Genomic DNA, 288358 nt, shown 5'->3' on the forward strand with positions numbered 1-288358 from the left:
TTCTACTTTTCAGAATGTTGGTTTTCCCGTACATAAAGGAAAAGGTACGAACATATTCTCTCTCTAAATATTTTTAATTTTAACAAAGAAATTTTTATTATTTTTAGTTTCGAAAAGACAGCTACAATCAAAGAAACTCTAAACTGGTCCTGTCCAATAGAAATATAACAAGCCACATATGTGATTTTCACCTTTTCGTAGCCAAATTTTAAACCGTAGAAATGAAACAGATGAAATTAGTTTCAATAATATATTTTTATTTAACCCAATGTATCCAAAATATTATCATTTACACATTTAATCAATATAAAAATTATTAATGCTATACCTGTCATATTCACTACAACACAATAATGTTGATGCAGTGGTTAAGGTGAAATGTAGTCCCACTAAAGCAATAAAGATTTATGAAAGAAAAAATGTTTTAGGTGCTTCAGTTTTTAAGTTAAAATTAAATAAAATTTAGAATTCACTTCCTCCATAGCTCTACCCATATTTAAGTGCTCAACAGCTTCGTGTGCTTAGTGGCTGCCATCCTAGACAGCACAGTTCTAACCTCACTTGTTGATGGAAATTAGTGATTTTAAACGGAGGCTGCAGATCGCTGCCAGAGATGTGTTGGTCAAAGAAATATCTCCCTCAAAAGAGAGGCAGTGTTGAGAACAACAAGATGAATTAGTCAGTTATAGCTCTGACTTTAATTTTCAAAAGAATAAATAAGCTAATTAAAATAATTATGAACAATGCTGTTGATCTTAAAATCAATTCTCTTGTCATCCTGCCAAATAACAGTATTTCAAAATCTTTCCATCTAAAATCCTATTTTCTTACTGAAAAACATTTACCCTTTAGCATTTTTACTTTCATATTCTCACTGTACAAATTATTGCATTTCATCAAGACCCCAGAGCATGAGCCATTTCGTATACTGTGTCATCAGCCTCCTAGTGACTGCACTTTTGTCCCTTGTTGAACCTGTGGTCCATCACTTTCAAATACTCTCCACCCGCAACCCACAACTGCTTTGTTTTCTTGTCCTCCCACTACACTGGATCTGTACATCACTATCAGGAAATCACTCCAAACATTTGCTCTCCTGCTTTTATATGCAGACCATTAAGCACTGCTGGGAAAAATCATACCTCTGTACCAAATAAGTTTTCTCTGTTCAAGTTCACTCAACAATCCTTCTATTTGTTCTCGTCTGTCAACTCCATCAGCCCTTCTACGTGGCAGAGTCTCCAACTCTTAGACATTTTTCTCTATTTCTCCATTTTGTCCCCATGCTCATGCGCACCTCCATGCCCGTCTTTGATAGAGAAAATGTATCTTTTTAAGTTACAGCAAAGACAAAAGCCAAGTAGCAGAAATTCACTCAACCTCTACCTCCACCCACAAATGAACTGATCTTCATATACCACTTTCCCTCCTTCTTTTATATCTCACTGAAAGAAGGGCCAAGTTATCTGTTCAGTTTACTTTGAACTTAATAGAACTTTGAACCTCCTCAGAGACCTTTTTCCTCAGTATCTTTCTTTCTTTTATTTTTTTACCTTCAGTGTATAATTATCTCTTCTGTGTTAAAAAGAAAACCTCCCAGCATTTTTTTTATTTTCCTATGTATATTATCCTATCTTTCTCCTTTCTTCACATTTGTCCCCGAGAAAAACATTGTCTTCTCACATTGTGTGACTTTCTTTATCTCCCGTTGATTCCTAATTACATTTACTCCTGGCTTCTTTCCCCACAGTCCACAGAATCTGGTCTCAATGAGGTCAAGGTTATTGTCTCTAGTGCCAGATTCAGTAGACGTGTCTAAGTACTTTCTTCACCTGATCTCCCTCTGTGCCATCTGATTAATTCCCCTTTCTTCTCTTGGCCTTCTTAATGCTGCTCTTTGCTAGATTTTTCCCAAATATTCTGGTCACTTCTTTTCAGTCTTTGTTATCACAGCTTTTTCTGATTGCATATTAAGAAGTTACGAATTTTAGTAATATAAATTTCTAAATAACATTCTCAATATTATAATATGAAAAGTGAAAGTGGTGGTTTTCTTCTGAAAATCATTCAGCCTATTGACTTGATGAAAAGACAATTCACCAAGCCAGGTGAACTGATTTGCTTTACGCGGGAGCTTATACTCTTGAAAATAAAGCCTCTATTCTTCAAATGTGTCCTGAGAGAAAGTTATGTAAAAACCTTAATAGCAATATAATCAGACTGTTACCACACAATTGCACCATAAAGAATACCAGTCATGGATATAATCATGGAAAATATCCAGACAATTGCAACATTAAAATGTATCAATCATAGACACAATCACACAAATGACTACAATCAGTAGTAAAATTTAAAGCAATTACAACTTTTAACGGAATTATTATGTGGGAAAATTATTTAAATAACAATACTGTGTTTCTAACTTTTACATAAATTCAAGAGAATGTCTCTGATACATGAATGCCTCCCCAGTAGAAGGGCACTTCTGCGCTAACCTCCAATTTCTTTCAAATGTCCTGGCCACTTAATTGTTAACGTATCTGAATGTCAAGTCTCAATTCCAAAGAAAGAGAGCTCCTAAAATGTAAGAAATAAGGTACACTCATATTAGAAAATTGTAATTGTGTCCTACAGGAGAAAAAACTGATTTCTAAATATTATAAGGAGATGACATCAAAATGGTAAGCTGTTTAAATAATTTTTCAAATGTGACTTTCTAGCTGTTGCCAAGACATGAGAAATTAGTAACACTGTGTATATAAAGCAAAAATGTAACTTAAGAGAAAAGCAAATGCCCAGAAGCTCATAAAACAAAAGCATGCAGTCACCCTATCTACTCATGTTTAAGATGATGTCTTAAATCATTTTCTTTTTAAATTTTTTTTGTTTTTTGCTTTTTATCTTCTTTATTCCTATTCACAGAGGTCATAACAAACTTAGATATATTTAATTCAAGCCTCCCTATTTTTGACTAAAATGAAAATTCTGTTCAGTTGAAATTAACCAGTGCAAAATTGCCACAGGCATGTTCCAGACAGAGAGTGCCTGGGTGTCAGAGCCCTCTGCCTGTCTAAAAGTCCCACATCACACTCCAGTGTTTTCTCCAGGCAGGCAGCCCATCCTTTGATGAGTTGATTCATGCTTCCGATCTTCCTGCCTCTGGCCTTGACCTGAGTACTGTGGCTAAATACACTAACAATACTTAAATCTTCAAAACTAGAGAAAGTTAGGAAGGCATGAAGGGCGGTATCAACTTAGAGACAATAGAGCCCACAGAACACTATTGCAGAACACAAGTTGGCCCAAACTTGTCAAAAACTCTCTCTCAAACACAAAGCCTAGAAAATAGCCAATTATTTATTTAATTATCACATATATTATTTAAAATGTAAATATCTATGAACGTTTTAAATAAATTTTTTTTCATCAAGACATCTAGCAAAGAATCCAAAATGCCTTACTGATGCAGTAACTTTCCCTAAAAATATCTGAGTTCTTCACCCAAGAAGAAAGGAAAGGTGTATGTGAATATGGCAGGGCAGGAAAAGCTATAACAAAACTGTTATGTTGTTATAAGCTTAAGACCCCTGGGACGGAGGATCGCCAGAAAGTAGAATAAATGACCAGAAGGAATGGTTCCAAAGACAAGACACAGCTTAGGTCAAGATAATTCACATCAATCTTGCATCAAGCAATAAGCTAAAAATGTGTATTTTTGCCTCTTTCGCATGCATCCTTCTCCAATTGAACCCATATTCCCACAGCCCAAATCAAAGCTATTACTCTTATTGTCAATTCAGCTACATGATTGCTAAATGGACTTTCTTGATCTACCTTGAGAAAGTACTGTTATGTAAGAAATAAGCAGGTAGGTAATATATAGCATATAAACAAATTAGTTGCAAATGACCAAATTACTAGGAAACTCTTGTTTTAAATTCTACACTGTCAGAAAGAAATTCCTTTAGCTATGATTTTTATTTCAAAAAAAATTAAAATAAACTGAGACATTTTGCTTTGAAAAATTAAATATAAAGCCTTGTACACTGAAAACTGACACATTAAAAAAACCTAATGTCTGAAACTTGGAAACATGAATGCTTCAGAGGCCTTCAAATGAAAAAGGCAATTTAACTCACTTTCCTCTTTGCCTGAATATTGGTGCAATATTATTTAATGCCACTAAACCAGCTTGTCAGTTTTTTCATGTTACTTTCCATTGGCAAATGTATAATGTGTCCAATCTTTTATGGAGCTCTGCTTATATGCCAGGCACTTTACCAAATGCTTCGCATATGTTATCTCATTTAATCCCTCCAACAACCCCTTTAAAATGCAACTTTTTCCCTATTTTACAGATTAGGAAATTGAAGCTCGGAAAGATGAGTACAACTAATTGCAGGAAAGGTAGAATAAAATCTAAATCTGTCTGACTCCAAAGCCAGAATGCTCAACCTGTGCAATAAATGTCCTCCCTAAATGACTAAGGTAGATCAACTTGCATCTAGAGAAAAAATAATTCAGCTTCCAAAAGTACATTGCAATGTAATTCAATACAGGAATTTCTAGTAATTTGAAAGAGTTAATAAGCTAAGGTAACCCAAATTGAGCAATATTTTACGAAGTTACTAGCCAATTCTCTTCAAAAACCCCAAGGTTGTAAAGTACAAAGAAATTCTGAGGAACAATTACACATTAAATAAAACTAAAGAAATATGACAACTAAATATAAGGAGTTATCCTGGAGTGGACTCTGGACTGGGGAGGGGGGCGGTGTAAAAAGTAGCTACAAATAACATTATTAGGACAGAAATTTAAGTGTGGAGTATGGATTAGACAGTAGTATTATATCAATGTTAAGATTTCTGATTTTTATAACTGCACTGTAGTATATAGGAGGTTTTTGTGCTAATGTTGCAGCTCTAAGTTTGAAATTATCTCAAATCGTAGCAAAATAAAAAGTGGCTGATAGATAAAAGCAAACAATTAAAATAAGTCAAATAGGAAGAAAACAATCAGATTGATAACACTTCATAGTTTTTATATTCTGACAAATATATATACTAGGATGAATAAGGAAGAAAATGAGTAAATACATTGCTTTAAATTTTTCATTATTTGAGGGAATAATACTACGTATTCCCTGTAGAATTCCTCCAGGGGCATTATAGTTGATTAGTATTACTTTTTTTTTAATTGGAAAGAATCTTTCAGAGTCTTGCGTAAGAAGATTTGGCTACTACTTTAAGAGTTTATTATGCTTATGCTCAAGTAATCTTGAATTACAATATAAATCCCTTGAAAGAATATTGATAGTCACATAAGTACTATATAAACTCATTGCCACAGTATTTTAAATATTCTCCCTTGATATTCTTAATCTCCATATAATATAGAACAATGCTGATATTTTAACAAGAATGGAAAGAATACTGATTGCTACTACCTTTGAATGATACGTCACTTCCAGCAAAGGCTCAAGATGAGAAAAGGAAAGAAAGCTGAAACTAAAGACTATTTTCCAAAACTATACAAACATAAAAATGTAAAGATATACCTCAATTTGTTGCTAGTAAAGTACAGCTAAGTGCATTCACTATCATTTTTTTTAAGGTTTGAGGTAAATATAAATTTTTTTTCAGTAAAAAAAATTCATATGAATTTGGTAATATATTTTAAACATCTCTATTTAGGAAACTCAGAAAACAATTAGACTGTATAAGCATATCTGAGTTTAGTAAAGGGTCTGAGTGTAGTAGAGGGTACTCTATAAAAGTACACATACTAGACTATGTGCTCTAAAATTATCTTTTAAAACAAAGTTTTGACTGGATTTTGACTATTTTATATCTTTCAAAAAGAGATATAGGAAGCAAATATGTCAAAATGTCTGATAGATCTGGGTACAGGGAATAGATATCTCACTATTTTCGGTAAGTTGGTTTTCCTTCAAAATTAATTTTTTTTAAACTTAATAGTTTGTTAGAAGAGTTTTATTGGAAAATGAGGTGGTATTAGGAGAAAATGACTATTTATTCCCAAATCTTTGTTTTAATTTTCTACAAAACACTGGTGTTTGTAAAATCAGGAATCCTAGGTTTAGTCAGGATCTTCAGTCATCTGTGTAATATTTTTAACCTCTCTAGGCTTCCTCATCTATAAAATTATGATATCTTAGAATCCTTTAAACTCTGAAATTGATTCTCAGACATACTATAGAAACAATAGCAAGAGAATATTGTTAAAGCCAGGATTGTTGGGTTTAGAAATCTTCCAAAACTAACTTAAGTAAAAATAAAATGGAGACAGGAGAGGCAAGAAGTTTCGGCAACTCTAAGTGAACTGTAACCAGGACCTGAAAAGCAAAGACGGCTAAGCCCTTGCCTCTCTCAGGAGCTCTCTCGCTCTCATTTAGGCTACATACTTTCCTCTCTTCTTCTCTGTGCATGTCTCCTTCATTTTTGTCTTTCTCTGAAGACTGGCTTGCTCTTCTTTTCCATGCACGTGACCACATATGATGAGGTCACCAAAACCTCACTGTTATATGACTTCATTGACTGAATAGCCAACTAGGGATTTTGGATCTCAAATTCAAATTCCCAGGAGAGAGACATTTTGTCTGACTATCTGTTGCCATGCAACTGTGATCTCTTGGGTCACGGCCCAGTCCTCAGGGCTGTGGAGGCACATTTGTTCTAGCACAGATCCAACAATCAGTGAGATTTTGGGAATCAGAAAGTTTCTGCAAGGTAGGAACAAAAAGAGTGTGATAAGGTATGACAGTTAATAATGAGGATTATGAAGAAAAATAAAAGGCCAACCTGAGAGTGAAAATCACCCTAATAACAAAAGCCATTGTAAGAAGAACTTTAAGAAAGGTGGTTTGATATGTCGACTATGTAAGAGGTTCGATCCATAAGGCAATAACCAATATAACAGCAGTGAGTTCTTCTGATTTCATAGGGTTTTACCATCACCTAAGAATTCCACTGTGTGCATTAGAGAAGAAAGCATTGAAATACCTATCAGGACAAATAATAGCCCAAATATTTCAATCCAACAATCCTTCATTTTCAGCCTTCCAAAGATCTGTGGGATGCTTTCTAGGTTAAGATGCCAAGCATTAACCCATTCTTGAAATTCTTCACTTCATGTAAAGAGATCCACAAGAAGAAGTATAAAGATACGAGTTACAAATGGAGGTCATATGCTTTCATGATGTAGAAGAATAGATAAAAGAGTTCTCCCAATAGGATGATGAAGAGAAAAGTATGGGGGTAAAGGGGCAGATATGTATGGTGACGGATGGCAAGCAGACTTTTGGTGGTGAACACGATGCAGTCTATACAGAAGTAAAAATATAATAATGTATATCTGAAATTTATATAATGCTATAAACCAATATGACCTTAATTTTTTAAAAAAGAGAAAAGTATGAAGGGAATAACAAATTGTTCAGTGAGAAAGGGTATAAAAAATGTACAGGACTGGTCCAGAATCTTGGGAAAGCTGTCTACTCAGCTGTCGTCTCCTTCAATTCCTGGAAATCTTACTTTCAGGTCACCAGTTGGTGTGCAGGTCCAGTCAGGGTTTAGTGGTGTCTTTAGATGTAACTTATGAATCCAAGGGTCTATACCTTGGAGTCTAGTGACACAAGGGCTGGTTAACAGTAGCTGATAAGTTTCCTTCCAGTGAGGTTGGAGGGAGTCTTTCTAAAGGTGTCTTTTCCAGTGTCTACAGGAAAGTTCTGGGCTGCAGATTGTGATGTCTGGTGTTTTAGTCTCCCGGGAGTGCACTGTGGAAAGACTGTTCTACCAAAGTGTGATTATTCTCTATAGATTTGATTAGGCCTTTGCCAAATTGACGTATATCCCCTTTTATCAGCTGTGGATCAAAAGAAGTAGGGGCTAGGTGCATTGAGCATCCCATTATAAGGAGAACAGATTCTCATTGAACTTATGCAAATATGTATATTGTCATGAAACTAAGAATATTTAATAAGAATTTCAGAATTCTAGAGGGATCAGGTATGGAGAAAAAGATAAACGCTTCAACCTTCGCTGCAAAGATACACTTTACCAAATTGCTGTAAGTTATAGATTGCTTAAAAGAGAGGAGAAAAGAGGGTCCTTTAAATCTGGAAAACAAAATATCAAAGCAATCAGTTTCCCATTAGAATTTTAGAAATTCCCACCCAGTTCAGTGTTATGATTTGATAACCCAAAGTTATCAAAGACCTGTACTCTAAAGTACTTGTCAAAGTCTTTTCTATGAATCTCTTTGAAGATGAAGCACTTTTGCAGCCACAGTTCTTTGCCAAACCCCATCAGAGTAAAGCAAAAACTGTCTATAAATGACAAAAGACTCTAAAATGCCCATTATTAAAGATCTGATGAGCAGTCATTATAATGCAATTGACAAAGGAATTTGGTTATTTTGGGGACATGCAACATTTTAAGATAATAGTTGGAGTTTGATGATGTTATATTAGGACACGTCCGATTTCCAGGAATTTTGTGTCATTTCTGGAGCACTAACAATATGTACCTACATAGATATGATGTAAAGAAGGCTTAGTATTACTTCTTATTTGATACTTCCCACGTAATTTAACATATCAAATAAACCTAATTAGGTTAATATCTCTCAGGTCAAAAAGACTGTATTTAGAATTTGATTCAGGGATGTTGGTTAAAAATATCAAAAGGTTTTAAAACATTTAATCCAAAAGATTCACAGATTTTTATGAAACAATATTTAATTATCCATTTAACCAAAGCAACAAAAAGATTTTAAGGGAAAATGCAGAAGGTTACATAGTTTTAAGCAAAACCCAGTTCTTTTTTTTTTTTTTTTTTTTTTTTGTGAGGAGATCAGCTCTATGCTAACATCTGCCAATCCTCCTCTTTTTTGCTGAGGAAGACTGGCCCTGGGCTAACATCCATGCCCATCTTCCTCCACTTTATATGGGCCGCCGCCGCAGCATCGTTTGCCAAGCAGTGTGTCGGTGCGCGCCCGGGATCCGAACCGGTGAACCCCGGGGCCCCACAGCGGAGCGTGTGCACTTAACCTCTTGCGCCACCAGGCCGGACCCAAAACCCAGTTCTTTTAATATTGAGAAAATTCAGCTTTTCTAAGTAATCGAAGACCTAATAAAGACAAAACAGAGAATCTTTGTTTTCTAGGCAAATTACTTTAAAGATAAAGAAACTTTCTTTAGAATTTCTTTTTTTTTTTTTTTTGTGAGGAGGAGCAGCCCTGAGCTAACATCTGATGCCAATCCTCCCCTTTTTTCTCAAGGAAGATTGGCCCTGGGCTAACATCCATGGCCATCTTCCTCTACGTTATATGGGACGCCGCCACAGCATGGCTTGACAAGCGGTGCGTCAGTGCGCACCCGGGATCCGAACCTGCGAACCCCGGGCCGCCACAGCGGAGCGCCCGCACTTAATCGCTTGTGCCACCGGGCCGGCCCGCTCTTTATAATTTCTTATTAAGAGCAGATCAATAATCTGAGAAGACTTTGTCCTTTTAATAAAGGACTTTGTTCTTTGTACTTTTAATTAATGTCCGAATTTTAATTTTACACCAGTGTACTTTTGATATTAAAATTTATTTTTCAATAAATTCACTTTAATCTTAGCCAGCTTGACCACACATTAAAATTTCTTTTTAAAGATTCCTTTTTCACAGTCTTCTACAATTTTTTATGTCTTGTTTTGTCCTTTTTTTTTTTTTTTATTTTGGAACAATCATTTTATTTTAGAACAAAATTACTTGCTTTTTCCTTCAACAAAATTCCATCTTCATTCTTCATATCTTCTTTCACTGAAAATACATAGCCTACTTTTCTTGCTTAGTTTTCATTTACAGTCATTCAATTTCAAAAACTTATAAAGTTTATCTAGAAAAGAAATGAAGCAAACCAGTTGTTACAGAATAATTACAGATTTTACCTTGGAGGGTGGCATAATTGCCTATGCATTACATTAAATGAATATAAACTCCTTCCACATAGTACAAAGTAAGCCATATGCTTTTTGGATATTATAGAACGAGATTCACTTGGGTCTGTAGGTTCATCCTGACATTGCTCTGCTACACTGTTCATGATAGAATAGGCGGATAGAACAAGATCCCCACATTGTTGCTGAAGACGGCTGCTGTAAGTTGAGTAGGCAGAATAAAGATTTGAAAGATGGAACAACAGCGTCTAAACTGATGGCAGGGCTATAAATATCTGGGAAGCCATCACCAGAATGCCCAGCATTGTAAGTAGTTATAAGAACTGGGGGAAGTTCTTTAAACAAAGATTGTTGCCTGGCTGTAAATCTGAAAAAACAGGCAACAGAGTATGAGCCTGTCAGAGAATGATTACAGCCTGGCCTTGAGGAGTTATCCTTGTGTGCCTACAGGACAGGAAGGGTGGTGGTTCTTGCATTGGCCTCTCCATCTGGCTGCACAGACCTTTCTGTTGCTCAATTTACTGTAGTATAAGAGCAATGGTTTTCAAACATGTTGAATCATTCCACAGCAAGAAATCTAGTGTGTATCATGGTCCAGCATTTGCCTATATATATAAAACCATATAAGTATCTGAAATAAAAGTTTAACAAACTGATATGTATTTCCTATGCTTAATATATGCCATATGTGCCTTCTATTTTGCATTTTATGAAATTATTTTCTTTTATTTATATATAATAAATAAATTTATAATAAATTTATCTATGAATTATAAATAAAGTTGAAGATATGTATTATCCATTTATCTATATTGATAAATGTAGATACCATGTACATGTTCTGTTTAAATAAACATTAATCATAATTTCTCAATGGTCTGTGACAATAGTTTGAAAAATAAAAAGTTACAGTGAATCCTTCCATAGTAGGAAAAAGCTCTCAAGAGAATCCCATTGCTTCTCATCTTTCAGAGGCTCCTGCTGCTTTGCCTGCACTCTCTCAGTGTCAATGCACACAGTTTGCACAGAGTTAATTTATGTTTATCACTCTAAGTGTTCTGACATTTTCTCTTTGGTTCACCTTATATTCTCAGCTCTTCTTCCAACTTTTTTAACTCTTTGCTTTACAGTGAAAACTAGGAAGCATGAAATTGTGAGCTATCAGATATTATAAGCTCATCTATTAGCATCCTGTAGTAGATTAGCAAACCCATAAACAAATTTCATAATTTCTAGAAGCATATTTCTCTTTACAGCAAACTTTTCAATGTGGCACAAAACATGTCTATTGGTGGACCCAAATATTGTTTGTTTCCCTGTATGTTTAGCAGTCAATGTCTCAGTGACTATCCTATCTGGAAATGATTTAGATATTTAATGGATATCCATTATTTAGTTTAGCTTAGTGTAAGCTTTTATCTTATTTACATTTATTCAAACACTTGTTTTTAACAATTATGTTTGGATTAGACATTAAAGAGTTAACCATCATCTTAAGTTATTTTTCTTGTTGACAAATTCTGTAACAGAATTATTTGACTAGTAAACAATTATTTGATTAGTAAACCCAGATAGAAAAACTTGTATGCTTGTATTTCATTCAGTATTGATTACTCTGAAGACATGCCTGATCTCAGACAATGTGAACTTGAAAGACATTTGGGTTAGTTTCTATATTTCTGAGAATTTTAGGAATACTTAATATATATAAATGTTTAATTTTGGCAATACCATCCAGAGGTAGAAAAATACCATACATATATGTGTGTATATATATATGTATGTATATATGTATATATGCATATGTATATATGTATATATGCATATGTATATATGTATATATGCATATGTATATATGTATATGTATATATGTATATATACACACACATATGTATATACATACAGAGAGACACAAAGATCTTTAAAATTTTTAGCCATATCTCAGGTACAAAACCCAAAAGAATAGTTGAATCTAAATTGTGTTTCTGGCAGATGGACTAAGTAAAGTTTACCTGCTCAGAAGGCCAAAGACTTTTACTAAAGATTTTTTTTATTTGCATGCTGTGAGGACCCTTTTATAGCTGTTTTTGAAGTCATTTTTTCTTTTAGAAGCTTCTGCATAGGAATCAAAGAATGCATTCCATTGTCTCTGAGAGGTTTGGAATCCTCTCTTTTAAGGGTGCCCCTTAAGGTGGACTTATCCAAAAGAAAGTTTCTCCAGAATGGCTGTTACAATCCCAAATTATCCAAAAGTTCACCCATTTCCAGAAAGGCACAAGATCCTGGTCCATAGACCAGGTAGAACCTATCTTGCCTTTGGATTCCCTAAAACTTCTTTACTACGATAGGCCTTCTTGTTCAACAGTGCCTAAAACAGTGGAATCACGTTTCCCCGCCTTTTGAACAGGATGGGGGACTTCCCAGGACACTTCAACATACCAATCAAAATAAGCTTCCCGTTCCACTTGCTTAGTTTTAGATCTCTTATTTTCTAACTGTGCATGCAAATAAACTAATTTATATATTTCAAAAGAGCCCCATTGGGGCCAAGCAAGTTTTAAATCATCCTTGGTATACCAATGCCATTTCTCTAAAAATTGATATGCAGAGGGCCCATAATTTTTTAACATAAATCCAGCAGGGATCCCCAAAGAGAGCTGAATCCCTGTAGCAATAGACAGCATACTTACTGCTACAAGTATGGACTCACCAAAAGAGGAAGTAAATTCTCTTAAACTAGTTCCAAAAGACACCCAGATAAAAGCCAGAACCTCAACCAAGGTGGAGGTTCAGAACTGAGAGGACTCACCTGGCCTGAGGCTGTCAGGGAGATGACAGAGCACAGGAGGCTCACACAGGGGTCTTGCTCCAAACCAACAGCAGCCCCAGAAATCGGTGGAAAGTCGCTTCACATCCCATATCTCTGACACCAAATATGCCAATTTATTAAAAAAAAGACAACTGTAAAATAGAAGAGTAGCATTTATTTGGGGTCTTAGAATTGCAATTCAAGGAACACAGTTCCAGCAGCAGCTGGAAAGTCCAGACTTTTTATTAGCAAGAAAGGGAGCCCAGAACAGTTCCCTCCATTGTTTGTTAAGGAGGGTAAATTTCTGCTACAGTTTATTGGCTTACTCAAGGGCATATGGTTGCTACCAGAAAAAGTATGTTTTTGGACAGTCCTTCAGAAAGTTCTGTCTCAGCAAATAACTCCCTTTTGGCAAGTCAGCATGGTCAGCACAGTTTCATATTTTTAACAAGGTGAAGTCCAGGGTACAAAGTGGAGTCACCACTGACAATTCATTTCATAGGTGCAAGGCTAAAGAAACTTCTCTTGAGTCTGATCTTAGAAGGCCATATAGACAATTCATTATAATCAGTTTGTTATCTCCTTAGGCGAGTCCTAAATATGGCATGAAGTTTGGACGTGGTATACCCCTTTCTGTTCTGTTCTCTACCTAAAGAATACTGTGGTAACAAGTTCTATAGATAGTTACATTTAAATTAATAAGGTTACTTGCTCTGACTAAGACAATTTGTTAAGCATACAAGACCATTACATGGGTTCAGAACCTATCTATACCATTCACTAACTGTGTTATAGTGGTGAAGTTATTTAAACTCCATAAGCCACAGTTTCCTCACCTGTACAAAGTATTAATACTAGCAGTTATTTAATAGGGAGCTATGCAGTGCAATTTAGCACAGTGCCTGACACATAGTATGTATTCAAAAGTTGATTTCTTGAAAAATAATTTGTATAATGGCCAAAATAGTGTTTACGTAAATAAGGTTCAGTATAATAGATCACCAATACTTCTAAAATAATTTAGATTAGAATGTGTAAATCTTTGTATAATTTGATATTTCCCACAATAAATTTATCATGGAAATAGTGGTCATATTTAGCTTTCTGGATTTTTTTACATAAACGAGGAAATAAGTTCATTTTCCTTTCTTCTTAATGGAATGTTGTACCTTACATTTTCTTATGTTGTTTTGTGTTATTGTGTTCTTTTTTTTTATTGAGGTATAATTGACATATAACATTATATTAGTTTCAGGTGTACAACACAGTGGTTTGATATTTGTATATATTGCAAAATGATCACCACAATAAGTCTAGTTAACAACCATTACTATACATAGTTACAAATTTTTTTTCTTGTAGTGAGGACTTGTAAGTTCTTTATTAGCAACTTTCAAATATGCAATACAGTATTATTAACTACAGTCAACATGCTGCATATTACCCTGTCTGGCCCAGTCATCAAGGCTAAGGAGGCACAATTTCTAATGGACAAGTTCTCCCAAAAGAGGAAGAGAAGTGGAGAGAAAATAATGCTCAATTCCTTTGCCTCTTCATATGATCCCTAATAAGAATACAATTAAATAATTTTTAATACTTTCTTGGGCACTATGTTTCGTAAGGGGAGAATTTGGTACTAGCTTTGTAAGTCTGTAGAACCAGAAGGATCAGCATTAACTGGTAATTGATATTGCCTGTCCACAAATGTAAGATCTCAAATTTTAGGAGTTGAATCTTTAGAAATAATTAAAGAGCTAAGTTCTCTGTGCTGTGACTTTCTTCCCAAAGACGTCCTACAGTTACTCTAATCTAGAGAGAAAAATCATTAAGAACTCTACTGAATGTTCTAAGATTATTATCTTTCAGATACTTGTTCTAAGATGATCCTATAATTTTTATCTTACTCTAAGATATTTTCAAGATTATTATCCTTCATATTCTTAGGATATTCTTATTATTTTATCTCCCATTAAATCACTTATGTTTTAGTGGAATTTGTTATGTTTATTATCTGTGTCAGACACAATTGGTGATTTAATCAACAATCGTCTCATACCCCTTTTGTGTTTTTTAAAAGAACACAGAGTTTAAATACCTGGTGGTCCAGGACAAGAAAATATTTATTTATCTAAAAATAAATCTTGGTAAACTTATATATAATTTTATGAAATCTGGACAAGGAGACGTGAAGGAAAAATACCAGGTTTGTGGCAGTGGGGGAAGTTAAGGTTCTGAGAAAGTTTACCTTACTCCCTCAAGAAAACGACATTCTTCTGGCCTTTGCTATTTCTTACAGAAGAACATTCTTCTCCAAGTGATTTAGACCATAAGACGGCAAATGTGAAAACAAAATTCAATATGACAACGTGAAGGGTAAAGTAACCTGTGCCTTTGAGAACAATAAGTCACGGAATTAACCCAACTTCGCCTTTTTGTAATGAGAGATAATAAATCCAACCTATATTTAAGCCAGTGTTAAGTTGTGTCCTCTGTTATTTGAAACTCATCATTCTATCAATTTTATCCAAGTAGCATATTCTCTTAAGTATTTTAAACAGTTTTTGCTTATCTTTTTCTTTCCTTGTATAATTTTTATTTTACTCCTTTCATTTTGTATCACTACTTCTGAGGGAGAAGAGCACATAGGGAAGCAGGAGGCACACATTTGAGACTTCATGGTGAAGGGCAAGATGTAAAAGAAAAAGAAAATTTATTTTTCCAAAGGAAGAAAAAAAGACATGATAAAAAGAGAAGACAAATCAAAGCCTCTTTCCCTGAAAAGAGTAGTATCCATTAAATAAACTGCACTTCAAAATATTAACAGAAGAGAGAACTCTTGAACAGAGAAACCTAATTAGCCATCTGAAAGTCTTGTATGTAGACATTTGTTATTGCCAATCCAGAATAATTTTTTTCAAATACTGAATCAACTAAAAATTGCAGAGTACTTCCATATGGACCTAATATAAAAAGAAAACAAGAAAAGGAGAATCAAAACATCTCAACTGATAAAAATTCTCTCTAATAAAAGAGCTAACAAGGAAATTAATTAATTAACTAAATAATTAAAGTAAAACCTTTAACACAACACTCCAAACTGAATTAAACAAGCTTAAGTACAAACTTGCATTAAAAAACTTTGAATTATAAATTCCAAAATTTAGAACAGAAATGGACATCTAAGTTCATTCACTCTGAAAATAAGTTTTCAATATTAAGATAAATATTAACATGTGTTAATATTAGCTACATTACAGAGTGTCCAAGAGAGAAAAGCTTAAACTTCAAAGTTAATAAGGAAGATTTAGGAAAGGCATTCTAACAACTAAGACAAACCAAAATTGAAATAATGAAAGAAACAAAGTGTTCAGAGAGAAATTGATCAATATAGGCAAAGAAGATAAAAGACAGGCATAGTTGGAGATGTTAAAGACTAAAATAAAATAATTGAAAATATTTTAAACCATAATTCAAAAAAATTCAGAAACAAAGAAGTCCCGAAGCTATGTAATTGAAGAGATCACCATATACTGAAAAAAATATGCCCTTTAATGTTTAGCTTCAATATCTTTCTTTAAGCATAAAGAAAATTATCCTTGGAATATTCGCGCAAAAAGACAAAGTCACATATCAATGAAAGAAAATCTGATGACATCAAAATTCTAGACAAGGACGTTGAAACCAAGACAAAGGTGGGACCTTTGTTCCAATAACTCAAGGAAAGAAAGTGTGAGCTACGGGTGTTAAATCAGCAAAACTGTTTTTCAAGTGTCAAGTCTATAGAAACTGTTTACTCCTGTAAGAACTCCAGGAATACTGTATGAGCCCTTCCTGCAAAATCAATTACAGGACAAGCTTACCCCACTCAAGACGTGATTGAAGAAACTTGAGCAAAAGGACTGATTTTCAGCACTGAATATATTTAACTGTAGGTCTAAGATGAAAACAGAGGTGGTAACAATGGTTGAAGAACAAGGGTGAGAACAAGGATAAAACAGCAATTGAAACAGAAGGATTTAAAATATTATGAGAAGACTGTGCAAAACTTTATGCAAATAAATGCCAAAACTTAGATGAAATAGATAATATCTCAGAAAAATATAATTTATCAAATTTGATTATAATAGAGACAAAAAGTTTAAACAGATGATTTGCATATGACAAAGAGAGAAAGAGAGAGAATGGAAAGGCAGAAAGACAGAAAGAGACACAGAAAGAGTGAAAGAGTTATTAAAGAACTACCCAATAAAAAAGCATCACATCCAGATGATTCCATAGAGAATTCTTTCAAAACTTCAAAGATTAGGTAATTCCAATGCTGTATAAATTGTTACAGAACGTAGAAAATTAAGGAACACTTTAAAATATTTTTAGAAAGCAAGAATAGCATTGATTCCTAAACTGAAAAAATTTAGCACATACCAATTTTGTTTCTTAACATCAATCTAAAAATCTTAAATAAAACATTAGCAAACAAAATCTAATACTACATTAAGAAAAGATATAGCATCATTAATTGAAGTTTAATAAATCTAAAGATAGAAATTCATTTGTAAAACTCACTATATTGATAGATATAAAAGAAAAATACATAATTATCTCCATAGATGCTAAAAAGCCCGTGATAAAATCCAACACCCGTTTCTGATTAAAATTTATTCAATAATATAGAAATATACACACATACATATAACATTATATACTCAGCCCTAAAGCCAGCATCTTAATGTGGAAGAAAAAGAGATATACCCATCAAGTTCAAGAATAAAGCATGAATACTTTCTATCTCCACTATTATTTAACAATAAATTAGAGGTATTGCCCATGAAATTAGATTAGAAGAAACAATTAGAGGCACGAGAATTGGAAAAGAAAAAGAAACCCCAAATGAATCAGTGATCTAAATACACAAATTAAATCTATGCAATTACCAGGGAAAAATACATGGTATTCCTTTATAAACTGGGTGAAAAAAAGTCTACCTATAACTCAAAATCCTGATGCAATGAAAGGAAATATTGAAAAAAAATTCTGTATGACATCCCCCCAAAAAAACATGGAAATAAAATTGATACATAGAAAGGAAATTATTTGTATATATCACAGGTAAAAAGTGATCATTCTAAGTATTTAAAGAACATTTTAAATTACAGGGGAAAATACCAAAACCAAATAAAAATAAAGGCAAAAGATATAAATGGCTTACAAAAAGAGACACAAGAGACATACAAATGACCTTTAAACATATGAAAAGACATTTAACTTCACTCATGATAAGCGAATTTCATACTTATCTCACCTATACTAAGATTCCATATATTCTTTATCAGATTTATAAAACACAAAAGTTTGAGAACACTTTGTTTGAAGGCTTTGGAAACAAGTACTTTCATATATTGCTGATATAAATACAACATAGATTCAGCTCTCTGGGAAGAATTTGGCAGTATCTAACAAAACTTCAAATTTAGGAATTTACTGTTAAGATACACTTACAAAAATACAATTAAAAAATGTAGCCCATATACAGGAGATTGACTGAATAAATGACTGTTCACCACAAAATGAAGTTCTATGCAGTTTTAAACCAAAATATGAAGAAAATTTCTATGAACTCATATGCAGTGATTTTCAGGACAAGCTCTTTAGTGAAAAAAAAAATTAAGTTCAATAAAGTACCTCTAATGCACTCCTTTTTTGGCTAAGAAAGAATGAGAAGGAATATTTAGTATATATTGCTTTAATTTTGAAAAAATAAGTACAGGAAGTGAAAACCTGAAGCCAATGAAATGACTACCTGCAGGGGGGTGAGTGGCAATGGCTTGGAAATGGATAGAAAAAAACGCGGGTCCCTTGGAGAAATATTGATTCCGGGGCTAAGGCAAGGAAAGTACAAGGTAAGACTAGAAAGTCTTCTTGTTACAGAAAGTAAGGAATTTCTTTTAAAAATTATAGGTACATATCAAAAGGATCCTGGAGCATGCATGAATAGGCTCCCACTGGCCAAATGGGGAATGGTTTGGCTATCAATCTGAATAAGAACATAACACACTGCAATAAGAAAGGAACCTGATATGTATATTGCTATTAAATAATAGTAATTACAAAGTGAGGAAAAGGAAAAGCTCTACTTTATGGACAAATATCAACTAACATGTTGAAAAAATTATAGAAATTAAAATTTATTCTTTTTCACCTATCATAGTAATGACAGAAAGAATCAATGGAAGCTAATAATTAGTGGATTTATGAACACAATATTATGTCCTCATAAACTTTCCCCCACAGATTACTTACTAAAAAGAACTTGTGCAGTGAGTAAATCTGAGAGATGACACCTTGGAGAAATGATCAAGCCATATTTCACCAATAATGGAAGAAACTGACATCATGTTCTGTACAGAGGACGCAAAAATCACCTGTGTAGTATGCCTGGCAAAAATGTTTAACTCCAGTCAAATCATGAGAAAAACCTTAAATGAATCCAATTGAGGTGCATTCTTCCAATTTGGAACCATATGAACTTTTTCTATTTTGAGAATCTTACTCTGTCAAGATGATTCTCCCTTGCTTCAATTAGTTGTAATAAATTTAGCTTTGATTTACTAACAATTAACAAAGCTTTGCTTTATTAGCCAACTAAAGAGAATAACAACTGAATGCAATGCGTTATTCTTCATGTCCTCTGGATCAAAAAACATCTGTTAAGAATTCTGTTTGGACGATTGGAGGAATTTAAATATGGACTATATATTAAATAATTGTATTTTTAAATGTTATATTTTCTGATTGTGATAATTTTATTACAGTAATGTAGAAGAGTATCCTTGTTTTTAGAAGGTACATGCTGAAGTATTTGAGAAAGAAAAAGCAAATGTGGTAAAATGATGTCCTTTGATGAATTCTTACAACTCATATAGATTTTAATTTTTCAAAATAAAAAAATTGGAAAAAATAATGCAGAAAACTAGATAGTGATACTAATAGAATTGTACTTTAAAATTTTAGTTTTTAAAGTTCTTCAAAAATTAGAAGATTTCTAACATCTGAGTTTCTTTTGTTCTTTGGTTTTTACACTTTATTTCTATATTAATTGATAAATTTATATAGATTTCTTATTTTCCAAAACTGATTTTAAAAGTTTGGCATCTCAACTGAAAAGTGATTTTTAAGTAGTCTTGGAAAAAGCTCCATGGTTATTTTTGAGTTCTTTAAAAAAAAAATTATGTTAAAAATATTGAGATTTTGCTATCTCACTAACAATTCAACCAAAATACTTTCAGTTTAGCATATGTTAAAACATTTATGAGAAATGGTCATTGACCAAAATGTAAAAATATCACTTTTAACCATCAGCAAGTCTCCTTCTTTTGCTTACTTCATATGACTCACTTAATGGATAAATTGCTCATGCCCTTTGTTTCCTGCTGATTAGAAGTTGCTACTAGCACGACGTATATGAGAAAAATAGCAAATGTTTCTCAGAAACCCACAGAGCAATGTTTTTCCAACTTTGCAGAACATGGCCAAAAATATCTATCTGAACCACAGGCACCTGGAATGGATATAAGAACATATCACAAAGTTTTAAATCAACATAATCTCATTTTTCACTTCATTATAGAAACTGCACACTTGCAAGGTGGTCAGTTGAGGAGCATAGCTACCAAGACCATCTAAGCAAAAAGAATATCCAGTCAGATTTGTGAATTTTTGTGCTAAGAAAGTTTATGTAAAAATATAGAGATTTGCTTCTATTCTGCAGAGGCAATGATCGAGGCAGTGTGAAGACAAAAAAGTTTTGGAGCTTTCTTTATGATCAAAAAAAGAATTCACAGTTACTGCTTGGCATACAGGAAACTTGACCTGGGATACTGTAAAAAGCCAGCTGAAAAGAGAAGCAACCAACGGAAATACCAGAGTCATTATTGAAAAGTAGATTGTAAGAGGCGTAAGGACAGAAGAGTTAACAAACCAAATTGAAAAATTGTGCCTATTTCCTTTGAGTATTTCAAAATTAATACTTTATGAACTTTATGACCTGTTTAGATAAACCCAAAGAAGGATTCAGTAGATGATGGCATGTAGTTTGCCAAAATATTCTGCAAATTTAGTTTTGTCTCATGTCTGTGTGCTTCACAATTACTCTTGTCTCTGCCATGAAAACATGCTTCCTCTAACATCTACTCCTCCTTTAACACTCAGGTTATGAACCTGGTATAGAAATCTTCTCTGAGTAGTCTTGACTGCCCATCTAAATAATCCTATATCACATAGCGCATTCCTCTTTCACAGTGTCCTGGAAGTATTGATCTACTTGTTTGTTTTGTCCAACACTGCCTTCAATAAAGGGGTTTGTGTTACTCAGTTAAATCCTCAGCATGTTGTCTAAGGCCCCAGTAAATCTCGGTTGAAGGAACGTGTAAATGAATGAGTGGACAAATGCCTCTCTATGCTGCCATACACCTGTGCCAAAAGGGCCTCTAGTGCCGATGTCACCAGTAAACACTCTAGGATCTAAGACATGTAAAAGGTGGCTTCACTCTGCTCAAGGTCCTCTGCACAAGTAAGGAACGTCATTCTCTCTTTCTTTCTTCACATTTCTCTTGTGTGGATCCCAGAATATTGGTGAGTTATGGTACCAACGCCTAACAGACTTCTTAAGGAAGTAGCTATTTGAAATATATGTTTTAGTTTCCACTCCTCTGTACTCTGGCACAAGAACCTGGGATAAAGAGAAGGGGGAAGGAAAACCATTAGGGCTAAAGGTTAATATGATCAACACAGGCCCCAGATGGCCAATCTTCTTTAACCTCAGCCTATCCTCAGATTTATTTTTCTGACTCTTTTTTTCTTAAAATGAACTTTTCTTTAGAAGACTCCTTGTATCTCATGCAAATAGGCTCCTCCAATCATGACCGCACATAAATGACCTTGTGTGACTATTGTTTAGGTTCATATTCATATTCTGCTACCAGAAGTGGTATTATTAAATACTGTGTTTACGTTCACAATTGACAAAGCACTATCATTATAAGATTTACGTTTATATTTCTCCTTTCATAATGAAAGAATCTCTAAAAAATGGGTTAGAAAGGTTTTACCAATAGAGAACATGATATTTACAAAGCTTTAAATGACATTCATACATTCTCTTATTCATTCAACTATTCATTCAACAAATGAGTATTGACCATCAACTTTTGACCCTGTTAGGTTTTTAGAAGAGACTCACACTTTGACCAATGAAGTGGCTTAGAATAGCGGAGCCATGTATTGACCAGCAAATAGTACCCTAGGGAAAGTCACACTGTATAGCAAAAGCTTACTAACTGTGAAGTAGCTAAAGGTCCCCTGCCAAGGGCCCACCTTGGTCCCACTTCGTTCTTGGAAATCAACAATTCTTTTGTGACTGTGGTCCCTACTCCATTAGTATAGATGTCACCTCCAATCCAGCCAGAAAAGGATTGAGTTAAACCATTTTTTTGTGTGTGATTCTTACAGTAGATTCAACTTCAGTAAAAATTCTTATGATGTATGGAAAATGGCATAGCTTCTTCTGTGTTCAAAACAGGATGTAACTGTATGAATCATTTACTACAGGAATAATTTTCAAACTTAGCATAAAATCCTTTCTCCAAATGAAACATTATTCATGAAGCCCAGATTCCAGACTTGGTTCAACACTTCCAACCCCTAAAATTCTACAACCCATGGAAGTCAGACTCTCCTCACGGATTTATACAAACTCCTGTGGTGACATTTTCATGGATTCCTCTACCTCAGTGCCCCTTTCCAAGAGAACTGCTTCTGAATACATTGTCAAACATCTCTCAGCCATCTTAGCAATTTAAATTATAAGGAAAATTCATCAATAAGCTCTACTTACTGTATGGGAGAGAGCCAGATGACGGTCTTACATCAGAGAAACACCATAATTTCCAATGGAAGAGTAGGCATCGCCATTTGGTCACTCCACCACAAGGAAGATTTATTGACCCTCCTTCACTCAATCTCAGCTTCTCTTCTGCCTCTCTCTCTCTCTCTCTCCTTCCTTATCTTCTCATCCACTCTTACCAGATTTCTTTATAGCCCCAAAGTATTTTGTTCTTTATTTTATAGAACAATTAAGCACACCCCTTCTCTTACTGCTGAATGTGCCTAAACAAATTTACTAAAATGTTCTTTTAATTACTAATTTGATTCTAATTAAAAGTAGCTGTGATTAAAAATAGCAATTTGCCCCTGTCTCCTATCGTGTACGAAAGCTCAGTGTATAAGCAGAAAAATAAAGGAGTTATTCTAGTTGAACTGGGAGTGAGCCCTGAGAACTCCACCTTCTCATCTCCAACCTCTCCCCACCCAGTGTCAAAATGATTTTCACAGAACTTCTGGGAACACGTATTTGAAAATAACTTCCTAAGAGGCTATTCCATCAGGAATAAACAAACAAAAAATAATCAAAAGTTAGAAAAGAGAGTACCAAATTAAAGATGCCTTTTTCTATGCATTATATTAAATGTTTATAAATTCTAATTACATATATTTCAAGTTGAGCATATTGTATTTTTTTAATGATTCCTAGGAATCCATTCTCAGTACCACAAGGTATTTCTATTTTTTGTTTGTTTGCTTATTCATTGACTCGGGCACTTATTTTTCTTTGTAAAGTGAACTTGGACGTTTAAACCATTTTATGATATTCATCTCTACCTCTACTAAACAGTAAAAAACTAATATTTGTTGAATGCTTATAATGTGCTAACCATATTATCTCCATTTTAGCAAGGAAAAAAAAGTTATTGTACTAATTTATTTTCCTATCAACAGCGTAAGAGTTCTAGTTGCTTCACATTATTTTCAACTCTTGGTATATGTATTTTTTTCTTTATCCTAAAAGATAGCTGAGCTGCCTAGATTTACAGTGATATTCTCCCAGCATTTTGAACATACTATCATATTCTGGCTTCTTTTAATGCTGCCAGTTTAATTGCTGTCCTTTTGTAAACACTGCATTTTTCGTCTGGCCACCTTTCAGATCTTCTGTCTCTATTTTATATTCTGCTGTTTCACTTCTACTTGAATTCGTAGGTGTGATTTTTCTGCCTCCAATGTTTCCTAAATCAGAGGATTCATGTCTTTCATTGACTCTGTGAAATTCTCAGATGTTATCTTTTGAGCAGCCACTTTCGTTTTCTATATTCAGCTAAGGAACCCCTATCGACTAAATGTTGAATTTCTCAGTCTATCTGACCGATGTCTTAGGTTTTCAACATCTTTATCTTTGAATTTCTCTTTCTGTGTAATATCTTCAATATATAATACCAGTTAATCTTCTTCTTCTAAAATTACTATGTGTAATTTTAAAGAAAATATGTTCATTAATTGCTCAAGATCTGTTCTTTTTTAAGACTATCTTTTAGTCATAATATCCTGCTCACTTCCTATTTTTTGTAAATTATTTTCTTATGATTTTTTTAATCTTAAAAATATTTATTTAATAGCTTTTCTCCAACATTTCTATTATGCAACAAGTTCAGGAGACTTGTACTACTCTTTTGGTATCCACTGATTCTTGCTCATATTGGATTGTTTCTTTATGTTGTTTCTTGTAATTTTGGACTGAACTAATCTTCAGTGGGGCTTTATCTTCCGGACTTAGCAACAGCTTGGGTTGGAAACAAATCTTCAGTAACGTTTTGTTTATTTTAAAAGCCTCCCCAGGAGTATTATGGGACTTGGAATACTTTTATGTTAATTCCTTGTATATGAACGCTCTCAGATTATGTAAGTAGAGTAAATTCAGATCCCAAACATATGTTTGTGAATTATCACTGGAAAAAATCCTACCTATAGAACAAGTCAAAAAGTCAATCTTTCAAGTCATCTCTCTTTCGAAGGGATGGATTTTATTCTAGTCCACCACTTCACTACAGGTGGCTAGTTGAGAGTTCTTGGATTATTAGGTAAACTAAACTGGGTCTCAGTTACAACTCTCTTTTCTGTTCCTTTATGGGCATTAATACTCAATCTCCTAGTTACCCAGACTAGCAAGCACTCTCAGAATGGCAAGTACTGACAAGCCTCAGCATTAGCTCGCATATTTTCTTCTCAAGTTTCGTTTTTTGTTTTTGTTTTTTCTTTTTTTGATCCTTAGAGCTGTCCTTTCCATCCTAGTAAACTCAGCCATGTGTTTTATTTAAATGTTTGTGTTTTGTGCTTTATTTTATTTTATATGTATTACTTATTGTATTTTATCTGTCATCTTTTTTTCCCATTAAAATTTTCAGGAAATCTAATTTGCCATATTGCTGGAAATAGAAATCTCTTCTATATCCCAACTTTACATATTATCAATATTAATATTGCATATTTACTTTTTATATTAAAAAATTTTGTCATTTTAAACAAAACTAGGACACTGGAGCTAACATTTATGGCTTATTGTTTGTTATAAACTTTAAAGAGTAACTCTCATGCTAACGTTCAGAAAAAAATTTTAACCTTCTATTTTTACAATATATTTACAACTCTATCTGTATCTGTATAGGTATTCTAAAGTGAGCAGGTAGGCAGAAAACTGCCTAGCTCACGTCACTATCTCACCAAGAAAATATCAACCAAAAGAAGGTAGTCTAGGTATGAGCTCTATTTTACCGACCATCAAGGTACTGCATTGTGCTTTCAAACAGGTTTATGCAGCCAAGTGAAAAATATGTGTGAAATAACAAATGCAGCTGAGTAGGTATAAATGTGAGTAAGCGAAAGAAATAAGCTGTATACGTGAGGACACAGAATCTCCTATAGATTTTCATTCTGAAGATTTCCTTTGACTACTTACTCTAACCAAATCCCACCTTCTAAAAATAGCTTCATATGAATCCCAATGATTTATTCAGTATTTACTGAATATATATTTTTTTCTGGTCACTGACAATACAAAGATGAATAAGGCCACATTGCCTGGCCTTGGTGTTCATATTCTCAGAAGAAGAACAGACATGGAACCAGAAAAATATATTACACTATGAAACATACAATATTGGGGGCATTAATCAAAGTGCGGTATGGAAGATGGGTTGATTGTTGGGAGGGAGGTGAGCAAGAGAAAGTTTTGTGAAGGAGACGGCACTGTGCTCAGTCTTCAAGGACAATTATACATTTGAGTGGTTGGGAAGGGCACTTCGGATAGAAGCAACAGCACGTGAAGAACTCTTCAAAACTAGGGACTATGCCCCTAGAATGTTCTTCGTACTTTGTTCTTGATGATACTGAATGAATTTAAACTTCCCAGAATGCATACTTAGTTGACAGTAATTAATGTTCCTAGGCATTCTGGGAAGAGATTAGAGAATTTCTGTTAATTTTTGTGAATGTGTAAAATAAATAGATGATATTCATGCCTTCACAATGTGTCTATTCAAATCAGAGATAAAAACATATACCATAAGTATGAAGAATCACAAATTATTTATCAACAACCTCAATGTCAAATAGAATCCCATCCCATTATGATAAAAGTGTAGGAATATTAGAGATGAATGTGGATGAGACATAATAGGCTAAATACTTACTAAAGTACAAAAACCTTAGCAAGGTTTATGAACACGAGATGAGTAAGGGACCAAACAATGCAAAAAAAGAAGAAAATGAGAAGCTGAATAAAGACAATAGAAACAACAGAAAGAGCACTGCACAGCACAATCATAAAAGAGATATTCAAACAGGAAACACATTCATTTGTTTTATTATAAATTACTTTTATGATCACAAAAAGAAGTTCTTAAAACAGAGTTGCTGAGAACAAATGAGATGGAACAAATGGTGATGAGTACAGAAGGAAGGTAAAGGAAATTGTACAAAGGTCAAACCAGAGCAAGTGGCAAGATGGATGTTTTTTAATGGGAACTGTATTTTGTAGGAATGCAACCACTATGCAAATAATATTTCTCTGTGTAAACTGTGAAAATCAGTCTTAATGTGACTGATTAAAAAATATTTCATCAAAATTATTAAAATTGAATCTTACCTTCCATAATAAATAATGATTCAAATAGGTGATACAGACCAATAGTGTAAAAGTAAGATCACAATCTGGTGATCTAGTGGTTACGATCCCATACTCTCACTGCCACAGCCCGGGTTCGTTTCCCAGTCAGGGAACCACACCACGCATCTCTCGGTTGTCCTACTGTGGCAGCTGCGTGTTACTGTGATGCTGAAAGCTGTGCCACCAGGATTTCAAATACCAGCAGTGTCAATTACGGTGGACAGGTTTCAGCGGAGCTTTTTGACTAAGACAGATTGGAAAGAAGGACCTGGCCACCCACTTCTGAAAAAATTGGCCATGAAAACTCTGTGAATAGCGGTAGAGCAGTGTCTCATATAGCACCAGAAGGTGAGAGGATAGCACAAAAAGACCGGGCAGGGTCCACTCTGCTGTATACAGGGTCGCTCAGAGTCAGAATGGACTCCACAGCACTAACAACAACAAAACATCACAAAGGACTAGTATTAATCAGTGAATTCTTCCTGGAGAAAGTGAGATTAAAAATAGATTTTGTATAGTTACATAACATGGATTGATGACTAGAAGCAGGGAGAACTTTGCAAGTATGTGAAAAACAAAATCCCGAACCAGAGCATGGTACAGAGAGCAGGACACTGTAAGTAATAAATGTCAACACATTCACTTGAATAAATTAAAAATAGAATGCCAGAAAGGAGGGTGAGTAAAGGGGGAGGAAATTTCACTGGGTTCTTTAATGCTAACCTAGGTGAGAGATAGTATGAAAAGCAGAGAAACTAACGTAGACTTCAAAACTTCAAGCAAAAGGGGAAAACTAAAAGGGGAAAATTAGGAGAGGAAGAGGTGCCCCCAAAGAAGATAGAACAACTAATTTGAATTGCATAATAAATAATATGGTCTTCAGAGACATGAGTTGCACAGGAAAATGAGTCCATACACATTTACCATTATAGCTTGAGTCAACTATGCATTTTATCACATTTTCAAAATAGAATACCTCACAACTCAACCGCGTTCAAAAAAACCTCAAAGATTGTATGATATCAAGAGTTAATTAGAAAAGCATTAATGTGCTTTCTCTTTTACTTCTCTGTGTACTTGACTTTCACTTTGTCAGCATGAGGCATCTTCTGTCCAGAAGGAGAACAGAATTTCTTACAGGAGGAATGAAAAGAGAAAAAATATATTAATATTCATTTCTGGGAGGCAGATGGAATTACTCTGAAACTATAATAGTTGTACAATGAGCCTATTGTATTAAGGTTTTTTTCCTCCAGTGTCCTGGTGGCCACCTTGCCTTCTGTCACGTAGGGAAGCCCAAGACTGGTGTTTCCAGCTCTTAGTGTTGAGAGATCTCCTTTAGAAGGGCTGTTAGCTCTTCCACCTAGGACCTAGAAGGCAGAGGCCTTGCTGCTTGATAGTAGAAGGCGGAGAATGTAAAGAAAGTAAAAGGAGAGACTGTGCTGTCTCTAGCCTGCGGGTTGGTAAGAAGAATGGGGGACAGCAAGAAAGTGATATGTGTGTCCCTAATTTCCCCTCCCCAGACTTTGGCCCCAACAGGTCCCTAGCAGCCAGCAGACAAGGGAGATGACCGCTTACCAAAGGACACTACAAGGACACCACATGGCTCCTTGGATTGGCAGTTCCCTCTGATGTCACAATCATACAAGCCGCTTCTATTGCTTCATGTACCTGTGTGCTATTGGAGGAAGAGAGGAGGAGGCAAGCGGATGGCTTGTTCACTGCATGACGAGGCTGATTATCGTATTGCATTGGAAAAGGTTAAAACTGGTTGGGGGTTTATTTATCCTTCCTCCCATGAAGAAATCCAAATTAGCTTAAAAACAAAATAAATAAATTAAATTTTTCTCAGCACATTTGAGTACAGTGTGAGCTAAATTTTATGACCCAGCTTCAATTGTATTGAAAACTACAAGAGAAGATCGCCATGTCTAAGATGTTTGATTTAAAAAAATTACCAGCGAGTATCATTAGTCAAGTCAATAACTAAGGATCAGTTTACAGCAAGACACTTAGTGATATTAAAATATTAATGATTATTCTTATCATGATTATATTGACATTGCACTTCTGAGAACTCCGAGAAGTTTGCACACTTTAACTCACTATTGCCTTGATGTTAAATGGAAAAAAATTGAAGCCCATTTAGTCAGAAACATAATTTAGTTGTACTGCCAATTAGTAGTTTAATTATATGAAGAAATACTTCAGATCCGCTAGGCAGTGTTTGATACTTTTATCAGTTCCTGTTTTTCTTTGTATTCTTGAACATAATTCTTTGTAAAAAATTTGCAAATGGGAGGGTTCATTTAAATAAAATATAAAATATTTAGTTTGAGTTTTGCTGCACATTAATGGAAACTCACAACTGATTTTTTTTTAATTTTCATATTAATGGGATCTACTTTATTCTTTCTAAGTCTTATAGGAATGTCAAATTGAAAGTAGGTGCTAAATTTATTCATACACCTGAGTGTACATAGGAGTCTTTGTCATGTGTGGTCCAGTGCTCATTTCATCTGCAAGATCCTCCTGGCCATTCTAAAGTTGATACTTTATTATAGATACTGTTTGTATAAATGGTAATGACTCTACTTCAGTTTTACCTTAATTTACATTTAATGGTAAAGAAAAATAAAACATCACCTATTCAGTTTCTCAGCTAATGGGCCCACTTTTTCCACTCATTGCTTTGAAAGGTCTCTGTGTTCACACAGTGTGATGAAGGGGCACGAGTGGGAGGGTGTTCACTGGAGAGTCTTCTGTCCTCCAGATGTGGCTTATGGACTGCCATAAAGAAGGACAGTTATCCACGCCAGTTCTTAATTTCTTTATTTCGACATTCGATTTGAGTGGTGGGAGAAGCTATTAACTGTATTTTACCCAATCTTTTCTCTTATATAGTTCTTTTGAAGGTAATTACTGAAAGAGCTAATATATACATCTGTACAGGGGAAATTTTCTAATTGCATTCATGGGCTTCTTTAGAATTTTTTGTACATACATTTGAACTTTTTCATGACTTTTAGTACACACACCAATTTAAAACACACACACACACACACACACACACACACACACACACAAATCTGTTCTAGTCCCAGCCATGCCGTGAGGAAAAGTCCAGTCAGCGCCAGCCAACTCAGGCACGTGGGTCATTGCGAGCCTTGCCGGAACTTGAGCAGCTGGCCCGTGCTCTGAGGCGCATGCGACCTTCCTAGTGCTCAATCAACTAAATCTTGTTTTACTTTTTCCCTGAATTTCTGGCTACCCGGCATCAGCAGGGCTTTTAGTCCTTTCCCGGCATGAAGGATAGTTTAGGAAGGAGAGATGTCCTCCTAAAACAATTTAAGCCAAGAGTGAAATGGAGTTGGGCGCAGGAATTCAGAATAGTTTCGTCCTTCAGAAAGGGCAGAGGGCTTCACCATTTGTGAGCTAATAGAAAAAAAACGTCACACATGCAGCTGTACCACGTGCTGCGCAGCCTGAGAGATGGGGCAAGATTTCCCGTCTCTGCTTTTCCCCTAATTCACTTTTGACCGTCCACTTGAAGTCCTACAAACTCTCCACCACACTGTAAGCTATAGAAGGGCAAAGACTTCCTCATTCGTCTTTAAATCCTCAGCTCCAGGCTTAAGGCTGGCACCTGTCACTCAGTGAATATTTTATGAATTGATTATTCCATATGTTTTATAATCACCTCTTCATTTTTGGGAGCCCACAGTAAAGCGAAGAACTGTCCCACCAGGGAGCACTCCTAAGCACTTCTGGTTTGACACTACCTGATTTGAATCGATTTTTACTCAAGTGAACTCTTAATGTTTTAATATGCCTCAGATTATCTTTGAACAGTTTTGGTGTCAGAAGAGGAAAGCAAAGGAGACTCCCGGTGGCCCCTAGGCACGCTGAGCAACAAGGTGTGGGACCCTGTTAAGTCCCTTGAGGTCACTGCTTTCTTGCTGCCCCTGGAGGGCACGGGCAAGTCCCGCTCGGATCCTGGATCCTACCTCCACTGCTTTTTTGTTATAAGCTTTCAGACTTTATTTGAGCTTTTTTTTTTTTTTTCTGGACTGGGTCTAGAAACTGGCTGGAGTCAGACTGGATCCGAGTTAAAAACTGGACTGGGTCCGGAGTCAGATTGGGTCCTATTTAGAAACCAGACTGGATTTGGGGTGGGACTGGGTCCAACTTGAACTAGACTGGGGCCAGTGTGAGGCCTCAGGTGAATAAAATTTTGTTTTAATACTGAATGAGTAAGTTATCCTCACCAAAGATCTTCTTGAATTACAGTGGCCACAGTGGAGAACTTTTAACCATCTTAGGTAAGCTTATCCATTTACAAGTGCGCTGGAGGGGGTACAGGGAAAATTATTTTCCCTCTTCTACAGTTTCTGGTGACCTGGATGAGACCCACTGGGACACCCTACTCGCTCCTAAGCCTGCAGGTGGCATCCTGGGAAAACTGGCAGAAACTGGCAAAGGGTAAGAATTCATACCAGTCAGCTCTCCTGATCTCTGTCTGTGGTGACTGGTCGAGAGAGGAAGGTAAAATTTTATGCTGTCCCTTCCTTTCCAAATTCAGATTGGCAGGAAAAACATTGGTTATCAGTCCTTTCTTTCCCAGGGACAGCTATTTCCTTCTTGTTTGTCTCATTTTGTGTCCTGAGAACTTGGCTTGGCAACCATCAGGTTGGGGGCCCCCAAAATATGAACAGACAGAGATGTAAGTGGCACCCCATTTGTGGCTAGATATGGCTGTACATAAGTGTAAGTTGCACTCCATTTGCAGCGATGGTCCTGCTGACTGTTGCCAGCTCTCAGGGGAATCATCTAAGTCTTTCTTTTGGTTGTCTTTGGGAGTGGCTCTGGGTCTTGGGAGGACAGTATCTTTTACACTCTCTTTAGAGATGCCTCTTGTCCCCATGGTATTGTTCAATACTGTCAAGAACATTTACTGTTTCTCCTGGCTGAAACTTGATAAGATATTTAAAAGGATTTTTTTTTTTTAAGCAGCTCTATGGTCAGAAGTTGGCCATATTGGAAGCTGATATTCAAAACCTGATAGGCAGAATAAAAGTATTTAATGCTGTTAACTCTACAGACATGCCTGTTTTAATTAAACCAACACACTTAAACTAGCTCTTATTTAGTGAAGATTATCCTAGATCACATGAACTTGAAAAACTTTTGGGTTAGTTTCTATATTTCTGAGACTATACTTGATTTATATACATGATTGTCTTTGAGCCAATTAAATAGAGCTCTTTACAAATTAATTTTGGTAATATATCATCCAGAGATAGAAAAATATCACACATCTATAACTTACATATATAGACATACGTAAACATACAGACAGGTGCAGAGATCTTATAGCTTTTGTTTTTAAAATTTTAGCCATGATACAGGTATGATAATGCAAAACTCACTACTTTATCAAAGAATAGTTGGATCCAAATTGTATTTCCAGCTGTTATAATAAGTTAAGGTTACCTGCTCAGATGGCTAAAGCTTTTACTAATATTTTTAGAAAAGGCTCCTGTAAGTTACCAAAGACAGAAAATCCTTGATTTGTCAACATTGCCAAGATCATCATGATATCTATTTAAATTTTAAAAATAAATAGCTGCCCACAATGACAAAGACATACAGTAACAATTGTACTTATAAAGATAAAAGTTAATGTAGAGAAAGATGTTAATTAGGCTCATAACATTCTAATAATCAATCATAATGTAAGTTGAAAATAAATATGATATGAGAGTATTTTTATGTTTTTCTTTCAGGCACATAATTTTTTAATTATGTGACTCTTTCTTTCAAAACAGAAAATCTGGTGGTTTTCTTAAAATTAGGGTGAAGGTAGGGAGAAATTACTTAATGGGAAGTAAAAGAAAGAGTCACATTATAAGTAGGTTACATTCATAACATAATAAATGTACCACAGGTCAGACTTTTAAATAATTGCCTGCCTTATTACTCTAGAAATGCTGCCGCATAAACTGGGCTAAAAAAATTGAGCAATTTTGTCACAGAAATTTGAAAATGATAGCACAGAGATTTCCGGTCCTACTGATGATTTGCCTGTCTATATAACTTTACTACATATGGAGGAGGAAATAAACCATTATTCCTATTATTCTGTTTAATAATTTACTGGTAAATATCCAGTAGCTTCACTTAAACAGATGATTTAAAATTATACATATCTTCAAAATTATGCCATGTATTTAAGTTTTTTGAACATATACAGCAATATTTATAAGGAAATTATAGGTAAGATTAGAACGTAAATAATAGAAATAAAGTGACTCACTTTTACCAAATAACTAAAATTTATCATATTTTATAAATATTTTGCTTTATTTATTTTATGGCACATGCAGAAAATACATAATAGAACATGTAATAAGAAAATGTTGAAGAAATAAACCAAAAATGGGTTTGATTGGTTATGATATTTAGAAAAATGTAGTGAATCTCCCTTTTAGTTGTGAATATTGATTTTGGTATGAATTTGATGGTATTGGAATTTTTCCACCCAATGCTTCTGCATTGATTATATCTAATATTTATATGTTATCAATCATGTTGCAATGATTGAAATTTATTTAATTTCGTATATTTCAATACTTCAAGTGATTGAATTTTTATGTTTTCAGTCATAATGCCATGTTCCTACTAGCATATTAATCACTTGAGGACAGAGGCATTGTGTATCTTGTTTAGTGCTTTTTTCCCAACTCTTAGAGCAGGACCTGTGTATAGTAGAAGCTCAATAAATATTTGTTGAACGAAAGACTATTTGAGACCTTTATCTCTTGTGGAATGATCTGTGAAATGATTCCTTTTCTGGAGACATCAATGCCAATAGAGTTAAGACCAAATGTTAGATCATTTGATCATTAGAGTCATTTGACCTAATAGATTTTTAAACCAAGACCAAATGAGATTTCTGAAATTAGAGTGTTAACAATATCAACATTGTCATCATCATCATGAACAATTACTATGAGAAGCATTTATAGAGTTTAATATACATTCCACTCATTTTGTTAGCCATTTGCAAAGACCATCGCATTCTAGCCTTGCAAAAAAATATTATATTTATTTTATATAAGGGAAAATTGTAACTCTGACCTTACCCAAAGTCACTTGGTAGGCAAAGATAAAAGGAAGCAATCACATCCAGGTCTGTTTCCATCTAAAGTTTTGCTCTTTCTTTTCTACCATACTCTTTCAATTTTGATAGATTTGTCATCAACAACATTTACCTTATTGCCGTACATATATTGATGGATGATTATGCAACCTAACATTGCTGAAGAGCTTTATTTTAACTTTATTTTTTTAATTTCAATGTAAAATTTTTCAAACATAGAAAAAATATAACAAAGTCAACATTAAGCTTCAACACCAATCAACAGTTTTTATGACGGTTTCGTTTATTCTCCCGTTTTTCTTTTATATTTGTCTGTTGGTGTGTTTTAAAACAAATCCCAGACATTATGTCATTTCCTCTCTAAATGTTTCAGATAACATCTAAAAATGTTAAAGTTCTTGACAACTCCAACTGACTTTGCTTTGTGGATCGTAATATTATTTTATTATTTTTTATTGAGATACAATTGACATATAACATTATATTAGTTTCAAGTGTACAACATAATGATTAGATATTTGTATGTATTGCGAAATGAGCACCACAGTAACTCTAGTTAACGCTCATTAGGACACACAGTTACAAAATTTTTTCTTCTTCTGTTGAGGACTTTTAAGATCTACTCTCTTAGCAGCTTTTAAATATACAATACAGTATTATTAACTATAGTCACCATGCTGTACATTACACCCCAGGACTTATTTATTTTATATATAGCTGGAAGTTTGTACCTTTTGACTCCCTTCACCCATTTCACCCACCCCCACCCCCCAAATTGATTATTATTATTATTCAGTGACAAAGGTCCAAACATTAATTTGTTTTCACTTACTTTTCTCACATAAGAAACTATCATGATTCTCTTATTTTATTTATATTTGTTCTTAATCACATTCGTGTTGGGAATGTGGGGGATCAGAATTTGCCACCCCAAAGTGTGTCTCTTTGGCTTGATTATTTTTAAGAACAAAAGACTCGGAAAGAAATTTGACCTTCCCCCTAACTGCTAAAAGAATTTAAGATTGAAGGTCTGTTCTGGGAAGGAACTAGTACCATAAGGAACTATAGTATAGTATGAACTAGGTGTGATGGACAGGGAGGAACCTAGCAAGGTGTGTTGAATCAAAGTCCTCTCCATGTTCCGTTGTCTCTGCAAGGTATGGCAAACATTTGTTTACCAAACTTTTGCTTTTTCACCTCATATGGATTGCCTTCCTCCCCTTTGATGTCCCAAACCACTACCCCCAACATCCTCCATTGTCTTTAACTAAAGATGGTATTTAAGGTGGTGGCTTCAGCCATTTTGGTGAGTTACTCAGTTTTCCTGGGTTTCTCCCATGTATACATGTTACTAAACTTTGTTTGATTTTCCACTGTTATTCTGTCTTTTGTCGATTTAATTCTTTAACTCTTAGATCAGCCAGAAGAAGTTAGAGGGTAGAGGAATAGTTCTTCCTTCTCTACAGGATAATTATTAAAATATTTAAATTATCGGAATTTACTGATATGTTATTAATAGTGGATAAATCATCTAAAATTAGAGAGAAAAATACAAGTATCAAAAGTCAATACAGAGCCAGCCCTGACAGCCTAGTGGTTAAAGTTCTGTGCTCTCTGCCTCAACGGCCCAGATTCGTGTCCCAGCTGCAGAACCACACCACCCATCTGTCAGTTGCCATGGTGTGGGAGTGGCTCACACAGAAGAATGAAAAGAACCTACAAATAGAATATACAACTATGTACTGGGGCTTTCAGGAGTTAAAAAAAAAGGAAGACTGGCAACAGATGTTAGCTCAGGGCGAATCTTTCCCTGAAAAAAAAAAAAGTCAACACAAAATACAGAGAAAGAATTGTAACAATGCATGCGAGTTTTATTTTCATTTATTTTTCTCTGATGAACTTCATGCTAACAGAATAATTATAAATTATTCAGCTAAGTGGTCTTCCTGCACTAGAAATATGCATTTACAGAGAGAGGAACATAGAGGAAATCTCCCTTCCCATTTGCCATTCTCTCCTTCTTTGTCACTTCCCAGATTCTCTACTATGAAGAATTCATTCTATAACCCTAGTCCTTGTAATTCATTGCTTTGAAAGTTAAATAACACACAGAGGAACTCTATATTTTCAGAAAATGCAGGTCCTATATGCTCAGCAAAAATGCATAACATTTTGCAGAACCTGTGTCTTTAGCATTTTTTGTGATTACATGTCTGATGTATTCATTGAATATGCTTGTTATACATTAGGCTTTCTATCTTATCCCAAATCCTATTTACAGGAATAGATTGATGGCATTTAAAGTAGAAACTAGAGGGGCCGGCCCAGTGGCGCAAGCAGTTAAGTGCACGCGACCCACTTCAGTGGCCCGGGGTTTGCGGGTTTGGATCCCGGGCTCACACCAACGCACCGCTTGTCAAGCCATGCTGTGCCGGCGTCCCATATAAAGTAGAGGAAGATGGGCATGAATGTTAGCCCAGGGTCAATCTTCCTCAAGAAAAAAGGGGAGAATTGGCACCAGATGTTAGCTCAGGGCTAGTCTTCCTCACGAAAAAAAAAGTAGAAACTAGAAATTTAGCCCAACATATTTTACCACGTTATTTACTCTGATACATTGTCATATCATATTAATCAGAATAAATATCCCAAGATAGATTCTGTTTAAGAAATTCATTTTGATTATTGGTACACATACACACATTCACGCACGCAAACACACACACACAGAGGGAAAGAGAGATTTCAAATGCTATGTCTATTTGAAATCATTTACATAAATAGTTAAAACTGCATACTCTTCTATTCTCATTTGCATGTATGCTTATATTTAACCAAATTTTAGAGCCATTTGGGATCATTTGAAACCATTAGCTCTGACCAGAATTAAGCAGAATAAGCAAAACTTAGGCAAAATTAAAATACATTCACTTTTCCATCTTCTAAAATCAAGAAAATAAAGTTCTCCAAGCTTGGACACTTTATCCTTATCTTCTAATACTTTTGTGACTGCTTATTCTTCTAAGCTCAAGTCTGTGGTAACTTTACACTCATTTCTCTCTCGCATCCAGGTCATTTGAGGAGGGAATGTGAAGAAGGTGAAGGAAAGAATTTCATTTTCTTGAAGAACTGTGTTGGGTCGTCACTCTACATACGATGCCTCATTTCACCATTAGCAAGTCTGTCGACACTGAACTTGTCTTTGAAAGATACAATTAATGTTGCATTTGGACCAGGTGGTATATTGGGGAAGGAAAGAGACTACAAAGGAGACAAAGAGGGAATATGCCATCAAGAACTTGAAAGAATCTCTAACCTTTTCTGATATAATTTTGTCCTTATTCCCCTTGCCCATTTTTTTCATACTCTAATGAAATTACTCTCTGCCTTGAAACCTTCCCCCTTCCATTCCATTTTCCATGCATGTAATGAAGACACCTTTCAAATCTCTAGATCTATATCATTGCTTTCTTAAAAAAATGTAACCATTCCTTTCCACCACATGGACAAGATAAAATGTGTTAACATGACCCTCCATTATATGTGGCACTTGTCAATCTGTCACTTTTTCTTCACTTATTCATTTACTCAATAAATAAATCTTTTAAATGTCTGCACTGAGAGAAAATTTAGCATGGTGATTTAGGACATAGGCTCGGGAAACAGACCACCTAAATTTTAAAGTTAATCAGACCTAATAGGTGTATGAACTTGGGCAAATGACCTAAACCTTCCAAACCCCAGTTTTTACATTTATAAAATGAAATGGGAATAGATGCTACTATATGTAACTACGTGGGGACTAAATAAGACTATCAATGCAATGTATGAAGAACAATGCCTAGTACTTTGTGAGCACCAAATAAATGCAAGTCATTTTGCTGGTAATGGGCCTGGTTTCTAATGTATCACTGTGTATAACAGACTGAACAGAGGAAAAAATGGATGGCAAGAGTAGAGATGAGTTAGGTCCCTATTGTGATAGATCTAGCAATGGATGATGTTAGTTTGGAGCTGAGTGGTAGAGTGGAAATAGAGAAAAATGAACATATTCAAGAAAAATTTGAATTTAACATATGTAAGATTTAGTGATAGATTAGTTTTGTGGAATTAGGGAAGGGAGATGTCAAGGATCATTTCCAATGTTTTAAAATTTATTTTTATTGAGGTATAATTGACATAACATTATTAGTTTCAGGTATACAACGTAATGATTCAATATTGCAAAATGATCACCACAATAAGCCCAGTTAACGTCCATCACCATACATAGTTACAAAATTTCTTTTCTCGTGATAACTTTCAAGATCCACTCTCCTAGCTACTTTCAAATACGCAATACAGTATTATTAACTATAGTCACCACGCTGTACATTACATCCCCATGGCTTATTCATTTTATAACTGGAAATTGTACATTTGGACCCCCTTCACTCATTTAGCCCACCTCCTACCCCCTACCTCAGGCAACCATCAGTCTATCCCAATTTTTTATTTCTGTGACAGGATGAGGGAGGAGAAGGTTTGAAGGGGCCAGGGCAAAGACCAGGAAGTGGAGTAGAAGATCCTGGAGTTGGTTTAGTACAGGTTGAATTTGATAAGCCTTTGAGTCATCAGAGGATAAATGTCAAGTAGGCAACTGGATATACATTGAAAGTGTAACAGGAAAAAACATCAGCAGTGGAGCTTCATCTCTCATTAATCAGGACCTGCAATTTATACTCCAACAACACTGGTCTTTAAAATGTCCCTTAAGTTTTTTACATCTATGTCTTTTATCATGTTTTTCCCTCTTTCTGGAATGTTCTTACCCAATCTTCTTCATCTGAATGCCAGATTCACATCTTTAAAGTTCAGTTGAGATGAAATCTTCTCCAATAAGCTGTCATAAGCAATTAGTCAACAAACTTGTTTTTATTCCTCCTAATTCACAGCTTCCCTTGAGGTTAGATGCGGCCATGTGACTAAGTTGTGGTCAACAGACTATGTCCCACTTCCAGGCCTAGCCTATAAAAAAAAAAAAAAAAAGACCTACAGGCCTTCTTGTCCCCTGTTTCCTGCCTGATGCACAGGATCCAGCAGTGGACTCTGAGGCCCTAGGAGATGCCAGAGCCATAGGATGGGAGCATTTAAAACACCAAGTGAGAGGGGCCCCACCAAGTATATCAAATATATAGAAATACATGAGCTAGAGAAAGTCCTACTGTGTTAAACCACAATAGTTTAGAATTATTATGGTAATTAGCCCACCCTTATGTCTTCCTAATTTTCCATGACCATATTGTGGCCCCCTATGTTCACAAAGCCCCATGGCACATTTGTATTATTATACATTCCATATAGGGTTCCACATTGACTTATATGCCTGTGTCTCAGAAACTAGAAGTTTTATGAGGGGAAAGTCCATGTCTTTCTCTTCTTTTTATCCCTAGAGCCTAACATCTTTCCTGAAATAGTTGGCTTGTGGTGAACATTTTTAGAATGAGAAAATGAATGAATTATTCATTTCATTTCGTTCATCCAAAATTTTCATGATGTTTCCCCCAAGACCAAGTTGGTGCCATAACACAAATTAACACCTATGCATTACTAGGGTTTCAATTCCTTAATCATATATTAATTTCTTATTTGTATTTGTCTTCCTTGATTCTGTCTCCTAATATCCAACTCCTCTTGAGTTGTTGGAAAAAAAATTTGAATTCTCTCCCAGTATATATTATTAAATGGATTTTGATATGTTAAAATTTTCTTTTAAGACCATAACTCTTCCTTATGAAATATCTGCATTTCGTTGTTGTCTTTTTTTCTTTCCACATTAACATTCTTGCTTTGTTTCTATTTCAGCCAAAATAATGAGCTTTTGATTCTATCCTTTGGATAAAATTTATCCTCTGCTTTTAGATTTCTAAAAACATTCCAATCAATTTTAAAAAATGAACAACAAATACTTCCGTCACAAGTACCGGAAACAAAAATTACGCTCTATTTTTCCTTAGCCGTAATGCCTTGCTGTTTTCTAAATTCAGCTTGGCATCTTAAAGTGCCATGAAATAATTAGAGAGATCACAGAAGGCTACTCCTCTCCTTGGCTAGGGAACAAAACATGTCAGATCACCATATGCTACCCCTACACGTCAATGCAACCTTCTGAAAACTCATAAATTTCCCACTTCAGCGTTTCTAAGCAACCGCTTTAATATTTTCAGCCACAAATTGGATGAAAGCCTCAGTGACAGCACACAAAGGAGAATTCACGGAAAGAACCCTAGGAAATGCCATGTGCACGCTCAGACAAAGGGGAAGGGAAAGTGCCTCCTCAAAGGATGTCTACGTGTTGCAGGTGGGTTCTAGTCATCACAATTAACGAGCGTTTTACTGTAACAGCAAATGCTGTAAACATCAATAATTTTAAAAGGAAGCTTAACGCTTAATGCTGAGCTTTTCTCATGTCCTCTTGGTATATTTATGGTTTTAGTACATTTAAGAGTATGAGTGACTTAAACATTTGTGTATAAAAGAATAACGTGGCCCCTAGAAGTAATATTTTTCAGAGATTCAATTTTTATAAGCATTTAAGTTTTGTTTATTTGTTTACTCATGGTGTCAGTATGGTGTAAAAATGTTTGAATTTCATGAAGCAGAAATTTACAATATAATAAGAAAGAACAGACATAGAATATCCAATTTTCAATTTTGTCACAAAGATTTATCAAACATAGAGTCATGAATTTCTCTGAAAGATGTTCAGTAAACCAAGGAAAATTTTGACATGAAGAAACACTGATCAAGGATTGGTGTTTGGGAATCAGAGATGTAGGCAAAGAACATGACATCTAGAATTAGAATCATCTAGATCTGAATTCTAATCCACCACCTACACGCTGTGCAACCCTAGTCTAGGTATTTAAACTCTCTCAGCTCTAAAATGAAGATTATGATACCTATATGGATTGTTGTAATGATTAAATAAAAATAAACATGAAGTCCTGAGCTACTATTAATTAATGGCTATCATTAGTATTTATATATGATTGACCTGTATCATCCCTCCTAATTATCTAACTGTTCTGTGGAGGAAACTGTGTGAAAATATTTTATTCCTCCAGGAAATGAACTCTCTGCCTTTCTGAAAAGGCCAGTGTGAAATTCATCAAGCAGCCGCAGAACTTGTCAGGGCGTGTGCTAACCACTTCTTATCCCAGCCCCCTCAGATGGCTGTTTACTTTCTGCTGTCATTTATTGTACTCTAATATATCAAAGGTCTTTGGCCCATCTATTTCTTTTTTCTTTCCCAGACTATCTGGCCACAGCAGTAATCAAACCTACCCAGTGAGTGAGTAATGAACAGAAATGTCACATATGCAGCAGGACTCTATACACAAGCAATCTCCTTATTCTCTGTCAAAATCCTGTGGACTTCCAGAGAGGGGAGAGGGGCTGGAGATTGAGTTCAATCACTAATGGCCAGTGATTTAATCAACCATGCCTATGTAATAAAGCCTCCATAAAAGCCAAAAGGAGGGTGTTCCGAGAGCTTCCAGGTTGGTGACCACGTGACTGTTTGGCAAGAGTGAAGAGTGTGGAAGCTCCACGTCCTTTCCCCATACCGTGGTCTATGCACCTCTGCCATCTGGTTGTTATAAACTAATAATCTAATAAGTAAATGTTTCTCTGAGTTCTGTGAGCATTCTAGTGAATTAATCAAACCCAAGGAGCGGTCACTGGAACCTCCGATCTATAGCCAGTCCGTCAGAAGCACAGGTGACAACCTGGACTTACAGTTGGCATCTGAAAGGGGCGGGGTGCAGTCTTGTATCACTGAACCCTTAACCTGTGGGATCTGACACCATCTCCGGGTAGATAGTGTCAGAATCGAGTTGAAGTATATGACACCCAGCTGGTGTCCAAGAATTGCTTAGTGTTGTGGAAACCCTCCACACACATTGTAATTGGAGTCAGAATTTTGCATCTACACATTTTAATAGCTGTAAAAAAAAAACAAAAAAAAATCTTTCACAATCATTATTGTTTCATTTGGAAAATCATCATAACATTATGAGGAAGGGAAAGCAAGTATTGTTCCCATGATGTGAGTTCAGTAAATCTATGTTGAATGAATGATTGTGAATGAGTGAACTCTTACTCCATGTTTGATGAGGGGGCTGATTGTTATGTAATGGACCTATTTCATCTTGAGACCAATTTTTTTGACTTGGTGTGAAAGATTCTTTTTACTACCCCATGCTTAAACACAGTCAAAATCTAACTCAGGCATTTAACACTGATTTTATTTTAATGACACTGTGCAAGGCTTTGCACAGAGAGAAAGATGTAGGTCTGGTTTTTGTCACCTAAGAACTTATATTCTAACTAGAGTGCATTGAGGCAGGCATATGAGTGCAAAAAACACAGAGGCATAAAAAATATTTAAAACAATGAATTTTTGAGATATATGGATGCCCAGTGGTTCTCTTTAGGGCTAGAAGTAAATATTTTCATATGGAATTCTGAAAAGTTAGAAGACTGATTGTCTATGAATATCCATCAATAGTTAACACAGAAAAGTAGTTGTGGGAAAACTATGGTCTGACCTGGTAGAGGGCAGCTGGCAGATCTCTATGTAATTTGGGAAGAGTTTGAAAGAGGTAAAAACTTGGAGCTACTCAAATAAAACTAGAGAAGTTAGAAGGGAAAAAGTGGAAGAAGCCAGAGTAGGAATAAACTGCTGTGATACTTCTAAAAGAATGGGGTAAGGAGCTTGGTTGACCTTCTCCCCAGAAAAATATCAATTCCACTGGTGAAAATTATAAAAAACAATCACTTAAAGTCTCTGGAAATTGTCACAAGAGTATATAGAAAATGCATAAAAATTCACTCAACAAAAGCTACTCAATATTGGTAAGAACACTGAGAGTCTGTGGAATTTGAGCCAACCTCATTTCATTACCTACCTCCACTCCCCAGCTCCACATTATAAAAGCTCTACCCTAGGGATAGGCAGCCAAGAAGACAGGGATCCCTCTCCCCCAGATCCTAGGGTCTATGATATCATCCCAGGAGCAGCAACTGCTGGCATTTCTCATCCCTCCCTGAACTCCTCCCTCCCCCAGCCCCCACAGAACCTCTATTCCAAGCAGGTGTGGTAAAGGTGACCCTGGTCCCTCTTCCCCCATCTCATCCCCACTCTGCCCCAGGCGGAGGAGGTGGTGGACACTGGGGCCCATCACCTCTGCCCCAGCACCTGTTAGGGTGGAGATTCAATGCCCAGAAAGGCAAGCCAAGAAGACCAAGAGCTGCCACACACACACACACTCCGGTGCCTATAGTGGATTACAGATGTCACTTTGGGAAAAGCAGATTTCTGCCCCCAGCTCCGGTATGGTAGCACAGGGATTCTGTCCAGGGAGAAAGGCAGGTCATAAGGGTGAAGAGGTTCTCAGCCCTGCCTGAGGAGAATAACGTTATTTGTAACAGGAAATAGAGAACTCTAAGTGTCAGAAAGACTTTCTGCGTGCACCAGGCTGCACCCACTCAGGGGCAAACACAGCAGGATGTGGGGCAAGCTTGACAGCATTCCCAAATGATACACAGACCCATCAACACAGGGCGAAAGTCTGAATGGCAACAGAGGCTGACAAGTTTGAATTTTACTGGAACCCTCTCATCCTGGAAAACCGTCATGGTTAAAGAAATCCCCCACTCCTTGTGTTCTGGAAATAAGTTACTGCAAAGGAACACCCTTTCCCATATGACTTAGATAAGACTCACATATGTCCCCCTCATTGACCTATGACAAGACCAGACACAGACATTCCAAATTCCCATTCTTTGCCTCTTAAATATTTGCTGAACTGCTTGTCCCCACTGATAAATCTGAACAAAGTACTTGTTAACCAAACTTTGGTTAAGTTTCTCTCTTTCCTGCAGACCCCTGAACTTTGACCTACCCTCATTCTGAGCCAGCATACAACTTCTCCTAAACAGCCCCTCCTGAAAATAGGCTGACATCAAGATAAAATATTCGTTGATCCGCTATCCCATCACTCCACCCTTTCATTCCCCTTACCCACATCAAGTTCTTTCTAGCCTTGTTTACTCCTCCCTGTAAAAGAAAAACTCCTTTTGCCTAATGCTTGTTGCTAAAGTTGTTGCATCCTCCCTGTTACAATAGTCCCTTTCCTCCACTTTGCAATAATCTCTTCAAGTCTCTCCTTACCTAAATCTGGATACCTTTATGGCGGTGCTTAAACACAACTTCTGACTAAACACGGAGTGAACAATACTCTCATCCAGGGTTGACACCTAAGAAGCCAGGATTTAAAATAATATCACAGTCATCCTGGAAGTCTGGAAGATTGTGTAACGCCCAGGCTGTGCTTTCCTGTGAGAAATCAGAGACTAAAGCTCAGAGAAATCAGAGAATAGTACCAGGCTGAAGAGGGGACAGAAAAGACATAGAAACTCCCTGAACTGATATAGCAGCCTTCAAGCACACATGTATACCAACAGTAAAGGATAAAAATCTAACTAAATAAGGAAGCTTAAGCAAAACTTTAATCAATTAATTGTTATGCCAAACCAGAGGGTTCTCCTAGGTAGCTCGGATAAGAGAAAAACAAAAAGCAAAAGAATAGTCTTAGCAGGGGTGTCAGAGGTTGCACATGGCAAGGGAAAAAGACATTACAGAATTTAGGTCAAGTCACTCAGCATATAAACAAATGACCAAGCAACAGCAATAACTCCTTGGGAAGGTCAGTATCCAGAATTACTGCAATATACTATCTGAAATGTCTAGTTTTCAATGAAATCTAACAAGATATGCAAGGAAACAGGAAAGTGTGACCCATACTCAGGGGGAAAAAAGCAGGCAATAGAAATTGCCTTTGAAGAAGTCCAGATGGTAGACTTAGCAGACAAAGATTTTAAATGACCTATTATAAATATATAGAGAGAGTTTAGGGAAACCATGCTTAAAGAATGAAAAAGATATATAATGATAATGTATCATCATATAGAGAATATCAATGAAGAGACAAAAATTATTTTAAAAAACAAAAGAAAATTCTGGAGTTGAAAAGTACAGTAACTGAAATGAAAACTTTATTAGAGGGGCTCAAAAGCAGATTTGAACTAGTGGAAGAAACAACAAACTTGAAGAGAGATCAATAGAGATTATACAATCTGAAGAACAGAGAGTAAAAACAATGAAGAAAAATTAACACAGCTTCAGAGACATGTGGGATACAATTAAATACACTAACATATATCTAATGGGAATACCAAAAAAAAAAAGAGGAGAGAAAGAAAGGGACAGAAATAATATTTGAAGAAATAATGGCTGAAAACTTCCCTAATTTGATGGAAAACGTTGCTTTACACATTCAAAAAAACGAAATTAATTCCAACTGGATAAATTCAAAGAGATCCATGGTTGAAGTGTTGAAAGATAAAGAGAAAATCTGGAAAGCAACAAGAGGAAAATGACTCATCTCGTACAAGGGAATCCCAATAAGGTTAATATCTGGCTTCTCATCAGAAACAGTGGAGAACCGAAGGCAATGGGATCACATTTTCAAAGTGCAGGAAGTGTCAACCAAGAATCTTATATCCAGTAAAATTATCATTAAAAAATGAGGGCGAAATAAAGGTATTCCCAAGTAAACAAAAACTGAGAGAATTTGTTTCTAGGACATCTTCTTTACAAGAAATACTAAATGAAGTTCTTCAAGCTGAAAGAAATTGGCACAAGACAGTAATTTGAATCAACACACATTAAAAAAAATGTGTCAGTAAAGGTAATTATGTAGGTAATTACAAAAGACAATGTAATTGTATATTTCTTCACCTTTGTCCTTTAGACTAATTTAAGAAGTCTCATAAATCAATGCATATAAAATTGAATAGACTTTTAAACATGTCGTTAGAAGAATAACGTCCCCTTTCCCAAGATGTCCACATCATGATCCCTAAAACCTGTGAATATGTTACCTGACCTGGAGAAAGGGATTTTGCAAGTGTGATTAAGATGAAGGATTTGGAGACAGGAAGATTATCCTGGATTATCCAATGGGCCCAACCTAATTATATGAGCCCTTAAAAGTAGAGACCCTTTCCCAGTTGAGGTCCATTAGAGGGAATGTGGAAAGAAAGTCTAAGGAATGCGATGTGTAAAAAAAAAAAAAATGCGAACGTCTAAGAAGAAAATATTTACTTCTACCCCTAAAGAGAACCACTGGGCATCCATATATCTCAAAAATTCATTGTTTTAAATATTTTTTATGCCTCTGTATGCTAAGGCTGCTTTCAAAGATGGAGGAAGGGAACCATGAGAAAATGTGGGCATTCTCTAGGATCTGGAAAAGGCAAGGCAACTTATTCTGACCTAAAGCCTACAGAAAGGAACACTGCCCTGCCTATGGCTTGATTTTAGATCAATGAGACGTGTCTCAAACATCTTACGTAAAGAACTGTGAGATAAAAATTTATTTTGTTTTAAGCCACTAAGTTCATGGTAATAAGTTATGACAGCAACAGATAACCATTACAAGTGGTGAAATCTAGCTAGTAATTTTTAAACTACCCGAAAAGAAAAGACTCAGGTAGAACTCAGTTAGACTGAGTGAAACTAGACTCAGCTTCATTCATGTATTCTTTCAAACATCCAAAGAAAATTCATATCAGTCCTTCTCAAACTCTTCCAAAAAATCAAGTAAAGGCAACACTTCTCAATTCATTCTATGAGCCAGTATTACCCTGATACCAAAATCAGACAAAAATATCACAAGAAAATGTAACTACAGACCAATATCTCTTATGAATACAGATGGAAAAGTCCTCAAGAAAATACTAGCAAACCAAATTCTGCAACATATAAAAATTATATTATACACTATGACCAAGTGCGACTTGTCAGGAATGCAAGGGTGGTTCAACATAAAATCATTCACATTAATAGGAAAAAGGGAAAAGCCACATGATCATCTCAATTGAAGTAGAAAGAACATTTGACAAAATCCAACACCTTTTCATGATAAACACACTCAACAAACTAAGAATAGAAGAGAACTTCTTCAATCTAAAAAAGGGCATCTATATGAAACTCACAGTTAACATCATACTTAATGGTGAAAGACTCAATACTTTTTCCCTAAGATCAGGAACAAAACCAAGTTGTCTGCTCTTGCTACTTCTATTAAAAATTGTCCTGTAAGTTTTAGAAAGAGAAATTAAGCAAGAAAAATAAATAAAGCACATCCATATTGGACTGGAAGAATTACAGCTACCTCTATTTTCAAATTATATATATATTCTAAAGAGTCCATTAAAAAACTACTAGAGAGGACGTCAGGAACATGGTGGAGTGAGCTGTTCCCTGTGTCTCTCCCCTTTGAACTACAACTAAAAGGACATTCATCAACCAGTGGAGGATACCCACACAGCACACCAGGATGCCTGAGAGACCCAAGCAGCTGTACATCTGAAGGTGGATGGACTATCCCCCCAAGAGGTGATGAAGATAGGTGAGCACCCTCTGGACTCCAGGCAGCCTAGTGCACGTGTGTGACTACTTTCCTGGCTGGAGCAATCATAGCACTGCTGTGGCCCCAAGGGTGGGAGCATGCCTCAGCATGACTGTGGAAACAGGTGATGGCAGCCCTGGGCCCCCCATGTGATCACTTCCTCATCTAGTGGGGGAGCCCTCAGGGCCATGCAGTCCACAGAGAGCAGCACAGGCTTGCACTCGGTGGGGAAGCCCCACCCACCAAGCACAAAGGCCAGTGCTACCAGGAGCAGAGGGCGACTGAGCTGCTACTGAGGAGAACAAGCTCCCAGTTGCCATGAACACCCCTAGTATTGCTGCAGTTCCAAAGGGGGGAAAAGTGTCTCAGCAGGATTGTGAGAACAAGCGGCAATGGCCCTGAGCCCAGTGTGATCACTCATTCATCTAGTGAGAAAAACCACAACCCCACCATGGTCCCAGGGAGGGGCTTCGGCTCGGTCCCAGAGGGGAGGTCCCACCCACGAAGCACAATGGTTGGTGCAACCTAGGTGTAGAGGGTGGCTGAGATCCCAGTCCGGGTGAACAAACTCCCAGCTGCCGTGAACACCCATGGTACTGCTGCAGCCCCAAAGGGGGAAGCGTGTCTCGATGTCACTGTTGGAGCTGGCGGCAGTAGCCCTGAGCCCCCGTGTGATCACTCTCTCATCTGGTGGAAGAATCTACAATCCCACCTGGTCCCAGGGAGTGGCCTTGGCTCAGTCGTGGAGGGGAAGTCTCGCCCACCAAGCACAATGGCTGGTGTGACCTAGGAGCAGAGGGCGAGGGAGACTGAGATTCCAATCTGGGCAAACAAGCTCCCAGCTGCTGTGAACACCCATAGTACCGCTGTGGCCCTGAAGCAGGGAGCACAGCTCTGTGAGTCTATGGGAGCAAGCGGCAGAAGCCCTGAGCCCCCCATGTGACTACTTCTCCATTTGGTGGGAGATCCCACAGGGCCACTGTGATCCCAAGGAGTGACCCAGGCTCAGACAGCCACACCTGACAGGGATCGCAGCAGTGGGCTCAGACTACACAGCTCCTGCACCCCCTCAAGTGGCAGCAGGTGGAACCTGCATCCAGAAACTATCACTATGCATCAGCACAAATCCACTCCATCAAATGGTTTAAAGAAATATATCAATACTCCTGACCAGAAGGAAAAAGACAAACACCCAGAAATCCACCCTGAAGGCATGGAAATCTATGATCTAAATGACAAAGAATTCAAGACAGCCATCCTAAGATAACTCAACAAGCTACAAGACAATTCTGAAAGACAGTTCAATGAAATCAGGAACCAAATTACTGAACAGAGGGAATTCTTCACAAACGAGATCAAAACTATAAAGAAAAACCAAACAGAACTGTTAGAGATGAAAAACAAAATGGATGAGATAAAGAAAAGTTTGGAGTCCTTAAACAATGGGGCTGATAATATGGAGGACAGAATTAGCAATCTGGAGGCTAGGAAGACAGAAATGCTTCAGATGGAGGAGGAGAGAACATAGATTAAAAAGAAATGAAGACATTCTCCAAGAAATATTTGACTCAATTAGGAAATGCAACATAAGGATTATAGGTATTCGACAGGGAGAAGAGAGGGAAAAAGGAGCAGAGAGCTTGTTCAAAGAAATAACAACTGAGAACTTCCCAAACCTGGAGACGGAGCTGGAATTAACACGTAAAAGAAGCCAACAGGACTCCTAAGTACACCAATGTAAAAAGACCTTCTCCAAGACATATGTTAGTAAAGCTGGCAAAAGTCAACGATAAAGAAAAAATATTACGGACAGCAAGGCAGAAGAGAACAACCTATAAAGGAAGCCCTATGAGGCTTTCAGCAGATTTTTCAACAGAAAGCTTGCAGGCGAGGAGAGAGTGGAATGATATATTCAAAATTTTGAAAGACAAAAACTTTCAGCCAAGAATACTCTATCCAGTGAAAATATCCTTCAGATATGATGGAGAAATAAAAACTTTGCCAGATAAACAAAAGCTGAGGGAGTTCATTGCCACAAGACCCGCACCCCCCCACACAAGTTTGATCAAGAAAGCCCTCGTACCTGAAAAGAAAAGAAGAAAGGGTTTACAAAGCCTTGAGCAAGCAGATAAATAGGCAGACAAAATCCAAAATTGCAGCTCTCTATCAGAACAGATCAGCAAACACTTAATTATAACTCTAAAGATAAAGGAAAACAAAACATCAAAAATAAATATTATCACTTCATTTTAACCACAAATTCACAACACATAATGGGATAAGTTGTGACAACAACAACTTAGAAAGGGAAGAGGAAAGGGACGAAACCTACTTAGACTAAGGAAACAAGAGGCTATCAGGGAATGGACTATCTCATCTACGAGATCTTTTACACAAACTGCACAGTAACCACTAAACAAAACATCAGAACAAAGACACAAGTGATAAATAAAGAGAAAACCATCATAGACAGCCACCAAACTGAATTAGCAGTCCAAAATTCATGGGATGGGAAACAAGGAAAATACATAACAACTGAAAAACAAGAGATAAAATGGCAGCATTAAGCCCTCATATATCAATAATCACTCTAAATGTAAATGGATTGAATTCCCCTATCAAAAGACACAGTGGCTGGATGGATTGAAAAACCAGACCCAACAATTTGCTGCCTCCAGGAAACACATCTCAGCTCTAAAGACAAATACAGGCTCAGAGTAAAGGAATGGAAGATGATACTCCAAGCTAATGGCAAACAAAAGAAAGCAGGTGTGGCCATACTTATAACAGACAAAGTAGACTTCAAGATAAAAAAGGTAATGAGAGACAAAGAGGGGAAGTATATAATGATAAAAGGGACACTCCACCAAGAAGACATAACACTTATAAATATATATGCACCCACCACAGGAGCACCAAAGTACATAAAGCAGCTATTAACAAACCTAAAAGTAAATATCAACAACAACACAATAATAGTAGCGGACCTTAACACCCACATACATCAATGTATAGATCATCCAGACGGAAAGTCAATAAGGAAATAGTGGACTTAAATGAAAAACTAAACCAGATGGACTTAACAGATATATATAGAGCACTCCATCCAAAAAGAACAGATTACATATTCTTCTCAAGCGCATGGAACATTGTCAAGGATAGACCATATCTTGGGAAACAAGTCAAACCTCTATAAATTTAAGAAGATTGAAATCATAACAGGCATCTTTCCTGACCATAATGCTATGAAACTATAAATCAACTATAAGAAAAAAGCTGGGAAAGTGACAGAGATGTGGAGACTAAACAACATGCTACTGAACAACCAATGGATCATTGAAGAAATTAAAGGAGAAATCAAAGAATATCTGGTGACAGATGAAAATGAAAATACACCATACCAATTCATATGGAATGCAGCAAAAGTGGTCCTGAGAGGAAAATTCATAGCAATACAGGCCCACCTTAGCAAACAAGAAAAATCCCAAAAAAGCAATCCCCAACTACACCTAACAGAATTAGGAAAAGAAGAACAAACAAAGCCCATAGTCAGCAGAAGGAGGGAAATAATAAAAATTAGAGCAGAAATAAACAAAATTGAAACCAAAAAAAACAGGAGAAAGGATCAATGAAACTAAGAGCTGGTTCTTTGAGAAGATAAACAAAATTGACAAACTCTTAGCTAGACTCACCAAGAAAAAAAGAGAGAAGGCTCAAATAAATAAAATTAGAAATGAAAGAGAAGAAATCACAATCACCACAGAAATACAAAGGATTATAAGAGAATACTATGAAAAACTATAGAAAAACTATATTCCAACAAAGTGGACAATCTAGAAGAAATGGATAAATTCTTAGACTCATATAGCCTCCCAAAACTGAATCAAGAAGAGATAGAGAACCTGAATAGACCAATCACAAGTAAAGAGATTGAAACAGTAATCAAAAATCTCCCAAAAAATAAAAGTCCAGGACCAGATGGCTTCTTTGGAGAATTTTACCAAGTATTCAAAGAAGATTTAATACCTATCCTTCTCAAACTATTCCAAAAAATAGAGGAAGATGGAACATTTCCTAACACATTCTACAAGGCCAACATCACCCTAATACCAAAGCCAGACAAGGACAATACACAGAAGGCAAATTACAGGCCAATACCACTGATGAACATAGATGCAAAAATACTCCACAAAATATTGGCAAACCGAATACAGCAATACATTAGAAAGATCATACACCACGATCAAGAGGGATTTGTACCAGGGACACAGGGATGGTTCAACATCTGCAAATCAATCAATGTGATATACCACATTAACAAAATGAGGAATAAAAACCACATGATCATCTCAATAGATGCAAAGAAAGCATTTGAAAAGATCCAACATCCATTTACGATACAAACTCTCAACAAAATGGGTATAGAAAGAAAGTACCTCAACATGATAAAGGCCATATGTGACAAACCCACAGCCAACATCATACACAATGGGGAAAAACTGAAAGCCATCCCTCTGAGAACAGGAAAAAGATAAGAGTGCCCACTCTCGCCACTGTTATTCAACATAGTGTTGGAAGTTCTGGCCAGAGCAATTAGGCAAGAAAAAGGAATAAAAGGAATCCAAATAGGCAATGAAGAAGTGAAACTGTCACTGTTTGCAGATGACATGATTTTATATAGAGAAAACCCTAAAGAATCCATTAGAAAACTATTAGAAATAATCAACAACTACAGCAAAGTCGCAGGGTACAAAATCAACTTACAAAAATCAGTTGCATTTCTATACTCTAATGACGAACTAACAGAAAGAGAACTCAAGAATACAATCCCATTTACAATCGCAACAAAAAGGATAAAATATCTAGGAATAAATTTAACCAGGGAGGTGAAAGACCTATACAATGAAAACTTTATAGTTTTATAAATAATTTTATAAAACTATTATATAAAATTATAAAATAGTTTTATAAATAATGTCTATAAAACTTTATAGTCATTATTGAAAGAAATCAATGGTGACATAAAGAAATGGAAAGATATCCCATGCACATGGATTGGAAGAATAAACATAGTTAAAATGTCCATACTACCTAAAGCAATCTACAGATTCAATGCAATCCTAATCAGAATCCCAATGACATTCTTCACAGAAATAGTACAAAGAATCCTAAAATTCGTATGGGGCAAGAAAAGACCCCGAATAGCTAAAGCAAATCTGAGAAAAAAGAACAAAGCTGGAGGCATCACAATCCCTGACTTCAAAACATACTACAAAGCGATAGTAATCAAAACAGCATGGTACTGGTACAAAAACAGACACACATATCAATGGAACAGAATTGAAACCCCAGAAATAAAATTCACATCTATGGCAGCTAATCTTTGACAAAATAGCAAAGAACGTACAATGGAGAAAAGAAATTCTCTTCAATAAATGATGCTGGGAAAACTGGACAGCCACTTGTAAAAGAATGAAAGTAGACCGTCTGCTTTCGCCATACACAAAAATTAACTCAAAATGGATCAAAGACCTGAAAGTGAGACCTGAAACTATAAAACTCTTGGAGGAAAATGTAGGCAGTACACTATTCATCATTGGTCATAAAGGAATCTTCTTGAATTCCGCGTCTACTCGGACAAGGGAAACAAAAGAAAAAATAAAACAAGTGGGACTTCATCAGACTAAAGAGCATCTGCAAGGCAAACAAAACCAGAATCAAAATGAAAAGACAACATACCAACTGGGAGAAAATATATCTCCGACAAGGGGTTAATCCCCATAATATGTAAAGAACTCACACATCTGAACAACAAAAAAACAAATAACCTGATCAAAAAATAGGCAGAGGATATGAACAGACATTTTTCCTAGGAAGATATACAGATGGCCAATAGGCATATGAAAAGATGCTCAACATCACTAATCATCAGGAAAATGCAAACTACACTAAGACATCACCTTACACCCATGAGAATGGCTATAATCACCAAGACAAAAAATAACAAATGTTGGAGAGCATGTGGAAAAAAGGGAACCCTCATTCACTGCTGGTGGGAATGCAAAGTGGTGCGGCCTCTATGGAAAAGAGTATGGAGATTCATCAAAAAATTAAAAAGAGAAATACCTTATGATCCAGCTATCCCACGTCTGGGTATTTATCCAAAAAACTTGAAATCAACAATCCAAAAAGACTTATGCACCCCTATGTTCATTGCAGCATTATTCACTACAGCCAAGACGTGGAAGCAACCCAAGTGTCCCTTGAGTAATGACTGAATAAAGAAGATGTGGTATATATATACCATGGAATACTACTCAGCCATAAAAAAAGACAAAATCATCCCATTTGCAACAACATGGATGGACCTAGAGGGTATTATGTTAAGTGAAATAAGCCAGACAGAGAAAGACAAACACTGTATGACCTGTCACATATGTGGAATATGATAACACACAGACAGAGAGAACAGTTTGGTGGTTACCAGGGGGAAAGGAGTTGGCGGGTGGGCACAAAGGGCGAAGGGGTGCATTTATATGGTGACTGACAAATAATAATGTGCAACTGGAATCTCACAATGTTATAAACTATTATGAAATCAACAAAAAAATTTAAAAAAAAATAAAGTAGGCTTTAAAAAAAAAGTCACAACAACAAAAAAACTACTAGAACTATTGAACAAATTCATCAAGATTGCAGGATACAAGATCAATATACAAAATTTAATTGTATTTCTCTACACTAACAAAGAGCATTCCTAAAATAACATTTAAGAAAACAATTCATTTAAAATAGCAACAAAAAAGAATAAAATATTTAGGTATAAATCTAACAAAATAAGTACAAAACCCATATACTGAAAACTACAAAACATTGTTGAGAAAAATTAAGAATATCTAAATAAATGGAAAGACATCCCATGTTTATGGATGAGAAAACTTGTTATTGTTATGATGGCCATACTCCCCAAATTAATCTACTGATTCAAAGCAATCCCTATTAAAATCCCAGCTGATGTCTTTGCAAATTTATTTGGAAAAGAAAAGGACCCAGTACAGACACAACAATACAGAAAAATAATCATAAAGTTGAAAGACTTAGACTTTCCAATATCAGAACTTATGGCAAAGCTACATTAATCAATACAGTGTGGTCTGGGCATAAAGACAGATGTATAGATCTGGAATAGAATTGAGTCCAGAAATAAACCCTTGAATTTATCATCAATTAATTTTTGAAACGGGTATGAAGACAATTCAATGGGGAAAGAATAGTCTTTTCAACAAATGGTACTGGAACAACATGATAGTCACATGCAAAAGAGTGAAATTGAACCTATTAAAATTAATAAAGGGAAACTTCATTTAAAATGGAATCAGGAAGCCCTGTAGGGGGAGTTCTCACACACACACCTTCCATTGCAGCTTACTTTACAATTTGGGGCAGGAAGTGCAACCACTTTACTACTCCAGAAGGAAGAGGGAAGATTTTCTCCCTGCCCAGGAACAGCCCAGCCAATGAGAAGCCATCACCACCCTGAACTCTTACCTTCCTTCAATGAACTTTTATTTAGAACAGCCCCTCCCACCTCCCACCTTTAATCTATAAAGGCAAGCTCTCCTGCTTTGTTCTCTGGACTTGCTTATGGTTCACCATAGTTTGCATTTCCTGAACTGCAATTCCTCTGCTATTCCTGAATAAACTCTTTTTGCTGGTAAAATAACTTGCTAACTTATTTTAAAGTTGACAGACCTCTACCTCACACCATATACAAAGTTACTCCAACTGGATCATAGACCTCAATGCAAAAGAAAGCAAAATCTAAAAACTCTCAGAAGAAGACACTAGAGTAAATCTTCATGAGCTTGGGTCAAGCAAGCTTTCTTAGATATAACACCTGAAGCACAGATGGCAAAAATAGATAAATAAAACCACATCAAAATTAAAATCTAAACTTCTTTGCTGCAAATGATACCATCAAGAAATAAAAAGATATCCCACAGAATGGGAGAAAATATTTGCAAATCATATATCTGATAAGAGACTTACATACAGAATATATAAAGTTTATACAATTCAATAATAAAAAGACAAATAATACAATTAAAAATGGGTAAAGAATTTGAATAGACATCTAAAAAAAGTATACAAATGGCTAACACACATATGAAAAGATCATAAATGTTATTAATGGTCAGAGAAATACAAATCAAAACCACAATGAGATATTACTTCATGCTGACTAGGATGGATGTAATATAAAAGACTGACACTAACAAATGTTGATGAGGAAGTGGAGAAATTGAAACCCTCATGCATTGTTGGGTGAGAATGTAAAATGGTACCCCTACTGCGGAAAACAGTTGGTGGTTTCTTAAAAAGTTAACCATAGAGTTACCAAATGACCCAGCTATTCCACTCCTAGATGTATACCCAAGAGAAATGAAGACATATGTCCACCCAAAAACCTGTTCATGAATTTTCACAATAGCGTTATTCATAACAGCCAAAGTTTGAAAACAACCCAAATGTCCATCATGATGAATAGATTAAAAAAAGATGTTATATACACGTAATGGAATATTATTCAATGATAAGAAGCAATGAAAGACTGACACATGTTACAACATGGATGAACCTTGAAAACATTAGGCTAAGTGAAAGAAGTCAATCACAAAAGACCAAACATTGTATGACTCCACATATATGAAATGTTCAGAATATGCAAATCTGAGGAGACAAAAGAGTAGTGGTTGCTTAGGGTTTGAGGTATGGGCAGCATAAAAAATTAATTACTAAGGGAGTTTCTTTTAGGGGAGACAAAAATATTTTAAAATTAGTTGTGGTTTAGTCAGAATCCTGTGATTAAAAAACAGTGAGGGGGCCGGCCTGGTGGTGTCGTGGTTAAGTTCGCGCACTCCGCTGTGACGGCCTGGGGTGTGCGGGTTCAGATCCCGGGCATGCACTTACACACTGCTCAGCAAGCCATGCTGCAGCGGCGTCCCACGTACAAAATAGAGGAAGATGGGCACAGATGCTAGCTCAGGACAAATCTTCCTCAATAAAAAGAGGAAGATTGGCAACAGATGTTAGCTCAGGGCTAATCTTCCTCACCAAAAAGAAAAGAAAAAAAAAACACATTTAATTACACACTTTACACGGGTGAATTGGATAGTATACAAATTACATCTCAAAGCTATTTTTAAACGGAATAAGCTGCTGCTTCCAGAACTGGTTAAGGATCTTTGAGTAAAAGAGAGAGAGATCAACTCTGTCTAAACTAAGCAAAAAAAAATGTTGGAAAAAATTGGGGCATTTTACTGAAACGAAGAATAGAATGCATAACCAAGGCTTCACTGAGCAACCACAGCATCCCTGAACTCGTTTATGGACTCCACCTACGTTCATGCACAGCATAACGACGTTTCAGTCAATGAGGGACATATACGATGGCGGTCCCATAAGATGAGTACCACATAGCCTAGGTGTGTAGTAGGCTACACCATCTAGGGTTGTGTAAGTACACTCTACGATGTTTGCACAACAACGAAATCGCCTAATGACGCACTTCTCAGAACATATCCCAGTTGTTAATTAGCACATGACTGTATTTAAAAGAGAAAATAACTTGTCTAGGACAGCGTTGTCTTGAGTTTGCTGTCATATGTAGCTGAACCTAGCTCTAAGTAAACATGCATTTTATTAAATGAAGAAAACTCACTTCTCTTTTTAGCTTGCTAAGGGTTTTATCAGGAATAATTGTTAAATTTTACAAAATGCTTCTTACATATGGTTTTCTTTATTACCTTAACTTAGTGAATTTCTTAACGACTGTATTCTTGTCAAATCTGAATCCGTTGTTTATTTCTTCTTACTCTTCCTCATTGCGAAGCTTCCTCCTATTATTTCTATGATACCCTTGTTATGAGTTTATTTTCCTGGAACTTTATCTACCGGAATTTTTTGAGTCCTGCAATAAGGTCCAATCTTCCAGAGAGGATTTTCATTCGCCTCTGTCAACTAAAAAGCCAGGGCTACTTTACAATAAATTCTGAAGTTTGGGGTATTCAGCCATCCACTTTTTTTGAAATCCAGATCTATAGGCACATTAGGGACAGCTTACATTTAGATCTGCTTAGGGAAAAATATTCCCCCCTCCACCTACAACCAATGGTTGTAAATGGCATGTTTCACTGACGGTGTTAAAAAACAAAATTTAACCGAGTAAATTTGAAGCTCTAATTGGCTTTACTAAATGATTCATGGAACAAGCACTGTCCCATCTAGCAAGTAAAAGTGTGCTGCAAGGAGTTGTACAAAATGGAAGGTTTTTATAGGCAAAGGGAGGGTGAGGTAAGGAAGTTATTAGCAAAAGAAAAGAAAGGATTGTTTCAGGCCAGGACATCTTTTGAGAGGAAGGGAACAGTGGGAGTTTTATCACACAGATTACCTCACTAGTGCTGATCAGAAAATTTCAGATTGACTACTTAAAATCACATTCTTGGGAGATGTTTAAAACTGAAATTATATCTTGGTTTGCTGTCCTGGAGGCAAATTACTCCATTTTGGGCCTGTTATTTCTTTTCTAACAACAGCGTGAAATTTTTTATTTGTTTATTTATATATGAATATTTGTTTAGCTTTTCTATTTCATTAAGTTGACTTTATGCAGAAGTTTCCAATCTAATGGCTTATTGTGTTTGAGCCCTAGGCTTTGTCTTCTGTTCCTCGCAGAATAAAGACCCATTTGAAATGAAGCTCTGGGCGAACAGATATCGAGAGGCTTCTGTGTTCACTTACCCATCAGGATTTGTTCTGATCTCTTTTTGGTCTTCAGAATTTTCCACATTTTTTTGCCTTCTCCTCTGCTATGTTTGTAAAACGTGCTTTTAATGTTTATCCAACACCTTAAGAGATTTGTTCTTGCCCACTTTCTATTCATTTCCTAGACAATATAAATATTTTTCACTGGTTTTTGAACTTTATATAAAGCTCAACATTGTGATTGTAAGAATTCTGTTGCTGGTGGAGGTGTAGTTCATCCAGTTTCGTGGCTGTATAATAGTCCAATGTACAATTATATAAAAACATTTATTTTTTATATTGCACATGAATATTTTGATGTGGAGAGTTGTAGAGTATTTCAAAAAAAAGGTTGCTATGAAAAATTTTTTACACATATATCCTCCAGCATATGTGCATGCATTTCCTAAGTGGATATTCATAGGAGTTGAATTTTTAGATGTGTGTACATCTTCTGTGTTGGCAGATTGCTTACTGACGTGGATGTACCAATTTCTATTCCCACCAGCAGTGAATGAGAGTTTCTGTTGCTCCACATTTTCACCAGCATTTGATTGTGTCACAGATTTTTTAACGTTGCTAATTTGGGGGGTGTGTAATAATATCTCGTTATCGCTCTAACTGGCGTTCCCTGATTGGTAATGTGGTTGAGTATCTTTTCTTCCATTGTCTCCTCTGCTTTTTTTTCTTCTGTTAATTGCATGTTTCAGTATCTTGCCCATTTTTCTATTGGATTATCTGAGGTTTTTTTTTTCAACACAGGTTTTCTTTATCTCTTAAAACTCACTAGGAAGGACACAAACTAGGCTGGGTTGGAAAGTTTTCTTTTCCTCTAGATATGTATTAGCTGACACTTCTAGGAAATATGCACAAAGGGAAAAATAAGGAGCTATCTGAGGAGCACAAACAGGAAAATTCTCAAGGAAAAAGAAAATATTAAAATTACGATGTAAAGAAGATAGATGAAGAAGTGTTATCACATATCTGGCAGCTCACATGGAAAGAAAAAAATAAAAGAAGAGGAGAGGAAATCATGATTAAGACTCCCCTAGAATTAAAAAAGGAAAAAGATGATGTAAGCCTACGGAATGAAAGTTTTCCTCACAAAACAAATAGGATAGATAAGGGAAAAAAAAATACAGTTTTTTAAGATCAGAAGCAAAGAGACAGCAAAAGAAATCAAAAGAAACAAATTATCTATAAAGGAACACAAATTGACTCTGGATACAAGATGACAATGGGGCGATATTCTCAAAGTGCTGAAGGAAAAAATATTTGAACCTAAAATTCTAACGTCCATTTAAACTTTCTTTAGATGCGAAAACAAGATAAAGTGGGTCTTCAGACACACTAGACCCAATTTAAAAATGGTTTTCACGAAAAAAGTCAAAAGAATCCAGGAGGAAATACTATGGAATCTCTTATCATGGTGATATAGTTATTCATATTAAGTAAATTTAAGAGGCATTCATCAATAAGGAGAACAAAAATATAGATCTTTAAAGCATAGATGCATATCTGTGACTATATGTTAAATACATTAGACTGGCTGCCCATGGTGGAGGGAGGGGTCGGTGTAAGAATGGGAATGCAGAATGAAGAGGAAAAAAATACACAAAAATAAATAAAACAAGAACCAAGTTGCGTACACTGTTGAGGCTGATGTGCCATGATTTGTGTACCTGCAGTCCCCCCCCCCACCAAAAAACTGAAGCAAAAATGTTACAATAGAACCACAAACAGCAAACAAGGAGACTTTGAATTACACAGTTATAGTTAGAGAATTTGTCACATTATTTTCAGAAACAGATGAAGCTGAACCCAAAATAGGGAAAGACAGAAAAGACTTAACTAAATCAAGAATTATGAGTTAATAGATATAAACATGCATATAAACAATGCATGTTTTCCAAGCATTCAAAACCACCACAAAAATTTTGACTATATTGAAATTAACATTTCAGTTCAATAAAGAACGCCATATACAAAGTTAACCGTTCCAGACAGGAAATGGCATTTCGAATGTCTATGCCCAACAATTAATTAATATCAGGAACATAAAAGGTTCTGCTGGTAATATACAACAAACCGAAAATCTAACAGAAAAATGAGCAAAGGCCATAAATAGCCAACAAACAATAAAAGGAAATTCAAATGACTTAAAAATAGGAAAAGATGTACTCGGCCTCACAGATAATTAGAGAATAATTGAAACAATGGCATAGCACTTTCACCCTTAAGTTTGGCGAGAATATTATTGTTAAGTAATTCCAAAGATTATCAGATGTGGGAAAGCAGAATCCTTCATGCTCTGTTGAGAGGAGGCCAAACTGGTGAGCCATCTGAAGAGCACTGTGAAGCACTTCAGGGAAAGTATGCAGGCATGCGCACAATGAGTCAATAAGCCCCCCCTGAGTATATGAGTCAGAGAAACTATAAACAGATTCATTAGGGTACAGGGATGAGGCTGTTCCTCTCTGCACTGTTTAAGGTAAATGGGAGCTGAAGCAACTAAGGTGAACTTCACTTGGGAAACGGGAAAGTCAAAGATGATAGATATATAAAGTAGAAAATCATACAGGAGTCAAAAGCAATGTAATACGCGCACACACGCAGACAGACACCATTAGGGATATAATTCAAAATGCAGAACCGTAGCCTGCTTTCACCTGCTTCTGGTCTATCTCTCTCAATCCCCTCCTCTCAAAACTACTAGATCGGTTGGTCTAGAATTTCAGTTCTTGATTATTATGGGTTTTTTTTTTTTCTTTTTTTTAGAGTGGGGTTAATCACGAAAAAATTGTTCATCTTTTTTACTTACCTTTATTTTCCATATTTCCTTTGGATCTTGTGGCAAAAAGAGGTTGTGTAGATCAAAGTTACAAATGATGAGATTCTGGACTAAGAAAGTGGTATTGTAAGGACTAAAACCCCTCTCTGGCTGGTCATGGAATTTCAGGGTCGCTGGAGTATCAGAAATGAAACATTTCAAAGGATTATCAGTTCAGCATTATTTGACGCCTGTTCTGCCCAAACTAGCACATCATGAGGAGCAGCACAGATTGCTACCCTACACAGAAAATGAACAGAGCCATTCTCATGACCACCCCCATTCTTAGGTAAAACTAATCTTGCCCCACCCAGTATTGCCATAAAATACCAGGACCAGCTGCTTCTCATAACCAATGCTTCTTAGCATAGAACTTTTTTTTTTTTATTAATGTTTTAATGGTTTCTAACATTGTGAAATTTTGGGTTGTACATTTTTGTTTGTCCATCACCACATATATGACTCCCTTCACCCCTTGTGCCCACCCCCCACCCCCACTGCCCTCGTAACCACAGTCCAGTTTTCTCTGTCCATGTGTTGGTTTATATTCCACATATGAGTGAGATCATGCAGTGTTTGTCTTTCTCTTTCTGCCTTATTTCACTTAACATAATACGCTCCAGGCCCATCCATGTTGTTGCAAATGGGACGATTTTGTCTTTTTTTATGGCTGAGTAGTATTCCATTGTATATATATATACCACATTTTCTTAATCCAATAGTCAGTCGAGGGACACTTAGGTTGCTTCCACTTCTTGGCTATGGTGAATAATGCTGCAATGAACATAGGGGTGCATAAGCCTCTTTGGATTGTTGATTTCAGGTGCGTTGGATAGATTCCCAGTAGTGGGATGGCTGGATCATAGGGCATCTCTATTTTTAATTCTTTGAGGAATCTCCATACCGTTTTCCATAGAGGCTGCACCAATTTGCATTCCCACCAGCTGTGTATGAGGGTTCCTGTTTCTCCACATCCTCTCCAACATTTGTTGTTTTTTGTCTTGGTGATGATAGCCATTCTAACGGGCGTGAGGTGGTATCTTAGTGTTGTTTTGATTTGCATTTCCCTGATGATTAGTGATGTTGAGCATCTTTTCATGTTCCTGTTGGCCATCTGTATATCTTCCTTGGAGAAGTGTCTGTTCATTTCCTCTGCCCATTTTTTGATCGGGTTGTTTGTTTTTTTGTTGTTCAATTGTGTGAGTTCTTTATATATAGCATAGAACTTTTTAATGTGTGTCATTATGTAGTAGTAATCCTTTCAGAGCAGAAGATGAAGACTGTGAATGCAAGAGTCTGAGCATCTGCGTTAGTTTTGCCACGGTGAATCCAGCACCGAAGTCAGTAGTGCAGCTTTAACTAAACCAAAAATATTAACCAATTCAGTTGTTGCTGCTTTTAAAATTAGTTATTTGGTCACTTGTTCAGTCTGTATACTCTTCACGTGGGAATAGATGTTTTTGCCACACCCACCTGATTTAGCCACCTTTATCTCTTTTATTCTAGTACACATTATTAATCCCATCAACCAATCATCAACTGGAGGAGATAGAAATGGATAAGGCAAGTAAATATTGTTTTGATAGAGAAAGAAACATTTAATCTTGGTATTTACCAATTTAGGCATGGTAAATTTTAGCACGGTAAAAATAATTAAAAAATAAATTAGTGTACTATATGAGCATGCTAAGTGACAATTGTATGTGAACAGTTTTGCAGGCTGAGCTCTTTTATGGATCGCTATGTGGTTAAACCAGAAGCATCTTTGTACTTCAAGAGGGCTCCCCATCTTATCCCTGTTAATTCAAGAGTTCTGTCTTTGAGACTAGCATTCACACATTTTTTTAAAGGAAATTTACATATTCTGAAGCTGTAACACCTCCCAGCTTTTGTCCCACAACCACACACAGGCAATACTCTCAAAAACACCAAAATTCTGTTCCTTTGTGGAACATGTTGGACTGTATCCCTTGTCCAGTGTCACATTTCCCTTGTAATAGATTTAAAGCACAAACCCAGCTCATTCCAGGCAGTTCCCGGTATCATCACTGTCTAGGCATACAAGATTTGTGTCTGATCTCCCAGTTTTCTGGACGTGCAGTAACTTCCCTCCTTTCCCAAAACTGTTCTGGAAGAAACTTCCCTAAGTGAAGTAAATCACTTTCTTCTCAGTCTAAACTTCACACTCATCAAGTCTTAGAAGCCATCAGAAAACGTCACTGGAAATGTCCCAGTTGAAAACAATCACATTTTCTGACCCTGACTTCTCAGTATCTGGGTTGCCTTATCATCACTTCTCACATTCTAGGAATCCACAAATCACAATGAATCTGCTGCCTGCCTGGCTGACTCTTTACCAGCACATAGGTCACCAGCTTGGTCTCAGCAATGGTTACCACGTGTCAGTGGTGGTATAATGGCTCCCCTCAGCATCCACCAATTTGCCTATATCTCTCAAACAGTTGGAGTTTCCTTTTTTAATTAAAATGCCATAAATTCTCTCTATTCAACATTTTATGTCCAACCCTTTCTATCACACACGCACAGACACATAATCTAGAGAAATACGTGTGTACATACAAGTAAGTACGTAATCATGAGTGCATTTACATATTTATAGTCAAAAAAATCCTAAATCATTTAATTCAACTCTACTTATATTGTGTGTATATAACTTCCTCTATCACATTTCAGGCAAGAGATCATTAAATCTCTTCTTAAATATCCTCAAAGATATAGAATTGGTTATCATTCAAAATTCTGACAACTGCAACCCTATAGAGTTAATTCCCATAATAAATTACTCTTTCTCTATATAACATGTACCCATTGGTTCTAGTTTTCCCTTCCGGAACCACACAATGTATTTAATCCACCATATGATTAATGACATGCAGTTTTTCATGGCTACTTTTTATGCGCATTTTTGTTTCCAAGACAAACTAAGGACAAATTAAAAGAAAACATATTTAAACAAAAACTGGCCGGCCACCAAGCCAAGGTTCCTTGCTTTATGATTATTTGACTAATAATGATATGGGAATAAATTTGTGAAAAACTTATGATGGCACCAGTGGAACTATTTCTAGTACCAAAACAGCAGGAAGCCATTGAAAAGAGGATAAACATTCTAGCAGCTTCCTGAAAAATGTCTGAAAAAATGAAATCTAATAAGACAAATCCTTAAAAAGAAGAAAAACTTGAAAATAAAAGTTACTAACAGTAGGAAGCAACATGTAAAGACAGATGTGACTTCAGTTTTGCTTCAAAAGAGCATGTAAAAGTTACATAACTCCTTAGCTAACAAGAGGTCTAAGAAAGCTGGATTGAAAGCCGTGACAGAGGTTCTCACAAAATAAATTGCTAGATTATTCTTTTTCCCAAGAGAATGAGTAGTAGAAAGAAGAATATCATGTTTCCTTATATCACCTGGGGATACATATCTTAGTGACATTTTTAAAAAAGGTTTTGGTATAACATTTAAAAGAGGAACATTGTATCAAGGGTAGCAGCAGGGAATAGGGAGGTGAATTATAACTGCGACTCCATGACTTTTTCCAACTGGGGCTACTTTTACCTCAACTCTTAGTTATTCAAATAGACCTAATTGTGCTCTCAACTTTGAATTTTAGTGTACTAAAAAATGAACGAATAAAAGATGATTGGCGATGTCTTATGAAAAGAACAAAACTTAAAGGCTCAGAATAAAAATATATTTGGTCTGGCAACAACACAGTTGATAGAAAAAACCCCAAAGTATTATATAAATATTATTCCAACATCTCAGTGCTAGTTCTGTGGATGGATTGTTTTATTTTCTCTTTTCCTTCAATTCTTTACGGTTCCCTCCACCATCATCCTGGGCCAGGAAAGCTGATTTTGTCCCATAGAATAACCAAATCTACTCTGTCTATCAAGAGTCCCAGACATATATCTAACAATTCCAAGAACAATACTGTTTACCAATATTCAGATCTTTTAACTCATTTTAACTAACATTATTTGAGCAGCTATGTGCCAGACAATTTAATTGTTGCTGGAGATATGAAAATCAATAAATATGACCACTACCCAACAACAGGCAAATATTTATTCAAATAATTATCAAGACATTTAAAATTCATCAGACAATTTTACAATATTCTGCCTCATTTTAGTTCTGCAAACATACTGTGTGTGTATGTATGCGTGTGGGTACATGATCTCAAGACATATATGATCCTCAGCTCCACCATTTATGACTTGAGACTTGTTGTTATGTCTCCTTGAAACGCATTTCATTCTCTCTAAAACAGAATAGTCATGATTCGCCGTGAGTTGTTGGGGAAGCACGTGAGATAATCAATATACACATTGCCTAGGCCATAAGAAATACTCAATAAACATTAGTTATTATATTTTGACTATTATTAAATAGAGTTATTTAAATGAATAAAATGTTCTGGAATCATATAATTTTAGAGTTCACATATTTCAACAGTTTCTTCATAGTGTTCAGATAAACTGGTTACTCTAGGCAACGAATCATTGACAACTCCAAAAACATAACCCAGGATTCTTTATCTCAAGATCTTTTTATTTATATTTTTATTTAGTCCTTTTACTTAAACCTTACATCCTTACCTCTTCCTTCTCTAGGGTACTTGTATATTTTAAAGTAGATTATCTACAACTTAGGCTACATAGATAAATTGTTCAACTTTTTATAAACATTTTTAGCAGAAGCAGGACAAGAATTCAGATCGTGACTCCTCATTAACTGCTTTTTTGTAGATACTACAGGCTCTAAGTAACCACCTACCTACCGAAGTAAGTACATATATATATACACACTACCATAGCAATGAGAACTGTGTTGCGGTGTGAATAGAATTTATGTTAAGATTTCTAAAAACATACACACTTTTGTTTTCCAGTTATTGTGGCAAAGACAAGGACATAAAACGTCATTGCCTATTAGTGACTTTTACTTAATACATGAAGGAAATGTCTCTTCTCCAGGGTGAGTATTTCACTATCATTACCAATATGGGTAAAATTATCACACTTTCCCTTAGGTGTGACCATTCCGAGGTAATATTCTAACGGCGCCATATATTCTTGTAAGATATACGCTTTCAGGAAAAAAGTACTGTGGCAACCTGGAGAAAGATTGCCTGGGAACGTTAGGTCAAGAGAAGATCGTGACGCTCGAGCAGCAAGAAGCCAGCACTGGCGGGGCCTTCCTGAAACCCTCAGTCGCCTTCACCACACACGTGAAATGGGTTTTTGCTCTTAAGCAAGCCCCCTACTTCCCCCTCCTCTCGATCACATCGCCAGAGCTTTGCTTCAGACGCTCGTCACATCCTGGTTAGCGTATTACAGGCATCAACCTACTTCGGTCTCTCCACCCGGCAGGCCAGCCTTCATCATTTTGTCTCCGCAACACGATGTTTAAAACCCCCAAATCAAGTCACTCTGCTCCCCACTGGCCTCTCCTTTATTCTCCAGCCGCTCAGCTCTGCTTTCTCAAACAAATATCTATTCTTTTACTTTGTGTGTGTTTTAAAGATCACTGTCTATGATCTTCTCAAGAAGAAAAAAATATCATCCTCTTTCCCTACTCCTTTAATCCAGTTGCATTGTACCTGTCTTCTCCACCAAAGTTCCTCGAGGACTGTAGGTCAACCTTGTATCCTCCTCTACATCCCAAACTGTGGCATAGTACCTGACACGCAATGTGCACTCAGGGAATGCTTGTTGAATGAATGATCGAATTGAATAATATGCTATATTTTGTATACTACAGAATAAAACTGTTATAACGTGCGCTAAGTATATGAGTATTAAATATGAGGTTTTTTCTGGATGAGTTGGTGTATTATCTTCTCTCTTCAAACTGTGATATGACTGTGGAACTATGTGCATAATGACTCAGAAATAATGGAAAGTAGCAAGAGAGGACAATTGCTCCTGCCTTGGGTTAGACTGAAGCATAGATGACTGTCTAGATTCTTTTATCTAAGGATCATTTGAAAGGAAAGTAATATGTAATTTTTAAATTAATTCTATATTTTTTTAATATTCAGAGGAGAAACTAGCCTCTTAAAAAATAAAAAGCATTACCTATCAGAAACCAAACAATAACAACAAAAAATGGGAAATATAAAACTTCAGTAAAGCATGGCTTTCACCCCTGAATGCTACTTAATAAATGCTGCCTAAGATCTTAGTTATCAATTATCTTTGCTTCAGTCTCCATTGGTTCATTCCTTTATTCAATAAACATCTATTAAAAGATAAGAGTGGAAATTTGGTAAGAGCTTAAGTTCAAGCTTGTAGTTTGCATCTCACTTCCCACCCTCTCACTTAAGGCGAGACTCAAGGTGTCATAATTCCAACACATGAAGTATTTCTCAAAAAGAGTGGGTCAGGGGCAGGAGGGAGAGAGGAGCTAGTCACTTGACCTAAGATCTTAGAGTAAGGATGTCAGTAACAGAAAAAAACAGACCAGGAAGGGAAGATGGCAGAATGCTAGAAATAACTAACCCACTTCATAAATACTTGCAAAATGTATGAATTAACTCTGAACTTGAAGCTTCCACACACATAACCTCAGGGGGGGAAAAAGTCATGAGAATGGTACCAAGGAAAATACGACATTTTTCACTATCATAGGCAAGAACTGACTTCTCAGCCACTAGAACTGTCCAAAGAATAGAGAAGATCCTGGATGAAAAATGTGAGAGAGGACTCCACTTAGAAAACCCAAGTCAGCCCACCAAAGACCCTATCCTCTTCAAAGATAAATCTGCACATTTCAACTTTTCATTCATGCAACATTTTTAAAAATAATTTTATTATGTACCAATCACTATATTCACCAGAAGGGATACAAATATTCACAACAGACATAACTTTTGCCCTCATGATGCTTACAGTAGAGTAATGGAAAAATATAAATTCATCAGTTAGCCAAAAACAAATATAAGATTACATTCTATTGTTGTTAATTGAACACATATTTAGTGAAGATACAATCAGCAGTTTGATGGATCAAACATAGAAAGTGGACTGAGTTAAATAGAGAAAACTTTTCATTTATTTAAAAGGATTAGTTAAATGTCTACTATATGTCAGGCACATCAATGGATCTGGTGGAAAGAGAAAAAGAGTATGTGTAAAACATAGTCCCTAGTCCTTCAAGAAGCATATGGCTTAACGGGGGAAACAAGTATGTAATCAAATAGATACCAACACACACATATACAATATGATGTAGCAGTAGAAATACATAATAATCATTTGTACATATATCTATTATATGCACATATAATCAGAACACAGAGAAGGAAATGATTATTACTTTAAGATACTATTATTTTGACATGTTTAAATTCACTATGAGAGAAAGCTGATACTAGCTCCGACCCTGCCAAACCTTCTGGGCTGCGTGCATTTCTTATTCTTACCTTCGTCCCTCACTGTAACCTCAGTCCTTCCCACTAATCCAGTTTTGACAAAAGTATATAATCTCACCTCAAACCAGATAATTCTCCATCTGAGACCAAACCCTAATCCTTAGCCCTGCCAAAAAATTAATCCGATTTAACCTCCACTAATTTGGCCATCCCTTTTACATCAGTCCCACCAGTACCCAGTGCTACCACTTCTGTATACTAAACCAAAGTCCTATAAACCTGTCCTCTCCTGCTGTAGTTAGCTTTTGGAAATGTACGTTGAGTCCATTCATTACACAAATACTCATGGAGTACCTACAATCAATTGAGCTTGGAAAGTAGTACAAAGGTGAGCAAAATAAAACTCCTATCCTCAATAATTTTCCATTCTAGTGAAACAGACTCTCAAAAAGGGTTAATTTCAGTAGCGCGTTAAAAGCATATAACATTGATAATATACAAGGATAGAAAGGAGTACCTAACTCAAATTAGGAGAGATGAGGAGACAGGAAGACCTTCATCAATGGGGTGACCATGAGTCCCATATTGTCCTGAGCAGTGCTGGTTTACACTTGTCTTGACATAGCTTTTTAATAGTGTCTCATTTCACTTTAAAACGTTTCCTGCCTCAGATGAAAATCAATATTCATAAAGTGGTTATACCTTAGTTAATGTTATAAAGAAAAATGGGGTGAAACCAAGTGAAGTCAGAGAAGGATTCCAAAGATGTGTAAATGTGTACCATGTGTAAATCATGGAGGTAGGGAAGTGTGAAACGAGTAGTTGCAAGAAAATCAATGTGACTAGAATGTGGCATTCAAAGATTGGCAGCGTGTGAAGCCAGCAGGTAAAAAGGAACTACCTAAAAGGGAACTGAGCCTGATCCTTCAAGTAATGGGGAGGCTTGAAGGGTTTCAAACAGACAAATGATGAGGTGAGATGCGACACCATTTGCACTTCGAAAACTCAGTCTGTTGCACAAACAGAGGAGGATTGAAGTGGTGATTTTGAAGCAACGTGATGCAGAATAACCATTAACATATAGGTTTTGGAATCAGATCAATCCAGGTTTAAATTACCCTCTGATTTAAATCCTGATATTGCCACTTAGTAGCTTTGTTAACAAGCACAGACTCCAGCATCAGACAGTCTGGTCTGAAATTTAGTTCAGATACTTAGCAACTCTATGACCTTTAGGAAGCTACTTAACCTTACTGTGCCTCAGTTTCATTACCTACATAATAAGGAAAATAATGCTTCTTACCTCACAGTATTTTAATTAAGGTTAAATATGTTAATACAGATACTTTCCTTAGAACAGCGCCTGAAACAGGGTAACCAACTTCTGTTCACATATATTTTGCTCAAGACTTATTCACAATGAAATATGTATTTGTTGAAAAATTTTATGACTATTGTAAGTTAAAAGTTTGATGACATAATATTTATAGAGGATCTAAGACATAGCTTAGTAGCAAAAAGAAAAGAAAAATTAGTTACTGTTCCAATGCCCAAGAGGAGCTCTGCTCTACCTACAACAAAAGGATGGATGGCAAAGATACTCTTTTAGATGTCAGAAGCATTTTTCCATTTTGTTAGCATGATCCCCTCAAAGAAAAACGTCTTGAAGAATTACAAGAAGAGATCTTCACTGAAATGATGTCTTCAGAATTACATAGAGCAAATTATCTCCAGCCTGTTAGTTAATAGCAACAACAAGATGTTAGAATGTACTTACCACATATGTGTCATGAGTGGCACATTATGACTTTTCCAAATTTGTTTCAAATTTTGCAAATTTTTAAGTACTGGGTTATTTTTGATCTCAGAGCAATTAAATTACATAAATATACATCCTTATATTTAAAGTAGCTGCTTGAGAAATTATAAATTTAAGTGCAAATGCACATATACATTGGATACTGTTGGTGCCCCACACCACACACTGTAGGACCAGCTCTACCTTCAGCTATAGCTGTGATGGACAGTTCTTGCACATACTGTAGGCTCCCCTCCTCAAGCTCCCAAAGTGTCCTACTCTAAAGGCACAGTCCATAAGTGCGGTAAATATACATCTCCAGGAGCAACCTTCAGTCAGTGAAAGATGGGTGTCAGTAGGGGGATGTCCCAGCCTCATATTCATTGGAGGGACTGTTCTGAGATTCATTCTACATAGTTCCCCAAAGGGTCCCCAGTAAGACTGAGCCCAGTTGCCTAGAGTTATAACCAGTTCAAGAACCCACTTTTGATTGGGTTTCCCTCCATCCCTGTCTCACTCCCCCCACTGTTTCACTCCAGCATTCTGAGATCACCACCCAAATAAATACTCTGTGCCTAAATCAAAATCTAAGAATCTTCTTTTGGGAGAACTCAATCTATGACAAGGATCCTATTACTTTAAATGTTCAATCTGATCATCTTTGTAATTCTTGATAAGTTGAGGGGATAATCACATCAGTTGGTCTCCATGTTAATAATTCTAAACTGTTTTCAATGTTATGGCTTCCTTCTGTTATCCCCAGAATCATACTGCTAATATGAAGATAATTGCCTGTATCTTACTATTTCTATCACCATACCTGACTCATCATTATTAGAAAGAGAAGAATCTTTTGTAACATCTATTTAAATGTTCTATTGTAGAAAAGGGGTTACTATTAATGACACTGGAATAATTTTCAAATTTCAAAGGAAATGTATCTCAACAACAAAAAAATACTTCATGTTGGAAATATGAACTCTTCACTTTGCACGGCCCTTACTCCATATCCATACAGTTCACACAATATTTTGCTCAAGATTTATTCAGCAAAATAGATATTTCTTGAAAAATATTGTTCACTTTCTTTCCCTGCCAGATTGTCTGTTGACATGCCAGTGAATTGTTTATAAAATGAATGCTGTATCTTCCTTTCAGCTGACAGGTCTCTGTGGTTTGCTGTTTATTAGTTTTGTTTGTTGTGATTTAAAATGCACGAGCTATTTTTCCCCAGTGTTGTGGTCATTTTTTTTCCTTAGTGAACTAGAAGAAGATAAACAGAATGTTCTTATTTACAAGTAACTACTATGTCCTTCAAACCCACTTTGAATTTCCATTAATCCCTCCCTCCATGCCTCAAATCTTAAAAATATAAAAGAATCTAATGCACAACTTGAGAAGTTTTTATAAGCTCTTTGTGTTGGAGTTGTAAAATATAGAAATTTATTTCTAGGGTCAGAAAAGTCATGTCATTGAAATCTCTTGAAACTGTTGGCATTGAAATCCCGAGAGCAAGACTAATGATATATTCAAAGCAATTATTTTTGGAAAAAAACAAATTTTTGTCATTTATCTCTCCATCCGTCCATCTAACCATTCATCAAACTTGTAATAAATATCGAATAGGCCGGGCTTTGTGCTCAATGCCAGAAATAGCAGAAATGAATAGCTCAGTCCCTGACTTGAATAAGCTCAATCTAGTTGAATAAACAAACATGTAAAAGATGATTGAATTTTAATGTGAGAGGTGCTATAATAGAGGTATTTTCTAGAAGCTGAGGGCATGTGGGAGCATAGAGAAGAATCTAATTCTCTCAGGGAAGCCTCATTGAAGATGTTATGCTTGAGATGAGTCTTGAAGGATGAGGTAGGCATACAAGAGTAGGTGGGCATTTCAGGCACGTGCAAAGAACAATGTATAACATACAGTTTTTATTTTTATGTTGTGTTGTTTTGTTCACATTTTGTTGGAGAATACAAATCTTTGTCCTAGTACAAAAAAAAGAGTAGGAAAGAATCCATGCTGGCACAGAAGGCAGAGGTCTGCCTTAAAGGAATTTGGATTTCACATCATAAGTAATTGGAGTCCTTAAATAAATTTGAGCATTTTAGCAATATTTGTGTTTAAAGACCTGTGTTAGAAAAAAATAATCTGAAGTCACTGTGGAGAATGAATGATAGGAAGTAGCGTTGGAAGGGAGAGGAGATGTGGGAATAGTTTGGCTTCTGATCATCTTCCCATTATCATTGGCATAAATGTCACCATGTGAGAGGGCTTCCTTGACTACTATCTGAAGTAAGTCCCTGGCACAGTGACTAGCTCATAATAGGTTCTCTGTAATGATTTTAAGAATATATAAATAGGTAAAAAGAAACACAATAAAGGATGCAAAAAGTAATAAAGACTTGAAAAGTGGAGGTCAGAATGGAATGGAATAAGAAGACATTTAAAAAATATCTTCAATACAAAATAATATGGTTTGGTCATAAATCTGAAGAAAGTAAGTTGTGATCATTTTTGAATTTTTTTTAAAAAAGTAAAAGTTGAAGTCAAAAAAAAAAAGAAAATTGAGACATTGACAAGACCCTGAATTTACTAGTTGAGAAACTGGTTTGATGATATTGCTAATAACATGTCAGAAGTAGCAGATTCAGAGATTGTTGTTGGATGCAGTGGACATGTTGTACGGAGTAAACGGGGAACGTTTTTGAATAGAGAATGCTATAAATAAGCCTTCTCTTGGTTTGTAACCTGGTGAGTTTTAGATACCTCCCAGGACATTCAGGCAGACATCTCCAGTAAAATAGCTGTAAAAAAGCTGGTAATAGACAGGTAGGTAGGTAGGTAGATAGAAAGATAGACGATAGATGATAGGAGACAGAGAATTACAGTTTAGAAAATAGACTGGGCAGGATTCACAGGCGTGATAAATGTTAGTGTTTTGTGATGATAGCTGAATGATTGTTGTGGATAAGTTTTCCTCAAAAAAGGATATACAGTAAGAAGATAATCAAAGGTATAAGAAGATCTAGCAATACAGACAATAAAAAAGTGGGAAAAGAACCAAAATTGAGAGTTCAAAAAGAAGTTCTAAACAAAATGTTGTCAAGTGTGACAAATGCTAAAGAGATCGTGTAAGGTATGAATAATGGAAGATTTCCAGTTTGTAAATTCATATATTTTCTGTAGCAATAGATAAATTATGTAACAATATTCATGCTTTCCAGATGAAATTTAAAAATTCTAAAATTCAGTAGCATGAAAGACAAAATGTTTTCAGTGCTACCATAGACATGGTAATATGTTGTAGTAAGTCACAGCTCCCATAAGCTAAGATAATAACCTAGCATGTTTTGAATAGCAAAAATGAAATTCCAAGGGTGAACTGGCCACTGTTTGTATACTTACACATCCTTTTTTTCCTAATGTATTTCTAAACAGAATACATCTAGTTTGTATTGCTGATCTTTTTATTTAGTGTACGAAGTCTCAGAATTATTCCCAAGCACATAGTGATAAATGACTTAGAACTTCAAAGTGAAGCAATATTCTTCTACTCTCAAAGCTAATAATCATCCAGCATCCCATTAACTAGAATTAATTTTTGTCTGACCAAGGGAGCAGAGATATAGTGAATAACATGGCCCTTTGCCTAGGATATATGTATTTATTATTATATATAAAATATAATACTTATTAGACTATATTTATATATATTAGAATTATTTTATTATATATACTAAAATAATTATGTAAGTTGTAAGCTACTTTCGTATTTCAGATATATATTATATTCAAGTGTTTCCTTTAAAAAATTATATAAATAAGAAATATATTTGTTTACCCATCGAAAAGAAACACAGAACCTAATTGAAATAATTTCTGTTAATGAAATATTTTAATATACATAAGCATTATAAAATTGGAACTATTTCCTCAAAGGAAGATCTTATACCATTATAAAAATAATACATAAGTATTACACACAATAACTATTTTTAATTATCTTTAGAGAAAAACAATTTTTTACCATTATATCTTTGTGTTCTCATTGCTTATGACATCATAGGTTTCAATCAATATTTGATAATGATAATGATCGTACCAATGGTATAAACCAAATAACCCATATTACTTTGATCACACAGTTATTTCTCTGTCATTATCTTGCTATTATAGTAATTACTATTCATTGAGCACTTAACACGGGATATACTCTGTTCTAAATGTCAATCCTGTGTTATCTCAACTAATAGTTTCAACCATTGTCCTCTTGAGGTAACTGTGGTTAAATATTCAGTTAAAGGGGGTGCAGCTAGCAAGTGGTACAGCTGGTTTTAAACTGAAGTCTTTTTAAACTTGTGGTCTTAATCACTATGCTAAAATGAGCTAATTCAGAATATACTTAACCAATCCATCTATTTGTTAAAAAAAAGTCATACTTTCACATCCAATCTAAGATGGAAGGCTGGAAACATGTATTTGCCTTTTATCCACCCCTACAACTACTCTTGGAAGATTTTGAAATACAAAATAAATAATTTCCTACCAAAGAAAAGAATGAGAGGTGCATCAGAGAATACAAGAGATTAGAACAAACTTTTCAAAGATGAAGGTATATGTGAGCAGATTGACAGATGACACAGAGGTGAAAAAACTACAGGCCATAATATACCATAAAAATACTGCTGAGTAGTTGTGAAAATATTCACTTGAAAGCAACCTGGGGAGGATTTGGGCTCAAAGTCAACTGATGCAACAAAGAACCAAAGTGAGAAATAACACTGAAAACAGGAAAATTCATTAAAAATATTATATAAAATAAATTTACCAGTCAGCAACCTAATTTCTCTTCCAGAGCCTCTGCATAGACAGCCAGGCTTTCCCCCAGGCATGACACTTGATAACATACTCTAAAAAAAATTGAAATCATCTGTTTAGAGAAAGTCGAAGTATGACTCTGAAGTGAGTACCCTCCAAAAATTCTTATTCTTACATTTTGGCCCACAGTTGATCAGATAGCTCTCTACCTGTGCTCCTCAAGGTCTATCAGTAAAATGCCCCATCTAGTCCCATACCTTGCCCCAAGTTGAAATTCTCAACCACCTAAAGAAACAGACCTATTTAAAAAGAGTCAAAGGAAACCCACTACATTCTCTCAATAACACTGTCCTCAATATGAACATATAACGAAGAATCACTATATATAATTCCAGAAACATAAAAGCTAAAATTCAAAATAAACATAGTAAAAGTGACCACCAGAGAAAACAGGTAATTCAGAACACAGAAACCAACTTTTAAAAATCTTTAATTATGTAATAGTGAGTTCAAGAATATATTACACCATAAAACAATATCAGAATACCATTGCTTAAAAATTAAACAAGAAAAACCTCTTAGAAAAAAAAATTAAATTTCTCCAAAAGAGAATGAAATTGAAAAGAAAACAAAATCTCCTAAAATATAGAAGAAAAAGACAAAAAGATGGGAAATATGAAAGAAAACATAAACAGTACGGAAGAGCATTCTACAAAATCCAACATGCGACAGTGGAAGGGAACAGAGAAAAATTAAGGGAGAGTGGACATGGTAGCCCCAGAATTCCAAATTTGACCCCGAAAATGGTAAATACGACAAGATATAATGAGATGTCACACCTGTGACTATGTTACGTTCCATGGCAAAAGGGATTTTACAGACGTAAGTAAGGTTGTCAATCAGGAGAGTTTAAGTTAATCTGGGTGGGCTTAATCTAACCATATGAGCCTTCTAAAAGCATAGGATTTTCTCTGGCTGGTAGCAGAAGAAAAAGTCGAGATTTGAAGCATAAAGGGAATTCAACATGTCATTGCTGGCTTTTAAGATGGAGTGGGGCCATGTGCCGAGGAATACGGGCTACTTTTAGGAGCTGAGAGTGGTCCCCGGATGAGAGTCAGCAAGGTAACAGGAGACTCAGTTCTACAGTCACACGACAATGAATTCTGCCGTCAACCAGAATGAGCAAGGAAACAGATTCTCCCCTCCAGCCTAAAAGGAACATAGCCCTACTAACGCCTTGATTTCAGCTGTGTGAGACCCTAATCCAAGAACCCAGCTGAACCCACCTGAACTTCTGACGTAAAGAACTGAGAAATTGTAAATAGGCATTAGTCTGTCGTAATTTGTTACATAGCAACAGAAAACTAATGAGGAGGGAATGATGATAATGATGAGTGCTGATGAGGACTATGAAAGGGAATCCCACAGATTTGAACCGGCCATGGTTTTTAGATTGAAATTGCCTTTCTGGTGTTCAACAAAAAAGAACTACAACTGGATAAAATAGTGCAAAACTTCAGAATGCCAATTACAAAGAGAAGATACTAAAGTCTTCCAGTGGGAGAAGTAAACGCTACTTAACAGAAATATTAAAAATGAACTGGTATCAGAGGCAGTCGACCAATGTCTCTGGTTTTTAATCTAGACATTCTACTTTGAATCCATGGCCACTTACTAGCTTGTGATCTTGAGAATGTCACTTGTCAGTCCCCAAGTTTGCTACCTGTAGAATGGGTATAATAATATTATCTCACAGGGCTGCTGTAAGGATTCAATGAATATATCCGTGTAGATATGATATATAGCTATAGACAGACATAGACACAGACAGAGCTAGGGTGCTAAGAATAGTTTCTGCACAAATAAAACACTTTTTCCATCTTTCCTGGATCATTTCCGTTGACTTACAAACATGTAAGCTCTCTAGTCCCAACGAAACAAATGAAAACAAAAACCTTTCGTGACTGCACATCTCTCTCCAACTATAGACCCATTTTCCAATCCCCTTTAGAGCAAAACTCCACAGAATTGACAATTTTTGTTGTCTCTGACTCCTTCATGCCCGTTCTGTCTCAACCGATCTAATTTTTGCCCCAATCTCAAATTTATACTCTCAAAATAATGTCTGAAAAATGACAGGTAAAATGAGAACGACTCTTTATAGTAAACAATCAATAGATATTTTATTAAGTTGGTAAAGCAGAAAATAGAGGCATGATCACATTTTCTAGTTAAGAATATCATAAACAGAACAACAATTGTAAAAGACTTCCTCTGGGCCGTGGGTCAGGGGGTAGGAGAGAAGAGGGTAGTGATTTTTACTTTGCATCACAAGCCCTTCTGATCTGCTTGATTGGTTACTACGTATATATATGATTTGAGAAAATAATTTAAATTTGTAACAGCATAAGTCACTCATTTTCTGCTATTTATTAGCTACAGAACTTTCCACACGGGAACCTATGAGCTATCTTTTAAAAAACAATCATTGGTCTTTTTCATTTCTAAAAGTATAGACTTCTGTTATACTTGAATACTTTTATTCAGGAAAACACTATTTCTGAATATTTGGGGATCTGATTTTTGCCATAGAGGCCCTACACAAAATGACAACCACGGCATTCTAAATGTAAGCAATTCTCAGTGACATAATCAGAACATTTCACTATCCTAATAATACAAAAACACATGATAACTTTGTAATAACAATAACAACCAATATTAGCCAATGAATGTCATATGGTAGGACCTGGATCAGAAAATGGCCTGAATGAGATATTGCACAGGCTTTCTGCTGGGGGTGGAGAGCAAGTGAGGCCCCACACCCCCAGATATATCAGCTGAAGCACAAGGAAGGATCGCTTAACTCACACACATGACCTAGGAACAGAGACAGTCCCTTTAGCCTGAATCAAATGCACGCTTGTGTGCTCACACACACACACACACACACCCCTCCTATAGACTTCTGACCTGGGAAGATCTCATGTCTTTTCAAGATGAATCATAATGAAAAAGGATCCAGCATAGGACCTATGTCAAAAACCACTAGTACATAGAAGGAAAGGAACAGAAATAAAAAAGCAAATGACAAAAGTTTTGCTATAGAGCAGGTGAAAATGGAGACAAAGGATTTTCCCAATCACTCAAAAAAAATAAATTTGTAAGTGTCTTTATTTAAAAAGAGCTCTAAGCAGAAGGGGCCCAGCAAGGAATATGATGACAAAAAAAATAGACGAAATATGAGCTGGAGGAAAGAGTGAGCCTGGACACTACAGTTAAAATTGAGCGTGTATAGAATTTTTTTTTTCTACCCTCATCCTGGACATTGAGGACTCTACGGAGCAAGGCTCCTGCCCCATGGAACAGAGTCCACAAAATGGCTTTCACTCCCTCATTTTCCTTGCTGTAAAATATATAAGAAATAAAATCAGAGTTCTCCTTTTGTAATCATATCACAGAAGGGTTGAGCCAGCAATTTATGCAAACCTGTGTTTTTCTTGTCTGCAAAACTGCGCATGAGAACATTTCACCGTGTCTAGACAGCATTAGATGATATGACGATCAGCACCGGGTTATTTTAACCTTGACTCCAATTTGGGAGACAGGAATCCATGGGGAGTGAGATAAGTTTCCAATGCTCTTTCCAACGAATTATGTTACTTTTGAGTTGTGTGTGCTCTGAGAGCAAGCGGGACGATAAACAAATAAAAATGAAAATAAAAATAATTTTCAAAAAAGAAATAACTCACGATGTGACATAACTTTCACCTACTGGTTTTCTCTTGTCTGTCTGCTGGAGCGCTCACTTTGAGAAGGGGGGAGCCCCAAGTTGTCGTCCACACCAAGAGAAAAAGCAGAAGACCCTGCTTCTAGATTTTGTGGTCTAGAAAGAGAGAAGGAAATAAGCATTCATCCATTACTTTCACCCCGCTGCCTCAGCCTCCTCACTCGGACAGTGCTCAAGTGGATCCGTAATATTTTGAGATTTAAGTTTCTGGCGTACAGAATTTCTGAATCCTAAGGGAAATTGAAAATGGACGGCAGCAATTTCCTTCTGCTTTTTGCGCGGAAAAGGTGCTAAAACCAAAACATGAATATTGAAAAGGAAAGAACTCTTAAATGTAGACACATTAACCTAAATATGTAAAGGAAAAGACTCCTAAGTAAAACACTAGTTTTAAGCAACTTTAAAGGTAGAAATTATCTTCTCTCCATAGCAGTGTTTCTATATCCTCCCAAAATTCTAGAAAATATTCACATGGAAATGTGACTCGTCAATGGCTGATGTAATAGCGGTGGCCCTAACCCGGAATTCCACTACACTCATAATGCCCCATCATCATCTGTCCCTGTGCTGCTCCGGTCAGCAACAAATAGGAAAAAAGACATATAAAATTAAGTGCAAAGTATAGAAAATTGTTTAGATATTTAGTAATAGCAAAAACAAGATGTACATCAAGATACATGAATTCCACTGGAGATAAGCACATACTGACGCCAATAAAAACATTAGGCTTTTGGGGTCCGCCTGGTGGCACAAGCTGTTAAGTGCGTGCGCTCTGCTGCGGCGGCCTGGGGTTCGCAGGTTCGGATCCCCGGCGTGCACCGACGTATTGCTCGTTAAGCCATGCTGTGGCGGAGTCCCATATAAAGTGGAGGAAGATGGCCACGGTTGTTAGCTCAGGACCCATCTTCCTCAAGAAAAAAGGGGAGGATTGGCATCAGATGTTAGCTCAGGGTTAGTCCTCCTCACAAAAAAAAATAAAATAAAATACTAGGCTTTTTTTCTTTTATGTTCTTTCTTATTTGTGTTAAACAGTGAAATAATAATTATGGTACATTTTAATGAAGATGAGAAATAAATAAAAATATTTTCAAAATATAATACAGATAGTGATATCTTAAGGAAGTTTAAATTTTAAAGGATCAAGATGGATATGATAGATATTTGTCCAATGTCCAAATCATTATGTTACTTTTTCCAAATGAATACCCATTTTTTGGTCATCTCTACATAAGGAATAAAAATTAACTAAACGAGTAATCAGAGACATCATGGTATAGCGCAAAGAGCATGGCCTTTGGAATGAGACAGTGTAAGTTTCCGCCCCTTACTTAGCCATGTAAACTTAGGCAAGGTATTTAACTCCTCTGAACCATAATTTCCTAGTATGTACCAGAGATTATGATCCCATTTTTTTAGGATCAAAGGAAAGATTCAGATTAGGAAAAAAGCTCCTAGCACAGAGCCTAGCACACAGTGAGTGACGGCTGCCTAGCTATTTATAAATGTGTATGTGTGCATATATGTAACAAGCAATAAAAAGATTCTCTCTACCTTCCTTTCTCTTTCTCCTCCTCACTTCATCTCTCCCTCACTTCCTTTTTTTCTGCAACAAGTGAAACTATCTGACGCATAAAGAGAAAGTATCGTGGGAAAGTACCTCCTTTTTCTCTTAAACTATACACGAGCTGTGGTTTGAAAAGCAACAGCCTCCCCAACTCTCTTTTTATCCTCTAGGAATGTAAACATATTTTTTGTTGCTAACATCTGGTCTTTCTCAATGTCTCACTAAGTCCTGTTGTGGAAAAAATAGGAGAAATTGAGCTTTGGCTCAGATGGGGTTAAGAAAGGGAAGTTAAAAGGATACCAGGATTCAAACCCCTGGAGTGTCACTCCCAAAACAGTTTCCAGAGTATAATCTTTGGAAAATTTCGCGGTGAAAGATTCTGGAGGAAGACTTTTTTAAGAGACACATTCAAATGCCTCGGACCCATAGGGGTGCCAGGGAACTGACGCAGCTGGTCATTTCATGAACCATTTAAGTGAGAACACTTGGTAGCTACATACAGATATTTCTGCCAACTCAATTCACCAACAGAAATATTTTCCTGACTTTATGCAGAAGCCTCTTCTGCCCATTAACCATAGGACGGATATGAGACTTCCCCTTCTATATCATTCAGCTGCTCAGTGCGACATCTCCCAGCAACACTCGAGACTTTTTAACACCAACAGAGATCACAAGACTGCCAACTGAATTCAGAGGAGAAACTCCTGAATCTGTATTTTGGGATAGGATTGGGGACACTAGGCTACTCTAGAGTGGACAACCATTTTTAATATATATTTTATATAATAGCTAACATCTATTTAGCACCATGTGCCAGGCACTGAGCTAAGTACTTTACAGGTACTGATTTTTCACAGTAACTCCATGGGGTAGGCACTACAATCTTCTCCATTTAACAGATGGCAAAATAGAAGCCTAAGAAGTTCAGTAAACTGCAAGAACCTCTCATGTATCAGTAAGCAATAGAGTCAAAATTCTACTCCAGGTGTGTCCAACCCCAACATCCATTCTGTTAACCATTAGAAATGGATTAAGAGAGACCATTACTCCAGAAAGCCAAGAGTGAAGAAAGGATTGAGGTGGCGCGGTAGAGAGGTGGGGTAGTGATGCTTCCTTATCCTGAACTCAAACCAGTTATATAGTTGCTAATTGGGAAGCTAAATCTTTTATATTAAATGTATATGGTACAGATGAATGTAACCCCATCTTGTTGAAAGAGTACGACTGGACATATACACCTTTGACAGTAACTGGTGTGAGTGTACTTACTTCCGAAATGCATCCTTCTTTTTATTTAGTTGTTTGGTAGGCAGCTCCTGCCTCAGCTTCTGTATTATCCAAATCACAGATACACATAGATGGGTCTCCATGAGGTTTTCATGCAGTGCCTCTAAATAGATTTGAGATGAGAAGAAAACAATCCACCACCCCAACACACGCACACACTTCTCTACCTTGGGGAGGGAGAAGAACACTGAGCATACCAATTCTGAAGAAATCTTCAATCTCATACTGCTTAGCCTCTCTGACTGTAATCACTTTATTGCTTTGGATGGGTGAGGGAATAAGTTTCGAGCACCAGATTCAGGCCATCTCCTTTGTAAGTCATGTCTCAGTTGTCTTTCCTACCTTGTTGTGTGTGTGGGAGTAAATAGGATCTGTCTTCTTGGAGATTTGGCCAAACCTGAGATCACAAGAGTTCTATGTGAACATCAGTTGCTCCCCAAAAAAGAAAAGAAAACTTGAACTCTTTTATTCAACAATAAATCCATCTTCTTATCTCTACCATTTCATAAACTTCACTTTTTCCTTGCTGGTTATACAACAGTAGATCTGTGATGGGAGTAATGACTTCCATTGTAAACCTATGCAAATGAATTCCAAGTGTGCTGTCAGATGATGAAAGGAAAAATGATGACAATTTTATTCTACTTGTTCTAGAGTAAACAGTGGTAAACTAATTACACGATACACCTCAACTGAATATCTATGAATGGAGGAAAAGTCTCTGATTACTGGTTTTGTCTTTATTTCTATTTGATAAATTACATTTAATTATGGTGTAATTAGACAACACCTTTAGCATTAAAAATATAAGCCATGTAATAAGGTATAATTTCTGAGAACAGCATAAATTCTAATGACTGTAAATAAAGAGACCACATGATAACTCCGTGAATTCATCAGAACAGTTCGGTTTATATATTTTTTAAAAAGATTGCTTTGCATAATATGGAACTTTATTCAAAGTGTCAATTCTAGAATTCTTTATGAAAAAGCAATTGAAGAAATCAGTCTTACATGCAAATGCATTTTATAATAGAAAGAATCTACCCACTAAATGAAGCCTTGGAAATTAAAAAAATTACCCACCAAATTCTCCTCTAATTGAAGCAACTAGTAATTAAATCAAGTGCTTAACTAGTTAATTACAATTAAACAGTAAATTTCAAAGCCTCTCGAAGTTGACATTGAGCCAGGAATTGCCTATGTCTCTTCAGTCCCCTCACAACCCCCCACTGCTTTCCTGCATTTCACGTCCAAGTCAGCAGGGTGAGATATCTGGAAACCACTTCCAGCAAGGTCCATTAGTCCAAGGATATTTCTATAAATCTTTTTGATCAAAATACAAGAAAATGACACTGACTGCTATTCATAACTCACTTTCATATTCTGTTATGTAAATATGTGCAGACTTGGCTGTTGGCAGTAACAATGGTGACTCCAAATCTTGCTACCTTACCAGATTAGAGGCAAAGGGGCAGAGGAGAGAAGGGCACCTTGGTACCTTTCATCCAACTGCTCATCTATACTTTTCCTACCTCTTATCTATTTGGAAGTGAAGAAAACATTTACTCCATGCCATGTAACATTTGGGGACCAAAGACAAAACTTCCAGAATACATCAGAAATTATATCTTCTTTTGCAAGTCTTGGCATGAAAGTTCTAACATTGCTCTCTTTGGTCACTTTATAGTTATAAATTTCCTGTTGAATGCTAGCTCTAAAAAGCCTCTATACTATACTCTCTCCTTTCAATTTATTATTCTACGGTGATCAGAAAGTCTCTACTGAAAATGATATTTAAAATTCATGCCACTGCCATCTGGAATGCATGCCTCATTAACTGAAGATTCTGGATCATGGTCTCAATCTCCATTCCAACTCTTACGTTTGTCTTAGATGATTCTAAGGCAATGTTGCTGACCCAAATTACACAGCAGTCTTGCATCACCACCTTGTTGTCTCCAAGATCTCCACTTTACCTCATCTGTTGACTCCTCTGGGCGCCCTCTGGACACTGTCATCTACAAAACTTTCCCAGCTTTGCAATACTAAATTCAAATATCATCCTCCCTGAACACATCTGCCTCTCCTTCTGTCTTGTTTCCTGAACCATTTCTGCTACATCTGTTCTCCTAACACACTGGGACTATTAATCCACCAACCCCTCTCTTTCTTCCTGTATATCAGTTCCCTGTTTCATAATATTGTTCCTGAATAAAGAAGGTAATGTGATATGGCAATAGTTCCTATTCAGACAAGACACTGAGGTAAGCATCTCCAGCTATTGAGAGAAGTAACCAAGGAGAGAGAGAGAATGAGAAGAATAAAGACAAAAGGTGGATTTAACTGTCCTTTTCCCCCAACCAATTGGTATTGAACTCCTCTATCAACAAGCCATCTGAGAAAGATGAAGACAAGACTCCTTGAGATGAAGAGAAACATTCACAAAAAGAATTTTGAACTTTGAATTCATGGGATATGTGTTCCCAAAGAGACTATTTTAAAATACAAGATTCAGTTATCTTTAATCAGCAAATTTACTTTACTATCCTTAGTGGAAATGGGAGGTCCAGCTCAAGATGAGTTCAGGACTGAAAAATTCAGATACACTTTTTTACTTTGAAGTCATTGTGTGTAATTCCAGCCTACCAATTACAGTCTGTTGTTATTAGTTTAGTCATTCTTTTACTAATACTCTGAACACAATTTTCCCGTTGTCCTTTAGTTACACCTCTCCCAACACCCTAATCCAGGACGTAGCCAACCATCTGTCTCTCCTGTGCAAGCTGTGAGGCTGATGGGAAAGTTCACACATCTGAGATTAAAACCATTGCAAACTGACTGGGACTTCAATCCTGCCCAGGAATCCTGCTAGGTTTCTCTTGTCGACTCTCTCTCACCTCCTGTCATTTCTCTCTCTCCCAAGAGATTATCTCACTGCCTACATTTATCTATATATTTCACAGAGACTATAGAAGCCTTCAGAAGATAACCCAACTTTGCACCACCATACCCATAAGCCTACCTGAAATTGCTCTCTTCTTTTCCACTTTCTCTCCCATTACAAGAGATGAGGTATCGTGGGAGGAGGTCATCAAGCGGATGTGAACAACTGGTTGACCCATCAGCTGGACCAGCAATCGGAGGCTCCTTACCCCCTCCTCTGCCCTTGGGATGTGTGTTCTGCCCACCGTTCCCACACTAGGAGTCATTTCAAGGACACAGCCTTGAGAGAGTAATATGTTGCTGAGACCATCTGGACGGTATACATGACTGAACCCTGTGAAGGCCTCTATATAAACTTTTAAGATTCTGGTGGGCAGTTGCAGGTATCTACTTGTCTTGGGGCCTCCCAAGACAAGCCTCACATGTAAGATTCCTTGCTTATTAAAACTGCCACCTACCAATCTGGAGTAGTCTGCCTCTTTCTTCAGGCTCTCCCTGCCCTCTGCATATGGGGGCCAGTTTTGAGTTGCATCTGGGGATCTCCTGAGGTTGTGGACCAACAGGTATCTCCATTCTCCAAGAAAAGAAATATTTCGATTTCAAAGAAAACTCCCGAATACTAACCTAGCTTCTCCTTCTCTTCGTAGGCAATCCCCTTTAAGGAGTTTTTTATTCTTAATAGTCTTCAGTGCTCTCCTTTCCTTTCTCTCCTATCTTCTCTAATCTGAAAATCTGTCCCATCACACAACTGACAACCTCCCTGTGCTCTAGAACTTCAGGGACCAGGTATAAGGCAACTGAGAAAAGTATCAACTTCTGTTTTGTTCTCATACAGCTGCCATAACCATCCACGGGAAACCTTACAAGTTGAAGAGCACAGCAAGAATGCCGAGTGTACACACATCTTGTACAATGACAGCTGCTTCTCTCCCCACACCTCCCCTCTCCATGCCTCCAACTTCTCCTCATTCCCCAACTCCTGCAAAATTTCCTTTGTGCTGATACAAGAACTTTCTTACTTGACTGTTGTCTTCATTGTGTTGTGGTTCTTCTCATCCACATATCCTTACCGTGATGGAAGAATACGTCTTCACACTTGGCAGAGTTCCAACATCAGACTTTGTGGGCCAAGCTATAATTTTGACTAGGTCTTTAACTATCCAAAAATGGGAATATTACCTGAAAAACATGTTAACTTGTGAATTTTACCTAGTCATAGATTAAATACAATTCGTTTAAGTCACACGTTTACAACGCTTACACATTGCACCACAGAGATCACCTCTCACTAGGGTCACCACCAACAAGCGTGTTCTAAATCCAGAAGGAACTTTTATTATTATTACTTGACTTGACTTTACAGAGGTATTTGACACAGTCCATTACGCGTTCTTATGTACTCGTCATTTTACAAGCAAACAAAACACCTCAATTCTGTGACCATGTGACCACACCCTCCCCTGACATTCTCCTCTGTCCTAGCCACTCTTTTCAGGCTCCTTTCTCAGCTCTTCCTCCTCAATTTGACTATTAATATTTGATTTGTACACGGCTCTAAAGTAAACCTCGTTTTCTTCTCACTCTGTGTTCTGTGCCCAGATTGTCTCATTCCGTCCACAGGCTTTAATTTTTATCTATGCATTGATTATTCCCAAATGTTTTATCTATAGCCCAAATTATTTTTCTGAGCTCAGATCCACACACAGACATCTAAAATTCACGATATGCAAAATCAAACTCATCATTCCCCCCTTCCCCCTCCAAAAACAGACTTCTCCATTATTCTTTATTTCAGTTATAGCACTAGCCTTTACCTAACTGTTAAGCCAGAAATCTGAGGTACTGTTTTATGAATACATGTGTGTATCTGAGAACATAAAATAGATTTCTTAACTTGAGTTGCATTCAGAAAAATGTTTGAAGGCCAAATTTACCATATAAAGTGCTTAGGAAAGTGTCTGACACACAGTAACTATTGTAAAATGTTAGTAATTATTTTAACTATTGTCATTAAACCCTCATTCTTCTTCACTGTCCCTTCACAGCCAATGCATCACCAAATCTTCTTGTTTTATTTCATAAACATACCTTTATCTCATCTACTTTCCTCCAAGGCTTCTGCACTGGCCTACTCTAAACTGCTATGTCTCTCACCCAGCCCACTATAACAGCCCCCTAACTGCTCTTCTGATGACCACTCTTGCCCCTCCTCAGATTCTTCCCCATCCGGCCTCCAGGTTGACCTGTTCGTGAAACCAATGTGATCCAGTCCACACCTCTCCCTCCTCCATTAGCATCTTTCAAAAAATTCATTATTAATATGGTCTATATAGCTTTGGTTTATATGCATATCGATTCACTCATCACTCTCCCACTCTGCCAATATATTCCAGCTATACCGTCCCTTCTCTCGGTTTCCTGATCTCACCAAATTCCTTTCCAATTCTGGGCTTCTGCACCTCTGTTTTCTCTGCCTAGAATACAACCGTACACTGCCACCCATCCCCTACTTTTTGCCTAACTACGTTCTACTTATTTTCTTAGTCTAAGTTTATAGTTTAAAGTTTACATTCTCCAGGAAGCTTTACCTGATATCTTTCAATTAGTAAATTCCAAACCATACATCATGGCCCACAGTGTGTTATGGAATCAACTCAGTGTATCTATAACCAGTATTTTTCAAAAAGTGTTATGTTATGGTGTGAATTGGGAGGGGTGGGATGGATAGGATGGATACATAACGCATTACATGCAGTTAAGGTAAAGTACTATTTTAGAAATTTGTGTGTGTGTGTTGGTGATGAAAGAGAGTACATTTTTCTCACTGATTCACATTCAAAAATAAGTTTAAAAGCACAAGTTTGAAAACCACTCTTCTAAGTGATATTCATCATTTATTTCTTTTTATAACACCAGCGTTTGCCTTTTAGTAAAATGAACACACTCAGGCTGTTATCTGTACATATCTGCAGCAGAAGTGTTTGTCTTACATAAAATTTAGGAAGTAAAGTATGCTAAGACTTAACCTCCATTAAATAATGTGTCAAAACATAACCTCCATTAAATAATAGATTATTTTCTAAAGTTGGGCCCTCATCACTGAGGGTTTCTTTTTTCAGCACCTATCATAAAGCCATAAAATGAGGAACATAAGGATGGATCTTTTGCTACAGGTGCTGCTACCCCTGCTAATTTCAGGTTCAGCAACCACATAAACCCGGGCCGGCAGGCAGACATGCCAGAGTTCCAATGCCTTCTCTGTTGGCTGCCAGTTTAAAACTTTTTGCAAGTTACATAACTCTTTGAAGTTTTTTGTTTCCTCATCTATTTTTTGGAGATGACACTCTGCCTTATTGAGTTATAAATGTTAAATGGGACAACATGCACTTAGAATAGTGTCTTTCAAGTGTCAGGCCTTTAATAAATGTTGGTTCCATTCCTCTTCTCTATTTCTTTTCCTTCTCCAATCCCTAGATGTTGTTCCTTTTCTAAGTACAGTCAGCATCCTGAGACGACTGGCTTGGTCTCCTAACAATGGCTTTTCTAACATATAATATGTGATCCTATTTCACACTTATTTGCTAATGTAATTGTAATGTAATCAAATTAATTTCAATTACAATATAAGCCAAACTAATGACATCATGAAGTTTTTAATTTTTTTCATCTTATTCATATTCTCTTCTATTCTCCTATTTATAGCTGAGCAGGCCACCTGTTTGGACAATCTCGCTCAGTGATTCTACGATTCACATTCAAATATTCCAAGTCAGGTGTGGAAATTTCGAATCTCTTCTGTATAAATCGGACTGTTTACTATACAATGTAGGTGTGCTGTCACTTTCTAGCAGATTATGCCCATGGGTTGAGGGAAAATAAAGTGTGTCTCAAAAGGAAGATCTTATTATGGCTCCACCAAAATGTGCTGTATGAAATAACTGAAATGGACATCATGATTTGATTGACCTAACAAAAGTTACTATTTTACTCATCCTCAGTTCAGGACTAAAGAATCTATCATCATTTCTTAGAGTGTCCATGAAATTCTATACAGATAACCTATTAAAGAAATAAGATGAGGAAAAAAAGATAGATATTTAACAACTCAATGGAAGTTGTAAGACAAGAAGCATTTCAAATACTAATAAAAGTCTCATTAAAATAACGATAACTGTAGTTAGTAATTTAAGGAAAGTGGGATTGAAAAAGCTTGATTCTCTTCTGTACACCTGGTTGCATTGATTTCACATGTCCCTCAACGTGGAAGACATACAGAAGAAATGAACAAAAGTGAATTAACCACAACTAATTCCCAAAATATCCCCAGAAATTCATATTAAAGCCTCAAGCATCAATACTAATTCTTTAAAGTTTGTTTCTTGCCTTTTAAATAAAACTCTTTTCATCCAGACATGCCTCTGTGTCTGGATGTCAAAAAGAAAAAGAAAATTGAACATAATAGTTTTAAGAGACATAACTTTGAAAGCAGCATCATCTTTTGAGCAAGCTACTCCTCAATTTGTAACAACTCGGATTTTCTAAATGTGCTTATTTCATAAGATGTTGAAACATTTCTAAAGCCTGGTGACAATATTTATTCAAGTCTACATAGTCTTTATTTTAGAAAGTGTTAGGCAGTTTGCTCTTGAACAAGGTCACGCATTTTAAAAGCTGCTGTATAGAGAACAGGTAATAAGCATAACCACAATTTCTCTTTATGTTAGACATATTCATAAATAAAATAATGCTTCATAATTTAAAGTATCTCCATTTTATTATTATTATTTGTTATATGTTATCACCAACAAATTCATGTGGGGTCCGGAATCCTCACTTTTTATGAGAAAAATATAAAGAGATATTCCTTGAGTGATTTTCCTAAGAGAGAAAACAAATCCTGGTCTCAATTTTTTAAGTCTGTAGTAACTAAGTAGGTGTCTGCTCTGTGAACTGAATACAGAATTCAGGTTTCTATAAACAAAAAGTTCTGTTAGAATTAGAAAAAAAAATTATGGTATTATTTCTAAGTTGACTTGCTAAATCGTTGTCATTATACACCTCCATCTGACTCATCTATCTTACGTACTTTATTTCAGTTTTCTCCTAAGTTCTGTTATCTAACTCCAGAAATCAGAAAGAGGCACCAGAATCATAATTCTAGATAGAAATTTGACAAAATTCTCTTTTGTAAAAATACTGAATTTGAATATATATATATATTCTATGTCTTTTATCTAATCCCAGGAACTGGAAAATCTCTTAATTTGTGAAAGACTGCATCCAGTTACACAAAACGAAAACATCGGTTTTGCTAAGTTTTGAATTAAATTTTCCCAGTGAAAAACTAAACTAATCAAGAGTGAATTTTTTAAATGATTTTTGCCACAATTCCTCATTTGGGGAATAAAAATCAGGTCTCTGAAATTTATACTTTAAAAACTATAATATGTCTGGGGCCAGCCCGGTGGCGCAAGCAGTTAAGTGCATGCACTCCGCTGTGGCGACCCGGGGTTCGCTGGTTTGGATCATGGGCGCTCACCAACGCACAGCTTGGCAGGCCATGCTGTGGTGGCGTCCCATATAAAGTGGAGGAAGATGGGCATAGATGTTAGCCCAGGGTCAGTCTTCCTCAGCAGGAAAAAAAAGGGGAGGATTGGCAGATGTTAGCATAGGGCTGATCTGCCTCACACACACACACACAAATATATATATATAATGTTTGAAAATTAATGATCAAACAATGATTTTGTTTCCCAGATGGCTAACAGATAATTTTGGTTATTTTCTCTTGGGTCTGAACTGAACCATCTTTAACCACTATCAAAACTCTCACCTACTCCTTATACATCAATTATTAATATGGAAAGTAAAAAGGGGGAGAGAAAAACTAACATCATTGAAGTTTATAACTAGGAAGTTGTCATTATGCCGAACATTTTATATTTCTTATTATATTTATTATATATTACAGAAAATAAAAATTAATCAAGTAATATGTAATAATAGTAGTTTTAAGTCATTTGCAAAGAATTAGAGCTTCACCTTAGATTTCTAAAACGTGATCTCTCTCTCAACATCACTTCCATCACCAGTGAAATATTTTGATGTTGTACTAGAATCATGTAACATAAGTCATTTTCACTTCTTGTCCTCAGTAGCATTGAAATATGTATATTTTAAATTAATTATATTTCAATTAATTTTGACTTGCAGCTTCTTTTCTATCATAATGAATTCAGAAAGTTAATTAACTTGATGACAAGATATAAAAACAGCATTAGGCAAAAGGCCCTTATCTAAAACCATAAAAGAAATAAAATGTCATCCGTCATTTCAATTCATTGTACCTTATCACTTAACTATCAAATGATATAGTTCTGACATTTAGAAGAAAGATGATGTGCATAATAAATGTCAGGGCTTTTTTCCCCTCCAAATACAACTTTATTTTCAAAAAGCATAACAACAAAATGCAGGTGTCATGTAATTTGTTCTTCTTTTCACATGGTAAGCTTTGCCTAGAAACAAGCATCAGCCAAACCTGATATCTGTTGCCTAGCAACCATCTGACAATTGTATGACTTAGATGACCTGGATATATTTCTGACTGTTAACGCTTACACAACTGAGTTACTTAAACACTTAAAAACTCTTAGGGTTCCCTGGTCAAGAATATTGAAATGAAATTTAATTTTAACCTGCAATTATTTAATTAGGTTGATTATTCTTATTGAAGGAATTAAAGAATTAGAATAAACACAGTAAAGAGTTCTAAAAACAGCAATAAATTATTTAAAAAAACATTGAATAATGGCTTGAATTTTCTCATCTAGTAGGCTTAAGAATAAAAAGTACACTGAGTATCTCTTGTAATTAAAGCCTCGGTTTCTACCTTTATCATCTAATTTATATGCATATATGTTTTCCCAAAATTTCAATGTCACAAAAAATTCTGAAAAATAAGATCATTGACATTAGTTCAGCTTTGTCAATAACAAACTTCTCCAGTGCTTAAAGCAAAAATTATAAAGCTAAACAAAGAGAAGTTAATCTGCCTGGCATTCAGGCAAACATATTAATCTCTAATATAAATATGAAGCAATAAAATTAAGGATTGCATCTGTTAAAAATAGTTAGACTTCCAAAAAATACATTTACTGCATATATTGTGTGAGCACTAGCAAATGAGGGATAAAGAGACAAAGAAGAAAAAGACTCAAAGTTTTTGCAAAACAGTGACATTTAAATAAGTACAATTTTCCCACTTCTTGAGGCTAAAAAGTACTCAAATGCTTTGCTGAACTCTCTGACAACACTGTGTCTTTAAAATGTTAATTTCCACTTGTAGGAACCAAGTGTTTAAAGTTCTTCCAACAAATTGAAGTAATTATAAACAAAATAATTTTTATCACATTAGTCAAACTACTATAAAATTTTATATGGATTGCAGTAGGCAAAAAAAAGTGTGTATCTGTCTATATACAGTAATTAAGAACAAAACTAACTGGGTACTTGTATATCTAAATTTTAAAATTATTAATGCATAGGATATCTTCCTATTATAACTGAATAAATTCACTATAAAAATCAATTTATTAAACCCTGAAATAAAAAGCAGACTCATTTGTAAATGGGCCAAATGTTTGCAATATTGGAAGATGGCCCCTACTCATTGCAGAGAAACACTGATTCTCCAGGGATAATTTATAATACAGTTGATTGGAAATGCTTCTATGAATATATGAAGTATCACTTTAAAAACAATGAAATCAATTTGTATCATTCAGGCAATTTATAAAGTCGTAAATGTAATTTAATTGATGGTTTTTAACTCAATGATATATTTAACTCAATGAAATAGCTTAAATCGTAGAACTTGGAAGGTAATGGGAGAAAAATTAAGATAACCATATGTCCCAAGAGTTTTGCATCAAATGGAAAAAGAAAGGATGGTAATTAAAAGAAAAATCAGAATCAAATCAGGATATTTGTTGTTATTTTTATAGAGAGAAAAAAGAATATTCTCAAAGATAGAGATGAAGAATAAGGGCAATAATAACAATGAAGAAAAAGGCACCATTTATAGAATGAGAGGATGATTTTTGTGGAAGTAAATCTGAGAAAAGTAAGGAAAGGAAACGTTCCCTAGAGACGGAAGAACATCACCTGGTGTTGGGATTAAGGAGTGAAAGTTAGGGACTCCATTTATATACCGAGGTGAACATTGGGAAGGGAGGAGTATAGAGATGTAAGGTAAGTTTCATCTTTGCATTTCTCTTTACCCGGACATAGCGAGCTGGGTCTTTTCTGACCTTCTTAAAGATGAAGGAAAGACAAACAACCCTCCCATTACAAATGCTCCAGTGCCGTCTGACCAGTCTGTCCACGAAAGACCTCTTCTGCAGCAGTCATGGCCGTGTTCCAGCTCTGCCCTGGGTATGAAAGCCCACCTGTGGGAGGGCAAGGAGGCCAATGCAACTGGGAAGGAGCCAAGAGCAGTTGGAGTGTCTTCACACAATCTGGTGGAAATGCCATTAAATTGTCCCTGCCTTGTTGCCGCAAACATCATACACTCTGTGCTTGTGCAAATCCAAAGGACATAGAACAGGAGGACGCTGATCCTGTAGGACAAGAAGGGAAAAGAAATTAACTTTAATGGATACAGACTTTATTCCAGCTGTTTGAAAATTGAACAGTTATGACCATTGAATTTTGGTATCAGATAAACCCAGATGCCAGTGTAGGCTTTGCAACCTGTGTGAACTTGGGCAAGTTATGGAATCTTTATGAGACAAGATATTCATTGCCAATTAAAAAGACCAATACCTTATTAAAATAAAATGAAATGATGTATGTAAAGCACTTAGGATACTGCCTGGCACATATTAAGTGCTTGAAAATAAAGGGGAAAAAATGTATAATTGGTGGGGCCGGCCCGGTGGCGCAAGCGGTTAAGTGCGCGCGCTCCGCTGCGGCGGCCCGGGGTTCGCTGGTTCGGATCCTGGGCGCGCACCGAAGTACTGCTTGGTAAGCCATGCTGTGGCGGCGTCCCATATAAAGTGGAGGAAGATAGGCACCGATGTTAGCCCAGGGCCGTCTTCCTCAGCAAAAAAAGAGGAGGATTGGCGGATGTTAGCTCAGGGCTGATCTCCTCACAAAAAAAAAAAAAAAAAAAAATGTGTAATTGGGGGCTACAGGATGGAACAGATATTTTGCACTTATAAACACGTTCACAGATATTCCCATGATATGTAAATAAGAAATACAAGACTTTCATTTCACATCCACTCTGTACTCAATTTGAGTATATTAACTTATTTATAGTCTCAAAACTCTTTGTGAAGTAAACACAATTACTGTCACTTACTAAATGAGAAGCCTGTGATTAAAATATTTTTTGTAACTTATCAAAGTTGGCTCAGCTAGCAATTTTTAGAATCTGTTTTGTGCCAAGTACTTCTCTAGATGTTCAGTATACAGAAGTCAATAACTAAGGCAAAATGAAGGCTGCCAGCACTAGTCTTCTAACCTGGGTCTTGTTATTCCAAATCCTCTGTTCCTTTCGTACGCTGCTTTCTAATTTGAAACAGCTAAATTGAATGCCCTTTTCCCTGGTGGTGAGCAACCAAGAGAATTCTAAGGTAGCCACAGTTTTAATCAGCATGAAATATCTAAACCACAGATCGAGTGGGTTTAGTGTATAAATCCCAGAGGAAAGTTAATGAAACCAGAATGTTGAATATTGTTACACATATATAGTCAGCCATAATTGGCCAACAGTAAATGTTGGTTTTATATAAGCAATCAAGCTAAAATAAGTATATAGTTTTAATGTTAGTAAGGATTCAGCTTAAAGGTTAATAGAATAGCTCGTGCATTCAACGAATATTTATTGAACAATTCCTAAGTACCAAAGTGTAATTCCTAACTCCTAAATTAGGAATTACAGAGGTAAAGATGAGCAAGACTTAGAGTCCTGTACGGGATGTAAGTAAGCAGGGAATGACCATGTAGTGTGGTATGGGCTATGACGGAGGAAAGCAGGGTGTTATGGAAGCAGATAAGAGAGTAAGAATGCAATCTCATCAGGACTTGGGGGCCACGGAAATTTTTCTTGAGAAAAGAGTATCCAGAATGAGACTAGAAGGGTGTGACAGTTAATTTTGTTTGTCGACTTGACTGTGCCGCAGCGTGCCCAGATTTTTGGTTAGACGTTATTCTGGGTGTGTCTATGAGGGTATTTGTGGATGAGATTAATGTTTGAATTGGTCGACTGAATAAAACAGCTTGCTCTTCCCAGTGTGAGTGGGCCTCATCCAGTCCATTGAAGGCCTGAATAGAACAAAAGGGCAGAGTACAGGAGAATTCACTCTCTCTGTCTGTCTTTGGTCTAGGACATTGGACTTCTGCCTTTGGACCCTGACTCTAGCTAGAACTTACACCATCAGCTCTCCTGGGTCTCCAGCTTACTGACTACAGATCTTGGAACTTCTCAGCATCCAAAATCATGTGAGCAAATTCCTTATAACAAATCGTGTGTGTGTGTGTGTGTGTGTGTGTGTGTGTGTGTGTGTGTATCCTATTCGTTCTGTTTCTCTGGAGAACCCTAACTAAGATAAAAAGTGAATCATAAAGATGGAGTAGAGAGAGAAGTGTCTCAGGGAAAGAAAACGGCAGGGCAGAATCGCTGAAGCAGGATAGTGAATGAGCTACTCCAGGAACCCGAAGAGGTTCAGTGGAGCTGTAGCAGGGAATGCTGGGAGGAAGAACACAGAGATGAGGCTGGAGAAGACAGCTGGAACAGGATCATAAAGGAAACTGTAACCCACGTTAAGGAGTTTTAACCTTAATTTTAGGGCAGGGAAATCCATCCACGTGTTTTAGGCATGGGAGTGAGGTGATATAAATAATTCTGTGCCTGCATTTTTATCTACACAAGAAACAGGCTAACCAAATAGCATGCTGTTGCAGTAAAATGGGTAAATGATGCTGATGGCCCAAAAAGTGGTAGGACTGTGGGGATGGAGAGAAGGAAATAGATTAAGGAGGCAGAATTCAGAAAATGCAGTGATTGACTGGACATGGAGGTTGTTTATGGAGAAGGAGGCATTTGGATGACACTGTTTTCTCAAAAAATAAGCAACTATATGAGTGGTGGTAACTTTCTTTAAGATTTGTGAAGGAAACAGTGAGTTCAGCTCTTCATAACTGTAGTTTAAATGCCTGTAGCAATGAACAGAAGGCAGTTGAGAATGCAGGCATGGAGTTCAGGAGAAAGTCTTGGGTTGACTGCATAGACCCAGAAGTCTTTGGGACATTGCAAGTGAAGCCCTTGGGGGAATGAGATCCTCCCAGAGAAAGCACCCCCATAGCATTCTTGTGTTGTAAATTGACTGAATATTAAAAATACGTAGAAGAGTCAATAACTTCATATATGTGCTTTCCATTATTAATACAGCATTGCTAGTAAGGAGAGGATTTTATAGTAGACTGGAATCAAATGCTAAAAGTCATTGTGTGACAACAGTTCATATAGAAAGAAACAATTAGAGAAGGGAAGAGCCAGAATTGATAAGAAGATATAAGAAATTATTATAACTAGTGTTACTTAGAGCAGGAGAATGTTGATATCAAATAAGATATATTTTCAAAGAAAGCGCCAACCTGTTAACCTCATATAATTTAATGAACACACAAGTGGCCATGGTTTGTTTCATTTTCTTCATAATGCGTTTGAACAATGTTATCTAGCCACCTGTATCGAAACATGACTACAAATTTTATCTCAAGGTGAAATCTGAAATTCCCATTTCAAAAAACTTCATATCATTCATGAAACAAAATTGCATCTTGATGGTAATCACACAGCAGATTTCATGCATCATGTTACATTCAATTATTGTTAAATTGGTCAAACACCAGTATGCACTATTAATACAATGAATCACTCAAAGGCCAAGTAGTGAATCTAAGAATATCAATATCATAACAATTCATTTCTGAATGCACTTTGCTCTTCAAAAATTTTCTTTCTTAAATACTATCCAAATAAGACAAATATAGTTTCTTTTTTTTTTTTCCTTTCCAACTTTTCCTTATTATTTAATGATGTAGTTTTTCTTCCACTTTACCCTTTTTTCACTTTTCACCTTTAGGAACTCATCCTCCTGAGAAGGACATCAAAAAAAGCCAGTTCCTAGATAAGAGCATTCTCAGCATACATTTAGAGGAGAACAATATATATATGAGCAATTGGAAGCATAAAGAACTTTATTGGAGGGGCCGGCCCGGTGGTGCAAGAGGTTAAGTGCGCGTGCTCTGCTGCGGTGGCCCGGGGTTCGCCAGTTCGGATCCCGGGCGTGCACCCACGCACTGCTTGGCAAGCCATGCTGTGGCGGCATCCCATATAAAGTGGAGGAAGATGTGCACGGATGTTAACCCAGGGCCAGTCTTCCTCGGCGAAAAAAGAGGAGGATTGGCAGATGTTAGCTCAGGGCTGATCTCCTCACACACACAAAAAAAGAACTTTATTGGAAATGGAGGCAGGAAATGTTGGGGTGGAAATATAAGGGTAATAATTTTAATAATGACTAATATTTGTTGAGTGATGTTATATGACAGACACTCTGCCAAATACTTTAAAATGCTACAAATGCTAATTAAAACCAAAAATGTAAATAATAAAGCACGTGGTACAAAAGAAATGGTGGCCAGAAATAAAGAGAAAGGATATAATGTTTGTTGAACACCAACACTGTGCCAGAATCTTTGCACATATTACTAAATTTACTCTTCTCAGCAACCTTATTGGATGAAACTGAGATTCAAGATGGATCTGTTTGGCCACCGAATCCTCATGCTTTCCTCTGACTACGCTGCCTCTACCTGTGTCCTGTAGCCTCATGGAGGAGGGAGAGACCCCGGTCCTAGGGTCGCTCAAATTCATGTTGCTGGGGAAATTATCAAGAGAAAAAAAAAAGGCTATGGAATTAAAAAGGAAGTTTGACTTTAAAAAATACAACAAACATGTCAGAACTGATGGTGTTTCTAAATAAAGGAAAACAAAAGAGGGCCTTGTCAACGGTACAGTCATTGGACACGCAAACTAAGAGCCAATGAGGCGTTTTCAGTAGTGAGAAATGAGGGGCTGCTGTTTTGAACAGAAAAGTAAATCTATTCACATAACTTGGGACATGGAAGTTCATCTTTTTTGACAAACAAGGGTCTTCAGAAGGAAAGCACCTAGAAGACACATTCTTAGTTAGCTACTTTCTAAAAGAGTAAAATTGTTAATGTTATGAAATACTGGACCTTTCAACACAATCTTTTTAAATGATATATTTTTTAAATGATCTGGGGGTAGTTTGAAATATGATATGTAACCATGGTTATTTTTAGTTGCATTTAAAGAGTAAATTATTGGAGAACTTGTCCTAAAATAAGAAAAAAATATCAGAGAAAGGCCAGATTTTACCTTGCATACATGCAGAAATAAACCACATAGCTATAATTCCAGGATTCCAGGGAAACAGGCCAAATCAGAGGGTCACAAACAGCCAATTTCTATTCCACAGATCAAGAAAAACTCAATCCTGAGATCTACTAAGTTGTGGAAGAATCTTTTAAGAGAAGACATGATTCTAACTCTATTTATTGTCACTGGATTTTTTAAAGATGCCCCATGGAATAAAAGTAGAGGCCAAGAACTCTCCTACAATAGATGTATACAGAAAAATGGCATTGAACATCGGGGCTAGGAAAAGAGATAATCAGTATTTCCTGTTAACGTCAGATATACAAGTCTGGAATTTTTGTCCGGGTATATTATTGAAAGGATATCTGGGAAAATACAGGCACTTTAATGAGTCATTATTCTTTCATTTGGGGGGGAAATAAAATTGTAACCCTAAACAGCATGTCTCTCATTCTAGTTAAAACAAGGTTGCCACTGGGACTTCATTTTAAACGACTATAAATTGACAAGTCAGAGGAGGAGATGAGAAACTGCTTGACTCTGATAGTGCAATGAGCTGGAGCACAATGTGACAGAAGCCCCGAAAGACAGGAGCGTTTGGAGTTGGTTCTCTCCGTTGACTTGTTAGCAAACATAAAAATCACGTCTGCACCACTGTCTGCTACCCCAGATACATCTGGTTGAAGAGAAGGAGGTCATTAATGGAGATACCATTAAATTGCAACATACTCTTTCATTATTCTATTAATTTCCCTTAAATTTGCAGGAATGTAATTCAGCTATCTTTAAACTTACAATCTCAATAAATATTAAAGACTTTTCAAAATGCAAACATAAAACTTGCCGTTTTTGTCAAAGTTGCCCTAGTTTGTTTTTCTTTAAATAAACACAAAGGAGAAAGTTACTTAAAATAGAGAACAGAATTTAAATAGCCATACCTCTCTACATCTGCAAATATCTAGACCTGCATATATTTTATATAATGAATTGATATTCACCCTAGCTTTTCCTTGTTTGAATATATTCCATGTTCCTTCCCCAGCAGTTAATTCAAATGTCTAGAGTTTTACCGTTTTTGTAGAAAAGATCTCTTGACATTGTGCCTCTGACAGAATAACATGCAGAGCACACGTCCACGCACTCACACACAATGGATGTCAAAGAACAGGACGTGACAAAACCAAACAAAGCTTAATATCCTTCCGATAATTGCAAAATTTCAAACTCCATGGAATTTGCTGTGCTTCTGAGAGTTTAACCTTGTGAACTACAGCATGTTCTTTTTCTAATTATGTAAATTTTCAAATATATACAAATGTGAGAAAATAGTATAATGAATACACATTTTATCTACTATTTATCTTAACAAGTATTAACATTTACCAATCTCAGCATCTTTTAAAGTTATATGCTCTTATAAAAGAAAATAAACTTTGAACGACAAAGCAATAAAACTACTACTATATTTTACATTATTCATTATAATTTGGGTTTAACTGGATCCCATAAACCCAAGAGTTTAATATACTTCCCTTTCATTAAACTATTGGGTTTATAAGATCCAGTTTAAATCTAAATTTTATATGTATATAAAATTTATATATATATATATATCTCCTCTACCCTCTTTCTTAAGAAAGAAACACCTAGTGGATGCTAACTTCAACTGGAAAACATAGTATCAGAATTCTAGTTCTGGGTCTGTCGCAACAGATAAGATAAACATGTGCAGTCAGTTAGGTATTACATTTTCTGGTATCAGTTTCCTCCTTTTCAGACATAAGAGGTTAAAATCACTTCTAGCTCTAAGATCTTGTGATTTCAAGAGAGTACACTTCAGTTGCATGCATACTGAAATTATCATTATCATTTCAGGTCTTGCTCTAATTTACATGGCTTTACTACAAAATGTTGATTTTTCTTTTGTTAAAAGATGCCGATTTAAATCATTCAAGTGTGCAGGATGTATGTTCGACTAAAGGCAAACTTAAGTGATAAGCAGGAAATATGTTGTATACCCCATTAGAAATTAAATATTTTTTATTATTCTTATTTTTTCAGTATGTTATAAGGAGAATTTCACAAATGTCATAATTTTTGCAAATTCTTCCATCAGTAGTATGAGACTGCAAAAGAATATGTAAAAGAGTAAGATTGAAATTCATGACATGAAACAAACATGGAGTAAATGTTCACAAATCTAAGGACAGTAAAGAGCATTCTCCCCAGATTAAAAGGAAAGACTTTAACTCTGAAGACCCCATTGCAGCTCAGAACTGGATAGGAGTTTGTAGTAGTTTTCTATATTGCGGTAACCACAAATTTAGTGGCTTAAAACAACATGTATTTATTATCTTATAGTTCTCTAGGTCAAAAGACTGACATGGATCTCACAGTGCTAAAATCAAGGTGTCCACAGGCCTGCCTTCCTTTCTGTAGGCTCTAGGGGAGAATCCATTTCCTGCTCATTTTGGTGTTGGCAGAATTCAGTTCCATGCGGTTGTAGGACTGAAGACTTCAAGTCCTTCTGGCTGTCGACATCTGGGGCCATCATTAGCCCCTGGAGGCCTCTCTCCAGTATTTGCATATAAGCCACTACATCTCAGAACCAGCAATGGGGTGTCAAGTCCTTCTCACACAGCCATCTCTTTCTTAATCAACCACAGAAGGTTCTCTGATTTTTAAGAACTCATATGCTAAGATTGGGCACACCTGGATAATCTCGCTATCTCAAGGTCCATAACCTTGATCTGCAATGTAGAATAATACATTCAGAGTTTACGGGGATTACGGCATGGACATGTTTGAGGAGCCATTATTCCACATACCACAGAATTACATCTTCAAAAACAACAGTAATTGGCCTGCTCTGCAAATTCCAAACTCAGGAAGAGCACCCTGCATTGCACACAAAACTTAAAATAGCCTCCCATAATGCTGAGCCTCCAAAGATTATAAAGAACAAATTAGGAAAAATTCTCTTTTCATGGAGAGATTTCCATTCATTCGTCTGTTTATTTGTTCATTTATTCATCCATCTAGTAAATGTTTATTATGTGCCAGGCACTATACCAGGTGGTAAGGAAATACCTATAAATGAAACAGACATCATTCATCTGCCTTGGAACTTAAGTCTAGTGGTTGGTACACGCATGAGACAAATAACCATATAAATTCAAGTCCTGCGAGTAGGTGCTGTGAAGAAAACCACACTGTGGTTTCATTAGGGCCTGCTGCAGAGAGCTGACATAGCACGTGCTGGCGAGGAGAGCATCCCTGGGGAGGCAACCTTACGCTAAGAAATGAAAGATAAGTAGGAGTTTGCATGAAAGGTTGCTGGCCAGAGGAGTAGAGAAGCCGAGGATAAGAAGGCATGCAAGACAGAGAGAACAGCGTGTGAACAGGCTCTGAGGGGTGAAGAAGCATTGCCTATTTCAGGAATAAGTAAAGGACAAGAGAGAGAATACAAAGACCAGGCCTCCCTTAATATCTGCAGAGTCCAGGGAAGAGCAGCAGTGCAGGCTCCTGACTATCACCTCCCTCCACCCCGGACCCATCATGCCCTTTGCAGGCTTCACACACATATATATGGACAGCCCAGGCTACATGTCCAAATTTTTTCCACTGTCCTCCAAACAGCTACCTCTTGACCGATTATTGGGCAGAGGGGTGCACACACTGGTGACTTGACCAGTCATTGAAAAAACATACTTGGGAAAGAAGCCCCTAAAGACCTTAGAAGTGAGCTGGGTCCATTAGCTCAGAGAATTCTGGGGTCCTGGGAGGAGTGCAGCGTTCGACGTGGGAGCGTCTCTTGACCCTGCAGATTCCTCGCCCCATGAGGAGGGGAAAGGCTGAAGCAAAGCCATCATATATAATGAACATCAAAACTCTTGCAAATGCCAAGGTTAAATTTGGAACGCTATTAGCATTTTTCTGTTTTCATAAAGGGTAACTTCAATAAGGAAAACTTTCACTGTCAATACTGAACGTGAAATGCTAATTTGCTAAATCGAAGTTTTACTTTATCAGTTAATGATAAGGATTTTTTCTTTTCTGGAGTAGATGCTTATTAAATGGCTATTGATTGATTTGTTGATTAATGAAAATAAAAGAGACATGTGAGGCTGCATGAAGATAGTAGACTAAGCACTATGCACTGCTAAGGGGTATGTATCATGACCCGGTAACCTCTGTATTGCCATAGTAGCTATTCGAGTCCCCAGCAGGTAATACACAAGTAATAAATGTATGTCAAATACAATTGACTTAAACTATCCAACCAAAGGCAATTTTTCCCATTTCAATGCACTGTATTCAGAGGAAATTGCCTAGATACTAAGTATAGAATCATATAATCTTAAGTTTAGAGTCATCTACTTTCAGCATAGGAATCTCTTCTGCAGCTTCCTCTGGTTCTAAGGTCTTGCCTGTATCATCCCTTCACTTTGTCCCCCAAAGCTTCATTGTCTCCAGCTGATTTTAGCCTCCAAATCCCATAACTTTTTCTGTTTAAATGAATTCACACTAATTTCATATTGATAATTCTAAAAATTATTTAACCTTATAGAAAACAGAAAGATATATGTGAACACTGTCAAATTAGAGATCCTGATTTAATTACTCACACAATTCTCTACTATCATTCACCTTGTGTGCTCTCTCCCATAGTTTGAATATATACCCCAGAGTCGTCTTCATACCATTGTCAGGACAGTTAAGAATTATAAAAATCTTAATGTATTAACGAGGATTCTACACTTCTTTAATCATGTTAAGTGTCGTTTTTCTTATTTCAATCATTTCTCATGGAAATCAATCTATGATACATATCTTTATACTTCAATTATAAAGAATAATATATGCTTTTTGAAAAAAATTGTAAAATGGATAATTGCAAATAGTGAATACTTCTCATAATCACATCATCAAAGGAAAAATAAAACAACCTTTGTTTAAACTTTTATTAAATATTCTTTCAGAACTTTTCTATGTGTTTAGAAATAAAGGGTTTTATTTTGTTTGAATCAAAATAAGATTACATTAAACATATTCTCGAGGAAGAAGTCAAGATGGCAGCGTAGGCGGACTCTGAACCCACCTCCTCCCCCTGACACGGCCAATTTACAACTACTGGTGGAAAAATTACCCCTGAGACGGAACTGCAAACTGGATAAGAGGAACTCCTGCAACAAATGACAATCCTAATTGAGGTGGAAGAGGCAGAAACTCCCTTCTGGAGAGAGAAAACGCCGCCTTCACAAGCCGCAGCACCTCACGGCTGCGGGGAGCAGCCCACAGGTACACAGGCTCCCTGGAGGCGTGGGGCCCCCAGCCGGGGAGCGCCCCTGCCATGGGCATTTTGTCGACCCAGCACAATCAAGACGAGTGGCAGAATATCTGACTTTGCCTGCTACTAAAACATTGCGGAGAACCCCCAGAAAAGCTGGTTCACAAAGATATTAAAACCGGCTCTTAAAGGGCCCACACACAAACTCACCCATTTCAAAGAGCAACCTAAAATCACTAGAAAGAAAGGTGCACAACCCTTTGGGGAAAAGAGACTCATATGATAGGTCCTGAGCGCATCTGGGTGAGAGGTGAGACCTCTCCAGGGACTGGGACATTGGTGGCAGTCATTATTGTGATCTGGTGGGGGCATGCTGACATAGACACCAGCATATGCCATTGGAGTTCTCCCTGGGGCCTGTTAGCCCAGGGTCTGCCCCACTCACTAGAGCACCGATTTAATCCAGCTCAACCAGGGCAGGCAGCCCACCCTAGAGACTGGCCCCACCCAACAACAAGCCCTCAGGGAACTTGTGGGCCTGCATAGATTAGTGACTGGATTCTTTGCAGCCTGGTGACTGGGTCCACCTCTGTAGGGCAGGGTGTGTGCAAGGAGGGGGTGGAGAGTGTGGGGCAGTGGTAGAGAGTGTGGGGCTCCTGTTTTGGAGAGACAAGGTCCACCTCAAGAGGTCAGGGTGCACGCACGGGGCAGGACTGTGTTGACTGTATGTGTGGGCCTGTGGGCGGCAGGGCTTGTCAGCTGCAGAAGACTTGTGCTTCTCAAAGACCCACGTAGGAGGTTGGCCCCACCTTCCAAAGCCTGAAACAATTGGGAGCTCCCATGCCTGAGGCCAGCCCCACCCAGCTGCAATCCTCAGAGAGCTGACAAGAGACCTGAAGGATAGAGGCTTATAGCAATTGTAAGCTGCTGAGCCTAACAACCTGCCATGCTGGGGGCCTACTCACTTAATAGAAATACAGCAACAGGATTGTGCTATTAGACCTTGCAGCCAACTCTGCTGGGACACCCCACACTCGATAAAGAGACTGAAGGGCCCACAACAACTACACGCAGCTGAGTATTACAACAGCTGGCCAGGGGCATAGCTCAGCCTCCCTGGGCACCTATGGGAAGAACAACCCTGCCACAACAGAAGGACACACGTAGCCCACACAGGGGTCACTCCTGGAACATTTGCAACTGGAGAGGAGAGGGAAGCACACTGCCACTCCTCCTAAGGCATCACTTATATAGGGTCACCTCTTCGAGAGCAGGAGATGTGGCCAACCTACCTAATACATAGACACAAGCACAGGAAAAGAGGCAAAATGAGGAGGGAAAGTAATACATTCCAAGCAAGGGAACAGGACAAAACCCCAGAAAAGGAACTAAGCACAACAGAAATGAGCAAGCTACCCGACAGAAAGTTCAAACAAAGAGTGTTAAGGATGCTCACTGATCTGGGGAGAAGAATAGATGAACTCAGTGAGAATGTCAACAAAGAAAGGGAAGATATAAAAAAGAACCAACCAGAAATGAAGAATACAATACTGGAAATGAAAAATTCACTAGAAGAACTCAAAAGCAGAGTAGAGGATACAGAAGAATGGATCTGCAAGCTGGATGAAAGACTAGAAGAAATCACCCAAACTGAGCAGATAAAAGAAAAAAGAATTAAAAAGACTGAAGACAGTCTGAGACCTCCGGGACAACATCAAGTGCACTAACATCCATGTTATAGGTGTCCCAGAAAGAGAAGAGCGAGACAAAGGGGCAGAAAATATGTTTGAAGAAATAATAACTCAAAACTTCCCTAACCTAAGGAAGGAAACAGCCATCCAGGTACCGGAAGCACAGAGAGCACCAAACAAGATAAACCCAAAGAGGCCCACACCAAGACACATCATAATTAAAATGTCCATAATTAAAGATAAAGAGAGAACCTTAAAAGCCACAAGAGAAAGACAAGTTACATACAAAGGAAACTCCATAAGGCTATCAGCTGACTTCTCAGCAGAAACCTTACAGGCTAGAAGAGAGTTGCATGATATATTTAAAGTGCTAAAAGGAAAAAACCTACAGCCAAGAATACTCTACCTAGCAAGATTATCAGTCAAAATGGAAAGAGAGATAAAAAATTTCCCAGACAAGCAAAAATTAAAGGAGTTTGTCACCGAGAAACCAGTACTACAAGAAATGCTAAGGGGACTTATTTAAGGAGAAAAGAGAAGACCACAAATAGAAAAAATTATCTATTTCCATGATGAGGGGGTAATGGATACAAATGCACAAAAATTAGGTTAGATATTATATCAAAAACATAAAATGTGGGAGGAGGGAAGTTAAAGAGTAGACCTTTCAGCAGAAGTCAAATTAAAGAGACTATCAAGTTAATATAGATTGCTATATACGTATGTTACTATATATGACCCCCATGGTAATCACAAACGAGAAGGCTATAATAAATACACAAAAAACTAAGAGGAAGGAACCCAAACATAATACTAAAGAAAGCCATCAAACCACAAGGGAAGAGAGCAAGAGAAGAAGAAAGAAAGGAACAGAGAGAACTACTAAAACACCAAGAAAAAAAGTTTAAAAATGGCAGTAAGTACATACTTATCAATAGCTACTTTAAATGTTAATGGACTAAATGTTCCAATAAAAAGGCATAGGGTGGCTGACTGGATAAAAAAAAAAGACCCATATATATGCTGCACACAAGAGACACACTTCAGACCTAAAGACACTCACAAACTGAAAGTGAAGGGATGGGAAAAGATACTCCATGCTAATGGCAATAAAAAGAAAGCTGGGATAGCAATATTCATATCAGACAAAATAGACTTTAAAACAAAAACTGTAAAAAGAGACAAAGAAGCGCACTACATAATGATCAAGGAAACAAACCAACAAGAGGACATAACACTTGTAAATATCTATGCACCCAACACAGGAGCACCTAAATATATAAAGCAATTATTAACAGACATAAAAAGAGAAATAGACAGTAACACAATAATAGTCGGGGACTTCAACACTCCACTTACACCAACGGATAGATCATCCAAACAGAAGATCAATAAGGAAACATTGGCCTTAAATGACACTAGAAGAGATGGACCTAGTAGATATATACAGAACATTCCATCCAAAAACTGAAGAATACACATTCTTTTCAAATGCACATGAAACATTCTCCAGGATTGATCACATATTAGGCCACAAAAAAGTCTCCATAAATTTAAGAAGATTGAAATAACACCAAGCATCTTTTCTGACCGCAACGGTATGAAACTAGAATCAACTATAGGAAGAAAATCAGGAAAGCCACAAATATGTGGAGATTAAACAAAATGCTACTGAGAAATGATTGGGTCAATGAAGAAATCAATGGATAAATCAAAAAATACTTGGAGACAAACGAAAATGAAAATACGACATGCCAGAATTTATGGGATACAGCAAAAGCGGTTCTAAGAGGGAAGTTTATAGCAATACAGGCCTATCTCAACAAACAAGAAAAATCTCAAATAAACAATTTAACAATGCACCTAAAGGAACTGGAAAAAGAAGAACAAACAAAGCCAAAATCAGTAGAAGAAGGGAAATAATAAAAATCAGAGCAGAAATAAATGAAATAGAGACAAAAAAAATAGAAAAAATTAATAAGACCAAGAGCTGGTTCTTTGAAAAGATCAAAAAAATTGACAAACCTTTAGCTAGATTCAGCAAGAAAAAAAGAGAGAAGGCACAAATGAGTAAAATCAGACATGAAAGAAGATAAATTACAATGGACACCTCAGAAATACAAAAGAATATAACAGAATACTATGAAAAGCTATACGCCAACAGATTTGACAATGTGGAAGAAATGGATAAATTCTTAGAATCATACAATCTTCCAAAACTGGATCAAGAAGAAATAGAGAATTTGAATAGACCAATCACCAGTAAGGAGATCGAGAGTGTAATCAAAAACCTCCCCAAAAATAAAAGTCCAGGACCAGATGGCTTCCCAGTGAATTCTACCAAACATACAAAGAAGACTTAATACCTATCCTTCTCAAACTCTTCCAAAAAATTGAGGAGGCAGGGAAGATCCCTAACTCATTCTACGAAGCTGACATTACCCTGATACCAAAACCAGACAAGGACAACACAAAAAAAAAAGAAAATTACAGGCCAATATCACTGATGAACATCGATGCAAAAATCCTCAACAAAATACTAGCAAATCACATACAACAATATTTTTAAAAGATTATACACCATGATCAGGTGGGATTTATTCCAGGGATGCGGGGAAGCTTCAACATTTGCAAATCAATCAACGTGATACACCACATTAATAAAATGAAGAATAAAAATCACATGATCATCTCAATAGATGCAGAGAAAGCATTTGACAAGATACAGCATCCATTTATGATAAAAACTCTGAATAAAATGGGTATAGAAGGAAAGTACTTCAACATAATAAAGGCCATATATGACAAACCCACAGCTAATATTATCCTCAATGGTGAAAAACTGAAAGCAATCCCTCTAAGCACAGGAATAACCAAAGAGGTGAAAGATCTGTACACTGAAATCTATAAAACATTGCTGAAAGAAATTGAAGAAGACACAAAGAAATGGAAAGATATTCCGTGCTCTTGGATTGGAAGAATTAACATAATTAAGATGTCCATACTTCCTAAAGCCATCTATAGATTCAATGCAATCCCTATCAAAGTTCCAACAACATTTTTCACAGAAATGGAACAAAGAATCCTAAAATTTATATGAACAACAAAAGACCCCGAATAGCTAAAAGAATCCTGAGAAAAAAGAACAAAGCTGGAGGTATCACACTCCCTGATTTCAAAACATACTACAAAGCTATAGTAACCAAAACAGCATGGTACTGGCACAAAAACAGACACACAGATCAATGGAATAGAATTGAAAGCCCAGAAGTAAACCCACACATCTATGGACAGCTAATCTTCGACAAAGGAGCCAGGAACGTACAATGGAGAAAGGAAAGTCTCTTCAACAAATGGTGTTGGAAAAACTGGACAGCCACATGTAAAAATATGAAAATAGACCATTACCTTATACCATACACAAAAATTAACTCAAAATGGATTAAAGACTTGAATGTAAGACCTAAAACAATGAAACTTCTAGAAGAAAACATAGGCAATACGCTCTTCGACATTGGTCTTAGCAACATATTTTCAAGCACCATGTCTGACTGGGCAAGAGAAATGATAGAAAAAATAAACAAATGGGACTACATCAAACTAAAAAGCTTCTGCACAGCAAAGGAAACCATCAACAAAATGAAAAGACAACATAACAATTGGGAGAAGATATTTGCAAACCATTCATCTGATAAGGGATTAATCTCCAAAATATATAAAGAACTCATGCATCTCAACAACAACAAAACTAACAGCCCAATTAAAAAATGGGCAAAATACCTGAACAGACATTTCTCCAAAGAAGATATACAGATGGCCATCAGGCACATGAAAAGATGTTCAGCATCATTAATTATCAGGGAAATGCAAATCAAAACTACAATGAGATATCACCTCACGCCCGTCAGAATGGCTATAATTAACAAGAGAGGAAACAACAACAAGTGTTGGAGAGGATGTGGAGAGAAGGGAACTCTCATACACTGCTGGTGGGAGTGCAAACTGGTGCACCCACAATGGAAAACAGTACGGATATTCCTCAAAAAATTAAGGATAGAACTGCCATATGATCCAGCTATTCCACTGCTGAGTATTTATCCAAAGAACTTGAAAACACCAATGCGTAAAAATACATGCACCTCTCTGTTCATTGCAGCGTTATTCACAATAGCCGACATGTGGAAGCAACCTAAGCGCCCATCAAGGGAAGAATGGATAAAGAAGATGTGGTATATATACACACTGGAATACTACTCAGCCATAAGAAACGATGAAATCCAGCCATTTGTGACAACATGGATGGACATTGAGGGTATTATGCAAAGTGAAATAAGTCAGAGGGAGAAGATCAAATACCGTATGATCTCACTCAGTAAGTAGTAGATAATAACAACAAACAAACACATAGAGACAGAGCTTGGATTGGTGGTTACCAGAGGGGAAGGAGGGAGGGAGGAGGATGAAAGGGATGATTAGGTACATGTGTGTGGTGATGGATTGTAATTAGTATTTGGGTGGTGAACATGGGAACATGATGTAATACATGCAGAAATAGAAGTACAATGATGTACACCTGAAATTTATACAATGTTATAAAGCAATGTTACCACAATAAGCCAAAAAAAATTTTTTTAAACAAAAATAAATTAAAAAAAAAACATATTCTCTAGTAAGTTGCTTTGTTTCCCTCATCACTTGTATTAACATATATAACACGCAATTTTGCAGGTGCCTGTGCATTTGTGCATGCATAGAGGTAATGTATTTCCGTGTCTATATACGTAATGTTATCAGACTCAATTTAATAGCTATGATTCACTATTACAAACAGTGCTGTTACAAATCATTTTGTACAGTATAGTAAATGGTTGAGAGCATGAACTCTAAGGTCAAACTGCTTGGATTTAAACCCTGGTCTGGTCAAGTACTGGCTGTGTGTCCTTGGGCGTATTACTCAACATCTCTCTTCTTCAATTTCCTCTTATGTAAAAGGTAGATTATTATAGTACTTATATCAAAGGGCTGAAGAGAGGGTTATTTATATAAAAAGTATATAAACGGTGCATGGCATATGGTAACAATTTGCTACAATAGAGAATGAAAAAACAGAGGATGTCAATGAAGCCAAAAGTTTGTTCTTTGAAAAGATTAACAAAAGGGACAAAACTTTAGGTAAACTGACCAAGAGAAAAAGATAGAAGGCTCAAATTACAAATCAGTAATGAAAGAGGGAGCGACCCTAACGACCTCACATGACTAAAAAAGAGTATAAATGAATACTATTAACAACTGTATGCCAACAAACTAGATACCTTGCACGAAACGGACAAATTGTGGGGCCAGCCCAGTGGCATAGTGATTAGGTTTGTGTGCTCCACTTTGGCAGCCAGGGTTTGTGGGTTTGAATCTCAGGAGCGGACCAACACACTGATCAACAAGCCATGCTGTGGTGGCATCTCACATACAAGGTAGAGGAAGATGGACACAGAGGTTAGCTCAGAGCCAATCTTCATCAGCAAAAAGAGGAAGACTGGCAACAGATGTTAACTCAGGGACCAATCTTCCTCACAAAAATTAAAATAAAAAAATAAAGAAAAGGAAAAATTGCTAGAAAAACATACTACCAAACCTGACTCAAGAAAAACTAGAAAATCAGAATATACTATAACAAGTAAAGAAATAAAATAATCAAAAACATCTGAAAAAGTAAAGCTCATGCCCCACTGGCTTTACTGGTGAATTCTGCCAAATATTCAAAGAAGAATTAACTGCAATTCTTCATAAACTTTTCTAAAAAAAATAGAATAGGAGGTAACAGTTCCCAATTCATTGTATGAAGCCAGTATTATTCTGATACCAAAAAACAGACAAAGATATTACAAGAAAAGAAAACTATACAACAATATTTCTCATGAATACACACACAAACATCTCCAAGTTACTAGCAAACTGAATCCAGTTTATGAAAACTGTATATGAAAAAGATTATACATCATTACTAAGTGAGATTTCTCCCAGAAATCCAAAATTTATTCAACATCTGAAAATCAGTTAGTGTCACACATCATATCAATGGAAAACATGACAAAACCACACGATCTCAATAGACAGAAAAAAGCATTTCACAAAATCCAACACTCATTCATGATAAAAAACATTCAACAAACTAAGAAGAGAAGGAAATCTCCGCAACCTGATAAAGGATATCTACAAAAATCCCTACAGTTAACATTATATTTAATGGGCAAAGACTGAATGCCTTCCTCCTATGACTGGAGACAAGACAAAGATCTGCTTTCACCAATTCTGTTTAACACTGTACTGGAGGTTCTAACCAAGGCAATTGGGGAAGAAAAAGAAATTTGAAAATATCCAGATTGGAAAGGAAGAGGTAAAACTATCTCTATTCTCAGATGGCATAATCTTATGTATAGAAAATCCTAAGGAATCCACTAAAAAATTATTAGAACTAACAAATGGATTCATCAAGGTTACAGGACACAGATCAAAGTAAAAAAACCAATGGTATTTATATACAGTTGCAATGTACGATTAGAAAATAAAATTACGAAAACATTTTCATTAATAACATCCAAAGAATAAATGACAGGGATAAATTTAAGAAAAGATGCAAAACATACTCTAAAAACTATGAAACATTGTAGAAAGTAAATGCAATCTAAACAAATGGAAAGACATTCATGTGTAAGGATCAGAAGACTTAACATTGTCGAATGGCAATGCTCCCTAAATTGATTTTCAGATTCAACACAATTACCATCAAAATGCCAGCTAGTGGTTTTTGCAGAAATTGACAAGTTGATCTTAAAGTTCATATGGAAACACAAGGGACCCAGAGTAGCCAAAAAACTTAGAAAAAATAACAGAGTTAGAGGACTCACACTAGCAGATTTCACAATTTCCTACAAAACTACAGTTGTTAAGACACTGTGGTATTGCCATAAGTAGACATATAGCTCAATGGAAAAGATTTTAGGTCCAGAAATAAACCCTCGCATTTATGGCCAGATGATTTCGAGTACCAAGACAAATCAATGGGGAAAGAATCATCTTTTTAACAAATGATGCTGAGACAACTAGATATCCACACACAAAAAAATGAATTTGGACACCTTTCTCACATCATACACAAAAGTTAACTCAAAATGGATCAGAGAGCTAAATGTGAGAGCTAAAATGCTAAAACTTTTAGAAGAAAATATAGGAATAAATCTTCATGACTTTGGATTAGGTAATGGATTCTTAGATATGACACAAAAACACAAGCAACGAAAGAAAAAGTAGATAAATAGGACTTTATCAAAATTAAAAACTTTTGTTCTTTAAGGAACACAATTAAGAAAGTGAAAATACAACCCACAGGATAAGACAATATTTGCAAATCATATATCTGATAAGGGACTTGCATTCAGAACATACAAAGAGCTCTCACAAGTCAAAAATAAAAAGATAAATAACCCAATTAAAGATAGGCAAAGGATTTGAATAGACATTTCTCATAAATAATATACAAATAGCTAACAACCACATGAAAACATGTGCCATCACCACTAGCCATCAGAGACACACAAACCAAAACCACGAGACACGCTTCACACCCAGCAGATTGGAAATAATCAGAAAGACAGATAAAAACAAGCGTTTGGTGAGCATGTAAAGAAACTGAAAACCTCATATACTGCTGGTGGGTAGAGAAAACAGTCTGTCAGTTCCTCAAACGGTTAGACGTAGAGTTGTCATATGACCCAGCAATCCCTCCTAGCCAAGAGAAATAGAACACACATCCACACAAAAACTTGTACGTGAATGTTTACAGCAGCATAATTTATAACAGCCACAATGTGGAAGCAACCCAAATGTCTATTAAATGATGAATGGATTTATCTATTTATCAATAGATAATAATATTTGACTTATCTATATAGTGGAATATTATTTGGCAATAAAGAATAAAACGTAATTAAGTGTTGATCTATACTACAACATGGATGAAGCTCCAAAACATCATCCTTAATGAAAGAAGTCAGTCACAACAGACCACATGTTGTAAGATTCCATTCATATGAAACGTCTGGAATAGACAAATTTTGTGTGGGACGAGGGTATGGGGTTTCTTTTTTTATTAACGGTACAGGGTTTCTTTTTTGATTGATGAAAATGTTCTAAAATTACATTATGATGATAGCTGTACAACTGTGAGTATACTAAAATTAATATAAAAATTCAATTGTATACTTTAAATAAAGGGTGAATTGCATAGTATGTGAATTATATCTCATTAAAGCTTTTTCAGAAAGCATCTGCTATAGATTTGTGCCCAGCAACTTGGCTGTTTTGTATATTGCTTTCAAATTCTCATTCTTTCATTGCTTTTTGTTATCTTAATATGTTTACTAGGATCACTAGCCTAATGTTAAATAGAAACAATCATCAATGGTCTTTCTTCAGTCCTCATTTTAAAGGAAAATTTCTAACCCTTCACTGTTAACTACTATGTTTGCCGTAGATTTTAGGAGATACCCAACTCATATCTTACATCCTCCATAAAGAATTTTCAGCGCATTCCAGCCTTGAATCATGTCTTCCTCTTTGTGTGCCTTTGGTATTTATTGTCTGCCTCATGGATGTAAAGATAAAAATCTTTTGTGTTCTAATATTGCTTAACATGAAACAACCTTCGAAGAGTAAACCAAATGCTTGTAAAACTTCTCAGATCATAACAGCATAGAATGAGCTACTTCCCTTTAAATGCCCACACCAGTCACTTAGGATATAGCACTGCACAGATTTAAAACAGCTTTTGCATGATTATCAATTATATTTTATGTATCTTTTATGACTGGATCTTATTTCTCTGATCAAGCTCCTAGTGGGCATGGACTATATTTGTTTGTATTTCCATGAAGTTTTACAATAAGTCCTCAATAAATATTGGTCAAGTTGATGTAATATAGTCCTTTGAAGGCTGGTATTACCATTACCACCCCAGTGTTTTCTATCATATCCAGCACTTCCTCCATGTCTCTACAGGACACACATTATTTTCGAAGGTGAGGGAATATGGATTGAAAGCATTGGATGAATCAGTGTGAGCCTGGGAAGGGAGACTCTGCTGTACTTAACAATTCGTACAACTTCAAAGTCAGCAGCAAAACAGTCTTGGAGACAAGGGCCTGTAGAACGCCCATTTGGAAATGGGACACATCTTTGTTTTCCTTTTGTGGTTCTTTTTTAAATTTGACCGTTCTGTTTTAATGGTCAACAGCTTCAGCTCCAATTTTGTGCAGCAACAGAATCAAAGCAATGTTAAGAAGCTATTCTTGAGGTGATTCAGGCCTATACTTCTCATTTTGAAGGTGAACAAAGGAAAGAATAAATCATCCACCGAGCTCTTGTAGTGAACTACTGCAGCTAAACCACCCCAATTGTGCTCTACTGAATGAGCGACAAAACTACTACCCACCCGCTTTACTTTCCCTCTCCCACTCAAGACGTTTCACTTAATGAACTGGTTGAGGAGATTTGAATTGTTGCCATTCCCTGGGCTGCTGAGTTAAAAATACCCAGGCTTTATGAATAAGAATTATACAGCTAGATTTTCTCAAGTCTGCCAGTATCACCATAAAAATGTGAATAACATCTTCAGATCAAATAGTACATAAAGGAAACTTTAGCAATAAAAATTAATAGTGTATCCACTCACTGCTTTATGGTCTGCTGCTTACTGAATTAGTCCAGTTGCCGAGGATAAAATCATAAAGCTTACTAAAGAAAAATAACATAAAAACGTATTTGTTTATGATCTTTCAATACCAAGAGAGGAATCAAATCTGTGATTTGAAAACCATTTTTCAGAAATATAGTGGAATATGGAATAAAAGGCAATTTACCCTTCCTCAGTAGGGTATAAGGTATTAAGACTGCAGGAATAAGGCCAAGAAACTCTCCACCATGTGCAGTTTTTCAAGGTGAAAGAAAATCCTTGTCAAACTCCAGCAGTGAAAAGAAATGAGGAAGGATGATTAATAACACTGTTGGCAGGGCAAAATAAACCTTGAAATCTAAACAATCTTCCATCATACCGAAAGAGCATGCATCTATTGTCTCTCTGCATTTTAATTGTTGGTTTGTTATTCCTAAAGTACTGTGGCATCCTGTTTAAATGTGTGCAAATATTTCTCAGCGTGAAAGCAGAAACATGGAAATTGTTAGTGAGCCATATAAATATCCGATAGTTCATATTGCTCTCAAGTACATATAAATCCTTTAGCTTCTCCAGCGTCATTTAGCAATTCCTAAAATCTACATTGCTCACCCACTGTCTCACATAGTTATAGGTGTGAGTAAAGTTTCTAGCTACATAAACTAAATATCATGGCTGTGTGGAATGCTCTCCTCTGCAGCATTACTTGGATTACTATGCCTATCCTTAAACAAACAAACACAATCACAAACATCCTCCCCTGAAATAGTTCACTGATTAACAAACTCTTAAAAATTATTTTTCTTTTTTATTTTTGATTTATAGATTTTGAGGGATGATAAATTGTGTCTTCTCTGAAATAAGATACTTCTGTTCCATTTGAGATTGCTCAAATTTGAACATTTATTTTTCCTAGTAAGAAAATTATAAATAGCCAAAACTTGGAAGCAACCCAAGTGCTCATCAACAGATGAATGGATAAAGAAGATGTTTTATATATATGCAGTGGAATACTACTCAGCCATAAAAAAGATGAAATTGTGACATTTGTGACAACATGGATGGACCTTGAGGGTATTTTGCTAAGCAAAATAATTCAGATGGAGAAAGCCAAATACCATATGATTTCACTCATATGTGGAAGATAAAAAACGATCAAACACACACACACATAGATAAGGAGAGTAGATGGGTGGTTACCAGAGGGGAAGTGGATGGGGGGAGGGCAAAAGGGGTAAAGGGGCACATATGTATAGTGATGGATGGAAACTAGACATTTGGTGGTGAACACAATGCAGTCTATACAGAAGTTGAAATATAATAACATACATCTGAAATTTATACAATGTTATAAACCAGTGTAACCTCAATAAAATAATTTTAAAAAAAGAAAATTATAGTAATAGTAGGAGAGAACCCTCACCCTCTCTAATTGTACAAGTTAGGGTAACACTAGCTGTTGTTAACAGGTGTATCCCCAAATGATCTAAACGCATTAGATTATTGTGTTTTTCACACCACATTACCGGACAGGGGAATGTGTTGGCGGGGCAACTTTCATCCACACAATAATTCAGGGACTCATGTTCTCAGCAGCTCAGCAGTCTTCAAGGTCACCATTGATTGTCTCCAACCCAGCCAGCCTGAAGAGGAACAAAACAAGGAGGACTGCATGGAAGAGGCCTTTAGGAACCAGCACTAGAAGAGGCATGCAATTCTCCTCTCGCATTGTACTGGCTAGAATTCAGTCACATAGCCACAAATACCTCCAAGGAAGGCTGAGAAATAGCCTTCCTATGTACCCAGAGAGCAAAGGGAATGCATATTTTGATGAACAACTAACTAGTTTCTTCTTTCACAGTTAAATAACTTAAACCCTTGATACTTTTTAACTTGATGAAAAATGAATGTTTATATTCCATTAAAACCCAACCAATTAGGTCATTTATAAATTAGGCATAAATTCAGAATACTTTATCTGATGTAACACATTTTATGATGCATTATATCTATTTTTTAGGTAAGAAAACTTGGGCTCAAATGAGTCTCATGACTAAATCTAAGGTTACAAGTTGCCTCATCTTTAGGTCTAGCTCTTTGACTGGAAGATTTCAGCATCTTCAGTGAAAAATCAAGAATACTAACAAAGTAGTGTCTACTTTGCATCAAACCTACTTATTCATTTTTCTTTCCATCGATACCTTGTGCTAACTTAAGCCAAAACTCACTGTAGAGGTAATAAATGTATTATAGAAATTGAGAATATATGTGAGAAAGTGACCAATATTTCAGATACATAATATGCGCTCAATTACATGTTTTAAACATTATTCTGACATTTTAACAAGGGAAAATCCAGACTCAGATTATTTCAATGGTGAATTCTTCAAAACACTTAAGGAAGAAACAATATCAATTACACATAATATCTTTCCAAAAATATAAGAGGATAGAACACTTTCCTCTTATACTTTTGTGGGGCCAGCATAACGTCAATACCAATAGCAGACAAAGATATCACAAGAAAAGAAAACTACAGACTACTATCCCTCTTGAACACAGACACAAAAATTATTAACAAACTATAACAAATTAAATACAGTAATGTATATAAAAAGGATAATATGTCATAATCGAGTGGGTGTATGGGTATATCTTGGAAATGCAAGGCTGATTCAACATATAATCACTCAATATAGTTCATCACATAAACACACTAGAGAATAAAAACCATAAGATCTTTTCAAATAATGCAGAAAAAGCATTTTATAAAATTCCACATCCATTCATAGTAAAAACAAACAAACAAAACCCTCTCAGCAAACTAGAAATGTACAGGAACTTCCATTAACCTAAGTAGCATTTAAAAAAATTTACAGCAAACATCATATATAATGGTAAAAGACTGAATGTTTCCCCCCAAACTTGGGGAAGGCAAAGATCTTCACCTACTCCTATTCAACATCAAACCACTAAGACAAGGAAAAGAAATAGGCATACACAATAGAAGGGAAGAAATAAAACTATCACTATTCATAAACTACCTGATTATCTACTTAGAAAATCCTTATAGAATCTACAAAAAAAAAAAAAAAAAAGAGAGAGGGGACTCTTGAAACTCTCAGTGAGTTTACAAAGTCAAAATTATAGAGTCAATATACAAAGTTCAATTTTTTTATATACTAGCAATAAACAATTGGAAATTAAAATTTAAAAAGTAACAAAATGAAATACATAGTTATAAATTTAACAAAATATGTGCAGCACTTGTATGCTGAAAACACAAAATATTGATCAAAAAAATCAAAGGGAACCTAAATAAGAGAAATAATGTGTTCATGGATTAAGAGATTTTATATAATAAAGATGAAGATTCACCTCAAATAGATAGACAGATTCAATACAATCTCAGTCAAAATCCCAGCAGGATTTTTTGTTTTTTTGTCAGCAAGCTAACTCTAAAATTTATATGGAAAGACAAAGTAATTAGAATTTCCAAAACAATTTTGAAAAAAAGAACAAAGTTGGAGGACTCACGATACCTAATCTCAAGGCTTAATATAAAGCTACACTAATCAGTGTGGTATTAGAGAAAAGAATGACACACAGATCAATGAAACAGAATCAAGTCCATAAGTAGATCCACACCTATATGGTTAATTTATATTTTACAAAGATGCAAGAGCAATTCAATGAAGAAATGATAGTCTTTCAACAAATGATTCTGAAACAACTGGACATTTTATTTATTTATCTGTACTTCAATTTATATCTCACACCTTGTACAAAAACTAATTCAAAATGCATCATGGACCTAAATGTAAAATATAAAACTATAAAATTTCTAGAAAAAAAGTAAGAGAAAATCTGTATTACTTGATGTTATACAAAAAGATTTTAGATCTAACACTAAAAGCATGACTCATAAAAGAAAAAATTAATAAATTAGACTTTGTCAAAATTTAAAATATTTGCTATGCCAAAGATATTCTTAAGAGAATGAAGAGACAAGCCATACCCTAGGAGGAAACATTTGCAAATCACATATCTGACAAAGGATTTACATCCAGAATACTATAGAAAGAACTCTTGAAACACAGCCATAAGAAGTCAAACAACACAATTTTTAATAAATGAGCAAAATATTTGAACAGAAATATCTTCACCAAAGAAGATATAAGGATGAAATATAAGTAGACGAAAAGATGTTCAGTGTAATTAGCCATTAAGGAAATGTTAATTATAACCACAATGAGATTCCACTACATATCTATCAGAATAGCTAAAATCAGAAAAGCTGACAATACTAATTACTGTGAGGGAGTGGGCAGCTGGAACTCTCACTCATTGCTGGTGAGAATGCAAAATGGTACAGTGACTCTGGAAAACAGTTTGGCATTTTCTTATAAAGTTAAACATACACTCACCGTATGGTACAATAATACAATCAATTCTCCTTATTCACAGATTCCACATTTGTGAATTTGCCCACTTGCTGAAATTCATTTGTAACTCCCAAATCGATACTTATGAGGCTTTTGTGGTCATTCCTTGGCGTGTACAGAGCAGTAAAAAATTTGAGTCACTCAACATGCACATTCCCAGGTGAGATTGAACAAGGCAATGCTCTGGCTTCTTGTTTTAACTCTCATATTGTAAATGTGTCCTTTTCTCAGTCTATTTAGTTTTCTATGGTTTTTTTTTTTTTTGCATTTTTGTTCTTTTTGTTGGTGACTTTGCTGTTTAAAATGGCCCCTAGGTGTGTAGTGCTGAAGTGCTGTCTAGTGTTTTTAAACTCAAGAAGGCTGTAAAGTGCCTTATGGAAAAAATGTGTGTTAGATGAGTTTTGTTGAGCCACAAGTTACAGTGCTGTTAGCCATGAGTTCAGTGTTAATGAAGCAACAATGTGTATTAAATACGGTGTCATTAAACAGAAAACACATGTAAAACAAAGTTACGTATTGATCAGTTGACAAAAACATTGCGGCTAGAGGCTCACAGAAACTTAACCCTGCATTTCTCCTAGGAACAATGTCTCATTACTCGCTAACTCAGTGTTCAAGGTGACTTTATAGAACATAACTACCACAAATAACAAGAATTGATTGTGACACCCCGAGATATTTACCCAAAATAAATGAAAATTTGTGTTTAAAAAAATCTATATTTAAGTTTTATAACAGTTTTTTTCATAATTGTCCCAAACTAGAAACTATCTATATTAATTTTCTGTTACTATCATAACACATTACCACAAATGTAGCCACTTTCAACAACGCAAATTTTTATTTCACAGTTTCCATAGATCAGAAGTCCAGTCGACTCAGCTTAGAATCTCACAAGGCTGAAATCAAGGTGTTGATAAAGCTAAGTTCCTTTCTGAAAGTTCTCGGTGGCAGTCCATTTCCTTGCTCGTTTTTCCATTTTCTTTCCTGGCTGTTGACCTGAAATTTATCATTACCATTACATCTGGTTAAAGATTAGGGAGATTAGGGCAGTTTAGTCTTTGCATTGGCTAAAGACCCATGGGATCTGATGAATGCAGGATGATCACTACCAAAATGAGGATGAGATTTTGCTGAGTCTGGATGAGATGGTGACCAACGCGAACAGAGTTGAGATGGCACTGAGCTGAGAATTCAATGAAGAGATATGAATGATGCAGATCTCCTTCTGACTCCAGGTATTTCATAGCTGCAGCTCCCAGGTCTGTAGAAAACTACTCGGAGCGCTGAGGTCTCACCTCTCTATTCTTGGGTATGTTCCCCTCCCACTATGGAGAAATTAATGTAAAAATACTCATTTCCCTATCTCTTCCCCTCCACGTCCTCCCAATCTCTCTAAGAACTTAGTCTCTACCTAGACAATTCCATTTGCTTCACTCGCAAGAAAAGTAAAAGAAGCATTATGGAGCTGCGTTTTTTCTTCTCTTGTGGATCCATTTTTATTAGGCAAGCTTGAGGAGCTCAGAAAGGGGAAGTGCTCAGTCTAAACTCTGGGATGGGCATAAACTTTGCCTCCTAGGTAAGATAAACCTTCGCCTCATACCTGCAATTATATCACTCTTGTCCAGGCATATAAGTAGGTACCAAAATAAATCATAGAAAACTAAGACGAAAGGTTCATCATTGAATCTATGTGGTTATTTGTATATGTACATTTATGTATGTATGAACTACTAAACCTTGATCACCTCACTAAATTCCCAGACATTTACCACAATGTAATAGTAGTTATCACAAAGTAGTTCTTGAATATAGGATATTTAACTCAAAACTCACTTATTTATATCAATCTCAACAACAGGAACTTGAGAGAGAAACTTCAATTTTCCTGCCCTATATCTTTCTCCATCCAACTAGATGATCCCCTGGCCACTACATTAATCTACCCATTCCTCTGCATAGCCCCAAATGCCAATGAACCCCTGCAACTGGAAGTCTCTACCATAACCTTCATATTTTTTAGAATCAAAGCCTTGGTCTTTCTCTACTTATCATCTGCCCCTTTGGATTTATTATTTCTAGCAGTTTCACTGTTTTTCATTTAATGACACAAACTAAAATTCTTGAATCTTATTTCATTTATCTCTTTCTCTTGCCTATACCACCTATATACACTCAGTCAACTTTTTAAAATATTTCTCAATTCATTCCTTTATTTTTATTCCCATTGCCACTGCCTTGGTCTAGCTCCTTTGCAGTCCATTCTTTGGCTATTGAATTACCTCTAAATCAGTCTCCCTGGCTTCAGTTTTATTTCATTCACCCATCAATCATCCCAGGTACCACAGGCAGATTGACCTACCTAATAAATGGAAGAGATTTAGTTTTTAGCTTATTGAAAGCTACCAGTGATTCACAGTATAAAAAACTCAATATATATTTGTGAAATGAAAGAATAAATATTACTCAGATTGTCTATCATGGAACTTTGCATATGAGAGGCACTCAAGAATTGGAATAAATTTCCAATTGATATTAATTTTTAATAGATCTTGAAAGAGAAAGTCTGAATGCATAGAAATCTAAATATTTTCCTCATAAAGAAGATAATCAGAATTGTCTCCTAAAATATGTCTCAACAATATTCCAGCAACACTCCCAGATCTTTAAAATGATCCTTTTAGCAACTTTAGTGCTAACTTCATCATCTTAGTGAGCTCCTGGTATGCTTAGTTTCACGTAAGGGTCTTCACAAAGTGAAATTTCCCATAGATTCAAACATTTCTCCCAAACTTCTGATTTTTTTCTGTAATATTTCAGGTATGTCACTATCATAGCCTTTGTTAAATACAAACACACACACTTATGCACACACACATGCATTTAATAAATGAATTAATTTTTGAAACATAAAAGTAAAGCTTTATGCCAATTGCAATATTTCATTTCTTAAGTATTCCTTCAAGTTCAAAATTAGAGTAGTTTTATTTATTTTCAGTGTAAATAGAACAACTGAAATCCCTCATTAGAATTCTAAATACCTAAAAGTCAAAACATATATCAATTATACTAAACCATTTAGTCTATCAGGCAGTTTAATAATTCCCAAAGGAAATGAGAAAGCTAATTACTTGGGTAATATAAATCCCCAAAAAGCTAGTCTCAAGCATAAAAATAGAGGAAACAATAACACTATACAGCAAGGATAGAAAGTAATTTTTTCTAGAAAATCCCTTTTCTTCAATTTTCATGGTTCAGGTTATGCCAGTCGTATTCAATAGCTATGTAATTTTCTCTCTCTAACCAGTGACGACTATTTTTACAGTGGAGAATGAGTTCTGTACAAGGTCAAAAACAGTGTGAATGATTCTATAAGGAAAGTTCTTTGAACAAAGTTCATTTAAGACCATTTACTAGCAGAGGCAGAAAACTGTTTCCATTATCCACATGAACCAGCATTACTGCTGTAAGTCGGAAGCACGGTTGCCAAGAGTGATGTGAGTCATTAAGCTTCAAGCAGACGCCAAGACTCAAAGGTCCAGGGTGTTGCACGCTGTTCCAGTATAGTGCAGCCCTTATCATCTAGGCAATCAGAGGTCAAATGAAGAAAGCATGAGTCTACTATTACAGAAGATTATTTGGCATACACTCTCAATTTTTTACTGTCTTCCCTGGTGGTCAATAGCGTTAACCTGAAATGCCATAAATTTTATACAGAACTTGCCATAAGAAGCATCATTCCTTTAGATAAAACTTGAAAGTGAATTGCCTACATCATGAATAACTTGCTACTGCATGCCAATTTACTGCTTTGGGATGACCACTGATGCTCTATTTTTAGTGAAAAGAAACCTAATAATTTCACTAGTCCCAATCTTCTCATCACCACACTCTGATCTCTGCCCAGTCAGCATTAACACAGAGAATGTTCAGTCGGGAGGAAGCACCTGGTATTGCCTCCTTATGCATACAGCCGGAGGGATGGGATATGGAAGGAAGAACCACAGACTTCTCTTTGTAAGCTGCATCCTAAATATGAGCCAGAAGAATGAATATTTATTACACTGACTTTCAAAAGGAAATATTTAAAATTGAAGACATAATGAGACAGAAACAGAACACCAAACATACTAAAATTCATCAGATAATTTAATGGTTTTCCAGTATTCTCAGTCTCTCCCTCTATGACTTCTCCTTTTCTGCCTTCAAACATGTTCATTACTACTTTATTAAAAATCGATTTTTAACTCATGCTACCCATCGTGCCAACTAATGTTCTTTCTGTTTCTAACACTCAAATTCCCCTTGTTTTATGCCTTCATCCCTCTCTGTTCTCTCTTAGAACTCCATGCTCCAGCCGTACCAGACTAGGGACAATTTCCCAATGGGACCCGATCTTTCGTTCCTGGCCTTTGCCAATGCTGCTCTCCACTTCAAAAGTTTTCCATGCTTACCTTCCTTTCTTAACAAATTCATACTCTAATCACCTCCTCTTCCAGACCTGTTATGACAGTCCAATAGGTTCAACTTCCCTATGCTCCATTTGTATCCAATTTTTATTTCTATTTCATCACTTTTCATGCTGTGTTTTACTTGTCATATTATTTGACTCAAGAGTATATTCTCCTTGAATATAGGAACTGTGTCTTTTATCTCTCTAGTCCCGGCCTAAGCACAGTCCCCAGCACTCAACAAGTACTGAATATTTATTGAATAAATAAATACAAATAAACAAAATGTATTCAAAACAATGATTTCACTGTGCTTTTGATCCACAAATTCAGTCTCTAGGAATTTATCTGAAGTAGTCTATTAGACAACTGTGTAAAGATGTCAACACATACAGGGGACACAACTCTATGGTATTGTCTTAAGTCTTGAGCTTAGTGGTGAGTATATGTACGTCCATTTTATTTTCCTTTATATATTTTTGTTATGTCTGAACTATATCCTAATGAACTTTAAAAATATAAAGATACATATAAAAGCCACACAAGAAAATATTATTTATAATAGTGAATAACTCGGAAAAACTAAAGTATATTTCAATAGGATACTGGTAAAATTAATTATAGTACACGGATATAAGTTGAAGTCTACATAAGCATCGAAAATCTTAGATCATCTTTTTCATGGAAAAATGACCATGATATATTATTCAGTGGGAAAAACAAGCAGATTGCAAAACACAAATTATATTATGACCCTATTTATTTTAAACTGTGTATTAATACAAAAGGTACCTTAAAGGTAAAAGGTTCATTGTGGTTAATTCTGGGTGGTAAGATTTTAGGATATATACATATTCTGCTTTAAGTATGATTTAAATGTTTCTAAAATAATTGATTAATATTCAGAAAAAAATGTTGTTTTCATTTGAAAAACAATTTCCTCAAAATATTAGGTAATTTGTTTTTTATATTTCTTTCAAAATCAAAAGGAATCCAGAGGGTGTTTTGTTGCTGTTTTTGTTTTTATTTTGATTTTTTATTTGTTTGCTTCAAAACAGGTAATGATCTATAGTTAAATAATAAACCAAGGAACACACAACAAAACAAATTTATTTTTTAAGATAATATATAAAACATCTCATTCTTTCCTCTTTATGTTATAATTAGAAAGCACAGTTTTCCTATGTTCCTATTTTCTACCCATATTGTGGAAGGAGAAACAGGGGAGGGACAGGAAAGGGGAAAATGAAGACTTGATGAGACAAAATAAGGCTGACATATAAAGATAGAATAAGAATTCTCAAATTTATTCAGTCCCATTCCTCTTTGAAAATCTCATGAAAAATGTGTATCCTCACCGAAAAAAATGTCTATTCACGCAGCCTTTGCATATAACTTGAGTGGATTCATAGATTCTGTGAAGCAGATGCACACCTCAGGACACAAGACGTGATCTAGAGAGACAGAAAAAGCAGAACACCACACAGAGCTAGACGCAAAAAACTGGAGAAGCAAAGTCTAGATGCAGATTATCTGTACGGCAAACCTTTCTCATCTCCGTTAGTTATAGTTGCTACAAACGCATTTTAAAACCAGAGAGTCTTTATCACTTCAGACAGGAGTAGGCAGTAACATTTCTTATCACTTGTCTTAAAAAGAAGATTTTCTTTTGAAAAGGGTGGATTCCAGCTCTAGATGCAGAAATGCGGAAGTGAACATCTGCACCCATGCTTTAACAACTAGAAAAGATATGAGCATAGTAGGTTCATAACAGGTGACACTCTGAATGGAATTTCATCAAGCCAAGCTTTGTGATCTTGAAAGTCTGGTTTCCCATAATCCAAATCTAGAAACCTTGGAAGGAGAAGATGCATGAGGTAGGGGTTGGGGATTGAGTGTGGGGAAAACATGGAAGAACAAAGGAGGCTTAATCAGAATTTAATTTAAAAAAACAGTTGAATGGGAAATTAGACAATTTTGCAGAATGATATCTGTGGGCTAATTTCAATAATTTACATCTGAGGAGCAGTTGCCAATTTTTATTCATACTGTAACCTAAGGAACTAAAAGTTTGTTATATAACAAACTTTTTAATATAGGATAGAGTTTGTTATTTTGTCTACAACTAATCTATTCTTCCTACTGTGCCCCCCGTTGTTTGTGAAGTAAATACCCAATCTAATCTAAAGTTTAGTCTGATAGCAAAAAAGAGCCCCTCAGGACAAGTTCAGTCTCTTAGATAAAAACGCTCAGTCTTGCAGACAACATCCCTCCAGCCGCTTCTCTCCCTAAGATGAGACAGCTGTACTGCTCACATGCTCTAGACTAGAGGCAGAGGGGAGCAATTTACGATTCTTGAATACAGGTTGCTTCCCAACCTGTCGTCAGGCTCCTCTAGTCTCCAGCACAGAAGTTGGCCCTGGTAAACTTTTGGTCCATTCTTCTTTGGTTGGACCCATGTTTCTGCTCAGGGTTCAGGGACAGAAGGTCTCGTCGTATCTCCTGCTGGCACTAAAGATAGTTCTAAGGCCTGACTTTGATCCTACCACTTCCTGGCACAGATGATCCATCCTATGGCCATGGCTAAAGGGCCATGCTGCTAGTCCAGTGCTTTCTGTCAAGTTCTCCCAGCATGTGGTGTGGGTCAGTCTGCAAAGTGCACATCTACCTTCCTCCCAGAGTTGCAAAGAAGGGCTTGAAGAAGTCCCACCTCTCTTTACTATGTGATATACATATATATATATATATATATATATTTTTTTTTTTTTTGCTGAGGAAGATTCACCCTGAGCTAACGTCTGTGCCAGTCTTCCTCTATTTTGTATGTGGATTGTCATCACAGCACGACTGATGAGAGGTGTAGGTCCGCCCCTGGGATCTGAACCCATGAACCTGGGCTGCCGAAGCAGAGCGCGAGAACTTAACCACTAGGCCACGGGCTGGCCCTTACTTTGTGATATTTTTATCTATCTGACACATTACCTGCTCTAGATTGAAGTCTGGAGAATAGAAATTGAGACCCCTGTGGGGTTTTTTTTTTTTCTTTTGGTGAGGAAGCTTGGCCCTGAGCTAATATCTGTTGCCAATCTTTCTCTTTTTGCTTGAGGAAGATGGTCACTGAACTAACATCTGTGCCTATCTTCTTCTATTTTTTGCATGTGGGACCCCGCAACAGCATGGCTTGATGAGCAAGTGTGAGTCTGTGCCTCAGATCCGAACCCAAGAACCTGGGCCACGGAAGTGGAGCACGAGAACTTAACCACTACACCACCGGGCCAGCCCTAGAGACCCCTGCTTTTGACCACTTCACACGATACTTTGTCTCTTTCATCTTTCTCCTTCCCACAATCCCTCAAGACTGGAAAAGTGAACTTTCCCCTTTTCCTCTTCCTCTTCTACCTATCAAAATTTCTTCTATTGAAAACCCAGTGTTCTAACCTGCTGAACAAGATTTCTCCCATGTTTAAAGAGAAATAAACTTTAAACAGTTCATCAACCACCAGCCTGGTTTGCAAAGCAAAGGATAGAAGCGAAAACTCTCCTTTTGAATTTCAGAACCTAAGATCTCTTCCTGGATTCATCGATGCTCAAGTGAACAAGAGTGAAGGAAGGCTCAGGAGGTCTTCAAAAAGGGAATCACGTTAAAAATTTAAGCTATTAACGTTGCTCTATATCCCACGTCATCCCTCTGTTGCCCCTGTGCACACTCAGATAAATTAAGCATCCCTTAACAGCAAAAGTTAATTTACAGGAAGCATTGACAGAAAAGTAATAGATAGAAATACCAGCGCCTGCCCCCTCCTCTACTTTCCCACTTCTGGCCCCAAGGCATGCTGGGATGGCTGTGGTGCACAGCTAAAGCAAAGATCATTGTTCCTCCTAAACCATGGTTCGGCTTCCAGCACTCAGTTCCGGGAGGAGATTCAGTGGAATTGCACTGAGTCTCAGGGCATCACCTTGACTGAAAGCAGGGAAGCACTTAACACTATGTGAATTAGCCTCCGCCCATGAACAAAACTATATAGTTCCTTTCCCAATGTCCGTCCATCAGAGTGGAACCTGTTTTATAATTCTCTCTCTCCCAAGGCTCTCATAGCAGAATTATTTCCTCCTGAGACTCCGAAAGAAGAGACTCGAATTGTCTATTAGCTCAACTACTTTATCTTACTTAAAAAGACAAGTTTAATAAATCAGAACATGCTTATGGCTGAATCCTGTCTGCCAGTATCATGCTATCTTTAATTCATGAGTGTACGGACGACACGAAATTTCAACAGTAGTATGGCCTTGAGTCTTTTTTTAATCTCTGGGGGAAAATTCCCAGGTACAAATTAAAATCTTATTTCACATTTTTCATCCCTACTTCCAAGTTGATATATTCACATCCAGAATCTTTAGAAATAAAAGAAGGTAAAAGCGATTCATGGTGAGAAGCAGAGGAAAAGAGGGCAAAGTTCAAGTCTACTTTTCTAACCACCCTAGAAAAACCAGATGTTCTCTGAAAAACCACATTTGAGAACATGGTGAGAAGGACATAACAATTTGCAGATGTTGGGGATTGGGGCTGGGACATGGTCCCATACAGAGTTAATAGTTAATGGGGAGAGGAAAAATTTGTTCCTTGTCAGGGTAAGCTGGAAAACACTTCCAGGGGATATGCCTTAGTCCATTTGAGCTGCTATAACAAAATGCCATAGACTGGGTGGCCTATAAACAATGCAAAGTTATTTCTCACAGCCCTGGAGACTGGGAATCCAAGATCAAGTCCACTGGAAGATTTGGTGTCAGGTGAGAATCTGCTTCCCCCCAGAGGGCTGTCTTGTTTGCTGTAACCTCACATGGGGAAAGGAGCAAGGGAGCTCTCTGGGGTCTCTTTTATAAAGGAACTAATCCCATTCACGAGGTCTCTGCTCTCATGACCTAATCCCCTCCCAAAGGCCCCACCTCCCAATACCATTACACTGGGGATTTTTTTTCAACATATGAATTTTGGGGAAACACAAACATTCAGTCCATAGCAGGAAATTGGAAAAAAGAATTCAAATTTGTTAGGCTAGAGTTTTCAAATTCATCATCATTCCAAGAGGTTTTGCTCTGTATTAACAGGGTTGTCACATTGTGAGGCAAGTTGCCCGGCTTCTGTTGAAGTATTCTGTCAAAACATTTAAGCTTCTCACCATCTTTCTCACTAAATCCTTGTGAGAATTATTCAATTTAACCCTTGCAAAGTATTGATTTCATAAAATTTTTGAAAACACAAAACATTTTTAAAGGAAAAATTCTACTTTAATTACCACATATCTCCCCAAGTAACTGAGCTCATTGAAGGCAAGTAAAGAGGTTTGATCATCGCTGGTCAACACTATGTTACACCTGGCATATGGCAGGCACTTGAGAGAAGAAGAAGGGAGAGAGAGAGAGAGAAAAACAAAAGAAAGAACAAAAGAATGGAGAGAAGGAAGCAAGGAGAAAGGAAATAAAGAACAAAGGAACACAGAGGGAAGATGAATAAGTAAATATTAGACAGACATAGCAATGTTTCCTGACTTATACAAAATAGTAAATCTTGTATCAGTTGCTGACAGAGAATACCTCAGGGAGTAACTGAAGGAAAACTGAAAAAAAATAAATATCTTTTAGGCCAGTAGTATTCTGAATATTTGAGAACGGTCAGGTCTGGGCCTGAGGAAAAGTCCTCAGATAGCAGATTTGGCCACGGCAGATCAAATCTCTATACCACGCAGTCACAGGGGTCTTCAACGCCTCGTGTAACTGGGGAACACACGCTGAGAATGTCCAAATAGTCCGCCTGTGCCACAGACACTACAGCTCTGGAAGCTTTATTAATTCACAGCTGCTCTCAGAGCTGATGCTGTAAAACAAAGAGATCTGTACTCTGGGAGGGGTGTGTGTGTAAATATGTGCTCACATAAGTGTATGCAAGCAGAAGGATCAGTCTTGTTTCATTACCTTTTGTGTATAATATTCAGTAACTTTGGATAGCTTTCTTCTGGTTACAAAACTAAAATAATGATTAAGAAATTTTGGAAAATCACACCAAAAAAGAAATAAAAATTATTTATAATGTCTCAAATAAGCACTATTAATATTTTGGTATATATCTCCCAGGATATTTTCTACTAGGATTATACTATGCATAACATTTTATAAAATATTCACATAATATTAATCATCCTGAATATTATTGCCTGCCATGAAGTATATATTCTTCTGCCATGCATTATTAATGCCTATAAGTATTCCCATCATATAGATTCGAGGTCCTTCAATAATACTCTATGGTTGTAAATGTGAGTAGTTTAGATTTTATTTTATGTTTGCTGTTAAATATTAGTGCTCTAATTCACATCCATGATTATTTCCTTAGGGTAAATTTTAGGAGAAAAAATTACTTGATCAAAAGATATTATCACTTAAAATATTCTGATACATATTACCAAATTGTTCCACACAAATGTGTCACTTATTCCCTTCTATAACATGTAAGTCACATTTACCTGAACTATTGCCAACACTGGCTATCATTTTTCCTCAATTTTTCATATTTTAAAATGAAAAAGGTATAGATTTTTATTTTCTTCAATTAATTGTGAGGTTAAATAAATCCTGTTCTTTTTTCATTTTGTATTGCTTTGTTAGCTCATGTCCTAATCACTTTTTTGTTATTTGTGTTTTCATTACTCATTCTTTCATTATTTTTTGTAAAGGCTCTTTATTTCATGAGAATATTCACTTTTTGTTTTTTTTTTTAATACTTTATCAAGTTGTTTTTTATTGTGGTAAGAACATTTCACATGAGCTCTACCCTTTTAACAAAATTTTAAGTGTACAATACAGTATTGTTAACGATAGGCATAATGTTGTGTAGTAGGTCTCTAGAACTTACTTATTTTGCATAACTGAAACTTACTTTTTTTAATTTTTATTCATAATACGTTGACATTCAAGAATTTTGAGTTTTTTGTAGACAAATGTACCAATTACCATTGTTTTTACTTTTAACGGATCATGATTTGAGGTAGAGATCTTATTTTCTTATATTTGATAATGCTTTCAGCTTCACTGTTTAAATAAACTGTTATTTTCCTACTGATTTGAAATTTTACTTTGCCATATATCAAATTCTGATTACAATTAAAGCCTGTGGCTGACATTTTTATTCAGTTCCATTAATCTGATTGTTGGGATTTGGTGGTAATCACATGCTGTTTTGATTACCATGGTCCAGTTTTGATATCAACTACTTGGTAGTGCTATTACACCTTACCCTTCATTTTAAATAAAGAAATGTATACCCTTCTCCCCTTTTTTGTTCTTCCATTAAACTTTTGTATGACTTTAAGTTCCAAAAAATTCTTTGGAAGTACATAATGGAATTGAATTAAGCCTTTAAATTAATAGGATAAAATTAACATCTTTACAATATTCATACTTCCCATCCTGGAACATGATATACATTTATCTAATCAAGGCTTTTATTGTGTCTCAAGTAAAGTGTATTAGCTCTATTTATATAGGTTCTACACTCTTCTTGTTCATTTTATTAGTCCTTGATCATCCAGAAAATATTTTGGGGGGAGCCTTTCATGAACCAGGCAATGTGTTAACTTATTCCTGAAATTCTGCTACTAATGTGAATGAAAACTGTTCTCCACAACGTTTCGTGATCATTGATGATAAATAATATAGCTCTTTATTTTTCTACGTGTATTTTATAAATATCTAATTTCTTGTTAACCTCAATAATTTTGAGTTATCTGGATAGCAAGTCACATTATCTACAAATAATGATAATTTTGCACCATCTTTTTGAATATTTTTACTTCAAATTTGTGTTTCTTTATAGTATTTGGTAATGGATTCCAGAATAGTATAAAGAAGGACATATTAGTAAGCCTAGAATTAATCATAATAATCTTTGTCCCTATGATCAATTTTCATTCTTCATTTTGTGTATGTTTTCTCTGTTTTACTTCATTTTTAATTATGAGAGCTTTGTCAATTTTGTTAGACTTTTTAAGGAAGCAATTTTTGATATTAATCTATAACATGTGAAGATTTTTCAAATTATTAAAGTCTCCCTTTTGCCCTATTATTCATGCCTATGTTCTCCTTAATTTTTATTTTCGGGATTAAAAAACATATTTTTAATAGAACACAATTATTTCATTTTCTTTCTTCCTACTTTAATAAGGAAGGTTTCAAGGTATAAGTTTTTCTATTATTATATGTATGGATGCATTTTCTAAACGGGACAAAATTTTAATTTAAATTTAATTTAATTTTAATTATTTAATTTTTTCATTTAATTAATTAAAAATTAATTTTTTTAATTTAAAGTAGATTTAATTTCTGACCATGAGCTACCAGCCTGTTTGGTGCAAAGAACTTTCTCAAGTCTTTTCTGTGTTAGACTTTACACCGGTGGTTCACAAGGAGTCCACTCCCGGTACTGGGGCCTGTGGAGTTCTCTCCCATATTAATTTTGAGCTCGGACATGAGACTGGCTTTGGCCCCGCGTCAGCAGCCATGATGCGAGCCGAGGGTTGATAAGCATTTGTACACTGGGATTGTCTTCCTGGAACCCAGTCTCCATGCTATGAGGAATTCCAGGCTATTCTCCTAGGAGAGAAGACACACGAAAATCTTATGGAGGATAAGACACCACGTGGAGAACCGAGGTGATCTGGCCAAGCTCCCAGCTTCAAGCAGCTGACACTACATGGAGTAATACACCACCCGGTCAACCAAAAGGATCGTGAGAAAAAAATAAATGCTGTTATTTTAAGCCACTAAGTGTTGAGAATGTTTGCTATGCAACAAGAGAAAACTGACAGTTTTTCTGTTTAAACTTGATCTGACTCACTGATTTTTCTCTTTAGCCAAGTTTCAGAGAAAGCTGCCGAGCAGGAAGATATCTCAGTCTCCACATGTCAAGTACGCCACCACACCAAGAAGGCAGGAATGTCCACAACTAAATGTGGATTGAAGAACCATTTTTTTCTCTTCTGTTTTCTGGTGCTGATGAATCCTTGCATCATTTCTGTATCATTTTGTTAGGGATCCAACAGAAACACAGGGGATGACTTCCTAAATATCGATACTTTCAAAATCCTTGAATGTAATTCTAAATCATATCTCCTTTTGAAAATGTAAGATGTCATGCATAACATTTGACCAAAGATGATTTGCTGTGAGTTATAGATCTCTCTAAATAAATGAGAAATTTGTGTGCCCTCTCCTCAGAAAAATATGTCTGTATGAAGAAAGGAATTATTACAAACAGTTTCAGCAGGTTCATGGATCACCTGATGCAAAATCATGGACTCATTAAGGAAAATATGCGGTGATTTTCAAATATATTTTAGCCAACTAATCTGCCCTCACATAAAAGCTTACTGGGAAGAAAAACAAATAAAACAGAAAAAAACAGAGCTATCATAGTTGAAACCAAGGTGGTGTCTGACAACCCTCCTGTTGCCTCTATCCCTCCATCTACTAACCACCACCACACGTCCCTCACAGAGGGACCACTGTTTTAAAATGACACGATAGAATTTAATACATGCAAGAAAGAGGTAAATACGTGATGGGATGAGAGCCAGGGAAGTTCTGACCCAAGCTAAGGGCAAGTATAGAACAAGAAGAGATTGAATTCATTCAAGTAAACGTAAAAGAAAATACTGTATGAATCACTGTGGACAGAGGTTCAACATGGAATTAAATCATCTGCTGCTTTCAAATAAGTTGGATGACCATTGCACTTACAAATTTTATGTGTCAACTTGACTGGGCCATGGGGTGCCCACATATTTGGTCATACATTATTCTGGGTGTATCCGTGAGGGTGATTTTGAATGAGATTAAAATTTAGGGCCCGGCCCGGTGGCTTAGCGGTTAAGTGAGCGCGATCCACTGCTGGCAGCCCGGGTTCGGATCCTGGGTGTGCACCGACGCACTGCTTCTCCAGCCATGCTGAGGCCGCATCCCACATACAGCAACTGGAAGGATGTGCAACTATGACTTACAACTGTCTACTGGGGCTTTGGGGAAGGAAAAAAAAAAATGAGGAGGATTGGCAATAGATGTTAGCTCAGAACCGGTCTTCCTCAGCAAGGAGAGGAGGATTAGCATGGATGTTAGCTCAGGGCTGATCTCCCTCACAAACAAACAAACAAAAAAATTTAAATTGGTGGACTAAGTAAAGCAGATTGCCCTCCATAATGTGAGTGGGCCTCATCCAATCAGTTGAAGTTCTAAATAGAACAGAAGGCTGGCCCACCCGGAGTAAGAGAATTCTCTTGCCGAACGACCTTCAAACCAGGACATCAGCTCTTCTTGGTTCTACAGCACTTCCAGCCTTCAGACTAGAACTGGGATATGAGCTCTATAGATTTTGGATTTTCCAGCTTTCATAAGCTCATGAGACAATTCCTTATAATAAATCTCTTTATATATATAATACATATAAAGAACCCTGGAGAACCCTGACTAATACAACCACATGTCCCAGTGTGTCCAGGACAGACTAGGTTTATGCCTGTGGTCCAACTGTGAACATGAATAGCTCCCCTTTTCACTCACATATGCATCCAGTGTTTTGTTTTTGTTTTTGCAAAGCAGGGAGAGGTTGTGTTTGCCTGAAACGCATCACAGGCAAGACTGGTGGTGGCCCCAGCTCAGTTTAGAGGGCAGGAGTTGCACCGAGTAAGGCAACCAGCGGACCTTCTGGGGCCCTGGGGATGAAAGCCCCCACGGGTGGCAGTGTGGGCAGGTGACAGGGTTGGCTGGCTGGGAAGAGGCGGCTGTTGGCCCTACCCAGGCTGTTTTTTCCAGGGCCAGTGGAGGCTAGTGGCAGTGTGGCATGATTTAATGCTCCCTCCCAGCCCTGCCCTGCCCCTCGGGCATCTACAGAAGACCCTGGTTCTTACCAGGTTGTTCTAGTGGACGCAGCGGTATCGAGGTGTCTTTGCTCCTCCTCAGGGCAGTATGTTACAGCTTAAGCAAACCCTGCAGCACCAGCAACCCAAGAGGAGAGACACCAGTGAGACGGGACACGCTACTTAAATAACCAAAAAAGAAAAAGATAAGAGTTCTCGTGAACAAAATTCTCAAAATTTTTTTTTTCTCAAAGTTTACAACAATGGCTTAATGGAAATGCTATACCTTAGGTAGAAGGAAACACAAATAGGTTTCACATTCACCTTTTCCTCCACACAAGTGAATCGAAAGTTCTAAAGCCTTAAAATATATCACCATTTTAAGTTCCATCCTATAGGATTATATCTTCACACTTTGGTTCTTTTTCCAATTAATGGTCCATTTGCGGAATGCATATGTAGTTATTTCAGTTCTGTACAACTCATTAGAGAGCCCTCTCAGTAACGGGCTTCACTCCCCTCGGTCTGATGTGAATGTATTCATTAAGGACATACCATAAAATAACTAATAAAGTAAATTTGGAACATTTAAAAAGAATAAAGCACAACTTACTTTCCTTAAAGAAATAATTTAATCTGTTGTGACTGTTTTAAATATTTGAAATAGGGAAGAAATTCTTTACAGGTGGTTTTTATTGTAACTTGGAACTGACTCCTCATTCAAATGTGCATATTAATGTCTAATGCATATCAGAGCAACTCCTGTGGGAAGAATAAATGTGTTAGACTGTGCAAGTATAAAGAATAAACATGAAACCTGGCAGAAGGTCAGATGGGTGGAACTTCCATTCTGTTTCTCTTGCCCTGAGTAATTGCCCAGTTTGCAAGAAACCGTTGTCCCATTTAAATAGCAGGGTTGATCATGATGTAGTCTGACTTGTAGATGAAACCCTATGTAACTGTGTTGCTCATGCAATTCTACTCAATCATTTTTTACTTTTACTTTTCTATTGTTTCAAGGAGGGGCCAGTTTGCACCTTCTTGATTAAAGAATGATTTCTTCAGCAAAACTCTCCTACCTCAGACACGTTGACAGTTATATATTGAGAATAAAAACCCTAGATTTTTCACTGGCAACCAAAAATTAGATGTTTTTTCCTTCTCTACTGACAACAGGAAGTTAACAATAATTAAAAGGAAAATATTGAATAAAACAGTAACTATCCTAGATGCATCCTATAATATGAATTGTATATGACATATTAAAAGCAAGACTAAGTTGTTAATTGACAAATTGTGAGACTGTTCATTTGACCACAAGTACTGTCACTTACAAATAAATAATTCAACTGTGAACCAAGATCTAGAGATACCCTTCACTGCTTTAGACATAACATGGTTACCAAGAAGGTGTCATTTGTAAGGCAAGTTCCCTCAAATTCACACGTGTGCTGTTCCATTAAACTCCCTGTCAATCTAGTCTTATACCCGCATTTAACATTCAAATTCAAACCATACAGACAACAGTAAACAAAACCAGTGTACTATCCTTAACGTGCAATGCTAACAAACTTTTGAAGAAACAACCATTTTCAACTTATCTCTTTCTGGTGTATTGCTCCTGAGCTAAGATAGGTATTTTTTAAATGAGTATTTCAGTATCAGTGATAGGTGATACCACAGCTCTCTTGTTTTCAATATTGCCCAACTCATATATAATTGAAAGAGAGACAGGACATGGAGTTGAAAAAATGATGATGTTATTCTTAGCTACACATTATGATGGTCATAGATAACTGTAATAGTAAAATACCAAAATATATTAAGAATTCTATTAGTTTTATGAAATACACATCGAAACTCAGACTTCAAAAGGTCTGAAGTAGACTATAAATAAATGACATGAAGTAGTTTTCATAGGGAACATATAAATTTGTTTAGGTGAAATTAGGTCTTTAATTGACAGGATGGCAAGTTATAAATAGTCAATTCAAGAGGGTGGAAAGTAATAGGCCATTTAAGACCATTCTCAGACTTTTGAATCTCTAAATTTCTGTTTTCTCTGTCTTACCTCTCCCATCTCCTGCTTCAGCCATTTATAGCAAGGCATCTAGCCTCAAATAGGCTGGCTGGTCATGAATAAACCATCCATCTAGCAATGCATTACACAACCCTCGTATGGAAGCATATTCGTTAAATATTTAAGATATTTATATTCTGTTCTGGCAAGAAGGCTGATTCCTGGATGCAAGATTCAGGGTCACTGGATAAAGGGGAGCCACTCCTGTTATTAGCCAACCGAGGCAAGACAGAATGCAATGGAGAGGCCTTTGTTTAAAAGTAAAAATGATGCATACTAACTTGATAGACTCCTTCCAACCTGTGCTTTAATTCAGTGCATTTGCATCTCAGCCCAAACCAAGTAAGACAACTTATCAAAGCCCTTGCCTCATCAAACGGCAAATTTTAAAAAATTTTTGTACCTCCTTGGTACTGTTTCTCTAAATTTCTAAAACCATTTGTATGTCTCCCATGGGGAAGACAGGTCACTTACTTGATCCCTACTTTCTGTGCTTCTTAGACACCCAAGCCTTCTCTATTTTCTTTGACCCTCAGAGTCCTGAAGTTCTAATAGTCCAATGGCCCTGTGCAGCTTCTGAAGCCAATTTACTAGCACATTCCACCCCCCCCATCATCTTAGGTGAATTTTCCTAAATTTAAAGCTCCTTCATCTCACAAAGCCGTACCATTCCCCTGTCCCACCTACTGCTTTCCCCTTGAGTCTCAACATCCACTAGAAAAAGATTGGATTTGTAAAACCCCTGACTGAAGTTGGTCTATGAAAATTTTGGCCCACTGAAAGAGCCAAATTCACTTCACCTCATCTCTCCTGTACACTTTTTATTGCTTTCCCTTAACTTTCCTTCCTTACTTGGTCCACATTTGTTTACAGCATATGAGCTAGCAGTGATATAAATGTGTTACCAACAAAGAACACATTTCTTTTCATTATTAACATTATCTGCCCCATAGGATTAGGCTCAGATAACTATAAAGTAGAATTATGATATATTCAAGTTTTCAAAAATTATCACCACACTTCTCCTCTTTTGACAAGGGATTGAGTAGAGAGTTTGGCAATTTAAGACTTATATCCAATTAGAGTAGAAACACAGGTATTGCCATACATCAGTGCTGCAAAATACCATTTTTGCAGCCCTATGAGTAATATTATTTTCTAGTAAGCAATCATTTCTTCACTTAATCCCATATTAGATCGTACCTCTATCAATGTTTGTAATGAAGGTGAGCAGTTTGTTTTTGGCCCCAGGACATGCTGTTAGAAATAAAATGTGCAACTTCCACTGTGCCTTTGGGAAGCATTTAGACATCTGTACACTTTACATCGTCTTTCCTATGTTGCCATAGAGAGTATCATCTTGTCTTCTTCTTTGGCAGCTCTGAGATAACATACAAAGCTGGTGTTGAGTTATGGAATGCCATCTGGAGACCCCTCAAAGCGTTCTCAAATATAATTCACTTCCTTTGGAAATATGTATTATCCGTTCTTCCAAAATACAATTTAATTATGCACTTTCATAAAATGTCATCATCCTAGTACACTTGACATTTTTAACACATATTCTATTCCTGTCATCTCTATCAATGACAAATGACAGAATAAAGGCCTCGTTAAAAAATTATATCATCCAAGGCATTTTATATAATTAGGGGCAATTAGAATTTATAAAACATTTAAATGAATTTAGCTTTTCTTTTAAAGCCGATGAAGCTCATAAGAAAGTCAAAGCAAGCACTGGACACTCAATCTATCAATCAAAAGGCGCGATTTGAAGCAGGTGCCAGATGGCATCCTGGCAGCATCACTACCTCACCTTTGACCTTAGACGAGCACCTCATCCTTCCCAAGATTGTTTCTTCATTTGCAAGACTAGAGAACTAAATTACAAGCTTTCTAAGATTCGTTCAGGCAACGAATTCATAACCTCTTAATATTTACTGGGTATCTATATGTCCAGAACTTACTAGATGCTATAAGAGATCTAGACATAGCTCTTATCTTGAGTTGCTAATAGTCTATTTTTGTAAGAAATAGGGAAAACATTAAAGCACAATAAAAGACAATTAATAAACAATTACTGGAGTATTTACTAGAGATTGTGTGGTAGCTAACCTGTGTTATAGAAACTAAGAAAAGGGAGAGATAAGTAACGGAAATCTCTGCATTTAAGTTTAATAAGAGCATCCAGATTCTCTTCAGGTGAACTATAGCCCGCTTTTCTTAGAAAATCTACACCAGATGAAATTATATCCAATTCAACTTGTATCTATTGAATACTTTCTACATAACTAGTTAACTTATTTCAACACAAAATTTTCCTTTCCTATTTTGTTTCATCACTGTTAGTTCTTCTACTAAACTTTGAATCCTCAAAAGCTCTTTGGAATTGTTTTTAGTCCTTTCTCCCTTAATCTAGGAAGTCACTCAGTGTCACCCAGCAACAAAGTAGTGTAGACAGAGTTAGGATTCAGGTTTTCTACTATTTAATTCTCCCCTATGCCCAGTGCCTCTATTACCACACTCTTCTGGGCGAGCTCCCTCTTAACAGTGCTTCCTGCACACTGCCACAACAAGCATCCTCAAATCACCCCTTTCCTGCAAATCCCATCAGACTATACCAGGCAACTCAGGCAGTGAGAAACCTTAGAAATCATCTAGTCTTCTTTCTCTCCACCACCCACAGGCACATCCTGTAGCAACTACAGAATGGCAGCGTCCAGTGCTATTAAGTGATTACTTAGTGCACTGACACTGTCAGGATTTCATCCCAAATTGGGACTTTTCCCACAATCAACCAACATAAATTTTCTCATTTATGAAAATCAAAACCTAATTCCTACCTTAAGAGTTACCATGAGAAATAAATGAAATAGTTTGTGCCTAGTATACAGTAAGTGCTTCATGCTGTATTAACCATGAATTTTTATTCTCTATATGCTGATGCTTTGACATCTGGGGCCCTAATGACCTGGGAGGGACTGCCCTTCTCAGGGTTAGCTAATTCCTAGTGATATCGAACAACTTGCCCATGAGCACAACTTTCACATGCAAATCAGTCAATGCAGAGCCCACACACCCAACCCTCTCTTCATCAGCCTCTCACATTGCAGGCCACTATCCATCTGCCCTAATCACCCTAGGGCCAGGTACCAAACTATTGGGGAAGCTCCTATACCCCATAGCCCACTGAAATCATTCAAACTAGCCAAAGCTAGTCTGCTTACCCTGCCTTGCCTATTCCTTCTCATGGAAACCACAACAAAGGATCTTGCCCATATTTTCCCCTCAGCGTGAGCAACTGACCCTTCTGACTGACACTGGTGCTTCCCTGTGAGGCCCTGTGTTGCGTGCCATGCCTCCTGATTCTAGGGGTCTGGGAATACAATAAACTTCTTCCTTTATGACAATCACTCCCATGTCTCAGCTTCCCATAAAACAAATACATATTAATTTTCCCCTTTCTGACCCTCCCCAAATAATGGATATCCCATCCTTAAACTTCAGCATCCCCAACTGTGACTCCTAGAATTCTCTCCTGCCTAGTAAACTCATAACCAAGACATATTATGTTCTATTTACCTATGGCCTGGCTATCTCCCCTGTCCCTCTTTCAATAGACACATCCAGTCGTGGGTAGAGTTCTACATTTTTCAAATGGTTTTCCCATGTCTCAGGTCGTTTTCCTCCTAGATCTGATGTTCTAACCTACCTTCTAGATTTTTTCCTATGTAGTTTTTCTTTTCTTAGAATAAACAAAACTTGGTTTTAGTCTCAAGTCTAGAAACTTTGTCTGTGTAGGTACTCCAGAACCCTCGTCTTACCTCTCAACACACTCAAAAATGAAAAGGCAGGATTGTGTCAAGAGTGAGAACAATGGATTAAGAAAGACTTGATTTTAAAAACTGAATCCACTGTCTGCAGTTCTTGGACAAACTGCCTCTCCGAGGCTCAATTTTTCACATGTAAAGTGCAGACAATCATACCACCTATATCATAGAGTGCTTATAAACATTAAATGAGATTAACGTATGTAAAGTATCTGATATACAGTATGCTCTAAAAATGGTAGCTCGTATTGCTGGGATTTTAATTGTGGTTGGTATGATGGTAATGTCAGTAGTAGTGATTATTACAAAAATAAGGTCATCACTGAAAATAAACTTTGTAAGCGCCTTTAAAATGTTTATATCTGTCACCTTGGAAAAGTATGGTTCAATATTTGGTTTTAAAATAATGGGCTTTTTTGCATACCTCCATGTAAATTTTTTTTTTAATTTTTTGTTTATTGCAGTAACATTGGTTTATAACATTGTAAAAATTTCAGGTGTACATCATTGTACTTCTATTTCTGCATAGATTACATCATGTTCACCACCAAAATACTAATTACAACCCATCACCACACACATGTACCGAATTATCCCTTTCACCCTCCTCCCTCCCCACTTCCCCTCTGGTAACCACCAATCCAATCTCTGTCCCTATGTGTTTGTTTACTGTTGTTATTATCTACTACTTAATGAAGGAAATCATATGGTATTTGACCTTCTCCCTCTGACTTATTTCACTTTGCATTATACCCTCAATGTTCATCCATGTTGTCACAAATGCCTGGATTTCATCGTTTCTTATGGCTGAGTAGTATTCCATTGTGTATATATACCACATCTTCTGTAAATTTAAAAACAAGTCCAACCATTTAAACATCTATCGTGTGGAGGCAATTCTTTTTGGATCAAACTTATTTTTTAAAGGAAGAGCATCAATTCGTTGGATGTATGCGTTCAGTGTTCATTTGCTTAAAACATGTCTACCTCCAAATATACAACAGAAAAATAAAGATTAAGTTTACATTTGTGTAACTCTGCATAGGTTGACTTTTCTCATGCGTTGTCATTGGATCCTTACAAAAATCTAGTGATATGAGCATAAAAAGAGTGTCATGAGCATAAAAGCATCATTATCACCATTTCACACATGAAGAAGCTGAAGGAGGGAAAAGTAATTAAAATTAGTAGAATGTCTAACTTCATATATAAATGATTTTCATAATAACCGTGACTACTCCACTAAAATGGCTCTTGTCAAGGCCACTTAATACCTCCAAATTAACCAATCCATCAGTTACTTCTACGTCTTTATTTTATTAAAGCATTTGACAAAGTTGACCCCTTCTCTTTTCTTGAAATATTTTCTTCACTTAGCTTATTTGACACTGAATTACATGATTTCTGTTCCCACTTTCTCTTGCTCCTTCTTGGTCTCTTTTTGCTGGATGCATCCCTTAGTCCTGACTTTAAATTATGGAGTAGCTCCGATTTTTCTCTTCTTTTTCTATAATTTCCATTTAGATGACCTCCTGCAGTCCTACTGCCTTAAATATCATCTAAATGTTGGTGACACCCAGACTCATGCTGTAGCCCCAGACCCGAACCCCATGAACTGCAGGCCTGAATATTTACTAACTTACAGTACATCTCCATGGAGGTCTTACAGACACCTCAAAACCTAACTTAGCCAAAACAAGTATATTTATTTCTGACCCCAACTCTAATACCATCTCCTCTCCCAATCTTCTCATGTCTAAAATGATTCCTATCATCCACCCAAAGTCAGAAACAGAGTCCTCATTTTTCCTAACTTCACAGAGCCAATCCTTCAGAAAATCTTGCCTGCTCCAACTGCACAGTATATCCCCAATCTACAACTTCTTCTTTCCACAGCTATCTCTCAGGTTCAAGTTTAATTATTTCTTACTTGGACTACTGAAATACCTTTTCACTAAGGTCTCAGCTTTTATTTTTGCTCTCCTACATTCCATTCCCTATGAAAGAGCTACAGTAACCTTTATAAAACATACATAGATTGTATCACTTATCTGTTTAAACCCTCTAAAGACTTCCCATTATTGGCAGAATAAAGCTGAGCTCATTATTGTGGCTCCAAAGCTCCTACATAATCAGTTCCTTGCCTACCTTTCTGATCACTTCTGGTACAATACTCCTCATTTATCACATTCCAACCATACGAGACACCTTTCTCCGTTCCTTGATCTTGTCAAAATTCTTCCCACCTCAGGGCTTTTTTACAAAAATTCCTCTGCCTGAAATGCTTTCCCCCTATATTTTCAAATGGTTGGGGGCCTCTCATCATTCAGGTCTTTGTTCAAATATATACCCAGGACCTAGTAAGAGCTCAATCAATGTGGGCTGAATCAGTGGCATGAATGAATGAAGTGGCACCCCCTCAGAGAGACTCTGCCTGAGTATCTGAAGTACACCCATCTAGGTATCTGTCTCAGTCATTCTTTAACATTACTATGTTTTATTTTTCTCACAGAACTTATCACTCTCTAGAATTATTTATTTTCAGATTACCTGTTGATTAGCTGCATATGCCACAAAAATGAAATGTCATGAGTGCAGGGATCTTCCCTGTCCTATGCTCGACTGCATCTCCAGTGCCTGGAACAGTGCCCAGTTAAAGGAATATCACAATGATAGCCACTTTGTTGAATGAATAACGAGTGAATAAATAAATGAACCCATTTTTCAGGTGAAGAAAATGTGACTCAGAGAGGTTAAATAAATTTCCTAAGATCATATAGGGCATATAGATTTGTGGCTAAACAAGGATTCCACGCCGAAACTGTTGGACATCAAATTCCTTTCCATTTCCAATATGCCATGGTAGGTGGAACTTGAGATCTGGACAAGATGTGTAGACTCATTTCTCCCTGTTTCTCCTACTAACTATAACTATAAATTCCAGAAATAACACAAGAGGCAATCAAAAGAAAACTCTGAAAGGCGACAAAAGGAAGAAGAACTGGTTTCGGATCCCAGGACTAGAAAAAATAATACAAGGGCAATTTACATGCACACTCTTCTCAACCTAGCAACAGCAGACAGGCTCATTCTTTCCCTCGGTCGTTTGGAAGTCTCTCCGACAGCACCAGGTGAGCTCAGCAACACCCATAAGGGGACGGATAGGGAACCACACTAACAATAAGCTGCCAGAGGAAGTGCTCTCCTCTGCACAGGGCCCGACATGCCCCTCCTTCACCAAGAGATATGGGTAGCTGGAAAGAGGGATCCCGCCACAACCCCACTTGGACCTGGAAGACTCATAGTCCCTGTGGGCTGAGGCTCCTCCCCTCCACCCAGAGACGCCAGCTCCCCAGCCCCAGAAAACCCCTTGAGTCCTCTTGGGCAGCACCAGCAGGGCCCAATAGCAACCACATCAGTAACCGATTAACCAAGTAGACTAGAATAACACTGCAAATGCTCTGAAAGTTAAACTGAACCATAGACCAAAACTGTAGCTAAGGCCTGTGTACTAATCAACAGGGTAACTGCCTGATAAATATGAGATTTAAATAGGATCCAGAGTGTCCTATCAAAATAGATGAGATGTTCAGGATACAATCAAACATCACTCATCATGTCAAGAATCTAGAAATCACAACTTGAAAGAGGAAAGACAATCAAGTGACGCTAACAGCAAGATGAAGCAGATATTGGAATTATCTGACAAGGATTTGAAAGCAGCCATCATAAAAATGCTTTAACGATCAATTACAAATTCTCTTAAAAAACAGATGGAAAAAATAGAAAATCCCAGCAAAGAAAGGTAAATAATAAATATTAACTAAATGAAAATCACAGAACTAAAAATACGATAATAGGAATAATAAACTTGCTGGATGGTCTCAGTAATAGTGGAGACGACAGAGGGTTGAATCAGTGAACTTGAGGAAAGATCAATAGAATTTAGTCAGTATGAAAAAGAGAGAAAAAAAAACAGGAAAAAAAAATGAACAGAGACTAGAAGACTTGTGGGAATATAACAAAAAGTTTCAACATTCATATCATTGGAGCCTCGGAAATCAAGGAGAAAGACAGTAGGGTTGAAAGGGTATTCAAATAAATAGTAGCTGAAAGCTCCCCAAATTTGGCAAAAGACACAAACCTACAGATTCAAGAAGCTACATAAACCTTAAACAGGATAAACCCAAAGGCATTCTTGGCAAAATCCATCATAATTAAACTTCTGAAGTCTAAGACAAAAAGAAAATTTTGAAAGCACTCAGAGAGAAATGATGAGTTACTTATAGGAGAACGCTCATTCTAATGACAGCAGATTCCTCCTATGAAACCATAGAGGCCAGAAGGAAGTAGCTAAATTTCAATATTATGTTTTTTTCCTAAACAAATAGGAAGAATCATTAACTATCACAAACATGTAGATAAATCTCTAGTGCTACTTACCTGGAAGCAATCTAGATCAAGTTGCAGTGTGAGAAGCAGCTCTGTGCAAATCAATGCCTGGAGTTCCACTGGAGGCATCTCTTTGAGGGTCTCCTGGGTCTTCTCTACATGAATTTCTTATTTAATGCATAGCCTACGTGTTATGTCCTTAGCAGGATTTCTAAATTTGAGAAAATCTATCCAACCACTTTCGCTATATGCAGTAACCATCAGAGAGAAACTTAATTTTATTTACATAGATTAGCCAGGAGAGCAAACTCTAGCTTGGTACTTCATGCATTTTATAGATGCACACTCAATTTTCAACATTGTACTAAAAGCTTAAGTTTAGTCTGACCGTGCCTTGCCTCTAAAAATGGACAGGCACTCTAGAAATGGACACGGTATTTATTTTTGTGGATATATATCAAATACAGTTTTCAAATTTCCTTATAAGATTAGAAACCCCATTGAAAGATTGCAAAGGCTCAGTATTTAAATGGTAGGGAACTACTAGGAAAGATAGAGGGGAAAATAAGATTGCTGATTATAGCTTCTTTAAAAGTTACTTCATTGTTTGACCTTAGCATACCATTTTATTTAAAATATGCTTGTTTTATATATACAAAACTTCTTTTGAAATGATTATTAGACAGTTAATAAGTCTTTTGAAGACTAAAGGCAGTCTGTTAAGTATTTAAGGTATTTCAGCTTTGCCTCTGATAGTATATATCCTCAATGAAATGTAACTTGAAAATGGATTTTCTTATCATCCATGAAAAAGTATAAACTTAATCTAGTTTCAATTTCTTTATCTCAATACCCTTTTAATTGACACTTTGCCTCACCTAATGAAAAAGCACTCTCTCCACAATCACAACTATTAGAATCTTATTTTGCCCTTGTCAAGACTAACAGACAGCAAGTTGAAGCTTAAACACTGATAGCTGAAAATCTTCTCATCCAAAAGCCTGTAAAAATCTTCAGTATCTTGACTGAATATATATCTATTATTCTTTATACCTAACTTCAAGAGGATTTAGAATGACAGATAACAAGATTCAAGAAAGTCTTAATGTACTTTAATTCCAGCTTTAGAAGTATTAGGTACTGCGATTTTTTTTCCTTTAAAACATATTTAAATATACAAGAGGAGCTAAAGGTAAGTTATACAGACTTCTTAAAATATACCATTTACTGTCTGTCTTTTTAAAAATAATTCAATTTGTTCACCATCCACGAAAAAAAGTATATCCGCTGGGATATAGCTGAGTGTAACTCTACATTAGCAGCCAAAAGTAATGTAAATCCACAAACAGAGTCCATAAGTTTCTGAAATTCTCAATCTTCCTTTGTTAAATAGCATAAATTATGATACTGGTAGTGAAATCAGAGTTCTACGTGTGATTAGAGAACTTATTAAATAATACGTAACTCATCTATATGATGCAATACCATGCATATATTAAAAATCAGGTCCTCACAGTATACACAAAAGTGGGAAAATGCTTACTCTTTATTGTTAAGGAAAAACAGAATATGAATTGTATTTCTGGAGCATCCAGATTTTTTATATATTTCTTACTCTTGTTTATTGTTTTGTATTCACATAAATTTCAAATATATGCATGTAAACTCTGATAGTAAGTCACAGCTGAGTTTGTATCAGTTTACCCAACTCACCAGCTGCTTTATTTTCATTTGAAATCTATCTGACACTACTCTCGCCTCTAGGAGCGATGATTTGCTTTTAGTCAATTAAGAAGACACACAGAGTTTATTCGTGATGTCACCAAGATGGACAAGTAGGAGATCCCACAAACAGCAACAATTAGACAGCTATCCACAAACAAAAAGAGCTTTGAGAGAGCTCTGTGGTCCACTTAAGAAATTTCAGCAGCACAGTGGAACAAAGGGCTTGAGAATAACTGCCCAGAAAGGGAAGGAAGACAGCTTCGTTTTGCCTGTATCATCCCATCTCCCAAGCTGCATGGCTCAGCAGCAAGACGGAACTTCCCAGCTAGAAAGAGTTCCCTTTGCAGGGGAAGGAAGAGCAGGGTGAGCGACCAGCTTCCTCAGCCTTTCAGGGCACTGCATGAAGGTCCCGCCTTGTTTCCACCCCACCCGGAGACCTGCAAAGCTGAGACATACAGAGATGGCTCAGAACAAGGAAGAAAAGCAGGGGCTACCAGTAGCAGCCACACAGCGGAGCAATCCGGGTTCCCGGTAACCTACTCTGCACACAAACCCAGCTGCTTTTGCCACGGAAGAAAACAAACCCAGCACAGCTGTCATCACCGGCCTCCTCTGCCACGAGCCTGCAATGAACCAGCAGCCAGGGTTGTGCACACTGACAGCCAGGGGCACTGGCTGGTTGGTGGGAATGTAAATTTGTACAGCCACTATGGAAAACAGCATGGAAGTTCCTTAAAAAATTCAAAATAGAACTACCTATGATCCAGCAATCCTACTTCTAGGTATATATCCAAAGATGATGAAATCACTATCTCAAAGAGATATCTGGACTCCCACATTCATCGCAGCATTATTCACAATAGCCAAGACATGGAAACAACCTAAGTGTCTTTGAATGGATGAATGGATTTCAAAATGTGATATATATATATATATATATATATATATATATATATATATATAAACACAATGGAATATTGTTCAGCCATAAAAAAGAAGGAAATCCTGCCATTTGAGACAACATAAATGGACTTCGAGGGAATTATGCTAAATGAAATAAATCAGACAGAGAAAGAGAAATACTGTACGATCTCACTTGTATGCGGAATCTAAAAACATCGAACTCATAGAAACAGTAGAATAGTGGTTGTGAGGGGCTGAGGAGTGTGGGAAATGGGGAGAAGTTGGTCAAAGGATACAAACTTTCAGTTATAAGATGAATAAGTTCCAGGGATCTAATGTACAGCATGATGACTATAATTAACAGTACCTGTATTGTATACTTGAAAGTTGCTTTGAGAGTAGAGCTTTAATGTTCTCACCATAATGACAACAATTATGGTAATTATGTGATGGGAAGGATGTATTAACTAACCTTATTGTGGTAAATATTTCACAATACATACATGTATCTAATCATTGCATTATACACCTTAAACTTACACAATGTTACATGTCAACTACGTCTCAATAAAGCTGGAAAAAAATAAAAGAAGACATACAACTTTGCAAGGTCAGAAGAACAAATAGTTTTCCAATATGGTCATGTTGTGAGTCGATAAATATAGAAACACTTGTTCTTAAGAAGTAAATTCAAATGGTAGCTACAGTTTCAGATATACTTATCTTCAAACAGATGCAACAAAAATCTTCAGAATCCTCCACCATTTCAGATAAAAACTACTAAAATGAGCATGAGTGACAACCTTGACTAGCGGCATCTAAATCATAAGAATCATGTTCTGTAGTAAGAGAATAGAATACAGCTGGGGAAAGTTTGAATTTATGTAAAGAATGGTGCCCTTTTTATGTACAGGTCCTCTGTTACGCACATTCATGATCTTGAAGCTGGGTACCTGAGTGTTACTGTAAATATTCCATATGAGCATGGTTACCCTCCAACTTTGCTCCCAACACAGACACAGATGAAAAGAATAAACTAACTTAGTTCCCATTAGATGTATATGTTGTGTCCAAATGCTTGCTTCACAGAACATGCATAATTATAGCTTATTAACTTGTTGTTTACTTGTCTAACCAAAGGGGTCACTCAAGGTTCACAAGGATTTATGAGCTTGTTTTGCAGGAGAAAAAGAATGCCTTTAAGGAAGTTACAACTACCAGATAACCAGCCCCCCTCCCCCCCTGCACCCCCCACCCCCACCACTGCCACTGCCGCCAAGAAGTCTGGTTGCCCAAGGTCTTATCTAAAGTGAAAGAAACACAGATTTCCCCTTTGTTTCCCCAAAACTCCACCTCCCAAACCCCTTAGCCCTATGAAGACCCCCTGCTTTCTTCCTTTGTTAAGGCAGCTCTGAGAAAGCCTATTCTCCCGCCTTCTCATTTTGGCCAATTCAAATAAACCTTTCTCTACCTCCAAGCACCAAGTGTCTCAGTGACTCGCTTACTGTGCACATTGATCTGAGCTTAAGAGGTTCAGTATAATTCTCATCTAAAGTTTTGATCACAAATGAGAAATTTGTGTTCACAAAATCTAAGTAAATTTCTCACTGCCCAAAGCTGGCAAAAGGCAGAGCTTAGATGTCTCAATATCAATTCTTTTTACTACATAAGACATATTGTGGGATCCAAAATGCCTGAGAGAGTTATAAAGGAAGAATGGGTAGGTGATAGGCTACTCCAGTCATCTACGTATTAGATGAGTAAATAGCACCACCATTCCCCCAGTTGCTCAAGACATAAGTTTTTTATGCTTCTCTTTCCCTCAATACCTTTATCAATCTATGAGCAAGTCTTGTCTACTCTACCTTGAAATCGTATTTCAAATCCTTGCACTTTGCTCTGTCCTTACTACCATCACTCTAGTCCAAGGCATAACCATATCTTTGCTTGGCCAATGCAAGAGACCTGTGACTGGGCTTCCTGAGTTTACTTATGGCCCCTTCTAGTACATTCTTCACATGACAGTCAAAAAATATAAATTAAATAAAATATTGCCACTTCCTACTTACAACTTCTTATTTTGGCTCATACGTAATTCTTATTACTACAAGATTTATCCCCACTTGTGACTCTTCTCAATTTTCTCACCTATTATCTACTTCTCTCCTGACACGCTGACCTTTTTTTGGCTCCTCACATGCAACAAGCTCATCTGTAGATTTAGGGTGTTTGCAATAAACTGCCCCCTCCTCTCAGCATGTTCTTCTACCTGATCTTTGTATAGTTGCCTTCTGATCAATCAATTCCATGCTTCAATGTTACTTTTTCAAAGAGGCCTTTCCTAGCCTCCCAATTCAAAGTGACCACACAAACACTTTTTATCACATCATCCCATTAAATTTTTCTTTGTAACACTTACCACCATCTATTTTAATATTAGTATGTACTTATTACTGACTGAGTCTTGATTGTCTCTCTGTTTCCCCATCAGCATGAGTCTAATCCAGATGAGCAAGGACCTGGCCTCTTTTGTTCACCCCTGTGTCATCAGAACAGCCTGATGTAGAATGAGTGCCCCATAAATAATTGTTGACTGAATCAATGACCTCAATTACCTTTCAGCAACAGAGCCTTCTTTTCTTTTCATCCTATAGTCCCCTTAAAACATGTAAAACTCAGAGGTAGTTCTGATATCTAATGTTTTATCTATCACAATACTTCCTATCATCAGAGTTAGCCAAACTACAATAGTTTTATTCTTGTTATCATTTTAGTATTTTCTTTTCTATGTCTGTTCAGGAAATCCATTTAATCCTCATTAAGGAAAAGTCATCCACAGTCAATGAATAATAATAACTGAGATCAAAGTAGATATATTCAATAACTTAAGCTCATAAATTAATAGATAGTAACTCAATATAGCAATGGCATTTTGAATGTGGGAAGCCGAAATATGGTAAAACAGCTTTAGACACAACACACGCCATCAGCACAATAACACTGCATTCACGGCTCAAAATAAATTAGCAAACAGAATGAATAGCAAGCCAAATGCAAAATAATGAGGAGGAGGGGAGAGGAAAAGGAAGAGAGGAAGAAGGGGAAAGATATTACAAAAAAAATTCAACTATAAATGAAAAAGAAAAAATCGTCATGGGCAGTTGGAATGTGTCCAAGTATCATAATCCCTGTTCCAATGGTTTCCAAATCAGAAACACCAGGGAAGCATTTTAGAAATACAGTCTCAAGTCCGAGTCACCGATATTCATATTTCAAAGGCTTGGAGTGGAGACCTAGAATCTATATTTTTAACAACTATCCCATGCTATTCTGAGTTTGAAAACCACTGATTTAGTCCTACAACCTGCATTTTGCAGATGAAGAAGCAAAGATCCACAAAAATTCTTGATACCTATCCCACTAACCAGCGAAGATTAAGTTCCCATACATTTTTTTGGATACTAAAAGATCACTCTATAAGAGTTTTAAATACTCCAGAAAAATAGATGAAGGAACTGGGCCGGTGGTGTGATTAATAAGCACACCTGAATGTATCCTATGGACATACTCCCCAAGGAGTGCTTCACTGTTTAAAAGCACCTCACATGAAGCAAGTGCCATTCTATAACTTAAATTTTCGTTTTGATTACTTGGGCTCAAAGTAGAAAATCAAGTAGAGAGAAATCATAGAGGCTAGTTGTAGAGCTATTGTAGAAATTAAGAAAGAAGTGGCCGTATCTTGGATTCATGGGAGCGCTGTGTGAGGTCACAGAGGTGAGTCCAGCATAACTCCAGTGGGATCCAGTCACATAGACTGCAGCATGAATGGTGCACCTGAAATGGTAAGGTGAAACAAACCTGTGGGCTAAGGTGATGAAGGGAGGAAGGGAGAAAGAGAAAGAGGTAAAGAGTTGAAATTAAGATATATTTAGACATAAAATGCATCTAACAGAAATATAAGTAAATCATGAGTTTATGTGAATTTTTAGTTACATAGTTGACATTTCTAATATTACATATTCTTAGGATTATATTCTCTAAATTTCTGTTATCCTTTACACACATCATATCTTGCATACTTGATTTGCAGACCATGAAATAAAGAAAGAAGAGAACGTCTACTTATTAAAAGGATTTATGCTCCTTTTTGAATAAATGTCCTACACATTTTCCAGTGATTCCTATAAAAATAAAGATACTCTACCATCTTAATTTCTAAAATAGCTCAAAAAGAAAGAAGTTCTTAGTCATGAACAAATACAGTGATGAGTAAACAGTATAAAATGATCAAATATTTCAGAAAAATATCTTTCTTAAAGACTTTTTTTATCAGAAAAGTACTATTTGCCATTTATCTCTTTGCTTAATTCCAAATCACCATTAAGTGTTTTTTTTTCTACTTAACTTGATTTGACAAAGAAAAGAAACTAATAATATGAATAACAGTCTCCTTAAAAAAATAAAATCTTAAGAATCTGGTATCAGTGTTCAGAAAGTCAGAAAAGCAAGAAAAAAAGTTGTTACATTGAAACCAACACCTAAGTTAATTTTGTTTATGGTCTCTCTGCTAATTAGACTAGCTAAAAGAGAAGCTCCAAATTTAGTATACACAATGTAGCATTTGCAGTGTCTAATTTAGTATCTGTAGGAAAAACAACAATCAAGTTTGCATGCATTGATTTTTTTTCCACTAAAATCTCATGTAGTTTATTGTTCATGACTTAATTTTCCATAGTTCTATAACTTTAATAAAACCTAACTCAATTAAGGAAGTTTAAATTTATTCCAAATCAGCTTGCAACACTTGCAAAAAAAAACTTTAGCAGAAAAAAGCTAACAAGGGCAAAAGTTACCTTGTAAGAAGACCTTTTGGTTGTTAATTTAAACTTTTTAATAGGCAAATTAAAGGTCATTTGTAAAATAAAGGACCAAGTAAAATTTTTGATGCTTGTGAGAATGAGCAAGTGTTATAAACAACTAGTTAATGAAACATTCTTATGGAAAGAATGGATTAAGTTCACACTTTATGCTAACAACTACAGGTTCAAAGAGGGGCCCTACTAGTTATACATTTGACAGTATTATTATCCACCCAGTCGGCCAACCACAAACCCAGGTCAGAGTTCACTCAAAAGAACACTAACTGGACTCTGGACCAAGATTGCAACATAAGAACATCCTGAATGTCCCTCTTCCCATGCACGCAGGAAATGTACAATTCCCTCTGAGAGAAACCAGAAATTAGCTGAGGGACTCCTACTCACCAGGCAAAAAAGAAAATATGTATATCAAAATGGTTAGGAAAGGCTGAGATCATCTCTAGCCATCACCCCACCCCTGGGGACAACCCCATACAATCTGGATGGAACCCTCAACTCCCAGCTTCTCCCAGAGGAGAGAGTTTGGACCACACATCTAGTGCCTCGGTGTCAACTGCCCCACCTGAGGGATGGACCCCTAAGCACCTAGCTCGGAAAGCCAGTGAGGCTTGTGCTCACAAGTCCCACAGGACTACAGCAAACAAAGATGCAGTCCTTAATGGGCCTGCAAGCAGGGCTGCAGCTATCCCTACAGGGCTCAGCGCAGAGGGAGCAGGCAAAAGTCCACATCTTCCCGTTTCTCCCTGGAAGAGGTTTGACTGCATACTTTACAAGCTGCTGCCTGAAGGTCTGACTTCTAATTAGCATGCATCAGGGCTGACTACAATCTCCCCTGAGCCTGGAGGAGCCAGTGGGGACTTCCCCTGCCTTCTTCCCTCAGCTGATGCCAACAATAAAACCAAGTCACCAGCATCCCCCTGGAAGTAGCTTGTTCAAACATCTAGGGCCCTAACTATTAAAGCTGCTGCCTGAGGAACAAGCCCCCAGATCACTTAGCTCTAATAGCTAAGAGGGCTCAGCATTCAGGAGTCTCACGAGACAATAGCAAACGAAGAAATACTTGCTAATGAGCAAGCAAGCAAGCTCTTGGCCACAGTGGCTATTCCTCCAGGGCTCAGCACAGAGGGAGCAGGCAAAAACTCTTCTCTGACTTTCCCCCCTGTAAGGGACTTAACTACATTCCTGTAGACGGCCGTCTTCTTCCGGTGTCTTCACAGTCTTCCCTCTGTGTCTGTCTGTGTCCTAATCTCTTCTTATAAAGACATGGGTCATGGTCATAATGGATTAGGGCCCATCCTACCAACCTCATTTAATTTTAGTTACCTCTTTAAACACCCTATCTCCAAATACAGTCACATTCTGAGACACTAGGGTTTAGGACTTCAACATGTGAATTTGAGAAGGGACGCATTTCAGCCTATAACACCATCTGAAGCTCTCTTCCATGCTCCTACTCCCACCGTCCTAGTTGAGACCTGTCTCCTGAGGTCTATCCTGGAATCTCAACCCCAGTCTGCCTGCACTCTATCTCCTACACTGCCCTCATTCTTGCTTTAGCTCTACCAAGATTTTAAAATAGGATAAAATTAGACCCCTTCGAATATGTTGCCCAAGGGTCAGCTCTTGTCTGGAAAACAAATATGTTGATAAAGTATGCTCTAAAAGCTTTTAAAAGTCTGCAAGCCAAAACAAAACAAAATCATTAGTCCTAGGGGTTAGTGCAGGAAAATATAATAAATGTACTTTTATTAAACGCTAGTTGAGACATTAGAAAAATTTCATATATACCAAACACCACACCTATGCTTATGTTGATGCTTTGTACTCAGTAGACATTTCATTTCTTACCTATGAAATTTGTAAAAATGTAAACAAATTATATTACCCGCTACAGATAAGGATGAGCTCGTCTATTTTGCTTACTGCTATATCCCAGGGCCCAGAATCTACATAAAATTATCAAACACTACATTCCTGATAGGAGTGATAATGATATAGCACTTTGGAAAGTAATTTCTTCACATAAATTCAAAGCTTTAAAAATATTTATTGAGCCAGTAATTCCAATAAGATTCTAACTTAAGGACATTATTCTAAATATGGAAATCTTCTGCAGGAAGATATTTCTTTCTGCACAAAAGTGTAACCCTGAGAAGATCATTTACATGTGTTTATAAGCGGGTCAAATCTTGAATAAAATAACAATAAAAATAATGGCTTAATAATGGGCCACTTACTATGTGTCACACATTAAGCTGAGTGTTTTACAAATATTACCCAATTTAATCACCACAACACCATAAATTAAATATTATTATTCCTATTTTTATAGATGGAGAAACTGAGACTTAAGATTAAGTAGCTTGTCCAAATTTAAGCCACTATTCAGTGATAGAGCCAATGTACAAACTGCAAAATGTAATTGATATTAGGATTCATTGCCCCCATTTCTGATATTTTTCAAGTCTGTATTCCCTTCAAGTCTACATTATTCTCATTCTTTCCCTCTCTCTCACTCAGAACTTAAGAATTTAAGTGTAGTATCCTTTCCAAGAGTCTTTCAATTTAAAAGAAGACAGCTGAAAGAAACAACGATTAACCAATATCAGTGGCTCTCAAAGTGTCAGCTAGGAACCCATGAGAGTCCCTGAGATCTTTTCAGGAGACCTATGAGGTCAAAACTTATTTCATAACAAATCCAAGATATTCATTGCTTGTTTCACTCTCATTATTTTACAATTGTATAATAGAGTTTTCCAGAAGCTACCTGATAGGTGTTATCTCAACAGACTGAATGCAGAAACAGATAAGAGAATCTAGCTGTCTTCTATGAAGCCAGACATTAATCAGATTTACAAAAATGGGGGTGGGGTGGGGATGCCACTGTTCTCATTATTATTATTATTATTATTATTTTAGTCTTGGAAAATGTAGTTCTTTTCATGATAGCATTATGTTAACATGTAATGGTCTTATTATAATATTTAAAATTTTTTTCTTTTAAATTTTAATACAGCAATATCAATAGATATAACTCACATAAACCAGAGCTCTCTGGGGTCCCCAGTCATTTTTAAAAGTGTGAAAGTGTCCTGAGACCAAAAAGTTTGAAAATCATTGACATAAATTAGTAATAATGAAATCCCTGTTAGTGGCTCCAGGTCAGCCAAGAAAACATTTTGGAGGATGTGACATTTCTAGCAGGTTCGATCTGTTCCACAGACGTGGAAAGCTACTCGACCCAAGTTTGCTTTTTAAAATTATATCCACCTCCAATATACAGCGACTAACAACTCATTTGTCTTTAAACCTAATAAACATTTTTTGGGCACCTACATGAATCAAGTATTTAACACAATCAATATTTGGCAGTGCTGAGACATCAACCTAAGTTTTCTTATTCCAGGTCAATTGCTCTTTCCCCTAGGTTGCCACTAAATAATGTTTTAAAGCAATCGATATAAACACACCCAAGAAGGAACATCACCACCCACTGTGCCAGTATGCTCTCTGTCTCTCTCTGTCTCTCTCACACACAAACACACAAACAACAGTCACACACAAACACACACACACCCTTCCTTAATAGGAACTGACAGAGTTAGATTCACATTTTCTGAGATAAAAAGAGAAATCACTGTTCAACTTTTGTTCTCCTGTGGCAAAACAGTCCCTTGATTATAACAATGACAGAAAAGGCTCTTGCTTCATTTCCATTGATAATAGCATTATTGAGCTATTAAGCTCTCCCCTGCATCACTTACTATTCTTGATGTTTTCCATTCAGTATCTCAATCCTTGCAATAACCTGTGAGCTAAGTATTACTATCTCCATTTTACAAATGAGGAGACTAATGCTCAGAAAGAGTAAATAACTTGTCCAGGTCACACAGCTATTACATTACAGATATGGGATTCATACCGAAATTTCTCTATGTGTAATGCCTCAGATTCTTAACCAGCTCTTTACTCTCCTTTGTAATCTTTATTCTTATTAATTCTCTATGTGATGTGTGAAAAGGGATTACTTGCTTGGCTGTCACATGGTTTGATAGCCCAGAGTAAAGGTAGTGGCTGGATATGGTGATATGGTGCACAAAGGCATGGGGAAAACCAAGTTTTATTCCTATTATCTACTTGCTGACTTTTCAGATAGTTTTAGTTCCTACTGTGTTATGGTTCCTCAAAGGTTTAAACAACAGGTCATGAAGCAAACGAAATGATTCATAGCAGTACTTATTCACCCAGCTATTCTGAGTTCAGTAAAAAATAATAAACTGACTCTCTTTTTTTAATGTTAACTTAGACACTAGAGAGAGCTTGTGCAATGTAGAGAGTATGGAAAGAAACATGGACACTGGCAAGTACAGTTAATTGAACATTTTATAGAACATTGAGAGAGTTCAGGGAAAGTGCATTTCCCATTTTTTATCTTCCCATGTTTAATGAAAATCCACCTATTATGACTGCATAGAAAAAGAGGAAATAGAAGAGAATTATCATTTTTATTTCTACTTAGTAGCTCATCCAAGCATTTGAATCTACTGGATCTAGAGGCAATACATGCAGAGAGTCCACTGAAAGAGACAGGAGAAAGCATATACATCTGCCTTCAACCTTCCTCTCCCAGACTAAAACCTTCCCTTCCCTGACCACACAGTCTAGCCTTAAAGTAAATTTTGAAATAGACAAAAATTTCCTTCAACTCCAGGGACTCCTGTTTTGTGCTTTATCCCTCTTACCTTTCCAGTGGGGCGCCCCACCCCATTCTCCCTTGGGTACCTGGTGCCCAAATGAACTAAAAAATGTACTTGATCAGCTTTGGTGGAATATGGTACCAGTGTCTGATACCATTTATATTTCATTGATGACAAAAATCCATAAGTTAGAAGAATAAAGCCTTAGGATGAAATTTCAGGAAACGTGATTATTGATTAGCAGCTGCATTTTTGAAAAGCAAGTCCAGCCATATTGCTACCTTTTAAACCTAATCATTACATTTTTAAACCAAATTTTCAGTAGCAAAGTGTTTATAAATCCTGATGTTACTTTCTGCATATTCACTTTCTGATAATTATATGTCTTCCATGAAACGTTTTAAAGGACATTTTGTTTAAATTTTTTATAGCTTATACATATAGGAAAAAGGGAAAGAAAACGGAAGGAACAGGAGTCGTCCAAGGGAAGGAAGAGAGAAAAACTGAGTTTTTATAAAGAAATGATGCTTTCAAGGGATTTCACTATTAGAACATCGAAGGCTACCACTCTTCCTCCATGGGGCCCCATGTCCTAAAAGAAAAACAAGGGTAAAAACCCAATAGGCAGAGCTCCTATTGGGTAGAATAATATTCTGGATGTCAGACCATAATGCAAGAGCACACGTATAAAATTATGGAAAAGGCATATTATACTGACAGGACTCTGGCAACCAACATGCATGAAATGTTACACATAAAAGGAATCTCAGAGAGTATTATAAGGGAGGAAGAAATTTTCCTCTACCCTTTTAGATTTTTCTGGCTGGTCTAAGAATTAAATTGACATGAGACCGAATAACAGGAGAAAAATCAAACAAAGTTTATCCTAATAGCAACTGAAACCAAAAGACACAAGATCCAGAAAATTCACTCACAAAAATAGTCTAAGGAAGCAAAGACCTTCATTGCACAGGCGGTAAGGATGGTTTTGTGCTCCAGTCTCCCACAGGGTTTTTTCCAGCACTAACAAGCAACAAGGGTTGAGACAGCAAAGGTCCCTTATGGAATGGGACCCTTTATGACAAACTTCACTGACAGCTGACACAGCAGGACAAAGACAGTGCATCTCGGAACCCCAGTCAATTCAACTGGTCACCAAGATGCATGCCGGTGTGTGCATCCTCTGGATGGCGGAGATCAGAAAGGATATTCTCACAAAGCCAAGCTCTCAAGACCTATAATAAGACAAAAGAAAACCTCATCCTTTTTTTTTTTTTTCTTATTTGCACATAACAGCTTTAGCTAAGCTTTGGGTCTCTTGGTGCCAAATTAATACCTAAGAGGGATGTGCTGTGGAGTGGGAGATTGTGTATGGGTTTTACAGTGTACCTCATTCCACAGATGTTTCCTTGAGGTTAGTGGGTGACCTAGTGTCCATCTAACCTATTCCATGACCAACTTATCCTATCATGGGAGTCTTCTCAAGGTGGTGAGCACCCTAATGGCTCTTAAATGCTCCACCCATGCCCACCAACTTTGCAGCCTTGGCTTTCAAGATGTCCCTCAGCAATATCTTTTACCTCGTGTGCATATTAACCCACAACAAAGTTTCTGACCGCAGGGCTGGCCCAAACCACAGGTTTATAGGGCCTATGCCTGTGTCCTGCCCTATGGTTTTTCCTTTCTATGACAAATGACACAAAAGACAGAGACAAGGAAAAACGGTGACCATCTCTGGGAGGAGAAGGATCAATAAAAACCAAAAAGTACTCTACCAAATTTCCCAGTCACTAAGTCCAAAAAATTGTCTTCACAAATATTTTCTCCTGCTAATCCAAATTTAGAAAAGGAAAAAACCCACCACTCTCACTTCCATTGGACCCTGCAGGCAGAGATCTGGGAGACTGACATGGTAAGAACTTTTACCTCTTACCAGTTCTTGTCAGAGGTCCAGCATCTCTCAGCTGCAGCAGTTCCAGAGCAAGCTGTGTCCAGCCAGTTAAGTTGTCTCCCATCCTCATCGCAACTGTAGAAGAGGAAGAAATTTTCCTCTACACTTCTAGGTTCTTCTGGCTAGTCTAAGAATTAAATTGACATGAGACAGAATAACAGGAGAAAATAAAACAAGTTTAGTAACATGTATACTTGGGAGAAACTCAGGAAAACTGAGTAGCTCACCAAAATGGCCAAAGCCACCACCTTAAATACCCTCTTTAGTTAAAGACAAAAGAGGTTGCTGGGGGTAGTGATTTGGGACTTCAAAAGGGAGTAAGGCAATTCACATGGAGATAGAAAAGCAAATGATTGGTAAACAGATGGTTGCCCTGCCTTGTAAAGACAATGGGACATGGAGAGGACTTTGATCAAATGGGCCTTGCTAGGTTCCTCCCTGTTGACTATACCTAGTTCATATTGTACTATAGATATCTATGGTGATAGCTCCTACGTGGAACAGGCCTTCTATCTTAAATTCTTTTAAGTAGTTAAGGGGAAGGCCAAACTTTCTTCCTGAGTCTTTTGTTCTTAAAAATAAGCCAAAGAGACACATTTTGGGGTAGCAAATTCTGCTCTCCTACAGTATTCTTATCCCATCCTCAAAATTACCATTGAAAGGAGGAAGAAAGGAAGGAATGGAAGGTGAGAGAGAGGAGGGAGTAGAAAGGAAGGAAGGGAGGGAGGGAGGGAGGGAGGGAAAGACAGAAAGAAAGACAAGAAAGAAAGACAGAAAGAGAAAGAAAGAAGTCAAAGGCAGGAAGGCAGAAAGAAAGAAAGAGAAAGAAAGAAAGGGAGGGAGGGAGGGAGGGAAGAAAAGAAAAAAGAAAGAAAGAAAGAAAAGAAGGAAGGAAGGAAAGAGAGAGAGAGGGAGAGAGGGAGGGAGGGAGGGAGAGAGGGAAGGAGGGAGGGAGGGAGGGAGAGAAAGAGGGAGGAAGGAGGGAGGGAGGGGGAGAGAGAGAGAGAAAGAGAGAAAGAAAGAAAGGAAGAAAGGAAAGAACGAAAAAGAAAGAAAAGAGTAAACTAACTAAAGCTGAAAATGCTAAAGATTTGTTCAAGAACAAAGAGCTAGAGAGTTGCTGAGTCAATTCTAGAATCTCCATTTCATTCCCAGTTCAGAAATTTTTTTCCACAGCTCCACTAGGATTCACTCTGTTTCAGTGACTTGGATTTAAACCCACTCATTTCTAGATGCATTCTCTGGAGACGTTTAGTAGGCACCATGTCCCCATATGTTCTCTTACTACCTTTTTTTTTTTCGTAACCAAATAAGGCATCTGCATCTCTGTGATGTTTGATTTCCAAGTAGAAATTAAACATTCAATACTACATGATCTGGTCATTCTTTTGCTTACTCTCAGATCCATTTTCTGCCCTTCTGTTTCTCTGTTCTGCGTATTGGGGGAATTAACCCCATAAACAACACAGACACCCTTCCCAACTGATTTCCACCTAAAGTTGACTAACGGAAGGCAAATGCAGGAGAATGGAGAGTGAGAGGAAGGGAGAAACAACCTTGTTTCCACTGGTGCCCTCCTTCCCACAGCCTAGAGTGGCATCTATAACTACATCTCCCTATGGCTCCAGCCCACTCAGAACAGCTCATTCCTTCACAGACCCAGCTCCCACGGGACAGCCCTCACCACAGCTCTAGCTTTCACCTAGATCCCCAGGTTTGGGAGCTCTTGTAACAACATCTCCTCCTGTTGTCCCCTAGGCATCGTTGGTAATGATTTCTTCCTGTTGCTAATATTAACTGACTTGCCATCTCTTGTTTGGCTTCTCAGATCATCATCGTCTGTGTGACTATTTTCTTGTATCAAACTCTCTGAAATGCCTAGAGAGTTTGCTGCTTCTTGACTGGACCCTCATGCATCTCAGTTGCAGAGCTAAAGTCTTCTCCCTTTAAAAGATACTTCTTTCTTAGCCACTGATGTCCTCTCATTCTTGCATACTCTTTCCTAGCCCATCAGTCCCCAAAGCCAAGAACTCACATAAGAGGAGGTTTGTGGACAAAGAAGGAAGATGGATACTTGATTTGAGCAGCATGGTGCTCCTCTATTTCTTTTATGGGCTACTTTATAAATGACTACAGCCCAAGAAGAGCTCGATGTAATCAGAATAATTGATGAAAGTTAATATTTAGTCTACTAGTGTCTCCAATGCTCCCCTCGACACACACATACACATTCCCATATCCATTTAGAATAATCACTATTTCACAAAGTTGGAAAAAACTCTGACTTTGCATTCATATCTTATTTTATTTGAAACTAGCACCATATACCTGGTGTTTGACAAACTACAAGCCAGAAAATCGTATACATATGCCAACTTTAAGATGATATACGTAAACTAAGACTATACAGTAAGATTGATTACGCATTGATTATTTGTCTTACAAAATGATTCATCATGTTACTCCTTCAAGTATCAAACATCTCTAGCGTATTTAAAATGTGATTTGATTACCAAAACTTATATTATGCTAGCAAACATTTCTTACCATGAGAAAAAAAAATCAACATACGAAATTTCACTATATTTCAATTTATTAGGGCCCAGTTTCCTTCAGCTCAGAGTGCTGAAGTCTACAATGGAGACTGTTCTGCTGAAAATATTACTCAAGTTAATATAGACTAAATAGTTGAGTATTTGGATTTTGTTCTACTTTGGAGCATTTGCTTTATGGGGTTTCCTTTAAAATAATGGAGATTTACACCATGGAAGTTTAAAGGAGGAGGTGCTTTAGAATATTTGGGGTGCCATGAAATCTGGAGAGCAAAGATAGGACCTAAAGATCAGATTCAGGGAACCCCATTAGAAAAGTGTTTTCCTTTGCACCAAGAAGGCAGTCATAGGAAGCTACAGCTGAAAATATTTGCCTTCTCATTATAATAAGCTTCCAGAAACCCTCCACTCCTGCATGCCAGAGTGGCACAGCTTGGGGTTACTTATTCTGAACCCCTACAGCATCAGTATTTGAGGTGCATTCAAAAGTGAAAGAGCTATGGCTTGGAGAATAATTTATTCTAATTCCGTTGGTTCACCAGAGAAAGATGCGCTTACTGAATGATGACTCAGCAAGTCTGTGGACACACGTAGAGACCTATGTTCTTTTTGTTTGTTTGTTTGTCACTTTATAAGTTACAGAGTTTTTAAAGGTTTGAATTCACAAACACACATATACAGACATACACAATTATTCTATAAGTCAGTTCAACTTTCTGATGAAATTTACCTAGGTCAAAATTTGGTTTACAAAATACAAGATATAATTTTATTTTTTATTGCTTTTACTACCCTGTCAATATTTAAGCGCTAAAAACTCTGTGATTTTGGTTATTTCTGCATCATTTTCCACTTACTTTTCAAAGGTTAATAACTTTGTTAATTATTTTCAAATAGAAAGATGCAACACTAGAAATAGTAACATTAGAGAGCAGGCTTGGCACTCGGAGATATTCATGATAGTAAGAGAGATCTAATCATTCTCTAGTTTTAACCCTACAGCTCTATCAATGAATTTAACAGCAAAAGAGGTGATAGTCCTAACTCAACCACAATTTGTAAGTTGATAGTAAGTAAATTTAAACCCAGCAAGATTTCTTTACAAGCTTATTTATAGCATTGATTTTATTGACTTCAGGGGAAGTCAAATGAGCCTAAATCTTGTGTCTTTTACGTGAAAGCCCTGCACCATAACTACAGAGGGCCAACTTACAACAATATTTACAATCCAAAAGAAGGAAATTTTAAAATCAAATCACCAGAGTGCTTTTGCCAACAGCTAAGGGGAAGAGGTGCGACCAGGGAACCAGGCAAAGAAAGGGTCACTGAGGGTCTGGTCAACAACTAACATGGTCTGTCAAATGTTTTTCAGACAAGAAGAAACTATGTGTTCTCTTTTGCAGAGGTTGCTGCCTCCATTTTGCAGATGTTGCTATCTTGCAGAGAAACTTACATGTTTACACCAAGACCCTTGCAAAACGTTCCAGGCCCAAGTGTCCTAAAGTTAGTTTAAATTCATTAGCATCTAAAATTCGCCTCCTCTGGGAGGGTCCAAACAGCCATTTTTAGATCATGCAATGTATGTAATAGCATGTTTACCTGCTACACCTGTGCCCTAAATGAATACAGTTGTTACACAGTTGTTACAAATAAACCTTGTATCTTCTGCTCTGTTGTGTATAAAGTCTCCATCAGCCCTGAGCTCAGAGAGACACTGCATTGGGAGCTATCACAGGTGTTCTCCTTGCTTGTGCAAGCAATAAAACTTTTCTTCACCTACCTCTGCTTTGGCTGAGATTTTCGGCTCCATGCTCACCAACAGACAAACCCACTGAGTTCAGTTACAGAGGAGTTTGGAGTAATACAATGAAAATTACAATCAAGTAAATAAAGTAAAATTGCTTAAAGTTTCCTTCGAAGTCAACTTCAAAATTATCTTGGAAAGTAGAATTCACGTAGTAGGAGGAAATGGTTAAAGATCTCAGATGAGGAATAGCCAATCTGATGACTTATCAGATGTCCCAGGCATGTTAATATTCTTACTATATATATTAAAACAATTTGTTAGGCAAGAATACAGAATGATGAAACAATTATGTAGATCATGGTACACTATTTCTAGTGATGATGTCTATAAAAACGTAGAATTTTAAGGTAATCAACAGTAAAATAAGTGTTAAACAACTTTTCAACAATCCATCTGATGGTTTTTCCGAGAAGGAACACTATTGACTGGGAAAAAATAATAGGCGAATTTGAATGGAGTCAAATTTATGACAGTCACAACCACAGGAAAGTTAGCTTGGATCAAATTCATGAGACACCCAGCAGCTACAATGTCATATACTGAGAACTATGAACAATTTAACTCAAATAATTTGCTTCTAGATCATCTCACTGTGTTCAATAACGTGGTAGAGATGGTAAATATGAGAGCAAAGAACTGATTTAAATACTCTATGAATGTTCATCTATATATAAAACATAAGAGGTGAATACTAAGGATTGTTCTACTACACAGATTTTTCCTAGGATTCACAAAGGCAGTGTTCAGAGGCTTCTAATTTATTGCTAAAGTGTACTATTTTTTCTGTTGGAGGAAACAAAAAATGTAATGACAAAGTTATTAACTCATTTATATCCTTAATAATAGAGTAATTCTTAAAGCCAGTGTAGCAATCAAATATTCTCCCAAGACTGAATGCTTAAACATTGCCATGCAAAACTATGAATATTTTTACTGCAAAACACATGATTACTAGAGCAAAAATGAAGTTAAAGAATTTGACAAAGTTGATTGCAGGCACTGTAAGTTGTTTGACCCAGTATTAATGATAAAATTAAGAATCTTATTTTCATTAAAAAATCTCCTTGACATTATTTTTCCTAGAACAAAAAAAAAGCTAGAGCTCAAATAATTTTTCAGTTCACCATATAAAAAGTTGGTCTAATGTCTCAATCAGATGATAAGTATATAGAAATTTCCACTAAGAATAGTTTTAAAACTTTGCACCACACCACCTTTTTAGGAGCATTCTGGGTGTGTCCTCTTCAGTGACCTAAGGGTGAACCAGTTGTTATTTGTATCTGTACTTTTATGGAAGTCTAGATTAATGTAAAAAAAATTGCATCAATGGTGAATTTAAAATGTGGCTTCGTCTCTTTATAATTCAGCCTAACAATCATAATGTGATAGATCAGCATAGAATTGGATCTACAATGAAGTATCAAAACTAGGTAAAGGATGATTATTTATCCTAATGGAGAATAATAAAATATTGCTTTATATTGAAACATATATGAATATATTTTAGAGTAGAACTAAACTAATGATGCTTAATATGAAAGAAAGCACTTCAAATAAGTATGTCCTTGTGTTGAGCTATTTCAGGCTATGCCCTCAGATGCTGCCTTCCACCCTTACATTTCTTTGACCGTGAGGAGATATTTTTGTCAAAGCTTGTGAAACATTAGTGCAGTAGATACAAATTTGGATTAATTAATATCCTACATTATTGACTAGTTCTGTGACTTTGGAAATATGATTTAACTTCTCAGATTCTCAATTTATTCATCTTCAAAAATAGATAACAACATTTAATTCATAGAAGTACTTTAACAACTAAATGTAACAGTAATATAAAAATCAAGATGACTTGTTCTGTGTGTTTATCAACATTCAACTGTGGGAGACAAGCATGGAGGGAAATCATGCCTGCAGAATATGGTGAGTGCTATATCAGAATGGCTTCTAAACTCTCTGAGAGCACCCAGGAGAAACGGCTGAATTTGACCGAGGATAAAGGAGAAGTTATACAGAAGATGCTACACACAACAAAGGATATGACCAGAGAAGTTGAGGAAAAGCATAAGTAACCAAATAAAGGGAGTCACACAATATAAATGGTGAGAGGATTTTCAGGAGGTGTTGGGGACAAAATGGCAGATGAGAATTACAGGTGAAGGTTGGGGCTAAATTAAAGAGGTCCTAATAAGGATGTTGACTTTACAGCATATAAAGTAGAGAGCGGAGAAAAGAGTGTATTGCTTTTGTTTTTTTTAGTGATATATAATTGACATATAACACTGTGTCAATTTAAGGTGTACAATGTGTTAATTTGATATATTTATGTATCACAACATAATTACCACCATCGTGTTAGCTAACGTCTGACACCTAACACCTAATCCTGTCACATAATTATCATTTCTTTTTTGTAGTGAGAACAATTATGATCTAGTCTCTTACCAACTTTGAATTTTATAATGCAGATTGTTGACTATAATGACTATGCTGTGCATCCTATTTCCAGGATTTATTTATCTACTACTTGGAAGTTTGTACCCTTAAACAACATTTATTGGGAAGAATATATTGCTTTTAGAAAGATACTCCTAGCAGCAGTCTGGAGCGTGGTGTGACAAGAAGACACAGATGAAGGAAACTGCCACAGTAGTTCAAAAGCCAAGAGAAGAAACGATGAGAAAATTATAACAGCACAATTTACATAATATTAGAGTCAAAAAGACACTTTTCTAAAATTTAGGAACATACAAAACATGAGGAAAAAAAGAAAAATGTATGAAAAAATGCACTAAATGCAAGCAAAGCTATATTCAGAGACAAATTTATAATAAGTATATTGTCTAACTTTTTAAAAATAAGCTAATCATTGACCTGGAGAAATTACAAAAATAATTAAGTTTTAAAAAATAAGAGTAAAAGTAAATTTGAAACAAAAGGAAAACAATAAATGAATCAAAGGGCTTATATTTTCTGTAAAAAAATATTGTTAATAAATCTCTAGAAAATCTGCTCAAGAATAAAAGATTGAAGTAAATAACTTAAACATGGAAAAAGGGATCTGCTAATAAATAAAAGGGCTGTTATTTTAAATTACCAGTGAATTAAATGCAAAATTATATGTTAAGATATTTGAAAAGAAATTTGTGAAATAGATAATTTTCTGCAAAAAAAAATATTAAATTACAAAATTTACTCAAAGAAAAACAGCAACCTAAATAGAATAATATTCAGGTAAGAAAAGAAAAAAATCTATCAAAATATAAATTTTTGAAAAAGCTTGGAAACAATTTTACTGAGATACCCCTTATGTATTAAAGTAATATGTAGTTTCAATTATTACTAAAAGTATAGCAAATTTTCAGTGGATAGATATCTAAAGATCAACAACTGGCAAACAAATAACAAGCATATTGAAAAGTGCAATGGAGAAGAAAGATTTCACTTATAATAGCTATCAAAAACAATATAAAATATCTGAGAATAATCCTAACAATAAATATGTGGTCCCATAGGAAGGAAGCTCCCAAACTTTCCTGAGAATAATCAAAGACCTAAATAAATCTTTCTAGAAGCATCTGATCTAGTACGACTAAAGATAACAAAGAATGAGTTAATTTTGCCAAATCTAACCAAGTAAAAATATTATTAGATTATTTGAAATGCATAGATTATTGAAAATGGAAAATAATTAGAAATAATAACGGTTAATACTTATGTAGTGTTTACTATGCGCCACGGCACTTTTACATAGATAACCCATATAATCTTCATATCTATCCCTGAGATGCATAATATGCTTTTCTGCACTTTATGCAGGAGGGAAAAAAGAGCTCAGAAAAGGAAATTGCCTGAGATCACATAGCTCGTAGATTTTGGAACCAAGAATTGAATCCAGACAGCATGACTCCAAAATTCAAGCTCTAACCTGCTATGGTATTCAGCCTTTCAATCCCAAATGTCCAAAAATTGGAAACTGGTCAAATAAATTAGGATAGACATATATGTCTTTTAAAAATGGGAAATGCTTAGATACAATATTAAGTGAAAAAAAGGAATAAATAGAACATTATAATAATATAATCCCAGTTATATTATTTTCGCCTATGTGTGTAGGCCTGTATGTAGAAAGAATGCATTAAACGAAAAAAACTGGACAAAAATATACCAAATATGTTAACTGTGATTTGAGGTAAAATTATGTATTATTTTTATTTTTAATACATTCCAATTTTTCTGTAAGCAGCAAGTGCTACCTGTATAAGAAAATAAACAACAAAACTGAATTTTAAAAATAGGCATAAATAGTGACCATAGATTTAAAAAGATAAAAATTTGAATTAAAATAATATTTTACTTAACTGAGACATTGAGACATAGAAAGTTTCCCTCCTTTAACCTTTCCAAATTACATGAAATCAACTAAGAGCCAATGATGAAGCAAAGCTAAAATACCCCTCCTGCCTGATCCAACTCCCAACCATACCCCTCCCTCCTGCCCCCAAGCATATATGATACTACAGGCTAACAGGAATTAAAGTTTGATATATAAACAAGAAAATTGGAGGAAGTCACACATTTCAAATAGTATAAAAAGTTTGAGTCTTTTATTATTCAATTAGTATATAAGGATCAGCAAATTATGCTCCAATCTGTCCGATTAGACACTGTGTAATCCTAGACTCCATTGCAGGCTTTTTCTAGTACATTTCTCTAATGCAAGACATGAAAGAAAATAAAGCAAGCCAAAATCTTTTAGATTATTTTATACCTAAATGAAAATAACAAATAAGCTAAAATATTTTACCTTTTTATTCGAATACTAGAATCTCTTACTTTTTTTTGTTAAAAGTGCAATATTACTGAAATTCTTATCGAATGAACCGTCCAGGATGATGATTGATTTCAGCTCCCTTTCAGTATCCTTTCTGCCTCAGAAAACAACACCCCTCAAAAAAACATGGATGTTTAACCAAATAATGATCTGTTTGAGTATCTCTCTCAAAGTCCACATCTCCTAACTCAACAGGTCTCAAGTTGCACCTGGAAACACAAATTGTATTGCAGTAATGAAAATGTCAGCACAGGCCTCTATCTGCAGCCACAGCCACTTTCAGCTTTCAATTTTTATTTAAAAGGCTTAATTGGAAGTTTTATTACTCCCAATTAGGCTTTTTAATTAAAAAGAAAGGTTGAAAGAGGCTGCAGGCAAATACTGCTGAAACCCATATCAGCATAAAATCAAAGGAAATAAAAACAAAATTACGCCGTTGTAAAACAGCAGTTAGAGGCACAGTTTTCAATAATGTTTACCTCTGGTCATATTTAATGTTGACGATGAAGCGGACGTGACTGATTGGAAAAACCAGACTGTGTCTAATGTAACAATAAAATTCATCAAAATGATACTTAAAAGACCACATTAGCATTCAAGGCAAAAATCTACCAAAATGCACAGTTGGCAATTCAAGTAGTTAGCAACTCTAATTCACCAACACTGCACTAACTCTACACACTAATGTAGACTCTTAAAATCTCTTTAACAAGCAGAATACTATGTATAAACAATGTGGGTAAGTGTTTATTGTTGTAAGATGATTAGCTTTTTAATTTCCTAAAGAATTTTTTTTCTTCTGTATAAAGACTTAGCTTGTCATTATTGTCGAGTTTGGCACTAGTGATGGTTTTTTAACTCAAAAACGAAATTAGAACTTGCATTCGCTTATATTTTTGGCATCTTTTGAATTTCATGTAATATCTTCAGAGCAAAATAGAGCTTCTTATATAGAGGTGAGTTCATCATCTGAGGTAACAGGAATATGTAGAAACATTAGATCTGTAGCAGACACAATTTCATACCTAATAAACTTGGCTATTTATCCCGAATTTTATAATAAGAGTCAGAAGAAGATATTTAAAACAGCTCTCATATAAGCTGTGATACTGAAGAAGTTATTTCTCCATATGGTAGCTTTCCAACTCACAGATTAGATTAATACTTGCCCCCAAATCACACAACCAAATTTTGGGAAAAAATATGCAAATGTCTATGCAGAGAAGGTAAATTTTAGTATGATATCAAGGCTGACAGAAATCTTTGTTGTTTATGTCCAGTCATTTAAGGAGTTCATATTTTGGCAGTTGGAATCTTGACTAAAAGATAATGCAGGTGGGGGCCACCCCGTGGCTTAGCGGTTAAGTCCCACGCTCTGCTACTGACGGCCCGGGTTCGGATCCCGGGCGCGCACCGACCCACCGCTTGTCCAGCCATGCTGAGGCAGCATCCCACATACGGCAACTAGCAGGATGTGCAACTATAACATACAACTATCTACTGGGGCTTTGGGGAGAAAAAGGGAAAGAAAAAAAAAAAAGGAGGATCGGCAATACATGTTAGCTCAGGGCCGGTCTTCCTTAGCAAATAGAGGAGGATTGGCATGGATGTTAGCTCAGGGCTGATCTTCCTCACAAAAAAAAAAAAAAAAAAGATAATGCAGGTGTAATGCAGCCCCTCTGCATTTTTCTAGAGAAAATGATCGTGCATAATCTCTTTCAGGAGGAGACATTCACTAAACTTGAGCAGACCAGGAAGGAGGAGTGGGTATCTGTTGTGTCATGGATTACAGTCGTCTTCATCTCCCGGCTTCAACTCATGTCCTCTCCAATCCATTCTCTGCATATCAAATTTTCGTAAGGCATAAGTCAATTCAAATCATTCCTTGCTTTACAAACTCTTTTATGGCTTCTTCTAGTGGCTACGTGGCTACAATAAAATCCACACTCCTATGCGTGGCCTGCAAAGCTCCGCCTGATCTGGCTCATGACTTCAACCTCATCTTGCGTCTTCTTTCCAGCTCACTCTCCTCCAGTTACTAGGGCCTTTTCCCAGTTCTATGAGCACACTAACCAGCTGTCTCCTTCCTTGGGATATTAGCACAGGCCCCACTCTATGCCTAACACTCTTTCCAGTTTCCTAAGGGCTGGCTTTTTCTGTGCTTCTCAGTTTAAACACAGTCTCCATATAAACATTACGTCTTCAGAGAAGACTTCCCGAACCATTTAAAGGAAGTTCATCACAGTTACTATCTTATTCTTTCATAATTCATACATTTATATGCCCCATAACTTATCACAATTGTAATGATGATATTTAGTGGTCCACTTCCTTGTTTTCATATTTTTTTAATGTCTTCAACAAAAGAATATTTCAAAAAGGCAAGAACCATGACTGTTTTGTATGTCAATGTATCATACCACCTACCCAGCACCAAGCCCCATGCCTGGCATACAGCAGGCACTCATTAAACGTTTTTATCCCCCTTGTAACAATGTCTTTTATTTATTTATTTATTTGATTGTTTATTCAACAAATCTTTTTTCCAGCTTTATTGAAATATAATTGACATATAACATTGTATTCATTTAAGGTGTTCCATGTGATGATTTGATACACGTATAATTTGCAAAATGATTACCACAATAGGGTTAGTTAACGTCTCTATGACCTCACGTAATTATCCTTTTATTTTAGAGGTAAGAACATTTAAGATCTACTCTCACAGAAACTTTCAAGTATATAATATAAAATTGTTAATTATAGTCACTATGATGTACATCATATCCCCAGAACCATTCATCTTATAACTGGAAGTTTGTACACTTGGACCAACATCTCCCCATTTTCCCCATCCCCCAGCCCCTGGCAGCCACCATTCTACTCTCTGCTCTGAGTTTGTTTTTTTTATATTTCACATACAGGTGAGATCATGCAGAATTTGTCTTCCTTCGTCTGATATTTCACTTACCATAAAGCCCTCAAGTTCCATCCATGTTTTCACAAATGGCAGAAATCTTTCTTTCTCATGGCTGAATAATATCCCATTACATATAAATATATCTATATTTATATATATTATATTATATATTATTTATATATTATATATAAAATATCTCATTACATATATATATATATGCCACATCTTCTTTACCCATTCATTGGTAGATGGACACTTAGGTTGGTATCATGTCTTGGCTATTGGGAATAATACTGCAAGGAACATAAGAATACAGATATCTCTTCAAGATCCTGATTTCATTAGCTTTGGCCATAAATCAAGAGAAGCGGGATTGTTGGAACATATAGTACTTCTATTTAGGATTTTTTGAGGAACCTACATACTGTTTTCCACAGTGGCTGTGCCAGCTGACATCCCCACCAAGAGTGCCAGAGGGTTCCCTTTTCTCCACATCCTCACTAACACTTATCTCTTATCTTTTTCATTATAGTCATTCTAACAGATGTGAGGTGATATCTCACTGTGGTTTGACATGCATTTCTCTGATGATTAGTGATGTTGAGCATCTTTTTGTGTCCCTGTTAGCTATTTGTATGTCTTCTTTGGAAAAATGTCTATTCAAGTCCCCTGCTTACTTTTTAATCAGATTGTTGTTTTTTTGCTATTGAGTTTAGGAGTTTCTTACATATTTTGGATATTAACCCCATATTACATAGAGGGTTTGTAAATATTTTCTCCCAATCAATAGGTTGTATTTTCATTTTGTTAATTATTTCATTTGCTGTGCAGAAGCTTTTTAGTTTAAGGTAGTCCCACTTACTAATTTCTGCTTTTGTTGTTTGTGCTTTTGTTGTCATAACCAAAAATTTTTGCCAAGACCAACATAAAGGAACTTTTTCCCTGTTTTATTCTAGGAGATTTAGGTTTCAGGTCTCATGTTTAAGTCTTTCTTTTGAGTTAATTTTTTTTGAGTGATGTAAGATAGGGGTCCAGTATCAGTCTTCTGCATGTGATTATCCAGTTTTCACAACACTGATTAATGAAGAGACTATTCTTTCCCTATCGAGTATTCTTGGCTCCCTTGTCAAATATGGTTGATCACATATGAGATAGTTTGTTTCTGGGCTCTCTGTTCTGTTCCGTTGGTCTATGTGTCTATTTTTATACCAGTTTCATACTGTTTTGTTTTTGTTTTGCAGAGGAAGACTCGCCCTGAGCTAACATCTGTTGCCAATCTTCCCCTTTTTGCTTGAGAAAGATTCACCCTGAGCTAACATCTGTACCAATCTTCCTCTATTTTGCATGGGGGATGCCTCCACATCATGGCCACCAATGAGCTGTGCAGGTCTGCACCTGGGAACCGAATCCGGGCCACCAAAGCAGAGCACGCTGAACTTAACCACTAGCCATGGGGCCAGCCCCTGTTTCATACTGTTTTGATTACCATAGTTTTGGAATACAGTTTGAAATTAGGAAATGGGATGCCTCCAGCTTTGTTCTTCTTAGGATTGCTTTGGCTATTCAGGGTCTTTTGTGATTCCATATGAATTTTAGAATTGTTTGTTCTATTTCTGTGAAAACTGCTATTAGAATTTTGATAGGGATTGCATTGAATCTGTATATTGCTTTGAGTAGTATGGACATTTTAACATATTAATTCTACCGATCCATGAACATGGGGTAAATTCACATTTATTTGTGTCTTTTGAAATTTCTTTCATCAAAGTCTTACAGTTTTCAGTGGGCAGATCTTTCACTTCCTTGGTTAAATTTATTGCTAAGTGTTTTATTGTTTATGATGCAACTGTAAATCGGATTTTTTAAAATTTATTTTTCAGATAGTTCATTGTTAGTGTATAGAAATGCATTTTTTGTGTGTTGATTTTCTATCCTGCAACCTTACTGAATTTATTTATTAGTTCTAACAGCTATTTGGTGGAGTCTTTAGAGTTTTCTATATATCAGATCATGTCATCTGCCAGCAGAAACAATTTTACTTCTTCTTTTCTGACTTGGATGCCTTTTATTTCTTTATCTGCTGATTGCTCTGGCTAGGACTTCCAGTACTAGTTGAATAGCAATGGTGAGAGGGGGCACTCGTCTTGTTTCTGATCTTAGAGGAAAAGCTTTTGGCCTTTCACTGTCGAGTATGATGTTAGTTATGGGTTTGTCATATATGGCCTTTATTATGTTGAGGTATGTTCCTTCTATTCCCAATTTGTTGATAGTTTTTATCATGAAAGATGTTGAATTCTTTCAAATGCTTTTTCTGCATCTATTGAGATGATCATATGATTTTTGGCTTTCATTCTATTAATGTGGTGTATCAAATTTATTAATTTGCATATGTCGAACCATCCTTGTATCTTAGGGATAAAGCCTACTTGATCATTGTGTATGATCCTTTTAATATGCTGTTGAATTCAGTTTGCTAGTATTTTGATAAAAAATTTTGCATTTATATTCATCAGGAATATAGTTTTCTTTTTTTGAAGTGTCCTCATCTGGCTTTGGTATCAGGGTAATGGTAGCCTCGTAAAATGAGTTTGAGAGGGTTCCCTCCTCTTCGATTTTTGGGAAGAGTTTGAGAAGGATTGCATTAATTCTTCTGTAAATGTTTAGTAGAACTCACCAGTGAAACCATCTGGCTCAAGAATTTTCTTTGTTGGGAGGATTTTTGGTTACTGATTCAATCTCTTTACTTATTACTGGTCTGTTCAGATTTTCTATTTCTTTATGATTCAGTCCAGGTAGGTTGCATGTTTGGGGAATTTGTCCATTTCTCCTACATTATCCAATTTCTTAGCATATAATTGTTCCAAGTAGTCTCTTATGATCCTTTGTATTTCTGTGGTATCATATTTTATATCTCCTTGTTTGTTTCTAGTTTTATTTAGTGAGTCTTCTCTTTTTTTGATGAGTCTAGCTACAGGTTTATCAATTTTGTTCATCTTTTTAAAAAACTAGTTCTTAGTTTTGTTGATCTTTTCTATTGTTTTTCTGCTCTCTATTTCATTTATTACTGCCCTAATCTTTGTTATTTCCTTCCTTCTGCTAACTGTTGGCTTAGTTTGTTGTTGTTTTTCTAGTTCCTTGAGGTGTGATGTTAGGTTGTTTATTTGAGATATTTATTTTTTCTTAACATAGTCATTCATCACTATGAATTTCCATCTTAGAATTGCTTTTGCTGCAATTTTTTTTTTAAATTTTTGCTGCAAAATTTATGGGAATAAATTTTGATATATTGTTATTCCATTTTTGTTTGTTTCAATATATTTTTTTATTTCATCTTTGACCCATTGGTTGTTCAGGAGTGTATTGTTTAACCTCCACATATTTGTGAATTTTACAGTTTTCCTACTGGTATTGATTTCTAGTTTCAAACCTTTGTGGTCAGGAAAAATACTTGGTATGATTTTGATCTTTTTAAATGATAAGACTTGTTTTGTGATCTAACATGTGACCTACCCTGGAGATGTTCCATGTGTGCTTTAGAAGAATGTGTATTCTGCTGCTGTGGGAAGGAATGTCCTGTATATGTCTGTTAAGTCCATTTGATCTAAAAGATAGTTCAAGTCCAACATTTCGTCGTCAATTTTCTCTCTGGATAATCTACCCATTGTTGAAAGCAGGGTATTGAAATCCCTTAGTATTACCGTCTTGTTGTCCATTTCTCCCTTCAGATCTGTTAGTATTTGCTTAATATGTTTAGGTGCTCCAATGGTGGATGTATATATACATATTCATAATTGTTATATCCTGTTGATAATCTGACCCATTTGTCATTATATAATGACCTTCTTTGTCTCTTATTACAATCTTTGTCTTAAAGTCTATTTTGTTGGATATAAATATAGTTACCTCTGCTCCCTTTTGGTTTCCACTTGCATGGAATATCTTTCCATCTCTTCACTTTGAGCCTATGTGTGTCCTTAATTCTGAAGTTAGTCTCTTGTAGGCAGCATATAGTAGGATCTTGTTTTTTTACCCATTCAGCAATTCTATGCCTTTTTTTTTTTTTCCCAAGGAAGATCAGCCCTGAGCTAACATTCATGCCAGTCCTCCTCTTTTTTGCCGAGGAAGACTGGCTCTGAGCTAACATCTATTGCCAGTCCTCCTCCTTTTTTTCCCCAAAGCCCCAGTAGATAGTTGTATGTCATAGTTGCACATCCTTCTAGTTGCTGTATGTGGGACGCCGCTGCCTCAGTATGGCCGGAGAAGCGGTGCGTGGGTGCCCGCCCGGGATCCGAACCTGGGCCACCACTAGCAGAGCGCGTGCACTTAACCGCTAAGCCACGGAACCGGCCCCAACTCTATGCCTTTTGATTGGATAATTTAATCCCTTACATTTAGAATAATTACTGATAGATAAGGACATACTAATGTCATCTTATTAATTGTTTTTTGGCTGTTTTGTATTTCCCTTGTTCCTTTCTTTCTCTCTTGCTGTATTCCTTTGTGAATTGATGATTTTCCATAGTGGTATACATTGATTCTCTTCACCTTTTGTGAATCCATTGTAGGTTTTGCTTTGTGGTTACCATGAGGCTTACATAAAATACCTTATAGACCTAAAAGTCTATTTTATGCTGATAACAATTTAACTTTGATCACATACAAAAACTCTACTCTGTTACTCTTCCCTCTTTTTATGTTTTTGAAGTCACAATTTTCCTCTTATATTAAGTATTCATTAGGTTCATAGGACCACTTTGTGAGATAAAGTATTCTTTGTTGGCAGTTTTTTTCTTTCAGTACTTTCAATATATCATCCTACTCTCTCCTGGCCTATAAGGTTTCTGCTGAGAAATCTACTGATAGTCTTATGGGGATTCTCATGTAAGTGACAAGCTTCTTTTCTCCTGTTGCCTCTAAGATTTTCTCTGTCTTTTATTTTTGACAGTTTTATTATAATGTATCTTGGAGAAGATCTCTTAACGTTTAGTTTTTTTGAGGACCAATAAGCTTCATGAACTTGGATATCCAAATCTATCCCCAAATTTAGGATGTTCTCAGCCATTATTTCTTTAAATAAGCTTTCCATGCCCTGCTCCCTCTCCTCTCCTTCTAAGAGTCCCATAATTTGCAGATTGCTTGTCTTGATGGTACCCAATGTTTCCACAGGCCTTCTGCACTCTTTTTCATCCTTTTTCTTTGTTCTCCTGTGACTGGATAATTTCAAAGCTTCTGTCTTTTATTTTGCAGACTCTTTCTTATGCTTGATCCATTCTGTTATTAATGTTTCGTAATGTATTTTTCATTTCATTCATTATATTCTTCAGCTCCAGAATTTCTGTTTGGTTCTTCTTTATTCTTTTTATCTTTGTTAAACTTCTCATTTTGTTCCCCTATTGTTTTCCTAATTTTGTCAAATTGTCTTTCTGTGTTTTGTGTTTCTGGGTTTTTTTGGGGTTCACGGAGCTTTCTTAACCCAGCTATTTTTATTTTTTTGTCAGATAAATTGCAGATACTCATGTCTTTGGGATTGGTTACTGGAAAATTATTGGGATCCTTTTGTGGTGTCATGTTTCCTTGATTTTTCATTGTTTCTTCAAGTATTGAGTTGCTCTCTTCACATCTGTAGTAGCAGTCACCTCCTCTAGTCTTTACTGACTGGCTTCAGAAGAGAAATGCATTCTGTCAGCCCTGCTAAGGATTCTGAGGCTTTCTCAGGCCTTCTATAAATACAAATAACCTTACTGTCTTAATTTTCTACTGTTGTTATAACAAATTACTATAAATATAGTGGCTTAAAACAACACTAATTTATTATCTTACAGTTCTTGGGGTTATAAGTCTGACATGGGTCTCATTGTACTAAAATCAAGATATTTGCAATGCTCTGTTCCTTTCTGCTAAGGTCTGAACGTTTGTGTCCTCCCAAAATTCATATATGGAAATTCTAATGCCCAATGTGATGCAATCAATGAGGCAGAGCTTTTGGGAGGTGCTTAGATCATGTGAGTGAAGCCCTTATAAATAGGACTAGTGCTGTTATAAAAGAAACCCCACAGAGCTCTCTAGACTCTTCTGCCATATGAGGATACAACAAGAAGTCTGGAACCTGGAACAGGCCCCTCACTTGACCATGCTGGCACCCTGATCTTGGACTTCCAGCCTTCAGAAGAATAAGAAATACATTTCTGTCATTTATAAGCCACCCAGCCTGTGGTATTTTGTTATAGCAGCCTAAATGAACTAAGACACTGTCTGAAGTCTCTAGGGGAGAATGTGTTTCCTTGCATTCTCCAATTTCTATAGGGTGCCTGAATTCCTTGGCTTATGGCCTCCTTCTTCCATCTTCAAAGCCATAATTTCTCATCTCTCTGACCCCTCTTCTATCATCACATCTGCATCTTTGACCACAGCCAGGAAAAGTGCTCCCCCTTTTAAGGATTCATGTGATGAGGATGGACCCATCCAGATAAGCCAGGATGATCCCAAGGCCCTCAACCTTAATCACATCTGAAAAGCCTCATTTTCCTGGGAAAACAACATATTCATGAGTTCCAGGGATTAGGATGTGGGGAAACCACATATTTGGGGGAACCATCACTCTGTCTTCTACAATTATCTTTCTGAGTCTCAATTCTCTCACTAGTGTAACAAAAGAAATAATAGCTTCTACCTTACGTAGTTAAAAGGATAAAATGTGATTATACACACGAAGCATCTGAGCCAGCGTCTGGCATATAATTGTGAACCTAAAACTGTTAGCTACTCTTACAAATAACAACCTGCCCCTGCTGTGCCCAATCACTTCTAACAAAGCCCACTTTCTACTGCCACAAAATGGTTAGGGTCATTGGTTTTGAACCCTTGCCTATCACAGATTCTTTTCTATTTCTCAGAGGACAGATTTTTCTGTTTCTACAGGTTAATCTTAAATCTTTCATAAGCATTTGTCTCCCCTTCAAATAAGCAGGAGAGGTGGTACCAGGGGTTACCTGTACAAGTGAAATTTTCGAAACTGCCACTCACTAATGGGTCCTAAACCCCAAACTTCTCTTATGACCATTCATGGTTACTTTCCGATCTAAATAAACCTCACACTAAAATTCATCATAAACGTTCACATGTCTCTTTCCCCCAGGCCCAGAGCTGGACATGGTGAGGCAGCTAGCCAATCACCTGCTGTTTTCAGAGGGCCTGGCGTCACAGTGTAACCAGATTGCCAAGGTTCACCTAGAGGATTACCTGCTAAATCACAAGTTTAAAGAAAACAATTTAGAGTTACCCAAGAGGAAACAACACACTTACTTATCTCCAGACTCTCCACACAGACTGTATTAAATTTTCCGTAACCAAATTTACTGCAGGACTGAGAACAAGGATGTGATATTTCTGCTGAAAGTTTTTGATATTTGAAACTGCCTTGTGTAAAGAAGATGAAAATGTAGGTGCAATTCCCTATCTCTTTGGCAAAACATTTTTTCTATTTGGGAAAACTGCTTGGTCATCTAATTATTCCTGAGTACAAAGTAAAAATAAGTTCAAAGCACAGGACCTAAATTAAACTAGATAATGCTTTCCAAGGTCAAGATTTTTTAAACATGGTATCTGATATCATCAGACTGTTCGACAGTTCTTTTAGCACCAATTTCTGTGACGTTTTTAAATCAATAAAACAAATACTCAACTATTGGAGAGAAAAAGAAAGGAAAGATGGCATAAAATTCCTTTCTTAACAATTTCTAAACTAAATATATATTTGAATATTGCAATTGTTGAGCCAAGCTGGTAAGGAACACTTAGAGAACTATCTAGCATTTTTCTAACACTTGGCAGTCACTTCATTAGGTGTACAGCATAGGAATTTAGAAAACAAGTAGAATTCAGCCAAATAGATTTGCTGTAGTCAACACTCACAGATGCTAAAAACGAAAGCTTGTTTTGTTTGAAAAGGGCACCCCTATTCCCATCCCTGCCCATCAAGTGAAAGGGAAAATATATGAGGATGTCAACCGTGAAATGTCAGCATACTAAGTAGGGTATATAGCTCAAGTTTCTTGATATGAGAGGGAAAGATTTTGGTGAATACTATTTGAAAGTCCATCTGCCACAGAGTTCTCCTGTACTTTCCCGTGTTTTATAAGGCTGCTCGGGGGGATGTGCAGAGCGTGGAATTACTATCTCCACACATCGCCCATCACCACCCACAGCTGTTCCTGGGAGTACTGGAGAGAATTGGATGTACCAAAGAAAATGAATTTAGAAATAGAAGAGCTTCAGAATTTGAACAAGAAAAGGAAGAGAACTGAAGCAAATGATACGGTTACCTTACCCCATGAGACAAGCATGCGTGAATTAATGAATATTATAAGATTTTTTACTAAGCCTGAACATAACTACAAAATATAAAACGGGTCTAGATCTTTTGTTGTCACTATCAAAGGGCGAAAAATGAGCCAGTCCAATGTGACAGTGCTAACGGCATATAATGAAAGCTTGAAATTGAAATGGTGATAAGCTCCGTGTGCAAGTCCTGTAGATCAGATGAATATTTATTACAGTTACATTTCAGATTCTACTAAAGAGCACATAACATCTTAAAGAATAACTTTAAAAGCCCTCATCTTTTCATTTCAAAGGAAAAGAAAAAAGGGATATAACCTACATAATGAATGGCAATAGTCACAATATCGTAACGTTTCTCAAACCAGAAAAACCCCTAATCACGTCCCAGATTTAACAAGATGACATCCAACTATAAACAGGATCATTTCACACACAACGATATCACAGCCAGCTCTGTGGAGACAGCGGAGCGACATTACACAGTTTAAAAGCGCATTTGAAAAGGGAAAGTGCAACCAAACTACCTGGAGTATATGAGTGAACATCATAAGATTAATAATCTGTGAAATTTAGCCAAAATCTTGCCGTCCATAGCAGGTATTTCAGTTTTTCTTAGACAGTTAAGATGGCTGGAAACTTTTAAAGATAGGAGACTCGTTTGAAATGGATTTTGCTTTAAAAAAGATGGTTTTGATGTATCTCTACACAGCGTCAAAAGTAAACGGGCACCCAAGTGCAACAAGGGCTCTCAGGAAGACACATTTTCAATACTGACCTGGCCAAGGGTGAGACTGTGGAAAATATACTGAGGTTTGATTTGATGGTTGTCTCAAGCTAAAAAAAAAGAAAAAAGAAATAAAATAAATCTTCTCTCACTGTATCAACAACAAGATGGTGGCATTTCTTTTTGAATCATCAATAGAGTGATTACTCGTCCTATAGCATACAGCTCATTAATCTCTCTTATTAGACCAATGATAATTTGGACTAAAATTTACAGTCCACAAAGTATATTGGTTTGAGACAGTATAAAAAATATACCTAGCTAATGAAACTTACAATTTTTCTTTGTTTTCCCTTAATCATCTGGATAATTTGTCTAAAACATTGCCCCCATCTACCGCATCTTTCTAAATAAATATGGCTAAATACATATGACTCATTTTGCAATTGTGCCTCCCCCACCATTTCATATGAATCTGCCATCCTATTTTTCAAAACAGAGAAATCAAAAACACCCTCCGTATTTTAAGACTATAAAATCGTGGCAGAAAAGTACCAGAAGGTAAATATTCTTTTTTTTAATTTCCTTCCTCTTAACCAGTTTAGGGAAAAAAAACCTGTCTTGCTTGAGCTTTTAATTAGTTAATCTCCCAAACAGGTAAGTCGGTGCTGTTAAGTGCTGTTCTGGTTTCAAATAATTACCTGAAAATGAATGCCTGGGGTTAGATTAACTATTGCGTCATCAGCATTCATCACTACCGCTATAGCATGAAGTGAAAGGAAAATAACGTCAAATGAAGAGAGGAGATAAAACTATAAAAACACAATGGACACAATTTTTTTTTAAATCTTGGCATTGACCTTCTCCTCCCCAGACGCTATTTCATTGCACACATTGTGATGGTCACGTAAGAGCCACATTCTTGAAGCATATTTATCTGGCACAAATTTTGTGTGTGTTTCTGCTTTTCACGCACAGACTCTCACACCTTAGCGGGCACCAGAACCACCTGGGGGAGCTTATTAAAAGTTAAGATTCCCAATCTTTTCGGATGACATGCCTACCCAGACTAGGGAAACTAAAGAAAAAATAAACAAGTGGGACTTTATCAGATTAAAGAGCTTTTATAAGACAAATGAAACCAGAATCAAGATGAACAGACAAATGAAACCAGAATCAAGATGAACAGACAACCAACCAGCTGGGAGAGAATATTTGCAAAACATACATCAGACAAGGGGTTGATCTCCATAATATATAAAGAACTCACACAATTGAACAACAAAAAAACAAACAACCCGATCAAAAAATGGGCAGAGGAAATGAACAGACACTTCTCCAAGGAAGATATACAGATGGCCAACAGGCACATGAAAAGATGCTCAACATCACTAATCATCAGGGAAATGCAAATCAAAACAACACTAAGATACCACCTCACGCCCGTTAGAATGGCCATAATCACCAAGACAAAAAAACAACAAATGTTGGAGAGGATGTGGAGAAACAGGAACCCTCGTACACAGCTGGTGGGAATGCAAATTGGTGCAGCCTCTATGGAAAACGGTATGCAGATTCCTCAAAGAATTAAAAATAGAGATGCCCTATGATCCAGCCATCCCACTACTGGGAATCTATCCAACGCACCTGAAATCAACAATCCAAAGAGGCTTATGCACCCCTATGTGCATTGCAGCATTATTCACCATAGCCAAGAAGTGGAAGCAACCTAAGTGTCCCTCGACTGACGATTGGATTAAGAAAATGTGGTATATATATACAATGGAATACTACTCGGCCATAAAAAAAGACAAAATCGTCCCATTTGCAACAACATGGATGGGCCTGGAGCGTATTATGTTAAGCGAAATAAGCCAGAAAGAGAAAGACAAACACTGTATGATCTCACTCATATGTGGAATATAAACCAACACATGGACAGAGAAAATTGGACCGTGGTTACCAGGGGCGGTGGGGGTGGGGGTGGGGGTGGGGGGTGGGGGGTGGGCACAAGGGGTGAAGGGAGTCATATATATGGTGATGGACAAACAAAAATGTACAACCCCAAATTTCACAATGTTAGAAACCATTAAAACATTAAAAAAAAAAAAAAAAAAGTTAAGATTCCCAGGACTCAAAAGGCTCTGAGGAATGTACATGTACATTTGGGGGCCCAGAAACTTCCAAACATTCCACATTGATTCTCATTTAGGGGGTCTATGGATGATACATGGAGAAACACTACCTTAGAGGCTCTTCACTACATCCTCTTCTACATATTGAAAGAAAAAAAGAGAAGATTCCCTGCATGTGCCTTGTACCTGGATAAGGCAGAAATTCAGCCACAATTTTATCTCACTTTCCACTGTATGAATGATGGTAATGCCACTGACCCTAAGCCGAACCTTCCAGTGACAGGTCTTCAGCCCCTCTCGAAGTAATTTATCCCATCTTTGAACAACTCTGATTGTTCTCTTCTTCTTACATTTGCATGAAGATCTTTGTTCTAACCTTTGGAATCACATTCTATAACAGCTATTTTATTCCAATAAGCCCTCAAACTGCCAGTGTAGGCACAGTGTAGACGGTCCCACCCAGACGACTGGCATGGGCACAAAACCCAGTGAAAATGCTCTGAAGGTCATACAAGATGGCTCATTCTTATCGAAAGATGGAAGGATTTAAGCGATTTGAGATTTGGGTAAAGCTTCATGTGAATATAAAACGTATAGACCATGAGAATGGGGAATGGAAACACAAAGGAGAGTTTGTTTTCTAAAGATACAAGATACACATGAAAAAATAAATTCAAACAATACGAAAGTTAAGAGTGAAAAGGTAAGGTCTTTTTTCTCAAATCTGACCTTCTAGCCCCATACTCCTAAAAACAGGTATTTCAACAGTTTTTATTTTCAGTTATTTTACTGGTTACCTTCTTCATAATATGTTTATTTGTCTCTCTTTACTTATAAAGGCCTGAAAGTTCCCCTCGTTTCCTCACCATGAGAGATGAGGAGAGGGCACCTACCTTACTTCATCTATCTGTCTCCCCTTCACCTTATACTACTTATTTGAGTTAGCCCAGTGGTTGCCTCTATGGCTTTAAATTACATAGTTAAATTTCCAGCCCTGAATTAATCATCTTGGGCAGCATCTAAAGATGATATGAAAAATGAGGAAATTAGCACAGATCCTTCCTAAAGGTAAGATGTTAAAAATGTTTTCTTAATCACCAACTTCTGTGTTAGGTGGCTGACCTGAGGCAAAGCTATTGAATTCATTCTCTCTTCTATCCATAGGCAGTAGTGTTGCTGACATGTATACTGTGGAGAATTGTTACAAAGTTTCTAAAACCTTATATTTCACACAAACATGAGTTTGTGGAATATACACACACTAGACTGATTGTCCTCAAACATTTCATTCAAACAGACACACTTATCTTCTTGTAACTTTCATATAACACATGATTTTAACTCACACAACGTGATTCTAATCTGTTCCGAAAGAGTTTATGCTTTATCTTAAGCTTCCTGGGTAACACACTCTATTTTCAGCCCCACAGAAAGCCTTCTTTATTTGACAGGGTCCTTGACTTTTAATCAAACTTCAACAACATCACTCAAGAGTAATAAAACATTTATTGCAAAAATGTCACCAACTAATGTCTTAGAACAAAGCCAAGCTATCAGTTCTGAAAGAATGGTTGCTTCCAAACTACCTCACTGGGTTAGTCTTGGCTGTAGAATAAATGACAGAAATTTACTCAAAAGCTAACATATAATGAAAGAAATGACAGAGCTATAAACAGGTACTTGATGAATCACAACAGTAAAAGATACGGCATTGTTGTAACATGTTCATAAACTACAATGGCAGACTTAATTATGCCCAATGGGAATGTGGTTGGTTTCATTGCTGTTATTTTGAGTAATGATATTGACAGTGAATCAAAAAGACAGAGAAACAACACTACAATTACAAACCAAAGAACAACTTTACAAGAATTCTATGTCGTACACAGCTAGGATGCAATTGTCATTTTTTCAATCACACTTGCACTACACAGAGAAATCACTTTCAGTATTGTCATGAAAGCTAATTTATGTAGACCAAAATTCGACTTTCCTGAAATTGATTCCTTAATTTTCCCAGTATGAAGTTAGTGTCTTGTAGAAAATATACAGGATTAACTAATCATACAATGTCCTTAAAGAATTTATAGTAAGGCTTTAAACATCAATGGACTAAATGCTCCAATTAAAAGGCATAGGGTGGCTGATTGGATAAAACAACAAGACCCATATACATGCTGCATACAAGAGACACACTTCAGACCTAAAGACACTCACAAACTGAAAGTGAAGGGATGGTAAAAGATACTCCACGCAAATGGCAATGAAAAGAAAGTTGGGGTAGCAATACTCATATCAGACAAAATAGACTTTAAAACAAAAACTGTAAAAGAGACAAAGAAGGGCATTACATAATGATCAAGGGAGCAATCCAACAAGAGGATGTAACACTTCTAAATATCTATGCACCCACCTAAATATATAAAGCAATTATTAACAGACATAAAAAGAGAAATAGACAGTAACACAATAATAGTAGGGGACTTTAACAGTCCACTTACACCAATGGATAGATCATCCAAACAGAAGATCAATAGGGAAACATTGGCCTTAAATGACACACTAGAACAGAGGGACCTAGTAGATATATACAGAGCATTCCATCCAAAAACCGAAGAATACACGTTCTTTTCAAATGCACATGGAACATTCTCCAGGACTGATCACATATTAGGCCACAAAACAAGTCTCCATAATTTAAGAAGATTGAAATAATACCAAGTATCTTTTCTGACCACAACAGGATGAAACTAGAAATCAACTATAGGAAGAAAATCAGAAAAGCCACACATACGTGGAGATTAAACAAAATGCTACTGAACAACAATTGAGTCAATGACGAAATCAAAGAAGAAATCAAAAAATACCTGGAGAGAAATGAAAATGAAAATACGACATGCCAGAACTTATGGGATACAGCAAAAGCAGTTCTAAGAGGGAAGTTTATAGCAAAACAGGCTAATCTCAGCAAACAAGAAAAATCTCAAATAAACAATCTAACAATGCACCTAAAGAAACTGGAAAAAGAAGAACAAAGTCCAAAATCAGTGGAAGAAGGGAAATAATAAAAATCAGAGCAGAAATAAATGAAATAGAGACTAAAAAAAAAATATAAAAAATTAATAAAACCAAGAGCTCGTTCTTTAAAAAGATAAACAAAATTGACAAACCTTTAGCTAGACTCACCAAGAAAAAAAGAGAGAAGGCACAAATAAGTAAAATCAGAAATGAAAGAGGAGAAATTACAACAGACACCTCAGAAATACAAAAGATTATAAGAGAATACTATGAAAAGCTATATGCCAACCAATTCAACAATCTGGAAGAAATGGATAAATTCTTAGAATCATACAACCTTCCAAAACTGGATCAAGAAGAAATAGAGAATTTGAACAGACCAATCACCAGTAAGGAGATGGAAACAGTAATTAAAAACCTCCCCCAAAATAAAAGTCCAGGACCAGACGGCTTCCCTGGTGAATTCTACCAAACATTCAAAGAAGACTTAATACCTATCCTTCTCAAACTGTTCCAAAAAATGGAGGGGGGGGGAGCTCCCTAACTCATTCTACAAAGCCGACATTACCCTAATACCAAAACCAGACAAGGACAACACAAAAAAAGAAAATTACAGGCCAATATCACTGATGAACATCGATGCAAAAATCCTCAACAAAATACTAGCAAATCTCATACAATACGTTCAAAAGATTATACACCGTGATCAAGTGGGATTGATTCCAGGTATGCAGGGATGGTTCAACATTCGCAAATCAATCAACATAATACACATTTATAAAATGAAGAATAAAAATCACATGATCATCTCAATAGATGCAGAGAAAGCATTTAACAAGATACAGCATCCATTTACGATAAAAACTCTGAATAAAATGGGTATAGAAGGAAAGTACCTCAACATAATAAAGGAGAGACAGAAATAGCCAATAAGCACATGAAAAAAAGGTTCAACATCACTAATCATTAGGAAAATGGAAAGCAAAAACACAGTGATCACCACTGCACACCCATTAGGATGGCTACTATCAAAAATCAGAAAATAACAAATCTCGGCAAGGACGTGGAGACACTGTAACTGTTGTGCACGCCTTCCTTTTCCTCTGGATGATTCACACCACACTGACACACTCAGCAAGTCAGCTGCACGCTTATACATTTACTCATTTATTTAAAAAATCTAGGCGAGGATTTATTTAACAAACACTTACATAAATATATTTACTTATTTATGTATTTATACTATTACTTTACTGCCTCCCATTCTCCTATGTCTCTTCTCCTTCCAGTTTAATCAAAACATCCTCCACAAAACACGTTCAAAAACAACCTAAGGCCCCAATCCACTGATATATAACAAAATATGACCACAAACCACAACACTTACACAACCCCGATCAATAGGCTGCAATTCTCATTATCATTCCATTAAAGTAATATGAAATTTCTGTTACTACATAACCAAAAGTCAACCCTAAAATCTCAAAAAATAATGATTTTCAATTTATAAATTATTATTTACCCCCCTTTGCGCCACAATTCTCTTTGAGTCATTTTACTGGTCATCTGCATCACAGGGAATAATAAAAGAAAAAGAGTGCAAACATGATTTTACCAAACTGCTTATTATCCTAGAAAAATATATGGTGGAAGAAAAGGTTAAAATAATTTGCTGAAAGGGGCTTAGGTGTGAAATAATCGTTGGCTCACTGTGTGAGAGACTTCTCCACTGTGTTTTACATTCAGTCATCATCACACATTTGGTGAGTGATCAACAGTACCTTAAATTTAGTACTAATTTTATATTGTCATTCTTACAAAAACTGTGAACAGAAGGAATGAGAAAATAGATATGTAAATAATAAATAAACTTTAAGTAATGATTAATGCCAAGTATTTAAACTAAATTTCTAATACTTGTTTCAAAAGTTTCCACGGAGTATAAGTGAATCTCCACATGGACACTTCATGTTTCTACAACTCTCAGCAACCTCACAAGGTGTCAATGAGCTACTGATGGAAGGAGCATGTCCCACATCCCATTAATTAATCACAAAGGAGACAAAAGATATAATCATTAATCTATTTCAACTCAATTTACTGTTTATCAAAATGCTACTATTAAAATTACTGTTAATCATTGCTACTCCCAGGTTAGATGAACAAATATCAAAATTTCACATATAATCTTTAAAATACTTATCTTTTACAGAAATTCTTTCATCCCATAAATCATGTCTGCTTACAGTTTACCAAAAGAAGAAAATTATTTTAACAAAAAGGAATAATGTCTAAATTTTACCTTGCCGGGCATATTTCTTCCCATTTAAATCAATAGCAAAATCTTCAGGGTAGAAGTCAATTATACTAGAATCCTGTATCAGGGAGAAAAGCAAAGATTCAAAACAAAAGTCACATATTTCTGTTATAAAGAATTTGATACAACTTTCATTCAAGTTATCAGGCCTGATAAGAAAATGAAGTTTCATTCCTTTTAAAAAATGTTATTAAGATATCAGGTCACTAATCCCGGGCCTAGTAAAAACAAAATTCACAATTTTATTTTAAAAGATGAAAATAAAAAGGCCTTATTATAAAAGAATTTTAGAACTGACGACTGTGGGCCCAAGACAGTGAAGAGTTTATTAACTCTAATAATTCCTACTTCTCAGCTGGGTGTCACTCTTTCTAGCTAGGACACAAAACACACGCAGCGGTGACTGCAGGTAAACCAGCCTTCATGCTCTGGTACCCACCACACATGGCTGGAACCAATAAAAATAAGGACTTACAGGTATGCTGAGAACAAAATGACTGTTATAAGAATTTCTCCCAAACACACATCAATTTTATTTACTGGGTAGGGTACTGATGGCCAAGGAAAGCAGGGAAAAAAAAGTAGCAAAAAATATACAGAAGAATCCAAATACTTTTACTTTGTTTCTGGACTTCACTATTGTAACTATAAGATGCAAAAGCAATTGTGACTAGTGCTAGCAAAATGTACGACAAAAATCCAGTTATCAACACACTCAAAAACTAAGACACTCACAGGATCACGCGTGAGCTTCCGCCACGATGGAGGTAGGAAGTTACCACTTGCAGCTGGAAAAACTCCCATAAGTTGTTCCAGTCGTTTAAACTGCAAGAAAGAAAAAAAGTTTAAGATAAGACACAATTTTTATCTAAGCCAAAATTCTACAAATGTTATGGCTCTAAATACTCAAGCTTACCAGTTTAGTACCCTTCTCAAAATCAGAAGGCATGTCTGCAACACCTTCAAAGTCTGAAGCAAATGGTGCATAATGAAATGGATAATACCACTTCCAGGAAGCACAGCCCTAAAATCAGTAAAAACAAACAGAAAACAACAACAAAAACAAATCTATGTTAATGATGGACACGGTAAAGACAAAAAAAATTAAACTATCAACCTATAATATTCTACTGATAAAACATATGACTTCTGGTACATATTCCATGTATTAATTTTTTTCCATGAGTCCTCAAAGATGTTTGGATTAAATCTAAACTTTTACTGCGTATCAACGGCTCCTTGATTTAAAAAATACTGCAAAGCATCTTTAATAATCAGTACTTAATACCAAACTTTATACTAACAAACACAATTTGGTGAAGATTTTTATCCTTAAAATGTGTTTGGTGACATTTCTTTCCAACTCGAGAGCTGCTATCATCACATAAAATGAAGAACAACTGCAGCTGACACTCACTGAGTGTACAGGTGGGTAAGGGACATCACTAGAAGAGTGACTGAGAGTAACAGAGCCAAAAGTTTCATTTTACAATTCCCTATTATATTTTCATGTGACAACTTTCTCTTTACTTTAAAAATATTTAAGTAAACCAATCAAAAAGAAAAAACAGTAAGTTATACTCAAAGAAAAGAGAAGCCTTCCTGAAATGAGTTTTGACTCTGCGCCTAGTGAATTAAAATCCTGAGGGTCAGAGCCGACCCAGTGGCACAGCAGTCAAGTTCACACGTTCCACTTCAGCGGCCCAGGGTTCGCCGGTTTGAATCCTGGGCTCGGACCTACTCATCGCTCATCAAGCCATGCTGAGGCGGTGTCCCACATACAAGAACCAGAAGGATTTACAACTAGGATATACAACTAGGTACTGGGAGCTTTGGGGAGAAAAATGTTGAGGGTCAGAGTAAAACACGAAATGAGAATATTTTACAATTGATACTTAGTGTATTAAATTACTTTCTACTTTCCAACAAACTTCACCTATTCCCAAGTCACATCAAATCTGCTTCACTCCCCAAGCACGAAACCAGGTATTATCAGTGCTACAATCCCCTATATGTCCGCCTAATCGCTCACCAATCTGACATCTCATTTATCAAAAGCTTTAAGTCAGATACAGATTACTCCAATGAGAATGCACTTCATGTAACATCACTACACTATATGGAGGAAATGGGATCATTCAAATTCCTTTCAAATTCTTACCAGTTATTTTCCAGGCTTTTGTCCTTTGTTCAGTCATTTAGCGACTGTGTATTAGTTACTCTGTTATTTTTTATTCCAACTAAACAAAACAATAAACTTTAATAATTTTAAAGACCAAGTACTCTCAACCACAGTATTTAATGCTGAAATTCTTTAGCATAACAAAAATTAGCTTCGTTTATATATTAACACCTAAGGAGCTTCAAAGGCTTTACAAACAAATCTTATTTAAAGTAATGAATTTCTTTATAGGAAGCTTGAAAATATGAGTCTGGGTTCAATTTCAGAATATAGCTCAACAACACACACTATTATAGAAATAACTATTTTCTTAAAGTGATTAACTAGAGATTTAGAGGAAAATATTCATTTTGTACCTGGTAATAATATCGAAGAACCCAGCAGAGCCCTTCAACGTACGACTGTACAACTTTACGACGGAATTTGTCATCAGCTGCATCAACGTCAAATTTGTTCTTGTAGTACCGCTGCTTCCAACCAGCTTCCCAAAGCCTAAAAATCAGGCAAAGCCAGTTCATGTTGAATTCATACACTTTCAGTAACTAGCTACCAATTTATCATCCAAATCAATTTATACTTAATATCCAGGTAAAATGTAAATGAGTTAAACAGTAATATTAACATAGCTTCATTTAATTATTTCTAAAAAGTCCACTCACAGGATTTATTATCAACTTAAAGATAGTTAAACGTTAAAAACTCAAACACTGATTCTAGAAAGATCATTACAAAACTACAGTAAAAAAAAAAAGAGAATAACCATTTATTAAAGTAGATACACAACACTTGTTTGCTCAGATTTTCATACTGTTTTACATGTTTTTTTGATTGTAGAACAATTCTAAAACTACATTTTAAGATGCAAATACTGAAGATATTTTATATAGTTCAAGTTCCTCAGTTTGTTAAAGTATATCTAAATTACACAAAGAAAGTCAACTAAATTACTTTTTTAAAAAAGAATAATCTAGAAGCCAGGCAGAAATTAAGTATATACCTACTCTCCCTATCCTTGGGCCTTCTCCCTCATTCAGCAAAGCGTTGTTGGCATAAGTGAAGGACACGGACACACACACACACGTTCTGGTAAAACTTAGAAGGAGGTCATCAATTCACTAAATTTTCATTAATCACTGAAAATACAATGTGAAAAACCACATTTTCACTCAAAGTATATTTTTTTATTTTTTTAAGTACTCATTTCTCAATCTCTGAAAGATTTAAAGATGCCAAAGAATACTAAAAAAAAATCAAGAACGATCAAGAACGTCAGGATGATTCTCCATTAAGGGCTCTTTTCTACCATGTGCCAGATCTTACTAATTAATTGCAGTCATGTTTCAGAATACACCATATCAATTTTTTTTATTTACTTTTTTTTTGAGGACGATCAGCCCTGAGATAACATCCAATGCCAATCCTCCCCCTTTTTGCTGTGGAAGATTGGCCCTAGGCTAACATCCATGCCCATCTTCCTTTACTTTACAGGGGATGCCGCCACAGCATGGGTTGACAAGAGGTTGAACCTGCGAACCCCAGGCCGCCGAAGCGGAGTGCGCACACTTAACTGCTGTGCCACCGTGCCGGCCCCTACACCATACCAATTTTAACTTTGCCCCCACGCAAAAGATTTACAGAACATCAATTAGGAGAAATATCTTCTATCCATAATGTTGAATATCACTATTTTACAGAAACTACTAATGAAATAAATGCTAAGAACTCCAAGCATTTCTTGATAGAAGCAATTCTACTTTGATTATCTTCAGCACCAAAATTAAACAATAAAGTACTAAAAAAATCAAGTTAACTATTAAGCTGATATTGATCATGATGGCTACATGGTAAAACAAAAAATATACTCCAAGAGTTGCAGAAGCAGAGGATAAAAACTCAGATCAGGTAGATGCTCAATCACAAGTCACCACAGATCTCTGAATCTGACATCAAAAGATGTTGGGAAAATACAGAACCAGACATCACACTTCTGAAGTTTCTAATCATAAATACAAACACATCATCCACATCCTATAAAAGAAGCATGAGCTGTGAACCACTACTGTTTAACTTTGAAATAAATCATTTTGCAAAATTCTAAATGAGTTACAATTATTGAGGTTGTTGGCCCTTTGCACTTGAGCCCAGGGTTCAAATCCAGATTTAATCACACAAGAAGCTGTTAATCTTATTATATAATGATCTCAAACTTCTGTATAAATTAAAGAATCCAATTTTCCTATTATAAATTTTAAGTATATAGCTAATGGGAATCTTCTCTGTCATGAACTATAGTTGTGCATATGCAAGTTCGTGGTTTTTAAAAATATATTTATCTCTTAACCGAAAGCCTTTTGCATATTTCATTTTAAAGAAGAAACTTTTCAATTGAGATGATTAAAACAAACTATATCAAGTAACCAAATGTAACTGAACTTTCTGGGTTAAGCAGCTTGAAAATTTAATCTCATAACAGTAACATTCAGATCACACAGAGCTAAACACCTCATGTCTAGCCGATCTAGTGCCTGGTCTCAGAGGGAAAAGTGGCTCGGAGGACGAAAACCAGCATGCATACTAATCTAGATGCTTAGGTTTAACAGCTATAGCTTACACATCTCACTGGAATTTACTGACTATCCTAACCCTCCACATTAATTACTGGTGGATAAAAAGATCACAGGCAAGCATCTGAAGGCACTGCTGCTCTAAGCTAAATAGCATTCATTAGACGGCATCTATTTCAGCAATTTGCTAACAAAGTGCTACCAAAAAATGGCTTCACCTGACGTTATCCTCTGGTTCAGGTTCACTGTCACTGTCTTCTGCTTTTCGCTTAATTCCTCCTATCGGAGACGGGGAGCCATCAGAAGTGAAACTCGTATTAGGAGATACTGAAGGACTCTGTAGACAATTATGACATTACAGAGGAAGGATTTAATTATTCATTTCACATAAGAAGTTACATCCAATTACTGTTACCACCATGCTCCACAGTAATACATTTTTTTTTAAGCTATTACATAGATATGGTAAATATATTTAGAAAATATAAAGACTGATCTTGGCATACTCTACCTCTCCAAAAAAGAATAATATAGTACCAAGCCTCCTACGCTTAAACTCAAAAGAATTTGAACATTAAGGTAAAAACTGCTTCAGAAGAAATAAGAAAAACTTAATTTCATAGATTTTTTTTTTTAATTATAGGACTTGAACATTTTCTTCCTTTGGTGGTTCCCTCGTGTTATGAATTTGTGATCACTTTCCACCAATTAACTAACAAAGCTGTAAGGGGAAAAATATATATATATGTATATAAATTAATACATAAAATACTCAATGCTGGTGAGAATAAAGTTAGATGTAAGTGGTTCAACCTAGTACAACCATTCTAGAAAGCAACAGTTTAATGAGACTCCGCCAGATATCTGTTAAACTATTTTATACCTGTTGTTTTAAAATTCATTGTACAAATAAAATCTATTAGTCATCTTAGAAAAATGCAGCTTTTATTATTTCAAAGACTTGGATACCACTTTAAATTTACCATTATCTTCCCTTTGTACCTAACTCAATGAACATAGTAGCACCCTAAAGTATTTTAATATTTAACTAAAAAATTAGGGGCAGCTTGGTGGCATAGTGGTTAAGTTCACACACTCCGCTTCAGCGGCCCGGGGTTCACAGGTTCAGATCCCGGGCGCACACCTACACATCACTCAGCAAGTCATGCTGTGGCGGCATCCTACATACAAAATAGAGGAGGATGGGCATAGATGTTAGCTTAGGGCCAAACTTTCTCAGCAAAAAGAGAAAGATTGACAACAGACGTTAGCTCAGAGCCAATCTTTCTCACACACACACACACACAAAAACTAAAATGTTCTGCAACTTTAATGTTAAATGACCAAAAACCGAAGTGGCAGAAAATGTTCTCATGGTAAAGTTTTTCTTCTGTTACTCACAGTATATTAGATATTTCAAGTAAATTATTTTTAAATCAAGAACTCAGGAGCCTATTTTAATGATACTGTAACTAAAACCTCAGCATGAAGGTAGTTCACAACAAAGGCCAAGAAAAGTTACAACAAAGCAAAACTATATTTCACATAGAGCTCACAACACTTTCCTTTAATAAATGTATAATATCAATTTTATTCATGATACTGTATGGCTAATACTATCAAAAAAAAAAAAAAGAAAAGAAAAAAGAAAACAGGGGCCAGCCCTGTGGCCTAGTGGTTAAGTTTGGGGCCCTCTGCTTCAGCGGCCCGGGTTCAGTTCCCGGGCACAGACCTAAAACACTCGTTGGCAGCCATCTATATACAAAATAGAAGAAGATGGGCACAGATGTTAGCTTAGGGCAAATCTTCCTCAAGCAAAAAGAGGAAGATTGGCAACAGATGATAGCTTAGGGCCAATCTTCCTCACCAAAAAAAACCCAAAAAAAAACCCCACAAAGAATAAAAATAAATCCAGGAAGGCACTGTTGTACTTGGAAAATGAGATGGGTATTTTCCGGCAGACACATCTGAGTCTGAAATACCAAGTCCAACCTTTAACAGCTGTATGGCCTTGGGCAATTTATTTAACCTCTGTCAGCCTCAACTTCAAACAGGGACGATACTGTTCTATCTCTTTACAGGTTATAGCAAGGAGTAAATGAAACAATATCTGTAAACATCAAAGCTGCCTGCCTGGCGCATGGCGGTTAACCATTCAGGAAGTCGTCTCTATTAGATTTTAAACAACACTAATCCATTTGGATTAAATTAGGAGAGTGATGTTCCTGTCAATCATCTAAGTACAGAGAAGGTGTAAACAAAGCAATCTTTCCCAAATTCACAAACAAGATATAAATTATCTTTAGACAACAAAAATAATACACCTTCAAGGGAAAAAAAGAAGAAAAGAAGGTGTTTGCTCTTTAACGCTAAAGATCTGCTGCTCTTTTCTGCTCTATCTCTACTAACAAAAGTATTCAGAAATATTCTTTCCTAAACATACCAGAGTCATACCAATTCATTCAAATTTCTTTTTAAAAAGCTGTTTTTGCAATCAAAGTTGATTAAACTGAGAATGGTCGCAAATATAATGAAACTACACTTCAGAATGCAAAATTTAAAAACAAATTTATGAGGAAACAGAAGCTATCTAATAAAACATTAACCATGTTGACCATCAGTAGATACCAGTCAAGTACTGGAGCCCAGCACACCCAAACAGCTCAGAAAAAATAACACAGCAAAAATCCATAACTGTAAAGGCTTCCTTTAAATAAACTGGTCATTTGGCTTCATGATTTCCTTAAATTCAACACATTCTAGATGAAAACTCCTCTATGCAAAGATTCCAGTAGAAATAACTGTGTCAAGGAGAATTAAGGCAGGATCAAATAAGCAACCTAATCACCAATCTCCCCATTCCTATTCCCATGGCAGACATTATTAATCAATATAGTCTAATCCTGTGGAGCCTGAATATTGGAATCTTTCTCAAAGCAATCATAGCTGGCAAAGTTTAAACCTACCTGCCTCCCTGAGATTAAGAAAAAAGCATTTTATCATCAACGTGGTCTTAGCAATACTAGTCACTCGCAGTTCATTCTGTGAGGACGGTAGTCACTATAATCTTAAATGATGGACATCAGCTTTTTCCATTCTACACAAGAATCTCACTGCAAAACCTTTCACTGACTCTCCATATCCCACTCTGTTAATGGTGTAAGGAATAAGACAAGAAAGGAAAAACAGACCAAAAAACACAACAGAAACCCCAGCCGCTTCTCTCAGAAGATGCAAAATCTCTTTCCAAATTCCAAATCTAAGGTCCTAAAACTTCTAAGTGTGAATTTATGGGAATATAAATTCAACCAGTCTCATGATATGGCAAAAATTTCACATATAGGGTTGCCTTGTGATAAAGGATTTGAGCATCAATAGGATAACTATTAGAATAATGAAATTTAAATATCCCAACTTATGTAATTTCCTTGGATATATCATAGCAAAAGTTTACATAGGATACTGTACCTTATATAACATCTTTCCTCCCTCTAGAACATTCTCTCTTTCTCTCGTGCCTACTAGCCTGAAATAAGCAATAGCTTTGATTACCTTTTGTCTGTGTACATTAGTTCACGGTCTGTTCCCTTACCCCTGCTGCTGCCCTGCCGGGTGCTCTGAGCTCATGGTCTGCTGCTATTACAAGAAGCTACTGAACAGAGCATAGCCTTGCTGGCTGAGATGATTTGCTTCTGCAGTCTGGATTACAACGTTCAAATAAGGAGGAATACCATGAGGCAAATCCATTCAGTTCCTGAGTTTATAAATAGGGACCAACCGAGCCAGCCCTGATGGCCTAGCGGTTAAAGGTCGGCGCGCTCAGGGCTGGCCCCGTGGCTTAGCGGTTAAGTGCGTGCGCTCCGCTACTAGCGGCCCGGGTTCGGATCCCAGGCCCGCACTGAAGCACCGCTTGTCCGGCCGTGCTGAGGCCGCGTCCCACATACAGCCACTAGAAGGATGTGCAACTATGACATACAACTATCTACCGGGGCTTTGGGGGGGAAAAAAAAAAAGGAGGAGGATTGGCAATAGATGTTAGCTCAGAGCCGGTCTTCCTCAGCAAAAAGAGGAGGATTAGCACGGATGTTAGTTCAGGGCTGATCTCCCTCACAAAAAAGTTTGGCGCGCTCCGCTTTGGCAGCCCAGGTTCGGTTCCCGGACGCAAAACCACCTCACTTGTCTGACAGTAGCCATGCTGAGGTGGCGGTTCACATAGAACTAGAAGGACTTATAACAAGAATATACAACTACGTACTAGGGCTTTGAGGAGGGGGAAAAAAAGAGGAAGACTGGCAACACATGTTAGCTCAGGGCAAATCTTTCCCAGCAACGAAAAAAGAGCTCTAAAAAAAATTTGGATAATGAGAGCTACCTTAAAATATGTATTCAGATATATTCCACGTCTGAGTTGGAGAGGGAGAGTGTAGGCAGTGAGGAGTACCTGTATTTGACAAACTGAGGAATACTACTCTGCAAAATGCCCATAACTGATCCCTGGGAGAAAAGGGGAAATATGGCAGCAAAACCACCCTCTTCTCTTGCTCTAGCTATGAGACATTTGGATGTCCTGTCATGCTTCTGGCACCATCACCACCCAGTACCTTTGGGGAAGCAGGAAGCACTGTGGCCCGACTGCATTAGAGAAACACTGCAGCCACTTAGCTATCCACATTTACATGTATGTTCTTTTCTTTCACATCATTTAGATATTTTCATATTAATAAGGATTTAACAGAGTTAAAAATATCTCAAGGCAAAAGAAATTGAGAAAAACTATAAAACAAAACAACGCCAGGCTAAGTGATCAAATTCACACACAACTGTAAGAGGCATCTGAAAGTCACCACTCTTCAATGCTACATAAAAATAAGTTACTTACAGAATTATTCTGCATCCTCATTTCATAGGCTGCTTGTCTCGGATTACTGGCTACTTGAGAACCTGGTGAATTTCTTGAACCCAAGGCATGAGGGTTTAATATTCCACCAGGAGTGAAAGCTGGTTGATCTCTCTAACATAAATGGAAATGAATGTAGAAATTAAAATTAAATCACAACACAGTTAGATGACAGGAAGAAATGAAGGCAATGGAAAAGAGTCCCTGCTGTAAGCTCTTTAAAGACGAAATGGATTTCCGTTAACATTACAGGGTTGTCTACAGTTTGATTTGATGGTAACTCACCCTGTAAACAATAGTCTGTAATATTTAATAACTCTGCTATAAAAGTACATATAATACACTTTTCTGATACACAGAAGCTATTCAAATCTCATTAGGTTATTCCCTTATGTTCACTTACAATTTCAAAACGCATGCAAGACACAATTTTAGGCAAATAAAGATAACTATTAAGGTAAAAAAATAAGCCAAGAGTTTGATTTATACTTAGGAAATACAACTTCTATTTATCCTTCACCTTGATGGAATTTAACTCTTTGTTTCCAATTAGTTAGAGCTATGATTATAGCTACAGTAGGTGACAGTCATGGCTGACTGATAAAAGATATTTTTTAAACAGACACTGACTGAAAGAAAATAATAATATATAAGGTAGACATCAAACATGCCCTTCCCTATCTAAGTGGTTTTGAACCCACCTGCAACAATCAATAACTCTACTTTTCTCCCTTATAGGTTCCTCAAATTGCTCGATTCTAATAAAATATAATAATAAAAGGTGGTCCCCAAACTCCATTTGTTTAAAATCCAGTAAGGAAGACAAGAAAAACAAAAACTTAAGAAGTTAAGTGACTATAAAGTGTTATGCAATTAACTAAGCAAACAAATATCACAAGCGAGAAGCACTCGAGTTAAAAGGAAGGACTGCTCAACCTGGATTACAAGCGGAAGCAATAGGGAGGCCTCGTGGAAAATGTAAGATGGGAGGGAGCCGTGGAGTCAGAAACCCATTGAGAGGGACCAAACAAAGGCAATGCTCTGAGTCAGGAGGGACCTGGGATATTTAGAAGACAACTGGGGAAAAGCAGGGTGAGAACTTGACCAGATCATAGTATGCTCTGCACGCCAGACTAAGACAGAACTGGATTCTGCGGGAACTAAGGAGTCACTGGTAATTTCTGAGCAGAGAAACAACAAAGTTTCGAGTGTTGTGTTCTAGGAAGAGTAACCTGACAAGGATATAGACAGAGTGTAGTAACTTTCAAGAAGATACAAAGAGCTAACTATTTTTATTACAAAAACAATACCCAATTACCATAAAAAATTCAAATAGCTAAGTGCTACCCGGCCCCTCTGGCCCATCAAATATATCCCCTCAGACTCTAGAGCTTAGAAAGGACTTTAAAACTGACACCAGCATTCTTTCTCAGGTAAGAGGCAGCTGGGTAGACATTATGTCCCTAACAAACTACTGAGTAAGGAATAAAAAGCTATCTTCCTCCCAAATTGTAAATGTCTGTTATTGCCAATCTGATGAAATGAATTAAAACTCACCTTCATTCTCTTTCTCTTTTCTTGCTGTCGTCTTCTAAAACTGTCCTAAAAGTATAACATCCACATATTCTGTCAAATAATTACACAAAAATGTAAGAGTTAAACATTACCAGGAATGATTTGGGAGACAAAGTTTTAAAGGAAGACCCCAGAAACGTAACTAATTAAACTAGGCAATGGACTATATGTTCAAAGTGCTGCCTATCAGAACTTTAGATAGACAGAGAGCATTCTAAATTGAGTTTAGATACAATTTAATTATTCCTCTTAATTTTTTTCAGATAGTTTTTGATATCATTTCAGGAAAGAATGCAAGAGTCATAACAAAGACCCTCTGTTTTACCCTGGAGCAAGTAGCCCACCAATACGGAGAAGACACAAATAAGTAACTCCCCACTTACTTTGGGCCACTCAAAGGCCTCCTTTACCCCAGAAAGCACTCCTCCCACGCCCAAGTTTCTGTGAGCATCAAGGCACTGAGACGACAGCTACGGTGGCCAGGGCTGCTGCTGTGGACTGAAACAGGGGCCAGCAGGTCCTGTACTGACTGTCATTCTACCAGCAGCTGCACTTCCATCACTTCCAAGTCAGTACTGCCACCTGCAATATAACACCCTATTGAGATCTGAACTTTGTGCTTTCTGCCAGGAGAGGGGCTGAATGCTGGACACATGGTGACTGACGACCTTAAAACCTCCTAAGACAGCAAAACCACCAATTCCTTTAATCAAGCTTTTGCCCCATCTTTAAACTCATCTAGGTCACCAATGACCCACAGACTGTGAAATCCATTACTCAGTCTTCAGTCCGTATCTGACCGTGACTCTTCCTTCTTGATCCGTGCTCTTCACTTGGCTTCCAGGACACTACACTCACCTGGTTCTCCTCTTTCACTCTTGCTGAATGCCTTCACTCCTCAACTTCCCAACACCTTAATACTGGCGTTCCTCTTCGCCCAGTACTTGGACCTCTCACTCTCATGGGAGTGATCATCTAGTCTCACGGCTTTAAACACCATCTACGTGCTGATGACTCCCCAGTCAGGACCTCTCCCCACTCAACATCTCCACTTGGGTGTACAAACTTCACATGCCCCAAATGGCATCCCCACCCCTAGCTTTGTACCTCCCAGTCTTCTTTATCACAGTAGCTCAGACCATTTTTCAATTGCTCAGACAAAATGCTTTGGAGTCATTCTTAATAGCTTTCCTTCTCTCACCCCTAGCATTTAATTCACCAGCCAAATCCACTAGTTTTACCTTCAAAACATGTTCAGAATCCAATTACCTCTTATCAATCTCCACTGCCACCATGTTGGCTCCCTTGGATTATCGCAAAAGAGCCTAATTGGGCTCTATGTTTCTATCTTTGCCTCCATACAGATAGTCTCAACAGGGCAGCTAGAGTGATCCTTTTATAATATGTGTCAGATCTTGTCACTTTTATACTCAAAACCCTCCACTGATGCAGAGTGAAAGCTAAAGTTCTTATAATGACCTACAGGGTCCTACCAGATCTGGCCCTCCACCATCTTTCTGACCTCCTCTCCTACCCCTACTACTTTCCCTTTGCTTCCTCTGTGCCTGCCACACTGGCTCCTTGCTGTTCCGTGAACATCCTGGGTAACCTCCTGCCCTAGAGCCTTTGCACTGGCTATTCCTTCTGTCTGAAATGCTCTTCCTGCAAACACCTGCATGATTACTCCCTCATATCCTTCAAAGTCATCTGTCAGTGAGGCCTTCTCTAGTCATCTTTTCTAGAACTGCAATGTCCTCACGTCCACCTTCCCAGATACTTCCTCATCTGCTTTTTTCTTCACAGCACTTATCACTCTCTAACACATGACACACTTTACTTAGTTTTTGTGTTTATTGTCCATCTCCCGCGGAAGAATATCAGCTCCATGAGGTCAGGAATTTTTGTCTGCTTTTTTCTTTTGTTTGTTGTTGTATCAGTAACACTCAGAATACTATTTAGCACATGGTAAACACTTAATAAATATATGCTGAATAAATGAAGAAGATTTGCAAGACAAAAGGCAAACATCAAAGCTCATAAAATAAAGAGCATCATATTTCTGACCTAACTGCTCAATTTTAATAATAAATATTGATGTATTCCTCTTTTACCATGTATTCTGCTGGTCAGTTAAATACCTATTTCTAAGGGTGGTAGTTACACATAAGCAAAATAGGTACACCTGGTTGGACTTTACTGATCTTTAATTTTTGTGTGCTATGAACTCCTTTGGAAGTCTGTCAAAAGCCGGAGACACACTTCCTGGGAAAATACGCACACCTAGATACTATTATATTGAATTTCTGAGGGTTCATAAATTTCCCTGATGTCCAACTATGCTGACAAACATCATATGATGTCAGGGATACCAAAAACGATCCAAAGCTTTCAAATGCCCTCTCTGCCAGGCCAGCTGGAAACTTTATTACTCAAATCTGAAGCACTCTGGTACCTATCAAATCCCATACATCCCACTCTAATGGCAAATATCACCAATACTTAATAGTACAGAGTAACCTAAAACCACATAAAAGGACTGTTCTAACGTGAGGCTTTTACACCAAGTACTACACCGTCTGTGTAGTTTTTTCTGAAGCATAAATGGCAGCAGGTCAGGTGGAGCCACCATAATTGTTGAAGGCTTAGTTAAAAATGGCTGTCCTGATAGACATTTGATATCCTAGACAAAGTCACTTATGCTATTTAAATTTTACATGTGAAAAATTCTTGCCATCACAGAACATTACCAAGTACCAAAGGCTTTAAAAAGAACACTTACAGTCTACTCACACTGTTATATAAAATGGTACCCAAGGTTCTAAAAAAGAGATCACTAGCTATAGCATACAAAGCTGAAGAAAATATAAAATCTTGTCAGATGCAATGACATGTTTTAATCTGTTAGGAGATAATGAAGCAATGTAGCAATATTATTATGTTGCTATTTGCTCAAAATAGCCATATGACTTTTTATAAAATCAGTTTCTAAAAGGATTTCCTTCACTCTCTTTCTAAAAAGCTACTATCTGCTCATTTTACCCACTGCTTGCCTCCCTTGCCACTCTTTCACAACCACCCTGCAACCTACTCTGCCTCCAGGCTACTGCCCCTCCACCCCACTAACTCTTCAGGACCTCTGAGCCCCTGGCCATGGACTAGGGGCCTATCTCACTCTGACGCCTCTGGCAGCACCAGTGGCTTCTCATCTCTTCAGGGATTTCCTCCCACCTCTCTAGAACTGACTCCCCTTTCTCCTTAACATCTATGCTTCTTAAGGTTTCTGTTGGAGGCACTTGAACTCCATACAAAGCTCCAGGGATTTCAACTTCACACTCATGACGTGAAGTATTCTGCTAATGTTCTCAAATCTCCTTCCAAAAGACTTCTGCCCTGAGCTTTACACACATCCATCTAACTGCTTCACGGACTTTTCTCCTCTCAGGTGTCCTGTGACCCCTCCAACTCAGTATCTCCAAAATGAACCTCAATTTCTACCTTGTCCTCACCTCAACCTGCTCTACCCCCACTGCTTGCTGTCTCATGAACGGCCCAACCACACTCCCAACTGCCTAAGCCAGACGGGACTTCTCACCTAAGCACTCACTCCGTCATATGTCATCAATTTCCAAGTGCTTTATTGTTTTATTTCTTTCTTTTATGTTTAATTGCTTACTCAGAGCTGCAACCCTCTGCCTAGACTGATGCTATCTAACCCAGAGGCCCCTACACTCCACTACCAGAGTACAGAGTTCCTAGGTCTTCACCTGACTTGCACAGCATAAACATTTCCTATAAAACATGGCATCCACTAGTTCATTCCCAGCATTCTTCCAGTCTTGGAGCCCTCATTTCACATCCCGTTGATCAGACACGTGTTTGGATTTTTATCTTAATCAGGATTATGAAGAGAGAAAAAAATTACAGTGCAATTCACACAGTGTGCAATACACAGTTCCACACAGCAAGCATCACAGCCTTTATAAAATAATCAAAGCACTGGCCACTCATGATTACATTGGCGTTTGACACACTATAATAATATAACAACGCACTCAAAGAGGTTAAAAGTACAATCACAGGATCATCACAGCCTATTAGAGACAGGAGCAATTTAGCTACTGCAATAGAAACACTTTACCTCATCCTCCTTTCTCTTTTTAAAAATGCTATCCTCAACTTCACCAACTGCTAACATGATCATCTGTAATCTTTGCAGATTGACATAACCACTTTCTGTAAGGTAACCCTGTAAGTGATAAAATACATGTAAAATAATCTTCTTATAAAAGCAAATACTTCTGTTTTGAAATTTTTTTCAAGAATGAACTCACTCCAGTTTTGTGAACCACATTTTTGTATACGTTAACCAAACGGTCAATTGCACCTTCGCTGCCACCAGGAAACAAACATTATGTATTAGGACCAGTACGCAGTGTAAGCAAGAAGGCTACAACAGTAGTTTAAAAACTCACACAAACACACATACCGAATCTCTAACGACAACAGGTGAAGAAGGAGTCATTTCCCACAAAGAAGCACATGAAGACCCAGTCATCAACGCTCCTCTCAACATCAAATGTGAACGGTAGGCTGGCCATGGTGAGCTCTCTTTCCAAATACTACAACCAAAAAGGAATGCTGCCATTAAAGCTATGAAACGGCACTCTGTTTTAGAGGGCTGATTCTAGTGATTATTGCTCCATACCTCACGAAAAACATTAAGATGAAGGAAGATAAACTCTCCTTCTGCCCAAGGAAGACTATCTGCAAGTTCATTGTGCTGCAACAAAAGGAGTAAAGATTAAACAAGTCTACTCTAAACCCTGTAATTTTTTTCCAGCCAAACGAACATTATAGCTTATTTTAAAGCAAGATCCATTTTAATATCACAAGTACTAAATAAAAAAAGAACTAACCTTTTAAAAATATAAAAACCAGGGCCGGCCCCCTGCATAGTGCTTAAGTTTGGCATGCTCCGCTTTAGCGGCCAGGGTTCGCAGGTTCGGATCCTAGGCGTAGACCTACACCACTAGTCAGCCGTGCTGTGGCGGCAACCCACATATAACATAGAGGAAGACTGGCACAGATGTTAGCTCACGGCTAATCTTCCTTTAAAAATAAAAAAAAAGTAAAAACCATTCTTAGCTCATAGGCCAAATCTAGAGGGCTGGAGTTTGCCAATCTCTGACAGATAGCCAACCAGTATTTTGATGTGTATGCCTCTAGACCCTTCTCTGTGAGCATACAGTATATTTCTTACCTGCTCTTTTCACTCACTGTGTCTTTTAAAGAGGTACCATATTCTTAAAACAGATAGAAACCTCTTTAGAGACTGGATATAATCAAGTGAACCCAAAATATGCAGAAACTAGGAGTAACTTAAAAGTATCAAGAAGTTTAAAGTATCAACAAGTTTAATATATTTGATTTGTAGTTCCTTTTAAGAATAACCGTTTGAAACATTACTTGTACAAACAAATCATGTGCCATGGACATTATTACCTATGAGACTTAAGCCTCGTATACTTACAAGCTGTGTTAGAAAAAGTGGAGAGTAGAAAGAATGAGTACATGCATGCTTTTGAATGTGTCTTTAAAGAGTTTTCAAAGACACATTACTGAGAGGGAACAGAGAAAGTAATTAAAAAATCTAATCAAAAATAGTCTTCTCTTTATTTTAAAAATGAAGCAACCTGAATATATTTAATGCTGTTCAATTATACACTTAAAAATAGTTAAAATGGTATATTTTGCATTATATATTACAACATAAATGTACCTTGAAAATATAATGCTAAGTGAAAGAAGCCAGCCAAAAAAAACCCATATACTATATGATTCTATTCATAGGAAAGTCAGAATAGGGAAATCTATAGAGACAAAAAGTAGCTTAGTGGTTGCTTAGGGATGGGGTAAACAGGGTCAGGGGATAAAGGGATGGTAGCTGAAGGGTTCAGGCTTCTTTTTGAGGTGATGAAAATATTCTAAAATTTACTGTGGTGATGGTTACACACATCTGCGAATATATTAAAAAAACCACTGAATTATAAACTTTAAATGGGTGAATCGTATGGTATGGGATCATATCTCAATAAAGAGATATGAGATCATATCTCAAAAAAAAATTGAGATATGGAATAATATCTCAATAAAGCTGCCTAAAAAATGTAGTAGCCAGCTCCAAAAAAAAACATCATAGTGAAGAAAGCAGAATGTAGGGTCAGGGAGCAACATCGCTTTTGTTCATTATTAATCCTTCCTGCCCTTAAAGCCATGCCTGCGTGTTGGCAAAAAAAAAAAAAAAAAAAAAAAAAAAAACTAAAAGAAGTAGACGAGTGACAGGAAAAAAGCAGGGTAGGAAACCTGGATTTCACCACATGAAAAGAGCACAATTCTACACTATGCAATGTCACCAAAAATTAGACATAAAAATATCCTCACTTATACCTGGACATACAAACTACTAAAAACTAACTTACCAAATAAATTTCTGAAACATCAAATGAGTCTGTGTAAGGCTTTGTTTGAAGAACTTAACTTGTATTAATTGATTTAACCCACACAACCACCCTATGTGGTACATATATAGCTGATCTTCATTATTTACAAGTTCCATATTTGTGAATTCACCTACTCACTAAAAGTTTTTTGGAATCCCAAATCAGTATTTGCAGCATTCTCATGGTCATTCGCAAACATGAGCAGAGCAGTGAAAAATTTCAGTCTATCAACACACACGTTCTAGTTGAGGTCAAACAAGGTGACACTCTGCCTTATTTCAGCTCTCATACAGAAATGACCAGAGGATAGAGATGGTAGGGAGCAGTGTGGTGTAATGCAAGAAGCTCCAGTTCTTTCGAGTTTAGGAGAGTTTAAGTCATTTTCCCAAGATCAGAAAGCTAACGAATGGAGGACTGTATGAGCCAAGGACACAAAGTGAAGAAATTGATGGTTGAATGAATTAATAGTTAAAAGGCTAAAAAAAGAGATAAAACGAGATCATAAAAAATACTTAAACCAAAAGAAGAAGAAATGGAGAAGGGAAACAAAAAACAGATGAGACAGAAAACAAACAGTAAGATGACAGATTTAAATCTAACCATATCAATAATCACATTCAACGTAAATGTTCTAAATGCCCCAATTACAAGGCAGAGATTGTGAAAACAGTGTGGCAGTTCCTCAAAAAGGTAAACATGGAATTACCATATGATGTAGCAATTCCACTCATAGGTATACAGCCAAAGAAATGAAAGCAGGAATCACTCACAGGTATACACCCAAAGCATTGATGTGGCATACAGATACTGGTCCACCAATGATCACAGCAGCATTATTCACAATAGTCAAAAGGTAAAAATAACCCAAGTGTCCAAACAAAATGTGATAAACACATACAATGGGATATTAGTCAACCTTAAAGATGAATGAAACTCTGATATATGCTAAACATGGATGAAACTAGAAAACATGCTAAGTGAAATAAGCCAGACACAAAATGCCAAATACTATATGATTCCACTCATCTTAGGTACCTAGAATAGGCAAATTCATAAGACAGAAGGTAGGGGAGAAGGGAGAACGGGGAATTATTGTGTAATGGGTATAGAGTTTCTGTTTAGGATGATGAAAAAGTTACAGAAATGAAGAGTCACAATGGTTTCACAATATTGTAAATGTACTTAATGTCACTGAATTCTAAACCTTATAATGGTTAAAATGGCAATTTTTATGTTGCGTATATTTTGCCACAATAAAAAAAAAAGGGCAGAGATCATCAAACTATAAAAAAGCAAGACCCAAGTGTATGTTGCCTACAAAAACAAACACTTTAAATATAAAGACACAAACAGGCTAAAAGTAAAAGGAAGGAAATAGACCATGCTAGCACTAGTCAAAAGATCTGGCTACATTAATATTGGACAAAGTAGACTTCAGAGCAAAGAATATTACCAGGGATAAAGAGGACCACTTTATAATGATAAAGGAGTCCATTCATCAAGAAGACATAACAATCCTAAGCATTTATGTACCTAATAAAAGAGCTTCAAAATGCAAGGAGCAAAAAACAATGGAACTAAAAGAAGAAACAGACAAATCCAAAAAATTATAATGGGAGATTTCCACACCCCTACCAATAATTGACAGAACAAGGAGACAGAAAATCAGTAAATGTTGTTCAAGTCTTTCATATCCTATCAACAAACGTGATAACATTTATAGAACACTCCACCCAATACCAGCAGCACATATATCTTTTTAAAGTCAAAATGAAACATTTACCAAGACCATATCCTGGGACATACAACAAATCAGATAAGCTTTTAAAAGATTCAAATTATGCAAAGCATGTTCTCTGACAGGGGAACTAAATTAGAAATCAATAACAGAAAAAAAGTCTGGAAAATCCCCCAAATATTTGAAAATTAAATAATACTCTTCTAATAACACGTCATAAAATTTTTCTTGTTTGATTAGAAATTTGTCAACTATCCTTTTTTTCTATAACTGTTCAGCGTAAGGAGCCAGCACAGTTTACTTAAATCATCCCTCATTTATGGACATTTAAGTTATTTCTGACTTTTTTTTTTTTTTTGCTATTATAAACAGTATTGTCTTGAACATCCTTGTAGGTAAATTTTCTTCCACATCTGTGGTTATTTAATCATAACACTAGGCATGAAATTGCCTGACTCAAAGGGTAGGTTGGATTGTAACACTTTTAGTGTATATTGCAAATCGTTTTCCAGAAAAGTTATTTCCATTCACAAGAGTGCTTGTTTACCTCCAGCCTTGCCAGCATTAGGGTTTATCATTTTTGTTGTTTTGCTGATTTAATAGATGAAATACACTATCTCGTTATTTTACCTTCATATATATTATTCTATCATACAGAGGTGGGACTTTTTCGTATTCTTATAGAGCATCTGTGTTTCTTAATTTCACCATTCAACTAATGTTCATTTTAAGAACCCACCCAAACCAGACATTGTCTAGGTTTTATTGTCAGTAACCTAATGATGGTCCCTTGTTTGTTTTCCCGTCAGAGTCCAATCCTTCATCCATCTTAAATATTTTTTTCTAAAAATTACTTTTTAAAAATTAGTGCAAAAAGTTAGAATAAAGTTAATGTATGCCATGGCAAGAATAATTAAGCATTAAAAAAGGAAACACCTGAAAACTAATTCCTTCTCTCTTCCCTGACTCCTCAGGTCCCCAGATCTCTCCCACCTCAAGCAACCATTATCACCTGAATTGAGCTTCCTTCCAGAATATTCTATACTTACACATCCATCTTCTATTACATAAATGACAGGACACTGTACATATCATTCTGCGCTTGGTTTTTTCCACATAATAGGTAGCTTATTTCATATCAGTACTTAAGGTTAAAAACAACTAACAAAAATGTTTATTTTGTGCCAGACATTGTTCTAAGCACCTTTAGGTCTAATGCTATCTCATTAATTGGTAGAACAAGCTTATAGGGTAGGCATTGTGTTGTCATCCTTATCTCAAAGTGAGGAAACTGAGGCACAGTGATGTTAAGTAACCTACTAAGGCCGCAAAGTTAGTGAATGGATCAGAATTTAAACACAGGCAGTCTGACCCAGAGCCTTACCCACTATAGTATATTGTCACTCTCATCTCATTTTAAAAAACAGTTGTATAATCTGATTTCTGTCTCTATGGATTTGCCCATTCTGGACATTTCATATAAATGGAATCATATGCTATGTGGACTTTTGTGACTGGCTTCTCTCACTAAGCATCATGTTTTCAAGGTTCATCCATGTTGTAGCGTGTGTCAGTGCTTCACTCCTTTTCATGGCTGAGTAATATTCTGCTATATGGATGGACCACGTTTTGTTTATCCAGTCATCTGTTGATGGACATTTGAGTTGTTTCTAATTGGGGGAGAAGGAAATGGGGGATGACTGCTTAATAGGTACGGGGATTCTTTTTGGGGTGATAAATGTGTCTGGGAACTGGATAGTGGTGATGTTTGTACAACACTGTGAATGTGCTAAATACCACCGAATCGTACTTTAAATGGTTAATGTGGTGAACTTTATGTTATGTGAGTTTTACCTCAGTAAAAAAAAGGCTTCATGGTATTTCATTGTATGGCTTCATTGTTCATTTAACGTGTTCTAAAATCTTGGACACATGGGTCCTTCTAGCCTTTCATTACTAATGAAAATATTGCATTAAATACATGTGTCCACACATCTTTGTGCCGATGTGTATCTGTAGGCCAATAGCCTTTTAAATGCCTATAGGATTCGCTTTCCCTACACCTAGGCTTGGAGGCTCCAGCCCACGTTTATTTCCATCTAGGTGGTGGGTCACATGGTGGCAGCCTCAGACCATTCCTGGGAGTGTGTCCCATGAGGACAACAGCCACCTCCCAGAACCTTATCCTCTGCAAACCTTCTCCTCCAGGTTATTGACATTCAAGGCATTTGCCCAGCTCTTCATCTTGGGGAGCTCCCGGGTGTTGGGCATTTTCCAGATTGGACCCTTGGCTGGTATCATGGCCTACCTGTTCACCATCATCAACAGCCTGCAGGGGGCCTTCATCTTCCTCATTCACTGTCTGCTCAACCGCCGGGTATGTAGCTGCTGCCCTCGCTGTCCCTGATGCCCCTCCTTCCAGGGGACATGCCTGTGCCAGCATACTTCCCTGCATCTGGGAGTGATTCATCTCCCCGTGATGTGTCTCCATCTCCAGGTACGGGAAGATTACAGAAGATGGATTACCAGGAAGACCACACCCGGATCCCAGTCCCAGACATCAGGGGTCATACTGACATCCTTTGCCTTCACTTCCAAAACGGTGAGAGACTGTGTGTTTTATGAAGGTTCTGGTCAAACAGAATACTTGCTTCTTAGCAATCCCAACCCCACCATGTGTTGAGTGTCTACTGTGAGTTAAGTGTGTCCATGTACATTAGCTCATTTGATGGAGGGTGGGGTTTAAGAGTGGAGGTTCAGGAGCCAGGCTGCCTAGGGTTAAATCCCAGCTCTGCCTCTTAGGAGCTGTGTGATCTAAAAAAGATAAACTCATGGGGGCTGGCCCCATGGCCTAGTGGTTAAGTTTGGTGTGCTCCGCTTTGGTGGCCCAGGGTCGGCTCCCAGGTGCAGACCCACACCACTCGTCAGTGACCATGCTGTTGCAGTGCCCCACATACAAAATAGAGGAAGACTGGCAACAGATGTTAGCTCAGGGTGAATTTTCCTCAAGCAAGAAAAAAAAGATAAAATCGTGACTCATACAGATATAAAATGAGCATACATTAAGGATTTTATTCCACTCATCAATCAGTGAAAGAACCAGGCAGATGTTATAACTGGCTCAAAAGAGAACACAAAGAACAGACATATATGTATATAATATATAATATATACAATGTATACAACGTATACATAATACATCATACACATAATGTATACAACGTATACATAATACATAAAACACATATAATGTATACAACGTATACATAATACATAATATACATATAATATGCATACAGTGTATACATGATATATATTATATATTGCATAATATATATGCAATTTATCCAATGTATATCATGTATACATAATACATAATACACATATAATATATACAATGTATACATAATACATAATATATATTACATAATACATGTATATGTCTGTTCTTTGTTCTCTTTTGACCCAGTTATAACATCTGCCTGGCTCCCTCATTGATAATTATATATACATAATATATATAATATAATGTTTAATTATATATTATATAATTATACGTATAATTATTAATATTATAAAATACATATAAAATTTCATATACCTATATGTTATATATGTATTACATATATATGCATTATAATACCTATGAATTATAATACATATATATAATTTCAGGAATATTGAAATGAATGTGCAAATGGACGCAAAACTGTTTTTTCCATGGAATTATTTTGCATCTCTGTCAGTTATTTAAAATTTACAGAATTGTAAAATATCTCCCACATAGATCAGAATTGGACAACCTGGAGATGTGTGCTCTGACAATACATCATTTTCCATGGAAGTACTCATTTTTCTCTACACCATAGATCTCATCCAGTCTCACAGCCATAAACACCATTTATTAGCAATGACCCCAAAATATTAAACAATGTGCAGTCCAGCTCCTTCTCCTGAATTCTACACTCATATAACCAACCACCTACCAAGTGCCCCCACTGAGATGTCTAACAGATGTCACAAATGTAACATGTTCCAATCTGAGCTTCTGATCCCCCACCTCTCATATCCATGGAGGGTTCCCTATCCTTCTATTGCTCAGCACAAGGCCATGGAGTTATCCTTGACTCTGCCTTTCTTCTTACCCTCCATCTCTGATCCATCAGCAAATCCTGTTGACCCTTCCTCAGAATGTATCCAGAATCTGATCGCCTGTCTGTTCCTTTGTTGCTTCTATTCTGTTCCAAGTCCTATTGTCTGTAGCCAGGATTATGGAAATAGCCTCATAAAGGGTCTTTCTGCTTCCCTTCTTGCCTTTTCCCTGCCCCACCTTTGGTCTGTTCTCCTTGCAGCAGCCAGAGGGCGCCTGTGAACTCCTGAGTCAGGTCACATCCCTTCTCTGCCTACAACCCTCTATGGCTCCCACCTTACTCAGTAAAAGCCAAAGTCCTCCTGATGGCCCACAAGGCCCTGTACGATCTGACCCTCTTTTCCTCCTTGACCTCATCTTCTGTTAATCTCACTTCCCTCTGCTCCACCCATGCTGGCCTGCTCAGGATTCTTCAGACACGCCAAGCTCACTTGCTGTTTAGGAATCTTGACCTGGATGCTCACTCTGCCTTGAATGTTCTTGTCCTGATACCCACATGGCCAACTCCCTCACCTCCTTCAAATCTTTGTTCCAATCATTTGTTATCAATAGTATTTCCTCTGGCAACTCTATTTCGTACTGCCTCCTTTTCTCCTACCCTGACATTCATGCTTCTCCTGCCCCTAATCCTGATTTTCTTTTCATAGCGCTTGCCACTTCCTAACATGCTATAACTTTCTTATTTATTTATGGTCTTCCATCTCACACTAGAATGTCTTATTTTTTCACTGACATATTCCAAGCTCAAGTAACTAAGATCCAGTGGCTTAATTAAATAGGGAATTATTTTTTTTGCAAGAATAGAAGCCCAGAGTTAGGTGTTGCTGGTATTGGTTCTATTGCTCAGTGGTATTATAAAGGATTTAGGATCTTCCCGGTTTTCCAATCCACTAGCAGCATGTTGGCTTTTCATCAAAATGTTTTTTATGGTTGCAAGGTGGGTGCCATAGCTCCAGACATCACGACCATGTTCAAGGCAGAAAGAAGAGGGATGGGGCAGAAGCAGCAGCCTCTCCTTTCATGCCTCTCCCTTTAACAGGAGACAGAAGCTTTTCCCAGAAACCCCTCAGCAGATTTCCCTTTCATCTAATTGGTCAGAACTGCATCACATGACCACTCCTAGTTACAAAAGAATTTGACAAAACAAGTATTTGGCTTTCTAGCTTCTAGAACGAGAGCTATCAGTGGTGAAGAGGTTAAGAATGGCTTTTGAGTTTGCCTGCAGTGCCTGCCATGCTAGAGATAATCACTGTTAACATTTTAAGGTTTATCCTTCTAGTCTGTGTTGCTATATTTCTCTCTCTCTGTATTTATAAGACCCATACCCCTATAGATATGACCCCTGGGATCATGTTTGTACTAATCTTGGTACTGATTCCAGTTCTGATTTCTCTCTCACAGGGTTAAAGCTCTTTCTTGCTTTCAAATACGCTATGAAGCAACATTTGAGGACAGCAGGTGCCGGCAGGAGCTGACGCTGAAATCTTCTCTTCATGGCTTAATGTGGAATTGCAGATCTCACCAGCCCCAGGACTCTCTGCGTGATTCAGAGCACTGATGGGTGGGGCGCTCTTCCCACGTTCCATGCACTGGTGAGAAACAAGACTTTCTGTTCCAGATTAAGATTTTATCTTCTATGTTCTGCAGCCCTTTGAATTTCCAGAGTTTTGAGGAAATAATAGATCCTAGTGCAATGGCATGACCAAGAACATCTGGCTACCATTTTGTTTTCTCCTAAGTTCTTTGGCGTGTGGCTGCAAGCCTGCCTCTCCAGCGCCTGTCACAGAGTATGGAAACGGCTTCAGGAAATGGCTTGTCTTCTGACCGACTGGCTTACCCTTTAACAAAGACTCCTCCTGCCTGTAAAGAAATGGCCAGTAAGACTGTAACGAGAGCCCCAGGGGATAAACAAAGCTCACTGACATGGACGCTACTTTGGCACAAACACTTAAAAGAGTTATGTTGGTAAGCAGGAGCGGTCGATGGAGCAGAATTCCAGCGTTTCACAGAGAGTTGAAGGACTTGATGACAAGGCCTTGGGAAATATTTTGGTTTCCTGGAAACTTTCCGGGAACCAACGTCTCCTTTCCTTCCAGGAACTGTTTTGTGACTTGGCTAGGATTCGCACTGCTCACAAAGTTATCATCATCCTGCCTTGCTCTTCGTCTCCCATAAAGTGTTGAGTGCCAAGGAGAGAAGACGGAAAATTTAAAATGTACATATCCTCCCTTCCATGGCCACTCTCCAGCCTGCCTCCTCAAAGTGTGGTCCGTGGACCAGAAGCATCAGCATCCCTTTGTTGGATAAACAGGATCTCAGGCCCCACTCCAGTTCTGCTGAACCAGAACCTGTGGTTTAATGAGATCCCCGGGGGATTTGTGTTGTGCGTGAGTGAATGCTCTAGAATATTCTTCTGTTTTCCATGCTTATACCAGAGCTTGTTTTTAAAACTAGAAAGGAAAACATATTCTTGGCTTTAGGACTTTGCATCTGCCATTCTCTCTTCCTAGGACACCTTTCCTCAAAATTGGGCTAATTTTTGCCCTCTCTTTGAGTCTCAGCTTAGTCATCACTTCCACCAGGAAGCACTCTTTAGATCTCTTCAAGTAGGATTAGATGTCACCTCTGCGTGTCCTCTAAGGCTTCATGCTTTTTAGCTCTGTATTATAATTTCTTTTCTTCTTGAGTGTCTCCAATTAGATTCTGAGCTCCCTAAGTGCAGGGAAGTATAGTCAGTGGATTCTTCATAAATATTTTGAATGAAAGCGTGAATGAATGGTTACTCTCCATTTTGAAGATGAGCAAACTGAGGCTCAGAGAGGTTAAGTAACTTTCCCATCATTACACAGCTGTAGCGGGCTGAGCTGGGCTTTGAACTCTTGACCAGAGAGCTCCTCTTCCAGGCCACTAGTCCTTCTCCTTCTCTTTCTTTGACCCTAGGAATTCTTAGTTTGGGGATACAGAGAAAAGACTAACTATTTACTTTGAGTCAACTTATCATTTAGGATTCAGTTTGCTCGGTAATGATCTTGTGTTGAACAATTTGATCACAACATTAAACTTGATTGATGGAGGCTCAGTCTTTGTTATTTGTGGCAGCCACAATTTGGGAGAGGGGCTGACATCTGTTTACAAACAAGAGTTCATTTATGATAGGTTGGTCTTCAATGTTTGGCTTGTCCAGAGGGTTCAATATAGAGGTGACAATTCTAAGGGATATTGAAGGCATGATTTTTACCCATTGCCAATTGTGGTAGGTTAATTGCATCAATGCCTTCAAGAATGGTTTCCATGCCTCCACATCCCTTCCCTGTAACTTTGTAACCCTTCCTTCTCTGACTCTGGCTTGGCCTTGAAAGTTTATTTGGCCAACGGAATGTTAGCAAGCATGACTCAGAGGTTTCAAAATTGGGTGTGCATCCCTTCTTGCCCTTTGCATGATTTGTCTTGCTCGCTCTTGCACCCCTGTCTCCGCCATAAGAACGTGCCCAGTCTAACCCGCTGGAGGGATGTGAGAAACATATGGAGGAGAGTTAAGTCATCCCGTTACACCAGCTGAGGCTGTCCTTAATCAGCCACCTAACCAACTTGTAGCTGACTGCAGTCACATCAGTGAGCCAAGTCAAGATCAGCAGACCTGCCCACCCAACCCATCAACTCAGGAGCAACAATCAGGTATCATTATTTTAGGGCACTGAGTTTCAGGAGTGGTTTGTTATGAAGTGTTATTTGTGGCAATTGCTAACTGATACAGCAGCCAATGGATTGTCAACATTTTGCATTTGATTACAACAATTTGGAATATACAAAGAGGAGGATTTGCATCTATATTTCCTCTTAGTTATCAAGGTCTATAAATCTATAATGCTTGAATAAAGTTCTTTCTGACAGAAGACTTGCACAAGGCATTGTCTATCTCTATTACAGTGTTACATGTTGGTTTAAAATACAATCGTGTTAAGGAACTCTATGTTTCTAAGGTAAGTGAAAGCTGTAACCTCCAAAATAAGGATCTTTCTTAATATAAACATCAAGCTATGCTTGGTACGTTCCTTTACCCCCATGGCCTCATATGCCTCCACTAGAGACAGAAAAGACACTTAGAATAAAAACTGCATGGTTCTCAAATCCCATAAATATAAAGTGAAATAACTCTGTCCTCTTATAATCCAAATAATTTATGGTGTCCAAAAAAAGACAGATCCATTCATTCAAGAACTATTTATTGACCACCTAAAATGTACTTTTCCTTCCTAAACCATTAAAGATCATTGAAAAAAAATTAAAAAATTGAAAAGTAAGGATATTAGAACATAAAATATTATTTTAAATTTAAATATTTTATTTTTCCCCAAACCAGAATTTATTAAAATTTGACTTTCTTGATTTTAATGGAAGAAAACTCATCAATAATTTTTCAAAATCAATTTCTAGAAAAAAATTAACCATTAAAAGTACATTGAAAAAGTATATGTAGGGGCTCACATTTTTCCTTTTGTATCAGGTTCCATTATGACCCCAGCATAGCACTGTCAGATCTTGGATTTGGATATTTTGCTTATCATGGATTTTTCTTGCATTGATTTTGATATTTTTAAAAATTGCATTTACATGGTATTTATCTTGATTTTTTTTGATGCACACTTAAATTTTGTGCCTGAGACGAGTGCTTCCCTCCCCTCCCCCCAGTGCTGGCCCTGATCGTGATCTTTTGCTTTACTGAGGAAGATTCTCCGAGCTAGCAACTGCTGCCAATCTTCCTTGTTTTGTATGTGAGCTGCCACCACAGCATGACCACTGACAGACGAGTGGTGTAGGTCTGCACCTGGGAACCAAACCAAGGCCACCGAAACAGAGCACGCCAAACTTAACCACTAGGCCACTGGGGCGGGCCCTGGTCATGATTTTTGGGGGGCAGATTCATACTGGTTTTTCAGGAAGTGGGACAACATCCTTGGCACCCCTTGCTTAAAAACACTTGAGTATTAATAATGCTGTATTAGTCACACCCGTCTACATGGAAAGAGAAAACCATAACATAGTGCCAGATATCTCATGGCTACACAGAAAGTTATCCTCAGGGTGACACAGAACAAGTACGCCCATGTTATTTTAAAACCTTTATTTTTCCCACTTATATTGTGAACATCTTTTCAACTCATCGAACCTCTTAGAACTTCAGTTTTTTCTCGAGAGCTGCACGGTATACATGTGTCATAATGTATTTAGCCTGTTTTTGCATCATTTTCAACTTTTTAGTACTATAAACTATACCGTAATGAACATCTTTGAGCTAAATTTTAAGCACTCTTCTAGTTAAATGCTTTTAAAATTAGTGGTAGGTTATCAATGAGAGGAAGCTTATATGTCTTCCTTAATGTCTGGTTGAAGAAAAACATTAGTAACTGCACAAATCTATCAAACTTTCACAAACTGTCCAAAAGTAAATCATTAGAAATATAGTAATTTGAAGTTTACTTAAGCTCTACTCATAGAAAATCTTTCCATCCTCAGTTCTAAATCATCTGGTTGCCTCCCTGCCTTAACATTTCTGTTCTGTTGTGCCTAAAGTTATCAATCTTTTATTTGTGATACACAGCATGTTGGATTATAATCAGATGCTCATGTGTTTTTGTGCCCCGCTATCCTATGAGTTCCTTGTCATTTATCTCTACACGCTTATGACCCAACAGAAGATTAGGTTCACGGATCAATAATGTTTACTTAATGAATGCATCAAGGAAAGAGTATGTCAATCTACCACACAGCAACAGGACACTGTTCTCTATTCTGCCCCCTGAAGGACACCCCTTGATTTTACAGATAATGTCATGCTCTTGCAGAGTCACCCAAAGACCCTTTTTTCTTAATATACCTTAATTTTATCTATTTATTTATTTTTCCCCCACAGCACCAATAGATAGTTGTATGTCATAGCTGCACATCCTTCTAGTTGCTGTATGTGGGGCGTGGCCTCAGTATGGCTGGAGAAAGTGGTGCGCGCCTGGGATCCGAACCCTGGCCGCCAGCAGCAGAGCACGAGCACTTAACCACTAAGCCACAGGGCCGGCCCAAGACCCTTTTGTTTAAGTTTCCAATAACAATAAGTCTGTGCTAATTCCATTATGAACACTGCTATTTCTAAAACGACAATAACCAACTTAGGTCAGCTTCCCTAAAAGCAGAGCCTGAGACAGGGATTTTGGTGCCCATGATTTATTGAGGGAGTGCTCTGAGAAGAGAGAAAGTACGGGAAGAAGAAGGAGCGGAGCAAGGCTGTGGTCTCAGCTGGAACCTACTTGCAGCCTGACCTCACTGTGAGCTCTGGAGCATGAATTGTACCTCAGCGTTGGTCCCATTTTGAGGCACAGGGAGCAGCCTGTTTTGTCCCTGTGTCAGTTAATTATTGGCTGCGTGCTGCCCCCATGGTGGTGGGAAGATGTATAACAACTCCCCTTTGGCTGAGGCCAATTTTCTGGAGAAGGGGACAGCTGGCCCAAAAAGGGGACTAGGGAGAGCCACCAACAATATTGACTATTTCGCCCCATCCTTGTGACCACCAAATATGAAAAAGTCAGTTGTATCAATAATTCAGATACTTGCTTGAAGCTCATTGTAACGAGATTTCGAACTGCATTAAAACAACTTGTTTCAAGTGATGCTGCAAACATCTTAGGCATTCCAGTAAAACCTTCCTCTTACTAAAGATCTTAAAGATTATTTACTGTTACCATTTGGCTTTATTGAGTCTAGAATGCAATGGTTTTTATATTTTCAAATATACCTCTAATAAAGTACTTCCATCTTTAAAAAATATGAAAAGTGTCAGAAAGAGACATTTCTAATTCTTATCTTGGGAGGGGGCATACCTTCTATTTGAAATCCTATAATGTACAACACCCAATAGTACTTGCCATTACTTCCCTGAACATTACATCGCTTTATTATCGATATTTAATCTTTGTTACGTCCCACTTCTGTGACCCTACTTCATGGGTAATTCCCAGCTTTAATAAAAGTATCCACTGTATGTGCAATTTGAAACTCTCAAGCTGCGTCTGCCAGTGCTACAGATATGGGCTGGCTCAATTTGCCCGGCTAGCTTTTGACCATGGGATCTCAGACTGTCTTCCTTCCTCTTCCCTATTTCTCATAAAAATCCCTCTTTGGGAGTTTGTGGGTTTTGCTGAAGTAGCATCTGGTCTCTGCTCCCCATCTTCCTCTTCTCTGACATCCTTGTCAAAGTCCCTCATATGCCTTCCCCAAGTTTCTGCCCAGCTCAGCACAGCGATATTTGCTTGTGGCCAGGTCAAGCCCACAGAGTGCCGAGAGTCATCCTGACCTGTGCCGGAAGAAGCAGGTTCTCTCCCCAGCTTGGGGCTGCCATTGTCTCCCGAGCTTGAAAGCAGCTGCCCTTGGGCATGGAATCACTTCTGACTCATAAACACCATGGTGCCATCTCTCATTCTATCCCTTCACTTAAGGGGCCACCAAATAACCACTTAGGTCTGCTGGACACATGGACATTCTCCACCCTTCTGTCTTCTCTCTCTTTTCCTTCCAGTGGAATCTTCTCAAAACCTCCATGCATATCGACTCATGCAGGTAGGTGTTTTGGAGGCGTTATAAGGGTGTATCTCAATCGTTTGCCAGAAGCATCTAAATTCTACCTCTTGTCCAGCCCAAACACCCTGTGACAAACAGAGGAGAAACCCAGGAGGCTTGGAGATGTTAAGGAATCGTCCCGATGTCATTTATTCATCCTGTGAATATTTATGAAGTATCTATTGTCTAGAAACTGGGGCTGTGATACTAAACAAGACATACATCGTCTTTCCTTTCATGGAACTTACATTCTAATGGTGGGGGGAGACCCAATAAACAAGTAAATAGATAGTAAAGTGAGCTGGATGTCTTCCACTGACCCCTCCAAATCCATCCAGTTGGATGCTGGAATGCTGACACCTTTGGAGTATGACAATGGACTTTCTTGACCTCTGCCTTTCAGTTGGTTTTGGCCAGTGGGAAACACCAACAGGATATCAGAAAAATAGAGGAGAGAGAGGTCAGAGTATTTATTCTCTTAGCTCCTTCCCTGTGAGTCACCATGAGCTGTCTGTCCCTTGAATGAAGACCACAGCTCCAAGATGTGGTGCACCAAATCTTATCAATTACAATTTCTTATCCTTGTCCATTCTGATATTTTCTCAATAGCATTACATGCAGTTCCTAAACATCTTCAGCCTATCCTGTGATTTTATTTCCACATAGAATAAAAAGAAAATTTAGAAAGCTTCAGTTAGGACATTTGCACAATTAACATCCATACTTTCTGTATGAATTACATCATGTCGTGCTCTCCCCACCAGCATTTTGCATGATCACCACAGAGATAAAAAAAAAAAAAGCCAATGTTGTCTGGATTTTATGAAAAATAATGTTCATCAAAATCCAATCCCTGGGTAACGGATATGATTTTGCCAAAACCCAAACTGATTAACTAGGTTCCCTGTTTAAACCCGTATGGGACCAGTAATTTATTTATTTTTTAATAAAAGTCACATAACATAAAATTCACCATTTTAGCCATTTTAAATTAATATCCAGTGGCTTTTAGAACACACAAAATGTTGTGCAACCATCACCCTGTGGGGCCATGTTTTAAAGCATCTCAGGTACCAAGCACACTTGGCATGAGAGGTTTGTTTGAAACAAAAGTGACAGTATATTCTAAGGGCAAGATTCAGTTGATTTCCAGCGAGCCGGGTGAGAAAGAACGTTTGTATGAGCCACTAACCAGGACCACTTTGGCATCAAGTCTAGGCTGCCGTTCTGATGGGGCAGAAATACTGGGCTCTACTTGATACTTGTGTCCTGTTCTTTGCAGGGCAGAACACCTTCACCTTATTTCCAGCCAATCCTCCTAACCAAATATCACTGCTTCAAGGCGTGGGAAGTTTGCTGAGAAATAATTGTGTTCAAACGATAGGCAAAGGAGGAAGTGGCTTTTGTGTTTTGTGCTTCAAGCTCCTATATTGGCAAAGGGTGACGTTTCCTTCTTTTCTTGAGATGTGGCTTCCTCTTCTGTGACAGTGAATAAGAAAGATTTGGCTTCTGGTTAGAATGAGTAGAGCCCATATAGTACCAGGGTGTATGTTAGTTGGCAACTTGTCGAGAAGCGGCTGCCCAGTCAAACGGATTAAATAAAGAGGGTTTAATGAAGATACTATTTATATAAGTGTGAGCAGGTAGAACAGGTTCTGAATCCAATGCCACAGCATGAGGTGGGGGGGTTTCCCCACACATTCAAGCAATTCTCTGACACCATCTGTGTGTTCTACAATGCATCTCAATTGTGACACTATCTACCCAGAGATAGCGTCAGATCCCATAGGTTAATGGCTCAGTCCCACAAGACTGCCTCCCCTCCTACTTCAGAAACCAGTCGAAAGCCTAGATTGTCACTTGTGCTTCTGACTGACCGGCTATAGATTGGAGGTTCCCATGACCGCCTCCTCAAGTCCCATTGATTTGCTAGGGTGGCTCATGGAACTCAGAGAAACATTTTACTTACTAGATTACTGGTTTATTATGAAAGGATGTAACTCAGGAACAGCCAGATGGAAGAGATGCATAGGGCAAGGTATGGAGACGGGGCTTGGAGCTTCCATGCCCTCTCCAGGTGTGCCACTTCCCAAATTTCCAGGTCTTCACCAACCTGGAAGCTCTCCAAACCCACCTTTTTGTATTTTTCTAGAGGCTTCCTTGCATAAGCATTGATTGATTGGATTGATTAAATTATTTGCCATTGGTGATTGAACTCAATCTCCATCCCCTCTCCCCTCCCTGGATATCAGGGGGTGGGACTGAAAATTCCAAATCTCTAATCTCTTGGCTGGCTCCACTGGCAACCAGCCCCCTTAGGTGCTCTCCAAAAGTCACCTCATTAGCATAAACCCACTTATGCTGGAATGGGGCTAGTTATGAATGACAGGTCACCCGTTTCACCTTTATGGCTCAGGAACTGAGGAGGAGAGACCAAATACAACAAAAGATGCTCCCATGGCTCCTATTGCTCAGGAAATTCCAAGGGTCTTAGGATCTTTGTGCCAGAAACAGGATGAAGACCAAATATATATTTTTTATTATAAATCACAACATCACAGCAGGGCTAAGAGAAACCAACAGAGGATGGTGGGACACCCTGGGAGTAGCAATATGAGGGATCGCTTATCATTCCTTGGATTAAAGGAGATACCCTTTGATCCAAGGGGATGGAGCAGTTACAGGAACCTGGAAAGGGGCTTAGCCTGTGACAGAAGAATTGAACCACTGCCCAAATGTGCAGTCTCTGCAGGGAAGGGGGAGTTTCTTCATCTCTCTCTTCTCTAGCCCTCTTCTCTCCTTCCACGGCTACCATTTTCAAACTCATTTGGAAGAAAGAGCACAAGAGTGGGCTGATAATACAATCCATACAGGACAACCTACCAGTGCACAGAGCAGGGTAGAGAGGGATGGAGAGCAGATTCTTTCCCAGTTACCCAAAGTGAATTGTTATAAACTTGTTAAAATTTGAGAGGCAGCCACACCCCATTGAATTTTTTTCCTCCTCCTTCCTCCCATTGAGATAAAATGAGTGCATGAGGAAGGGCTGTCTGCTCTGGCTGAAGCAGAGGCAACTCCTTCTGTTTATACCAGGAACACGACTGTCTCTTCCAGGCCGAATTTTTCCCACCACGAGTCCATTGTTTAAGGAAACCAACATTCCCTCTCTTTCATGGGTCTGGTTTCCCCAAGAACACAGTGAACCATCCCCTCTCCCTGTGCTGCATCACCATAAACCCACAGCCAGAACATAAGCACCAGGTTAAAATACCACCAGATCCTGAATTCAGTCACTGCTGAGACCCTCCCATCAATGTTGTCATTCAATGGTGATTCCTGAGGACACCTTTCCACTGAGACCCACTCCCAGCCTGTCCTCAGCTTCTTACAGTAACACTAAGATTTCCTCAGAGTCCTCCCAACTTGGGCAAGAAACATTCTGAAATGTTCTCTGTATTAATTTTCAGGGACTGGGGACATTGGTAGATGTAATTTGAGTGTGTATGTGCAGTAGTTTCTACGCAGGTATTCTATTTTTTAGACACAGATAAAATAGTGTGGCTACTCAATGCACCAAGAAAATGGATAACTGATCAAATTTTTTCATGATGTGAAGTCTTTAGAGAGTAAATGTCATGGTTAAGAGCACAGACTATGGAGCTAACTCCTCACATCCAAATTCCAGCTCAATCCCTTCCTAGATATTTGTATTGACTGAGTTATTTACCTGATTGGTCCCTCAGTTTCTTCATCACTCAGTTGGCAATAATGATCAGCATACCTACTTTGTAGGTTTATGGAGAGTATTAAAGGAGTTCATGTTTGAAAAATGCTTGGAACACCTAGTGTATTGCCAGTGCTGTACCTATATATTAGAAATAAAATTTAGAAATTCTTCTGACACTGCCTGTGAGCCCCAGAGGGTGGGACTGTTGCCTGGATGTATGTAGAAAGCACTCCATGACATACGATGAATAAATGAGTGAACAACATTGGCGAATGCATTACCAATGTCACCTATGTCACCCTACAGGCATTCCCCAGCCGAACCACCCACAGACCTTCCTGCTCTGTCCTGCATCACATTCCCTGGAGGAATCACTGGGGCTTCTTGGACCCTGGTAACCATGCCCACTAAAGGTTCTTTTCTGTCAGCAACCCCAGTCTTTGTCGAAGTGCTTCAGCTCACAGGGTCTGCGCTCTGATCCTTGTCTTCACTCGAAGGAGAAGTGACATCCCCAGAGCTGGGCACACGCAGAGCCTCAGGCTTGGAGAAAATGATTCCCTGGCCCTGAGGCAGGTAGAAGAGCACAGGGACATAGTGGGATTCGGGGAAAAACCTCCAGGTGTTGTCAGAAGGGATGGAGGCAGGGGATGTGTCAGCAAGGACTGGTCAGGGTGGTGGGCCTTGGTGGTTAAATAGTAGGGGGGCTGGGAAGTTTCATAGGTTCTAGCATAATACCATCAATATGACGGTCATGAAATCAGAATCAGCCTAATTTAGGCCAAATTAACCCAATGTCAGCTGTTCCCTGTCTCTCTAATCCAGTAGTGACTTATAATAAGGGTATTCGTGTTCTATCATCTCCTTTTCATTGATTGGCTAGAGTAATTATTCTTCACATAGCCTGTCTATTTTTACATAGTAAAGAAAAAGTGAGTTTTAAAACAACCCTCCTTGGAAAAGTCTCCCTAACATATTGAATTAATAACAGAAGCCATGACAGGAAATTCACCACATATCTTGAGCTTTAATCTCTGGTTTTAGATCTTCCTAACTGGTAAATTACCTTGACTTTTGCCTTCTTTCTTGAGATTAGTCCACTTAGGACTAAGTAGGAGTGCAACCTCATGCCATGTGAGAAGTGGTGGGACGCTAGGAAGAGGTTTGTTTCATTCTGTCAGTGTGTGTGTGTGTGTGTGTGTGTGTGTGTGTGTGTGTGTGACAGTTTTTATTGCATCTTGCAGTGTGGGCCAGTGTAGACTCCTTTTCTAGGGAAAAAATTTCCCTAACCACTTTCTCTGGACTTTATTTTCACTGATGGCTTCCTCAGCACTGTCCAATAGTAACATTAAGCACTCTATATTATAGAATTTAATTTTTTTCTAGTAGCCACATTTTAAAAAATGAAAGCAAACAGGTGAAACTAATTTTAATAGTATATTTAACCCACTATAACCAAGAGATCATCAATGTGGGTGCAGTCTATACAAAACTTAATAATGAGAAAGTTTACATTTTTTTCCTGTGTTTCATAAATCCAGTGTGTATTTCCCACTTACAGTACAATCTCCATTTCTAAGTTGAGTTTTTTTAGACCTACATTCTCTGTACTGAGATTTAATGTTCACAGTTGTGAAATAAGAGTCACTAGGAGTGGGGTGGATGATAATTTCACTAGTGATTTAAGCTCTAATGGAGCTATGAACACCAACTGGTCAATGGGTTAATCAAATGAATAATCATATAGTACAGAAGAATGGTACGATTTGGGATTTAGAAAAAGACTGGGGACCGTGTGTCCTGACAGGGAGCACCAGGGATTTTGTTGTTGAGAGTGATAAGGACAAAAAGAGAATAAAGTCATACTCATAAGTGTCTAAGAACATGGGGGAGAAGAAATGACCTGCCGTAGTCCTGAGTTTTGACCTCGAGCTCTCTGTTCTTGACCCAAATCTCTTTGATGATGTCACAGGACACAGGTCAGATTAATCCCCACAGGGAGGGTGGGAGGGTAGAAGCACAAGGCATCTGACATAATTGTCCTGGGAAGGCAGGCTTCATTTTATCACTCTGATTCACATTCACAATTTATTTTTATAGGGTAAGAGGAAAAGAAGTATGATGGTCAAATCATCACAGAGGAAGCAACATGATTGTGGAAACCAATCCAACCCAAAGCCTGGTTTGAGCATCTCCATCCCTTTGAGGATGTCCAGTTACATATTCAAGAGGCCAGTTACTAGAATCACATCCTATTCTGGCAATGACATCAGATGCCATCAATGGGAGGAAATCTTGGAGCAGCCCCAACAACTCTGCTGGCAGAAGAGACTGCAAGGTCTCCAGGCCAGCAGAGTAAAGGAAACCTGTTAAGCCCTTTGGACCTTGCCAAAGCCCTGCTGAATCTTGCACCTAGTTGCACAGGTGCATCCCTGCCAGGTGTGCTCGCAGGTGGTCTGAACTCCAGTCCCATGCCCATCCCTGCCTGGTCTTCAGATTCAGCAGAGACGATCCCAGGAGCTGGTCTGTACATCCCACAGCTCCTTTGCAAACAACTTCTGGTGACTGAGGAGGATATTAGGAAACAGGAAGGGAAAGTGAAGACGGCAAGAGAGAGACTGGCGGTAGCACTGATGCAGACAGACTCGCTAGCGAGGCAGGGAGAGTGAGGGGCCAAGAAGGCCGACAAACATGATGAAGAAAAGACAAGACGGGGCAGATGACATGGAGCTCACACTACATTAATGCCTCTGCAGGGGTCCTGATGTCTTCTTCCTTTGAGCTCTTGAAACTTTAATATATACCAATAGTTTTCTTTTCTTTGATTCCTTTGCATGACAGAGAAGATACAGACAGTGATCTTTCTGAGGTGAGAGATTGGGTTTCAGGTGAGGAGAGAAAGGAGATCTTTCCTTCTCATTTTGTTCTCTCATTTTCCTTTCCTGAGTGTTATGCATTTGTATTTTAAGATCAACAGAGCGGTATCACAGTCAGGGGATTCTTTAGAGTTCTGCCCTCACAGTCACAGAGAAAACCTACCTAGTCCAAATGGATTGTCCTTTTTGTGTAATATTCCAATAGATTCCAACATAATATTTCACTAAAGAGTTCTTATATCTGTCTTCTCAAAAAAGACACCTACTTCTGGGTCTCTATTTTTCTGGTATTTGTTGCATGTTGAATCACAGTTGCATATAATGAAATACTGGATTTTCCCTTCTTTTAGATTTGTATGCGTTGGAAATTTGATTCATGAAAATTGATGTCTCATTGCCGTATCATGCTGTCAGGAGAATGACCGTTTTCAGCATCACAAGTCTCAAAATCAGCCAGTGTGTTGGGATTTGTCTATTTGCCTGGTTGAGTATGTTGCACTCTTCAAATCCTCTTTATCATTACTTACTTTTGTCCCACAGATTTATCAGTTTCTGAGAGCAATGTGTTAAACAATAATAGAGTATCTAAGTATTTATATCTTCCCTAAAAAATGAGTTATTTTTTAGCTAAATCTTCTCTCCTCTATTCTTCCATGTGGTAATCATCTGGAATTTTGGTTCGAATGTGTTTTTAATTTCTTGTTTTAAAACTAATACTAAATTAGACAGATTGTTTTTTCCTTTCCTCGTGACTCCTGTTTTGTTTTCCTGGGTTCACATTTCTTCTTCCTGATGCACATTCTTTACCGGTTCTTTCACTGCAGGCCTGTGGGAGGTCAACTTTGAGTCTGTTTGTAGGTCTGATAACGTCTTTCTTTCTTTGACACATAGTTTGAATAGGTGTTTAATTTAGCTTTGGAGTAATTTTTTTCCTTCTTTGTCAAGTTACTTAATATTTCTGAGCCTCCATATCTTTAGCTTAAAATGGGAATAAAACCCTAAAAATGGTGACTGTAACTGAGATAATACACGCAGAGCTTGCCAGTCATGTTGCTTAGCAGAAATTAAAGTCAATAATGATAACTATTATTAATCATTATCATATTATTATAATAATGTAATATATCATAATATATTAATGTATAATAATAATTATACATCAATTTATCATTATAATGTACAGTGTATAATGTATGATGTATGCAATGTATAATAATAATATATTAATATTATTAATCATTAGCATCTTCAGAGTGTGCATTCTCAGAGAATCACAGCTTAAGATTGAGAATGTGAAGCTCACACACAAGAAGTCTGAGAGAGTGTCATGACTGTGACTTTAATTCTCAGCCCTTGGGTGTCTTCAGCTGTGGTCGTCTGCACAGTGTGTACAGATAATGTAATCTGTTCCCACAGACCCACTGCAGAACAGCACAGCCTGCCTCATGCCTGGGATGCTCTGGGCTGCTTGTTGGGGAGCCTCTGCTGTGAGGCTAGTTGGACTCTGTACAGAGAAAGATGAAAAAAGACTCTTTCTTTTCCCTCAGATTCCCCCCGCCCCGAGTTTTATTCACTTTTACATCCAGAGCAGATACTCTATTCCCAGAGCCTTGGTGTTACTCTGGGATTCAGGGTCTCCAGACACCTAGTCATCTCAGCTCCCAAGGCCCAAGGTGACTGCAGAGTCATGTCTCACCCACTCCTCTCATCTTGGCCTGCTTCCCGTCATGGAGGACCCATGAATGGGGAGAGGAGACATCGAGGGAGATTGATCTGGAAGTCCTGGTGAATCTGAGCTTCAGAGAATGAAGCAGAAAAGGGGAACGTGAGACTGCCAGTGCTTCAGTGGGGGAGGAATATGGAGGAACCGAGAGGGGTGTGATGGCTGCACAGAGTCAAGGGGAGGGATGTTCCAAAGCTTCCTAAGAAGGAAAACCTTGCAATGAAGTGGGGATTCGATTTTACATGATGGCAATGTCTGTGCTGGTTTCACCAATTCTGGTGTCCCTGAGGGATGAACTGGTGTGACACCACAGGACAGAAGTTACAGTCACTTTCAGGACTTAAGGAAGTTGAAACCTTTCAGCTTAGTCCCCTGTGAGCCAGTCAGGGGCCAAGTCTAGAAAGGCTTGGAGCCTGTGTCTGCCCAATGTGGTTTCGTTCTGTTCCAGCCAAGCTTCTCTGGACCCCAGCTATGAAAAAGGGACCTCAGATCTAGTCAGATCTAGTCATCGCAGCTTCCGTAGGTCGCCAGGAGGCAGGTAATAGCCCAGGCATTGACACTGCACCTCATAGTTGCCCTCCTTCTTCCGCCGGCAGACAAGTGACTTGTGAGGTGAGGAGAGCGCATCAGAATGGTCCAGTCAGCTGCCCAGTATGGGAGACTCCAGGGGAAGAAGATGCCAAAGCCACAGAGACCCGATGCCTCCTGTGTCTCCCTCTTCCTTTTGTCCACTTAATTTTCACCCTCAGTCCTTCTTTTCCTTCCCTTTTCCCTCTTTCGGCTCTCTCTCCCTCTCTTTCCCCTACATGTTCTAGCTTAATTGAGGCATTAACGACATACAGTAAACTACATACATTTAAAGTGAACAATTTGATATATTTTGATTATAACTTATTGAACCATCACCAAAATCAAGAAAAGAAATGCCCATCCTCCCCAAATTTCCTCATGCTCATTTTAATTCCTCCTTCCCTGCCGTTTGCAAACACATTCTGATTCCCAGGCAACCAGTGTTCTGGTATATGTCCCTATAGATTTTCCTGTATTTTCCATGAATTTTTATAAATGGGATCATATACTACTCATTTTTTACTGTCTTCTTTCACTCAGCATTATTATTTTGAGATTTATGCTTGTCATTGCACGTACTATGAATTCATTCCTATCCCCAACCCTTCCCTGGCAGCACTGTGCACACGCCCAAGCACTTCCCAGGTTGGCGTGAGAGCCAATAGTACTGCTGCATCCCCAAAAGTGGGAATGCGCCTTGGTGCAACTCTGGCAGGGGTTGGCGGCAGCCCTGGACCCGCACATGAATGCTTTCCTGGATGGTTGGAAAGCCCACCGTGCCACTGGAGTCCCAATGATCGGCCAATGCTCAGACCCGTGAAGAAGCCCCACCCACCAAGCACAGAGGCTGCCATGAGCATGAGAAAAGGCAGCAGCAGATACACGCGCAAATGCAAATGCTCTCCCAGATGCACACACACCCATAGTAGTGCTGCGGTCTCACAACTGGGTACTTGCCTCCATGTGGCGGGAGCTCTGAGCCCAGTATAAATGATTTCTCAGCGGGTGAGAACACCCACTGTACCAACACAAATTCCAGCATATGGGGGGGATCAGAAAGACAGCTCATGCTTCCCCCACAGTGGTAGCAGGTGGAATCTGCGACCTGGTACTACCACAAATACGCAGGCAAACAATTAGTTCATCAAACACCATAAGAAACTACAGTAACAATTCAGAGCAGAAGGAAATGACAAATCTCCAGAAACCAACCTTGATCACAGAAATTTACAATCTAAATGACAGAGAATTCAAAAAACTGTCATAAAGAAACTCACAAAGTTACAAGGATCTTCAGACAGTTCGATGAACTCAGGAATAAAATTAATGAGGAAAAGGAATACTTCATCAAAGAGACTGAAACTATTAAAAAAAAAGGCAGAAATTCTGAATATGAAGAACATAATTAATGAGATAAAAAAGAATCTAGAATCCTTAAAAAATAGAGCTGATATTATGACTGAAAGAATTCGTGATTTAGAAGATAGAAATATAGAAATGCTTCAGGTGGACGAGGAGAGAGAATTCAGATTTTTAAAAAATGAAGGAATTCTTGGAGAAATATGTGACTCAATTATAAAAGCAATAAAAGAATTATACATATTCCAGAGGGAGAAAGGAGCAGAGAGCTTGTTCAAAGAAATAACAGCTGAGAACCTCCCAAACCTGGGGAACAACCGGACTTACAAATACATGAAGCCAACAGAACGCCTAATTACATCAATGCTAAAAGACCTTCTCCAAAGCATATAACATTAAAATTGGCAAAAGCCAATGACAAAGAAAAAATATCAAGGGAAGCAAGACAGAAGAAAATAACCTAGAAAGGAACCCCTATCAGGCTTTCAGCATATTTCTTGGCAGAAACTTTACAGGCAAGGAATGAATGGAATGATATATTAAAAATACTGAAAGACAGAAACTTTCAGCCAAGAATACTCTATCCAGTGAAACGATCCTTATGATACAATGGAGAAATAAAAGTTTTCCCAGATAAACAAAGGCTGAGGGAGTTCATCGCCACTAGATCTCCAATACAAGCAATGATCAAGAACACCCTCATACCTGAAACAAAAAGAAGGCAAATGTCTACAAAGCTTTGAGCAAAGAGATAAATAGACAGACAAAATCAGAAAGCTACAGCTCTGTTTCACAACAGGGTAGCAAATACTTAATTATAACTTCAAAGAAGAAGGGAAGGAAAGCATCAAAAGTAACTATAAACACTTGACCTTAGTCACAAACGCACAACACAAAAATGAATAACTTGTGACAACAATAACTCAGAAGGAAAGGGGAAAGGGATGGAACCTGCTTAGGCTAATGGAGATAAGAGGCTATCAGAAGATGGACTATATCATCTATGAGATCTTCATACAAACCTCACAGTAACCAGCAAAAAAAAAATCAGAGCAGAGCCATAGATCACAAAAAAAGAGAAACCACCTTCAGCATCATGGCAGAGTGAGCTTTCCCGTGAACTCTTCCCCGACAAGATACAACAAAAGGAACAGTCACAGACCAACAACGGAATCCCAGACAGTGAAAAGCTAGAGCAGAAAGATCCACACTACCGCACATCTGAGAGCGGAACGTGCTGGGCCCCCGGAGGAAGTGGGGAGAGGTAAGGAGAACTCCTCTCCCTCCCCATCAGATCAGCGATCCCGGTCTGCGCGGCTCCCAGAGAGGGGGGAGGGGCGGCCCTCGGCGGGGAAACCGTAGCTCTTCGGACTCTCTCAGCCAGTGGGAAACTCCCGCACAGAGGACTCAGAAGAGCCACAGGGCTACCATCAACATCTGAGCACCCCAGAGAGCGGATAAAGAGGGGCAAACGAGAAGCCTCCCACGTCAGGGACCCAGAGGGCAAAAGAGAGAGCCCCCCCTCCCCACAAACCAGACCCTGCAGCTCAACCGACCAGACCAGACCTAGTGATCCGCGGCAGACCGGACCAAGAGATCCGCGACAGACCAGACCAAGCAACCCGCAGCAGACCTGATCAAATGACCGGACTCGTGGATCGCTTCGGGAAAAAAACAAAAAACAAAAAACAAAACTGCGGATCGCAGCAGAAAAACTGGGGCAGAGCGCAGGGGGCTTAGACTACACAGCCCTTTACCACCAGACAGTGGCGGCAGGTGGAAATTGCAACCAGAGAATTCCAGGATGAGGAAAAACAAAACCAACACAGGAACCACAATGCAAAAATATATGAAATCACCAGACCGGAAACAAAATGACAAGCACCCAGAAATCAACCCCAAAGACACAGAAATCCATAATCTAAATGACAGAGATTTCAAAATAGCTATCATAAAAACACTCAACGAAATACGAGACAACACAGATAAACAATTCAATGAGATTAGGAGTTTCTTCACAAAAGAGATTGAAATCATAAAGAAAAACCAATCAGTGCTGATGGAGATGAAGAACACAATGGAGGAGATAAAGGAGAATCTGGAATCTTTAAAGAACAGAGCTGACAATATGGAGGAAAGAATTAGCACTTTAGAGACTAGGAATACAGATATACTCCAGATGGAAGAGGAGAGAGAACTAAGACTAAAAAGAAATGAAGAAAGACTCCAAGAAATATCTGACTCTATTAGAAAATGTAACATAAGAATTATAGGTATTCCTGAAGGAGAAGAGAGGGAAAGAGGAACAGAGAGCCTATTCAAGGAAATAATAGCTGAGAATTTCCCAAATCTGGGGAAGAAGCAGGAAATACCAGTAAGCGAAGCCAACAGGACACCTATATATATTAACAGACAGAGGCCTTCACCACGACACCTAGTGGTAAGGCTAGCCAGGGTCAATGACAAAGAATCAATATTAAGGGCAGCTAGACAAAAACAAACAATAACGTACAAAGGAACTCCCATCAGGCTCTCAGCGGATTTCTCAACAGAAACTTTACAGGCTAGAAGAGACTGGAATGATATATTCAAAATACTGAAAGACAAAAACTTTCAGCCAAGAATACTCTATCCAGCAAATATATCCTTCAAATATGATGGAGAAATAGTAACACTCCCAGACAAACAAAAGCTAAAGGAGTTCATGGCCACGAGACCCCCACTACAAGAAATACTCAAGAAAGCCCTCAGGCCTGAAAACAAGAAGAGAAAGGGAACACAATGATTGGAGCAAGGAGAAAAGTAGGTAGACAAACTCAGAAATTAGTAGATCTTTACCGGAATAGGTTAGCAACCACTTAAATACTAAATTCAAAGAGCAAAAGAAGAAACTCACCAAAAATAAATTTAACCTCATCACTGTAAACACACAGCCACAACACAAGATAGAATAAGGTATAACAAGAACAACTTAGAAGGGGAAGAGGAAAGTGATTGATTTGACTTAGTATAAGGAAATAGGAGGCCATCAGATAATGGACTATATCGTACGCAAGATTTTTTGCCCAAACCTCAAGGTAACCACTAAACAAATAATCATAACAAAACCACATATGATAAACAAAGAGAAAACTAGAAGAGTCATAAGACAACAACCAAACTGAATTGGCAGTCCGAAACAAATGGGACAAGGAACAAAGGAAATGCTAAAGAACCAGAAAATAAGTGACAAAACAGCAACATTAAGCCCTCATATATCAATAATTACCCTAAATGTCAATGGATTGAACTCTCCAATCAAAAGATACAGAGTAGCAGGATGGATTAAAAAGCAAGACCCATCAATATGCTGCCTTCAGGAAACACATCTTAGCACTAAAGACAAGCACAGGCTCAGAGTGAAAGGATGGAAGACAATACTCCAAGCTAATGGCAAACAAAAGAAAGCAGGTGTTGCCATACTCATATCAGACAAAGTAGACTTCAACATAAAACAGGTTAAGAAAGACAAGAGAAATATATAATGATAAAAGGGACACTCCATCAAGAAGACATATCACTTATAAATATATATGCACCCAACATAGGAGCACCAATGTACATAAAGCAACTATTAACAAACCTAAAAGGAGACATCAACAACAACACAATAATAGTAGGGGATCTTAACACCCCACTTACAACAATGGATAGATCATCCAGACAAAAAGTCAATAAAGAAATAGTAGACTTAAATGAAAAACTATACGAGATGGACCTAGTAGACATATACAGAGCACTCCATCCAAAAACAGCTGACTACACATTCTTCTCAAGCGTGCACGGAACACTCTCTAGGATAGACCTAGAAAGTGTCTCTAGGTTGGATATGTTGGGAAACAAAGCAAGCCTCAAGAAATTTAAGAAGATTGAAATCATAACAAGCATCTTTTCAGACCATAAGGCTATGAAACTGGAAATGAACCATGAAAAAAAAACTGGGAAAGTGACAAAAATGTGGAGATTAAACAACATGCTACTGAACAACCAATGGATCATTGATGAAATTAAAGGAGAAATCAAAAACTATTTGGAAACAAACGAAAATGATAATATGCCATATCAAACTATATGGGATGCAGCAAAAGCGGTCCTGAGAGGGAAACTCATAGTGATACAAGCCCACCTTAACAAACAAGAAAAAGCCCAAATAGGCAACCTTAAATTACACCTAACAGAACTAGAAAAAGAAGAACAAACAAAGCCCAAAGCCAGCAGAAGGAGAGAAATAATAAAAATCAGAGCAGAAATAAATGATATTGAGGCCAAAAAAACAGTAGAAAGGATTAATGAAACAAAGAGTTGGTTCTTCGAGAAGATAAACAAAATCCACAAACCCTTAGCCAGGCTTACTAAGAAAAAAAGAGAAAAGGCTCAAGTAAATAAAATTAAAAATGAAAGAGGAGAAATTACAACAGATACCACAGAAATACAGAGGATTATAAGAGAATACTATGAGAAATTATATGCCAACAAATTGGACAATCTAGAAGAAATGGATAAATTCTGAGACTTATACAACCTCCCAAAATTGAACCAAGAAGAAATGGAGAATCTGAATAGACCAATAACAAGTAAAGAGATTGAAATAGTAATCAAAAACCTCCCAAAAAATAAAAGTCCAGGAACAGATGGCTCCTGTGAAGTTTACCAAACATTCAAAGAAGATTTAATACCCATCCTTCTCAAACTATTCCAAAAAGTAGAGGAAGATGGAACACTTCCTAAATCATTCTACGAGGCCAACATCACCCTGATACCAAAACCAGACAAAGACAATACAAAGAAAGAAAATTACAGGCCAATATCGCTGATGAACATTGATGCAAAAATCCTCAACAAAATATTGGCAAACTGAATACAACAATACATTAAAAAGATCATACACCATGATCAAGTGGGATTTATACCAGTGATGCAGGGATGGTTCAACATCTGCAAATCAATCAATGTGATACATCACATCAACAAAACAAAGAATAAAAACCACATGATCATCACAATAGACGCAGAGAAGGCATTTGACAAGATACAACATCCATTTATGATAAAAACTCTCAATAAAATGGGAATAGAAGGAAAATACCTCAACATAATAAAGGCCATATATGACAAACCCACAGGCAACATCATACTCAACGGGGAAAGACTGAAAGCCATTTCTCTGAGAACAAGAACGAGGCAGAGCTGCCCACTCTCACCACTCCTGTTCAACATAGTACTGGAGGTTTTGGCCAGAGCAATTAGGCAAGAAAAAGGAATAAAAGGAAATCAAATGGGTAACAAAGAAGTGAAACTATCACTATTTGCAGATGACATGATTGTATATATAGAAAACCCTAAAGAATCTGTTGGAAAACTATTAGAAACAATCAACAACTACAGCAAAGTTGCAGGGTACAAAATCAATCTACAAAAATCAGTTGCATTTCTGTATGCTAATAATGAACTAACAGAAAGAGTGCTCAAAAAGACAATACCACTTACAATTGCATCAAAAAGAATAAAATACCTAGGAATAAATCTTACCAAGGAGGTGAAGGACCTATACAATGAGAACTACAAGACATTATTGAAAGAAATCCATGATGACATAAAGAAATGGAAAGATATCCCATGCACGTGGATTGGAAGAATAAACATAGTTAAAATGTCTATATTACCTAAAGCAATCTACAGATTCAATGCAATCCCAATCAGAATCCCAATGACATTCTTCACAGAAATAGAAAAAAGAATACTAAAATTTATATGGGGTAACAAAAGACCCCGAATAGCTAAAGAAATCCTAAGAAAAAAGAACAAAGCAGGAGGCATCACAATCCCTGACTTCAAAACATACTACAAAGCAATAGTAATCAAAACAGCACGGTACTGGTACAAAAACAGACACACAGATCAATGGAACAGAATTGAAAGCCCAGAAATAAAACCACACATATACGGACAGCTAATTTTCCACAAAGGTGCTAAGAACATGCAATGGAGAAAGGAAAATCTCTTCAATAAATGGTGTTGGGAAAACTGGACAGCCACATGCAAAAGAATGAAAGTGGACCATGTGCTATCGACATTCACAAAAATTAACTCAAAATGGATCAAAGACCTGAAGGTGAGACCTGAAACTATAAAACTCATAGAAGAAAATATAGGCAACACCCTATTTGACATTGGTTTTAAAGGAATCTTTTCGGATGACATGCCTACCCAGACTAGGGAAACTAAAGAAAAAATAAACAAGTGGGACTTTATCAGATTAAAGAGCTTTTATAAGATAAATGAAACCAGAATCAAGATGAACAGACAACCAACCAGCTGGGAGAGAATATTTGCAAAACATACATCTGACAAGGGGTTGATCTCCACAATATATAAAGAAGTCACACAACTGAACAACAAAAAAACAAACAACCCGATCAAAAAATGGGCAGAGGAAATGAAGAGACACTTCTCCAAGGAAGATATACAGATGGCCAATAGGCACATGAAAAGATGCTCAACATCACTAATCATCAGGGAAATGCAAATCAAAACAACACTAAGATACCACCTCACGCCTGTTAGAATGGCTATAATCACCAAGACAAAAAACAACAAATGTTGGAGAGGATGTGGAGAAACAGGAACCCTCATACACAGCTGGTGGGAATACAAATTGGTGCAGCCTCTATGGAAAACGGTATGGAGATTCCTCAAAGAATTAAAAATAGAGATGCCCTATGATCCAGCCATCCCACTACTGGGAATCTATCCAACGAACCTGAAATCAACAATCCAAAGAGGCTTATGCACCCCTATGTTCACTGCAGCATTATTCACCATAGCCAAGACGTGGAAGCAACCTAAGTGTCCCTCGACTGACGACTGGATTAAGAAAATGTGGTATATATATACAATGGAATACTACTCAGCCACAAAAAAAGACAAAATCGTCCCATTTGCAACAACATGGATGGGCCTGGAGCGTAATATGTTAAGTGAAATAAGCCAGAAAGAGAAAGACAAACACTGTATGATCTCACTCATATGTGGAATATAAACCAACACATGGACAGAGAAAACTGGACTGTGGTTACCAGGGGCAGTGGGGGTGGGGGGTGGGCACAAGGGGTGAAGGGAGTCATATATATGGTGATGGACAAACAAAAATGTACAACCCAATATTTCACAATGTTAGAAACCATTAAAACATCAATTAAAAAAAAAAAGAGAGAGAAACCTCCACAGAAAACCCCCAAAATGAAATGGTAGTCAGAAACACAAAGGAAGAGAAACAATGGAAATATAGATTAGGTGGGATTAAGCCCTCATGTATCAATAATCACTCTAAATGTAAATTGATTGCATTCTCCAATCAACAGACACAGAGTGCTGGGGTGGATTAGAAAACAAGACCCAACAATATGCTGCCTCCAGGAAACACATCTCAGCTCTAAAAACAAACAGGCTCAGAATGAAGGGATGGGAGACAATACTCCAAGCAAATGGCAAATAAAAGAAACTAGGTGTTGCCATACTTATACCAGACAAAGCAGACTTCAAGATAAAAAAGACTATGAGAGACAAAGAGGGGCAGTATACAATGATAAAGGGGACTTTCCACCCAGAGGACATAACGCTTATAAAGATATATGCACCTAACACAGCAGCACAAAAGAATACAAAGCAACTATTAATAGACCTAAAGGGAGAAATTAACAGCAACACAATAATAAAAGGGGACCTGAACAACCCACTTACATCCATGGATAGATCATGCAGAGAAAGGCAACAAGCAAATAGTGGAATTAAATGAAACATATGATCAGATGAACTTAATTGATATATATAGGGCATACCCTCCCAAAACAGCAGAATACACGTTCTTCTTAAGCGCACATGGAACATTCTCAAAGATAGACCATACGTTGTGAAACAAGGCAAGCCTGAATAAATTTAAGATTGAAATCATATCAAGCTTCTTTTCTGACCACAATGCTATGACACTAGAAATCAACTACAAGAAAAAAGATGGGGAAGTCACAAATATGTGGAGACTAAAGAACACGTGACTGAAGAACCATTGGATCAATGAACAAATCAAAGGAGAAATCAAAAATACCTGAAGACAAATGAAAATGAAAAGACAACAAAACAACTCTTACAGGATGCAGCAAAAGCAGTTCTAAGAAGGAAATTCATAGCAATACAAGCGCATCTCAACAAACAAGAAAAATACCAAATAAGTAACCTTAAACTACACCTAATAGAACCAGAAAATGAAGAACAAATGAAGCCCAAAGTCAGCAGAATGAGGGAAATAATAAAAATTAGAGCAGAAATAAATGAAATAAAGACTAAAAAAACAGTAGAAAGGATCAATGAAACAAAGAGCTGGTTCTTTGAGAAGATTGAAACAAAATTGACAGACCCTTAGCCAGACTCACTAAGAAAAAAAGAGAGAAGGCTCAAAGACATAAAATTAGAAATGAAAGAGGAGAAATTACAACAGATACCACAGAAATCCAAAGGACAGTAAGAGAATACACTGAACAACTTACATGCCACCAAATAGGATAACCTAAAAGAAATAGATAAATTCTTAGATTCCTACAACCTCCCAAAACTGAATCAAGAAGAAATAGAGTAAATGAACAGACCAATCACAAGTAAAGAGATCAAAATGCTCATCAAAAACCTCCCAAAAAACAAAAGTCCAGGACCAGATGGCTTCTCTGGAGAATTCTACCAAATATTCAAACAAGATTTAATACCCCTGCTTCTCAAACTATTCCAAACAGTTGAAGAAGATGGAACACTTCCTAATTCATTCTATGAGGCCAACATCACCCTGACAGCAAAAGCAGATAAGGATAGCACAAAGAAGGAATATTACAGGCCAATATCACTGATGAACACAGATGCAAAAATCCTCAACTAAATATCAGCAAATCGAACACAGCAATATATTGAAAGGATCATATACCACGATCAAGTGGAAATTATACCAAGGATGCAGGGATGGTTCAACATCCGCAAATCAATCAATGTGATACACCACATTAACAAAATGAGGAATAAAAGTCACATGATCCTCTCCACAGATGCAGAGAAAGGATTTGACAAGATCCAACATACATTTATGATAATAACTCTCAATAAAATGGGTATAGAAGGAAAGTACCTCAACACAATAAAGGCCATATATCACAAACCCACAGCCAACATCATACTTAATGGTGAAAAACTTAAAGCCATTCCTCTGAGAACAGGAAGAAGACAAAGGTGCCCATTATCGCCACTCCCATTCAACATAGTACTGGAGGTTTTGGCCAGAGCAATTAGGCCGGAAAAAGAAGTAAAAGGAATCCAAATTGGAAAGGAAGAAATGAAACTCTTGCTGTTTGCAGATGACATGATTGTAATTACAGAAAACCCTAAAGAATCCATCAGAAAACTATGAGAAATAATCAACAACTACAGCAAAGTTGCAGCATACAAAATCAACTTACCAAATCAGTTGCAATTCTATACTCTAATAATGAACTAACAGAAAGAGAACTCAAGAATACAATCCCATTTACAATTGCAACAAAAAGAAAAAAGTGTCTAGGGATAAATTTAACCAAAGAGGTTAAAGACCTATACAATGAAAACTAGAAGACATTATTGAAAGAAATCAATGATGACCTGAAGTAATGGGAAGATATTCCATGCACATGGATTGGAAGAATAAACACAGTTAAAATGTCCATATTACCGAAAGTAATCTACAGATTCAATGCAATCCCAATCAGAATCCCAATGACCTTCTTCATAGAAATAGAACACAGAATCCTAAAATATACATGGAATAACAAAAGACCTCGAACAACCAAAGCAATCCTGAGAAGAAAGAACAAAGCTGGAGGCATCACAATCCTAACTTGAAAATATATTACATAGCTATAGTAATCAAAATGGCATAGTACTGGCACAAAAGCAGACTCATAGATCAATGGAACAGAACTGAAAGCCCAGAAAGAAAACCACACATCTGTGGTCAGTTAATCTCTGACAAAGGAGCCAAGATCATACAATGGAGAAAGGAAAGTCTCTTCAATAAATGCTGTTGGGAAAACTGGACAGCCACATGCAAAAGAATGAAAGTAGATCATTATCTTCCACCATACACAAAAATTAACTCAAAATGGATAAAAGACTTGAATCTAACACTTGAAACCATAAAACTCCTAGAAGAAAATATACGCAGTACAGTCTTTGACATCGGTCTTAGCAGCACCCTTCCCAATACCACGTCTACTCAGCCAAGGGAAAGAAAAGAAAAAATATACAAATGGGACTACATGAGACTAAAAGGCTTCTGCAAGGCAAAGGAAACGATGAACAAAATGAAAAGACAGGGCCAGCCCTATGGCTTAGTGGTTAATTGCGTGCGCTCCGCTACTGGCGGCCCAGGTTCGGATCCTGGACGCGCATAGATGCACCCCTTGTCCGGCCATGCTGAGGCTGCGTCCCACATACAGCAACTAGAAGGATCTGCAATTATGACATACAACCATCAACTAGGACTTTGGGGGAAAAAAAAAGGAGGAGGATTGGCAATAGATGTTAGCTCAGAGCCGATCTTCCTCAGAAAAAAAGAGGAGGATTAGCACGGATGTTAGCACAGGGCTGATCTTCCTCACAAAAAAAAAAATGAAAAGAAAACCCACCAACTGGGAGAAAATATTTGCAAATCACATATCTGACAAGGGATTGATTTCCAAAATATATAAACAACTCATACAACCCAACAAGAAACAAACAGACGATCCAATCTAAAAATGGGCAGAGGATATGAACAGACATTTTTCCAAAGAAGATATAGAGAAGGCCAACAGACCCATGAAAAGATGTATAACATCACTAATTATTAGGGATATTCAAATCAAAACTACAATGAGAGATCACCTTACACCTATCAGAATGGCTATAATTCCCAAGACAAAAAATAACAAATGTTGGAGAGGATAAGGAGAAAAGGGCACCCTCACACACTGCTGGTGGGAATGCAAACTGGTGCAGCCACCAGGGAAAACAGTATGGAGATTTCTCAAAAAATTAAAAATAGAAATACCATACTTTTCAGCTATCCCACTACTGGGTATTCATCGAAAGAAATTGAAATCAACAATTCAAAGAGATTTATGCACCCCTGTGTTCACTGAGGCATTATTCACAATAGCCAAGACATGGAAGCAACCCAAGTGCCCTGCTACAGATGAATGCATAAAGAAGATGTGGTATGTATTATATACAATGGAATACAACTCAGCCAGAAACAAAAGACAAGATCGTCCTGTTTGCAACAACCTGGATGGACCTGGAGGGTAAGATGTTAAATGAAATAAGCCAGACAAAGACAAATATGCATTATTTCACTCATATGTAGAAGATAAACATACACAGGGATAAAGAGAACAGATTAGTGGTTACCAGAGGGGATGGTGGCTGGGGGTTGACACAGGGATAAAGAGAACAGATTAGTGGTTACCAGAGGGGATGGTGGCTGGGGGTTGAGTGAGTAAAAGGGCACATATGCATGGTGATGGATAAAAGTTAGACTACTGTTAGTGAGCACGATGCAGTCTATACAGAAATTCACAAATAATAATGAACACCCGAAATTACACAATGTTAAAACCCTTTATAATTTCAATAAAATAATTAAAAAAGAAAAAAATAATAATTCATCCTTTTTTATGGTTATATAGTATTCCACCGTGGGGAAATACCACACTTTGTGTATCCGTTCACCAGTAGATGGACATTTGGGTTGTTTTCTGTTTTTGTATACTATAAATAGGTTGGTATCAACATGTGTGTACAAGTCTGTGTATAGACCTACGGGTTTATTTCCCTTGGATGGATTCCTAGGGCAGGAATGGCTGGGTAGACTTATGTAATTATTAAAGACGCATCCAAGCTATTTTTCACCAGCACTCGATGAGAGTTTCAGTGACTTGACATCTTCAACAACACTTGCTATAGTCAGTCTTTTTACTTTTAGCCATCCTCAAGTGTGGTGGAATCTCATGATGACTGTCACTTTCATTTACCCAATGACTCATGTTGTGAAGGAGAAAGCGAGCCACACACAGACTGGGAGAAAACATCTGCAATACATATCCCTAGAAAAGGACGTGTATTTATAATATATAAAGAGCTCTTATAACCCAATAGTAAGAAGACAAGCAATACATCATGGCTTACCAGGAGACAGCAGATCAGGCCTGTGATGAGCACCAGGATTCCCGGCAAGCAGATGAGGATGAGGGCCCAGAAGGGGAGGTCTGGGGAGACAAATGGTGGGGTGAGCCACCTCCTGTCATCGCCCCAGGGCTCCTGCTGACCCCACTGTGCCTCAACTGTCCTTGACAAGGGTTGGCCAACTTTCCTCATCATCCAAGACCCTGTGCGCATGGTTCTCTTCAATGAGGCACAGCATCAAGATACTCGCCCCCTACTGTGGGCTGGGGCTTCCTGCAGGTTTACCAGGCTTCTCAGTCAAGGTGTCATCTCTGTTGGGAGAATATTCTGGAAGTGAATCAAATGGAGAATGCATGTGAGTGTGGTTCACTCTTTTTAACAGAACTTTTTAGACACAGAAAAATAAAGGGAACAGTCTCATAAACATCCATCATCTGATTTAACCATGTATATAACATCCAATTAAAACAATATTTTATCAATGTATAAATTATTAACACTTGCCAACCTTGATTCATCCCATGTTTTCAATGAAATATTAAAGTCAAGTAGACATCATCATGTTTCACCCCATTTTAGTTTCCATCTCTAAAACGTGAGCACACATTCCTACAAAATCCAAGACCATTATCACAGAACAAAAGTTTAGTAAATTAAACCAAATTCATAACTCTGGGCACAGAGGATTGAATTTGAGCTGGACTTTCTTATGACGGCCGGGGGGAGAATGGGTCATCACAGTTGGCAAGCCTATGGGATCTCTCTAAATTTGTAAATTCCCACTCAGAAGTGTTCTTCTCTGCCTAGAAACACATTCATCCCCTTCTCCTTTATCTATTTGCTTAATATTCATTTTCTAGGATTAACCTACAATGTAATATCCTGCAGGAAGTCTTCTCTGATTTCCGCCTGCAAGTATGAGTTTTTTCACATCAATTAATTGATAATTTTCAATTCTCTATTCTTGTTATTGCCAGCTACAACATAAACTCCAGGAGGGTAGGACACACAGCACCCAGTGGGCTTGGGGGGAGGGTGCATGTCCCCCTTCTTGTACCTCTACCGAGACAACCTCTTAGAGGTGTGTTGTCTGATATGGAGCAGCAACAAGTCTCTTTTTGAATTAAAATTAATTTTAGTTAAATAAAATAAAAATTCTGGTACCTCAGTAATATTAAAACTCAGTAACAATAAAGACCAGTCCCAATAGCGTCCTTCGAGCACTCAACAGCAATATGTGGCTATGCACTGGACAGCACAGATACAGAACATTCCACCACTGCAGAAAGTTCTAGCGCATTGGTGCTCATCTAGAGTGGGACTTGGCAAACTATAGCCTGTGGATCACTAACCACATGACCCCCAAACCTGTAAGTCTGCTTCACACACAGCTGGAGGCCCTCACTGACCATCTGGCCCAGTGGCTTTCAGTGCAGAGATAAGGAAACAAAAGTCCAGAGAGGGGAGGTGACTAGTATGAGGTCACAGACTGTCTAGGAGAAGGTGAGGGCCTCCTATATTACACTGGTGTCCTTTTCTCTCTCTCAAGGGTGGGTAAAGACTGGGGGACTATGCCACCTCCTGCCAGCCTGAGAAGGTTCAATGCTCTCTCAGCCCCAGGCATCCAGAGTCCCCAGAAAGGCCTCACTTCCTTTCCCAATGAGCAGGGAGCCTTACCATCCCCAAGGACACTCTTCCTGTCCAGGGTCAAGTTCTGCAGCTGGGTACCATTCTGGCTCAGCTGCAGGAATTCCTCATAGATGGCAACTCTGTCCAGTCTCTGTGCCAAGGCGGCAAGGTACACAGGGAGTCCCCTCCAGTGTGGTTACTGTGGGGGACACACCTGGAAGGGCACAAAGGATGAACAAGAGTGTCTGGAATTCTACCCTGAATCTAGATTCCCTGCTTCTGGGTCCTGTTCAAGAGAACTTTCTGCAATAATGTAAACATTTGTCTGCACTACCAAATACACTCATTATTAGCCCCATGTTGTTATCGAGCACTTAAAATGTGGCTAGTGTGTGTGAGTGAGGAACTGAATTTCTCATGTAATTTCATTTCAAGTAATTAATTTATAAATAAATAACCACAGGGAGAACATTTTTGAAACTTTGGAGTAAGCACTTCTGCAAATGCATAAAAACAATGAGAACACTGGTAAAAATGGTCAAAATCAACTTTTCAGAAGTCTAGAAATTAATCAAAGGCTTGTAAGAATCTGAGGAGGGTTTAGTGAAGACACACGGTGGAATCTTGATAAAGGGAGCCAACTTTGTGGCACTATAACTTGCACTATTCCCATCCTGCTCTCACAACATCCTCCATAACTGTGAAAACCGTCAGTCTCAGCACCATGGTGGCTGAGACAACCCGCAGCACAGCAGCCATAATGGGTGTGGAGCTCTGAAAAGACCCCTCCCCACCCAACTGCAACTAGCTGACCTGCCTGGCAGCTCCCCGAAAACGCCCCATGTTCAGGGCTTGTCGTTACTAGACTCAGAGCTTGCCCAGGGAGGAAAGTCTGTCCCCAGGGCACTTGCTAAAAACAATCAGGGCTAATTGTTTTATATTGTAGCTGCCTGAGGGAGTGATACCAGCTGAGGCAGGCAAGAGGTGAGCCAACAACTTAGAAGAAAAATTGGGGGAATGAGATGTCCACAGGGGGCTTTGAAAAGCTCCAGGGTATTTGCGGACATCTAGAAGACCACAAGGGTTCAGGCGTGTGGCACGCCCAGGAAAGACTTGAGAACATCTTAATCTCTCACCTCTAGTTGAAGGGTTGGGTTAATATCTGAAAACTTGATTATGTAATACACCATATTAATAGAATAACGGCCAATACCACACAATCTCGACCACATATACAGAAAAGAATTTCACAAAATACAGCACCCTTCATGTCTAAAAAAGAAAACACTGAACAAATTAGGAATAGAAAAAACTTTCTCAACCTATAAACAGCATCGATGAAAAACCCATGGATAACACCATATTCAATGGTGAAAGACTGAAAATTTCCCCCTAAGACCAGGGACAAGACATTGATGTCTTCCCTCATCTCGCATGTTAATCACAGGCACCAGAGGCTCTGATGAGGGCAATTAGGCAAGAAAAAGGAATAAAAGAGACCCAGATTGGAAGGGAAGACGTAAAACTATTTGTTTTGCAGATGAGAAGATATTGTATCTAGAAAAACCTAAAAAATACACCCCACACACACACAATATGTGCATCGTATCCCAATAGGTGTATAAAAAATTTTAATTGCCCCATCTGGTTAGTAGCTCCAATATTGGAGAGCACAGTTAGACCGCTAATATTTGTTGAACCTTTCCAGAAGAGGAGGAGGAGGAGGATGCTGGAGGTGGGTGGCCCCAAATGTTAATGCTTTTCTCAACCCCCGAAAACCTATGGAAGGAGATGCTAGGATTAGCTGACAGGGATGTGGGGCAGAATGGGCACCATGTCAGTGACTTCCAGATCAAGGATGTGTCACAGGACCTTCAGAGCCATCAGCCATCAGCTCAGCCAATGTTTCCAATCTCCTCAACCCACATCAAGTCAGTGACCAGGCAGGAGTGGAATATGTCTCACAGCTGGCTGCCTCTGTAGAGCTTGGTGACGTAGAACAAACGCGAGGGAGAGTGGGTGAGATGGAGGTCTCCTGGAGACGCAGGGGGCCACTGGAGCCAGTGAAAGATCACAGACCTTGGGGCAAGGGAGACCTGACTTCAAATCCTGGCTCTGCCCCTAACTCACTGTGTGACCTTAGGCACAATAATCCCCTTTCTGAGATTCAGTTTACCCATGTGAGAAATGGGGCAGGCAGCTAGGACATCACCTCTGGACACTGAGAGAACCCAGGCACGCAGGGAAAGTGAAGGGTTGAAACAATCATTTAACAGATGTAAGTCAGACGGAGGAATGAGGGTGACCTCAGGGCAAGGAGCGATGCGAGAGGGGAGATCCCACCTGATCCTGGGTGTCCCTCAGCAGGGCGGTGTACTCCGAGGATGTGGGCTCCGGGTTGCTGAGGTTCCAGCTGATGATGTGGAAATGTAGCTGGTGCTCTCTCTGGATGGATAAACTCTGGGCTGCAGAGCCTGGAGCCACCGAGAGGAAGAGCAGACAGGTAGAGACTCTCCGCTCCCAGCACAGAGGCTTGGTTGCCCACGGGGTCAGGATGGTAGGTGCAGACGGTGTCCACACTGCTGGCATCCCCATCCTTTTCAGGCCTGGGGAGAGAGGGATGTGGGGACTCTAGAGAGAGGTCCTGAAACCTCTGGGGTGGGGGCCAGAACAGGAAGGAGGAAATGGGAGGACGGGGGGAGACTGAGAGAGGGGTGGTCACAAAAGTGGTCATTAGGGGCAAATACTCAGGGGAGGGTCTCACCTGAGGGAGAACAGTCTGCAACTCAAGGAGAAGAGGCCCAGGCTGCTCTTCTTGAACAAGGATCCAGCTGGGGAGGAAGGAGGAGGAGGAGGAGCAGGAGGGACAGGGATTGGGGGAGGGGCTGGGTGGGATTTAACCCAACAGGAGCTGCTGGAACCAGGGTCTCCCCAGGCTCTGCAGGACCCTCTCAGTGGAGTTGAACGTGGCTGAGCCGTTGCTCCTGTCTGATGAATACCAGAGGGTAGAGATGGGGAAGGTGACTGTGAGGGTCTTCAGGTTGTGCCCCAAAGCTGTAAGACGAGAGGGAGAGCGATGGCCATCACTGAGAGCTGGCCTGAGACCAGACCAGAGTCCTGCACTCATTATCATCTGTCGTATTCTCTCCCAGGGGCACCACCACCCACCCGTGTGGTCACCCAGGTCAGAACCAGCATATCTGCTCAGCTCCTCCTCCCTCCCAGTAACACCAATTCCAGTTGCGCACTGGTCCTCACATACACTCCCTCTCTCCATCCCTGTCCCAGCTCAGGTCTTAACTTCCTTCACCCGGATCAACACCCCAGCAGGCTCACTGGATGCTCTGTCTAAAGGATGTTCTACATGACTACTAGAAGAATCTTTCTGAAATGAATACCTCACTAGGGCCACCACTGCTCTAGTACCACCCATGGCTCCCTATGGCCTTCAGTGTTAGTTCAACCTTCTTGACCTGGCACTCAAGGCTCTACTCAATCTGGCTCCTGCTGACCTTTCAGTCTCATTTTATCCATCTACTGCGGGTTAAACTTCATGCTTCACGCAACCCAAATTCGTTTCAATTCTCCCCATAGGGCATGTTGTTTCAGGCCGGAGCCTTTGATCATGGAATCCTCTGGGCCAGGAAAACCCTTCATCCTCTAGTTGCCAGGGTCCCTCCTACTTATTCTTAAAGACTCCATTCTGGTGAAACTTTCTCTAGCAAGCTCTTCCCCTCCAAATCATGCCAGGCGCCTCTCCCCGAAACATCTCACATTGTACTATAATGGTGTGTTAATTTCACAAGACTCGGGGCTCTCTGAGGGCTGGCCTTAGACTGAACCGTCGGTATAATCTTTGTGATCAGCATGATTGCCCTAAAACCAGAATTTCACACCCTGGCTTCCCAGCTCCTGGATCACAACTGGCTGGTGGAGGAGTGGGGCCGGAGAGCTTCTCTTGGGAAGGAAAAGGGGCCCCCAGACACCTGTGGTGGCTTCTGGTGGCACAGGTGATGATCAAGTATGCAGGGACGTGGTGGCCGGCTCGGGAGCTGTGGCGAGGGCTGTCTCAGGGAGGGACAGAGTGGGAGGAGCCCCCAGGCTCACCCGGGCTCCAGCAGTGGCTGTGCCAGGACCACCATTCACAGGTGAAGCATACATGAGAGTGAGGGGAGGGGTGACTGTGTGAGTAGAGGGATGAGCAAGCCTGTGGATGAGAGGAGCCCAAGAGAGAGAGATATGTGAACAAGAGAGACTGAACTCGGAGGAGAGACAGATGGACGGGCAGAAAACTGGACAGACGGATGGGATACCAGGAAAAGGAGGACCAAGGGCGGGGCTTTAGGAGAATTAAAGTGAAAACCACGTGGGGTCAGAATGTGGTGGAGAACATGTCTGTGTCTAAGGCTTTCTCACACTGGGCTGGGACTCTCCACCAGAACCCGGGAGGGAGAGAAGAGATGAATTAGGGCCCTTCCAGGTGCTTCCCTCACCAAGGACAGCGGGTGAAGGAGAACAAGTGCTCCCCAACCCCAAATGCGGACGGGACCCAGGATGTCAGGGCCAGGAATACTCACTGGTGGTAGTCGGGGCTGCGGCTCCATAGGTGTAATCTGTGGAAAGGAGGCAAGAGGAGCTGAGCAAGAGCTGGGGTGAACATAAAGGATTAAGGGAGAGGGAGAATGTAGGGAGCTTTGTGGGAAAATCAGAGGGGAAAGCAAAGGGGAAGAGGGGAGGGGTGATCAGGGGGTAGGCAACGAGATGGAAGGTGGCTGGACCCAGTGATCACACAGTGATGAGAAGACTGATCCCAGACCAGGAGCATAGAGAGATGGATCATAGCTCACTTTAGAGCAACGGAGGCAACACAGAACTCTGACTGGGAGAGAGAGTGTGGCTGTAGCACAGCCCCTCACCACTGACGTAGAGGCTGTCCCCGTCCAGGGTGAGGGAGCCCAGGTGGGTGACGCCCTGGGTCTCATGGCTCAGCTCCCAGTAGAGTCGCTCTCTGTCCAGCCCTGGACCAGCGGGGGTCAGAGTGGAAGGTGCAGATGATGTCCACCCCAGTGGCTGCCCCACCCTTCTTAAGCCTGGGGGAGGGAGAACCTGGGGACATGGAATACTGAGCAGGGGTCCTTCTGGGTGTGGAAAGCGAGAGAGGGGAAGGGAGGAGGCTGAGGGAGAGGCTGAAGGGGCTGCTCTGATGTCTGGAGGGGCTCTCCTCGGTGTCTCCCATGTGAGACAACCCCCTCACAAGTAAGGCCTGACTTCCTTTAGGATGTGGAGGGGGGCCTGTGAGTGACAAAGAGGGGTGAACACACAGACCTGGGTGAGGGGGCGCCTGCAGGTCTGCACGGACAGCAGCGAGGAGAACAGTCAGTGCCCTGTGCCATCTGACACATGCAGGCAAGAAAGTACCGTTACCTTCTCTCGGTTCTACACTCCAAGGTCTTTTCTTTCTACTTCTTTCCTGCTCCACAGCCATCACCCAGGCCTAGGGAACAGTCACCTTATTCCTCATCTTATTCCCAGCACCTCCCATCTCGCCTCTTAAGTCTACATTCTTAAACATGAAGTCCATCTGAACCCACGTGCTTAGACCAAACGCTAATCACATCATCCTTCTACTCGCATCTCTCCAGAGTCTTCCCACTGGTCTTAGAACAGAGTCCCAAGTCACCCCTGATCTGGTCCTGCCTGTCCCCCCTCGCTGGCGTGGCTCACACCCCTCCCCCTGTGTTGACTCGGCTCAGCCATCCCTCTTCTCAGTTCATGGACACACCAGGCTCTCTGCTTCAGGGGTGTCCTCATGCGGGTCCCTCTGTCTGAAACGCTCTCTTGAACACACTCCCACACCCTCACTCCAGTCTAACCCTCCAACTAGCTAAATCCAGTCCCATCTCTAGCTCTCAAGCTAAATATCAGTCCTTCTCAAGAGGGCTTCCCTGTCCCCTCAGGTTGAGTCACCTTGTGCCAATCTCCCACATCACTCTCATCATTAACTGTCTAAAATCCAAATTCCCAAATACAATATAAATTCCACGGAGGTGGGACAAGGTCTCTCTGGTTCTCCAGGTCCCCATGCATGTGGCCCAGGGCCTGGCTCATCAGATGAGGAACCATCCCGGTTTGTCTAGGACTGCCCTGGTTTGAACACTAAACGTCCTGTGTCCTGGAAAACCCCTCTGTCCTGAGTAAACAAGGATGGTGGGTCACCATAAATTATACACTCAAAGACTATCTATTGCATGACAAGCACACATTCCCCTCAACAACATCACAGGAAAGCTAGAATGAAAAAGGCACACACACATACACACACAATTAGTAGAGGCCAACAACTAAATACAAAATTACTTAACAAGATTCTCTGCAACGTGAATCACCAGACCGTTATTTCAGAAAAGTTTCAAGAAACAAAGTTAATTCCCTTTAGAAGGCAAGGTGGTGAGGACAGTCTTTTTAGAGACTAGTGCCCTGCACTGTAATCTACAGTGTTGCTTAGTACTCCTCGAAATGATTGGAAATGTCATAAAGAAAAAAATGCTCAAAATAAATCTGGCTACTGGCAAATTCAATGTTAAATTTGTTATTAATACAAAGAAGTTCCAATCATCTTTTTCCCTCAATGCTCCTATATTTCAAATTTTTGTAGAGGATTTATAGGACTTTAGAAGTCAAGTTGAATGGGTCTAAGGAATGTTGCTGAGTATCCCTGCTAATATTTAATGGGACGTCTTCTAATACTACATACACATGCAAAACATTTCTGTATTTATATTATATATAAATCCTGACTTTTGAGTATTATGCAATGCCGGTAAATCTATATTTTCTACTATAATACACATTTGCAGTTATTTATACTTGTTTTATGTGTTCTTATTTGCATATAACTGTACTTACTGAAATATTTACCACACAGAACCACACACAGCTTACCATCTTTCACTTGAATATAATCCATCAAACATCAATAATTTTTCTCAAGATACCCTCACTCTCAGTGTCCATGTGGTGACAACCTGAGCCCAGGAAAGCCCACTAGCAGGTCTTCTGCACAGCGGAGGCTGCCGGAACCTGCTGGTACCAGGTCCACAGGGTACTCACCTGGTCACACAGAAATCCATGGATCAGCGAGGACAGGTGGACTCTGAGCCTGCTTTCACCTCAAACTTGAGCTCCACGGATGCTTTCCGTGTCTGAGGGGGGGAAAAAAAGCGCAAACAAGCTTTTGAGGCCTTTTATAGGGTGTTGGATGGAAAGGCCACCCAATTCACTTTTCTTTTTTGTATTAACTGATTTAACTGTAACTGTTGGCTGAGACTGGATTTTCCCGATTCCTATCCAGTCACCTGCTCCCCAAGATGGGAGGAAGCAGCTTCGTGCTGTGTGCACTTGTGTCGCTCAACTCACTTGGCTGGACAGAGACTTTTTGGTGACCCCAGACCCTTTAAACAAGTTTGTCATTTAGGGACCCTGTAAGTGACTCGCTGACTTATAAACATTTCCCACACTTCATTCAGGGCTCGGGAGATTTTCAGGCCCTGGAGCAGGTTTCCCACCCTCGGCACCATTGACATCTGGGGCCGGATGATTCTCTGTCGGGACGTCCTGGGCCCCGGAGGACGCTGAGCAGCATCCCTGCCTCCCCCTCTAGATGCCAGGAGCGCCCCCATTAGTAACAACCCAAACACCGCCTCCAGACGCGGATAAGCCCCCTGGGGACAAAATCACACGGAGGACGGTGACGGGGACTCTGAGGAGGGGCCGGCGGCGCCCGGAGCCGGGAGGAACAGCAGCCTCGGGCGCCCTGAGCGAACAGCCCGGGGAAACGGGGCTCCGGGGGGACGGAGGGACGCCGGGCCGTGACGGGGCTGCCCGCGGCCCAGGCCCCTCCCTCGACCGCGACCGGAGCTGGGACCGCCCGCCACTCACCGCGCCTCGCCCCTTCGGCCGAACGTCCACGGGAATGCGGTCCGCGCCGAGAAGACTGGACACACCGCGCAGACCTCCCGCTCCATCCACGGCGCCGCCCGCGCTTCCGCTTCCGGTCTCGGGCGGGCGTTCTGGGAGGACGCAGGTTCGGGGAGGACGGACGTTTGGGGGCTCCGGGTTGAGGCGGCGGGGGGGGGCGGGGCAGGGCGGGGCCGCGCACCCCAGCCTCGGTGGAGGTGTCTAGGTTCTAGAGTTAATGTGAGGCCGGGCCTCGGGCTGGGTCAGCACCAGGGACAGGGACCAGGTCTAGGGGCGGGGCTGTGGGTGGAAACCAGGTCTAGGGGCGGGGCTGTGGGCGGGGACAAAGGGCGGCGGGGCAAGGGGCGGGGACCAGGCTGTGGGCGGAGCCAGGCCCGAGTGCTGTGCAGAGACCAGTTCCAGGGGCGGGAAGAGGCGGGGGTGGGGCTGGAATAAGTCTGGCCGACTTCACAGTGGGAGGAAATCAGCTCCAGGGGCGGGGCTGGAGGCGGGGCTTTACGTGGATCCCTAGACTGTACAGGTAGCTGGATGTTGAACAGCTTTTCTTCATTCCTTTCCTCACGTTTATACAGCCTCATAGAATGATGTGCCCATATTTAGAATTATAAATTTTTTGTGTGTGTTTGCTCTTCTTAATTTCATTAAAAAATTGGGTCATATATTCACATTTCTCTACAACTTACTGTCCCAAGACAGTAGATAAGGATATAACGCTATTTTAATTTTAATTTAAAAATCTGGGGGGAGGGAGGCCACTACGTCGTAGATGCACGTATAGGAAAACTTCAAAGAGTGGTGCAAAGTCAGTAAAATATTCTCACTCTATCACTGTCTCCCAGTCCTTTTGCACAGAGATAAACATCCTTTTCTCCTCTATCCTTCCAGACATACTGTGTATATGTGGGCCTGTGTATATGTTCAAGCCCAAGAGTGAGGTCCCCAAGCAAAACCTGAAGCCCATGAATTGTCTCATGTGTCAGAAGTTACTGAAAAGAGATTTAAATTTCTGGTGGAAGGAGATGAACTAGTGATGAATCCATAGGAAGACAAGAAAGAAATAAGGGAATTTTACCATTTAAAAGGTCAAAGGAAAAAGTGAGAAAGAAAATGTGTTCATAATATCTGATGTAGCACATCTCTGGATAAGATTCGTATGCTATAAAATGGTAAACACTTATGTCATAAAACAGTAGACATTGAATTTTGATTTATCCTAATTCATTAAATAGTTATATTGGGCAAGGGGAATTATGTTTTTAATGTATGTAAGAACTCTTCATGCTGATTTTTTCAGAGAAGAAAGAAACTATAAATAGTCAAAAGATGAAAAATGAAAAAGTGTATGAGTAGCTAATATAGAAATACAGATTTTCAACCAGAAAATTTAAAAAGTTGTTTTTGGAACCAGAGTCAAGAGTGGGGAAGGTAGCTTTTCATTATAAGGCTTGAAGTATTATTTGAGAGATGTGCGTATAGACACACACACACACACACACACACACACACACACACACACGGAAGCCTGAATTTGTATTCCAAAGGGATCCTGTAACTCTACAAATAATTTGTTACAAGGATTCACTTTACAACAGTAGAACATATTTTGAAAACTACAGACTTCAAGCCAAAAAAAAAGCTCTCATCATCCCGGTGGAAAAATGAATGGGGCATCACTTTCCAACCGACATGGTGATAAGCATTTTACATATATTACTCTTGAGTATTTTCACAGCAACCCATAGGAAGATGGTATTATCTATCTCCATTTTGCAGATGAGGAAATTGGTGGCAGCATATTGCTAAAATTTTCATATAAGTTCTCAATAGATATTGTTTTATGTTAAAATTGTTTATTGAATTTTCTTTTCATTAATAAAACGATATATGCCATTCTTACAAATAAGCAAAGGGCGTGTAAAAACAATTTAGCAAAACGACAGTTTCCTTTTGATATAATTAAATAGAACAATCACTTTATTATTTTTCTGCTCTCTGCCTCACATCTAGGAAGATATTTCCTATCCTAAAGGCTTACTAGAAAACTCTACTAAAAATCAAGAATCAGGGAATACCCATATTATGCAAGGTTCCTGAATACATGCAAAAAAAGCCATTATAACAAGTTTTTGTACAAAAATCTTAGATCATTCATGAACTGATAACAACACAAAACATGATTAGGCAAGGTATTTCTGTAGAATGACAAATATTTAAACTTTAGACATTTAGAAAGGTAGTTCATTACAGTAACTAATGTGTATAAGAAGAAAATTTTCAAACTCATTAAGTGCCAGGAAAACGTTTGACAAAGGCACTGCAATATTATTCAGAATAGCCAAGAGATGGAAACTACCTAATTGTGCATCTGTGGGTGAAAAGATTAAGAAAATCTGGGGCATCTATACAATGGAATATTATTCAGCCTTAAAAAGGAAAGAAATCCTGTATTCAGAATTGCTTGCCTGGATCATTTCAGTAGTCATGTGCTTTCTTGCTTAGCCCCCTCTGGTCCATTCACCAACCAGAAACCAGGGTGATCCTTTCACAATGTAAGCGCCACGACCTCTAATGGATCCCTAAAAGAGATTTTGGAGGTAGACTTCCTGGGTACCAGCTGTGTGACCTTGGACAATTATATAACCTCTAATATTCCTCATCCATACAATAGAGGTTAATAGTATTGTCTCCATAGCATTGTTGTGAGGATTAAATGAGTGAATACGTGTCAGATGCCTAGAATGTGCCTGGCACATGGTAAGGCAACATGAAAAATTTAACTGTAAATATAACCAAATTAAATATTGTGATGGCCTGTTAATTAAGTTGAACAATATGAAATTTCTAATATTCAACCATTTTGACCCATTATTATTGTTGAATAAATGATAAAACTCAGTCTAGGCAGGTTGTGTAGAGTCAAAAAGGATCGGATAAATGAAAATATTATTAGAAAAAATAAGCTGAAATAGATTGCTTTGCAATTTACAAAGCAGTTTCTCATACTTTGTTTCATTTAATCTCTAGAGAATGCTTTTCAGGGTATTATTACCACTGACTCTGAAGGAGTAACTGACTTGCCCCAAATCACACCACATTAAATAACACAATTAGAGTGGAAACATCATTTCGAGTATAAATCCCATATGATATTTTGTTTTCCCTTCATAATATCATCCGTCTTCTCAAGAAAGCGATGAAATAATGCTGATTCATAGGAACTTAGTCTTAAAGAGACATACTCTCAGATGATAAACACCATGTCTTTGAAACAGGGGTGTTGCGAGAAGAAACATGGGACCCATGCTTTCTGGGTTTTCAAGTCCATACTTAGAGTTCTGGGAAAGAGTAAAAGAAGGGAAAGGGTGAAAAATAGTCCAGAATGAAAAATGTTTGACGTATATGTAACTTTATTGATCACCTCAAGATTCTCTTTTTGTTTATGGTCTGTGTCACCCTACTAGAATATAAATGCTCTTAGGGTAGATCACTGCTATCTTGCAGCAAATGGTAGGGACTGAGTAAATATTTATTAAAGGAATGAAAGTGGCCTTGAATACATCTGCTCTTGACTCACCAGAGAACAGCCCCGTACTAGGCAAATGGCATCATTAGTATAATTTTAAAAATCATGTCCTCATTAACTCGTAACCATGGATTCAAGGCTCCCATTTATTTCATACTTTCGAAGTACAGAAGAATTCTGGTGTATTAGGGAATGTTTCCACAGCCTTGCTGTAAAATAAAGCAAGACTTTTTGGCCCATTGATTGCTGGTTCCAGCAGGGCCCATCTCTATACTTACCTCTAAACAATTAACTATAGGTTTATTATCCCAATGAACAGCAATTTGGTATGGAACCTGTTTTATCAGTGTCATGCAAAAGTAGACATTTGATATGTCTTTAAGTGGTGATATGGATAATAATGTTGATGCAGAAGAAGACAACTAAAAATTCTCTCTGATCTTTGTTAAGTGTATCTGGGTGAAGGGTATCTTGGAATGACTGGATTTCAGACCTCAAAAAGACTCATCCAACTCTTCATGTTACAGGTGAAGAAAATGAGGTCTAAAGATGTTAAGACATTTGACCAGGACTAATTCCTGGGACTAGAGAGAGATCCTCTGATTCTCAGCTGGCCACATTGTCATAGCATCTCCAGCTCCAAACAGCCAAGAGAAGCAAGTCTGTTGATTTCTAGGTAGAAGTGATTCCCCTGCACGTTTTTACTTTCTCTCTCTTAGGTGCCTGCTCTGCCCTGACAAGGAATTTATCTGATGTTTACGCTACACTTAAGAAGAGGAAAATGCTCCTGGCAAACATTATTGTGATTCGGTGTGGCACTGGAGAGCGCAGTCATGAAAAAATGAGAATCAAAAGAATAAGAGGTAAATAATATTAGAGAAGAAGAGAAAATCTATTATTTGAGTGGGACATAACTTATAAAGTTTACAACTGGTAAATAAGTTGAGTAATGTGAAAGGAAGCTGTAATTCCTATATGAAACATCAAAAATACTGTTATATGAGCAAGAATTAGTTTAAACACAAAGGAAAAGAAAGGGTGAGTCCACTCTCTCCTCCTGACCTGGGACGCCCATTGTTTCCTGCCCTTGGACATTAGAGGTGCTGGTTCTCAGGCCTTCAGACTTCAGCTGAGTTATACCACCAGCTTTTCTGGTTCTCCAGCTTGCAGATGGCAGATTGTGGGACTTCTCTGCCTCCATAACCTCGTGAACCAATTCCTGTAATACATCTCCACATCTCTATGTTTATATATATATTCTATTTCTATTTCTCTAGACAACCGTGACTAATACACGTGGATGACAAAGTCCATAGTAGGTGCACAGAGAGGAACTTTCGCAAAGCAAAGGAGGCTCCCCCACCCCACAGGAGAAAGCAACTCATCCTATCCTGGCAGCATGGATCAGCACATGCACGCGCGCACACACACACACACAAACACAGCTAACTTTAGAAATGTACTCAAGCTCAAACTCTCTCTCTCTGCCCTATAGGTCATCACAGTGGTTATTTCCACATGGCATGTTATAAATTCTTTGCAGTTTATTATGTCTTTCCTCGTGTTAAGACTAGGTCAAACAGGGGCGGTGAGTCTGTTTAGCTTTTTTGTAGATCACAGGTTTTACACCAGAGTTTTGCATGTAGTAGGTGCTCTATAAATAGAATGACCAAATAGTTTTCTCTCCAAACTGGAACATATTGAGGAATGAAAAGGGTAGTATTAGTAATTATGATAGGACAACAGGAAAAATATCTGCTGAAGACAGAAATTGAGGATTTAAAAGGTAAGGTGAACTGATCAGTTTTACATTTTAAACAGATCACTGTAAGTAGAATCTCGTAGGCTGATTACAGGGAGAGAGGATTTGGAAATCTTAAGCTGTAATTGCCAATTTATTGCAGTATACCAGAAAAACTTGATATCTTTGCATAAATGTAGTTAAGTGGATGGGTTTAAAATATTTCAGGAAGTGAACTTTTAGTATTTGAATTAGATAGGTAGGTAGGTAGGTAGATAGATAGATAGACAGATATAATATACGAGCTCTTTTTGTGTGCCAAGCCATATGAGAACACTGTTGAGGGAAACATCTAGAAAATCTACATTAGTCATGTCTATATGGAGTATCCCATTTAGTGAGAACTGAATATTGAAAGAAAGAGATGATGCACATATAAGTAAAGTAGAACAAAATATCAACAAAGAGGAAAAATGGAGTTTTGTAATTTAGGTTGCTAGAGCAGGAGAGGTCACTGTGTGGGAATGGTATTTTGTGTCATTTCTGAAAGGTGATTAGAAATGATTCAAAAGTGAAGAATCTGTAGGAGGATTCAGGAGGGTGGATGGATGGGTCATTGATATGAATGTGGGGTGGCAGAGTGTCCAGAATGACACTCAGGGACAGACAGGATATTAGCACAAACAGGTGAATTTGGGAACACTGAGAGAGAAGTGAATTATTTGGGAAAGTGTTTTTTTCCATTTGGAACCTGGACACTGTGAGTCGAGTCATCACTGATGGGCTGAGTGGGCAGGTACATATTTGGGTCTGGGGGGCAGAGTCAGATCTGTGCTGATTCTTTGAACATTTTTAGCTCATTAGTGGTATTTGAAGCCAGTGAAATGGATATGATTGCCTAGTAGGAGGGTGCAGGTGGACAGCAGATGTCAGAGCAGGGCTGACTTCTGGGAAGCATCAGGCATTGTGGGTTGGTTATAAAGAGAAGCCAACAAGTGACTCAGGAAGTTTGGAGCAGGAGAAGGACAGTGTAGCACTGGTGGATCCCAAGGACAAATGAGCTTTCTAAAGGAACTTGAAGGCCACAAAGTCACATGCTACTGCAGGACATGTCAGACAAATAATGAAAAGGCCACATTGGAATAGTAAGAGCCGTGACCTGTGAGCTAAGCAAGAGAAGCATCCACAGAAGGGGGACATGGGATCGGTTGCCAGTGTGGAAACAGAGGCATTGGGATGTAAGTGAACTTTTCACAATGAGTCCCTGGCAGGAGGAGGAGAGGGAGGACATCGAGGGTGAGGGGCATTAGGAACAATGGATGAGGGATTGGTTTGTAGATGGTAGAGATTTGTGCATATTTGAAACATGAGGCATGATCCCAGTAGGGAGGTGATTGAAAGTACTGCGAATATTGAAAGCATGAGGTCATTGAAATGGAAAGATGAGATGAAAATCAGAATGGTTTTAGCTAAGAAAGAAATATATCTGTATAAAACAACAGAAATGGTGTGATAAATGAATTGCTTATGCGGAAAATTTCTAGATCTGATGACTAGAGTGTGAAATAGTTCTTGTGTGGTGGTTAACAATTTGTCTGTGAGATATGAAGTAGGTCAAGAGAAAATAGTTTTATGGAACTCAAGAAATGGAAAGAAATTAACAGAGCATTCAGGAAGCGTTAGAGAATGCATGGAGGCCCATTGGTTGCTGCTGATTCTCTGTTGGGACCCCCAGGCTCCTCGTGTGCTCTCTCTTCAGCGGTGATCCTCAGTGCAGGTGTCAACATGGCATGGCAGGAATTTGGAATCATCCAAAGTCAGAGGCTTGCAGGGCAGATATGATGAGAGTAAAGAATTAGGGAGCATTGTCAGTGGGTTATTGAAATGATGGACCACAGAATCCAAGATTAATATGGAGGAATAGGAAGAGAGAAGGAAGAGAGCCTTGTTAAGATACTCTAACTGTAGTAATCTATTTTCTTAAAGAATGGTTGTATACGGTAGAGTTCTTTGTGTAAAAACTAGAAATGTGGAAATTTGTGGTGAGAATGTGGTGTTTCTGAGTTACTGATTTACAAGCAGGAGAATTTTGGGTGAAAACAGGCTCTGGGTGTGGAAGTGAGTATCTAAGGGTGGAAGAGTGCGTGATTTCATTAGAGATGGGACACTCAAAGGAGTTATGGAGTCCTTGGATCTCTGTGTCCCAATAACGTAGGTTACAGGGTACCAGCATGTGTATAGTTGTCAATGATAGAGAAGGGAAGAGAATAACATCCTTAAGCAAGAGGGAGGAGGCAAGTTGGTCTGGATTTGCACTGATAGTGACACATCAGCTTGATAGTGTCCCAGAATCCCGTTCTCAACGTCTGATGCCTATATCAGCAGCATCAACATCAGCTGGGAACGTCTTAGAAATGAAAATTCTCCGTTGCCTCCCCAGACCTACTTGGGTTGAGTTCCAGCAATCTGAGTTATAAAAACTCTGCAATGATTGTAATGGACAGTATGATTTGAGACACATTTCTCCAGGGAGAGAAAGAGGGTGCAATATCCAAATGAGCTGCGAACATTCTCCATGGATGGTAGTCTTCATCCTCCTCTTTGTTCCAATTTTGCATTTTATTCTGTTTTTAAAGAGAAAGCTCAAAAAATATGTCCTAACTTCATAGTAGAAACAATGAGACCATGAAACTAAAACCAAGTAGAAAACTGAAGTTCTATGCAGTCTGAAGGCTGAGCAGCTGTATATTCCAGAGGTCAGTTACTAGAATCGCTTCCCATCCTGGCAGTGAGGTCATGTGCAGTCAATGGGAGGAGACCTTGGAGAATCCCCAGCAAGTCTGTGGATACAGGAGACTGCAGGGACTCCAGGCCTGCAGCAGTGAAGGAGAACTCTTAAGTCCTTTGGATTCACAAATACCTTAAAAACAGTTGCACTGGGGGGTCCAGGTGAATCCCTGGGCCGTGGCTGAAGCTGAGGGGTCTGCACACCAGCCCTGAGCCCACCCCTGGCCAGTGTCCATATTGGGCAGAGATGAGTCCTGGTTTGGGTCTGGGTCTCTCATAGCCCCTCTGCAGGCAACGAGCATCTTTTGGAGATATCAGGAGACAGACACAGAAAGTGAAGAAAAGCATGGGAGGGAGTGACTGTGGCCTCGAGGACAGACGAGATTGCCCGGGAGGCAGAGAGAGCAAGGAGCCAAGAAAGGCATCCTGAAAACACAGTGAGAAAAGCAACATGGGTGCTGAAGAAAAAGAGAGTGATGTGGTTGAGAAATTCCCCATGAGACAGGCTTGACTCTCACAGCATCTCTTTGTAACGTCCGTCGTGATCTTTACCTTTCATGATAACATCAATTTTTATTTACCATGATTTTTCTTCCTTTTTATATTAAAATTGATAGGATAATCGATGCTGAGGAATTAGTGTTTTGAACTTATATCTGTTTTTTCATTGAGTGTTAACTCAATGAAGAGATGATACCTACTTGAATGAGATTTATCTTTTAATATATATTAAATCTGATTCCATAAATTATTCTGATTTTGCATGTAATTTTTTTTTTTTTTTTAGCTGAGGGAGATTCACCCTGAGCTAACATTTGTTGCCAATCTTCCTCTACTTAGTATGTGGGTCACCGCCACAGCATAGCTGCTGAGTGTTGTAGGTCCACACCTGTGAACAGAACGTGGGCTGCCAAAGCAGAGCTTGCCAAACTTAACCACTAGGCCAGGGGCCAGAACTATGATTTTGCATCTAATTTTAACATAAAATCCATCAATCTTTCTCTTCTTTGTCACATGTTAATTCAGACATAGGTCATTTCTGTATCATGAATTAAGTATCTCTTGTTTGTTACCTGGCAAACCTGTGTAGCTTTGATTTTGGAATCTTAAAAATGAGCATACCCCCTGGGGGCATTATTTTCCCCGTAGAGAACCTTGGCAGCAGACTCATTGCCTTCCTTCCCACACTAGATCCAGAGTCGTGGAAATGTGTTCGCCTTGCACACAGCACAGAGCACATAGGAATTACTCCACAAACATGTGGTAAGTGAACAGTTGGTGGCATCATCAGGTCATTCACAGAACGAGACTGAGAGAGAGCTTCCTTAGGTCAGGAAGGAGAAGCATTCCTTTATATTTTCAATCAATGTTTTAATTTGTAACATTGTAATGTGAACACCGAGTATACTATTTGTATCAAAATTGTGTTCTGAAAGTTTTCAAAAATCTCTAAATCTCAGAGTAGAGAAAAATCAACCTCTGTGAACCTGTCACTTGCTTCAAAAATTATCAACTCGTATACCATCTGGCTTCGTTTATCCTCACACCCACCCCGCTAGAGTTAACCAGCTGAGATGACTGAGAGCACATCATTTCAGCTATAAATATTTTCAGTTTCTCTTACAGATAAGGGATTTTTTGAACACAAACACACTAATGTTATCACACACAAAAATAAAAGTGTCATTCCTATAATCAACTATCTGGTCAGTATCCAAAGTCCCCCAGTTTTCTCAAGATGATTTCCTGGTTTTGCATTTTATTGGAGTCAGGATCTTTAAAAAACCCTTTTTTTGCAATTGCTTGATGTGTTTCTTAAGTGGCTTTTACTCTCTTACTAGTTCATGCATCTTGATGTTTGGGTGGGATATGCCTGTGTGTGTTTACATGTCTACACCAAGCTGTGAATTCTTTCTTTCCTGGATGGCAGTGCCCTGGCAGGAAGGGCCTGTGCTGTGGGAACCAGGATTTCTACTCTGCATCTGGCTGAACTGAAAAGGCGTCCCTGGGTGACACTTGCAGCCTTCAGAAAGGAGGGGGAAGAAGTACCAAGGAATTCAAGACAATGGCCCTTGTCTTACAGGGTGTTTCCAGGGCATGATGTTCAAAATGCCGGGTGGTAACCCTTTAGCTCCTAGTCGTAGGGTGGATTCTGGGTGTGAGCTCAGAGTAGTGTCTGTTTACCACCCATGTGGGAAGCGTTTCAGTATTTTAATTGGTAAGTTTGTGTCTGTTGTGTCTGTGTTGTCTAAGATGGGTTGCATTCCCCTGCTGGACCCACTCCTATACCTGCCCCTCTCGTGCCTCATCTTTCAAAACTCCCAACAGGCAAGTTTCACATCCCTGTAACACACATCCACATAACCACAGCACAGACTGGGGAAAAGAACACAGTCATCCCAGGGGCTACGTGCTCTATGCGCTCAGGCCCAGCTGCCCCTTTGGGACAAGTCAGTAACAACACGACTGAGTGTGTAAACTAGTGACTGTCTGAGACCATGGACCTCAGAACACCAAGGTCCCAGATGTCACCCTAGGCAGCAATGGACAGTGTGGGTCATTCAGTGGCCAGGATTAAGGTCTATTATCTTGGCAAACCAGAGGTCACCCCGATCCATCAGGCCCAGCCAGGGAGGAATGGCCACGATGTACCTGACAGAGAGGCTGGGGGCCTTCTACGGAATTTCTGCCCAAAAAGAATCATATAAGGAAATGCGGGGATGCTGGAAATCCTAGTTCACAGGGAGTGGCGAGGTTTATGGAAGAAAGTCCTATTGTAGGTTTAAAAGCTGCCTCATGAATCTTTTCCTCTGGATATGAAACAAGTGGGAAAAGGACTTCCATGGCATGGGCCAGGATCCCAGGAGGATTCCAATCTAGGCGAAGGGTGAACAGGGAGCCCTAGAGGCGGCCTGATGGGGATGTCCTGTCGGCCCTTAGTCCATCAGCACATGGTCTTCCTCTGGCCTTGTCTTTTCCACATGCAAACTTTTATCTTTTTACATTTTTTCCTCATTTAGTGTTGATGCAAATCTAGAGACTGATTAGAAAACGGTAACTTCCAATAGTTGGTCAAAAGAAACCTCAATGGGAGAAGCAGAAAACATCCTTCTTCCTGGAAAGCTGTAGAAAGACAGCCGCTGCCCTGGGGAAGGACATGGTCCTGGCAAGTGGTATTTGAAAGACATCTACATTTCAGTGGTTGTTGCTCTGCCTGGGAAAGTCCCTCCAACCTCTAGATCCAGGGAGATCTGAGGGGCTGTCTCTGCTCCTGGCCCAGGTGAACCACACTGAAATGCACCTGTCCTCTGAGGAAGGGGGACTTGAGGGTGTCATTCAGTAGCCAGGGAGGGGACTGGCCGTCCTCCCTTCTCCCACATACCATAAGCTCTGACCATACATGAGTTCTTAATTCAAGGCGGAATGTGAGATTCTGTGTCTCATTTACATGAGCATAAGCAGTGAAAGAACCACACCACAACACCCAGGCTGTGACAGAAACAGAACTTACTGCAACATTCAAATCTGATATTTACTCTTAAACATATACTAATGCTCCTCCTCAATGGATAAACAGTCCCTGGGGTGCAGATGTCAGGGATTTGGAGGGGGGTCGTGCCCTCCGCCTGGGGCTTTAGGGGAAACCAGGGAAAGTCTTCAGATGTCCTCCTTCACTTGGGGTGGGGGGGGAAGAGCTGACCCGGTGCACCCCGAGGGTCCCAGTGGCCCTGCTGCTCAGGAGGAGCTGCACTTGTGGTCTCCAGAGGGTTATGGCTCCTTGCCAAGGGCACGGTGGCTGAAGAGAAGAAACAGACTATTTTGGGGAACCTTCCTGAGATTCACGGCACACCTCCCTGCCCCACAACACTCTTATCCAAACCCTGTGCCGAGTGCTCAGTCCATCAACAGCACCTCGTTTGTCCCTGATGGGGGAGGCATCATTTAGCATCACTCATTTAAGAGGAGGCAACCGAGTCCCAGAGAGGAGAGGGGAGCGGCCTGTCCCAGGCCTGGCCAGCACTGGAGCTGGGATCCAGGCCCATGCTTAGCCCGAAGCTGTACTGAGCCCCTGGATTCAGTCGCTGCTGCTCCTGACACTCACTCGGCCCTGAACTGGAGGATGTCCGGTTCCTCTTTCTCCTGAAGAGCCGCATTTTGCTCGTCTTCTGGTGTGTGGGCTCCAGCCGGCAGGAGAGGCAGTAGCTACAGGACAGAGTGGCCTGTGAGCTACCAGGAGCCGCACCTCAGGTGTCCCTCCCAGAGCCTGCCAGCAGCTGAGTCCCGGTGCCCCATGGGTCACCACGCAATGAGGTCTGGGGCTGATCAGGGAGCCAGGCCCCACGCTCTGCAGCCGGCCGGCCGAGAGAGTCTGGCCTGCCCTCACCCAACTCCTGTGCCCCTCACCTCTCATCAACACTGAGGGGCTCCATCGCCTGGAACCAGGCCCCAAATCGCTCCTCGGGATTCAGGTCATATTCACTTACAGCCTGCTGGAGCAGCTGGATCTTCCTAATGACTTTGTATTTCTGGGAGGAAGGACAGGATGCAGACAGGTCCCGGGTGGGGAACCCTGCCAGGGACTTGTGCGGAGTGAGGATCTGGTCTGGGGTCTGTGCTCACTCGGGAACCCTCCTTCCTTCCCACTCCATTCAGGACTTGCCTGTCCTCACAGTTGGCTTGAATTAGTTCCTCATCCAGGAAGGTGTCCTTGATGCCAGCCCCTCCCGCACCCGCCAACGTGATGGGATTCCCAGCTTTGTAGCATCTAACTGTCCCAACAAATATAAGACCCGAGGGATGAGGACACGTGACATCTTGCCACGGGAGGTCTGTGATTTCCACTTCCCCACCCTCCCCACAGCTGCTGACCTCACGCCATTTCTGGAAGTTGACCAGATTTCCCTGGAAGGGAGACAGCCAATGTCCATCAGTAACGGCCCCCTAAGCCCATAACCATCCCACCCCTTCTCAGGCTGCAGGAATGTCAGGGCCCAGCAGAGGGCAGACCTTCCACAAAGAGAACTTGACACTGGGCCAGGCTCTGGGCTCCAGAGCAGGAGGGACAGGGGAGCTGAAGCCAGAGACCTTGCAGCCCACCCATTTCTGATGACAGACGGGAAGACTGAGGCCTCAGGCAAAAAGGGACAGCTGGACCACAGATGTGCTTCCTCACTTGCAGGGGCTGATGGCACTCCCCCAGGGGCAGGGCCCAAGGGGGAGGCTGAATCCAGCTCAGACACAGCCTCCTGCAGCTTTGCAGGCAGGCAGCTATGAGCTTCACTAGTCCTGAGAGCCTGGTAGGGGGCTTACGCGGAGCCTCCATTCACGCATCACTAAGACGGGCCTGACTCTGACTCCCTAGCTCCCAGGGGTGGCCATGATGCTCTCATGAGAGGAGGTTTGCCAGGTACAGAGAGCTCAGGGCCCAGTGCAAGGCTCTCGCCTCCCAAACCACAGGATCCTGCTCCCTGGCCCCACCTCCAGGCTCACTCACTTGTAGATCATCCTCCATCCCAATGTCCAGCAGTTTCAGGTGATTGAGGAACGTGCCCAGGAAGGGGACGACACCCTGTGAAATCAGGGTGGGAGTGGGGATGAGTCCCAGCTCTCAGGTGCCCCCATGGACCCTCCCCCAAATCCCTTCACCCCAGCCTCCTGCCCACCGCAGACTCCCACAGAGAGCAGCCTAGGACCCTCAGCAGCCTCCCCCCTGTTGCACCCTCCAGGACCACCCAACGTCCCCCGTCAGCTACCAGGGGCGGCTTTTGGCAAATCCCAGGGTGTGCGGTCCCTGCCACTCCCCCCGCAAATCCATCTTGCGCCCAGCCATTCCAGGCCTCCTCCTGGTCACTTCCAGGGCAGGCATTTCAGGCTCTGGGGCTCCAGGAGCTGGGCTGGAGGAGGAGGGACCCCTCTCTTGGGGAGGCCTCCAGCCGTGAGGGGTGAGACCCCCTCCTCTGACACCTGGACCCTCCCCCTCAGGCCCCCTCACCTGCTGCTGCTGCCTCTCCTGGGCTCCCTGGGGGTCCATCTCTTGGGTGGCCCACACAGAGTTCACCTCCTGCAGGGTCAAGGACAGGCTCAGGGAGGCCATGCTACCTTCCCCGTGTCTCCCAGGCCCCTGATCCTGGACCCTGGACATCTGATGTCTATGGCGGCTCCCATTCCAGAGTGATCTGATTCTAGATCACTCCCAGCTCCAACACTCCCTCCTCTGTGCCCTCAGGCCTGCCTAGGCCCCTAAGCCTCTCTCCTCCTCAAGAAAGTGTGAGGAGGACTCCCATGCCTCCCAGGGTCCCCTGAGGACTGTGTCATCTGACTGTCACCAGTGCTCTCCCCTCCCCCCTCGAGGAGGAGGAGCACAAAGCCGCTGCACATTCCTCTCCCCCTTGTACCTCATCACCCCTGTGAGGCCTGTACCACAGATCATCTCCCTCCATTTCCCAGATGAGGAGACCGAGGCCCACAGAGGGGTGGTGACTTGCTCAGGGGCCACAAAGGAGAGACCACTCCCCCTCCCAGCCAGAGGCCCTGGCCCCCGGCCTTCACTCCTCCTCCAGACACACCTCTGACCAAGGCCCTGTCCTCTGGACTCTCGGGGTGTGTTGAGGCCCTCAGTCAGCCTGAGCCATGGATCGGGAGGCACAAGGTGTCTCAGGGGGCATATCCAACTGGCTTCTGCCTGTCCCAACCCCTGGGGTTTTCTGACTCCAGCTGGACCTGAGGCCATGCCAAAGGCCTCAGCTCCCTAGGATCCCCTCAGGATGGTCCCTGCACAGAACTCCTCCTTCATTCACTCAGGAAGGGGACCCCCTTGTGCCACATCTGAGTGACAGTGTAGGGGGTGACCAGGGCGTTGGGTGATGGTGACATTTGCATCCTTTTTTACTTGGAACCTTCTAATGTCCTGCCAGGAAGGTCCATTAAGAATCTGTAGGTTCCCTGATAATTCTCATTGCCATCTGGGGTGTATCCTTATCAACAAGTCACCTGGGGAGACTCTCACTGAGTTTTCAGCAGTAACCACTATCGGGATAGAGTGCAGAGTCCCAGAGAGCACACAGTTCTGTGCCAGATCCACCATTCGTTCCAAGGCTGGGCAGCCCCTGTGTCCACCTGGCCTGTGTGACCACACAGTGCCCGTCCCTGGGGCAGGCAGAGTGCCCTTCCCTGAGAGGTGCAGTGCAGATAGAAGGAGCAGCAGGGACCTGGCTTCCTGAGGACAGACCGGGCTGCTTTAGGAGGAAAGGAACCCCCACCCACTCCATCCACCCGCCAGCCTGGAGGAAGATGAGGGCCAGCTGATGGGCCCGCATGGAAGCTAGAGACCTGCTCATTCTGCCAGCTCCTCACCTCCTGGAACAGTCCAAAAAACACCACTCTATCCCGTGACCAAGGCCTCCTGCCCCAAACAGTCCCCACCTGCCCTTGCAGCTCACACCACCTGCTTCCTGTCAATCTGGACAAAACAGACCGTTATGTCTCAGAGAAACTTTCAGTGAAAAACTAGCCAAAGCACACTCTGCCTGGTCCCTCCTCCCCCCTCCCCTCCCCTCCTTCCAGATCTCCAGCCTCCACGCACCTCCATGAGCAGCTTCCTGCTCTCCCGCTGGTCCGTTTTGCACAAGGTTTTAAATTTTTGGCAGTTCCTCCTGAGGAGGGAAAAAAGGAAAGAAACACTGTGGGGTGGTTTAAGGGTAAATCCCTTTTGTTTGAAAACCCAGAATTATCCAGACAGCCTGGATGAGCGTTTTCAATGTGTGCTCTGAGCCCTGAGGTCTCTGGGACTGGGGAGGGAGCTCTCCTGTTGTCACCTGGGGCCTTCGTTCTCTTATCTACTGAACAAATCTGTTTTAAACAGTCTTGATTTCAGGTGGACAGAGAGTTCTGTTGCTGCAAAGCAAACCCTTGAAAATGTTCAATTTAGTTCGAGCCAGGGTCTGGCACTTAGGGAAACTGATTCCTAAAGCAGAACCACTGGCCTAAGTTTCCAGAAAGACTCCAAGCCTCCCAACCAGGTCAGACCCTGTCCCCAGGGTTCACTGTCTCCCAGGATGTCCCAGCTTACTGAAGGGCAGTGGCAGCCCTGTGGGGGGTGTCTGGTTCACCCAGGTGGTGACGCATGGAGAGAGGCCTACGCACCTGGACACCCGTCCCCACGTCTTTTTTAAACGCTGAATGGAGGGGCTCTGCAGGGCCCAGAGGATGGCATGGAGTGATGAAAGGTTCCTCAGGCCTTTGCACTCCTGGGGAAGGGAAGGGAATGAGCTGTGAGGGGAGCTGGAGCCCTGCTTCCTCTGGCTTTGGTCACCTCATGGACGTCCCCTGTCCTGGATGAGACAGAGGCTCTGGAAACCTGAGAAGAGCACAGCTAGACCCTGATGAGGAACACTCCCAGGGAGGAGGATTTTAGCTCAAGCCAAGGAAGGAGCCCAGGAAGGGGTGAGCATCCCACCACTGGGACCAGGAGTCAGGTCATTGAGACACTGGCAGGAGGGGCCTAAGGACTGTGCAAAGGCTCAGACCACAAACTTCAATCCTGACAGCTGGAAAAGGAGAAGGGGCAGTTCCCACGACTCCAGAGAGGGGCTCAGAGGGCCTCCCACATCTTACCTTGGCCACCTGGATCCAGAGCTCCACCAACCTGGCCCTGTCCTGGGCTGTCATGGTCGGGTCCCCGAGGCAGGTGGTGATGACACATTTGACCACTCTGATAAAGTGGGTCATGGTGGCACGAATGGTGGGTGCCAGGAACTCATTGGCCCTGTTGTCCCACTGGGACCAGATGGAGTCCAGGAAGTGGCGGGGCATCAATTTCATGAACAGCTCCTGGGGAGGACAGGGAGTGTTACCCAACCCTGCCACATCCCAGCTCAGTGTCCACAGCCCCCAGTCCCAGGCCGGGTCAGTGGTGAGAGCTGGAGCTCAGGAAGCTGAGAATGTGGCCTGAGACTTGTGGGAGTCCCTGGGTGTTGCCTGTGTCCCCTGAGAGCACCCAGCACAGGATGACCCAGGACCCGATACTGTGGTGCAGGATAGTGACATTTGCTCCCAGCCCAGTCTCACTTCCTCCAAGCACCAGAACTCGGCTCCTGCTTGACCATCTCAAGGGGAATCTTCCAACCATTCTGATTATCCTGGGGTCTGACTCCTCTTTCAGATGCACATTCCCCCAAGGCAGCAACAACCACGGGCTTTGATTGTCTGCCATGTAGTCATGGACATATGAGGTGCCTAATAAGTGCTGAGGCTCTTGAGGCCTCTCGGGCAAATGAGTATTCTACCCGAGGACCTGATAGCACTTCAGTGAGCTCCCCACCCCCAGCAAAGAGCAGACTCTGCCCAACTTCCTCTCTGCTCCACCTCATCCATCTGCACAGCCACTCTGCATGGCAGATGCTCTCAGTGTCCATCTCTCCTGTCCACATGAGGACAGCAAAGGCTCGAGAGTTAAGAAGGCTGCTCAGGTCACATGAGGGTAAGTGGGAAAGCAAGAGGTTGGACCGAGATCATGGGATTCTAGATCAGGAAATGGCAGGTCTGGGGCAGCTGATGGCACAGGGGAAGGCCGGCCCCACCTGCCCTGAGAGCCCCGCTGCTCACCACATCCATCAGTGTCAACTGCTCTGCCACCAGCCGGGGAGGGAACTCCAAGAAGTCAGGCTTCTCCTCTCTCAGCAGCTTCTTGGTGCTCAGGTCCGAGGGGCAGGTGGGCTCCAGGGCTGGATCTGGCTCTGCTGTTATCTCTCCAGGTGGAGGGAGGATTCTCCCTGGAGCCAATGGTCCAGCTGGCTCCAGCTCAGGAGCTGGCACTGGGGCTGGAGCTGACGTCGGTGGTGTCTCTGGCCCTGGAGGGACTGATGGAGGTGACACTGGCTCCAGCTCTAGCACAGGTGGTGGAACTAGAGCTGGAGCTGGATCTAGCCGTGGAGCTGGCCCTTGCTCTGGCTCTGGAGCTGGAGGCAACTCTGGAGATGGTACTGCAGCAGGAGAAAGAAACAGTTTCACTCAAGTAGCTGACTTCCCCTGTGCCTGTCAAAGCCAGGAAAGACCCCACTGCCTTGAAGTGAACCAAGCCTCTGAACACTCTGCAAATTGTCATCCCAGACTGCAGTCGCCTCACCTTCCAGCTCTGCCTCAATGGGCCGTGGATGCTCCAGCTGGACCTGGAGAAGGTAGGCGTGGCCCTGCAGCCCCGAGCCAGGCAAGCTGAGATGCAGAGAGGCCAGCTTCATGCTGAAGCAGGGATAGTGCAGGGGCTCCCAGAAATCCTGCCCTGGGTCCAGGCAGGTTCCCACCAGAGAAGAGATGGCACTGGGGGAGGCAATTGGGCAACAGAGTCAGAGGCCTGGCCTTTCCCTCCACACTTCTCACCCAAGGCACCCTGGCTTGGGGCTGGGCCCTATGCCTGCCCCTCTCCATCCAGGTGAGAGCCACAGGGCAGCCCTGACCCCTGTGAGGCTGTCCTGGCAGTGGCAGGCCTGCTTATCCAGCAGGTTGACACAGAGTCTGTTGTGACTCTCTTCCCACTGACACTCTTCTCCTGAAGGTCTGGGACACAGCCCACCCCAGCACTCCATGCACTTGTGCAACTGGATTGAGCACTGAGACAGATTTGTGACCAGGTTGCTCACACGCCTCCTGTTCTGGGCCTGGAGGCGGTGGTCAGAAGAGGTAGCTGTGGAGAAGGGGAGGCAGATTCAAATGGGTCTGTGGTGGGAATGGGTTTCTAGAGGAGAACTCAGCCCAGCCACCCCTCTGGTTCCCAGGGGTCCTGGCACCCATCCATAGCTCTTTGACTCCTGTCCTCCTGGAGTGGAAGCCACCGGGCCTCTGCCTTCCCATGGGAATCAAAAGATGCGTGAGATGCGGCTTCTGACAGGCTCCCCTCAGCCACAGCCTCCATCTCTCCCCCCACAGCTTGTTCTTTAGAGACAGGAGGCCGTCCTTCTGCACCCAAAGACCACTCACTTTTTTAGGTGGTCCTGCGCTCTGCCCTCCTGGCTGGAATAAGGGGAGATGCCTCCAGATGTAAAGGAGGCTATGAGGGCATCCCTTGGGATGGAAGGTGGATGACAAGACCTGCGAATGATGTCTAATGTCAATGTCTGACTCTCAGACGGAAATTGAGGCCACACATTGTGTCTCCTTCATTCACTGGGTTTACTGTCTCCAAATGTCCTGCATGCAGTAGATGCTTAATCTACATGGTTTATTGAATGTAGTCCACCCAGAACCATCCCAGACACCTGAGTGGGCCTAGGGCCTCTCTGCTGCCCCAGAGATCCTTGACTGGCTACCCCAAGGAAAAGGACCAGGACCAGCTGGATGGAATCTCCAACTCCTTGACAGGGTGGTTTCCATGTGCTTTTCCAAACTCAGAAAGGCCGCATCTCAGAGATGGCTGAGGCAGACTACTTTTCACGGGGAAGAGAGAAATAAACACCATGAACAACCACAGCACGTCCACAGCCCTCTCTGCAGAGCCAGGCACCAGGTAAGCACCCGCCATGGCTGATCCCATTAGTTCCTACAATATCCCCATGAAATTTATCCTCTCCCACCCTACTTTTCAGAGGAGCAAACTGAGGCTCAGAGAGATTTGCTGACACTCCCAGGACACGCAGCTGGCAGGGGGCAGAGTCACCACTGTGCTGAGGAGGGAGTGGCCACTCACCTAGTAAACAGCTGGTCCAGGACCTGGTGGGATGTGTCTAAGGCCAAGTAGTTGACCATGAAGGTGGTGAAGCTAGAGATGTTCCTCCTCAGGAAAGCTGGTGTGATGGACTCTGTCAGCTTCTTCATCATGCCTGTCTGGAGGGCCCGCATCCTGCAGGCCTCATTTAAATTCACGGTGTACTCATCCTCACACTGAGGGAGAGGAGGAGGTACATACACTCAATGACATCATGGTGAACCAGCGGGAGGATTGAGGTGACTTTCTACCCTCCTGTGTAGCTGGTGGGAAGGAGTGGAGGTCCAGATTCCTTTGGGAGTGGGACTGTGGAGCACTCTAATGAGAAAACCCTGGGGGGTTCCAGGGGAGACTCAGATTTGAGTCTGCATTCTAGTAGTGCCTTGGTCATCTCAGAGTCCTGGGTATGAAGACCCCTCTGCACCCACACTCACCTCAGACCGGCCCTCTTCATTGATGGGCTGGTGCGCCTGTGTCCTCTCCAGGGAGATGGTGAACTGGAAACCATCTACCAGCTCCTCAACCATCACTTGGGTGCAGCTCTGCAGCGACAGTGCCCAGAAGTCAGGCCAGGAGGCATCAGGGGCCTGCCTAGACTTCGCCACAGAGGGAAACCCCACCACAGTTCAGACACAGAGGGGCATCTGCATAGTCTCCATCAAGGAAGGAATGTGATGAAACCTCGACGGCCTGGGATTCACATGTTGGTAGAAGAGCTTGGTCCCCAGCACTCACCTTCCTCTCCTGAAGCCAAGATCTTCAGTATGAACATGACACACCACCAGATCTCCACCATTTAGCTACCTGCTCCTGCTCAGGGTGGTTCCTCCTCATACTACCTTCTCTAACTCCACCTCCCACATACACACACACACACACAATGAGGGTCAAAGGGTGTGGGGCTGTCCATTTGGGATCACAGTTGTGTCCTGACCTAGAGTGGGCTGCCCTGGGCTACGCTGTTACCTGATGGTTCCTCCTGCTAAAAGGCCACAGGCATTCGAGGTGAGGGCTGAGCCAATGTCTAAAGCGACTTAACATGCTCTCATTCTTGGCTTTCCGGGGGCCAGAACCTCGGAAAGTCACGGGACAACACGAGAACATCCTGCTGTGTCGAGTGTCTCCACTCAAATGAACTGGACAGGAGGCTGTGGTTACAGTGTGGGTGCCTGGTAACCAGAGTTCTAAGTTCTGTTGGGGGCTGTCACCAAGGAAGTGAGGTCACTTCTTCAAGGTTCTATTACTTGGCCCCTTCCTTCAATCAGACCCACTCAAAGCCCCCGGTAGACTGTTGGCTGCTCTCCCTCCTTGCCCATGTCATCTCCATCACTGTACACAGATATCCATGACCACCCTCCCCACAGCTCCTTGGGAGGGGAACCAGTGGCCAGCTTTGAGGAGACAGAGCTGAAGTCACACCTCTTTTATCCTACCAGTTCTGTGTCCTGGAAAAGCCACTGTGCCTCTCAAGATCTCCCCAGTCTCCCAACCTGCACAATGGGGGTGGTGCTAAAAACAGCTTTCTAGGAACATCGTCAGGTGTATATGAGATAATACCTACAACACCTGTGGATTGGTGTCACATGTGTCTAATGCTGGCCCTTCCATCTATGTCAGTTCCATCTGTGCAGCCTCCACAAACCCCCACTCCATACTTCTTGTCACACATCATTGGCCTGAATTTGGTCTGGTCACTCTTATATGCAAGAGGGCTTAGGAATTTTATCTTTTAGTTTGTTGAATTGCCACCCAAAATAAAACTGATTCTCTGTTCTGAATATTAAGGGAGAAGGTGAACATTGGAAACAACCCGTGCTCTCTCCCTACACTAACCTTCAAGTTGAAGGGGAGGAGATGAGCTTTTCAGATGAATCAAGCATGTATTTACCTACCACAGGCTCTCTTTTCTTGTTGTTTATTCATCCACAGAGAACAAGAAGCCTTCTTCCAAACCAGAATGTATGAGACTACCACTGCCCTCTGTTCCCAGCAGAATGACCAGAACCAATTTGTTGGCTTTTATTTGCCTGGCCCTTGTAAGTAGATCTGAGAACATTCTTTCTATGTCCTTCATAGAGTGGGCCTGGGAGGGTCTGACGTTGTAGAGAATTGTAGGCAAATAACAGGCTCCTGAAAAACTGAGTCAAATTGGAATCTCTGTAATTCAAAGAAGGAGAGTGATATCAGCATCATGGTGGAAGAAGACACCTCCTGTTTTTCTACTCCTGCACTAACAATGCTTTGGCATCCATCCATAGACAAAAGTGCCTTTGTGGGAGAAGTGGGATCCAGCACCATATGGCAGGCGACACAGAGGGAGTCTCACCCAGCCATGCATCTGGTAATAGGCAGACAGACCTCGGTCCCAGCTCCGGACCCTACAGTGGCCTGTGAACCAGCTCAAGCTCCTTTCAGCTGCTGCATGGAAACCCCTGAAAACACTGTCTTAGATCATGACACACAGGAGAGGGCCTTTGTGGAAGTCCAGGTTTCAAGAAGAGAAGTCCCAGCCCTCTGTTGGAGCACAAAAATATGAGTGTGGATGGGCTGAAGAGTTTGGGGGCATTGGCAGATAGGTACTCTTAGAGGGCTTTAAAGGATGTGGATCCTGTAACTGCACTGAGCACTCCATCAAGAAGTCTCCCACGACTTGTGGGCTATGCCTCACGCATGGATCTCCCCAGCAGGCCCTTAGGCACCCCCAGTGCTCTGCGTGCCTCACATACACACGCCTCCACCCTAGGGCTTCTTCCCTGTGTATGCTCCCAACAGTGGTGGTTAGAGTGAATTTTGGAGGACAGCTAGTGAGCACGTGCAGAAACTTGGTCCAAATCTGCAGGCCAGAGAGAGACCACAAACTTGAGGTTTGTGGAATACAAAAGGGAGGCTGTCAGCGCCCAGCCTATTACATCACAGCATCAAGAGAATGCATACAAGCTGGAGAATTCTGCCATTAGTGAACAAATTAAAAATGCTGGGATTATACTGGTATAACACATTAAAATACAAATGTATTATTGAAACATATATTAAGTTTAAAAAAATGACATTTCAAATGTTGGAAAAATTAAGTTTGAGAAACCTTGTAGGTGGTCAGTAAACATCTGTCCCTCCCTCCCTCTCCAGAGCAGCCGTATGTATATGTATAGATACACACACACACATATATATACCCCTATAAGTTCTATATATAGAGAGAAACATGTGCGTGTGTCTCCACAAACGCTCATACATATATATAATGCATGTACCTATGTATATCATATACGTGTATGTATACATGATAGAATACTCACATGCATATGTGTATATCTCTACAATTTCACCTTCAATAAGGTAAATTTACGGTTTGTATTGACGCTAAATAACTCTGCATTTTAACTTGTTAGGTCTGTTTCGGTTTGTTTTCCCCAAACTTTCTGGTTAGTCCTCTGGGCACTTCTCAATTGGATAACTGTTGTGTTTTTCATTCGTTGTTGTGCTTTCATTTTCTCTTTTTAATAAACATATTTGTTGAAATATGACATACAATCAGAATAGAGCACAAACCCAAGTGTAAAGATTGATAAGTTATCAAAAAGTGTACACATGTGTTAACACCACCCAGGCCAACAAACAGAACATGACCAGTTCTGTTTATAGTAGATTATACATGATATATATAATAGATATTAACCGCAGTTACCCAGATTATGATTTCTCCTTTTTCAGGAAGTAGCACACTGAATGGCAATGCTTAAAGCAAATTTGGTCATGTTGTGGCCTGCTTCAAATATGTAGCTGGATTTGGAAGGTTAATTTTTTTTACGAATACATGAGTTTAGTTCCAGAAAAAAAGAGGCTTGTAAATTTCCTTTCCTGTAATGACCTTGTAAGATTTTTGTAGCAAAGTTAAGCTATTCTCATAAAATGAATCAAAAAGGTTTTCCCATTTTCCTGTTCTGTGGAAAAGCTAGAGTCAATGTGTATTATTTCTCTCCTGAATGTTTGGTGGAATTTGCCAGCAGCGGTGTTGGCCACGATGAAATGTGGGAATGTTTTAAACTATAGATTCAGTTTCTTCTTTAGATATGGGACTATTCAGATTTCTCATTTCTTCTTGAGACAGTTTTGGTAACTTTCATTTTCCTGGCAATTTGTGAATTTCATCTAAATGTTCAAATGTATTGACATGTTATTTATAATGACAGGTGTGTTGTCAGGGAAGGTCTGGTGTGAGTCTCCTGGGGGCAGAAGTCAAGCTCAACTCATGTGTCCCCGCAGCTTCAGGCACCTGGATGCTGGAGGGAGAGCTTGTTCCACATTGCAGGATGAGAGGCTGAATGCTTTTCTTTTCGCCCTCTGCTCTCCATTCACACCAGCTCAGGAGACCTTGTTCCTGGCCAAGTTGGTGTGCAGGCAATGCCCCATGTAAATTCTTCCAGGCCTGGTGGATATTTGGAATTTTTTTCTCAAATGTTCTCTTGAAACCACATGGCCACATTTGTATAATATTCTCTCTTTATTTTCTATTTGAGTCAGTTTTGGTAATCACATTTTCAATTTTTAAACTGTACAAGGCTGTGTCTCTTAGACTCCTAAGTGTTTTCAGTTTTAACTCCTTCAAACTTCTCCCAGATGTTCCTGCCTTACGGTGATTCCTTCTTCATGGGAGCTCTGAAGCTCTTCCTAGCTGCCTGGTTGTTGACAGTGGCAGATACACGAGTTTCATGGGGCAGAAGGTTAGGCAGTTTGATTGCCAGCCTTCTGCTGCACCATTCTCAACCCACAGATGCCGTGCTTCTCTGCTTGTCCCAGAGCCTTCAGTTATTACTCTTCCTCCCCAGGGCTACCTCCAATCTCATGTTGATATTATTGCTGTTCTCTGAAGCATTTGATGATGTGTTCAAATGAACCAGCATTTTGGATCCTGAACCAAAGAACCATTTACAAAACGCACTCTGAATGTGATCTGCTTTTCCATTCATTAAACTTTTCTCATAAACTTAATCACTTTTCTCCACGTGTGTGGAATTCACTAAGGATGTTTCAGAGCCCAGGTGATGTTACTTGATTTAGCTATAAATTCTAAGGCTTCAGGAGAGCTGTTAACACAGATGGAATGAGTTGGCTTGGCATTCTTCCTTAATTAAGTGATTACATTGGATTTGAAGATAATTGTGGTTTGAGTCTTTTCCCTAAGGAGCCCCATCCGTCTCAGCAGGTTTCAGTACAAGAACTATAAGTATGTTGTGGCCTTGGTTTTTGCCATTGAGGAAATCAACAGAAACCACCATTTTTTACCCAACATATCTTTGGGAGTTGATCTCTATAATGTCCTGCACTATGAACAGAGGACACTGGAGAGTTCACTCACTTGGCTCTCAGGGCTGGGCAACGACATCCCAAATTACACCTGTAGGAGAGAGAGCAAGTCTCTAGCAGCCCCTACTGGAACAACATGTGCAATTTCTGCCCAGATTGGAACACTGCTGGAACTGTACAAATTTCCACAGGTAAGGCTGTGTGGGATGGGGAGACATGAAACCATGTCTACTTTGATGCCATTCTCAGGTGCCTGAAAAGGAAGAAAGGAGGAGACTGTGTTTATGCATCTCTCACAGGATGTAATCTCCAAGGACGAGTGTATAGAGTCTTAGTGAGGTATGCACATTTCCTTTATTTGGTATCCCTAAACTCTATGATTTCATCCATGTCCATTGATAACAAGGTTCCAGGGACCATCTGCTCTTGGCTAGATTGGGTCCCAAGCCTGAGTCAACAAGCCATTTGCATGAACAACCTCTGCAGTGATGCAAATGAACTGCATCAGAGGAGGCGATGTCAGGTGTAAGGTGAAGGTGACAGACAGGGCCCATGCCACTCAGGGCTCAGACAAGAACAATCCAGCATCAATGCCTCCAAAGTGCAAGATAGGGAGGGACAGACTCACACACCCAGGGCCCAGGGCAGCCACAGAACATTCTGTGTGTGACCCATGCATGGCTGCACACCAATCATGAGTGCAGAAACACCACAAACCCATGAGTCCCTGCCTGGGGAATCAATAGTCATGCTGAATTTATAAGATTCCAAATCAGTAACTCAAGATCAATGCAGAAATAAAGTTGCATTTTGATTTTCTAAAAATTGACCTCCTTTCCTTTTCCTCAGTTCTTTTAACCATGTTAATTCCGGGATCAATATGTTGTGATGATCCACTTCTGCACCCTCAACATTGGTTTCCTCCATTATTAATGCTGTTGTGAGAAATTCCTCCCTTGCCTCACCCTAAAGCAGAGGATACTAGCTGGAAGGAGCCCCTGTATTCCCCATCACCCCAAACATCTATGACTAAGACAAAGGTCACACTTACACACCTCTATGGCCCTGGAGCAAAGGGGATTTTAGGGCAGTGAAACCATAGTTCTATATGATTCTGTAATGGCGGATACATATTACTATGCATTTGTCAAAACCCATAGAATGTACAACACAAAGAGTGACCCTAATTCCAACTATGGACTTTCATTAATTATAAGGTATCTGGACTGGTTCAGGAATTATAACAAATGTACCACACTAAAGTTAATACTTTGTAGTTAATAATGTTACAGTAATAATGTTATATAAATTATATAGATTACTAATGAGATGTTAATAATAGGGAAACTATGTTGGGGGGGATTAGGGTATATATAGGAACTCTCTACAATTTCCACTTAATTTTTCTGTAAACCTAAAACGATAAACCTATAACTGTAAAACGTTATAAGAAATAAAATCTATTTTTTTAAACCATATTTTCCTATCTGGTAGACTCTAGCTGCATGTCACCATTGAGCATTTAAAATGGGGCTAGTCCAAATTGAGATGTGCTGTAAGTGTAAAATACACAACGGGTTTCAAAGCTTTTATATAAAAATATGAATGTATAATACCTCAATGATAATTATATATTAACTACATGTTGAGATGATAATTCTTGGGAGATGTTGGGTTAAATAAAATATATTAAGATAAAAAAATGAAAGGCTTACATGGCTACTGACTTGGGAATTGCAAGATGCACAACTACACACACACACGAGACTCTGGCTGAGGCAGAGTCCTCTAGGTTTTGCAACCACCTCATAAACTTATGGTCTCCCACACTCAAACCCACCTCTCCTGACTTGGAGCAAGGCTATTGCTATGGGTTGAATTGTGTCTCCCAAAAGATATGTTGATGTTCTAATCCCTGGAAGCTATGAATGTGACCTTATTTGGAAAGAGGGTCTTTGCAGATGTGATCAAGTTAAGATGAGGTCATTAGTGTGGACTCTAATCCAATATGACTGGTTGGAGAGGAAACAGCATTTCATGACAGAGGCAGAGATTGGACTGTTGCAGCTGCAGCCAATGAACACCAATGATTAGCGGCCACCACCGCAAGCTGGGGGAGTCAAGGAAGGGCCTGCTGCTACTTTGATATCAGATTTCTAGGCCTCAGAACTGGGAGAGATTGAATTTCTTTTGTTTTAAGTCACCCGCTTTGTGCTATTTTGTTACAGCAGCCCTGGAAAGTCATACAAGTATAAATGGCAGAGGTCGTGTCACACAGGAAACATAAAACAGAGGCAGAAAAAGGGGGATTTATTCTCTTCCTTCCAGGTTGGAGTGGTTTCCAGAAAAACTGGTTGCTGTAGCAGAGGTCCCTGGTGTCACTGTGGTTTTTCTGGGGCCACAGGAGCTGGTGAAGATGTTGGGCTGTTTGAGGAGACAGAGATAGTGGTATGCGGAGCTCTAACTATTATGCTGGAAATTTTGGAGATATTTGTGATTCAAGAGTCCTTAACCGGGGAAAAGGCCGTCACAAGGTTATTGGAATCAGGTCCGACTTGCCCTTCCCCACTGATGTCTGAGAAAAATGGGACCTTGTCCAATGCATGATGAACCAAAGAAGACCTTCCATGTAAGCTGATTTATAATATTGAAAATTTTCCAAACTCTTAAGTGTCTGTTGATAGGATGCTGGTTAAAGCTATTATAATAAATTCAAATTAAGTACTCTAGACATTAAAAATCAAATCGGAGTCTATTTTTTGAGCAAAAACTAAGTTTAGCTATTATAGGATACCAACGTTGTGAAATGAAATTTTTATGTTTATCTACATAAGAGGAAAATTGGCTGGAAGACAAAGCACCAAAATATTAATAGGGAATATCTTTGAAAGATGAACTTACAGTTGACTCAGTTTTCATTTTTTTTCTCTTTGCTTACCTGATTTTCTGCTAAAATGATCATGCAATTTTGGTAATAAGGAAAATTGTGTATTGTTTTACATGACTAGACCATCATCGCTGAAGATTCTATGAAACAGGTGGGAGAAATAAGGGATCAGGTGTGTCTCTGACTTTTGTCAGGAAACAGCGCTCAAACCTCTGGCTACAAGAGGAGTGCTGCTTTTCTGGGGTAAGGGCTTAAGCAGCTTATTCCCACTCCAAACAGAAAATGATCTAACGTGCAGTTCAAGCCTGCAGATAAACTGCTGAACCTAAAAGACAGTTGTCTTCAGATCACTGTTATCATCTCGTCTTCTTTTAGTCTGCTAAGCTGCAGCATCGCCTTATCCATCCTGTGTCATCCATGCGCCCCTGTTGTTGATGGTGGTGGTGGTTGTGTGTGTGTGTATGTGTTTGTGTCGAGGTAAAGGTGAGGGGAGGGAAAAGGTCAAGGAAATAATAATGGCAAAGATGGCATCATAAAATTGAGACTTCACAAGTACTAGCCACCAGACTTAATCTGACATGCACCTTAAAATCCTGTGTCATTAAAATGTGACATTGGTGACAATCCCAACTAAATAAGAATACACCTCTAATTGTTGACTCTGTTTCACTCTTGAGTTTCTGTCCAACTTTCGTGTTTTGCCTTTTTTTTGGCAATACTTTATTTTCTAAAGAATGAAACTCCTAGGAAACAGTCCCTTAATAAACATTGAATCTGATTCCCAAGGGCCAATTATCCACTCTTATAATGGTCTCTCCACGATCAAAAATGTGAAAGACCGTTGGCTAGAGTGGAAATGTTGGAGTTATGCCAGTGGCACACTGTATTTCCCTAATTGAACTTCTGCACCTGGTTTGGCGGAAACTAAGAAACAGTACTGAACTCTGCAATGTGCAGGATGGCAAAAAAGGTCAGCCCCAGGCCGACTCCAAGACCCAGAAGGCATTTGTGGATGCCAGCTATTAACCTAAATTATCTTTGTTCTCTCTCAGGACTCTACTGCTTTCTTGCTTTCGTTGAGATTCAAAAGTGTTCAACCCAAGGTTTGTTGATGGTGAAGGAAGTGGTTAGTACCTCTTGCAGTTCTACAGCATTGGGTTTTCAACACAGTCCCTGTGTGTGATTTTATATTATCCTACAACCATTTGGAGGTAAGAAAGACAAACCTTGTCCTCAACCTGTTTCCGATGGAGAAAGTGTGGCATAGAGATGGTAAGTGAGCTTCTTAAGTAATGAAGAGAATATCACACAGAGAATGGAGGCCAACGCTATTTGATCTACAGGTAGACAATCGTGAGTTTGAACCTCTGCTCCCATAGATACCAAGAGATGACCTGGGGAGAATATAGAACCTCTCTAGGTTGCTTCTTCCTCAACTTGATATGGGAATGATAATATTTACATGCTATGGCTATTTTGAGGAAATGCAATAAAATAAATAGAACACCTGAATGTCATTTTGTGGGATGCCTTATGTGTGATAAACGCTTAGTAGTGATAGGCGTTATTTTAATCAAAGCTTCATTTAACTAGATTCTTAATGGCAAAATGAGAGAAGGCACATTGCTTCACTCCTTTATTAATAAGTAACTTTATTACAAAATAATGCAAAATGGCATTTTGTCCATTGTTTCCATTATGTAAAAATCATGACCCTTCAAATGCTTCTGATACTCACTCTTTATAACCAGAAGAGAGGAATCTCACTGTTTCCTCACTTCCTGCGGCCATAGAGGGGCAGCTACAATAGGTAACATTTTTGCAATATTTCGCAGAATATATATGGCTCTTTTGTCTACTTGAATATACTTCTTTTTTTCCCTAAAAATAACACCTTAATCAAATGAGCATGTATAGGTTTTCATTGGAAAGTAAATCTACGGTATTTGCATTTGAGTATTCCATTACTCGCTAAAATGGAAGCTGATTTAGATTCAGAAAGGATATGGATTTATAGCTGTTGAGGAAGATAAGAGGGTGCAAAATATTTGTACATAATTTGAAAATTACATGGAATCTAAAGACCAGAATTATCCATCAGTAGTTTCTCCTGGGAAAACCTAAAATGAGACCCCATTACAACTGCTGTTGTGTGTCCACAATCATGCGCGTGCACATTGAAACATGGTGCTGTAATAGCCTCCATGAAGGTTTTTCCCTAGTATGCCAGACTCTATCCGTCCTGCAATCTACCAGCTGGGAGACCAGGGGCAAGTGACTTCACTTCTTTGAACCTCATTTTCCTGGTCACTAAAATGGCTTTAAGAGTTACTGTATGAAGAGGCCTGCTTCAATGATTAAGTAAGATAACTCCAGTAAACTGCCTGTTTCAGTACTCGCCAGAATAAGTGCACAATAAGTGTTGTTTCTATTTCCTCCGACTCAAACACTGATCATAATGTTGGAAATAAGATGACTTCTCTATTGCACACCAGCAATGAAGAACACTTCTTCAGAGGCCTGCAGAAGCAATGCATTAGTGAGTTCAGGACTCAGGGCTTACATAGGGGCTCAATGGATTCAGATCATTTCATCCTTTCCCCAGGTGGTTGGTCAAAGTGAAATGTCAGAAATCATACAAAATGGTATTAAAAGTGTTGTTTCTTCTTCAGTTGAAGATGGTATGTCTTTTATTTCTTTTCAAAAATACTATTTGGAAGAAAAAGTGAAAATGAGGTGAATTTTCTTGTCTTTCTCAGTAATAAAGTCCAAGGACAAATTGTATAGGTGTGAAGAGGGAGGAAAAAAGGAAGAAGACCAGAAAAATAAAAAGTAAAATAAAAGGAAGAGAAAAGAATTAAAAGATATTATATGGAGTGATTTTATTTAAATGAGTGCATAATCTCCCAGGTGAACAATTTAGATGCATGTTTTGGCACACATTTTTAAAAATTTTTATTTACTTTATCATATGTTAGAGGATGAATCTCTTTCTTTATAATTTTATCTCATTTGGATTAAATACAAAAGTTTCAATATCACAACTAATGAAATTAAAAGTAATTTAAAAATTAAATCTTATACAAATAAATCTGCCCCCTGAATCATAGCCATCTGCTTCCAGAGATGATGGAGAAAGGGTGTGAGATAGGACAATGGATAAGAAGATATAAAAGGGACTTGGATCTTGGGAAAAGGAGAGGAGATGGAGGGGATTAGAGAGAAAGCTTCATGAGGAGAGAGAAAATGAGTCATAGGTTTGGTGAGGTGATAAAGAAGGAAGAACTAGAAACAGAACTGGTGTTGAAAACAATCTGAGGTTTAAGAAGTCCAATATGAACCTGGGAATTTTGGCTGATGGAAAACTATAGCTTTAAATAGTGACAGGGTGACTCATGACACCTCACTGAGTTGATGTAAAAGAATGAAATAAAGGTCAAGAAATTCTAAATCAAGTCTTATTAAAAATTCTTAGGGTTTTCATGAGAGAACTCTTTTATTCTAGAAGCAGCTGAGATGCAGAGGTTCTCAAGCCTGAGCATCATCGTCATCCCCTGGGGAGCTTGTTCAAACAGATTCCTAGCCCAGGACCCAGACTTAGATTCAGTAGGGCTTGGATGGAGCCAGGAAATTTGCATTTGTAACAAGCTCCCGGGTGATGCTGATGCTGCTGGTCCAGAGACCACACCTTGAGTAGGACAGTTCAAGAGGATTGCTCCAATGTTTTCCAAAAGAGTTTGAGTCCCTGCTGAAAGAAAATTTTTTTTTCTAATAACATAAGCTGGCAACACCAATCATGTTCATTGATCATCCATTGAACAAATGTTTACAAAGTGAGTACCACTTGCCGAGTGTCACACTCAGCACATAAAAGGATTCAAGTAACCAAGACTCAAGTTGACTTGAGGCAGCCCAGGGTCTAAACAGAGTTCCTATCCTCTCCTCCACTCTAACGGTTGTTGTGCCTGTGAAAATGTCTCCACTACTTGTCCCCCAAATGCAACGTGCAATAACATCACAAAGGGTTATGGATCTACCACTGACACAGGATTTATATCATGTCCTGGAAGGGAAAATTTTACAAATGGCACAGAAGATTGCAATGGTAAGTCCAAATAGAGTAACAGCCTTCGAAAATCAGAACAGAGGTAGTTGCAGCAAAATTGAACCAGTTCCTTAGAATATGACGTGAAATTCTAGAGAAAACCTACCGAAGTGAGCAAAGATGCCAGGAAGAAAACAGGTCATAGAACCGAAATGTGACCCCAGGCCTACAATTGATTTTTCTCTTTTATTGGTTGCTTTAAAAAAATAACAGTGAATGTTGAAAGTAGTCCACACCTTAGAGTCTTAACTCATTCTGCAATAACAGCCTAAGAGACCAGGGTTTTCAATCAAAGCCCAAGGCCATCCATAGTTGGAAACGTTACTAAGCAGCTAGAGAAGCCTGTGCACATTATCAAATTAAAACCCAGGAAACAAATGGGAATCGTAACAGCATAACAGTTGACTTTTCCCATTTATCCAGTCCCTGTCCTAGATGTGGACATTGTATGAACAAGTTAGTCTTCTATTCCCATTTTGATTATCTCTATGATACTGGAGAATTATTACCTCTGTGCACAGCAGGCTGTTACTGCTAAGAATTCTCCCAAAGAACATACACTCAGATAATTTTTAAGCTCTTAATATCTTAGGAAAATCTCTTATCTCTTCAGTCCAGCTGTCCTTATCAGTGGCTCCCAAACCTGTATGCTGAATGAAATCACCCAACGTTTTTCTGAAAACATCAGATTCTGAGTCCCAACTTCTCTGAAATTCGCTTTACTGGGTCTGAGATTTACTTTGGGATTTATATTTTCAACAATTATCTCTAAATATTTCTGATGCTGTCAGTCCACAGAAACGTCTTGGGCACCACTGCCAATGGATAGTTGGAGCGTATACATTCAGCTGGTTTGATTATGAACTGTTTGCTCCATTCCACAGATGAGGATGAATGCCACTGACTGACCACCCCAAAATTATTGGACCTATCCAATTGGAAGCTACCTTCGTACCCCTCAACCCGGTTTGGCTCCAAGTAAGGGAAAGTCAAACTTCACACGTGAAGAGGAAGAACGCACGGGTAAGTATTGATAAAGCCCAGTGCCTGCGGACCACCAGGAATGCAGATGACGTCCAAAGTGTTAGGTTTATTAATGTGCTGCAGCAAAGTGCACCTCCCATTGGGAAGCTTCGGTGTCTCAGTAAGAAGATGCTAGAAGGGGCTTATTGAAGTGTCTGGCCTTATGCCACATGGCTTTGAGGAAAGCTAAGGAAGCAAGGGTTTCTTCTGTAAATGGTCCTGTCAGGAAATGAGTGCAAGTTGATAACTGGATATTTTCACTTTCAGGTAGGAGAAGAGACTAATGAAGTTGGGTAAGAGTTGTCTTTGCTTCAGAAGCAGAAGCATCCGTGTCAGCCAGGAGAGTGGAATGTTTGGGAATTTGTCAGGAATGCAAATTTTCAGGCCCCAGCCCAGACCTACTGAATTGAAATCTGTGTGGATGGGACCCAGCAGCGTGTTTGAACAAGCCCTCCAGGCAGTGCTGATGCACACCAGAGTTTGAGAACCACTGCCTTAGCCCAACCTACAACAGTAGTCAAAAAAGGTGGCAGGGGACACGCCATAAAAATCATGTCAAGAATTCTTGCCCACCAATGCTGGTGATAGGTTACACTGTTTTATATAATAAAACAGGGACCGTGGCTAGTATAGGGAATAGTCTATAGAGATGGTATAAGGAGTTTGAGAGAAATATTCAGGAACATTTGAAGGTAAACATTCTTCATTAATGCTACTCTGTTTCCCTGGGTCTCCAAAACATTTTTTTTTTTTTTAGAAAACTTGATCCTGTCTCATGTTTAGATACTTGATGCTACAGGAATGTGAGAAGAAAAATGGGGAGATGTTTTTTCATCTTGTAAGGTCAAATAGTTCCTGACCTTGAGGAAGTAACTCTCTCCAGCTTCTCTTCTATTTTTCATTCTTAGAAATCAACCCTAATTCTTCTCAACTTGGCAAAAATAAATTTTCCAGAGACTGTGAAGTCCAGGTGAGTTTCATACCGTCATCATCTTGTGGACTGGGCATGAAAAGGGGCAGACATAGAATATACTTAAGACTCACGCAACATTTTTCAGTATGTTGTGTGGTAGATATTTTTCCAAATACGAACCTAAATGTACCAGCTCTATTTATTCGTTAGATGCCCGCTAATTTAAAATGCTACTTTTCAAAATCCAATGTGATAACTAAAACATGGTGAGGTGTGTATAGAAATTCTGTGTACTATTTTGCAATTTTTTTGTGAATTGGTTGGGGAAGTGACCATTAGCCCTATTGTAGCCCTGGAGCTGGGCATCCCACACACACATGAATTTAGTTCTTACACTCTCTGCTCTCTTCGTTTCACCTATTTTCTTATTTCCCTAACAGGAACAACATTTTTAATTAATGCAGCTTTATATCTTTTAATAACTCATAGGTCATGGCATTAAAAATTTCCTTTTTTTCTGAATCTCAGTTGAGCATGCCTTTCTTTAATACTAAATGTGTTGAACGTCAGAAAATTTCCCTCAAGTGGTCAATTCAGATACTAAATCTCTTATAACTGATTTTGGCTTTTACATATTGACTTGTCCTGAGAAAACTACTGGCAAATTGTACTAACCATCTATAAATGCATAATTAGCTTTAAGTCAACATCATGGTCACATGAACTATCAGCCACTCAAAGTCTTGGCTGCCCAAGTTAAATACACATATTTCTATGAAGCCCAGATCTCTGTGGTATAAAGAAAATGTCCAAATTGCCATTCTAGTGTGTGTTTTACTAGCTGAATTTCACAAATTATCAGAATAACAGTAAATGGATTTGCTCTGACTTAGTGAGTCTCTCAAAAAGGTGTGGAAATGGGAATGCAACACTCTCTTTAAAGGTTTGACATCCTTTCTAATATTTTAATATCTTTTCATGCTTGGTGATTCTCAAACTTGACCATACATTAGAAACACTTTGAAGGCTGTACAAAATGTACTTATACTTGGGTATCTGATGAATCAGAATCTCTGAGGTTAGAGCCCTATTGTCTATATAGTTTAACTTGTCAAATGATTCTAATATACAAGGGTGGTTGAGAACCATCACAAATGGCTCCCAGGGTTTCCTCTCAATCATCTGGCTAGCAGGCCAGATCACTGGAATCCTAGTTCATTTTCGAAGGAAAAGGGAGCACATACAGAATAATTATCCAAATTGCTAGGAGAATGGGAGGTTCGGAGAGATTTTAATAGTTAAAACTATTTCCAAAAGAGGGCCTGTGAGTCTGCACTGAGGATACTATGCTTCTCTCTCCTTCCACCCACCCCCTAAAAGTTCCTCAGTCTAGAAGCCCACAGACGTATATGTATTTGGCTTAATTCAGTAGGTAAACAGGTGAAAACAGATGTTCTTTTCTGGCCCAATACATGAAGTCTCTGATATTTCACCAGATTCTTTTACCATATTGATTAACTCCATTCATTTTACTATTTTTTAATATAGTTGTTGTTTTACTCAATTGGTTAACAATGGATATTTACGGTAAGAGAATGGCAGACAGCAGAACAGGGAGACCGTGAACAAGAAAAGCAACACATACATGAAAAATAATGACAGAAAGGACAGAATGTGGGACAGGAAGGCAGAGCTGTATTCATCCATAGTTTTTCGAGAAGCGACCCGATAACAGGAGAACAGTTACTTCCTACTAGGTTTGTACAATTGCGTTGATTTCCCAAGCATTCTGTTGCAATGCACCTATCATCTCGATATGTAGGAAGACAAGCATCCCCAAGGAGGGTGTTTCTTTAGTTCCAAATCTCTAGAGAAAGGTCTTGGGCACAGAATATTCACTTTCAGGCACCTCTTTCCATTTTCATTAGTGACATTTTCTATATTTTATGGCAGGGCATAGCTAATTCTTTTGATCTCCTCGCAAACGTTACTGCCTATGGAACTGCCGGAAACAAGAAACGGCTGTGGTGCTAACTCTGCGTCTTCAGGGTGTTCAATCAGCAGCATACGGTGCAGCTCAGAAACAAACCACAGAGCGGAAACGGAGGGTAGAGACACAGTTTATGGGTAAGCCCACACCAGTCACTCTTCCTCACAAGGCATCTGCTTGGATGAATGTGTTTCAAAATGGGTTGTCTATGCAAAAAAAATTCATGGACCACAATGAAAATAAGACCCTTTCAGAACCTACACAGGCCAGGAGTCATGAAGTTTCCACAGAGTGTTATTGAATAAAGTAACTTGTGTCCTAGAATAATGAAATCATGGGTGGAAAGATTGCGACTGGTCACTCTCAGTCTAACCACATATTCAACATTCTTTTTGGGTATTTTCCAGGTTTGTATTTCAATGGGCACCCTCAGCTGCTAAGCTGGAGGACTTATAACTTATCTAGTGCATGGTTTCTTGACTTTGGCAATATTGATATTTGGGGCTGGTTCATTCTTTGTTGTGGGGACTGCCTTGTCTATTATAAAATGATTAGCAACAAACCTGGTATCCAGATGCCAGAACCTCACCCTGACGTCATGACAAACCAAAATATCACCAGATATTACCAAATGTCCCCTGGCGGGTACAAATCACCCCTGGTTCAGAAACACTGATGTGGAGAAATAAGATGTAAGTGCATGAAATAGTAACCATACATGGCAGACATAATCAGTGTAAAATGACTATATTTCCCAGAGATTGGAAATCTTACTTTCAGGCAGGTTGCCAAAGAAACGCTTCAAAGAGGTAAGAATCAAGGATGTGGTCAAGAAGGGAGAAGAGAAGGAAATACCATAAAAAATAAACTGACCCATCATGCAGTGATTGATGGAAGGATATCTGCATAAATAAGTGATGAAAGCAATATAGCAAAATGTTAGCAATTGTAGAATGTGGGTGGTGGGTATTTGGGTGTTTAGTGTGCGATCTGCTTGACCATTTGTGATAAATTGTTGGGAAGATATTTTTTTAAATAAGGCAAAATACCAGTGAAAGAAAGCCAATTGTAAAAGTTACTGCCCTCAAGGCATGATGACATGTGACTGTAAGATAAGTGCACAAATAACAACTCCTTGACTGCAAGTCTAAAGCATTCTAGAACTAGGACTATACCACTGTACCATATTTCCAAGGTGAAGCACATAGTTCAAGAGCTTTCACC

At 38.5% G+C, this 288358-nt stretch overlaps 4 long non-coding RNA genes and 1 pseudogene across 12 annotated transcripts; 1 reads left to right on the forward strand and 4 right to left on the reverse strand.

The window, feature by feature from the left end:
• LOC131402643 (small ribosomal subunit protein uS19-like) overlaps positions 1-19 on the reverse strand; it is a 486-nt pseudogene extending 467 nt beyond the window's left edge.
• Positions 20-41889: 41870 nt separating this feature from the next.
• Positions 41890-92180, reverse strand: LOC131402649 (uncharacterized). Of its 5 annotated transcripts, none has more exons than XR_009218859.1 (5): positions 90792-92180; positions 85820-85928; positions 75170-75251; positions 70111-70274; positions 41890-41971 (listed from the first exon to the last, which is right to left on the reverse strand). It is a non-coding gene; the product is annotated as an uncharacterized LOC131402649 (long non-coding RNA). The 5 variants fall into 5 exon arrangements; XR_009218855.1 differs by having other exon boundaries at positions 85769-85928; XR_009218857.1 differs by lacking the exon at positions 75170-75251 and having other exon boundaries at positions 85769-85928.
• Positions 92181-92728: 548 nt separating this feature from the next.
• LOC131402646 (uncharacterized) lies at positions 92729-134860 on the reverse strand. Of its 5 annotated transcripts, XR_009218848.1 has the most exons (6): positions 134777-134860; positions 132203-132467; positions 125183-125278; positions 123321-123402; positions 116455-116571; positions 92729-93370 (listed from the first exon to the last, which is right to left on the reverse strand). It is a non-coding gene; the product is annotated as an uncharacterized LOC131402646 (long non-coding RNA). The 5 variants fall into 5 exon arrangements; XR_009218851.1 differs by lacking the exon at positions 125183-125278; XR_009218850.1 differs by lacking the exon at positions 123321-123402.
• On the reverse strand, positions 134854-180498 carry LOC131402648 (uncharacterized). The gene is made up of 3 exons (XR_009218854.1): positions 180409-180498; positions 159166-159310; positions 134854-134907 (listed from the first exon to the last, which is right to left on the reverse strand). It is a non-coding gene; the product is annotated as an uncharacterized LOC131402648 (long non-coding RNA).
• Positions 180499-209380: 28882 nt separating this feature from the next.
• Positions 209381-212966, forward strand: LOC131402647 (uncharacterized). The gene is made up of 3 exons (XR_009218853.1): positions 209381-209660; positions 209781-209885; positions 212835-212966. It is a non-coding gene; the product is annotated as an uncharacterized LOC131402647 (long non-coding RNA).
• Positions 212967-288358: the final 75392 nt, after the last annotated feature.

This window comes from Diceros bicornis, unplaced genomic scaffold (genome assembly GCF_020826845.1).
Source record: "Diceros bicornis minor isolate mBicDic1 unplaced genomic scaffold, mDicBic1.mat.cur scaffold_200_ctg1, whole genome shotgun sequence".
Lineage (NCBI taxonomy): Eukaryota > Metazoa > Chordata > Mammalia > Perissodactyla > Rhinocerotidae > Diceros > Diceros bicornis.